General features: G+C 28.8%; 1 protein-coding gene across 1 annotated transcript; it reads right to left on the reverse strand.

The window, feature by feature from the left end:
- Positions 1-119,409: 119,409 nt before the first annotated feature.
- LOC123292722 (cholecystokinin receptor-like) lies at positions 119,410-242,080 on the reverse strand. The gene is made up of 4 exons (XM_044873436.1): positions 241,690-242,080; positions 136,111-136,308; positions 133,677-133,899; positions 119,410-119,893 (listed from the first exon to the last, which is right to left on the reverse strand). Exons 1-4 carry the CDS (start codon positions 242,078-242,080, stop codon positions 119,410-119,412), a joined length of 1,296 nt encoding a protein of 431 aa, XP_044729371.1.
- Between the last annotated feature and the right edge of the window lie 30,918 nt (positions 242,081-272,998).

Below are 272,998 nucleotides of genomic sequence, written 5' to 3' on the forward strand. Positions count from 1 at the left end.
ATGTATTCTGTCATATTCGTAATATTAATATGCCTAGATGTAAATTGAACATTCTGTATAGTATGTTTTTCATAATTTGGCATACTTAGAAAAATTGGCAACCGATATATCCCTAAAAACTTTTTTATTTTAGATATTATAGTTATTTTTTATTTTAATATTCTACTTATTATTGTTATTATTATTATTGTGATTATTATTTTTATTATTGTTCATAATTAGACCTCTGGGTTATACTTTATTATATTGGTAAAAAAATTTTATAGAAAGAAATAAGAGAAGTGGACTTTGAGTGTAACTAAATGAAAAGCAACTGTAAAAAATATAGAAACTTTAACGTTCCTGATAGCGAATCTTAATAATGGAATCTTATAAATTGAATATACAAACACAATTCAATTAAAAATAAAAAATACTTTTTTAATTAAAAAAAAAGGTGAAAATAAATATTTGGCAGAATTAAGGTTGTACGAGCACCAAGTCAATTTTAGATTTAGGGGTGAAATTATTTGTACCTTATTTTCTGATGAATTTTATTATAACTTCAAGAATATAGACGAAAATAAGAATAAAATTTTCGTTATCTCCCTTGATTTTATAAATATCGAAAGCTAAATAATTGAAGATTTTCAATTTTCAATATTTTGAAAATGACTCCAGATATCGAAAAATTTTATTTTTACTATTTTTATTCGTCTTTTATTGCCTTAATTAGTCGGACACAACGGTTTTTTTAAATAATTTATTAAGGTTTTAGTATTAATTAAAAAATTTCACCAACTAGTTTTGGAGAAATCTATGAAAACATATCATCCATCTACCGTTTTTACATGTTAAATATGCCTACTTTTGAAGTCATTTATTTATTTAAATAATCGGAAAATCCCTCTAAAACTTTCAGAATGAATAGAACTTAGTCCAACTTCATATTTAAAAAAATTTTTAAATTAAAAATAGCCTTGGTGCTTATACATCCTTTAAGTACCTTGAATATAGATATTGTTTAATATCAGTGCTTGTATTTCTGATAAATTATGTATTTTTGATAAGTTTAAAAGAGAATCGCTATTAATAAGCTATTTCCAAAAATCTGATTTTTTTTGGAAGAAACGACAAAAATTTTATCCTGAAATAGGAGTTTGCTGGATATGAACTTAGAATCAATATTTAAAGATACCGAAAAATCTTCAACTCTCTTAATCCAATAGTTTAGAAGAAAGAAGATAAAACCTAAGTTTTGCTTTAATTTGCACTTTCACATATTTTTTTTTCAGAGGAAGAGTTATTGCATTTCAACTTTTGTACTATCCTTTACGAACTCACTTTTTACATCCTGAGCATGCTATAGGAATTTCAATTCGATATATCTTTTCGTTTTTAAGTTATCGTAATGATAGATAGACAAGAGACAAACAAACGGAAACGAACTGATTAGGTGATAATAAAAACATCTAAATTTTATTTGTAACGTGAATATTTCTAAGCGTTACAAATTTGGGACAAAACTTACTATAGTGGTGGTATACTTTATATACATAGGGTATACAGATATTAATTAAACAAACAGATAATAAGGAAATGTTTTTTTATTAATTAACAAATGGATACATATTTATACGAAAAAAAACAACAAAGTTTTATTTTGGGCCCTCGTTTTTTATAAAAGAACTTTGTACCTTTTGCTTTTATTTAAAAAATGAATACTGATTATTATTTTTTTTATTATCTGTTTATTAGATTAAAAAATCCATTAATAATAAAATTGTTAATTTGTAATATTCTAATGTAAATTATAGATGTAGCTCAGACGCCACCACCCCATTTAAAATTGAAATAACTTTCTTCAGTTAATGAATTTTAGTATTACTTTGCCGTAAATTATTAGATAAAATAAAATTCTTAGAAGATAATAATTTAATATCAATATTTGTTTATATCTGCTTTTATTTTTAGCACAGTTAAAGATGTTACAAATAAAGGAAAATGAAACAAACAGATCGCATTATGTCCAATTCTCATGGAATGTGTTTCTTATGTGTCAAATATCATTAGTACGGCATGAGTTAGTGGCGTAAATTTTTCTATTTGTTAATGAACAATTAATTGTTAATTAATGAAATCCGTATTTGAAGTTACATTAAACAATTTAATAAATAAGCAACTTGTATTACTTATCTATGGATATACACAGCTCATATACATGTTAAAAACTAAGAATATGAAAAATTTAATATCTTAGCCGTTATTCAACCAAATATTACAAAATTTGGTATCCATAGTCTTTTTGGGTCGCTGAATATGATCCCGATCCAGAAAATGAAAAAATTACAAACTGGTGGCCGGAAAATGAGGATTTTCTGACATGACTTTGTCGGCTGTTACTCAATGAATATTCATTAAAATTTACCTTAGTGACGACCTTCTTAAGGGGAAAAATTAAGTAAAAAAAATACTTTGGAGAAACAATGCATTTTTTAGCTTATGTATAGAAAAAAAAAGTATTTTTAAAACATTTGTTTTGTTTTTTTTTCTTTTTATAAATAATTTATTAAATTAAAATATTTACAAAATTAATATAGGAAATTGGGGAAAAATTCAAAATTATGCTCGATTTTCCCTTAAGTTCTCATTCATTATCTTTGATAAAACTTTAAGTAGAAACTGACTTTTACTTAATTAGTATGTAAGGAATATGAAAACCTAAACTAAAAACTTTAACCTCCGAATTGGCAAAAAAGGGGTGTTATAAGTTGGACCGCTATGTGTGTGTGTCTGTCTGTCTGTCTGTCTATGGCATCGTAGCGCCTATACGAATGGACCGATTTTGATTTTTCTGGTATCGTTTGAAAGATATAGCTACGTTTCAAGTGACAGTTTAGGGTTCCGTACCCGAAAAAACTAAAAATTGGCGATGATCTTCAAAATCGACTCAATTTGGAAAAAGCCTTAAGGAAAAGGTAATTTAATAGAGAGTGTTCTTAAAAGTGTTTCAAGGTGAGTTTAATGTTGTTGCAATTTTGGGTTGTTGCAATTTTGTACAACATCTTTTACTATTCGGTTATTATTCTACATATTTGGTTATTCTATTAATTTGTTTTAGTGAGTCGTAATATTCTACAAATATAGACCAAGGCGAGAGAGAGAAAGAGTGTGTAGATTTGTGTGCTTATATGTACACATACAATATATGTGTACATATGTATAATTATGTATAATATATATGTATCTTAACTCTGTATTATTTGCCATTTCGTTTTGAACGGCCGATGTCAGCAAGACGTTCAACTTTCACAGGCATTTTTCAGAAAGACTGTTTTATTAGTTAAGGAGCTAACTGAAATGTTTTTTCTAAAAATATTAACCTAACGCTAATTATTAACTTGGAAGTTAATGACAAGACTAGATATTTATATTCACTACACTTGGTCATACTGAGCCGTTTTCGAGATATTCACAGGTCTAAAAAGGAGGCGTAGATAAATCCTTACCTCTTGAGGGAAACGGTAAGTTGTCATGGAATCCAGGGTAACATGTCATCTTCGGCATATAGTCGATATGTAGAAAGAAACTTTGTTCGTATAAAACAGGACATCTTATGCATTGAACTTTAACCATCAAGGTCAGTTTAAGGTCAAGCCGTTTTCGTTACTGAGAGTAAGGTAAATCAGAAAATTTTTCTTATTAAAATTATTTGGAATATGAAAATGTTTTTGAAATATTAAAGATAGATATCAGAAATTATGTAAAATGTGTCTAAACAAACAATTTAAAAGAAATATATAAAATAAAAAAAAAACTTCTATCCGGATTACAGTTATGGAACTCTGGAAGGATTGAAAACATCCGATTGGTTCTTTTACGAAAAATTTACATCTACTTTTCACTACGCTAATTGTAAAATATAATTCATATTTATTTCCAGGTGTCAGTGGTACATTATGTTATTAGATTTAAGTCTGTAGCTTTACGACTTTGCTTTTTTTCAAACTTTACTTTCTCAACATTTAACTTTATAGTTTAACTCGAAATATGGTACAACAAGTTATTCACCAATAAACAATAATGGACGTTGTATGCATTATAAAACAATAAGCAATGTCAGCTTGTACATATATTAAATTTTTTCCTATACTATATTGACAAATAGTTGCCAGCTTACCGATAAAATTCTTTTATTTCAATACCAATGGTGTCTGTTAAATAGAAATATCTACCGAGAAACTACAGAATGATTCACATTTGTCGTATTCTTTTTCCACGGTGTATAATAATAAATAGCCTCTTGTTGTACTACAATTTTGTAGACTTATAGCATCAACGACGTGCCCCTACGAATTTTTATGTTACCATTGTGTATGACATCTCATAAAATTATAACATTCTGACCTGAAATATTTAATGCTTATAATACAAAAACATGCAAATATTTTAAGCCTATGAAAGCATAAAAAATTTGCCAAAATAAATTGGAAATAAGGATTCTTGACCTATTAGTAATAACTAATATGCAACCGGGAGTTGCAATCATTTTCCAGTAGAAAAACAAAAAGAGGTGTCGTGGGATACTCGGTAGAAACTATGTTCTTTTCGTACCTTCGTACGTTATTAATGTAGTGCTAAATTTTTTATTTACAAGATATTTTCTGAAAATCTAAGGTATTCTAATTTTAAAAGTCAAAACTTGTTTTATTCGTTAAAGAATTTAATTTTATAGTTAGGTACTTTAACTTTTTACTTTATGAATTAATTGTAATATTGGTTTAAAAAATAAAATTAAAAAATACATTCTTCTGATTTAGTAGTCAGCTGAATATGTGCGTACGTTACCTAGATTTGGTTTGATCTGGATATTTAGTATAACATAACAAAAAATTCTCTTTTATTTTTTCAAATGAAAAACATAAAATTTTGACAAAAAAATACAAATGACAAACAGTCAGAATATTTTGCGTGTCCTCAAAATGGCTAGCTGAATCGATTGAAAAAGTATTAGTTTCCTAAGCGACCTTGGTCGATGGTCGATTTTTAGTGTTGTTTTTTATGTTACACTTTTCTAGGTTTTACCTCTCAATTCACAAACAAATTAGAACGTGCGATAAGGAACATTCCAAAAGGATATTAATGCGCGATATTACTAATGCGAGAAATACAATTATTTTAAGTATAACTTTTACAAAGTTCATAATTATAAATTGGAATGGAGGAATAGAAAAACACAGAGTGGAATTTTTTAGTCCTAAATGTAAATCTAAAACATTTTAAAATCTTGTTTTCGTTCTAGTAAATATATTCGTATTGATTGATAAACAGTTTTTTTGTGAATTATATAATCAATCATTGAATTTCTAATTGAATATTTTTTACCATCTGACAATTACGTATTCCAATAAAAGTCAAAATTTATTTTTATCTTATTTTTTGATTTATTTCTAGAAATAATTGCTATAAAGACTAAATGGATCCCGAAAGCCACTGAATTGTAGGTACACTGATGTTGATATTTAAATTTTGTAAACTGAATTATGCCAGTCATATTATAATAATCTACGTTTTTCATTATGTAGCAAAGGTGTATTTATTTGTCTGACAACTTTGTGTCTGCTGTTATATTTTGGATATAATACTTACATATAATAGGTATGTAAGTATTGTATAAATTAAATGTATATAATGACTGGCTAAAAAGTTTTCGTTTTTTTGGTAAAATCTATAACTGTTTTCAATATAATTGCAGTTCAATCGTTAGTTTTTTTTCTTCTTCTGGGGCCAAAATAATTAGTTTCACTCTAGCTTAAGGTGTTTGTAGTAAAGTTTCTATGCATGGTTTTTGAATGGAGAACAGCCAATGTAAAGAATCCAAGGCAACCATCTTTCATTACGGTTCAGCTAATAGCAGACGGTTCAGCTGAAACTCTTGGACTGTGCTTGTTCTTCCTTGAATTCAAGAATTGTAACGTTTTTTTTCTGCAAGAGATTATCAATTTCTTTGTTTATGTAAGTATCGGTGTAATTGCTCATACATAACTTTTTATACTGTGCTACTCTTCATGAGAAGTATCTTCGATATGTTTGTACACTATAGACATGAGGGAGGTTAGACATTTTATATACAGCTATTAAAAGTATCCATTTACTAAAACTGAACACAGCATGTCTATTTACTACATATACTGAGTGTAAAAACTTTTCTGGTATTCCAAATTACATAAAAAATATTGGTCTAAGAAAAAAAAATTAAACTGGAAAGTTGAAGAATTCAAATAGCCAAAACATGTGCCCATATGTCTCAAGTTAACATTGATTCTAAAGATCTTGAAAGTCTACTTAAAGGGACTTAAAACCGACAAACATATTCTTCAACGTAGGTATATTTCAAAATCATCTCGTGTTATAATTCTTTCAAAAATAAAAATTATCTAAAAATAAAATAATTCTACTGATGGCTTTGAAATATACTGTAAATTTGAAATAGATTTTCACTACCTTTAGACTGACTTCTATTTTAAAACTTGTATACATCGACAGCAAATGTTGTTCCAGCTTCATTTCTGATGTCATAAATAAATGTTTCTATTTGAAACTCTCGAGTAAGGCACTAAATAACCTTGGAAGTCGACTTTAGAGACAAGTTCAATGTCTGCATCTATAGTATAAATGTTTGAAAAGCAACTTTTGTATTTAACTTTTTTGTGTAAAACCATTCCTTGTCGAATAATTTTGGGGTACCGATATTTTTTTACAACCAGTACAAATATATAATTAAATTTCTATATAAATGAAAAATCAATGTCCAATTGTTTTAATTTATACTTTATTTTTTAATAGCTACCGAAGCAAAGTCATATATACAATAATCTAATTCTACGTGCTAACACGTAAATTATTGAAAACAATTCCTTTTATTATTACTTAATTACTCGAGCCTATTTAATAGTAACGATAATTATAATAATAATTTTGTTCAGAAAACAAGAGAGTATAGTGCCAGGGATCAGAATTATGTGCTTTTTATTTGAAGTTTTTTTAAATATAATGTTTTTTCTCAACACTGTGTACCCTTTTTTTTATAATTTATATATTAAACAATTATCGATGAAACTTATGATCCATGGTACAATATCATAATTCCAAATGTACCACACTATCATTTACCAAAAATCACCTTTACCGACTTAACATGTGCTTTATTCAACATATAATCTGCACAGTTCCCCCGAGAGACCCCATAATGTCTCTGTCTGATATGTTCATCTGTAGGTACTGTTCTAACAAATGAACGGTAACATATAACAATGAAGGCATTAATATATATACACGGTACGCTTCCTGACCCGAGGTGCATGACGATACATCTTTTCAAACTTTACCTTCTTAAATTTTTTCCTAGTGCTTATAACTGACATAAATAATACGAACCAATAAGTAAGTGGTCATTTAGATGGAATTTGATTTAGTCCAAACAATTTGTAAATAAATGACTAGTAAATGCCAAATTTTGCACTGTGAAATACTCAAAAGGTTATTTCTTCTTTACTTTAAAAAACATGCTCATGGACAATCATTATTTACTTTACATGCCTACTAATAACTAGAAATTATTGTCATTTATTTGCCTTATCGTGAATAGATGCGTATGGAAAAACTAAAATTAAGCAACTTTCTTTTTTTCTTTGGTACTACATCTTACCCTAATATAAAACTGTAAAGTGAGCTTTAAAGATATTGAAGCACGTACTATTTTTGATCGTACTATCGCAATTTTAAAGTCACTAAAAATGATTGGCACTGAGAATCTTTTAAATTAATACAGACTTGTTATAATTTACTCTGTTCTGAATGTACGAGACTATGGCCTTACGAGGCCATAGTAGGTCCAAAAATGGAAATGTTTGTTTGTAGAGTGAATCACAAAAAGTAAGAACACAAATCAATAATTGTTTTTGTTGAACCGGTTTTCATTTAGTTTGCTAAATATTTTGTACATATTTTGTTTATTTTATTTTGAACCTAGAATGATCGGTACAAAAGGAGGCTGGAAAATTGTTTAAATTTGAAAATGTACCAAAAGAAAATTTCAATGTATTTAGAACACTTTATACGTTAAACTAGATGTTAAAATTTATTGAAATGGGTTAAATAAATTTTCGTAAATTTTTTTGGAACATTAAAATAACAGTAATTACATTTTAATTAATATTTGTATGTCTAACTTTAACACATCAATTATTTAATGATCGTTTATGACCTTAATAAAATAATGTGTTTATTTACTAAAACTTTTCCAGAATGATTATAATAATTGTTTTTAATTATAAATAATAAAAAAATAAACTTTTGTGGTAATATATATGTTACTTTTTTTGAACATTTATATTGGTGAATAAATTTTAGAAATCATAATTTCTTGTGGAATAAAAAACCCTAAAACCAACACACTCCAATTCAAAATTACTAAGTATACTACAATTTTTTCATCGACAAGACTATTTTTTTCGACTCGAAATACTTTTTGTTATGAATTCAAACTATTAAGTTTTTGCTTTTAAAATAGAAAGGCGATACGGTGATAGCTTTAGAAAAAGTAAAGCAAAAAATAATTTTAAAAGTCATCTTATTGGCTATATCGGAAAGACAATATACATGGTTTGAGTATAAATATGATTTTGGTCGTGTGGACATCGCGGCTGATTGGAATAGAGCATTTTCTGGCAGGCTGTGTGCAAGTCACCCAGCAATAGGGTGACTTGAACACATCCCATAAAAAAAGGCGTGTAAGGTATGAGAAGTATGATGTGTGAATTTTTCACAATTTTCAATTTCAATAAGGTACTTAGGCATACGTTATATCTAATCTACCAATTTCATTTTTGACAATGTTATATTCTTTGCGCATTTGCGGGAAAGGTTTACAAGGACTGGTACTTGAAAATATTGATAACATTGTTGACACAGAGGGTGCCTATACTATATGCAAGGCTGGATTAATGAATGGGTCCGGGCCCAGGTACTCCGATTGTTCTGGGGGCTCCTAACAATAAAATGAAAAAATGTGGAAAAATCAATAAGCAAATGGCTTATGGAATAAGCAAGCATGCGATCATAAATCGTAGATCTCCAAAAGTACATAGCTCAGGGTGCTTATAATAAATACAAAGTAAAATTTACTGTAAAAATCAGATAGTAAAAATAATTAAAGATATTTTAACATACAATGAAACTTACGTCTGCCCTTACATGGGGCCCTAAAGTAGAAAATTTTCATCGTTTACTACTTACCTGCATACCTTGCTTATTCATATTCAAAAAAATGCATCTTCTAAAGGTTGAAACGATACTTTTTATACAAAATTTCATTTCATTTAAAATTTTCCAAAAAATATACTGCGCATTCAAGAGCATTCATTCTTTATAAGTGCTACCATTTTATCAGAGCTTTTTGCTCTTTCTTAAATTGTTTATTTTACAAACTCTTTAATATTATAATCATAGCTTTTTTGCTTCGTTCACTCACGAAAGAATTTTTACTACTTTTGTAAAATCATTTCTTAAAAATTTTTTTTTAGAATTAAAAAAATGCTATGCAATGAAATAATTGTATTTTCATTATACAAAGAAATACAAGTTGACCCTTTGCACAAGATATTGTAGTAAAACAAATAAATTAAATAAAAAAGTTTTTTGCTCACTTTAATTAAATAAACATTTTATAAACGAGTATTGTGTTGCAGAAAAATTATTTTATGTTTTTGTTTAACAAATACCATAAAGTTTTTAATATTTACAAAAATCCGGTTACACAGGATGCTGCGTCAAATGCGCGAATTTTCTCTAAAGAAATCGAAGGGAAAATTACAAAGGCTTCGGAGGAAGAATTACAAACGAACTTTTCTATTTAAAGTTAGGCCATGAATATAAAAAATATATTAGAATAGATTAAATTTTACGTTTCGAACATGTCCCCGTCCCTTGTTTATAAACCGAAAACAAACTATGTACACATATACATCAGTTAGGATCTATGGACATATGAAATAAATTTTAACAAAATTCCATTATCGGTACAAAAACAATAGCTTTATTTACTTAAGAAGAAATTCGCCTAAAAATGATAGGTAGTAGTTAAAACTTAGTATGAGCTTTTAAATTGCATCGAAACATTACCATTCCAAACGTTTATATATTTTTTAAACATATGCATTTTTAACATTTATGTACTTTTTAAGAGCAAAAAATAAATTTGTATACGATATGAATTTTTCGTACGAATAGTTAACAAAACATATTTTTATTATTCTAAGATTATTCGAATTAGGATCGACCTTCACCCATCTGTTTACCTAATGAAAGTTATTTTTTATGAAATACAAAATGTTAACAAATATCCCTGCAATAGGTTGCCTAAAATAATGTGGTCAAGACTACTTTTAGTGAAAATATCAAGAGTAAAATTTTTTGAAATTTTTCACTTTCAAATCTAACGAATTTTGATCTACTCGAAAGTAAAAGCCATAAAGAATATGTAGCAGCTGTGTTGTCTGCCTCTTTTCGTTCACTATTATCGCATTTATACAGGTTGTGAATAGTAATTACGTTCATCTGTTAATTCATTGACTCGCTTACAACCTTAAGTTTACAACCTTTCCAAGTTTTGATATTTTTTTTAAAGTTGTCTTGACCATATTTTTTAGGCAACCCACTACAGGGATATTTGTAAATATTTTACATTTCATAAAAAATAACTTTCATTCGGTAAACAGATGGAAGAAGGTCGACCTTAATTCGGATCTTGTGCTGTATATGAAACAAAAACTTGGGTATTAATTAAAAATACACTTAAAAACAGAACCTGTTATGAGGATAGTTATGTTATTTAGTGTTATTTAATTCATAATTACTCTCTTAACCCAATTTTTTGTTTTATAAAATAATGTCTTTCGTTGCCTATAACATACTAAAAATTCGGATCATTACTTCCAAAGTTACTTACAACAACGTCGTCTGCATTTATTAAACCTATTATTAAGATTAATTAATCGTTATTAATTATTATCACTAAAATTATTAGACAATTAAATATTATGTCACTGCAATATTTTTGACAAATGATTTCCAACGATTTATACTGTACTGAATCGAATATTCGTAAACTTACGAAAGTACACGAACAAGTTCGATAATTTCCGAAGGTAATATTTTTGACTTACTTGTTCAATCTCGGGATGAGAAAAATTCCCACAATTTTAAATGGGCTTGAAAAAATTAAGAAGTTTTTAAAAACAGTGTCTAAAAAATCTAAAAAATTCATTATAGAAAATAGACAAATTCACTTTTATCAAGTACATGATTTGAAAAGTTTTTGAATGTTTTAAATCGAACGTTACCAAAATGTACATAACGGGAGTGCTGGCGGCATATTTAACATGGTTATGATCAAGGCTTTCTCAGTTCATAGAATAGGAAGTGTAGAAATTATGCTATACTATCAGGTACTTAATCAGACCATCTATAGACCATGTGGTTATTATAGCAGGTATAGACCATGTGGTTACAATATCTGTAAGCATGCCCTTCACTCCTTAATTTTAGTAAGCAGCTTTTCTGACTCTTAATTACAACATTGAATTTTGAATAAAGCAATAAATTAACCCTCTTTTCAATTCTCAACTTCAGGAAACCAATAATTTGTATAGAAGTTCGATTTCTAATCAGTGTGTAAAGGTTGTGTGAGATAAAATTATTCTCTAATGTATCGCCTTTCAATATTAAAGTCCAGGAAACAAATAATTTGTACAGGAGTTGAAGGAAAACTTGCTACAGGTTGGTTGCAAAATTATCTTTTTCGCATGTGGTAGGTATTGTAAATATCATATATTAAAATATATGATATTTAAAGCCATTTGCCTGGAAATATTTGTAACCGTACAAAAATATTAACATTATTGTCTTATTTTGATATACATATAAACTCTGATACTGAGAAGTCACATCAAAATTCGTTCAGTAATTTCTGCGTGAAAACGAAACGAACATCCATACCTCCAGTCATTCATACCTCCTCACAGACTTTCGCGTTTGTAGAAGTAGTAGGATATTATATATTTTGTTATATAAATTAAAATTTATGCTTATGGAAGTTAGGAAATGTATTGCTACGATTAAAATGCAAATGAAATTACAACATCATCGTTAGTAATGGTATAGAAAAAATTTAATATTTTAATAAAAATGTTTACAAGCTGTTATTTTAACTATTGGGGATAGCCTTACATAAAATGAAAACTTTTTGCATAAATCAAAAATTTTCGACTCTAAATTCTTTCTAAAAATAAGTTTACTTTAGCCTTCAGGATCTTTGTAATTTGTAGTAATTTAACTTTGTTTTTCATTTCAATATTTACGTTAAAAATAATAAAAATTCAAAGTTTACGATACAAACATTTCGATTAAATGATTAAATTTTGTATTTTTAGAGAATTGTAATAAGATGATTGTTATAAGTGAAAATATTCATTTTCTGCAAGAAATTTTCCTAATATTAATTGAGATTAAATATTATAATTTACAAGAATTTGCCTTTTTAGTGGGTCAGTAACACTAGTAACTATGCTAAGAACTTTTGGACAACTATTTTAACTACACGATTTTATTCTGTATACAGAGATTAAGGTTGACTTTAATCATAGTAAAGTCCCCATAAGAATATGATGTCATTATTAAATACATCTATTTGACAATCCAGCTACTAAAATGGCTACTCTAACTACCGATTTAAATTGGAACACTTTTACAGTTTGCTTTAAAGGTATAAAATATTTTTTGGTTAGTTACATGTGAAAATAATGACAAAACTTTTTTAGTCAAAAGTACTAAATATTTTTAATTATTTGCATATTATATCATCATATTTAACTAAGCTCTATCAATGAATGTACTTGACGTGATAATTTAAGATAAGATACTATTTACTTTTGAAGCTGTATGAAATATATAAGAGCAATTAATTTTTTTATGATTCAAACAAAACCATTTAAAGTAGTTAATAAAATCGATCCAAATAATTTTGAAAAGAAATAAGGCTATGCGAAAAAGTCTTTATTGAATTGGACCTTTGCTTGGATTGGAAAATGCTTAATATAATTTAACAATTTTTTTTTTTAATTATTCAAATTGATAATGTAATTAAAAAATCATTTTGCCGTAAAATCGACAAAACATTCAATGAAACATACCCGTCAATCGACACACTAAAATTTGAGAAAAAAATTTGCTAATTTTCCCCCCGTGATGGAAATTTCCAAAATATTTCTGAGCTAAGCGCAATTTTCAGAGGCCAACTAATAGTTTTCATTATGTACTGTCAATGACTTTTGTTGAATCTAGTCGAAGTGAGTGTTCGCTTTGCTTAGGTAGTATCCGATAGTCTTCCTTTTGTTAGATGATTGAATTCAACAATCGTTGAGTTCAACTAAACGCAACCATTCTATGATGACGATTACGCAGATTTTAAGACACAACTTGTATTTATAAAAATAGATGCACGGTAAGTTTCAAACTTAATTACCTAAGAAAGCAATTTTTATAAATTTATTATCTTTTTCCTACGCTTCTATTTAAATAAATAAATATGCGCTCCCCCGTAACAGGATAGGATAACATAAAATGTTTCGAAACTACAAGTAAATATATGAAAGAAACCTTTCTGCTTCCAAGTAGTCTATTTTATTATTTATGTGTTGAATAAAGTAATAGTTCAACTAAACTATTAGTATCGTAAAATACTTGTGATACTAAACATAAACAAAATCATATTATTGAAAATTAAATACATGGGCATCATTTTAATTAGTTTAAAGAAGGGAATTAACCTTAAATCGATTTAAAAATATAAAAAAAAAAGGAATTTGTTTCAACCGTCCCAATAAGAGGGTCGGTTGAAGCAGTGCCTGGGGTCAATTGAAACACATGCAAATAATACAAAATATAGTAAATGAACATGTTTTATTCTCAAAATTTCACAACATTAATTATAAATTACATTTTAAACATTTGGAACCATTCTCCGTGTGCTATTTCGTTGAAATCCCATGTCTAAGGTCGTTATTAGTCGTTCTAAACGGTTAGTTCGTTTGCCAATTACATAACATCCTATTCAAAATCACAGCGCACGAAGAGTGACGCAACAAAAAAAAAGTCGTGTTTCAATTTATCGCCTAACCAGACTACATTAGCTAATTCATGTAAATGATGACTACATGGTAGTCGAAAAATGTATTTTTATACCATGCATACATGTAATATGCAAGGTATACTAAGTTAGTTCCAAGTTTGTAACGCTTAAAAATATTGATGCTACGCACAAAATTTTGTTATAGGTGTTCACAAAATCACCTAATTATTCCATTTCTGGTTGTCCGTCCGTCCGTCTATGGACACGATAACTCAAAAACGAAAAAAGATATGAAACTGAAATTATTGCAGCGTAGTCAGGACGTAAAAAGTCAATTGGGTCTTCATCAAAGAGATACTCTGGCGTTTTTAATAAATACCCAGCATTTATACTAACTTTCTTGAATTGTACAGCTTTCTTGGAACAAACGGAATGTATTCAATGACTGATGATGTAACTAGTTCCTGAAAAATGTTATTTGAAAATGTCGCATTAAGGCTTTGTTGTATATGACATTTTAAAATTACGATGCTTATGACATCACAAGCAAGAAATAAGACAAGTACATTCATACTTCACATACCAAAGTATGTACATATCTCATATCACAAGCACTGTTTTGGTAGCTTATTTAAACCGAATACTTTAATTTGTTATTTTTCGTAGAAATGTATAAATATATTTTTATTATCTACATTGATTCGAATTGGGGATAGTTCCACACAAAGTCAGGAACTTCTAGGAAACTATGAAAGAAAGAAGGGTGCTATCTGGAATGTTTGTCAAATCCATCGGGTAATATTCGAAGTGTAAAAGAAAAACTCAAAAACTGGCGCCGCTTTTAAAATTATCAAATTGGGTTGATATTAATTAAATTAGGCACAATAAACCAATAATTTGAGGCTACCCATAGTAAATTACTTCGAGATGTTGTTATGCCCGTAGTGCGTACTTTTTAACTCCTACTGATTGTATTCGGACTGATTGCATTTACGGATTGAAAAAGTTAAAATTCAATTTGCCTCTCTTTTCACACTCTCAATATTATTAGATATGGAGCAATAAATCATTAACTTGAAGGTACGTACCAACTGAGAACCGTTTATATCGTCTTGTTTTGGATATAAGGAAACCTCATTGAACATAATTTCGGTATTTAATTCCCAAAGGTTTTTCGGAAACTATGAAACACAGAATGTAACTAATTGCTAAATGACTTGTTGATGTTGATCTGGTAAAAACCCGATCTGGTAAAATAATAGGGGTGAAAACTATAAATTATTTAAAAAAAAAATTAAAAAACAACCTTTTGTAACTAGCTGAACTAAAAGGTAGAAAATACTTTCTTTAAATTCAAAGAAATTATTTTATCGTAAGAAAACAGGAGGTGCTATAAATATTTTATAGACGGATAGTGGACAAAGTAATGTTAGTACAAAGGTACCCCACTATTTTTTACGATAAAATGATTTTTTAGAATTTAAAGAAATTATTTTCTTCCTTTTAGTTCAATTAGTTACAAAAGCTTGTTTTTTAGTTTTTTAACTATTATTTATTTTGTGTTATTTAGTTTTTTAGACAATTATTCAATATTAATTGAATATAAATATGGTGGAAGCGCAAGTGAGTGTATCTTTTTCAGATATAGAAATCGTTATTGCTGATCAGAATAATCAAATATACTTATTATATTATTGTATTGTCATCGGTCCTTGATAAGTATGCCAAATTTCGAGTTAATTTCAAAGTCAAAATAATTGTCAATGTTTTCGCTACATATTAACTTACTCATATACTAACATACCAACATACTTACATACGTAGTAAGCTAATAAAATCGTGTTAATAAGAGTATATGTATGACTTAGCTCCAGTACGAAGGCCGAATACTTTCTTCAAGGTCAGATACTCTGACGTTTTTATTCATGTTTGTAATAATAATTTGTACAAAATCCCTGTACAAAATATTCAATTGAATATTCATTCATGTTGAAAAGTATTTCTAAAACCTTTATTATTTCAAACATAGATTATAATTTTTGATCTCTTTGTTCTAACAAGTTGATTAGAGATACAACAAAAAATTATTCTCGTTTCTGATATAGCACCCCTCACTCAGGATTTTCTGATAATATCTAACTCAATTGTGTGTTTTTTTTTTATGTTGAGTATACGTTATTTGTTTACATCAAACAAAAATGTAAATGAGTAAACAAAATTATGATGAAAAAAAAACACACATTATCTTAAAACAATGGAAATAATTATATTCACAAAAGAAGTGAGAATGATAAAATGTCCTTTTTTTGATGACATTGTGGAGTTATCGGTGACAATGAGCCAACATTATGATTAGTAAAATTTTACATACAGGACTGTGTATACAGGTTACTCTTTTTACTTGATATTTTTAAAAATTGTTTAAAAGAATTTAAAAAAAATTTTCCATAATTTCGTGTTTTAATAAAAATCACTTCTTCAAATTCTACCAATTTTCTTAAAAAACAACAGTTCCCGCATAAGAAATCAATGAAAATAGATATACATTATTTTATGCTCAGCCACCATTAAACCTAAAACCTATGGACCTTAAAATAAACGTGAATTGGGAATTGATCGAGGCTATTAAATGGCCAAACTTTTGTTTTTTAAATAATTCTTTGTATCTGATCTTATTTTTTACTTTCTTTTTTTGTTGCAAATATCAGGTTTTAAAAGCACCCTGTATACTTCAAAAATTCTTCATTACGCCCTAAGGAAACAAAGTAAATTTTTTTTTCGTCGTTCAAAGTCTAATTGGACGAACGATGGTTTTAATATACAAGTGTTTGTGGTTTTTAAAATTCAATCTGATCTGAATTTTTCCTTTTGTAAAATATACGATTAAAGAGTCGAGTTCGCAGAATACACTCTGCCTGCTATTTTTAGAGACTTACCGTCGAAAACTAGATCCTTTAATCACACGAGTCCTGAATACGAGTTTTAATACATTGTTTTTATGAATGAATCATAAAATTATTTTAAATAGCAACTAACTTTTTGGGTCCCTCCATATTTAGGGCTAATATTTGGTGAAGATAATAAGGAAGATTCAAGGAACCACTCTTATGTTAATCTGACGCGCTCGAGTTACACCACAAATTCCCTCTTGAGCTCCCCTATATTAACATGTAATAAAAATTTCAATACCCGTTAGATATATTGCATTTTATCTTATCTCTCTTACAAAATTTTGCTCTTAAAAGTAAGAAAATAAGAAAATATTTTCATCTGAGATTATTGTTATTATCAATAAAATCTTTATTACAGTCCGGGGACCTCTTGACCGTCCTGTGGAGAACTGTTTAATCTTCGAGGTCCCCCGACTATAATGACGATTTTACTGACCATAAAAATAATTTCAGATGAAAATATTTTCTTGTTTTCATACTTTTAAGAGCAAGATTTTGTAAGAGAATCGGGATTTTAGTTTTTGAACTTTATTTTATTGAGACTATTTTGCGGTTTAAATTTCGTGATTAATTATAACAATGTATATATTTTTGAGAAGTCCTAAATTGTCCCTTTCATTTGATACCAAACGCGCTATCATTAAATCGAAATTTGTTTTTCGATCATCACTTTATGTCTTCTAGAGAGTGTCATATTCAATGTGACGCCACATAGCCTATAACCAGCGGGCGGTCAAGACGCTTCTATCGATACCTCATTTGTCAAATTATAAAAGGTAGTTTAGAAGCTAGGCCCGAACAGGTGAACATACATACATATGGCTCAAACAAATAATCCTCGCCATTGTATAGTCGGGTTAAAAAATGTTATTGTTTTCCAGTTACCCTGCTTCAAAGTTTTTAAACTTATCGTTTAAAGTAACCCTGTATGTGTATTAATTATAATTATTTTAGACAATGTTCAATTAAGTTTTCACAACAAGTATGTGCAAATAATGAGTGTATGTTTTCTATTGGATGAAAATTGAAGCAAATAGTAATTTATGTTAAATTATACACAACATCAAGCCACTATGTTTGAATTTTAAAGGACTAGAAAATATCCATTTACATATAAAGTCCTCAACGAATGTTGTCTAGGCATATTTAACATTCTAATGGAGATTTCACATTGCATACCGTACCGTATATTATATATAACTACAGTCAAACCTGAGTAAATGAGAACTGGATAAGTGAGAAAACTCTATAAGTGAGAGTAAAAGCCAGGACCCGTCATTTTCAGCGTCATATTAGCGAGAAACAGAAACCTCTGTAAGAGAGAGTCGTTTTTCCCTCATGGACCTCCGTAAGTGAGACTGCTACATATCTATACCTCTATAAGCGACAGTCGAGCTTTATTTATTTATATTATTTAGAAGGAACTATAGCTACAATTTACTACATTCGTACTAGCTGTGACTTGTTATTCCTGCGCACCTTTATTAGAGAGAAACGCTACCCATGTACCTGCATTAGAGAGAAACTCGGGTTAATGAGAAACCTCTATAAGCGAGAATGAGATTGTGTTCCCTTGAACTCCCGCTTATCCAGGTTTGAGTGTAGTTGTAGCGAAGTAAATGAATAGTGTAGACAATGAAAGAGTAAAATCACTGAAATTCAGAAATTGATTCGATACAAATATTTTTTCAACTTTCAAAAATATAATAGAAATTTTTATTTCCAACCGCTGGATCCTGGATTTCATAGGGTATTGTTGGAAAAATCTGTAAAAATATATTAATGATCCTCCAGAGAATTTTTTTTCTTAGATACCTAAATATTTTGCTAGATATAAGCTGCCGAAGACGTAAATCCGGTAAAATTAGTTGTTTTACTAAAGTTAGTTTTTACTAAAGTTATTTTCAAGTTAATGAGAAAAACCTGATGAAATATATGAATAAAGTAATTAATTTTAAAGTTTTTTAAAAATTAAATTAATTTTAAAGTTTTTTGTAAAATTAATATATCTTTATAAATTATATCGCATGAGTTATTCTGAAGTATGAGCTTTATTGCTGTACATTTCATTAAAAACCATTCGCTAGTTTTAGGGTGAAAGCGTAACAAACAAACATGCTTACTTTCTCATTTATAATATATAGGTAGATAGATATTAGCGTAAATAAATCTGACTTGAACTCTTGATTAAAAGTGGCCAAAACTACTTTTAACTATATCAAAATTGATTTTCACAAAAGCGCGTAATCAAAGTTGATTCAAGCTTTTACATTCAGAATCAATTCTGACTGTTTATGGGTTTAGACTTTAACACATATATTTATTGGTATATCATTATCTACTTGGTTATAATCAAGAAAGAGATACACGAATAAAATTTTTTCAATATTAAAGATGTATGAGCGTTTATGATCAAATAATATCAGGTTAACAAAAAAAAAAATAAAAATATTTATAGATATATATTTTCTAAAAATTGTATTCTTATTTTTCGTCTACGTTCATGAAGTTATTGTAAAATTCATCATCAAAGTTGAAAATAAGATAAATAATTTCATTCCTAAATCTAGTCTGATCGTGCATCGCTTATATGTATGTAGACACTTAGTTTTCATACCATGTATATATGAAATATACATAGTATATTAAGTTTAGTTAGAAGTTTGTAACGCTTAAAAATATTGATGCTTCGAAAAAAATTTTGACATCGGTGTTCATAGAATCTCCAGTCCATTTTCGGTTCGGCTTAGAACGTAAAAAGTGAGGTCGAGTTCGTAAATGAGCAACATAGGTCAATGGGGTCTTGGATCCATAGGGCCCATCTTGTAAACCGTTTGAGATAGAAAAACAGTTTAAATGTAAAAAATGTTCCTTATCAAACAATAAACAACTTTTGTTTGAAACATTTTTTTGTAAACATCACTGTTTGCTCACGAGAGCACACATTAGATGCAAATTTTATAGTATGTTTTAATATGATTATCAGTTATATGTGCGACATGTAAAAGTATATGTGTAATGTGATAGAATAATCAACACTGTCTATACACAGTATTTCAACAATTAACTCTCTATCTCTACCAAAAGCTTACTCTCTATCAAAAAGTTTCTTTTCTATTGGGTTTCATTCGTTCAGAGTGAAAATTATCAAAAACTTAAACTCAAAATATGTTGTTTTTTTGTATCTCTATAACAGCAATGTATTTTATATCGATTTTAAATTATTTTTTTCTAAAAAATTAGCATTGATACCAAAGTTAAAAATTTGTATCACACATTTTTTGAGTAAATAAAATTGTTGTCATGCTCACATATACTTAAATTCATATTTACCTCTATTTTTATTTTACAAGTAAAAATTACATTTCAATTCAATTATTTTATGGTAATTTTTTTCGACCCCATTTTCATCCAAGAAAATTTGTATTACGTATAGCAAAGGTATGAAAATATATCAAGGCGTATAAAGGTCTTCTTAAAAGTCACTCAAGGTTTCAGTAAATGTACGTTTTAAGTTTATCAAATTTCTCATCTAAGTTAAAGAAAAGTAAAAATTATGGTAAGTTTTGAAATAATATATGAGTGATCAACTATGTAAGATAAGTAAGTACTAGGTATAAAACCTAGGAAAGGCGTTAATTTCTGTTCTTCATTATAAAAAATTCTATATAAAAAAGTTTCTTACGAAAATTTTCTTTTCCCAATAATCGAGTATATAAGTTAATTAAAGACTTAAACTAATTTTTGTAGGTTTATTGTCTAAAAATTTTCAAAAATTGGGCGAGCATCATAATATCTTGAAAATCGTAAAGTAGTAGAATATAAACCGATAATCAAGGTTTTTTGATAAATATAATTTAGCTCAAATTTTTTGGTTTATTGCAACAGAAGAATTTATTTTTAATATCACCGAATAGGATTTGACATATCATCACGTACAAATATTTAATAATTACCTAAAAATAGTTTTTCTCGATAAAAGAAAGACTGATTACGAATACAATAAACGTAGCTTTTTCTTGTAAACTGTTTTTGAAGCTGAAGACAATATAATATAATTTCATTTTTAATAATTTTGTATTATTATTGATAAAAAATTACGACAAATGAAATTTATAAAAAACATTAGACAAATTTTTCGTATACCCATCAAACGAAACAAAAAAATCAAAATTGATTCTCTGTTTAGGTACTACGATGCCGCAGATAGACAGACACACAAAGCGGAGGGTCAAACTTATAACCCTCTTTTTTGGTTCGGTGGTTAAAAATTACAACGCAATTGCTTTTTGTCTTCAGCTTCAAAACATTTTTCTTTGTGACAAGATAAAAATAAAAGTTTATTGTTTCTGTTTCTTCAACAAAAGTGGAACAGCTATCTATATTGAATTTGTTGTGTGACTTTTAGATCATTTGTTTATTTTTTTATCGAACCTACTATGACAAAAATAAGAACGATATAATAAGCTTATAATTCAAAAAAATTATTGAATTTGGCGGCGACATAAATGATTTCTTTTGACAGGAAAAATTTTGTTTACAGCCGTGATAAGATTTCTACGAAACCTGTGTATAAGATTATGCGTGTTACATTTGTTGCTCATAAATGAAGAAATGATATTTTACAGTTCATTCATAACCATCAAGTCACTTCACACCTGAACTGAAGAAACACGCAACAAAATTCGCTGAAACTCAAATTTGGTTACAAAGATGCTTCACCTGTAATTAGATTTTCAGTTAAATTCAAATTTCTACTTCATATGAATACTATTTGCCCAATTTAACCTTCTAAGAACCTTTCGTACATTGCCACTTGTCAAAGCATACTGAAAAATGTAATTTTGGAATCTACATGCTTAAAAACTAACTTAAGATACACAAATTTAATATTCGAATTTCGACCAATATGAAAATTGATGTTTTCTTTTTAACCGACTTGAAACAAAAAAGGAGGAGGTTATCAATTCGACAATTCGACTGTATTTTTGTTTTATGTGTGTTGCCTCAGAACTTTCGACTGGGTGAACCGATTTTGATGATTCTTTATCTATTTGAAAGCTGGTGCTTCCCATGTGGTCCCATTTCCTTCTCGTGTGATGTGGTCGCGTTGGTACAGTTCTGACAACGGCATCTATGAGAAAACCATAACAGTCTTAAATTTCAATTTAGTATGCACGACAAGAGGACGAATAATTCGATTTCGATGATTCTTTTTTTAGTGACAAATTAGTTAGTCTACTTCAGATTCACTAAAAAATCACAAAAAAAAACTTTTAACTTGTTTTATGTGTGTTACCTCAGAACTTTCGACTGGGTGAACCGATTTTGATGATTCTTTATCTATTTGAAAGCTGGTGCTTCCCGTGTGGTCCCATTTCCTTCCCGTGTGATGTGGTCGCGTTGGTACAGTTCTGACAACGGCATATATGAGAAAACCATAACAGTCTTAAATTTCAATTTAGTATGCACGACAAGAGGACGGATAATTCGATTTCGATGATTCTTTTTTTAGTGACAAATTAGTTAGTCTACTTCAGATTCACTAAAAAATCACAAAAAAAAACTTGTAACTAAAAGAAAGCCGACTTCAAAAGAAAAACTTTTCCAAAACAAATTAAAATGCACTAAAAAGTAAAAAATAACAATAATATATTGTAGTTAAAATTTTTGATCCCCGAAAAAAAAGAGGGGTGTTATAAGTCTGACCGCTATACGTGTCTGTCTGTGGCATCGTAGCTCCTAAACGGAAAGACTGATTTTGTTTTTTTTTGTTAATGTTTTGTTTGAAACGTAATTTAACGGAGAGCGTTCTTATTTATGTTTCAAGCGGGAGATTCAGATTCCGTATCCGAAACAACTAAAAAAGAGACGATGGAAATTTCATGAGAAGTATTCTCAGATATGTTTCAAGTGCGAGTTCGTAACAAATGTCCGTACCCGAAACATTTGTCGGGGGTGTTTTAAAATTTTGTAAATTTCACTTATCACAATAATTTATGACAAGTTTTAAATTATAATTATCGTTTAATTACATTAATAATGCCCTCATCCCCCTTGTATCGTAAATAATTATTATATCATTAAAACAGTGATCATTCATATGATACAAATTTTCAAATATAATGTAAAATATCATATATAATCAAATAATACAAAATATTTTACCAATGTCCAATTTTACCTTTGGAACAATATCCAATGTCCAATTTTACTTTTAGCAACAATAGAATGAAATATTGATTGAATCCATAAAACGATTCTCTCAGTTTTTTTCGCATAAACATAGTGAGTATAGGGTTTTTTTTTTTTAATTTTACCTTTTTCCCTGAAATTGTCCAAGAGAATCCTTCGTTTACAAAACTACTGTTGAAGTTTTTGTAAAAAATTTGAAACTTGCCTATAACTTTTATTAAGCGATGGTATTAGAATTAAGGAACATCTACAAACAAATTTATATGAAATTGCCAAAAATTGGCAATATATTGTCTTTTCTTTTTATACCATGTATATGAAATATATCAAAGTATAGGAAGTTTAGTCCCAAGTTTGAAACGCTTAAAAATATTGATGCTACGAACAAAATTTTCGTATAGGTGTTCATAAAATCACCTAATTAGTCCATTTCCGGTTGTCTGTCTGTCGTCTGCCTGTCTGTCCATCTGTCAGTCCATCTGTCATAGCTCAAAAACGAAAAAAGGTATCAAGTTGAAATTTTTGCAGTGTGTTCAGGACGTAAAAAGTTAGGTCGAGTTCGTAAATAAGCAACATTGATCAATTGGGTTTTGGGTCCGTAGAACACATCTTGTAAACCATTAGAGATAGAAAAAAAGTCTAAATGTGTTTGATATATTTTTTTGATAACATCACTGTTTACTCGCGAGGCTGCAAATTAGATTATATGGGTATATCAGTTATGAATATGTGGCTATCTAAAAGTGGATATCTTTCTTTACTTACGTGTCGTCAAAAAACAAACGATAGCGTCATCAACACTGTCTATACATGGTATTTCAATAATTTACTCAGTCAATTGTTTGTTTTCACTTGTTTACATTGCTCTAGATTTGAAATCACTGTTTGTAAAGATACCTACTCCATTATAGCTGAAACAGGAAAAGTGATATCGAGTTGAAATTTTTAAAAGCGTGGACAAAAAAGTGAGTTTTAGTTCGTATATATAGCACAGGACTGCTGGTTCATTACCGTAGACGCAAAACGACGTAAACTATAAAAATTAGTAGCTTTCCAATTAGGAGGTAGGTCAGAATAGTAAATCTGTTTACTCTAATAACATATCAAGCCTATTGAAAAATTTTGAAAAAATTTGTTGGTATGTAGATCGAAAAATTTCCAAGGTTTTCAGAGAACAAAAAAGTGCAAAAGCATATGTAAGGTTTTAATGAACTCAGTTGTTATCTTCCTTATTGTTATTTATTATTTTTCATGAAACTATGGAGAGCATCGTAATAATGATATGATAACAAAGGTAACACATGTTCGCCATATTATTTTACATAGAAAGTTTCCAACTATAAATTAATATTGAATTTAATTATAAGTGGAAATTCTCATTGTTTTGAAAATCGGATTATGTTTGACAATAACAATAGAGATGCAAAGATAGAAAGGCCAAAAGTGGGTATTACCTTCAAATAAGATTTTTAAGATTGTAACGAACATAGTAATAAGTTTCCTATGAATTATTTGAGTTTATGGTCGACCGAATCCAACATTGCTTTTCTATTATATTTTCATGATTCTTTATGTTACTAAAATCGTCAGTCGGTAATAAACTCTTAGAACTTTCTTAGAACTAAAAAGCTACCTAATAATAAGTAGTATCTAATGAGAAGAGAAATATGTCCGTGGTGTAGAGCTCTGCAGCTTACGAATTTTTTCTATTTCCAGCCAAAGTATTGTAAACCAATGCATATATATAGATCCATTTCCTAATAAATTACATAGCCTTCAATTTTGAGTGAAAGTCGTTGGGTAAACCTCTGTTATATTTATAAATTTTTACAAAAGAACTTAGAAAATAAATGTACTAATTAGCTGGACCGGTTTTGATTCTCTACTATTAAACACATTAACTTTAATGTTAATACAAGTGAAAACAAACAATTGACTGAGTTAATTGTTGAAATACCATGTATAGGCAGTGTTGATAACTCTGTCACATTTCACATACATACATATCTGACATATTTATCTGATATTCTCATATAATGCGCAAATGTTGATGCAATCGTTTGTTTTTTTTTGACGTCATGTAAATAACAAAAGATATTCACTTTGATATTCCTATATTAATACATACTATAAAATTTGTACCTAATTAACGCCCTCGTGGGTAAACAGTGATGTTTACAAAAAAATGTTTCAAACAAAAGTTGTTTATTTTTTTGTAAGGAACATTTTTTACATTTAAACTTTTATTCTATCTCTAACGGTTTACAAGATGGGTACTACGGACCCATGACCTAATTGACCCATGTTGCTCATTTACGAACTTGACCTCACTTTTTACGTCCTAAGCACGCTGTAAAAATTTCAGCTTGATATCTCTTTTCGTTTTTGAGTAATCGTGACCACAGACGGACGGCCGGACGGCCGGACGGACGGACGGACGGACAACCGGAAATGGATTAATTAGGTGATTTTATGAACACCTATACCAATTTTTTTTTGTAGCATCAATATTTTTAGGCGTTACAAACTTGGGACTAAACTTATAATACTATGTATATTTCATATATACATGGTATAATAATAAAAATTATATTTTTCATATTTGATTCTTTTTTTTTTTTAAATATTGCTTACTTTCATTTCATATAATTTACTTTTCCTATTATTTTTGGATTATTAATTCTTGTTTAATTTAATTTATCATTTATTATATTTCAGGTAGGTATATTTATTAGCCTTTTACATTTCTTTTGTTGCATGGTATACATTTAATGTTTAATTACGATAAATAATATATATGAATTTAAATATAAATTCTATTTACATTATTGTATGAAACAAATATTGTTTACAAATATTGTATGAAAATTATATAGGGAGTTCTATAATTAACTGCAGACCTTTATACTTTCTGAATAAGCTGAAAAAAAACTGTTGTGAAAAAAAGAAAAGCTGTTGACCAAATTGGGTATCAAGCGTAATTTGAGAGATATAAGTATGGAAAATATTTAAAAATTTGTTCATTCACTCACCAGTAATATTGAACGCCGTAAGAGTTATAATATGGAACTATGTAAGGGACAAAAAGGATAAAATGATAATAATTGGTTTAATTTGTTAACTTTTCACTGGAAAGTTATTGAAATGGGTCCCATTTTGCAAATTGAAAAATTTGACATATCTCCACGTTTCAAGGCCTTTAGAGTCGAATTATGTGTGCACATGTATGTATGTTATACTTGAAAAAGTTGGATAATTTGATAATTTAATAAAGAAAACAAATTAAAATTTATTGCCATATCCATATCTCTCAAATTAGGACTCAAATTTGGTCAAGAGCTTTTTATTTCTTTTTTTCCTTATTCTGAAATTGAAGATGTGTGTAGTCAATTATAGAAAACCCTGTATAATACATATACAATATTTAATAATTAAAACTAAGTATATATAACTAAAATTCTAGGATTTAAATTTAATATTTAATTTTCTGTTCTAGATAAAATAATTATCAATTATTTTTGTTTCAGGTCTAGCTAATGAATTTCTTTTTAAATTTAGCGAAATATTTTTATAGACTGGGTACTGAAGGGCATACATTTTCATCTTCACTTGAAAAACAAAGTTCTAATCGATAAATCTTAAAGAAAAGAAAATTTGAGTTTAAAGAAGTATCGTTTAAAGAATATAGACACACATAGAATAAATACTTTTCTACTGTAGTCCCAAAACTGTATCTATCCCTCACCATTATGCTATTAATTTTTTTATAGTTTATAAATTTATTATACAGGCGAATTTTTCGAGGTCTTAAATTGTCACATTTGTAACCGAAAATCATAACAGTGAAATTCCAATATTACCCTATCTTTGAATATGTTTTGGCGTCGGTAATTTTTTTTTTGACCAAATACTAAATAGAAATATTTTTTGCTGTAGTCATTAAAAAAGTAAAATAAGGAGCTGTTGATGTAAAAAATAAATATTTGAAGTGACGAACAGATACTTGTGTATACCTTGTGTAATAAAGTGAAATTTTTTTACATATTACAAAGATTTCTGGTTTAAGATGCTTGGACTTAAGTTGATACGTTTGATCTTCTAGGGAGAAGGTGTAAGAGCACACTTCCTTTACCGTTTCATCCGGTCTCATTAAAACTCTGACGTGCTTAAGAAAACCTTGAGGTTTCTACTTGGCTTGTTTGGCTATGTTGACAACACATGTCAACATTATGCTAAAAAAAGAAACCGAATAAGAAGATTACCTTTCATGTCATTTAAAAAAATAGAAAGTAGTAACGAGAAGGTAAGAAATATTTAAATTTCTAGACATTTATATTAATAAAAATTGTTCTGGCGGAAAAAGTAGCGCATTAAATGTAAAATTTGATTGACATTACTAGTCTTAAGGGGAAAGTGTAGTACCTAGAATCAAAACTTTCAATTATGTGTGTCTAAAATAACAATGACCCCTCAGGGTAAAATGATACCTCGTTGTTTTAAGTAAATATTATTGTAGACTGGGTACTGAAGGGTATATATTTTGACAAAATGCATAACACATCCCATAGAAAAGTAGTATTAAAGCCTTGCTTCTGTTTGGCGAATCTACCAAACTTCTCTTTACGTCATATTTAAACTATTGATTTAAAAAAACGCAGCAAGGAATTTGTCGGACATCATGACCACTTGATAACTTTAATAAACTATTAAGCAATAAAATATTGTGTTCGACAAAAATAATGCAATTCTGAACTTGCGTACGATCTCGAACATTCCATAATTAAGTATTTTTGCATTTCATAGTTCGTACGTAGTTCATTTTTACTAAATTGTTATATAATTATGAATGTTATCGATTGATCATAGTGTCCGACAAATTCCCTTGTGCGTTTTTTCAGATCGATAGTTTAAATATGACTTCATCGTGTTCATTTGAGAACGCAATGCTTTCGAAAAAGAGGGTAAAGAGAAGTTTGATAGAATCACCAAAAGGAAGCAACTCGGAAAAATTTCTAGTATGTATGTATCATTTTAAAAAGCACATTTACTGTCGCACGGACCCTGTTCTTTATTAAAAGTTCATTATTGACAAACATCATTGTAGATAGAATGTTAGAGATTTCTATGAGTAAGCATGAGTTAGTATGTAGGAAACATAGATTGCTTCTTTTGAATTTAGCACAACCAACACGAGTCTTTCGTTGTTTATTAAAATCTTCTAAACAAGAAGACACTATCTATAGTTGACGTTTTAATTTAAGTTTCTTACAACAATTTCAAGAATTTTAGTCGAAAATGTGCAACTATTACGCCTCAACGTGTAACGTGCAGATATTTAGAAACGTGACAATCATATTATTTTTCTTGTAAAACATCTTTCCATTTCCTATAAAATAAAATGTATTTTCTCTTGTAAGAAATAAGGTATTTAAACATTATATAAAGCATATCCATATTAATATAAAGAAATTGCAGTTCGGTAAACTACAACGCATTGGAAGGAGTATAACACTGGCCTTAAAATTTACGTATGATTTGATAATATTTTTTGCACTATCGGAATTTTTTATTTTGTTTTTTTTATTCACATATTTAAGGAGATGAGCAAGGATTGAATAAAACTAAGGATTTCCATAAAACTTTGTAAATACATTTTATGATTAACAGAGTTTCTAAAAATCACAAAAAATTCCTAGGTCATCGGGTTTTTTATTATTATTTCTATATCAAAACATCTAGAGAGTAAATATTGTAGTTTAAAATAATACCATAAAAATATAAGGTTGTCGATGATATAAAAGCAAAATTTTAATTTTATTATGAGTTCATCGAAGATTCATCCTTTAATGAACAGAGACGATTATAGTTACAGTATGGATGATTGAAAAGAGATATCTATATTATCAAATTTATGAGCAGCACTTGCACCCATTATATATTTTTGTAGTTGCGTGGTATTGTAAAGCTAAAAATAACATATTATTTGACTACAAAGGATGTATTTGGTTTATATGTATGTACCATGTATGGAAACAAATATAAACATATAAAATTCTTTTTTTTGTTTGAGTGTAAATGTTTATCAAAGTCGGAGATCAAGATTTCTCCGAAACGGCTCTACCGATCGGTTTCGAATTTTTACATAAAACTCATAAAAGCGTGTTTTTTTTGCGTTCGCAACTGGATATAGAGTTTTTTTTCTTCTTGATCGTCTAGCCGTAGACGTAACTATTTTTGACTAGCTATAGACGTAACTATTTCGTAGTTGTTATGCGTTCGAAAAGCTTTCGAAAATATCCCGTTTGAGGAAAATCTTAAAAGTATATTGATAAATTTTGAGATTGAGACTGTTGGGAAGTAGTTAAATGATTAACTGCGTACGTAACAGCTTGATTTGATAGATAATAATTTTCTGCTGATTGAAAAAAAACTGTGACCTCCAAATGGTCTGAGAGGCATAAGGCCGATCTTCACCAATTTGATATATAAACACGCCTATCACAGTTTTTTCAATTCAAAAGTGTTCATGGTTATTTTTAATTATATTGATTTTTCTCAATTTTTTAATTAAATTATCTTACTTCCGATAGCAATTTCGATCGGTTAACAGATCGGTGTAGTTACCTATTTTTACTTCCAGCTGTTCTTCAGCTTTTGACTGACAGCTGTTCATATGGTATGAGCAGATCAACACCAATCTGTTAATCAATCGAAATTGGTGTCAGAAGAAAGATAATTTTATTACAAAAATAATGTTATAGGCCTTCCTGCAAAAAACCGTAGGTTAAAATTGATTAAAATTGATTTAATTAAGAATAGTCATGAACCCTTTTGGATGGAAAAACTATGTACTTAAAATTTATTATACGCCTATCAAGAGTAAAGCAAGCAGCCAGACAACCAACTTTTCTTATCACAGATTAAAAGCAGTAAAATTAATAGTTTTGCAACGAAACACCAAATGGCTTATACATCGCCCCAAATATACATTTGTTAAAAGATTTATATTATCACGTGGAAGCGATCTATCGATAAATAAAGTAGGTGGCCTTATTGATTCACTTAAGACAAGGGCGGGTCGTTTTACCCTGAGGGATCATTATGTAGCACTTTCCCCCATTTTACGTGAAGATGAGTGAAATATTATGTAATATTGTGAAATCTCGTCTAATTTTATCGCCGAGTGTATTTGCTTTTATAAAAATTGATATACAGTTGTAATAAATTTTATCTATATTACTTCTGTATATGTTTGTTACATGACAAGCTGTCACTTGGAGACATTAATATAAAATTCTAAATCATTAGTTTCAGAAAATAACAATACTGATAGTTTTAACACAAATGATAATCACTTAATGTGATGACGGTTTATTGATTTGTTGGATAAATTTTAACACAAGTGAAATATATTTTCACAAAAATGTACATACAAGACTCTCTTAAACAGCTGGGTGGTTTAACATAAAAAAATACGACTTCCTGTTAAAACGATATATCAAGAAAATATTGTAACCACACAAAAATTCGGTGTGAAAATTTCAACGGATATATCCTTATCTTAAGAAGGTTTCCGTAGTAGATGAACGTGCGGAAGATCCTTAAAGATTCATATGAAGTATTTTTTTAAAATTATGTTAATAAAAAGTTCATGAGAGTTTAATATAAAATAGTAATTATAAAAATTGATATATTTATTTATTTTTTTATGCTCATGTGTTTTTTTATGTTTCTTTATTGTCTAGATAAAATAAAATAATGATATACATATACATATCGTATAGAGGAAGGTATATTACCTAGAATAAAAAATTTCTCACCAATAACCGCCGATCTATGTTAAATATAATTTCTAAATCAATCAGTCATATGCAGAAAAAACCAAATTTTTTACTTTCTTCGTATAAATATTTATTTGTGATTTATTAAAAAAAAAAACAACTTCAATAAGCAGTCCTCAGTCTACCAACATTTGCATTTCAATACAAATACTGTCTAGTAAATCGCAATATCTTCCGAAGAATGTCCCAGAAAATATTCAAGGTACATTTGTATCTAGGTACAGCATCTTACCGTATCATCTGCTAGGCAGTGTAATCTGCAATACTCTTTATATAAAGTGTTTGTTTTCGAAGAATGGCTTAGAACGATCCTTTTTATGATACGTATGCGGAAAGTTTTATGATGCTTAAGATACTCTAGCAGCACCACTTCCCAATTTATACAACATAGGATGGTCGAAGAAGTGAGACGATTAGGCAGACCTCGCTTTAAACAATCGACCAAAAATATCCAGTTTATTGTTGAAAATGTTGCAGATAATACTGACTGGGTAATTTTCGAGAATATTTTTAAATGTTTACTTTTCGATACTGGAAAATAATTTCCCCAGTTTCCCCGGTTTGAAATAAAATAAAATATACACAAAAATATTCATAAATAAAAAAGGTATTAAATCGAGAAAGAATTATTGGTCAACCTTATGTTTGAATGTAGCACAATGGTCTTAAAACGATCTCACTTCTTAAAAGTAAGTTTAATCCAACATTTTGTAGTTCTCAAGGCTAACCTTTCCGACTTGTGATTTCGTCTGACATAAGAAATTGTAAAATCTATTTTTAATCGTAAAAGATTCTTCGTAGTGGTGTTAAGAATTCAATCGAATTATTGTATCTTTTGAAAACACTCTGTATTTTAGTCTTATCATCTAGGTTAACAAATCTTCACCTAAAAGTAAATAAAAATAACATTGAACTACTTTAATGGATTTTCGCAGTTTTTTTCAGGATTTTATAGAGAATGTATGAATAATATATATGAAAATGAATACGATAACAGCGGGAGAGAGTGATCAATTTTTATTTCGTAGAATTGTTATTAGTTAAAGAAAACTTTTTTTAGCATCTGTTGCAAACTTTAATATTGAATGCGTATTGTTTTTAAATTCGTGATAAAAGGTGGTTGTTTTCTATCAAAACATCTAAACCATAAATTTTATGAGACCTTTTAAATTATTTATGATATTTATATCTACATATGTTTTATCTATAATATCGCTAAAATTTTAAATTTTCTTTAAAATTTCTTGATAGTTGGTTGGTTTCTTTAATTTTTTCCCCGAAAAGTTTTCTTTGGTTTTTATTTTTGTTTTTTTTTTTGTTATTTATTTATTTATTTTTTGTATTCAATGTAACTACTTTTGAATGAATTTTAAAGAAACAAATTTTGCGTCGAAAATGGTCGCTTTAATATCAGATGGATTTGTTATGAAATTAAAATCAATAGACATACCATTTGAAGATAGATACCAACGTTCAACTGCCTATCTTTTATAATTTTGAAGGAAATGGAAATTAAAATTTCGCTCTAATTTGGTTTCTCACGGAAAAACAAAGGTATTTACGTATTGTTTCAATCATAGTAAGTAAAGTAGTGGAAAACAATTTTATCATAATATATCAACAATTTCAATAAATTAAGAAATATCTCTGACCAAGAGGTCATACGCACCACTTGTTTGTTGATTAAATTTTTCTTTCGTTTTTTGTCAAAGCATTCTTATTTCTTATGTTACACACATCTTTGTAAGAAAAATGATAAAAATATGCAAATTTTCGACATTAATTTGTTTTTTTCTTGGAAAGAGCACAGTTTTATATGTTTTGTAAATTTCGAATTTAGTAAGAAGTGCGTAATAAATTCGAGTAATATTCTGTGCGATAAAATTGATGTAAAACTAAAAATGGTAAAATTTTTGTTTTATCGTGAAATTTTTGACCCACTTGTTTTTTCAATTTTTTCTTCAATTTGTCAAAAGACCCTCACAAATATTATGAGGTCTACGATTCGAATAAAACACTCAAAGATAACCTGGCTATCTAAATACATGCGTTTTCGAGTTACGGGCGCTCAAAGCCCACTCTCGAGCACAAAAATTTTGTCTGTAAATGAATATACCTTTACATAACAATTATGTTCTTTTAACGCACATAATTCAGAAACGTTTGCATTTATCAAATATTCTTGAATTAAAAAAAAAAAATTGAGATTTTAGAATTGAAACTACCCGTTGCGATTGGAGCATGGGATATTCATATGAGTTTGGAGCATGGGATATTCATATGAGTTTCCGAATCTTAAAAGCGAAAAACGGGTCTAAAAATTATGAAACGAATCGTTTTAAAGAAAAACTTTTTATAACTGTTTTTACAATCTTATTTTTCATGTATTTAATATATTTATTAAGGAAATGTTTTGTTCTTTAGTTAAATGATTCTTAGTAATTATTTTTGTTTTTTATATATAATTTCGAAGTTAAATGTAGATTTTTTTCCAGGCAGAAACGGTAAGGCTCAAAAATTTTACGTCTCTCAACTGAGATGTTTCTAATTTTAAATAATACTAAAAACCAATTATTTTAAAAACAATTAATCTATATTGGTGCTATGATTGAGGATTCTCCGGAAAAGACCGTTGTTAGTGTTTATTGATTATATTATTTACAGTCATTTGAACCTTAACTTATTTATGTATTTTCATAGGAAATAGCTCCATTTATTTCTATTAATGTTAATGTTTGTAAAAATAGAGCCGTTTCTTATGAAATAAAATATTTTACAAATCCTACCTTGAGCGCCGGATGTGAATTGTATATTATTGTTAAAGTAAACAACAAATGTATAAATTGTAAAATATTCCAGCCATGATCCCATATTGAAGCGAAATTTATATGATTATTTTTGTTTGCCATTTAAAAGAGGGTTAAGGTAAGTTAGTATTTTGATTTTCGAATTTTGAGATTGTTTTTTGCGTGCTGTTTATGTTAAAGACGTTCCTTAAATAGGATTATTCGTATTCGTTGTATGCGTAGTCATGGTAGGGACAATAAAATCGATGCCAGCGTTTCCAGTGCGTCCATTTTGGCGTTAAAGGAGGCTGTAAGGACTAATTTTCAATTCTTTACGTGTAAATGTTATAATGAATGTCAAATTAAAATTATTGAAAAACATTAATTAATTAAACTTAATGCATTAAAACTTGTGCAAATAAGAAATCAAATTGCACAAATATTATTTTTAAAATGTAAATTATCATAATTATTTTTTAAATTTGTGAGACAATAATATTAAATTCTCAATGTAAGTAATAAATGCAATTATACAATTATATATGCATCCATGCAATTCTATAATTAAAGTAGTGTATCGATACCATGGAAACGTCTCCAATTAAACTCACACACGGTGCGAATACAATTTTTCTAAAGTACTAGACAGTTGATCTCATTCAAATTTGTAGAATTTTTTCAGTAGATAAGCGTTTTGAAACTACAAGACTTTGAAAAAATTGAATTTAACATTAAGCCTTATGCCAGAGACACAAATCGTGCATTTAAAGAAAAGTACAAATAAGTTTATTTTATGTTTTTAACATTTTATCTAATAAACAATAAACTAAAAAATTATTTTTCAGAAGAAAAAAAATTGTATATAATACAGTCAAACCTGGGTAAATGAGAACTGGATAAGTGAGAAAACTCTATAAGTCAGAGTAATAGCCACGACCCGTCATATTCAACGTCATATTAGGGAGAAACAGAAACCTCTGTAAGAGAGAGTCGTTTTCCCCTCATGGACCTCCGTAAGTGAGACTGCTACTTATCTATACCTCTATAAGCGACACTCGAGTTTTATTTATTTATATTATTTAGGAGGAATATTTACTACATTCGTACTTGCTGTAACTTTTTATTGCTGCGTACCTCTATAAGAGAGAAACGCTACTCATGTACCTGCATTAGCGAGAAACTCGAGCTAGTGAGAAACCTCTATAAGCGAGAATGAGATTGTGCTCCCTTAAACTCTCGCATATCCAGGTTTGACTGTAATAGATTGGAGTTTGTGTGTTTTATATACACATCGAATTATCACACATATTAGCGTTCAGGACCATCTTCGAAACGTAAAAAACGTATTTCATAGCATCGATGCGTATATTTGAAGCGTCCTTAAAAGCCATTAATAACACAACACATACAAAAATGACAGTTTGAGATTACCGAAAATATATAATTTTTTTAAACCTTTTAACACTGGCAAAATTTCTTGCTTTGTTTGTTGGAATTAGGTTATTAAAAGCTTCTTTTAACATCAAAGATAGGTTAATTATGATCCTAGAAGAAACGAAAATTGAAACACAAAAGTCTCAAATATCAGCTTTTATAAATTCGACACTATAAATAGCCACGATGAAGCCTTATTTTTCTTACTTATTGAAATGCTTACTTTCAAATCCTAACTATCTTCCAAATAGTAGATGAAAATAATCATAGAAATTTCGCATCATAATGGGCTCACGATCTAATAATTCGTATTTGTTTTTTTAAAATTTAACATTTTGAATAAAACATATACCTACGATCAAACAAGTTATAGCGCACATTACTTTATAGGTCAGGCTAATATTTTTTTTACTTAATTTATTCAATTAATTTGTTTGAAAAACTGTTCCCAACAAAAGTTGTTGGTAATTAAATAGGAAAAACTTTGTAATTTATAGCTTTGCTCTAGCTAATTCTTCGTATAAGATAAAGCATTTTTGTTCTAAATTTAACATTTTTTGTTACATATAGAGAAAACTTTGGAGTGGAACAATTTCCTAACGAATTGGACACAAACAAAATACGGAGTAAAGTAATTCATTTTTGTACCCTCGGATAGAGATGTTTCTAAATACTATTTTTTTGAAACCTCATTATACCACGAACCACTATGAACCTCTATAAACCTTCCTCTTTGAGTGCAGAAAAACTGAAACGGCTCCTAAGATTTTCATGATAGTTAGTATGCATGGTTTTCTTTTTTGAATGACAAATTTATCTGGCCTGGTTTTATTTTTAGAAAACGTCGTTTTATCTCGGAAAAGCCTCCAATTAACGGTCTTCCAGATATAATACATTAAAATATAGAGGCAATAATTTTTATAACGATTTATTATCCGATTTTAGGAATTAACATTTTAACTTTCTCTCAGAATTTAAACTAAACGAATATGTAACTGTTTATTTTTCATTAATAGTTAATTAAAATACATGGCTTATTTCATTGCGATTTGTAGAATTTTACGTTAAAATTGTCTTTCTCTTTACATATAGTTAATAAAATTACTGCATACAATTTAGCACTAAATAAATTTTTAATGTATTGACAATAATTATAAGAGGAAATCTCTTTTTATTTGAGAAAAAAATTGTAAGGAAAACGTTACTAAAAATTTACATTATTTGCTGACTTTAGATAAAATGCAATGAAAAACTCGTTGTAACATTAAATGAATACAATTTTGATTTAAAAATTGTCCTATGATGATGTATAAGTATCTTAGTTATTTTAACGTTTTTATTTCCGACATATTTTTAAATTGCAATTAATAAATATACACTATTTGTACTATTTATAAATGAAATATATGAAATACCTATGAAATATACATAGTATATTAAGTTTAGTCCCAAGTTTGTAATGCTTGAAAACATTGATGCTATGAACAAAATTTTGGTATAGGTGTCCATAGAATCATTTAATAAGACTTTTGGTTGTCATTTTTGGTTGTCCGCCCGTCTGTCAACACGATAACTGAAAAACGAAAAAAGATATCAAGCTGAAATTTTTGCAACGCACTCAGGATGTAAAAAGTGTGGTAGAGTTCGTAAATGAGAAATATAGATCAATTGGGTCTTGTGTCCGTAGGACCCATCTTGTAAACCGTTAGAGACAGAACAAAAGTTTAAATGAAACAAATGTTCCTTATAAACAACTTTTGTTTGAAACATTTTTTTGATAACATCACTGTTTACCCACGAGGGCGCAAATTAGATTCATATTTTATAGAATGTATTATATGGGAATATCAGTTATGAATATGTGGCTATCTAAAAGTTTGTATCTTTCTTTACTTACATGACGACTCAGTCAATTGTTTGTTTTCACTTGTTTACATCGTTCTCAAAGGTGTATATTTTTTTTTTTTAATTTTAAAAATATAATATTGAAATTGTATAAACAATGTTTATTTTTTACTATTTGTTAATAAGTCGTTCAGATGCAATAAAAAATTTGATAAATGTTGTAATTAAACACCCCACATAAGGTAACACGAACACCAGATGACATTGAATTTGAAAAAATAGATATTTTACAAGAATATAAGATTAATATATTTTATATTTTTTACAGTATTTGACAGTATAAAAGCTCGTTAAAGAAAGAAATTTTCATGCCTTAAAAAAATTTTTGTCTATGTATTATTCCTTGTTAACCGACTTTTGAAACCTTAGCTACAAAATGTTCTCAATTAAGTCGGTTCGACCGTTTAGGGCCTACGATGTCACTGAGAAACACACAGACGAACAGTTAAACACTTGAAACTTATAACCACTCTTTCTTAAATCAATATCAAAGTGATGGTCAAGGACATTAGATGAGATGAAAGGGATACTTAGAGAACTATCATTTGTTGGGACCAATTTTTCGAAATATTTGAATTGAAATTGAAATATTTGATTTATTCTTTTGAACTATTGTTTTAAATTACCTAATCATTTTACCATTTCACTTTTCGAAATGAATTGAGCCAGATTTATTTGAACAATCATTTCTATACTAATTATTTATATGTTAAAATTATATGCCATGCCTTTTCCAAACTGAATCGATTTTGAATATCATCACCAATTTTCTCGTTTTTTCGGGTACGGAATCTTATAGCTAAGAACACTCTTCGTTAAATTACCTTCCAAATGAAAATAAAAAAATTAAAATCGGTTCATCCGTCTAAGCACTACGATGCCACAGACAGACACACACACACACAGCAGTCAAACATAACACCCCCTTTTTTTAGTTCGAGGGTTAAAAATATTTTTAGTTGTTAATACACACGGATGTCGTACGAGTATTTCACACTTGACTTTCAAATTATACCAAAAGACCTTTTTTAAATTTATTTCTTCAAATTTATTAAGTTTTTTTAACAAGTTAAACGAATTTAAGTGCGCCACTCATGTAGCAGTAAAGTAACAGAGTAAAAAAAATTTTATGATCAAAAACAAACCGTTTCCGTTTTGTAATAAATTTTACTATATTAAAAAAATTACTTCTACTTAAATAATAAATTACTCATGATACTAAAAATAATAATATGTAGTTTGTGAATAGCAAAAAGGTATTCTAGTTCCTTTCTTGAATTGTAATGAGCATACAGAAATGTCTACAATTTCTTCGAATCTGTCTACAAGTTAGAATAATGTTTATTTAATAGTAATGGTATTGTACTCAGCTAACTGATTTGTCATTTTTTATAAAGTTAGCTGTATTGCTGTTTTGTGTACGCAAGCAGAATTTATCTAAAAGGTCTTTATATGACTGAAGACAAGGAGGGTTTCGGTATTCAACACTTCCTTTCCTTTAACTTATTGTGTTTGTAGAAAAACAGAAAAAGAAGGTTATTGGAGATAAAAGATTTGGAACCCTCCCATTCCAAAAGATGAATTGATTGTCTTAAAATGTCAAAAATGCTAAAACTGCTTGTGATTTATATCCAAATCTAATTTGGAAAGTATTGTCCAAGAAAGATACTTTAGTTTTAATATTATAAAAGACGTGTACGCCTAAAACAATCATAAAAAAGCTTTTTCTATAATAAATGTCGAATTTGGTGATTGGCGAATGTCGAATTTTATAGTAAATGTTGAAATTTGGGATGAAATTATTGTTGTGATCAGTAGAACCGTCATTACAGTCGGGGGACCTCTAAGAGAACAGGCCGAAAAAGAAATCCTCCGACTGTAATGACGGTTTTACTGATCATAACAATAATTTCAGATGAAAATATTTTCGAACTTTATTTTATATCCTTTTGTAACGATATACAAAATCTCAATATGTATAACTTTTTCTCGTCATTTTATAACTCCTAATTCTCACAGTGGAATACAAATAAGATCTTTTATTACTCTAGATCCAGGTCTAGATCATAAAAAAACAGAAAGACTAATATATATAGGTGCAAAGAAAATTTAAATAGGAAGATTTTCATGCATATATACTAAAGCCTAAAACAACACCATACTCTAAGCTAAGCATGTTTTGCCGATAGATATAAAGGCCTGTATAGATCCATCGTTACCATCTCGTACATATTACTTTGGTTACACAAACAACCAATAACCCTCAGAAAGTGGATTTAAAGACGTCAAATGGTTGTTCATATTTCTTTTCCACATTTCAGCTTAATATGTAAGAAAAAGCTATTACATAATGGTTCCGATACCGGGAATCGAACCCGAGCCTCCTGGGTCAAAGCCAGGTATTGGTTTTCAAAATTTTTGATATTTTGAATACCACCATATTTTTAATAATCCAATTTCTAACATTTTCTATTGTCGGGACATGCACTTCACCGCAAGAGCATCTTTTTTTGTGTGGTTTTTCCCTAGCTACGAATAATCACACAAATTAAAATTAAATTATCTTTTTGAATTTCTTCTTTTCATATAGAGTTTTCATATCTGGAAATCAAAATTCATATTATTCATAGTTAGCTTCCACACACTTTTTTTTTCTGGCCCGGGGAGGTAATGTAACGACATTGTAATTGCGTTTCTATCGAATGTATACTCACTGTCAGAAAAAATGCCACAGTTAAAACATTCTAAGCGTACTCATCATATGTTATGTTATAATAGTAACACTTAGAATGTTTTAAAACGAGCATTTTTTCTGACATTGAGTCTATGTACATTCGATATATACGACTTTGCTTTGTAGACAAACATTACCTTAGCAACGCCTGTTGTTTGTTCTCCAGACAATTGCGGAATAAATTCTCAAACATATTTTTTGTGGTTTTATTTCGTATTTTATATTTCAGCATTTTCAGATGTAAAAGCAAACTCTTACAACCTATATAGGATTTGGACTTAATTCTGATTCGAAATTTAATAGCGTCCATATTGTTTCGCATGGGACTAAACAATACTTAACACAGGAAATAAAAAATCACTTATAATTATTAACGATAGTACCTACTCTGAATAAGAATTGGCTTCAAAGCCGTGAGAAACATTATTATAAACATACTTGCAGGAATTTCTGAACACATTTTATTGAAATATTATTCTTGTGCATGGATATTTATTTTACAATTTACATAGTTTAAGGAAGTGACATACGAGATTATAAAGATATTATTGTTGTTATCCTTTATTACATCACTTCACTTAAAATTTTCTATACCAGAGGGAGAAATGATATTTACATAGTCAGTGTTTGGTATCACATCCACTAACAACGGTTTGTAAAATATCGTATTTAACTTAATAAACTAACACCAAACACAATTAAATAATCTAGTCATAGTGTAATAAAACAAGTGAAAATAAACAGTTGACTGAGTTAATTGTTGAAGTTAGATAAGTTTAAAATATAAAACGATGGGTGTAGGATAAAATGGCCGCCATTTTTCCGCTAAAATTCCGAAACTTATTTTAGAAACTTATTCTTAAACAAATAACGTATCCTATAAAATTATCATTCTCGATCCACTTAATATTAACGGATGGATTTAGTTTGAAGCCATAGCCAAAAGACTCACTATTAGAGGCAAATTCAAAGAACAAATACTTACAAATATTCAACTCTTTATCATATCCAGTTTTTAAAAAAAAGGGCCTACATGGGAAAACGTAAAATATGCGCCCACGCGGGAAATATTTACGAAAAATATATACAAAAAACATAATCTTTACATATAAAATGCTTTGTCCTGAATGACTGACGGATCATTGCACAGAATGTCTGAAACTTTATTTTATCGTTGTACGAAATATTTGAAACAATGATTATACAGTTGTGTATTTAAGGTTTTACCCGGTAGAAAAAGTCGGTAAGTAAAAGAGTTTTTTACTTACCTACATAACGTAAAAAAATAAACAATATCATCATCAACACTCTCTAAACATGGTATTTCAACAGTTAACTCAATCCATTGTTTGTTTTCACTTGTTATATATATATATATTTATATATATTATACATTTTATCATCAAAGCAAAATCTTTAATATTAGAAAATTGTTCTATCCATTAAATTAACAAAATTGATTCTTATCATAACATTTATGAAGCTTTGGCACAATTTACCATTACATTAAAATCATAAATTGAGAAAAGAGGTAATTTTTTCCTTAAAACTTTCATAGATTTTTTCCTCAGATATATTGTCAATGAGACTTTTATGCGAGATTTCAGTATTTTCTTCTTGCGTTATTAACTGCAATATAAGAGATACCTTGAAAAACGATCTCCAAAACGTTTTCCATACAGTTTTATGTATATTGAAACGTTTTCTCGATATATCAAGGAAAAAATGAATTCTATACAAATTTTTTCTTTTAAGAAAAATTTGATATAAGATTGTACGGTAAAATTTGTTTTTCTGAAATTAATTGATAAATTCTCAAAATTCAATATAATAATTATAAAGAACGATCAAAAATAGAAAAGCCGCTGGTAAGTTATTCAATATGAATGACTAATAATAATGAACGTCTATACCAAAATTTTGTTCTTAGCATCAATATTTTTAAGCGTTGCAAACTTGGGACTAAAATTAGTATACCCCTATATATATTTATATAAACAGGGTAACAGATCAGAATAGTTTCGTTATCCGATTGTCTTTTGTTAGTTTTGTTACAGTAATCTTTATTTTTAACCACTCGTAAAAAATTCAACGATATGTCAAAAACGAACAGTTGAAAGTTGTAGTAAATTTTATTATTGACATCTTTGTTTGTTATAAAAATTTTAGTTTTCCTAATATTAGTCGAGAAATTCTCAAAGTATAATATTATAACTATGACATTAACATGACATTATAACGATACGATACATTATGATCTTTATATCCTGCGTATTTGAAATTTATATCAACGTATACCAACTTTATTCCCAAGAGTGTGTAACGCTTAAAAATGTGGAGGCTATGAACAAAATTTTGGTAGAGATTTCATCAAATAATAAATCTCACCCGTGAAAACGATAACTAAAAACTTAAAGGGGATATCATGTCGAAATTTACAGCGTGCTCAGGACGTAAAAAGTAAGTGTGAGTTCGTGAATGAGCAGCATAGGTTAAATGAGTTCCGTTCCATTGAATTCCGTAGAGCTCATCTTCTTAATCGTATCTGTTATAAAAAATGAACAACATTTTTTCACATCACTGTTTATCCGTGAACAGTAGTTGAAGAATACCTACACTAACATTACTAATAGTGTTATACGAAAGTGATTCGCTTATGCTATATTATTTTATGCAGAGGGAGTCACGTTAAAATTTCGAAATTTTTGAAAATATAAATCAATAAATTATTATTTTTTGATCTGACCTCTTTGTTCAAAGCTAGGCTCAAGAAAACCGAAATTTCTTTGTTTAATACAAATTTAGCGCTTAAAAATGGCCGTATATTTTTTCCTCACCTCGCGGAGCCAAATGTCGCGAAAATTCTTGATGCGCACAAAATTATCCTTTAGAAAATCACTTTCATCCATACGAAAGTATTTTTTTGAAACTCGATTCGATTTTGACTACCAGAAGGCTGGCCTGGCCTATGAGCTTGTATATTTACTTTTAAAGTATGCAATTTATTTGTATATTTTTTTAAATTTATTTTTATTAACTAATAATCTGCCGAGATTCAGTAAACTTTAACTTATTATAAAAAAGCATTGTTTCATTAGGACAGGTGTGTTTCGATTTTAAAATTATATTATTATTTGTGCACCTATTTAAATTCCAGACAAGTGGATTGGGACATGAAGTAGGTATTAAATTTAAGGGTTTTGTTAAAAACAAACTATTTTTTCAATATATACAATTTTAGGCAGACTCACCATTAGAATTTGTATAGCAAAATATTCAACAGCAAACTTCAGTACTGATCATTAAATTCTTTTTTGTGAAAGCACTTTTTACAAAGTAAATTTCTTTGATTTTTGCAAATAAAAACAATCACAATGGTATTAGTGGACTGTAAATCTAATATACAGCATATATACATATATTTTTATATATTTATATTTGAACAATAAGTACTACACCAGTCAAATTTTACATTAAAATCGCAATATGCGATGTAAAGCTGCTTTTTTGGTATGCTATTTGGACCCCGTACGGAGGAGTCTGAAACTACGTTTTCAAGTAAAAAAAAAATTGTTCTACTTGCGTAATCCGTGAAAATCTGCAAAATTTTCGGTCTTTTTTCACTGTTTGCAGTTTAATTCAAAAACTATGAGCTTTTGACATTTTTTATCAATTTGAAATTAAATCAAATTTGAAAAAATTAAATTTAATCCCCAGCTGCGTATGTCTAATAGTTTTTGAGAAATGTTCAATTCTGAGTTTTGTTTATGTTAAACCGATAGGGGTACAAAAGTTAAAATGTAAAAAATCTTCCTTATAAAAAAATCTTAATTTTTGTTTGAAACAAGTTTTCATAAGCATTTCTCGTGAAGACGCAAATTAGGACACGTTAGTGTCCATTTTCTCCAAAAATATAAAAGATAGAGAGATGAAAATTTGTAAGTAGTGAGCAAAACGTTTTTAACGTTATGTTAACTCTTTACGTGAGTTTACGTGAAAATTGTTTTGCCAGCAAAACAAGTTATGCTACTTGCGTAATAGTTAAAAACTTTCCCCTTATTCGAGGACGAATCCAACAAATCAGAAATTATTAAAATTGGTCTAGCTGTCCTTCAGTTATAAATGATGTAACTAACCGGCTTTATTTTACATATTTATACAAATAATTTTTTTCTAGTAACAGAATAATTGTATTTTATTTGTGTAGAATGAATAAGAGATTTTATATGATATCGTATTCCTTTGTGAAAAAGTGTTTAATATGTATATGCCTTTGTCAAATCGAATAAAAAAATAGTTCAGAACAAAACAAAAAAATATCTATTATTAGTTTTCCGATAGATAGTTCTTGTTTACACCATGAAATTTGAAATCAAAAATATTATTAAATTTAACGTTTTTGTTTCCATCATGTGCGTGTCGCCCAAGTTTTGTAGCGACGTACCTTCTGTACAAGCTATATGGTCAATTTTCACCGATGGTGAAGTTCTATAAGTAATTAATAAAATTAGATTGTCATTCAAATTTGGGTGTGGCATAAGTTTATAAGGAAAAAACTCTTAATTTGGAAATTCTTGTTTAATATAATAAGAACATTAAAACACAATATAAAAAGATAAAGTTTCTAATAAGTAAGGATGTAGAAAATCTATTATTCATTAGTATAATTACTACACTTGAACTTCACTGAAGTGATTATAAATTCCTTGAAATTTTCTACTAATAATTAAGTCGAAATATTCTTCATAAAATGTAAAAAATATATTTTGCTACAACTTGTTGGATATTTAACATTCAATTAGAAATTCTATATAATAAAATTTGGAATATAACGGTTAATATAAGTAAAATGGAACCACTAATAATAAGTGAAGTTCTAGAAAAAAAATATTTCTAATCGCACCGTATTTTTTGGAGGCGTTTGCATTGTAACGATACACTACTTTAATTATAGAATTGTATGGATGCATATATAACTGGATGGATTACATTTATGACTTACATTGAAAATTTAATATCATTGTTTTACAAAATTAAATAAATAATTATGATAATTTAAATTTTAAACATAATATTTATGCAATTTGATTTCTGATTTTCACAATTTTTAATGCATTAAGTTTATTAAATTAGTGTTTTTCAATAATTTTAATTTAAAATTCACTATATCATTTATTGTCCCTACCATGACTACGCACACAACGAATAGTTGAACTCTTGATTAAATAGTTTACTCAATCAGAAAGCTAGTGATCTGGACAAACATCAAATCCATTTCGGCTTAGAAATATGTCCTTTAAATAACTTTTTGATATCAAAATTTAGGGTATTTTATCATTTTAATATCATTTTAGTGTGTATTACTAGAAAAGACACACTGAGATTTTTGTTATATATGCAATAAAAAATATGATGCTTTACAATGATCAGCAGGAGGCCATTTTCCATAAATACTTATAAAAGATACATTAAATAAATTTATTATGAATAATTTTCTTTTTATATTGGTTAAGTAAGTTCTCTTCAATACGTTAAAACGAGATCATTTTTTGCATGGTTATGTTATTGAAAGCTAGCCAGAGTTTTCAATTGTAATTTTTTTTTAACAGGGGTTATAAATCATATTACGATTACTTGGGATTTGCGAAACGGTAAGAAATCAAGCTAAATCTATAAACCGGTAAGCTATCAATAAACCACCAAATGGGAAATTTTCAAATTCGGATGTGCTATAGGGGGAGCCGTTCAAAAAATACTAGAAAGATATTGTCCGACATAACTACGTAAATATATATTGCCAGGTATCATTTAGTAAAAAATTTGACCAAACGGTTCACAATTTATCTGTAGCTCCTTGAAAATAATATTTATGTAAATAATACTATTGCTTTGTCATAAAATGAAAGATCAAATTATGTAACATTTTCGGAATATGTGACAGAATCCGTTAATCTGACATCATATTCGAGATAACAGTTTGGTGGATAAGACTAAGTTTTCCGTTTTTGTACTAAAAAGTGGAATTTCGGGTCAAAAAAGTCACGAATTTTGAAGCTGATTTCGGATTCGTACTGAGCGACCAAAAATATCTCCTACTAGATGACAATTTTAAGCAAAAATAAGAATTTCAAAAAATTTTGACTACATATGCCCCCCGCTGGGACCCTATGTCCTTTCTAATTAGGTAAAGCGCCTTTTTGACTAGGTTACCCGGCTTATTAGTTGTACTAGCTTATATATTATGCATATAAGACAAAATGCATTACTTTTGCATATAAATTCAGCAAAAAAAATTTTAAAAAATCGTTATTCTATTCATAAATTACTAACTTGATTAGAATAAAATACACGTATCGCCTCAGCGTCAACCTTTGCCAATTAACGTGTAAAAAATTTACATACAATAATTAGTCAAAAACTTTTTAAAAAGATTATATATTCACATATTGGGGAAGATGTGGTACCTAGAGTCAAATGTAACTTGAATCCGTCTGTGCTTCTTGAACAATTTTGATATTCATTGTTTGATTGAGACGATATGGCCAGCCCGCTAAAAACAAATTTACTACGAGCTCTTGGGCAAACCTTCGGCTAGGTGGTTTGGCAAAGTACAAAATTTCGATTACTTTTTAAATAAAACTATTTTTGTTTGTTTTTTTTTTTTTTTTTATCTGGTTTAAGGATGTACGAGCTCCAGGGCAACGTTGGATAAAAGGCTTGATTTTTTTTATATGTAGATGGACTAAATCTTAATCAATCCTGAAAATTTTAGGGAGAATTTCCGATTATTTAAATGAATAAATTACTTCAAAAGTAGGCATATTTAACGTTGGAGAAAACGGTTGATGGATGATATGTTTTCATAGATTTCTCTAAAACTAGTCCGTAGAAATTTTAAAAAAACTATTCAAAGTAAAGTTTAACCTTGATAATATGAGCACGGTAGTGGGAACACAAATTAAAAAAAATATATTTTTTCAATTTTGATGGTGAATTATGTTATAACTAGACAATATTAGACGAAAAGTAAGAATAAAGTTTTTCGATATCTGGAGTAATATCGAAATTTACAATTTTGTTTAAATATTAAGCTTTGGATATTTTGAAATCTAACGCAGATATCGAAAAATTTTCGTCTTATTTTTGATCTTCATTTATGAAATTATAACAAAATTCATCACCAAAGTTGAAAATAAGGAACAAATAATTGCAACCACAAGGCTAAACTTGTCCTGGCGCTCGTACTACCTTAGACAATTTACTAATATTGCAATGTTCGGTTTTAAGAAAAATTTGTATTTTTTCAATCTCTGAGGGAATTTGCTAAATACCGAAAGTACCTTATTCTAAAAAAAAATATGGTGGGAGTCCAAATAAATACATAGTATATAGGAAGGTATAATGCTATTCATTATTTATATGCGTTTCCACCATATATACATATATGTAAAATACATCAAGGTATACTAAGGTTATTTTTGATGCTTTTTTAAGTTAATTAAATATTGATGCTACAAACAAAATTTTGATATGTGAAGAAGAACGAACAAAGTGTTAATAAAATCACCTAATCAGTCCATTCCCGGTTGTCTGTCTGCGTACAAGATAACTCAAAAACGCAAAAAGGTATCAAGCTGAAATTTTTATAGCGTGCTCAGGCCGTAAAAAGTGAGGTCGAGTTCGTAAATGAGTAACATAGGTCAATTGGATCTTAGGTCCGTAGGATCCATCTTGTAAGCCGTTTGAGATAGAACAAAAGTTTAAATGTAAAAAATATTCCTTATTAAAAAATAAACAACTTTTGATTGAAACATTTTTTGTAAACATCCACTATTCACCCGCGAGGGTGAAAATTGTATAGTATGCATTATTTGGGCATATCAGTTTTGTCTGTGCGGCATGCATGTATATGTAACGTGATAGTGTAATCAACACTATCTCTACATGGTATTTCATGATTAACTCAGTCAATTGTTTGTTTGCACTTACTTTTATTAAATTGTTTAATGTTCCGCTCAATTTTCTTAATATTTTCTTTCATACAAACCCCTGACAATAATTGACACAATTATATTCACAAAAGTTGAACGCAATGAGTGCATTGGTGACCAAACTCTCATTCTCAAGATGGAAAAATGTCTTTGGAATGTGGTTTTGCATTCAGTGACAGCTACTTACACACACTGATGGACATATACAGTTGAAGCTATTTTTGGACGCCGAAAATACTGAATGCTCATATAAGAAACATCCTAATTAAAATTTCGTAAATTATGTTAATAATAAAAAAGTAGAAACTTGTGTATATATAAATTCTAAAGTTCTATACATACATCCTTATCCAGCGTATACCTATATATAATAAAGGTGAAAGTGGGGTTGTTTAGTTGTTTGTTTGTTACGCTTTCATGCAAAAACTACTGAATGGATTTGAATGAAACAATGCAATATTATAAGACTAACACATGTGCTATAATTTTTAAGGTAATTTTAGTCTGTGGCATTTAGCTATGACATCTACGAGCACCATTTTGAACCATTTATTAAAGATTTCTGTAAAAATGGGGAACGAAATACAATTCTTATCCACCTGTTCGGATATACTCAATGAATTAAGGATATATAATATTTAAACTAAATAGAAACCTGTGCATATACTTTACTGTGTAAAACAATCTCTATCTCTATCTTAGTAGAACAGCTAATAGTTTGGAATAGGCATAAGTGAGAATAAAAGTGGTGGAGACTATCACGAGTGCTCCTTACTTCTAAACCAAGTGAAGCAGTTGGCTGCGCAGCCGTACTGTTTGATTGTAAATTTTATGATACTAATGTCTATAGTATACTGTAACGATTACATTTTGAATATTTTGATTCATGATACATAATGATACTCTACCATGGCACCCTTCATGTTCACAGGGTTTTATTGATAGCTGTTTAATAATGAAAATCCCAAAACAGTATATAATGTTGAGAACAACAGTACTATAAACCAGAGATAATTTCAAAAGTGATATTTTAATGCCTTGATTAAAATTTCTGATTCTAGGTTCTACAATTTTTTCTCTCTATGCTTTATTAAAAAATTTTTTTTTTTTTTTTTAAATAAATAAATAAATAAATAAATATATATATATATATATATATATATATATATATATATATATATATATATATATATATATATATATATATATATATATATATATATATAAAAAAAAAACAAATATATTTAAAAAAAAACGTGTGCGCAAAAAATAAATATGTAAATATATATTTTCTATAATTACTATTTTTTTAATATCATTGTTTTTTACTATTATGATTATTATTATTGTTTTAAATTATTCCTACAATAACAATACCAAAACAAACATAAAAATTCATAAATATAGTTAATTATCCTTACGCTCATTTTCCTACTACGGAAACCTTGTTTAGACTTTAACTTCTGTTGCAAAACCTATCGATATAATAAGTTCGATCAGTTTCCGAGTTAAAATTAATAATATCAGATTTATCATATACTATTCCAAAGACCTTACTAAAAATTATTCAGTAGACTGGGAATTCAATTCCCAATATGAACTCATATAATTTGCTGTGTAGATAAAGCTCTGTAGGCCTTGATTTCTCGTGTTGAATTAAATTAAACTAAAATAATACATTTTAGAGTTATAATAATATTTGTTTTAATTCAAATTTCTACACCATATCACAACACAAATAGAATAGTGCATAAATTATTCATTCCTACTACATACACACCCACACATACCCAACTACTAACAAGCAAATTGACAAGTGAAAACAAACAATTGACTGAGTTAATTGTTGAAATGTTGATTACTCTATCACATTACACATACATGTCACACATGCATAGCTGATATTCCCATGCGCCTTATTTTGCGCCCTCGCGGGTAACCATTGATGTTTACGAAAAAATGTTTAATACAAAAGTTGTTATTTTTTTAAAATAACTTTTTTTACATTTAAACTTATGTTCTCTCTCTAGCGGTTTACAAGATAGGTCCTTCTGACCTATGATCCAATTGCCCTATATTGCTCATTTACGAACTTGACTTCACTTTTTACGCCCTAAGCACGGTATAAAATTTTAACGTGATACGTCTTTTCCTTTTTGAGTTATCGTGATGAAGATGGACAGGCAGACGCCAGACAGAGCGGAAATGGACTAAATATTTGATTTTATGAACACCTGTTAAAAAATTTTGTTGGTAGCATCAATAGTTTTAAGCGTTACAAACTTGGGACTAAACTAAGTATAGCTTTATAGATATTACATATATACTATGTTTGCTCTCTACCTACAAAAAGTAGGATAACTATTTAATGTCGAGTCTCATTATAACTATGTTACGACTAGAAAGTCGTTTAAATAAAACAGAATCATTGCTACTTTTATTCGAATCTTTTATCAGCTAAGGCACAATTTTTCAAATTTTCAGTGAAAAACTGAATTATTTGATAGAAAGTTGACTCCATTCTGTATAACACTCTTTATGGACTGACTGGTAGGCATTACCTCCTAAATTTTACTTCGGAGTCTATGAACAAAAATACAAAATGTTACAACTTAATCAGAAACTGAAAGATCATAGTCATTAACCTATCCCCTATAAAATCTAATATTTAACTATCATTCAATAATGAAAAGTAACAGCTGTTTAGCAACAAAGTACTTACTCATAAAAGTACAAAAATTTATTGAAAAAAGTTATAAAACACATTTTATTGAAACCTAAAACAGGAACTACAAATAAAAACAATTTGTTTTTCTGATGTAGAATAACCAAAAATAACTAGAATATGTTCATTCATTTTATTTATTTGACATAGCACCTAATCAATTAGTTTTCATATTACAATTACAAAAAAAGAAGGGAAAACAAACAATTGACTGAGTTAATTCTTGAAATTCTATACATAGATAGTGTTGATTACTCTATCACATTATACATACATACATGTCACACTAATATAACTCATATCCCCATATAATACATACTATACAATTTACGCCTAATTTGCGCCCTCACGGGTAAACAGTGATGTCTACGAAAAAACTTTCAATTAGAAAGTTATAATATAAAACGGAATAATAATATATTTATTATTAGAGAAGAGATAGAGATAACAAAATTGAAAATAAGGTACAACTAATTTCAAATACAAATCTAAACTTGCCCTGGCGCTCGTACTACCTTAATCCATAAACAAATTCTGAAATTATTCAACTATTACTTTTACACGTCTCAGTATACAAGCTCTTAATTAAAACAGTTTGAACAAATATACTGTACAACAATATTCATTCATTCTAATGTTATAAATTGTCAGGTGTCTCTGCATATTACTTTTACATCTGTTTTTAATTCACTTTTACATTTGTAATTTCCTTTTATTCGTCTTCACTTATTTACATATTATTCGTAATTGAGATGAGTAGCATCCAGTTCAGATACTTCATCGATAATATTAATAATATATTCATCACTAAATATTCCATCAATTATTCATTAATATGTCACCAAAAATGCAAACACTTTGATAGCATATACTATGTATTAAATATTAATCTGTTCGTAAAGTTTCTATTTAATTATTGAAATAGTAGACATTTATACTCAGCTGTTAAATAAATGATTTCTAGAGTATTTAATGTGATCTCTATTCAATTTCAACTACGGAAGTATAATACTTTTATTTTTAAAGGGCTACATTAAAAGTCTAAAAGATAAATTTTTCTGCAATAATTGACTTAATTTTAATCATGTAAATTTGTAGGTAATTTTACAATGTAAAGATTACAATGTGGGCACACATTATAGTGGATATTCAAGTGCAAAAAGTACTTAACAAGAATTTGTTTTGCTTTATAAAAATTTTCGGCATGTAATTAACTTAAGAAGAAATAACAAAGATTCTCTTCAAAGGTGAAGATTCTCGTTGTCTTACATCCCAACCTTCAGAGCTAGGATGACTTGAGCTCAGATTTATAAACTGTCGGAGGAAATTAATTGCGGTTTTTGAAATCTATTAGTGAGATTTAGTTAATTTTTGTAAAAATGTACCATACCAAGAGCTGTATTTTGTTTCGAAAAATTTAACTCGTATAATTAATAATATGACACGCACTTAGGAAATACGAGCGCAAGGGTAATTTTGGATAAAAGGCTTGATTTTGTTTTAGATATAAAGTTGGACTAAGCCTTAATCAATTCTGAAAATTTAAGGAGGGTTTTCTCGATTATTTAAATTCGAAAGTAGGCATATTTCAGATTGATCTTATAGGAAAACGGTAGATGGATGATATGTTTTCATATATTTTTGCAAAACTAATCGGTGGAGATTAAAAAAAAAAACAAACTATATTTAAATGATAGTTAAAACGTTAATAAATTATTGAAACAAAAGAGTCCAAAAGTCCGTTGTGCCCGACTAATTAAGAATGTATGAGCACAGCAGGGGGAACAAAAACTTTAAAAAATATATATTTTCAATTTTGATTGTGAATTATGTTATAACTAAACAATTTTAGACGAAAAGTAAGGATAAAATTTTTCGGGATCTGAAATAATTTTCAAAATATCGAAAATTATGTTTATTTATTTAGCTTTCGATATTTCGAAAACCAATGCTGATATCGAAAAATTGTATTCTTATTTTTCGTCTATATTCATAAAAGTTGATAATAAGATACCTAAAAATAATTTCAACCACTAGTCTAAGCTTGCCTTGATGCTTGTACTACCTTCAAATTAATTTCAAATAAATATTTAATCAACGTTGACGACCGCAATAACCAACATTTATATTAGATATATTAATTCTAAATAGTAGATTACTAGGTAGAATAATTCAGTACGATAATAATAATTCGGTAATTCAATAGATTACCCAGGTTATTATACCATGTTTATAGGAAATATATCATAGTATATTGAGTTTAGTCCCAAGTTTGTAATGCTTAAAAATATTGATTCTACCAAAAAAATTTTGGTATAGGTGTTTATAATTAGTCGATTGCCGGTTGTCCGTCCGTCTGTCCGTCTGTTTATGGACACGATAACTCAAAAACGAAAAGAAATATCAAGCTTAAATTTTTACACCATGTCGTAAATGAGCAACATAGGTCGATTGGGTTTTGGGTCCGTAGGACCCATCTTGTAAACCATTAGAGATAGAACAAAAGTTAATAAAAAAAATGTTTCTTATAAAAAAGTAAACGACTTTTGTTTGAAATTTTTTTCTTGTAAACATCACTGGTTACCCACGAGGGCGCAAATAAGGTGCGAATTTTATAATATATATTATATGGGAATATCAATTATGAATGTATGGCTATCTAAGAGTGGATATCTTTCTTTACTTACATGACGGCAAAAAACAAACGATTACGTCATCAACACTGTCTCTATGTTAAAAAATTAACTCAGTCAATTGTTTGTTTTCACTTGTTTTTTGAATGAAATAAATACTAGCATATTAAATACATTTTTATTGAAATTGATATGACTAACAAGTGAAAAGAAACAATTGACTGAGTTAATTGTTGAAATACCATGCATAGTCAGTGTTGATTTCTTTATCACATAACACATACAAAAATGTATAGACAGTGTTGATGCGCAATCGTTTGTTTTTATGACGTCACGTAAATAACAAAAGATATATACCTATATTAAATACATACTATAAAATTTGCACCTAATTAACGCCCTCGTGAGTAAACAGTGATGTTTACAAAAAAATGTTTCAAACAAAAGTTTTTTATTTTTTTATAAGGAACATTTTTTACTTACATTTAAACTTTTGTTCTATCTCTAACGGTTTACAAGATGGGTCCTACGGACCCAAGACCCAATTGACCTATGATGCTCATTTACGAACTTGACCTCACTTTTTACGTCCTGAGTACGCTGTAAAAATTTCAGCTCGATATCTTTTTTCGTTTTTGAGTTATCGTGTCCACAGACGGACGGACGGACGGACGGACAGCCGGAAATGGACTAATTAGGTGATTTAATGAACAGCTATGACAAAATTTTTTTCCTAGCATCATTATTTTTAAGCGTTACAAACTTGGGACTAAACTTAATATACTATGTATATTTCATATATGCATGGTATAATAATCTACAGCTGTAAACAAAGAATTAAACAAAGAATTATAGTTTATTATTATCTAGAGATTAACTCTAAGAGATGGAATTATTTTGATACTATCCTAAGGGAATGAAATTCATTTAACGGAGTATATGTATTATTTTATGTGGGTACACTTTAGGCTAATAAAAACTTAACTAATATTTTCTAACACACAGGTAATGTTTGCTTAGGTCTTTTTGTCGTGAAAATTTATGTTGATTCACAAAAGTTTTTCTCATGACTCTTGCTACACTCTCGTGTTTTGCTACACTCAATCTTAATTTTTCTTTTTTCGCTATACTTAGTTTTAAATTTGTGTTACCTTTCTTTTCTTTGGCCGATCTTATTGCAATCCGTTATCTGCTTGATTGTCAACTACCATTTACTTTTCTTTAGTAACAAAGACTGTGATTTTGGCTGGCGCGAAAACTTGGTGCTTTGGAATCGTGATCGATAGATCTAAACTGAAATGGAAAATACCCTACAATTTTGTTTTCCATGCATGATATTTGGTTGGGAGCGTAGTTGGTGGGGGATACAATTGAGTCGATTGCAGCGCATTCAAAGGAAGGAAACTGGTGAATTCGATTTGAAAATGCTAAATTACTAAATTGTTTATAAGCACCAATATCAAAAAATGAAAAGAATGAGCCTTTGCCCTAGAGTGTTTTTATTATTTTAAAAGACGTTCGTTATCGGTATCTACGTGTGGCTATCTAAGAAAGGCTATCTTTCTTTACTTACATATGGTCTATACATGGTATTTCAACAGTAAACTCAGTCAATTGTTTATTTTAACTTGTTTCAATTAATAGATGATTTATTATCTTTAATGTCGAGAAAAGCTTATAAGTAATTTTATCATGGATGTTGTTCAGGAACTAGGAGTGGAATAAAAATTCTTACGTAATTGTTAGCGCTATTAAGATTTATAATTTTTTTTTAATGTCGCAACTCCCCGCATATAATCTAAATTACTTTGGCGTGCCCTGCATAAAGTTGCAGCCTTTTTATTAAAGTAATTGAATGATTTTTTCATTAAATTTTATTTGGATCATTCTTTTTGGTAAAGTGAGTACACCCTGTTTCTTTATCATGATAATTCTAACTCATCTATGATCCATGAATAGATGATGTAGGCACAATTTAAGAATACTGTCTATATTACCATTTTTGGGTTTTGAATGAATAATTATTAAAGTCATAATTCTAATTTATAAAGTACCTACGATAATAATTTTAGAAAATCTACATACCTATGTGTAAAAGATAAAATTTTCGTTATACGATATACGTACAAATATTTTCATTTTATAAAGAGAGAAATATGATTGTGCGATATATATGTTCGATCATTTTCATATTAAGAATACAGGGTGAACAGTTTTAACACTCCTTCCCTATTTTGACCAGGATACTTTTAAATGTCTATGTTTTGGATTCAAGGTGATTGTAAACATACAGTATTGAAAAAAAGGTTTGATTTATTGCACGATACATACATATAAACCGAATACATGCTTTGTAGTCAAGTAATGAGCTATTTTTGGCTTTACAATACTACACAACTACAAAAATATATAATATACTGTGTGCAAGTGATGCTTATAAGTTTGATAATATAGATATTTTTATGGTATTATTATAAACTTTTAAGATTGTATAAATATTTTTGATAGTTTTTTATCAAACTCTCTAGATTTTTTGATATAGATATCCAATTGTAAAGGATAACCTATATGATTCATCATTTTTTCAGCCAACTTTGAACGATAAAATAATAATAAAAAGTCTGATGACCTAGATACTTTTTGTGATTTTTGGAAACTTTGTTAATCATGCTAATTAATTTTAGTTTTTTCTATTATTTATTTTTATAACATATCTATTAAAACATATCTATTCAACTGAGAAAATATTTCCGTTTGACTTATGTAATTTACAATTTAATTTTTTTATGTACTTAATGTAAATAACACTTCTATTCCAAATCCTTAACCGAATCACACTATAAGTGATACTCGGGAGGCATTTGATCTTTTAGTATTAGATGCTGGCTATCGTACCTATGGTTTTCTATGGCTTTCCATTATATTTTCACGACAGAGTCAGCCAAAGCTGCATACCTTCCCCATCCTTTCTTTTTCCCTATCTCTTTTGTTTTTTCTCTATCTCTACATGTTCTGTACAATATTGTATTGTTTAAAAAAAGAATGAATAAATTGAATTGAATTGAATTGAATCAAAAAATGTATTCATAAAGTTTTATTGATAAAGTTTTATTGCATATCTCCTTAATAATTTATTTGTTTCGAAATCAGGTTCACATTCACAAACGCCTGTTGATGTATAAGTGACCCAAGTCGCCATATTCTGCCAATTTCCGCGAATATTTTCTTATACATAGATGAATCCTCGTAAAAATTTTAAAGGATGCAGCCAACAGGATATTTATTAAATAATTTTTATCATTTATTAAATTTACCATACATAAAGTATATAACTAAGTATATTAATTATGAAAAAAATTATCTCAGAATAAAACTTATTATTAGAATTAACATATCTTGTTTCTATCTTGATAAAATTTATCTGTTTTAGAGGTAAAAGAGAAGTTTAGAGGTTTAAATGTCCCGAAACAGATGTATTTGGACTTTTCAATTTCACATTTCTTTTTCTTCTTAAAATAAACTAAATTCCAAAGACTAAATACATATATATTTTATTTTTTCAAAACTTCCCACCCTAAAAAAAGTTAGTGGAGCATTGAAAACTGATCCCTCTGTATTAAGAAAATATGATTAATAATTGAAGTGTAGCAACATTATCGAAGAAGTTTTTCCTCAGTGTATTACATAGGGGAAAATTAATAAAACAAAAGAGTCCTTCCTCATATAAGCAAGGTAAAACTACGTCGATTTGTCCGTTGGGATTGTCAGCTTGAAAATAAGCGTATCCTCAGATTACCATAGTGTTATTTGTAGATTCATTAAAATGTCAAATGCATTGCGTCACGTTACATAAACTTTGTTCATAAATATTTATAAAAATAAATACAAAGAATACAAGATGTAGCAGAGATGCATCAAGAACGTTGGCACAAGAAGTTTGGGATTATACTCAAGAGCTTATCGAGTATGAATATATTTAAAAGTTATGAAAGAAAAAAAAATTATTCTTAAAAGTATGCCGAAAGAATACCCATAATACTTATTGAGCGAAGTATCGATGAGAACCACTTATATTTGTGATTCCTCGCTTTGCTAGTAAGTGGTTGGTAGTCTTGATCCTTACTTGAAATATGTATACTTGTACAACTGTCTATGAATTTGTCTCATTTCTTATTACGTATAAATAGCCACTTTTTTTTACTGTAATCTCATTTTTCTCTACTGCGTATGGATAGACTGAGAATGGAAAGATCTTATTTTCCATAATACGTTTATTTTGCACCTTTGTTGTGGAATAGATCTTATTTCTCTCTATACAGCACACGGATGGATATTAATTTTTATTACTGTACATATAAATGAAAGAGAAAAATTAAACTGTTTTGAATTAACCTCTAAATTGATATTAATCGTAAATCTTTCTAGACTATATAAAACGAAAATAGGTAGTTTTAAGTTTTCCCGTAAGTTTGATTGATTTAATTGATTCCCCATCGAAACCATAAATCCCTTGTAAGTAAATCGATTACGCAAAGTTGTTTATATAAATAGGTGATTATTTTGATTGTTGACTTTTATAAACTATTAGACAGTAGCCGCCCGCTTCGTTGGACAATTTCTTCTTCACTAACAAGCGTCGTCACACATTAATACCCTATGCCTTTCTTTTTTCCATAAAATTATCTTCAAGCTGGCTTTTTGTCACGTCTTTGGTCTTCGGAGATTGTTTCACTTAAAATAGGATCTAGAATCCATGTTTTTATCCTTAAAAATGGATCAAACAGAATGAGTGAAACTTCCCATAAAGTATTGTTTATGAAGAATGTTTACAACACAACGATAAAAAAGAATCGGTCAGCAGACTATGTAATTTAGCATACACAATTATTTAAAATGCACTTATTTACACTTATTTAAAATGTTTTCAAACTAAAACAAAGACAATTATTTTTTTCTTTTTGGATCCAAACTTGATGATTTTACCTTATATGATAGGTATAATTAGTTTTATGACTTATAAGTTTGTAATTGTATCTACTATATGATAGGTAGTTAATTCTGAGGTATAATAAGATTTTATTATGTCTTTAAATTAATTGCGAAAATCAAAACCTTAATTGGTAACTGGTCAACTTCTCTCAGGAAAATGATCCGTTAAGTATCCAAGCATTTTATAATCGCTTTTTGAAGAATCAAGAATTATTTGAAATATAAATTTGCTTTACTTCTGAAGTAACCAAAATCATCTCCATATATATACTCACTAATAGTTTGGTATCATGTAAGATAGAAACAATGAAAGAAAAACAGGTTGGCGCATTAATCAGGTGGAAATTTAAACTGTTTATTACTTTCTACAGTTTTACTTCAGAAAGTGTAAGTTAAGGACATTTGTTTTCATGCTCAATTAATTAATTTATGTTTTTATCGAAAAGCAAAGAAAATTATTTCATTATTACTTTGAACCATACAAAGGCAAAATTGAATGAATTTGATAGTTATCGCTAGGTTTTTATAGATAAGTGAAGTGTTCATGAATGACAAAAACAAATAAACGTGACGGCAGTAAGATTCTATTTTTAAATTTATTTATTTTAAAAGTCGAATCTTACTTCTGTCATGCTTTTTTAAAAATCTTAGAGCAGTCACATTGTTTTTGTTGTCACAATTCTTAGATACTCCATAAGTGAAATCCATCCAGTCGTTTGGACACCCGATAACTTTTTCTTTGTTAAAAAAACTCTTCTTTAGCAGTCTGATAGAGACAGAAATGAACTATTTCAGCATGTAAACAGATACGCTAGACTTAGACTTAAATAATGTGAAGACAAAATATAAAAATTAAGTAATATTAGAAAATTATTCTAATTTTAACCTGTTGCAAAATATAAACGTCATTCTGTTTGCTTACAATGAATATTTATTTACTAGCTTGATACCCGACCGCTTCGCTTGGAGTTAAAGTAAAGATCACCGCCATAGAGCCTCTTCCTCTCTGGCCCTCGCTTCTCCTCCTTCCATAACACTCGAAATAGGGGTAGTTATTCTTTACACAGGTATGTACCTAATTCAATTTTTACCTGACTGAGCAACGCAAAGGAGTGAGTTTTTTATATGCTATATAGTCTTGATTCATTGAGTGTATCAGAACAGGTGGCCATGAATTATATTTCGTACACAATTTTACAGAAAAAGTTAATTTATGATTCAAAATGATAATCATAGATGGTGTGAGAGTGCAACTCTTATGGTCCACACATTCAACCTCCAGGTGAAAAGAGTCAACTTCTGCCGGCTGTGCTGAAGAGAAGATGCCACTGTCTTTCCGCCACTGTCGAGTAGTATAGTATATATAGAGTAAAATAGTATACACACTACGGGAGCAAGCTAAGAATATCTCAGATCTCATGTTTGTCAACATCGAATTTCCCTCGTGCAAAAATTAACTGAGACACTTTTTACTTTAGCTCTCTAGTTGTGTAATATACTATTCCCTAACTACCTAAATCACTGCAATATTAATTATAACATTAGAAAACAATATGTTAGGAGCTTAGAGGATAAATACATGCGTTTTCTATACAAGAAGTACTGTGATCAATACCCGGTACTACGACAAAAAAATTGTGTTAAAATATAAATTTATAAAAATCAATTATTGTCGTAAATATTTCGGTAAATACTTTTTTATAGAATAAATTATCAGTGGATAAATAATTGTTTAAATAAATAATTAAAATAATAATAATAATATATATATATATATATATATATATATATATATATATATATATATATATATTTTATTATTATTATTTTAATTATTTATTTAAACAATTATTTAAATAAATAAATAAATATTATATATATATATATATATATATATATATATATATATATATATATATATATATATATATATATATATATATACATATATATATATATATATATTTGGCTATATTTATTATAAACAAATTTTGTGTAAATTATATTGAATCTCTAGAGAATGAACGCAAGTTCGAAAAATTTTGAGATCAAATAAAAAAACTTGTACCCATACACTAATCATAAAATTATTATTTTTTATTTTAATTATTAATTATAATTAGTATGTACTACCAAAAACCTGGTAGAAAAAATTAAAATTACTTAAAATTTACGTGCGATTCGTACGATTTCCTTATATGAGCGCACATAACAAAACAGGGTGGCAAAAATAACGTCCTTAATATTTCTGTAAATATTAAGTAAGAAAATAAAGTTTAGGGGAAAAAGTGTAGTAAACTATATCTTAAACAACAAAATTTCAAATAAATTCGTTTATTGGGTAAAAATTATTCGCGAAATTTTAAAATTTCAATTAAAGATGGGGAATTAGCAGAGCTGTATTTGATGAAAATTCGATACAGAATTCCTCTTCTTTATCAGTTTATAATTATCTGAACCACCTTGTTAAAGAACCATACCCAAATCTAGAAATTAATTAATTTATGAGTGTGCTAAAGGTTTATATTCAAATCATTTACCGTTACACTTGAAAGTAGAACATTTGCATTAATATTGATTGAACGTTTAGAAGCTACATAAACCTTCTATTAACTCAAAACATCCCACAAGTACTTAAATAATTTTATATGATATAGTTTTTGTTCTCTTATACAATTAACGTTAAGACATGTTATCCTTTTAACCGACTTCAAATACAATGAAGAATCTGTTTTTATTCCACGCGTATGTATTTATGTTTGTTTGAACCATTTCACTTAAATAATCTACTTTTCTAAATTCAAATTAAGATGAGCATTCCTGTGGGTTGTAATATGCATTTTGTTAAAATATATCCCCTTCAGGGCCCACAATTAAAATATTTAGCTAGATTATAAAATTATTATTAATTAACTAGACCGGTTTCGATTGCTTTGCCAATCCTCGATTGCCGGAGGAGGATTAGTTCTCCTTCTCTTTTTATTTTAATTATTACTCAGTTTATATAATAACACAATACTAGCCTTCAATATTTTATTAAACCGTAATTCGATAAAGTTATTTACTTTTTATTGATATTATATTAATTTATTTTGTTAATTATCTCGCAAAATAGCCCTCATATTCAAAATTGGCAAATAACTTTTTTCATCGTCTTTATGAGCTCGTAGGCTCACGTTCTGTAGTCAATAATAGAACACCCTGTATAGCTATTAGTAAGTTCTAACATTTCTATAGTTTTTGTATATAACATTTTTCGATATTAACGTAGAAATAAAGCTTTTAACAAACATCCAATTATATAGGTGAAATGTATATTATTGGATACAGAAAAAATGTAATTAAAAGAAGTGAAAACAAACACTTGATTGAGTTATTTGTTGAAATACAATGTATAGACAGTCGCATTACACATACATACATGTCACACATACATAACTGATATTCCCATACAATACATACTATATAATTTGCGCCTAATTTGCTCCCTCACATGTAAACAGTGATGTTTACGAAAAAATGATTCAAACAGTCGTTTATTTTTTAATAAGGAATCTTTTTTACAGTTAAACTTTTGTTCTATGTCTAACGGTTTGCAAGATGGGTCCTACGGACCCAAGACCCAATTTACCTTTGTTGCTGATTTACGAACTTGACCTGGCTTTTTATGCCCTGAGCAGGGTATACAAATTTCAGCTTAATATCTGTTTTCGTTTTTGAGCTATCGTGTTCACAGACGGACGAACGTATGGACGGAAAACCAGAAATGGACTAATTAGGTAATTTTATGAACACCTTTACCAAAATTTTGTTCGTAGCATCAATATTTTTAAGCGTTAAAAACTTGGGACTAAACTTAGTATACCTTGATGTATATTAAATATACATTGTATAAAAACACCAGGGAACAGCAGAGCTTCGTCACTAAAGTTATATTTTCTCGTCGTATTTAATATAGTTCTCTCAATACCACAAGTGTCATGTGTGCTAGAGTATGTTTACAGAAACTCTGTTTCACTTAAAAATATATATTATATTATTTTTATTATTATAAACAAGGAGGTTAGAGATTTACTTTTCTAAAGATCTTGAATATAATCATTATATAATCTGATAAAAAATGTGCGTTTTTCATGAAAACGTACACAGTTAGCTATAAGAAAGTTGATGTTATTTGATAGTTAATAGTTACAATTAACATTTGCAGTTGACATAAACCATGTGTTCTATTAAACAAGTTATTATCGTTTAAACTTTGTAATTAATTAATTGCGACAAGAAATTCAATTGATTAGTAGACTCAAAGTTAAATTTGGGTTGAAAATCTGATAGAAGCTTTGAGATATTACACATTATAATTGATACTATTATTTCAGAAAATACAGAATATTTCGAAAACCGTGAAGTTAAAGTGAGGTATACCATAATGAAAAACACCTTTATTTTGATCCTAGAACCTGAAAATGAAATAAAAAACAGGATGTTCCATTTAAAAAAAAAAAAACTTTGATTACATTTCGCGTTTCACTGCTGACTGTTTCATACAACTAAAGGACTGCTACTTTAACTCATATTGAATATATTTTTGGGGTAAATGGAACTGAAAAGGTTTTTATTGTATTTACGAAGATGTGTTTGAAGTTTGTACGCGGAACTTTGTTTTTAATCTGAAATAAACAATTGTAAATGAGTCGAGGAAAAACATTTACATATAAAATTATGGGCTACTTTAAAAGTTTATAATGTTAATACATTGGATAAATAGTCGAATACGTAATCCGGGATGCATAGGAAAAGTGGGAATGTAGCATCGATTTAAATGAAATTTGTTGTAGACAGGTTTAAAGAGCCCCAAGGTAAATTCAGCATACTTAACCTACACAGAAAAGGGCGTAGTAGGCCAGTGGGGGGAAAAAGTAAAAAATAACGAAAACATAATGTAGTTAAAATTATTGTTATTTTTGGAGTCAGTGTCAGCCAAGTTAATATACAAAAATAACAATAATTGTAACTACGTAATATTTTCGTTATTTTTTACTTTTTAGTGCATATTAATTTGTTTTTGAATTTTTTTTTTTTTTTGAAGTCGGTTTTTTGTTTGTAAAAAGTTTTTTTTATATTCTTCCAATTAAATACGAAATATGTTGACAATGGAATGACATTTTACGATGATTGATTATAGCATTATTAAACCACAAGTACATGTGTACAGATTGAATAGGTACATATTCCATCCATTCATTATTTGTTTTCAATTATATTTGTTTTGTTGTTTTTTTTTTGAAAGCTTTGGGATCAAATTCAATTATAGTTGTTTTTTAAAAGATTATAAGGAATTATTTTGTATAAAACATAAAACAAAGAACATGACATGCTTCCGGTTAAGCATGTAGTTATGAGCTTAATTTAATTTGGTGTTTAATGTAATTTTCATTTTGTTTCATAAAAGTTTTTTCATACTTTGAAATTTTTATATCTTTACGAGAAGTTTGTTGACCATCGTATTTATTTTTTTTAAATACATGGGCGCCGGGCAGGGTTCAAGATAGGGGGTGCACTAGCACCCTCTGCCTGAAGGAAAGTACATAGAAAAAGTTTAAAAAATTACTGTCGTCCTCTACTATTTTCCAGCTCAGTCCCATATGAAAAATTTCACGTCTCACTATCAATTAAATGTACAGTAAATTCGCTTTACTTGTCAATGAAACAACATCTACACGGCATCCAGAGTTTTTCTGTTCTTTTTGTCACAGTTCATAATTCACTTGCATACAATATAACTACACATAAGACTTTAAGTCTTTGTTCGTTTAGAAATGTTTACATATATATCGTATATTCAACTAAAAGATCTCCAAGGTATACATATTGGTTCACTTGTTCCCGCATTGTGATATGAATTCTTGATTCGCATTACGTTTTTGTTTGCTTATCACCATGCACTTTGTCTAGAAATAGTTTGAAAACCTTTCGAAAACTCGAATTTTTTAGAAATATTTTCCAAAATAAATGATTTAAAATCGTATTTTCAAGGTAATTATTAAAAATTTTATCGATATGTTTTAGTAGTAAAAGATCTTATAGTAGAAGAAAATAGTCGATTGTATTGACCCAAGTGTAGATGCAGATGCACCTTCTCGAAATAAACCCTGGCGGCGCCCATGTTTAAGTATCTAAAAGAATTTTGTAGAGCTTATTCAACATAGATTTACTTACTGGCTGGAAATTCAAGAATGGTAGTCCAGATCCTATAAGCATAGGTTGCATTGAATAATATACCTTTGGACTCTTCTCTCTCACTCAGCCTGGAAAGTTTTCAATCGTCTCCACAGACTTCAATTTGATGCATAGCCGTTTTTTATTATTATTTGATTTTTACATTTGCTACTGAAATTATCTTCGAAAAAAAGAATCTGAGTACAAATTAAAGCCTCCTCTTTCTAAGTCGTGTGAAAGAAAATGTCCCACTTACAATATTTTTCATGGATAAGAAAAAGTTGTAAGTCTAAGCTATATTAAGCTACACGCCAACTTCAATGGGCACCCAGCCAATTATCTTACATTTCTATACCCAACTAAATGATGTTTTATGTATTTCGTAATTTTGTAGCAGATTTTAGATACCATCTTCTTTTACAAAATGTCGGCCAGATGAAAAAACATCTAATTAATAACAAAAACAACATGTTTTAATAGATTATAATTAATCGTTATTCTTGATATAAAAGTTCCAAGTACATAGAACACGCCACTAATCTAATTATTATCTTTAATAATCTACTATTCAACGAATTCTCTTAAAAATTGTTCTGTTATAAACGAAAAGTGGCAAAGAGATGCATTTTTTCTATAAAACAATATGTAAGGCTTCAAAAAAAGGTAGTTTTAGTTTTCCAATAAAATTTGACAAATTCTAGAGCATGGATTCTATGAGAAGATATGTCAATATTATGCTTGGCAAGCGAATGTCTTGGTGCAACAACTTCTTTGGGAACTTTTAATAACCATCATTTTCAAGAACAAGTAACATTTACAAAAAATAAAAAAACTACCGACAATTTTTTCGGGTACCTGACCCTAAAGTCGCTCTTGAAACATATCTATGTTTCAAGTGCGAGTTTAGGGTTCCATATTCGAAAAAAACAAAAAATTGGCGATGATCTTCAAGATCGACTCAGTTTGGAAAAAATATTAAGGAAAAAGTAAATTAATGGAGATTGTTCTTAGATATGTTTCAAGTGCGAGTTTTGGGTTATTTGTAAGGTCATTTTTTCAGGAATAAGATAAAGAAATTATTTTTCGAACCAATGTTTTAGACACAAATCTCTGGAACTTGATATGAAAATATAGGCGACATATTGAATGAAATTATATTCAACAAAAAATTCTAAAATTATACTTATATTCAAATTAGTATTATTTTCGTGGCTTTGTGCAAACAACATTAAAACTTATGCAAATTTTTAGCTAAAGCATCCTATAATAATTAATTTGCCTTGAAGTGTGGAGTATTTTTTTAATATACAAACTTACAAAAGCCACCCTTCCAAAAACTTTCTTATTAAATTGAATTAAGGTTAAACAAAAAATAAACATACAACTTTATAATTTATTGTTATTTTAACTTTGCAATTGTTTTCTAGAAGAAACATTCTTTTTTTCTTGAAAATATATTTTGAAATACTCCAAACACATTCATATATCATATTCAGGCAATTTATAATTTTAATAATATTTCTCTGCATTTTTTTTTTTTTTTTGGACTTTGTTTTATCCATGGAAGTTTGTAAAGATATACCTTCGAAGTTACATCAATGATATAACATATACGGAGGCTTTAATATAATATTGACCTTCAATACGTCACGATTCACCATATGTTGTTAAAAAATAGAGAGAACAGCATGGTGATCATTCAACTTTTTTTCTCCAAACTTATGCAATGTATTAAACTGGAGGGATAGGAGTGTGCTATAAATCCGTTCCATTTGGTTTTTAAGGCGTAAAGCGACTGATATCTAAATCCAAAACCACATAAATTGTGTTCTGGAAGTAATTTTTTTAAGTGTAAAAGCATAACATTATATACAAGGCCATTTTAATCTATCTTGTTTTGTAGTTAAGAAATAAAAAAAAAAACAAACAAAAATGACAACAATAGTTGCAGAGTTTGATGACGACCATCATGTTCTGATATCAGATTGGATTTAGTTTTTCGGGTTTCTTCAATAGTCAGTTTAGAACCTAAACGGTAAGAAATAGAATAACACTTTAGATTAGATTATGCGACTTGATCCTTATAAAAAACTAATAATTTTTGCTTAGCACATTTTTTTCGAAAAACGATAGCTTTCGGAGGAAATTCATCTTAAAAATATGTCATTATATCATATAATTGAAAGAAAACATCCTTACTACGGAAAAATACTTTAGCCAAAAGTTGCCAAAGGCCATAGAAGACATTCGCCTGTATCTATGACTTTAACCTTCAATTATCAATAAAATTTAAGCGTATTTCCTTTCGATTAAATGCAATAATCGCATATTTTTAAATCGTATTTTCTCCGCAAACTAACTTTTTTCGAAAAAATGTTAGTTTTATATTAGAATCAACATTCTAACGTAAGATATTATTCTATTAAAGAAATTGCCTATTAAAGAAACCCGAAGGACTCGGTCGAATCTGATATCAGAACATGTTGCATCACATTAATTCTGCAAATTTTTTTAAAGGTATTTTTTTAATTGGTTAACTACAAAACGAGATATTTTGGTGTATAGATTATAATGGTAAAGCCTGTATATAGTGTACATTCATTCAAAGAAATAACATTTAGCAAGTATCAAAAAGAATATTCATTTAATGAATATGTGACCATAATATTGACTCATTGAATTTGAGACAAATTTTGCTTTTGTGACCACAAATTCACTATAAAAGGAGATATTTTGACATGGCAACGGATGTGCCCGTTCCTATTCAGAGATATTAACAATGTTAATGTTCTCCAAGACATTAACTCTTGCATCTAAAGGTCATATCCACAACTGGTTTTTATATAATTCACTACAACTCTATGTGTCTATACGTCGCCGAGAAATTTCACGACATTATATGACAGTATATAAAACAAACGCGTTAAGTAGACCGTTTCAAGATAGATATAATTTAAAATAATAAATTAAAGTAGTAGTTACATAGAAAGACTTTCCCTCTTTCCCAAATACATACCCGAAAACATTCGCATAAAAAAGTGTATTAAGTAATATTTTATTTGATTTTTTCTTTATTTAATAATTAAAGTTTTATTTTTGAAGATTATTTATAATAAAATAATTTACTAGCTTCTTTGGTTAAATAATGTATTTTAGGTGTTTGCACGTATATTTGATACTCTGTATATATGTAATATATATCAAGGTATACTAAGTTTAGTCCCAAGTTTTTATACCCGGTATATATGCAATATATATCGAGGTATACTAAGTTTAGTCACAAGTTTTTAGCGGGTAAAATTTTGATGCTACGTGCATAATTTTGTTATTAGCGTTTATATAAACACATTAAAAACACATAGTCCATTTTCGGTTGTCCGTCTGTCTACCCGTTTGTACGTGTGTCGACATGATAACTGAAAAACGAAAAGATCAGGCTGAAATTTTTATAGCTTGCTGAGGACAAAAAAAGCATAGGTTAACAAAAAACGTTCCTTATAAAAAAATAAAGAACTTTTGTTTCAAACATTTTTTCGTAAACTTCACGGTTTATCCGTGAGGACGCAAATCAGGACAAAACTTTGGTGTCCCTTTTCGCCAAAACTATAAAAGATACAGAGTGGAAAATATGCAACTAGCTTCAACTAAGTCTTGTGAAACAATCTCGAAAAACGAAAAAAATTTCTAGTTTTTCATTCTCATAATGATACATACATTCGATGTTTCCCTACATTGACAGTAAATGCTCAGTTTTCCACTTAAAAAAATCTACAAAATTTTCATTTTTACAATGAAATAATGATTAACTATGAGTTTTATTTTTTAATTACTTGCTACACTAACTTGATCGTCAATTTAAATTGTGTGAAGTTGACTTTCAACGTACCGAACAACGATTATTTTCTTATGGTATCGAAAAATTGAATACTGTTTTCTTCCGCTATTAATTTATGTTTAAACAGTGGCTATTATTTATGAGCCTCTTTAGAAAATTATTAGTAAAATATATTTCGCTGAGTTGGCGTATATAAATTATTGTGCTTCGTGTTAGAAAATTCGGAAATTATAAATTTCCTTTCTGCTTACCCTATGGAAGTCTAAACACATTTTTGTGATCACTTGTATGATAGAGAAGATTTTAATTTCAGAAACATAAACAGCCATTACATTTATTATCCTTTTCTTTCATTGTTTTATTATATATATTTGCTTTAAGATAAAATAAACAGTACCTTTTGTCGTTCTGTTAATTAGCTTGTTAATCATATGTAGATAGAACTTTTAAAACTACTTTGAAGTCATAGAAACTTAGGAAAACAATATTTTTCTAAAAATAGCCAAATGTTAAACATATTTACAAAATCAGCGTTGGCATTTTCTTTAATAGTACAAAATCTGATCGTAAAAAACCGTACCTAGTAAAACTGGTTCAATTTTTATTTCATTATACATGCATTAGGTCTTATATTTATTTATTGTCTATGATAAGGTCTATCATGAAGCATAGTTCTAGCGAGTCTCGGAGTCATTTCAAAAAGGCTGAAAACTTGACAGTTGTTGACCAGAATCGCGTTCTCAATCGGAAGCCTATTCTACGTTCTCAAAGAGGAGGACTTTGGCTCCAATAATGTCCCTGCCCTGTCTGAAGTTTGAACTGATTCCAGAAAGAGTATAACCGATTTGACTGGACAGATTAGGGGAGTGCCATCGAATCAAGGCCTTTGAAAAAGCAGATATGATTTTTAGAACATTCGCACCATGCAACATCCTTAAATGCTGGCCGATGACGATTATCATACAGATTATGATGTCTACCGCACAATATTTGAAAGTATAAGAAATTTCTATCCTTATATATATATATTGAAAATGTGAAAGTAATGTTGTTTGTTTGTATGTTTGTTTGTTACGCTTTCACGCAAAATCTATTGAATGGATTTTAATGAAACTATACAATAATATAGCTCATACATCAAACTAACACGAGCTATTAGTAAATTAGTTAATAATATATCATTACAATTTGTAATGGTATATTATTTAAAAAAAATTATATTTAGCCTGACACTTGACCATCTATGAGCATCATTTTGCACCATAAATTAAAGTTTTTTGTAAAGTTATAAGCCAGATAAAATTCAAGGCAACTTTCTCTGAAATAGTCAATGAATCAGGACTATATGTATAACCTTAAAAATCTGTACATACATTTTGCGTGTGTAAATCCCAACCCCTATTTCGAGTCCTAGTCTTTACTTTAAAGTCCGGTGAAGCGAGCGAGTATGAAGCTAGTTCTTGTAATAAAGTCATACTTCAGACGTTACGATATCTAAACTTAACGATATCTACCAAACTTTGCGAGATTTTCATTGTAAGAAAACTGATAACTACAATGATAAATAGAAATATCTATACTGAATTTCAATTGATAATTTATAGAAGGTGTCAAATATGGGAACGTAGTGAAAAGTTTAATCTTCACTCCCAGTACCGGGACATTCCTTCATCCGTGAGTTTTCTAATTAACTATAGGTACTATATTTATATACTTATATATATAGGTATATAAATATATAAACTTTAAAGTTCAGCATATTCTCACAGGCCTATACAAATTATGTATTCTATAGGCATATATTAACTATAGAACTTTGTTTTGTTACGCTATAATGTTAAATATACAAAATGTCATCAAATACTTTTTTTGAGTAAACTTAAGTTTTTATAATTAATAATTTATTAATTACTTCATTTTTAAGAGAGAGTTAGCGCAGTTGTCTGGTTTACAATTTACATTTTTAGGTTCCTAAATGACAATTATTTTGATTATTGATAATATTACTAATCAATTGTTAATCAAAATGCTAATAATAATAAAAAATAAAAAGCTTAAGTAAGTACCACTTTTACTCAATTAATTTTGAGAACATTTTATCTGTTTGAAATTAGCATCAGAATGACGAAACGATCTTGCTCACATAAATGTATAGAGCATTTGTTGTAAAAAGCCAAAAAAGTGATGTCTAAAACGGAAATAAGTTTCCATGATTTGTAAGAATAGGATCTTTTCAACATGAGGGCCAATTTAAATTAAATTCTGCATCATTGTAAACTATTGTAGCCGGGTTTTTTTTTAGTAAAAGCGTATGAAAAAATTCAAGCACAAATGGAGTGTAAGGCAAAATATTATTTCACAGAATACTATTTAACAAAATAGTATTTCACATAATTTATAAAATATTCAATGATTCAAGTTTTAGGCTATTGATTTGTTCAGATTGTGCTGTGCCAAATTATGCCTCCCAGCCTCATTATGACCTAGAGACATGTTGATGCATAATATTATTGGTTTAAATTAAAACTACCTAAATGAAATATCTAACATTGTAGATGGATGATTACAAATAAGTACAGTAAATATGCAACTTAAGTCTTCTAGAGCATTCCATACACTATGAAATTACACAAAGTGAGTCATTGCAATAGATACGTTCAAAAATATACTATAATAACACCGGCTAAAATTGAGCCAAAAACTATTGAGTTTCAAGGAAGCATCTAACTATGACCTTAAATTAGACCAATGTCTACAGGGCTATTTAGTAATAACTGAGGTTCATAGCCGATTAGAGAGAAACGAAAATTTTAAATAAGAAAGAAATTTTTCATAAAATAATTAACATTTTTTACGGCTAAAAGAAATGAAGAATGATTTATGCAAGAGTTTTAAAGAAGAATAAAGGTTATTGTCTTAAGGAGATATGCAAGGATTGAATATTACGAGAGATTGCAATAAAACTTTATAAATTCATTTTGTTTGATGCACAAAGTTTCCAAAAATCACAAAAAATTCCTAGGTAATAGGGCTTTTTTTATTATTTTATCGTTCAAAGTTGGCTGAAAAAATGATAAATCATATTGGTTATCCTTTACAATTAGATATTTCTATTTAAAAAAATCTAGAAACTGTGATAAAAAACTATCTAAAATACTTATTTAGATCTTGTAGTTTATAATAATACCAGAAATATATATATATATCAAACTTATATATATACATAAGTTTGCCGATGACGATTCATCATTTGATGATCAGATAATTTAAGAGCGATATCTTTATTATCAAATTTATAAACCTAACTTGCACTCAATATATTATATATTTTTGTAGTTGCGTGGTATTGTAAAGCTATTAAATGGTTCTGAAAACCAAAGTAAAATATCAAGTCAGAATATGATCTTGCAAAAACAGTTTTTGTCTAATCCAGTTTTTTGTAAATTTACAACTGTACCGATAAAAGTGACTGACATCGTGTATGAAATAAAAGCGACTCATCGTGTATGAACAATTATAGGTACGCAATATGATGCACTTGACGCAGATAGTAAGTATATTTGGTTCAATAATTAAACAAACACAATAGTTCCTTACAACAATAACTTTAACAATTACATTAACATTACGTAAACAATAATAATAAATTGTAAAATAACAACGAATTTCATAAAGGTTAATAATGCTAATTGTTATATTCGATAATTTAAAACGTTTGATTCATAGTAATCGTATCAAACTAGGATTTTTGTAACAAGTGTTGGAAGTTGACGGCTCAACTAGATTTTTATCTTAAACTACTCGTGAATAACTCCAGGTTATCATTCGATAACCAGTAGCCAATGATATTCAGTAGACTAAAGTAAATTTCACTTTTAGAAAAAGTATAAAATTATTTAATTGGATTTTCTACAATAATATAATAACAATATAAAAAGTGGTATAATTTGACCAAATCCAATTAAATACTTTTATAATTTTTTTAAAAGTGAAATGTACAAAGGTCTACTAGTTATCATTGGTTACTGGTTATCGATTGATAGTGAATGAACAAATTTATCAATTTTTTTCAAACCCGTATCTCCCAAATTAGGCCTCAGACCCAAATTTGGAAAATGGTTTTTTTATTAATGAGTTTATTTTGGTAAGCTCGATTTCTGTAGTCAATAACAAAATACGGTATATATTCTTAAAAGTATGCAAAATTCAAAATTGTGGATACAGTATGGACGATTGCTAACGGATAATTGTTATTTTTAGAAGAAGAAAACAACTACAAGAATATAACCGGGCTTAATAGACAGCAGTTCCAAAAAAATATAGTCGATGGAATATCGTCCGCAATGATAGTGTGGATTTTCAATAGACCAGCACATTATTTTGTTAAATGGTATTTATTATTTATAAGTATTTATATAATTACCAACTTACTAAAACCGAAAACGTTTTTACCACATAACGTATGTGATTTATCCAACATTAGTTAATCGATTAGTGTGATAAGCTTGGTTGGGGTCATTTTCACCTAGGGAAAAATTAGTCCCTTAGGTAGTCCTTTAGATATATTTAACTGTTTTTTCTCGCAATGAAAATGATAAAACTGTCTCTAATATTCACTTCTTTCGGTAATTATTTCTACGTATCTTTCGGTAATTATTTCGTTGTTAATAAATATTAATTAAATTATTTATTTATTTATTCAATTCTAATTTACATAATAGTAATGAACTATTTAGTTTACATAGTAGTAATGAAAGATATCGAAGTGATGCATTATAAACTTGTTTCTCATTCATCAAGAAGTTTTAATTGTTTTAATTCCTTAAAAATATGCACTCTGTAACAAAGATAACGTCGTACTTGTGGGTTCCCCTGTGGGATATATAACCAAATATATCTAGGTCGTCAATTATAATTAATGACAACAACTTTGTTGACTTAATTAATACATTTAATCGTCCTATTAATATAGATTTAAATACAAACCATTGAATATATTTTGTTATATCAATGTTCTATTAATAATTATGTTATTTAAAAGTTAATTTATTATAATAATTCATAAATATTCATTAAAGAGTATGCAAATGTAGAAGTTTGTATTGATTTCATAATATTAATTAATTGTTGATTTATGATTGACAATATGCAAGCACATGTTTTACAGAGATTTTGTAAAATATTGAAGACAATATTAAAAACTGCTCAGAATATTGAATTTACTGAAATGGTTTCCACAAAGTGAAATATTCAACACGTCTTAAGGCTTTTTAGAAATAAGTGAATCAGGCTCTACAGTTAGGGTAGACTCCATCAGTCGAAACCTTTTATATATGAAACCTTTTTAGAGGTCATAAAATGTTAATGTTCTTGTGTCGCAGCACCTTTAATTGTCCTGAAGTCTTAGTACCACATTTATCGAAAAGATGGAATGCTTATGAATATCTACTTAATTACAAAATTAAGCACAAATTTATGTTTGTATACGTTGAAGTTTGATGATTGCTTCTTTTAAACTATCAAACCTCCCTGTAGAAATAAAATCAATTGCTCAATGGGATTTAATCTTTCGAGCTTGACAATCAACGGAAGATGTGACGTAAGCTATTTCATTATTATACAAAAACGACAGGGTGTTTAAAAGGTATGCACAACGTTTTACCGGATATATTAAAATTTCAAACTATGTCAATTTAGCTTAATTTGCCTTAGAACTAATTTGCAACGTTCGGTAGTTAAGCTGTCTTTAATACATAATATTTTGTTAAAATTGGGTAAGTTGGCATTGTTACATTAAAATCTCACATTAATATTAAGTTTACCATCAGTCCGCCATTGGCGTAGATCGTTTAATTTTTAGATTTGAAACTCTCCGGATTTCTACGCCCATGGATATGGAATTTGGCTTCAATAAATTGTGTACTTCCACAAGTGTACCCTTGATAAGGAACGTTTATCCTATTGCCTTACTCGAAATCAGCCTATTGCCTTACTCAAAATTACATTCAATCGTTCCAGTTGTTTAGGCATCCGGAAAAATGTATTTACATATGCCATACCATGCACTTTCATCAAATACAGGGTGCTTTATTATTGGCTGCAGAATTTCCGCTTCTCGATAAAGCTGAAAAAATAGAAGAAAATTTTCTCTACCAAATTTGGATTTCAGGCCTAATTTACGAGATAATTAATATATACTCTTACTTTAATCAAGTAATAAAAAATACATTCATCAGAATCAAATTCATCCAATAAAACATTACTTAAACAGAGAATGTGGTTTATCAAAGTAGAAGGAGTCTCCAAATGCAAAATAACCACAAAAAAACATCGTATCAATTTACAACTTCAACACAATAAACATAATGTGGTTCGTCTGCGAGTATGTATATCTTAACATCAATTTGAAAAAACGGACTATGGTCCGTTTTGATCAAATAGATGCTTAAGGTATGTGATATTCGGTTGCGTACAAAACTTAATTTACAAAGAAAGGAAATGTATTAATACTTTTTTTTTATGCGTTAGTTTTTATAATAATATAAGTAGTCAAATATAATTTTTTCTTTTGGTAGTAGTTTTGCATTTAGAGACTCCTTCCACTATAATAAAACACATTCTCTGTTTAAGTAGCGTTTTATTGGATGAATTTGATTTTGGTGAATGTATTTTTTATTGATTATAATAAGAGTAAGATAATTATCTTGTAAATTAGGCCTCAGATCCAAATTTGATAAAGAACATTTTCTTCTTTTTTTTCTCATTTTATTCAAGAAGGAAAAACTCTGCAGTCAACTGTATTAGTAAATATTAACATTCATACTATATTTCAAGAATTGTTTATCTGTACAATGCAAATATATAAAAGACAATAATATACAAGGTCTTTCAGCATAGCAACTCATCAAAGCGATTTTTAAAGTAGGATTCACTCCAGCAAAATGTTCAGAAATCTTCAAAAGTATTAATATAACTAATTAAAAACAAAATCTTCAAAAGTTTTAACACAAGTTATACACACGCTGTTAAAATTTAAAGTCAATTTACCGCGAATAACATGAAATAATTTCAATTAAAACACACGTAGCATAGGAGAAGCGTGTGAAAATGACAATCTTTTTAATTTTTTCCAGTGAAGGAGTTAGTTGTAAAATATTGATTTAAATATTACATGAAGAGTATCATTTTTTTAGAAAAAGGTGTATTATTTATACAATTGTATTGTATTTGATTTTAGTAGTATACGCTACAATAAAGAGAAAAAAACTTAGTTGTATGCAGTGTAGTTAAATAACTATGTATAGAATGGAGACCTAACTTAAAGTAAATTATGAGAATCAGTCCTGCAGCCATGGTTTATTAATAATCGGAATTACTTTAGGCCTGCATTTATGTGACAGAGATATATAAATAACAATCTTCTACCATATAAAAAGGCTATTTAAACGGATCCAATAAAAACATTGTTTCATTTCCTTTAAAATTGTATAAATATATTTAGCTACTAGTTCAAAAAATGACCGGACGTTGTATCCTGATTGATCCTGTGTACATTGTATGATAACACAAAAATGCTTTTTATCGACATTCTAAACTCTGTATTTGTCATATGATAGCACATGCAGTCAGTTGCCTAATCTCAACTTTTAGTATTTTCAAAAGCGTGTACATCATTTTCCGATGAATTGTCTGAATTGAATGAGTAAAACTTAGTTACCTGCAAGGATAATAAATACCTACACGAGACTTGATTCAATGAATTAAAACAATATAGTCATCGAGTGATTAAAAGAAATAGATTTTTTTTTTAAGTTTTTAGTATATAAAAAATAGAAACAACTAAATAATGCAGATACCTACATACGTCTCTTTGTGCGCACAGATACTCGTACAAATCTTGGCAGGATAAATGCCAAAACATTCAAAAACAATTTGTTTTTCATACATTTATTTTAGGTATCAATGTACCCTTCAAACAGCTACTCCATATCGCGCTCGTCAAACTTTTTACTTTTTCCACACTGTAGGTTTCATGTTAAACAAATTTTTCAAACGTCTTGAATTACTTTTCTTCAAATAGCATCTTTAATAGTTATTTGACTGTCAGACTGATTTGTTAAAAAAAAATTTTGCTAAACAACAGAATTCCATTCCAATTTTACTTACAAAATCATTTGTTAAGGAATTAAGCCACGCCTTAAAAGCAAGTATACCTCAGTGTCTACCAAACAAAGACCCTAGATAATTTTTTTTCATTTGCCGGTATCGAGAAACCACATGTTATAAAAGAACAACCGGTGGTGTGAATCTGCCAATCACACCACCAGCCAATTTCATGTAAAGGATTTTTTTAACATTGACAGGCTTACAACCACAAAAATAGTATGTATATAACACATCTAGGGAGCAAAAGGAAAAAATGTCTCATATCTCATGTTCATTGTTGTCTGAGGTAAAGCCGAGGATGACAAACATGAGATCTGAGACATACTTGCTCCCATGGTCTGTATACTTTTTTTCTGCTTGACTGAGGCGGAAGGCGATAACATCCTTTAGAACAGCAAGATGAAAGTTGACTCTTTCCGCTCGGAGGAGAGAAAATACTTATTTTTTAAATGCTAGTCTCATTATATACAATCTGTGAGATAGAGATATTAAACAAATCTTTCAGAAATTTTCCAACAAAAAAAATTTCTTTGCTGTTCTAAAATATCGGTAACGGCGTATACTCACTATCGTTTAATATTTTATGAAATCCTGTATGACTAAGAAGTGGTAATACTTGGAAAGTTTCTGATCTAGTATATGAAATGTGTATATGCTTACAGAAGATAACGATTATATAGTATAACACCTAACCGATATTACGTATTAAATATTAATAAATTATATTTTGATGGTATAATCTATATTCTCGTCGTTCTAAAACTTTAATAAGCATAGTTTTCTATAGAATAGAAGTGTGTAAACTATACTATTATCATACTTTGAAACGAATATTACTGTTTTTTCGGCAAGAAACATAATATTGTTTGAAAATTTATTTATCAAATACCTAATAGTTAATTTGAAATATAAAATTAATTTATTAGTCCATTAATTTATGGGATAAAACTATTTGAATTAAAACTAATCTGTATAATAGAGGATTACACGGTTTTGTTCTTGGAAATGCAGTCATCTAAGACGTCAAAACTACAGAACTTCTTTACCGGGACTAAATTACACGTTTTTTATTAAGTTATGTTATATTCGAGGTAGTGCGAAGTAAACACAGGTAATATTAATTACATGTATTTTTTATTTGAAAAACAAATGCTGATTTAAATTTGGCACATTTGGATTAACGGGTAGCCGCAGACCCACAAAGGCAAAATTTATGTCGTTTTATTTTGTTCGGCATTTGGAGGATTGATAAATGTAATTTTGATAATAAAGAAGAGTTTTTAATCAAGCTGAGTGTCAAATTAATGAAAACTTTTTTTTTAAATTTTTATATCTGGACAAATTTATTGACCACATATGCAGAAACAAAGAGGAGCTTCAAAAAATTCTTCAAATGAAATTTGGCTTTATTGTGTACTCACGGTTGAATACCTCATTTTGTGACTGCTTCGGAATATTTTGTTAAATAATTTAGCTAGATTCATAGACTCTGTTTGAAATCTGTGTGTATATTATACTTTCGACTAGATTTTCTCTGGAGTAGACAGATCTACTACGAGCGTAGATTACGCTTGAAATAAAAATGTTTTAACTAACTTTTATCTTGATTTTTTATGCTTAAATACTTACCTCTTTTAAGAAGTCGGGTTTTAGTTGTGCTTTTTTTTTTATACTCTTCTTTAGTTTTTATTTTTTTATTTTGTGTTTGTTCATTTGTTTTTTGTAGTTGGGTATTATGTTATTTAACTTCAATTTTTGAAATTTTTGTCTTATATTAATATTGTTTAACCATTGTGCAGAATCGTTAATAAATCCATTAATTTGGAAGTAGATAGAAGTTTTCAGTTTCTTATGGTAGGTAATTCACCCTATATTTTTTTAATTAATATATATGTAAATTTGTTTTTATGAACTATTATGTACTTTTCGATTTCCTTTTAATTGAATAGAATTGAATAAATATAAGATCAATACGTTTTTTCTTTGCACTTAAGAACAACACAAACAAAATCATTATAAACTAATTTTTTTAAACGCTTATTTTTACAATTCACTTTCAAATCGTTTGGAAATGTTTACTTAAAGAAATCAATAGAAGAAAATCATTCAATACAAATACGTTACTATTGTTCTTTAATCAATTTGTTTTGTATTATTTTTTCGCTAAATCAGCGACAATTTTCGTTACATGTGTTGTTTTTTTTGTGTATTCAATTAATTTAACGGTCTGGTTAGTTTTGACGCATTCACTAAATTTGGTGAAAACAATAGAACTTCCGTTACTAGAAATAAAATAACCAAAAACTTCGTCCTTCGTATTTTTTTTAAATTTTTCACAAAAGATTTTGTATATCTTGTCTAGCATGCTCTTGCATTATTTCAGTTAGTTTTATTCAAATGACATTATACTTTTAAATATTTCTATTTTTAAAGGTTTATTATATATTCAAAAAAATTTTTATTTCGAAAAACACTCGTTTCCCCTTTCAAATTGATTTTTGAAATATGTATTGAGCAAGAAAAAGTATTAATTTTTCTTTATAATTCTCCCCTTAGTCTCTCGGTCAAGCATGACCCCAAAGATTATAGTATAGTCATAATAGTCATAATAGTCATAAGACATATTTTTTAAATCATAGAATTTAATTTTCCTTTTTTCCGTTTAGTATTTCTAATTTTTTTTTTAGACACCCTTTAGTACCTTATATTCATAAACTAGAACCATTTGAAGCCGAAAGTGCTTAATGTACCAACCCGTTAAACATAGAATGGCCGAAGTCACAGGGTTAACGACAAGCTTTAAAAATTAAAATAGTTGGCAATTTTTGAACTTAATTTAAAAAAATGTGAAATATAAAAAAAAAAAAATTAACTTGTTTGAATTAAATAATAGAGCAGCAACATTCAATTAAAAAAAAAAAAAAAAAAAATTGAAAAGCATCTTTTACTATTAAACAATTATCTTTTTTTATAAAATACTACCTACCAGAATGTGTTAATTATAAATACAAACTTATCAAGAAGTGTAGAAGTGTAGGCGCCGCGTTGTATAGGTTTCGTATACTTTTACAGGTCCTATCAAAAAAGGAGTGTATTTTGACGTATTTCACTCGCTAAATTCGAATTTTCAATGAAACGAAATGAATAAATGGCACCTGAATTCTTTCCAATTTCGGACCCTTGACATAATCTTATTTATGTAGGTAAATGTAAATCAAATATGAAATTGAAAAAAATTATATTTCCAAGTAAAGTGTGAATAGAAATTATCGCTTAAAAAGTGTTTTTGGAAGTAATTCCAACAATTTATGTTAGTTTATATATAATAATGAATTAATGGATAGTTTATTGGACAATCAATTGAGCTAGGAAACCATTTCTCACAAAATTATTAGAAACTTAACTATACTACACTGTAAAAATAAGTACCAATAAGAAATATACCCAAGAAAATATTGAACATGCGGTAGCAAGTAATGTTTTTGTTTTCAAATAATTTCAATAAATTTTTTATAGAAATCGGTAAATTCTAGTCTCAAGAATTTTTTACGTTTGTTGCTATAAATTTTTTTATTATTTTTTCTATAATGAAGAATATAAATAGGTACTAAATCCATGTATGACATAGCTCTTCCTACATATTTTATAATCATACATTTCCTTACTAATCCTAAGTTTTCAAAAATGTATTAATTAATAACCATTTGTTTCAAAGCCAAAGGAAGTTATTTGTATGATCATTGCAGCTTTAATTAATTATTCTGCATAAAATTTAAAATACGGCGGCGGCGTGTTTTGTTATTGATTGCAGAAACTCAGCTTACCAAAATAAGCTCATCAAGAGCAATAAAAAAACTCTTTTCCAAATTTGGATCTAAGGCATAATTTGGGGGATACAGGTATGACAAAAATTGATAAATTTGTTCATCCACTGACTATCATTCGATAACCAGTAGCCAATGATAATCAGTAGACTTGAGGAGGTTTTATTTAATAATATTCAACTATGGAAGGGATTTTTTTAAAAGCATAAAATGATTTAATTGGATTTAGTCAAATTATCCCACTTTTTATATTTTTATTACAGTACTAGCTTATGTCCACGGCTTCGCTCGTGATAATGATCCATTTCAATGTATTTCATTAACGATTCATTTAATGAATCCTTGATTCGTTTAGAGAACCAATTTTAAAGGCGGAGAATCATTGATTCATTTTTTACCTCACTTATCCCCTCTATATCCTATGCACAATGTCAACTCTGAAGATCCAAATGCTACAAATGCTATACTTAAGCAGTCAATAACAGAACATCTTCTATATCTTAAATATATACAAGTGTATATCTTAAAAATAATGTCACTATTTTATGGATAGCTGTAAAAATTTCTAATATAATAAGGAAATAAAATATTGGTTTCATGGCAATGAAATTTGAAAAAAACTTTTAAGAAATCAAATTTATTTATTTATTTATTTTTTTTTTTAAATTAAAGTATTGAGTTCGAAAGCCCGGTGAACGTGTTTTCTTCAATCAAGAAACATTTTTTTACAGTGTACAAAGTCAATTTTAATTAGGATTATTTAGTGAATGTCACATTTCTGATAAATAACTACTATTAAATTACTGTTACTAGCAAATAACAGTAGAAGATATAAACCAATTTATAAGTTTTGTATTCATTTTAATACAGACATTTTAAATAGTTTATTTCACAAACCTCTAAAAAATGCAAACAAGCCAAACTTTTTTGTAAAGATATACTATTGGATGAGTATAATGAAACAAAACAATTTTTTTTTCTGTCCAGGTAAATTTGTATAATCTCTATAAAAAAGTTTCCAATCCAAACTTTCATGCTGACACAAAAACCAAGGAAACGCGTAAAAAGCTATGATATGTAGCTTCTTATAGGGTCTTATAGGGTATTTTTGCTATCAATTACAGTCTATCTAACTATTTTTTATATAAACTAATAAATTTTTTTATTAGTATATGTAAAAAAAGCTTCAAACAAGAAATATTTGCGCTTTTATAAAGAACAACTTTCTAAATTAAAGTGTTCGTCAAATGTTTGCAAGTTATGAATTAGAGATAGGTTTTAATTGAATCAAAAAAACTTAGATTGAATTTAATACCCGTATAAGCGCTTTCGAAGTTAATTAAACTTATTTCTTGAGTTTTACGCGCATATGTCAACTTAAAATAGACACTCTGTATATTATTTCCATACATATTTTCGTTCTTAAGATATGAACGTTTTTGTAAACAAACTGCATAATTCTTTTAAAACCTATTAGATCAAACTTAACTTTGTTTGCGTTTTTTAGTGGTGAAACACAAACATGATTGTACTATCTATATAGATATCTTGACACCCGAACCTACCGTTTGCTTGCATTACATTATTCGATGTTATTTTGTCAATTTAGTTTTAAATGTCAATTTAGTTTCAAATACAATTTACTAAGTATAAACTCCATAAAGTGAATTCGAATAGATATATATTTTTTATTGACAACAATAAAACTTAATTTATAATGACACCTCAGGAAAAAATGTAAAAAAATACTATCAAAGTGATTAAAAATGAAGTATGGTGCACTTTATGCCTTTCTGAGCGGTGTCTCAGGCACAATAAAATCGAATAACACGTTTATAAGTTACAACTTGAATCTGAAAATAGTCAAAAAATTATTATTTTGACAACGTATGTTAACTTCTAAGCGAAGCGCTCGGAAATTGTTTTTTGTATATTAAATTAATTTTCATTAGCCTTAAAGAGTCCGCCTAATAAATCCATTAAAAACAAATCATTAAGCGTCCCTTAAATGTCACATCTCTAGGACCCACATTTATTCCATGATGAACAAAATGCGTTAACTCACACTTGAAACACATCTTAAAACACTCACCATTAAATTACCTTTTTCCTTAAAGGCTTTTCGGAACCCTAAACATAGCTAAGAACACTCTCCAATAAATTACCTTTCAAACAAAACCAAAAAAATATTTATTTTTATGTGTACTTTATTTTTATGTATAAGAGGCATTCTCGGCTTTATCAAGGAGTGAGTAACTTTAATGCATTCACCCTTAAATCTTGACCGTTTGTTTATTTCCGGTGTATCCTACTTATTTTATCTTCTTTAACTTCAAGTATAATTTCTTCGTACACATCAATACTTATGTAAATTTTATTTTATGAGAGAGTAATATTATTTTAAAAAGAAGTTTAACTATTGGAAAAAGTGAAACCATAATAAATCAAATAAAAATTGTACCACCCCTTATGAAATGGAAAAGCATTTCCTACAAATAAGAGTAATAAATATAATGTACATTTGTAAATTTTTATTTAGGTAATAATATAGAATGAAACAGTTTTATTTTGTTCGTGTTTTCATTTTATATCATTTGACCTTTCCAGCTATAAAAAAAATTGAAAATTGACCAATTCGTAACTATACATAATCATAAATAAATATAAACAATACAAAACACATGATTAATGATTTTTAGTAATTTAAAAGAATTTCTTTAAACAGGATAGAAAAGGTTGAATATGCATAAGTCTTCTGTTTATATGAAACCTAGTGTTTAATTAAATGTTATGATTCACAAACGGAATTGGATTGTAAGATACTACATTCTTTAGAATACAGAACCTTAAATTAAATAGGGTACTTTCACTAGTGAAAAATAAAGTATGCAATTTGAAAAAAGTTAAAATATATTTAAATATTTTGATTTCTTGTCATAAAAGCACATTTTTCTTTTATAATATTAAAATTAAAAATCGTAATTTTTAAACTGTATATCACGTGGCCTAAAACGCGGGCAAGCCCTGATGTGATATCATATCAGGATGAACCATAGACCATCAATTAGTTCAGTGTAGACAGCTGGGTATAATATATCCATCGGTAATAAGTATTTAAATTTATTATAATCAGGTGCCTATGAATATATCTGTCAAACTTGTCTGTGTTATTTCGTATAATGATATCGATATTACGTCACCAAAAAATTCAGCTTGATATCTTTTTTTGTTTTTGATCTATTGTGTTCACAGATGGACGGACGGACAAACGAAAATGGACTAATTCGATTGTTCCATGAACACCAATACCAAAATTGTTTTTCTTGCATTAATATTTTTAAGCGTTACAAACTTGGGACTTAACTTAATATACTATGTATATATATTTAATATATACATGGTATAAAATATGTAAATTTACGCACAAATGTTGCCACAATCATAATAATCATTATTATTATGATTGTGTTATTTATCACCTTTTATCTTTTTAATAATATTAATTTGATGACATCTGTACACACTCCTTTAGACTTTGATGATATCCTATTCATTATAATTAAATTTTATAAATATAGGTCACCATTGTTATTCTTGTGCATCTTATTGAACTTGCACGCGCTATGTATGTATGTCAAATTATAATTATTTATATAATGCTTTGACTGCAATTTATTTAATATATATTATTGACAATAAAATACTTCTAAATAATTAACTACAAGGGTTTTATTTCGGTTTCCTCAACTCACTTTCCATTATACGAGAAACTGCTGAAGACGAGGGCATTTCATTCAACTAGATTTTTCATCAGTAACTTGATGATTAAATTGTAAGAATAAACTTGGTAGAATTAGACTAGTTCTACCAAGAGAATAAACATAGTAACGGGAAAACATAATGTTGCGGGAATGAATGTTTTGGTGAGGTAATTAGGAAAAAAAAAGAAGCGTATTTTTTTTCTTACCTAAATTTAAATACTTAATTGTTTCTCGACTTGCGTCGAGAACAAGAAGTAAGCCTCAGCCAAAATTCCTCGCAACCCCCAGAACACTCGGATTAATATTTACGATATCCAAAAAAAGAAAAGAAATATTAAACAGTGTCACTAAAGGGAAACATCCCGGTCTGAAAATAAAACCGAAACAGATCAAACTGCGTGCTAGGCCCAAAGATAACGCCGAAGGCGATTACCCCCCAGAAAGTATTAACAATACAAATAAAAAAGTCTACGTTTAAAATAAAAAAAATATAAAGTTTGTTTATTTCATTAATTCAAAAAATATAAAATGTTTTACATAACGTAATTGAACTTGAAACTTACATGAAATTTCACATGTTGAATTTAAAGCCAAAATACAAAGTTTTTGAAAAACATCTTTCGATATAAATTTAGAAAAAAATTAACATATCTAAATATATAATAAAATGTTACCTGTATGTAGTTTGTGATCACAGTGAATACAATTCCATAAAATTACATTTTATAAGGAATTGTGCTCACAAACAAAATTCTAAACGCCACAAAAAACATACAAAGGAAAATAATATAAAGTTACACAATTTTTAAATTATTACAGAATGTCCCTTTTACACTCTGTATAATTGTGTGTTTTCAATAAACGACATTTAACAAAAATATATGTTTAAACTGTCGTATTCAAAAATATAAATTCTTGATAAGAATTAATTAAATAAATTATAAAAATTAAATAATTTAATTATTGCCACACACTAAAGGTGTGTTAAAAAAATGAGTATCCATCTTGGAATAAATAATTTAAATTAATTATTCCAAGATGTTTTCCTGATGACGCTTAAAATTTAAAGAGGTTTACTTTAACTCAAATTGCACTGAGCTCTGTTCGGGTGACTGGTGACAATTTTTAGAACTAACAGTTGCAGAAAAATAAATAACAAAGTTGAAAAAAATAACGTACAGTCACCGACAGAGTAAACTTTTTAATACAATATGTACCGTCACAGACAGATTTAAAGTTTGATATTTTACATTATGGTTGCATACTTTATTACTAATTAATTAATTATAATTAGTTTGCCAACAATTTGTAACACTCCCCCGCCCTAAAAAAATTCGAAGAATAAAGAAAAAGAGAATAAAGCGGAGAGAGAAAAAAAAATTAATTTTGCACTATTTGTGGTTGATAGGGCTTCAGATGACTAACATGCACACGAGATAAAGTATTATCATTCTCGTCAAAAAGCTCGACCGACACTGGTCCAGTAAAACGTAAAATTCTTTTTGGACCTGAATATCTAGGTTGAAATTTACTGTCAGTATCAAAGGTCGCACGATACTTAGGAAGCTTCACACAGACTATCTGATCCACCCTGTATTTAACATCTACCGTATTACCTTTACGTTTATTTATAATTTGATTCATTTTAACTAATGCTTGTTTAACCTCTTCATGTGTTGGTGGTTTATCTGCCGTAAAATAATTATATGTTTCTAGCCCTAAATCCAAGGTGTTATTTAAACGTCGTTTAAAAAAAATTTCGACTGGAGAAGTTCCAATAGAAGTATGGTAACTATTGTTATATTGAAAAGTAAAATATGGTAAAACTTTAGTCCAAGCTTTATGCTCCAAGGCATATTGCTTTATAATACATGCCATATTAATTTTTAAATTTCTATTTAATCTCTCTGACATATTAGCACATGCGTGATAGCTTGAAATATAAGCTGCTCTAACACCATGATTGAATAAAAAATTTTTGTATTTTTGAGCCACAAAACATTTGGCATTATCACTAACAACACATGCAGGGTAACCAAATTGCATAAAGGTTTTATGAAGAAATTTAATAACCACTTCCGCCGTTGCCCTACGTGTAGAGTATGTAACAGCAAATTTACTAAATGAATCAAGAATAACTAAAATATATTTCATTCCACCATCCAAAGATGGAATTAAAGGACCGATAAAGTCTATGTAAAGTTTATCCCAAATACCAGTGGGAACCGTTGACTTTGTGTGCACATTGGTATTTTTATTATAAGGTTTAAATTGTTGACAAACTGTACAATTTTTAATAAATTCTACAACTTTTTTATATAATAAATTATGATAAAATCTTTTGGCAATTTCTCTATAAGTTTTAGTTACAGCACCATGCTGACCATATAAAGAATTATGATAATATTTAATGACATATTCAAGCATTGAATCTGGTAGAACTATTCGTTTCAATTTATTTCGTCCAACTTCGCGCAGCAAAAGACCGTCTTTAAGTGAAAAGTTATTAACATTATGGCCATTTTTTAATTGATCCATTATGAATTTACACTGATTACAATTCTCTTGTGCAAGCTTAATTGAAAGAAAACCCTGAGGTTCAGTAACTAAAGTATTTAATAGAAAAACCGGGTCGTTTTGTAAAGATTCATCCTTGACCAAATTATTATTGTCAACTAAAGATGGATCTTCACCCGAACAATTACTACCATTATCATTTTTTAATAAAAAATTATTTGTAGAGAAATTACCATTCGAAAACAATCTAGATAAACAATCTGCTGCAGTATTATCTATGCCCTTAATATGTTTCGGTGTAAAATTGAATTTTGACAGTGTCAAAATCCATCTCGAAAGTTTGTTAAATTTTTGTGGTGAATTAAAAAGATACACCAAAGCATTGTTATCGGTTTCTAAGAAAAAATGTCTATCGACAAGGTAGTCACTAAAAGTATTTAATGAAAAAATTACAGCTAAAAGCTCTAACTCATAAGCGGAATATCTCATTTCAGCGGGATTTAATTTTCTAGAACAATATTCAATTGGGTGTAAATTCCCATTAATATTTTGCAATAAAACGGCTCCTAGGCCAACAGATGACGCATCCGTTCTCACAACAAAGGGATATTTATCGTCAAAAATAGGAAATTTCAAAATTGGTGCAGACGTTAAAGCTTTTTTTAATTTTGAAATAGCCTCGACATGTACATCAGTTATTTTAAATTGAACATTTTTCTTTTTTAATTCATTCAACGGTGCAACAATAGAACTAAAATGCTCAATATAGCGAGCAAAAAACGCTGCCATTCCGATAAATTTTTGCAATTCCTTTATATTTTTTGGAATTGGCATGTCACAAATAGCACTAATTTTGTCAGGATTAGGACGTCTACCTTCTGATGATATAATATGGCCAAGAATTTTTAGACGTGCCATAAAAAATTTATTTTTATTTGGATTTAAAGTTAAATTAAGTTTTTTAAATCTACTTAATACCTGGTTTAAATGAATTTTATGATCATCAATCGAGCTTGAAAAAACTATAATATCATCGTAATAAATTAAGATACACACATTCAACAAATCGTTAAATTCTTTAATTAGAAAACGATATAAGCATTGGGAACTAATATTAAGTCCAAACGGACAACAAACAAAAGAAAATTGTCCCCATTGCGTATTAATAGCAGTAATATCTCTGCTCTCTTTACTCAAGCTACACTGGTAGTAGCTCTTTGACATATCCAAGGTAGAAAACACTTTTGCGCCTCCTAGACTAGAAAATACGTGATTGATCGATACATTTGAAATCGGATCAAACACAATTTTTTTATTAACGAACCTATAGTCAGCTACCATGCGAAAACCATCCTGTTTTTTAACAAAAAACACAGGAGATGCATAACTAGACTGGCTAGGAACTATAATATTTAATTTCAAAAGCTCATCCAAATGTTGCTTTAAGAGTAAAGATTTATCTTTTGGTAAAAAATATGCAGTTTTATAAACTGGTGTATCATCTTTAAGTTTAATATGATATTCATAATTTTTTGCTCTCCCAGGAATTTCAGAAAATACTGACTTATACTTTTTATATAATGAATCCATAAATTCTTTATCCTTTTCTGACAAATTTAGTGGTAATTCACAAATAATATTAACGAAAAATTGTGTGCAATTTTTTTCAAAAGGAATTTCAATATTTCTAAATGAATTAAAAAATACTTTGTTATTACTAATATCTAAAATCATACCACATTTGTTGAGAGACGGTGCTCCAATAATCATATCAAAAATGGATTTTTCCATTAAGTAAAATTCTAAATTCCAGCTGAAATTACTAATCTTGACATGTAACGTAACCTTCTTCTTCATAGCTACATAATTTGATCCCGGTAATGTAACAGTAATTTTTTCATCTTCATAAATAACTTTCTTAATTTTTAATTTACTAAACATTTTTCTAGAAATCACATTTATAGTTGATCCCGAATCTAAAAGAGATAATATTTTAATATTGTTCACAGAAACATAAATTAAGGGCATCGAAGATGCATTTTTTGAAGAACCTAGTGTGTGGCATGGTTCAAGTTTTTTGAACTTGATGTGTCTCTATTGGCTAATTTTATACATTGTTGGATTTTGTGTCCTGATCGTTTACAATAAACACAAAATATAGATTTACTTTTATTTAAATTTGATTTTGCTATCTGAACAGAAGCTTTTTTATCATTTTGCCCTGTAGTTTCAGGCTTAAGATCCTTAACATTTTGAACATTTTGAACATTTTGAACATTTTGTTCAATATTAACTAAACTAGAATTTTGATCATTAACACTATTTTGTCTTCTATTTTGATACAAGTTAAATTTATTAAATGCATTTTCTCTTGTTATTATTTCTTGTAAATTTCTTACAAAAGAATTTAAGGAAACTAAAGTTTCAGGAATTGGAAGCAATTTAATCAAATTAAAGGTTTTCTGATTAACATGGGCAAATATAATTTGTATAACTATTTTAATGTCCTCTTTAGGCATTAGTATTTGCGAGTATTTCAAAATATCAGTTACAAAATCAGAAAACTTTTCATTTGGAAGTTGTCTTCTTCTAATGTATCTATCAATTGCAATTTGCAATTGTGCAGGAGATATATACTCAGATAATAAAATATTTGAAATATAAGTCCAAGTTTTATTATTTGAAATTTGCTTTGACCAAAAGTGTTTTGTATTTGAATTACATTTTGTAATTAAAAATTTAATAAGAGAATTTTCATCAACTAAACTTAATGAAACAACACTATTGGTTTCAATAATAAAATTAATAATTGAACTTGTATCAAATAAATCTAAAATTTTAATGTTATTTGTAAGAGATTCAAATCTAAATTTAAAATCTTGAGATTTCTCTTTACTTATCTTGGTATTTAGTGATGAAATAATGTGTGTTAAATGATCCACATGAATATATTTTGTTGCTTGAATAGTTTCACACGACGTTGACGGTACAGGATCAATCAAACATTGTATTGTCTTATCCTTTTGTTGAACTGATACTTGAACATCTTTGTCCACTAAACTAAATTCCGTTTGCACTCTTTTATTGTTGTATTTTTCGTCTTTAACAGGTTTTGGAAAACCACGAAAATCTTCGTCGTCAGACGACATTTTTTTTTTTTTTTTATACGATTTCCTCAAAAAAAAATTAACGAAACGAAACAAAAAAAGAAATTAGTAAAGTTCAACAAAGTAAAAATTACAAACGTTTGAATTAATTTTGATGAAATATGAACTTGTTTCAAAATAAATATCCATGTAAATAAAAAAAAAGTTTTTCTTTTTTAATTTAAAAAATAGCCAATAAAGAAACATACAAAAAAAAACTATGAAATAAAATTTGGATTTACAACGTAAACACGTTACCAATAAAAGTAATCAAAATAGAAATATATTTTAAGATTACATAAAATGTGTAAAAAGACAAAAACAAAATCTAATTAATTCAAACTAGTCAATGTTATATAATTGGATTTATAATGTCAATTCCTTGAACAAATACCAAAAAAAAATATTAGATATTATTTTAATTAATATCCAATATTACGTAAAAATTTTTTAATTTTTCAAAATTTCAAATTTATATACGAAAATATTCAACTTACGTGATGCCACAAACTACATACAAGAAAACTTTACTAATCAAAAAAAAAAAATTTAGAGAAAATTAAACGTAGATTTCTTTTTTTAAAGTAATGTAACCAGATATAACGCAAAAAAAACTAAAAAAGCGTTACGATCACTACCAAATGTACAAAAATCGTAGATCGCGGAGCTCTGCTAACAAGTGTTGCGTAAACGTAGATCTCGAAGTTACCATTTAACGCTCTACTACCAAGTGTTCGTAAAACGTAGATCTCGAAGCTCTGCTAACAAGGTGATACGCTCGCTACCAAGTGTTAACGAAATTGGTAGTTAACGCTCTCGCTACCAAGTGTTGCGGGAATGAATGTTTTGGTGAGGTAATTAGGAAAAAAAAAGAAGCGTATTTTTTTTCTTACCTAAATTTAAATACTTAATTGTTTCTCGACTTGCGTCGAGAACAAGAAGTAAGCCTCAGCCAAAATTCCTCGCAACCCCCAGAACACTCGGATTAATATTTACGATATCCAAAAAAAGAAAAGAAATATTAAACAGTGTCACTAAAGGGAAACATCCCGGTCTGAAAATAAAACCGAAACAGATCAAACTGCGTGCTAGGCCCAAAGATAACGCCGAAGGCGATTACCCCCCAGAAAGTATTAACAATACAAATAAAAAAGTCTACGTTTAAAATAAAAAAAATATAAAGTTTGTTTATTTCATTAATTCAAAAAATATAAAATGTTTTACATAACGTAATTGAACTTGAAACTTACATGAAATTTCACATGTTGAATTTAAAGCCAAAATACAAAGTTTTTGAAAAACATCTTTCGATATAAATTTAGAAAAAAATTAACATATCTAAATATATAATAAAATGTTACCTGTATGTAGTTTGTGATCACAGTGAATACAATTCCATAAAATTACATTTTATAAGGAATTGTGCTCACAAACAAAATTCTAAACGCCACAAAAAACATACAAAGGAAAATAATATAAAGTTACACAATTTTTAAATTATTACAGAATGTCCCTTTTACACTCTGTATAATTGTGTGTTTTCAATAAACGACATTTAACAAAAATATATGTTTAAACTGTCGTATTCAAAAATATAAATTCTTGATAAGAATTAATTAAATAAATTATAAAAATTAAATAATTTAATTATTGCCACACACTAAAGGTGTGTTAAAAAAATGAGTATCCATCTTGGAATAAATAATTTAAATTAATTATTCCAAGATGTTTTCCTGATGACGCTTAAAATTTAAAGAGGTTTACTTTAACTCAAATTGCACTGAGCTCTGTTCGGGTGACTGGTGACAATTTTTAGAACTAACAGTTGCAGAAAAATAAATAACAAAGTTGAAAAAAATAACGTACAGTCACCGACAGAGTAAACTTTTTAATACAATATGTACCGTCACAGACAGATTTAAAGTTTGATATTTTACATTATGGTTGCATACTTTATTACTAATTAATTAATTATAATTAGTTTGCCAACAATTTGTAACAATAAAAAATGAAGTACGTTAACATTCTAACATCACATTGGTGTCAAATTCACTTTAGACACCAGAAACTTAATTATACTGCAAAGAAAAATAAGTCCGTCATCAAATAAATAAGAGTGTATATTTATGAAATTCTAACTTATAATGAAATTCGGAGAAAATAGGATGTGAAAGACACAAGGGCAATACTATAAACGTTCCAGTTTTATATTTAAACCTAACAAATGAAAAAAAAAAACAATTGACTGAGTTAATTGTTGAAATACCATGCATAGACACACATACATTACTAATATTCCCATAATTACATACAAATTACGCCTAATTTGCGCCCTCATGGGTAAACAGTGATATTTACGAAAAAATTTTCCAAACAAAAGTTAGTAATTTTTTACTAGGAATGTTTTTTACATGTAAACTTTTGTTCTATCTCTAACGGTTTACAAGATGGGTCCTACGGACCCAAGAGGCCTATATTGCTCATTTACGAACTCGACCTGACTTTTTACATCCTGAGTACGCTGTAAAATTTTCAGCTTGATATATCTTTTCGTTTTTGAGTTATCGTGATGACAGACGGACAGGCGGACAGACGGACAGACGACAGACGACAGACGACAGACGACAGACGACAGACAGACAGACAAATACACGGAAATGGACTAATGAAGTGATTTTATGAACACCTACATAAAAATTTTTTATGTATCATCAATATTTTAAAGCGTTACAAACTTGGGACTAAACTTAATATACCTTGCATATTACATATATACATGGTATAAAAATGGACTTTTTTCTTTTGCTTTACTGTTGTCTCTGATATTTTAAAACATAATTTTTTGAAATAATAGCTTTTGAAATAATAATTTTTAGAATAATTTTGCCCATTCACGAACTAGAGTTTAGTTTTTGTCTTCAGAAATCTTTTACTGTACAGAAAACAAAAATGAACATTTTTATTGAATGAATTGAAGAACCAAAGAAATGAATCTTTTTTATAAACTGAATTAATTAGTGAATCAGACTGGCTTCTCCAACACTAGAATAAATTATTATTTTTTGAATGAGAACCCGTAAACATTTACAAAAGGATATTTTGTTCAATTTAATTGTAATATTTATTATTTTATTAGCAAAAAACATGTTTTATTGTTTATTATATTCTACTAAACCTTTGTTATCGAATCAGAAAAAAAATTAGAGTGGCGTTCGCATTTCACAAAAAGTAAAAAAAGTTGTTCTCTACAAGTAAAAAGAAACTTCAAAGCACTGGGCGGCAGGCTTTTTCAAACACTAAAATTCAGATTGTTGTTTGTTTTCAAGGCTAGCAGACGCATTATTTTGTATTTTAAAACTATCTAACTTAACTTTTTCCATATTCCAAAGAAATCGAAACTAGGTTAACAAATAGCCCTTTTGGCACTTTTAATGCCTGACAAATTAGTTATAAACAAATATGTATTAAGTATAAACGACTGCCTAGCTTCAACGATTTTTAATTTTCCTTTGCTTGAAATTTATGATAGGGTAACTTGATAAATACTTTAAATAAGACGTATACAGATGCGCCTGTTTGATGCATAATTTTTTTATTTAAAATTTTCTAATTTAAACTTTAGTTTAAAATTTTTAAGTAATGCTTACCAAAATTGACGAGTCGAGCTAGTTATAAATATTACGTATATATGTAAACGTATTATATTTCGTAATGTGATTGGAAATATTTCGTTAAAAATTATAATCAAAATAAATAAATATAAAGTCAAATATTACTTGCATATATGAATTTTTTATTTAATTTTTAAAGTAAAAGGAGCTTCTGTACAAACTTTTATTCCATATTACGCCAATGTTATGTAGCTTCCGCAATATTATACAACAATTTTAAATTATTGAGTTACTCCTTTTTTTAAATATTCACTATGCCTACGTATATTTCTAATAGAATTTTTTATTTAATAGAAATAAAATTCAGAATTGAACATGTGGATGAACATGTTAAGTGACATTTTGAGGAAATCGAGATTTTCATGGGGATGAACATATTATGCTCTCCTTTAAACATAGCATGTTTCCCCTTTTCGCTAACCTTTCAAATAAAGCTATTTTCAGTGGATGAAGTTGTTATGTCTTGCATAACTTGTTATGCAAGTTAAAAACTTTACAGCTGATTATCTCGATTCCACTTAATTGTCTCGTAACATCTTCATCCACTAAGCTCTTCAATTCACAAACTCTGTAGCTTCAAAATGGTTAAGTTTGATTTTAATTTTGGATTCGATTGCTTATAAATAAATTTTAAACTTCAAATTTTTAAATTTTTATTATGAAACTAAATTTAAGCATTTATTCCAAACTAATGTGTAACTTACATAAATCCTCCTCATACATGATCCTTTTGATATCTCAACACATTTTACCACTTAATATATGAGGAAACGACTGTAAAACTTCAATGGAAAACTCACACTACGTATTTTCATTTGAACAAACAGTAAGAAACAAAAAAATTGCTTGTTTTATTATAAGACAATGTTTTATAATAGATCAATATTTTCGCTAAAAACAAAATCGTGAAAAGTATTGTAGGTCAATACAATTATCGAAACTTTAAGCGTATTTTCGATTAATTGCAATAATATCATATTTTTAAGTCCTTCCTCCGAAAAGTAACGTTTTTCGAAAAAATATTTTAAGCAAAAATTGTTAAATTTTTATGAGTACCAACTTTCTAATTTAAAGGGCTATTCTATTTCGGACAGTTTATAAAATCTAAATTGGCTATTAAAGAAACGCGCAAAATTAGGTCCAATCTGATGCCAGATTATGATGTCCCTATTAAACTGGATTTTGATTGGTTAACTACAGAAAGAGCTGTTAGCATTTATGGATTAAAATGATCCACCTTGTATACATGGTATAATGGTATTTACAAATTAAAGACATGATACGTTCTTAATTTATTACATAATATAGTCGATAATACCACTTTATAAATTAAAATGGTTATATACAACCACTTTATGAATTAAAGTGGTAACTGAAATTGAACATTTTGTAAATAATTCCGTGGATTTGGAAATATTTAAATAATACTCATATACGGGTATCGATTTTACTATGTAAATATTAGAAATATTATGATTCAAATATTTTATTATATCTTTGGAAAGTTATAATGAAATGTGTAATGAGGCAAGTTTTCTAGATTTAAGTTTTAGATTTATGTAAATAGTTTTAATTATAGTTTACATACTATAAACTCGATTAGGTGACTATCAATGGGAAGTTACCGTTCATGATATCTATTCATCAGGCCTATTTAAAGTTCCTTTAGGAACGGATAATAGAATATGAGGCAAGTGTTCTAGATTTAAGATTTAGATTTTCGTAAATAATTTTTATTATAGTTTACATACTATAAACTCTATCAGGTGACTATCAGTGGGTAGTTACCGTTCATGATATCTTTAATTCATCAGACCTATTTATAGTTCCTTTAAGAACGGATAATAGAATATTAAAATACCCACAAAAAAAATGCAGATATTTATAATTTTAATAATGTATTACAATTAATTTTTGATATCAGTTAATGTGAACAATGATGGGTTGGTTCCTATGATAGGCTATATTGAAAAAATTAGTATTCAATTACTAATTTATTTCAAATTTCATGGACATGCGTAAAAACTAGTGTTTCGCGAGTTACGAAGTTATTATCACCTCGCCACACCTCGCTTTTTATAAATAACTCCAACCTCGTTTGGACTTTGGCCGAGGTAGAATGTTCACTACCTTCGCCTCGCAATGAACTCGCCCGTGGTAGAATATTGACCAGCCTCACCTCAGCAGAGGTAAAATTTTTATCATCTTTGACTTAATTTTCATGAATGTACATAATAACTTGTTAGAATACAAATATCTTTAAACCACAGAATGTAAATTACTTATTCTATAAATTTTTATGACTACTGGAATAAAAATAGTAAGTTTCCAAAAAAATTTGACCTAATTAAATAAAAGTATCAGGCACAGTTATATTATATTATGATATAATATTATTGTTATGATTCAATTATATTATATTTTATAAAATATTTTTAAAAATTAAAAAACAAAAAATTATTAAAAAATTTAATGGAATATTTATTAATTTGTATATCAATTTCTATTATCAAAATTTATTTAGTATTTTCTATATAATTTTTAATTATTAAATATTTTTCCTAAAATAGAAAATAAAATTTAAGGAGTGGGGGGTTGCCTCGACCGAGACTAGGTTTTTTAGACAATTTGCTTTGCCTCGCTTCGATTTTTGGAACAATATACCTCGCCTCGCAAAACATTCGGTGGAAATTATCGCAGGCAAAAAGAAAACCCCCAACTAAACAAAATACACAGATATTTTAACGTTGGGTTCTAATTTTCAGTGGAAGTGAGTGCATATTTTATAATTTGTGAATGTGAAGTAATAAAAGCAAAATAGGTAAAATTGTTAAACTTTTTTATTATTAGCACTGCATTTTCATATCAAGTTTCGACATTGAATGAAAGAAAAGTTTCTGTTTTTATTTCATAACCTTTTTATTCGATACGAGCTTAAAACGTAAAAATAATAGTTTTCGAGAATTAACTCGTTTTTACAACTTTAGGGGGAGTAAGCGACGCGTTTTTTTAATGTGATTTAAATAGACAGTTTACGTATCGTACCTATCTTGGGCCAAAGAATGAACCTTCCAAATGATAATAGTCAGGTAATTAATCGATAATTTTTGTGTGTAGCAGATTAGAAGTTATTTTGCAATTTTAGGGCGGAAGCAGTGATCCACCACTGATGAATGGCTTTAAAAAATAATAACTTTTACTTACTATTTTCGTCAGTACTGTTTGTGTGTTTATTTAATGGAATACTGAAATAGGGATATTTGTCATATCTAAGCAAAAATTATCTTTCATTACTCAGAAGAAGAAAACGTGAACGATCTCTTTGTAAAATTAGCCATATTGTGTAGTTTTTCTGTGAGCAAAAAATAGATTATCAATGTATGACAGTGCTTAATTAACAAAAAGAAGAACTTCAGGATGAAAAAGAACGGATTATCATCTGACAACGAGCACAATAACTCCATTGAAATTTTTATAACTAGCGTGCTTTGAAAAAAAAGTTTGCTATACTCTTATATCGTCTTCGGAAATATTGTAAATTTGATATTTCAGATCATGTATACTTCATGCCCACAAACGAAATAAACCCCACTATAAAAAAAATAATTTTTAAACAAAATGTTCCCGTTGTGTCCTAATATAGATAGTATTTTTACAACTAGTTGTATTGTAACAAAAAATATAAAATAAACTTTTTTTATTGCTACATCAATCAAATAGAAAGTTCATAATGAATATATACAGTGTTTATTGTGTGTTTAAACTTCTAAATTTTTCGCTATACTATATTCTAGTAGGGAGCAAAAAAAGGTTCCCAAAAGTAAGGAACGGTAACAAAAGGAATTATGAAGGATGGAATTCTAAAAAAAATAGTCCTTTTATGTATTACGATCTGGTGATATTTCGTGACATTAAATTGGTCGAAAAATACCGATATTAAAATGTAGTCAGTAGCCAAACGAGTAAAGTCGATTGCGTTTTAACTCGTACAGCCACTGAGCCTGTCTTTTTTTTATAGTATACTGAATCAAAATTCAATAAGTTTTAGTTTAAGATAAGTGTAATTTTCATTTAAGCGTTTTGGCCCATCAAATATGTAAACATACCCAATTTCAGCAAAAAAGGATTACGCATTTGGAATATTATCCAATAAAATCGTGAAAATTTATCATTGGTTGAAAATATTTTAAAGTAACATCATACGCTAAGAATATTTCAAAAGATTACCTTACGGTTATAAAATAGTATATTTGGATCAATTTTATATATTTCAACAAACAATAATTCGTTAATTTACATTCACGAAAGGGACCTTCTTCTAGGGTCTTTGCAGAACATTTTGGACGAAAGAAGAAAGTGTGATCAATGACCACCCCGCGAAAAAAAATTGCTCCTTTATAATTATTTTATTACTAGAGTGATACCCACCCGCTTCGCTAGGTTAAAATGTAAAGATTGATAAAGATTGCTCTCACTTATCCCCTTTCTATAAAACTCGAAGTAATGGTAAGGGCTGTTTTACACAGGTAAAATATATGTATGGTTGTCTATTTTTTTAAATGTATAAAAGTCGTAATTATGCATTGAGTATATCAGAAAAGATGGGAGTGAAATATTTTATATTGACTATTTTTACACAAAACTATAATTTATGGTAATGTCAAATTAAGTTAATTTTTATTTTTTTTTATTTTTTAATTAATATATCTTTATAAATTATATCTCATGTGTTATTCTGAAGTATGAGCTATAATGCTGTACAGTTTCATTAAAAACCATTCGCTAGTTCTAGTGTGGAAGCTTAACAAACAAACAAACATGCTTACTTTTACATTTATAATACATAGAGAAGAGACATAGAGATATTCACAAAGCGTGATTTTATTGTAAACATTCTATATAGTGAAAAAATCTGGATACATAAATCGGGTATCGTGGTCATATGTGAATAGTTATAGAACCTTTTCAATGTTTCAAGTTCACTGCACTTTATCATAAAACTATAGAACTTCCTTCTAAACACTTTCAAGTATTATAATAAAATATTTTTAATTAAATTTTAGAGATTTATATTTAATATTTGAGAGTATTTTCTATTTAAATGAGTAGCAGCGCAAACTACAAACAACACTAGAAAATTTAAAAATAAATCATAACTAATTTTCTCTCTCAATTATATTCCAAACAATATGTTTGTTGGAAAAGTTTTTGTGGGTATGTTTCACCCCACTCCCATTGATTCAATCATAAGGTGACTTCCTTTATTCCTTTTTAAAGCGGAACTATTCATTTTGACACCATGAAATATTTTCAAAGAATTATATTATAAATGTTCTTATCTTACTCCATGTTGTACACTTTTACGATGAGTGTATACGGTGTAAAAAATACACACTCTTTTAGCAATGTACTATCTAAGATGGATATAAGAACATGCTCTATGGCGTTAGTGTATACTGTATAGGATTAAATCGGTCCACTACAAAATGTTTTTGAGGGTACCGTACCAAAAAATTAAAACCCTTGATATAAATTGCGGAAACGCATATAAACAATTTTATAAGAGTAAATAAAATAAAACAACACACAATGAAAAAATTATAATAGATTGATTTTATGTCAAATTTATCCTATCATATTTATCTAGAACTTTGTACAGCTATTTGAATAGCATTCAGGTATTATTTATTATTATATAGGTATTGTCAATAGGTATTTATTAGAGCTATATGTGAGAAGCGAGAAGTTTTCCACAGTGGAGCAGCGAGCTCCACTGCCGAGGCCTCCAGTCATTCAGCCATTCTAAAGACCGAAGGCCAGACCAAATACCAGTTGTTCCAAAATTTTAAGTTTTCACTTCCGTCGAAACTTCCCATGACTGACTACCTTTTTTCCTGTTTACCCGTTTCTATTGTTTACCAATGAGGGCGTAGATTAGGACAATGAGAGCGTAAATTACTACAAAACTTTAGCGTCCATTTCCTATCAAATTATAAGAGATAGGGAGAAAATTTTCACGAAGTTTCAACTAGTGGACTTGTGGAGATTTCTGGAAAAACGAAAAAAAATTATAATACTTTCGAATATTTCGAAAACCAAAACAAAAGGCGGTCAACACTTTCTATACAGGGTATTTCAACAGATTACTGGGATTTTATTATTTGTTGTTATAGCGGTATTAGTAATACACACTCAACTGTTTTATGATTGCAGTTTATGAGATACAACCTGCTGCAATCCAGATAGACGGACCTCCCGGTATTATTAATAAGATCTCGTTAGTTATCTCTCGGATGTGTATATTTTTTGTACCATACCCAAAAACGAAAAGAGATACCGACCTGAAATTTTCACAGCGTGCTAAGGACGTAAAATGTGAGGTCGAGTTCGTAAATGAGCAACATAGGTCAAGTTCTTGTGTATGAACCATCTTGCAAGCCGTTAGAGATAGAACAATTGTATAATATGGATTGTATGGAAATATCAGTAATATATATATATATATATATATGGCATGTATGTATGTGTAATATGACAGTATAATCAACATTCTGTTGATTATCGTTGCTGAGACTATTACGAGTTTTATAACACATATTACTTTTATATCAGGATGTCTGGATCTCTGGTCTGGTCTTAATATCTAGACTAGCTATCCAAGCTTATTTATCGTTTCCCAAACGAAAAAAAAAAAAAAAATATTTTTAATATTACTTTTTTATGAAAAAATAAAGAAACGCTTTTGTTTATCATGTGTGTTGAACAGTCCTAAAGTTATCAGCCAAATATGATTAGGTGTAGAGTAATAATTTAATTCAAATACGATATCGTTATGCTTCCGTAGTCAAACAATACAAACGCAGTAGGATAGAACATTAAAATTATTATTATTATCATTATTCATTGTTGCATTTCAATGGTAAAGTCAGGTATACCAGACACTAAATTATTATTTAAAATAAAAATTCATTTTGGGTACTTAAGGTAGTACGAGCGCTAAGGCAATTTTAGATTTAGGGTAGAAATAATTTGTACTTTATTTTCAACAATTTTGATATAACTTGAATGAATCTAGACGAAAAATAAGAATACAATTATTCTATATCTGACTTGATTTTCGAAATATCGAAAGCTATATAATTAAACAAAATTTTCAATTTTCGATATAATGAAAATGACTCTAGATATCAAAAATTTTATTCTTACTTTTCGTCTTATATTGTCAAGTTATAAGATAATTCAGCATCTTAAGTCTAAGTCTAACTTTATTATTTTTTTTTTAAATCAAGCTTTTTATCCAAAATTGCCCTGGTGCTAGTACATCCTTGTTGAGATAATGATTTAAAGGGCCACATTAAGGGGTTATATCCATTAGAATTTTCAAAGAATCGATTTTAGTATTTCCGGAATGCCCATATATTTAAATATATTCTCTGAAAATTTCAAGTTGGTCCGATAAATATTCACGAAGATAAATGCACCAAAACATAATAGTAATAATAATAAATTAACTGAGTATAAACGTGTGTTGAGCAAGATTTCTCCGAAATTGCTCGACCGAATTAAACTTATCTTTAACCACCCTAAACGTAACTATATAAAAATCGGACTTCCCCGCAAAATCGCGATTTAAAAACCTAGAATTTCTGTACTATATCAGCAAGTTAATAACAGTAAGTGCTTGTTCAATATGTTATTAGATGTTTTATTTATAAAAAGGAAAAAGAGCTATTTTCAAGAAGAGTGATTTAATATGTAAAGACAAGAAGCTGCGGTCATTGCTGTTATTTATTTCTTTCTAATAATGTGTGAGTATATTTAACAAGTTACAAAACTTGTAATACGCCTTGGATAAAATATTGTAACTTACGGATATAATATTATAAATTTAAAAGTAGTTACTTACATTACTTAGCTTGCACTAATAACCAGATCTGAAAAATTTGGGATTGCAGGGTGATTCACTTTAATCGAAACAGGTATCTTTCTTGTAAGGAATTTAAAATGCGTAAATTATTCTCAATATCAAAATTTTTATAAGTGGGCGGTTTAATGGACAGTTAAATAGACTCATATTTTGTGGCAGATACGTTTTCCATGGTTAAAAATATGAATCTTTTCCTGAATCACGCCGTTTCTTCACAATTTCGAAAACTTTTAATCTTTGTGATTTTTGTAAAAATACAACACATTTTTTGTAAAATGGGAAAAACATTTACGAAACAGTTTGTACTCTAATTATAGCATTTTTGCAATTCGTTGTGTGCGTAGTCATGGTATCGACAATAAAATCGATGCCAGCGCTTCCAATGAAAAATTTTGGCGTTAAAGGAAGCTGTTATGACTAATTTTCAATTCTTTACATGTAAATGTTATAATGAATGCCAAATTAAAATTATTGAAAAACATTAATTAATTAAACTTAATGCATTAAAACTTGTGCAAATAAGAAATCAAATTGCACAAATATTATTTTTCAAATGTAAATTATCATAATTATTTATTTAAATTTGAGAGACAATAATATTAAATTTCCAATGTAAGTCATAACTGCAATTCATACAATAATATATGCATCCATACAATTCTATAATTAAGAAACGAAACTCGCGCACGATGCGAATACTTCGTATATCTTCAAATATCTTCGTATATCTTCGCGGCCGAATACTTCGCCGACTTCACTGCTCTTAAAAGTAAAAACGATCGTTTTATAGCCTCCACCTCTCTTGATCTCACTTATTCTCTTTCCATGACACTCGAAAAAATTGCTTTACACAGTTAAAATATTTGCACAATTTTCAATTTTTTTAAGTGTAAAATGGTCATAATTCATTGAGTATATCAGAAAAGAAGGCCATGATAATCATAGATGGATCAGTAAAATGTTAAAATAAATTTATTTTAAATTTTTTGTTAAATATTTATATATATATATATATATATATATATATATATATATATATATATATATATATATATATATATATATTTATAAATTAAAAACAAACAATCAATCATACTTACTTTCACATTTAAAATATGTAGGAATAATATGTATTGCATAACATTTAAAAAACCTCAAAACCTACATAAAAAAAAAATCAATTAACCAATCTCAAAATATAAATGTCAATATTTATATCAACATCAAAAGTGGTAAAATAAATCAATACACCAATATATCTATTCATGTTTAATTTTAATAATTAGTTGAAACTACAATGTATGTAAAATTCGTTTAGAATTATATACATTTCAAAACGCATTAACGCAATAAAATTATGGTTTGTTAAAAATTTGTGCATGAGTTTTCTGTTTAATATTTTTAATGTTATTGGATAACCTTAGTATGAAGGAAATTTGATAGGATTGCAAAAAATTGAAGCAACTTCAGATAAACCACTGCTTTAGTTTCGGAAAGTAAAAGTCCATTTTTACATTTTTGAAATCTATACGCGGTTTGAAACGCAAAACGCCAATTTTTGTTCAGAGTAAAAAATGTTTCTTTTACTTACAATTTAAGCATAACTGGCAAAAAATCTTACCAATTGAAATTTTATTAAATAATATGTATCAAAAGTAATGAGTAACGTAAAGATACATATAAGTACTCAATTTCTCGTTGCTTTTACAGCACTAGTTTTGTGTAATCTAAGATTACTTGTGAAATCTGCATCACAAGCTTGACAAATTTGTAAAACTATAACTAGTCAGTCAAATTGGATACATTCTCCATTTCAGATAACTCCAAAATTCCATTAAATATTAGCAAACTTTCAACTTATTTTAAATATATTTCATATAATATTTGAACCAGGGCATCATTAACCGTTTCAAGTTCATGCTGTTCTTAGTCACCGAATCGTCACCTCCAACAAAACAATAATTCGCAAATTAGTGTTATTCTAGGGTCTGCGATGGTGGTTATTACGACTGCGTTAATTATTTGAAAAGAATCCAGTAGTTTACGTAGCGACTTTATCAGCCAGAGCATAGTATTGGTAAGATTTGAGCCGGTCTAGATTTTGATGGCCCCCACTGTTCAGTCCCTACGTAAATTACCGGACTAATTTCTTTCTTTTCAGATTTTATTTAACACAGTCGGGTTTTTGATTTCTTTAATAATTTATTTTATATAAAACTTTTTAGTGTCCCGCCGCTAAAAAACAATTTAGCAATAAAAACCACTATTATTTTTTTTAAATTATCCAATAAAACCACTAATTAGCAATAAAAGCCACTAATATGATGACCCAATCGTTTTTTTTTTACGTCATGCAAATAAAAAAACATAACCACTCTTAGATAGCCACACACATATAGTTGATACTCCCATATATTACTTACTAAAAAATTTACACTTAATTTGCGCCCTCGCGAGTAAACGAGTCATGTTTACGAAAAAATGTTTCAAACAAAAGTTGTTTATTGTTTTATAAGAAACATTTAATCTTTTGTTCTATCTCTAACGGTTAAGCAAGACCCACTATATGTGACCTATGTTGCTCATTTACAAACTCTACCTGACTTTTTACGTCCTAAGCACGCTATAAATATTTTTAAGCGTTACAAACTTGGGACTAATCTTAATATACCTTGTAATTATTTCATATACATGGTATAAAAAGTACAATGGACTTCTACAATATAACGTAACATCTTATTATCTTTATTAAAATTTTTAAACCAATTTAATATTCCTAATTTCATGAAATTTAAAAATACAATTTATTTATTTTTTAATCTTCATTTAATTTCTTTATTTTGATACCTAACTTGATAGGTTTGGTTAATTTTTTATTATTAACATATTACTATTTTGCTCCATAAATCTTTTTTTTCTAACACCTACTCAGGGACACTTGGGTTTTTAAAACGAGCACAACGATACCTTACATACATACATATATACATACATACACGCATGTTAAAGTACAAAAAACAAGTGAAAACAAACATTTGAATGTATTAGTTGTTGAAATACCATGTATAGATAGGGTTGATTACTCTGTCACATTACACATACTTATATGTTACACACATGTAGCTAATATACCCATATAATACTACAATTGCGCATAATATGCGCTCTCACGGGTAAACAGTGATGTTTACGAAAAAATGTTGCAAAAAAAAGTTGTTTATTTGTTTATAAGGAACATTTTTTACACTTAAATTTTTGTTCTATCTCTAACGGTTTACACGACCCAATTCACTTATGTTGCTCATTTACGAACTCGACCTCATTTTTTACGTGCTCAGAACGCTATACAAATTTCAACTTGATATCTCTTTTCGCTTTTGAGTAATCGTGATGACAGACGGACAGACGACAGACGACAGACTGACAAAAGGAAATGGACTAATAAGATGATTTTATTAACACCTATACCAAAATTTTATTCATAGCATCAATAATTTTAAGTGTATCAAACTTGGGACTAAACTAAGTATACCTTGGTATTTTTCATATACATGGTATAAAAATTTACGCTCTCAGAAATGTATCAAAAACACTTGACAATTATGTCCCATAACGGGTAAACAAACATTTTTTTACATATAAATGTTTATGAATATGTAGCCATATTAAAATGATGATATGAAAATTCTATTAAAATTCGTTTTTATGACATTTTTTAATTATGTAATCATAAAAAATCGTATACAATATATTAAGAAATATGTTTTTATTATTTAAAGAGCTATTTATTTAAATTATTTTTTTATTAGGTATGTTTTATTTTATTGTAATTTTTTTTTTTTTTTTGTTATTTCTACCTATCATAAAGTTTTTGGGATATTGAAATATATACTGAACGATAAGTTTAGTTTAATAACAAAAATTTTATGGTAGATCATGTCAAGAAAAGTGAAATTTGTTTTTAAAATCTTTACAAATACAGAAAAAGTGTTGAGCTCGCAGTTAGATATAGTGGGAGATTCAATAGAAGTAAAAAGTTTATGAAAATTAGGTTCTCGGATGTTTTCTAAAATCGTTAACTTTCGGAGAAAATGCGACTTTAAAATATGCCATTGTTGCATTTGGGCGAAAAAAATACGCTAGGTTTAAAAAAAGCCTTAAAGATAGATTGGCATTTTCTCCAAAACTATACAAAGTAAAAGATTTTGTAGAAAGTTTGTAGAAAGCTTCAAATATTACTCTGTTGATTATAATTTCATACGTGTTGGATAATACAAGGGAGTTCAAACAGAAATTTTTTCGATTTTCGAAAAGCGTCCAGGATGTTACCCTAAGAAAGTAATTTGCAAATTACTCGAATATCTACCCCATTGTTGTGTTAAGATTATCTTATTCATTGTTGCGTTTAAGAAAGAAAGAATAATACAGTAAAAATTTTTCTTTTTCTTAGCAAAAAAAAAAAAAAAAAAAAATTAATAATAATTGTTTTTAAATAACATCGTTTTGTAAACGCTTTACCAATAATATATAAACTTAAATCAAATTATTCTTACTAATAATTAAAAAAATTCAACAATTAAGGTAGTACAAGCACCAAGGCAAATTTAAACTTGTCGTTGAAAGTATTTGTACCATATTTTCAACTTTGATGATAAATTTTGTTATAACTTCATGAATGTAGACGACAAATAATAAAAAAATTTTTCGACATCTGTTTTGCTTTTCAAAATATCGAAAGCTAAATAATATACCGAAAAAAATTTTTTCTTACTTTTTGTCTTATATTGTCAAGTTATAAGATAATTCACCATCAAAATGGAAAATATATATTTTTTTAGATTTGTGGCCCCACTACCGTGCTCATATATCCTTAATTATTCGGACACAACGGTTTTTTTTTTTTTTTTTTCAAAAATTTATTAATGTTAATATTTAAATCATTTCTTTTTTGAATTTCTATCCATCTTCCGTTGAAGCATAAGACCAATGTTGAATATGTCTACTTTTGAAGTTATTTATTTTTATTAATAATCGGGCAGTCCTCTCCCCCCCCCCCTTAAATTTTCAGAATTGATTTAGACACAGCCCAACTGCATATAAAAAAACCAAGCCTTTTATCCAAAATTGCTTTGGCGCTCGTACATCCTTAAGAGAAAGATAATAATATTATAGTACATATATAGTGGCTTTTGTATGTCGTTCGTATCGGAGCATAGTTCCTGTCAGGTGACAAACATCACCACTCGTTTTAATTTTAAGATGGACGTTTCGTGTTCAGGATTAGAAAACTAATTGAGTTATTCCTTAAATCGTCTGAACTTTGAAAGAGTATACTGGGCACAAAATATCATTTTATTTGTCCATCCAGAAAGTCCTTAATAGTTAGTTAGTAATTTACGTACCCTAATATATAAAACTACAAACTATTATTAGGCTATTTAAAACTGGATACTAAAATGCATTTGCAAGGAATCTAAATTACGTACAATTAGTATCATTTCTATAAGAAAGCCTAGTTTAACCGTTCAATTTGGTATACATTATACCGAAACGATTCTTGATACAAGTGCTTTTTAACCGACTTCAACCAAAAAAGGAGAAGGTTATCAATTCGACTGTAATTTTTTTTGTAATGTTTGTTACCTCAGAACTTTCGACTGGGTGAACCGATTTTGATGATTCTTTATCTATTTGAGAGGTGGTGTTTCCCGTGGGGTTTAACTTCATTTTTGCCCATTTCTGACAACGGCATAAATAAGAAAACCGTAAAAGTCTTAAATTTGCATTAAGTATGCACGACAAGAGGACGAATAACTCAATAACACGCCAACCGATTTCAATGATTCTTTTTTTAGTGAAAAATTAGTTAATGTACTTTAGATTCACTAAAAATCACAAAAAAAAAAACTTTTAACAAAAAGAAAACCGACTTCAAAAAAAAAACTTTTCTAAAACAAATTAATATGCACTAAAAAGTAAAGAAATAACGAAAATATAATGTATTTAAAATTATTGGTATTTTGGGAGTCGGGGTCAGCCAAGGAAGCAACTCGGATAGAATAGTTTGCTACATTAGCTTGGCTGACACCGACGCCAAAAATAACGATAATTTTAACTACATTATATTTTCGTTATTTTTTTACTTTTTAGTGCATATTTATTTTTTTTGGAAAAGTTTATTTTGGAGTCGGTTTTCTTTTTGTTAAAAGTTTTTTTTGTTGTAATTTTTAGTGAATTTTTCGGGACAATTAAGTCCGAAAACCTCCCATAATGTTTCTGAATAACAAAAAGCACAAATTTATGTAAATCGAAACTTTTTTTTCCAGGATTAAGAGATGAAAACCTTTTGTAATTAGACTCATTTCAGTTTTGATAAACTGAGTTCAGTGATTTATTTTTAAAAAATAGTAAAATTTTATTGAAATCAAACTGTTATTATAAAAAATACAATCTTTAAGTTTACTTTGAAACATATACGCACATAAATTTTTTAATGTAAATTAATTAAAAAAGTTTTTGTTTTTGTAGAAATTATATAATTAACACACATATATAATTAACCAACATTTAAAATATGAAAACTTTTTTGAATTTTCCTTAGAAATATTAATTTAAAATAATTTAATTATAAAACTTACATTTTATACGAAGAAAAATTTCTAAACGAAAAGTTCATAATACAGCAAGCACAGTTTTATAGCACAACAAACTTCACATTAACAAAATTATCTTCAACTTTGTATACAAACTATTACTTTTGGAAAAACTATATAGACTTACAAATTTAAAACTGTACATACATCGAATAAAAATATATAAATATCGTGCGCATTAGTGTTATACATTTTGTACATCCAAATGTTCTGTTCCTATCACATTCAAACACGAATTCACTCTTCGAATATTCTGTTTGATGTTATACGAAGCAAGTAACGCGTTACATAGGAATGATATTCTAACGCATTTTAGTTTAGAGTTTTCGTGAAAATTATTTCATACCGTGTTTTTTACACATGCGTCAAATAATATTTCATTTTTCATTAATAAGAAATTTGTAACCAACTAACTTTATTATAAATGGATTTTAGACTTTAGATAAAATTATTTTACAATGATTTTAGTTTATAATTACACTTTTTATATAATACAAAAATATAATAAATAAACTATTGTAATCTACTTATATAAAACAACAAATAAATTAATTAATTTAAACTAGTCAAAATATTTTGACTAGTCCAGCGTACATCACAGCACGGAGTAGAGCACCTTTTTGGTAATATAATGTCGTAACACCAAGAATCGGAAACAACTCAGTAAATATATATATTTATAAGATTTTTTTAACGAGTTCTTAAGCAGACCTTATAGTGGTGCGTTGGAATTCTTAAGACAAAATAAAGAAGTCCGAAACCTTAATAAGAGATTTAAGAATTTACATGTATTCTTTTGATAATAACTTAAGTAAAATAAAATGATCGTCAACTTATTAAATAGCTATTAACGATATTAGTGAGATAACAGCATTATTAACGTACGCTTGCGAAGTTTGCACAACGAGTGTGTAGCGCGAGTGGGACAATCGCAGAAGTACGTTAATTCGTTATAACACGTATTTAGTACAAAACTTTGTCTACGCCTCTAAAATGTGAAATAAACTATAATTTTTATTTAAAATTTGTAATGGCTTATTGAGAAAAATATGGAAAATTAAAAAAGTTACTATAGTAATTGAATTCATTACCGCCCCAGGTTAGGTTAGAGTGGCTGTCCTGGGGTGGGACACACTTAGAACGGACCACAGGGTCCGTTGTGATATCAAAAAAGAGTTGGCCCGACCCTGGCAACTACTCCATGAACCATTTGGAGCTGTTTAAGAACAGCAGGAGAGGCTGGCTCAAAGACTCAAAGAATCCAGGTCGAAGAGGCCGCCAAAGAGAGGCTGGCTCAAGTAAGTTCATCTGTCCATGACAAGAGCTGGGCAGTGACAGAGAAGATGATACATTGTGTCCTCCTCCTCACCACTGTGATAGCTCCTGCAGTAGTCGTGATACACTGTCAGACACCAGCGTTCAGCATGTCTGCTGCCCAGCTAGTCATTACCGCCCTAGTGCCGGAATAAATTCATTACCACACTAGAGCGGTAATGAACTATTTTTTCAAGGCATACTGAGCGAGCAAAGTCCATTTTTGGACTTAACCCGTCTTAAAGTGGACTTAACCCGTCAGTACTCGTATTTTGAGCATTTCTTGAACCTTTTTCTTTTTGATATAATTTTGTCTATTTTTGAATTATGATTTTTCAATATTTTTTCAATTTATCTACAGTTTCTCTCATCGCGGGAATAAAAATAATCGGAACTTCGAAAATTTCCGGGCCTGTTCGCTCACTTTCATTAATTTATAATATAAGTCATACTCAGTAAATTAAAAAATTTGCGATTCTGTACTCAGTAAACTAGAAAAACATGCGAAGAAGCCATTTATGATTGACTTTTCCGATTATTAAAATAAACTTTAGTGGAATAATTTGTAGTACTTATTTTCATATATGAGGTGGAGAAGAACAGGATAAATTATCATGAATGAAAAATACGATATCATTTATTTAAGAGTATTTTTGATATATTTAAATTAAGAAAGATTAATATAAACTTCTTTTAATACAGTGTTCTCTTAAAAAAAATCAGTGATTACATTTATTTTTAACAATATCTTCATACGACCTGCATATGCCTGGTGTATTAGACTGAATGATTTTGACAAAAGTAATGGAATGGCAGAATACTGTCTTCGCTTATTGAATACTAAAAATATAAATATTTTTAAAAATTCTTCATTAAAAACAAATAGCTGTTCCATTCAACAAGATTTATGTATTCAATTTTCGCCGAATTTATTAAAAATAATTCAAATATTTGTGGTTACTTTATAATATTAAAAACTATCGTATTATAGCCTTCTCTTCCGTTACTCTCACTTAGTTCTCTTTTTGTTCGCCATTTAATGGGTTTGAATTTTTGGAGCGGAACCCTTTTTTGAATAAAATACAACCCGCGTTACTTGCGGACATCGAGCATTTTATTGGTGAAAGAATTTTTAAAATCAGTTTTGTAATGTACTCAAAAATGACGGATTTTCATACTATCATCGGATTCCTGCTCAAAGTTTCAAGTCTCTACGATCAGCGGCTTAGACAATGCGTTGATCCGTCAGTCGGTCAATCAATCAGTCATTCAGGACAAAGGATTTTTTGTATGTTTTAAGGTTCTATAATAACTAAGATACAAAAGAGTCGCCCTATTAGCACAGTTGATTAAGGCGTAACCAACTCCGTCCGCGGTATGAATAGGGTAGCCGGCTCGATTCCCGTTGTCGCAACAAAATTAATTTAATTAGTAGTTGTGACGGGCTGTTGTAGTGCGTGGTATATGCTTGAATGAGGTGCACTCAGCCTCTAAACTTGAGCTGATCAATGAAATTACCAGTGGAAAGGTGGTATCACAATGGGCTCTATAGCCTAAGTGTGCCCTTTGTGGACAGCAAATATAACTTAACCTAACCTAAGATATAAATGTGGAATAAAGCATAAAGTACATTGTATATGCAAGTTAAACACATTATAAGGAATAAGAAAAAAAATGGGAATATAAAAAATTTAAGGGACTCTTTTACAAATAACAAGACGGAAAAGGGCGAAAATTCTCTCGGTTCAAAGTTTGAAGTTTTTTACTTTCTTTGGTTATACTCGCTGTATCGTCATTATTATAAATATTTCCCAGTACTATTGTGTAAACTGGTTCTTAATTTGAAAAGTTATATTTCGTTAGTATTTGTCATATGTAAATGCATAAATGAGTTTTCAGATATATCAACAATAATTAACTTTATCAATGAAAGTTATAATTGTGTTTATCCAGTAATATGAAATTGACTGTTTTATGATGTTCTTACTTTCTTAAGTACCCGTAATAGAGAACTTGCATTTATATTTTCTACCACAAATTCATAAATAAATGAAAGAATAATTCATTTAATGTATATTTAAGTAATTTTCTTTTTTAAATTCCTAATTCCATTTTTTTAAATTTATTATTAATTATTAATAATAACTAATAGTTTAAAAAAAAAACTTAAAAACACGCTTTTGTAACTAGCTGAACTAAAAAGGTAGAAAATAATTCATTTAAATTCAAAAAAATCATTTTATCCTAAAAAAGCGTAGATAAAAATGAATAAAATTATAAAAATTTCTAAGATCTGAAATTAATTCTAATTAGTGAAATCAAAGAAGTGCAGTGACTGAATTTATTGATGAAATACCATGTAAAGACTGTATTGATTACACTGTCACATTACACATACTAACATGTCACACATACATAACTCATATTCCCATATAATACATACTTTATAATTTGCGCTCTCACGGGTAAACACTGATGTATACGAAAAAATGTTTCAAACTAAAGTTGTTTATTTTTTATAAGGAACATTTTTTATATTTAAACTTTTTTATAAATCTCCATCTATAACGGCTTGCAAAGGCAAGACCAAATTGACCTGTGTTGCCCATTTACGAATTCGGCCTGGCCTCACTTTTTATGTCCTGAGTACGCCGTAAATTCGTACGAGTAATTTCAGCTTGATATCATTTTTCATTTTTGAGTTATCGTGTTGACAGACAGATGGTCAGACAACCGAAAATGGACTCATTAGGTGATTTTATGTAGACCTATACCAAAATTTTGGCCGTAGCATCAATATTTTCAAGCGCTATAAACTTGGGACTAAACTTAACATACTATGATATATTTCATATATGTATACATGGTATAAAAATTTCTAAAAGTTATTATATTCATATATCAACCTTTAAGCACTTTATAAATACAAGTTTCTAAATGGAAAATGCATTGTTCTAAATGGACCAAATGCGTGTCGTACACGAATAAGACGCTTTCTTCAAGGGCTATTCAATCTTTACTTTTTATAAAGATCTCAGTACTTTTAAAAATATAAACGGGAGTGTTGAAACTAAGCCACTTATCCCAATTCAATTTTAATATGAAATTCAATTGATTATGTGTTATCATTATCTGTTATTTTATTTTTCAAAGTATAGCAGTACAATAGAAATCGAGATAACCTTTTCATTTTTGAATTAAGAATTAACTATTTCAAAGTAGATCTGGTTCTCTAAGAACGTACCACCTGTAAGTATTACTGTTTGCTATATCAAATACATAATACCTTCATAATCCGTAATTGATAATATTTGGAATAATTTAAATTTAACTTCACGAATTAATATTTAAGTCATAAATAAGCTTTGTATTATATATCACTAAATAGGTCCTTAAAAATGAAATAAAAATTTTAATCCACTTTTCTCCCATTTCTAAATTCCATAGCTCCGAGGGGAGGGGGTAGAGTTTTTCATAAATATGCATAAACTAGAACCTTTATTGTAGATTTAAAAATATTATGTTAGATAAAAATGTATACAGTTTTATTGAATTAAAGGCGGTCAATGAGAATGCCGAAAAGAATTGTTTGTAAGGGTGGGGGAGCAGTGTATATCCGATATCTTAGACTATATTTTCGGGTAATTAATCAAGTTCGAATTCTACTCGCATATGTATTTTAAAAGCATAGCGTTAGCTTTTATAAATCTGAACCAATTATAGTTATGTTAGTAAAAACAAAATTTGTATCAGAAATTTTATTCGCTAATACGACTGCTTTTTTTTACAACTACAATAAACTATTTACAAATACATAAACTATAAAAAAAGGTTCAATTATTTTGTATAATAAAATAACGTTTGAATTTCTATTAGTATCGTTTTATTGTCAATCCTGCCCATGGCATATCAAAGGTTTTATTTTTAGTATCCGTGTAACTAAACTTACTCTATACTAGTGATGGAACGAAAGTTGACTTTTGAGAATTCGCGAAGGCGAATGCGAATGTTTATCTCCAATATTCGCGACAGCGAATACATCCTCATTTTCAATCTTATCATGTTGGCTTCTGACGAAAACTATACTCACAGGCAAAAATTTGTACCGCTTAGGAAAAAAACAGGCTAGATAAATAATAAATCATTTAAACAGTTAAATAATGTCAGACAAACATGATTCGAATGTAACATTTTTATAGATGTTTTCCTAATACTGAATCATTAAGAAGGGAATCAGTAACTGTAAAGATATTTCAAATGAAACTATTAAAAAGAACATCTCCTAATATTAATTAAATAATTTTTGATTTTTTCACTACTTATCTACGAATTTTGTTGTTGTTTTTTAGTCCATAAGTCCATTAAAAACAAGCCATATAAGGCCATGAAGGGCCAAATTCAGATTTTCTTTTTTATTTGAGGTTTGTTTATTATAATTGCATTTGTCCAACATTCAAATTGAACAGTGATTTTGGGATTATTTTTCAATTTATGATACAAAATGATGATGATTTTTTTGTCAAAAACATTCGCATCGTTTTTTGAGTATGTGAGTGCTAAAAATACGCGAATATTCGTACCATCACTAGTCTATACTATAGAGAGGTTTAATTTTAAAATAATCCCTCAGAGCCTTTGGAAAAATGTAAATTATAAATCCTATTTTTTTTATCGTCTTGTTTTATTAATTTTGTTATAATCTTCCATGATAGACCATTTTTAGAACATGATTATAAATATATTATTTCTCCATACGACTGGTCGAATAGATTTATGTAGTTCATATTTGTGATTCAATCTCAATGGAACTTCAGATTATTAATTATTCCTTCTGTTCATACTACACACAGAGAAAGTGGGACATTTATGAAATTTAAAAATACAAATTATATATTCTAAGAGCAAGTGAACCCATTCGAGAAATCCATTTGCCAAAAAGCTAGAAAATGGGTTGGCAATTTGTTCTTACACTTTAACATATGTAAATTAGAACATATTAAAAATGTAGCTTTGGGGGAGATGGTAAAAAATATTTTTTTTTGCATTTTCAAAAATTAAGGGATGGCACAACCGTATGATTCCTGACAAAACCATACTTCCTTAGTTTACCGATATTAAAACACCATTTAAAAATTTTCTATCTTTGTGACAAACGGGCTAGTCGGATGGTTCACTAGTTGATTCTCCTTAACTCTACTCGTTAATTAAGAGACATGCCCAACTTGTGGATCAGTGGAATGGCAGTGTTAACACAAGGGAAAAAAATTCCACAAGCCTGTGCTTACTCGATTCCATTAGAGACATTGCCAACCCGGAGATTGCCTATGTATATTAATGGCAAGGTAAACGAAAGGCCCAAAAACCCTGCAAACCTGTGCTAACTCGAGCCCATTTAAATCTCATGGGTACCTCCAAGATCATTTTAGCATTTCATTCATACAATTATCGTATGAATTTCCATAAACGAAATTAAAGTATATCAAATTTAGACAATAAATTGTCTTATCGTGCAGTCGCCAAGGACCTGGGTTGTCAGAGCGACTTTAAATAAACACAATAAAAAAAATTCTTATATTTTAAAATCTTTTCGGCAAAAATATTTGAATAAATATACGTTGTGTTTGATACCACAGCCACAGCTCGATTGAAAGCAAAAAATTTTTAAACTTCCTGTTATCTAAAACTCTGAGAATGGTGAGATAATTCGATTAGAATATTAGCTAATGTATGAAATGGATTACCGCCACGTTAGGTAGGTATACCATACAAATAACTGAGAATTTTTGAAAATATGCAAGGGTGAAATGAAGTTTATTTTGTCCAATTACGAAGGTGACACCAAGATTTAAGTAAAAATTTATGGCGAACATTCACAAACTGAAAAGTACTTAATAGTTGAATAACATATGAACTAAAGTTCTCTTTATCAAATGTTTCCTTTAAAAATCAGTATCTCATGTTTTCCAATTATACTTTTGAGAAAAAGCAATGGAACTTAAAAGCGACTGAACTCTTGAAACTGAAATCTTAATAATCCGAGTTTATATAGATAAAACAAAATAATTTTTCTATTGTATAACTCTTAGTGTGACATGTATACATGAATTAAGTTTGTACTAGCTACACACTGTGATTCCACGCACATATTTTACTTTTACTACAATTAAAAAAAAAAAATAAATTCAGAATAATTCTGATCTGCATGCGCCCTAGTTGGTGTCATTGGAACTATGATGAAAAGCGTGCATAAACGTAAATATTTTACAGAGTGTGGAAAGTTCATCATTTCACTAAGAGATGAGCTTTCATGTATATAAATAAACTAGGAAATTGTAGTATATCGTATATTTTCCATAGAACGTGCATCCATCTGTATTAATATTAAAAATGCGAAACGTGATGTTATAGTTCTGAGATAGTTATTTTGGCGATGAACGAACAAGTTTGTTTCATAGCTTTTTGTTTGCATTGGAAGATGAAGAAAGGATACTTACCACCTTTATTATCTCATTGTTTTGGGGACACATTAGTTATAAGTACTTATATTAAAACTAAAACGTGTGTTTTAAAAATTTATACAAGAGAATATGATAAACGATGTCCCACTATTATTTAGAGGTTTTCAAAAAGAAATATTCACAAATATAGTTAAACAAGCTGTATGATAGTATTTATTTTTAGGAATAACTATCATTCGGAATAAAACCTTTTTACTTACCAAAAAATAATCATAGAGTGAGTTACCTCGACAGATATGATTTCGATAATAGCTTGAGTTGTTGATGCTCTTTTGGCTACGGAATCGACAAGTGAACAAATATAATTTAATTGTTATGTTTATTAGAATGAAAACAAATCTTCCCTCGATAGAATCTTTCGATTCTCTGTATTTATGTTCTTTTTAGATTATTGTATATACTTTTTTTTTAGATCATTTTCATTGCCATCGTATCAAAAATCATATAACTATCAGATTCAAATTCAGTGCTAATTTTTACTTTACCTTTTCGCTTCTTTTCTAGGACCCGCTGGTTTAGTGTGCTCTTCTTCGATCAGATACAGTTTTGAACAAAAGGACATAATCACTTGATGAATAAAAATCAATTCTCTTTACTATTTTAATTGGGTATGTTGCGACCTGGCGATTCTTTTTTCTCATTGATCTCGTCCCTGAGATTTGACTTGTTGTGGTAAAAAGATGCAATCTAGTGGTTTATCAAATTTACAGAAATTGAACATGACTAAATTACTTAGTAAAGCTTTGACCAACCTTCGAAACGCCCTTATATTTGGATCAAAAGTTTTAAAGTTTTTGTTTCGTATAAATAATTGAAAAAATGTAAACTTTTTAATTACCCTAAGCCTGTTAAAAAAGTATTCACAGGAAAAGAATAAAAATTCATTTTGACGAAAATGCACAAGCTTTTAATTCTTTCATTGTGTATCATGCCAACAATTTTAGGCTACCACTTGTGTATGCTTTGAAAGTTTATACAGATTCATACACTAATTTTCTTTACACTTTCAACACTCATGGCGGAGAAGTTTGAATTGATAAATCCGATCATTTTTTAAATTAGACCAGTATACTTCAAAATGATTTTATTTGCTTCCATGCCAATTGAATGGCATCATGCACAAATTCCCAATATCAGTGACGTTTTGAACAAGGAAACTAAACATCAAAATGTGATTAGATATGGAACTTTTCTTAAAGGAAATAGTTTTTATAGTAGATTTATTCTGCTGAAAACAATGTTACTGGGTTTTTTTAATTTTGTTTAATAAAATAAATACAATATTTCATATTAATCACAATTTTTATACACTTTTTTTAAATTTACAAATATGATACAAATAACTAGGAATGTTTTTATATTCTCTCAAGAACGTATGTAACCAAGAAGAAAAACTCCAGTAGAGCTGGAAAAAAAGGCTCCTTTGGGCGAGGTCTAGTTCTCTCGGTAATTTTTTATCTTTTTAAATTAACTGAAAGTGATTGAAAACATGTTTTCAACCACTTAGACACTTAGACAGCCTGATGCGCAATACAAAGTACGCAACGACCGATGACTAGACTCTGCACCGATAGGCGCTTTAAATTCACCAATGGGTTCTTATAGCTCGGCATAGGAAGTATTCTGTACTTATTACATACGTTCTTGTATTCACTATTATAATATAGGTGCTACGTCATTGTGACGCAATTGCAAACTTTTCGGAATTAATTAAAAAGATATCACAAATGTAAGATATTTACTAAAATATGTGTAAGCGAAATATTGTAATTTACGCCAGATTGTAAACTGGTTACAAAAAACAACTCCAACTAGCGCTAACTAATCTGGGCGAGTTTGCACTTTTTTTGGAGATCAAATTTACAATTTTACTAGTCAGTTTACAATCTGACGGAAATTACGTTACGATAGCATATACAGTGTGTCACATTTAAGATGAAGACACCCTCATATTTTCGTTGTTTATGAGTATATCGATTTAAAATTTTGCACAGTCAGTGTGATAGGTCACATTTTTTAAAATACTTAACCGAAATCTGAACTTTAAACTCAACCTACTACAAATTGACAAATAGGGCAAATTATTTGGTTTTTTACCCTCGGCCAAGCCTCGGGTGACGATAAACATGAGATATGAGACATTGTATACTAACTCCCGTGGTGTGTATTCTTTTCTCCCCGACAGAAGCGGAAAGCGGCAATTTCGTTTGGACAGTGGGCAGAAAGTTGACACTTTCTGCACAGGGGTGCAGAAAATAATTTATAAATAATTCAGTTCGCGTTAATTATATTACAGTGACGGTACAGTGACTGTTTCACATATTACAGTGACAGAACATTGTTCTGTTAATTTAATTTTCGATTTTTTTTAATTGATGAATTTATGACGATTAAAGTTATATTGGTATACATAAAGTACTTCATTAAAAAGTCGCTATTTATGACATGCATGAACTGGATTAAATACTTTTTTTTTTTTTATTATACCGGGTGTGTCAGATGTATTCAAATATTTTAGTTTGTTATACCAGATGCATCAGAATAAATAGTCAGTATTCAAAGGGTTAATAGGGTATGCCCAAGCAAAACATGTGTTCTGAGTTCTCAAGAACACATGTTTTCTTTATTTCTTACTGTTTGTTAAAGATTTATTTTTGCGCTTAAGAGAGAGATGGTAAATTATTCGAACGTCGTTAAAGAATTATCGAAAAATTTATGGCCGAGAGTTGGTAAACTATCGAAAAATTTATAGTCGTTATAGATTTATCGGATTAGACTCAAATACGAAACGATGTGATGTACATATTTTTTTTAAAATTACGTTTTTTCGTCACTAAATTTACATTTTCATTTAATTTTTAGAAATTTTCTCAAATCGTTTATATAGAGTATCCAATAGTAAATAAAATAAAGGTAAATATCGTTTTTCGAATTTTTCGGAAAATTTTATGGCCAATACACATTTAAATGGGCGTCCACCGTAGAAATTAAAAACAACCGATGTTCGTGTACATTTTTTTTTTATTTAAGACCATATTCGGTAAAAATTTAAACAAATTGACATAAATTAAGCAAAGTTCCTGGTTCGAGGCCTGCAAATCCGAAGGGGACCGATACCTGTTAGGCCCTTGCATAATAACCATTTTTCTAATATACTCGGTATGTCCCAGTCGTACTTAAACAGCTTCCCAAAAGCGTTCTTTTCAACAACACTCGAAGGCATTACGAATTTACGAAAAAAAAAACAGATTTAGTCATTTGTAGCAGATGTCTCAGTGATATATCAGGTAACTCTTTGACCTTGATGAAACAACAATTGGATATTCATTTGATTTATTCTTTTCGAATAATCTTATATTGTTCGGAAAAAAAAGTAATACATTAACATGATATGACACATGGAGAACGGAAAATGTTTGGTTTCTCCGTTTCTCATTAGATTTCCTTATTTTCCTTAATTGTAAGTGTGTCCGTATACAAAACATTAATTTCTTGAATCAGTATAAATTTTTATCGATTCGATGTATTATGCGATGAAGTTTGGCCTACAATTAAATTTGACTGATTTTGAGTATGATGTGTCCACTTGACCACAGCCGTTGAATCAATTTCACTAGTTATACCAGCTCCAACACCCATTGTAGTATTAACAAAACGGTCTCGATCTGGTGTTGTGACCATCTGATTTTGTCGACGTTTTTTCACTTTTTTCATACAACCAAATAAATTTAAAAAACTTTTTCGAAAACCACAATTCATAAAACAGTATGTGATTGGATTACAGCAACTCGATGAATATGCTAATAATTGGAAGAAACTAATTGCCGTATAACCTAAACCAATATATATTGCTCTTGGATTGAATAACGCAATGGTATTGATAACATACAATGGTGTCCAACATATAAAAAATTCTAAAATTACAACAAATAACATTTGTATAATACGTTTTTTATTATGTAAATTTTTTTCAACATTAGAACGACGTAGACCACTGCAACCAGTTCCACTTCCGGTTACACCACAAGAATGTGATTTATTTCGTTTTTTTGATGAGTGATGATGATGGCTTTTATTACTAAATGATGAACTTTTTGTTGTAAATGATGAACTACAGCCAGAACTACTAGTGGCACTCTCTTGTGACCAATTTTGCCGTAACTGATTTAAACGCACATTACGACTTGTTGCAAAACGATCACGAATGTTTGATAGATATATAATATTATCGTCGAAACTGCTTGCTTTGTTTGTATCAAGTTTTGTTTCGGCTAATGGTGTTGGTTGATGTGACGATGGTCTAAGTGGTAATGAATGACGGGATATTGATGAACGAGTACTACCACGAGAGTTTAGAAATACTTCGACGTAGCCATTATCTGAAACATATTAAAGGAAACATGTTACCATTTGATGTTCACTAAAATTTTAAAAAACTTCTTAATTTCTGTCGACATGATAAAATATTGAAAAGGGGGCAACTAAAGCACGTATGACAATCCAATTTTATATAAGTTGCGAAATCTGATCTTCTACGAGTGAAATACGTTATGGCAAAATAGTCAAGACTTGAAGTTGATCAAAATGAGGGTTTCCGTTGAAATTCCGACATCGAATTTTCTCGCGATACTATACTTTAGTTATTTCGTAAGTAGAAGGCAGTAGACGAAGGAAGTTCTTTTGCATTTATATTTTTGCGAGCAACCATCTTGTAAAAACAACAGACTGTTGTCAAAAACTAGTAAAAATTCTTCATAACTTGCTTATAGAAAATGGTAGGACTTTTATTTACTTTATACAGAACAAATAATTATCCATTAGCATTTTCCCACCTGTTTGTACCAATAACCAATCACTAGAGCGTAATTTTAATTGTTTCATTACAGTGCTCTTTCGGATTCACCGAGTAGTAATCTGTGAAACGAATGGAAAATGGTGAATAATGAACAAAAAAAGCTCATTGTATTGCAGTATGAGAATATTGATAATTTCAACTATTTGTTCGCATGGAGCTTTCTCTAATCGCACCTGTAACTTGATTTCGGTGACTTGTTTGGCGACAATTTTTTTAAACTGAAACACACAGAACTATTTCTATTTATTAATAGCCATTTTTACAATTAAGACATCTTTCCATGGCAATAACAGAACTGTTAAATAATTTCTTTCGATTGGTTTTAATTCTTATAGTAACCTTTACAGTTTGGAAACTATAAAGCTTCAAAATAAGGCCAATAATTTGAAGTGAACATATATATGAATCATGGTAGTAGATTATGACTAACTAAAACCTATGACGTAAGTTCGAAACAAAATTAATTTATTCTGTTTAGGTATGCGAGAATCGTACATTTTTTAATTTATATATGTTTACTAGATTTGTGTTATAGGCTGGATAACAATTCATGCTGATTTAAAAAAATATTTAATTTATTCATTGAATCATTGCAATATCTAGAAATAGAATATATAAGTATCAATGTCCTCAGCACGGCTAAAGTGCCTACTATGTAGAATCAAGTACGAAGTGAGTGCTCTGTACTCACTGATGGCCTAACCTTGATTATATATCTCAATATTGGCATCAAATATACATGCTATCAAAATAAAAAAGCCTCTTTTAAAGCAGAATATTTTTGAAATTTCCAACAGGTGGATCTCCAGGTAAAATCAAAATCTACAACTCATTTGAAAGCCTACAGTTTTTGAATTCGTAGCCAAAAATGTTCATTACTCTCCAAAGTTTTGTTTCAGGGGTCGGAATATTGCGAAAATCTTTATTATAAGTTTTTAAGAATTTAAGAAACGTACCTACACGGGGTGCAAAAATTATTTTGCACGAAATTCTATATTTGCATTCGAAAGCTTCTTCATTTAACTACTGTACTTCGAATTCAAAATGATACAACGTATACAAAAACTTCAATTATTTGTACATATAACCAGCCTAATAAATATTGATCAGAAAATGAATTTTTTCAAAATTTTTGATATTTTTACGTTTTATGACTATAACAATAACCGAGGCCACACACATCATTATTTCCATGACTATTACAAGCTTTTTATAAAATAAAATTTTTTGAATTTGTTTGAAGTTTCGCGTTTAAATTCAGAATGTCCAGGCTTCCAGGTACTCCGAGAAATGTTTTTAACATCGAATTCGTGTTCAACAACCCCAAAAACTCCTGAGTTACCATTTTAGGTCCATTTGGTACTTTTGACGGGATAATAATTTTCAATTGCCTAACATAATACATCACAAAAAGTGAATTTTTTAATGCACAAACGACGAAAGTTATCTTCCCATAATTTGCAAAAATTTTTACAGAAATCTTTAATTTACTTATAATTTATAGATTGCTTCATCTATAATCATAATTTTGAACCATAAATTTAAGAATTCTGTAAAAATTTAAAATAGTAATTGCCAAACAAATCATGGCCAACTATTCTGATTTGATCAATGAATTATGACTATTTTACATATAAGAAAATTGAAAACTGTGTATATCAAGAGAGGGTAGAGGCTATAAAACGGTGGTTTGGTATCAATCTAGTGTACACATGTTTTTTAGTTTTGAATTAAAAATTTAAATAAAAAATACTTTTTAAGGAACAAGCTTTTACTGTTCTAAACAGCAGAAAATAATTCAATCATACACAACTATGTGTAAAAACTTGGGGCGCTCAAAACCATCGTAGATATTTTAAATTGAGGACATACACCTTTTATCAATAGCCCTATGGGAGTGATTCAGTGGGAAAAATTATTTTCACTCTTCAGTACAGTAAAAGCTTGTATGCCCAATATACTCTTGATTTTAAAACCAGAGGATAACAGACCTATAAATTACAACCAGAAATTTTCCTGATTTATTTTAAATAATATCTTATTTTTTCGGCAAAAATTCTGCATGTAACTATGGTATTTCTTCCTTCATTCTCATTGTAAATCCATTTAAGAAGACAAAAAAAGTAATATTCAATTACCACTTGAATATAAATTCATGGTTTATACCCTCATGTCTAAAGATAATCTGGTTTTAAATTGTTTCAATAAATTTTTCATTTCAACAAAAAAAAATTTTTTTTTTAGATTAACGACCCCTTTGTACCAGAAGTTCCAGTTTATTTATACAAAAATACATACAGATCATTTACATGTATACTATGTGCACACAATACAGAAGTACCTAAATATAACATCTATAAAAATTTGACTCGCTTCACAGAAACAGAAGATAAAGAATGTTTTACCAAAATTTATACAATATTTTAATTTTATGCCATGTGTGTAGTAAAGTATTGATAATGAAAAACAGAAATAGCGTGAAATCTTGTGACAGAGAGTATTTATAAATTAGAAGAATATACGAAAAGAACATCGAGTTTTCATTATTATTTTTATAATTTTCATTAACAAAATATGGTCGAAATTGTGATTAAACCGGATCAAATGTGAAAAAATACAAAATTTAGACCAGACCATAATGGATGATACCAGTAAATGCACGTTCTGAGGGAAAAAGTTGAAAGCTGTAACAAATATAATTATTCACATTTATATAAAGTGTCTAAGAAAATGTGCCAGCAAAGCCTTGCAACTTACTCAATATGACATAAATTTAACCCTATATGCTATTCCGTACAAAACCCTTTACTATAACCTTTATGAATAAAAAATTTAGAGGAAATGAACAACAAAGTTTGTACATAATTTCCGCCCTCACATACAAACAATGTATTATTTGAAAAAATGTTTATTTTACTTATGTTTTATTTGTAATGGCTTACAACAGGGGTTCTACAGACCCAAAATCCAATTGACCTATTTTTCTCATTGCTCAAACTCACTTTTTACGTCTTGAGCACGTTATTGTAACATGATGTCTTTTCGCGCGTGACGCACAAACGGAAATGAACTAGTTAGGAGATTTTATGAACTCATATACCAAAACTTTGTTAAAAGCATTTTAAACTTTGAATTAAAATTAGTATGACTTAAAATCACCTTATTAGTCCATTTCCTGTTGTCTGTCTGTCTGTCTGTCTGTCTGTCTGTCGTCTGTCGTCTGTCGTCTGTCGTCTGTCGTCTGTCGTCTGTCCGTCTGTCATCACGATTACTCAAACACGAAAAGGGATATCAAGCTGAAATTTTTATGGCGTGCTTAGGACGTAAAAAGTGAGGTCAAGTTCGTAAATGAGCAACATAGGTCAATTAGGTCTTGGGTCCGTAGGGCCCATCTTGTAAACCGTTAGCGATAGAACAAAAGTTTAAATATAAAAAATATTCCTTATAAAAAAATTATCAACTTTTGTCAACAAACATTTTTTCGTAAATATCACTGTTTACCTGTGAGGGCGCAAATTAGGCGTAAATTGCATAGTATGTAATTATGGGAATATCAGTACTTATGTGTGACATCAATGTATGTGTAATGTGATGGAGTCATCAACACTGTCTATGCATGGTATTTCAACAATTAACTCAGTCAATTGTTTGTTTTCACTTGTTTTATTATAATATTTACGAAAAAAAAGTTATTCTTGATAAAAATCTCTGCTTTCGCAAATATGAACATTCAGCTATTCACTCTTAACATCGAATGTACAGGGTAGGCACAAATAGTAAAGGTTTCGACAGGAATGTTAATGGTCGTTTAGAAATGTAGACAATTTAGACCACATGATAAGACAAACGGTTCAAGAAATCACTTTCGAGATATATAAGAGTGTATTTAAAGAATTTTGTAAAAGAACAATTACCAACATGTATGGAACACGAAGGTGAATACGTTGAGGAAAATTCGAACTAAGATAACAGTTTTTACTTACGTCAACAATAAAAATTGTAACGTAATAAAAAATAACAAATGTTCTGTATTAATTATTTTGTTATATAAATGTTTCCAATTAGCAAATAAACATTTTAATTACGATGACTGGTGAATTTTGGCAACATGTTTTATAAGTTAGATTTTCATAATTTAATTTAAAATTGAAGTGGTCAAAACATACCCAGTGTTAACAATTCATTAATAAAAAGTTATTTCAGTTCATTTTTGCCTCAACATATTCACCTTTGTATTCCATACATGTAATTGTTATTTTACAAAATTTTTTAAATACACTCCTACATATCTCGGGAGTGATTTCTTGAACGCTTTCCCTTATTATCAGTTCAAAATGGTCTACATTTCAAAACGTCCATTAACATCGAAATCTTGTGGTCACCCTGTACATTCGATGACAAAAGTGAATAGCTGAATGTTAATATTTTCGAAGGAGAAATTTTTACAAAGAATACCGTTTTTTCGTCAACCATATTATAAAAAAGTTTTCCATATGTAGTTAACTTAAGTAAACATCCTGTATATGACAGGGTTTAATAAATCAATTACTTGACTATGTAAAAATAATTGAAATTATTTTGTTTTCAAGCGAAAAATGTTATCAATTATAAAAATACACATAATAAATTAAAATTCTTAATATTTATAAATAAGGTAAAATTTTTAATGTCACCTGGGTATTACAGCGTAGGTACTACTAAAACGAAATGTACGTAATTTGGTCACGTTCATCTAATCGCCTGTCTCTTATTATTCTACCATCTTTAAGTTACTCAAGAAGACTAATTACAGTAACATTTGAATGAATGGAAAATAAAGGTAGCATTTGTTTATATAACTGATGGTGATAAATTTATTTTTTTGTGTTCCTTGTGTGGCATATCGTTGAAAAAATAGATCAGAAGTATAAAGAACTTTAAAAAAAATTTCAAAAGCTAAGTTTAAAATACCGCGTGGAATATTTTCAATAAAATAGTTCAGTAAATAGCCAGAAAAGTTATTTTCGTTTTACTTTTTTTTAAATTATACAATATACTTATCACAATGGTCGTGGAAATATAAATCTTTATTCCTTTCGATTTGAAAGATATCACTTTGATCCGTTACATGTCTTATACTCGTCAGTTTCCGTTACATAGTCTTTTAATACACTTCAATGGCAGATAATTCGAGACGATATTTAATTTTTTTACATTTTACCAATATTAATACAGAGTCTTTCAAAAAAATTATATTTGATTGGCTCATTGCGCAACATATCTGAGAGATACATGCCTGGAATCTATCGATAGCGTAACTTTTATAATTTCAATCGAATGTGTACAAGTTTTACAAAGGTAATGTTTTCACTACAAAAATAAGATTTTCTGGATTTAATTTGAATTTAGTTTAAATATCTTACATCCGAATATTAGTTTATGTTTAAATATCTTAGATCGAATTTTCAATTGTGTTTAAACTAATTTGAACCTTAATTGACCATCAAGTTTTAAATTTTTTAGTGAAAATATTTTTTTTTTGTATTGATTTTCTGTTTCAAAGTAGAAGTTCCGTTTCAAAACTTCCAGTTGCACGTAGAATTCGATAATTAAAAACGAGAATTAGAACGTGAAAAGGGAAAAGAAGTACACTATGCAAAACGTGTTCAGACATTCCTGAATTGAGTCTAATAGGAGGAAAATGCATTCAGAATTTGCCATAAAAAAATCTGAAGACTGTCAATGTGGTTTTGTTTCGGATGATCTAAAAATAAAATTTTCTATCGAATACGTACAAAATTTTGATTCACATGATTCTCTATTGACAAGATGATAATTGACATGTGATGTACCTTGATACATTGGATTGACACATAATTGTGATATGTATGCTCTTAATTTTACAATTATATTATTCTGTTTTATTGGTTAAAAAGTATAGGAAAACGAAATATAAGTGGAAAAACAAGTTTCATTAATCCACATACAGCAGCAGCATGCAGGTGTTGCTGCAGTGTCAAAGTAGCGTCGCTGTTCCCTAAAGTGAACTTTAACAATTACATTTTGAGGAGAAAGTATCCATGTACAATGGGTGGAAAAGAGTCCACTACATTATGGGTGAACCATGGTACATTGTGCTATCGTACCATGGTTCAGACGTTTATATAGATAATTAATATTTAAATGATCTAAAAATACATAATTTTGTGGCATAACAGTGCTATAAATAGAAACAATTTCCATTTTAATGCATTGCTTTAATAACACACAAATGTAAATTTTGGGTCTAGATATCACGCCTTCCCCTACTATATGTTTTTTTTTTCAATCTACATTTTCAAAGCAATAATTTTCCATAAATAACAATAAATACATATTAGGTAAATGACTATTTAATTAGTTAAATCAACCTTGGAGCGACAAAATTTTATCATTTTGATGTGAATTTTCGAATATAAATCTCTACATGCAGTGTATTCATTTCAAAATATTCGACCTTAATAACTCTTGACCTAATGTGATTATTCTTTTGAGGTATCGTACGTCGATTTAAATATTGAGGCCACTCTCACTTTTAAATTTCAAATGTCATCCTCCAGTCCTATAGTCCGTAATATTGGTGTGGGAGCCGTTATTTTTAATAAGAAAAAATTTTTTTTTATTAATTTGATTTATGTAAGCACGAAATTTCTTTACAAAATAGATACTTAAAAAAATGGAATTAATTTCCTGTAATTAAAACAAGCAATTAGTTTTTTTATCTTTTTGGCTCGGTGTAGTACCTTGAATGTATATACTAGGGCACAAAAGGAACAATTATCGTAATAAACATTCACAAAATTACAAATTATTTTACATTATTATTTCAGATTTATTATTTTATTACTAGGTTTAGTGCCTGGGATCAAATAATAATAATTATTATAATTTATAGTGTCATTAAGAATAATTTATTCCTATTCAATCATGTAGTATTAATTAAAACAGTAATTAAATCAACAGAACACCCGTTCCATAGTTGTAAATAAAATACAATATGTTCTAGATAACTGCACACAAATTAACATAGCATACCGAAAAATAATGTTTTGAGTGGAATTACTTGAACTCGTGCATAATTTCATGTTTATGTAGGACCATCAGAGGTATTTACATTCTATTAAAATGAAATTTAATATAACATCACAGATCCAAAAAAAATTGTTTCGCAGATTTTTTCCTTAAAACTTTACCTAAATCAAAAACGTTGTAGTAGTAGGGGAGCACAAGAGGGGATTTTGGTAGTAACTCGAGCGCGTCAGATTAAGATATGGAGGGTTCTTTGGACCTTCGTTAGTACCTCCATCAAATATCAGCCCTAAATAAGGGGGGAATAAAGCAGACGATCAGATTTGAATTAACTCGAGCGCGTCAGATTAAGATATGGTGGGTTAGTTACATGCTACAAAATGTACATTCCAATAATCTGACGATTTAAGCGAGACGCAAAGAAAAGGGAAGCTTGCAAAGTTTGTTACCCGTAGTAACTCGAGCGTGATCAAAATTTGTTCATATTATTGAAATTTACATTGTTGAGCATGTAATTAACCCGCTTTATATTAATCTGACGCTCTCGAGTTAATTCACCTATCGCAATTTTGTTTTTACTAATCTGACCGTCTACCCTTCGCGGATCCTTCCATATTTAGGGATAATACTAGGTGGAGGTACTAAGGAAGGTAAAAAGAACAATCCCATATCTTAATATGACACTCGAGTTACTATACAAATCCCGTCTTGGGCTTCCTTACTATGAAAAATTTCTACCAATAACGTATATCTAATTTTTAGACAAATTTGATAAAAAAATATTACTGGCAGAATTTTCTGACAAAAAAAAAAAAAACTACTCGCTACATGTGTAAAATTTTTTTTATAAATTTACAAGAAAGTTCCGACGAAACGTACTTTATATGAGGAATAAACAACACATTTTTTGAAGCCATGTGTCGGCCTATAAGTTTTTATAAGTCGACCTATGACTTTTTTCGAACATACCACATTTTCAAATGAGCATGAGAACGTCATATTTAAGTTACTGGTCAAAAAAAATACAACGAGGAACATAGCGAGACGCTATAGCTACTTGCCCGACAAAAATACTTAACCGATGAGCTTGCCTACCATCTAGAACATGCCATACTTAAGTATTTTTGTTTTTCAATACATTCATAGTTCACTTATGCTGAATGGTTAAATAATTATTAATGTTATCAAGTTATCATTGAGTTCGACAAATTTTCTGCTACGTTTTTGCAGACCGATAGCAAAGGTATGACCCTATCTATCATGCTCATTTGAAAAAGCAACACTGAGTAAAAGAAATTGCAATTATTTTTCAAGATTGTTTTAAGGGATGATAAAAAATTATTTAGAATTTTAGTTTCAAAATTTTTTTTCATTATTTTCAGCATCGAAAAAGGCCTTTTCAACTTTTTTTTTTTAATTGAACTGCAAATTTTTGGAAGAAAGTTCTTATTCTTTGCACAAAAAGAAGTGTTTTCGAAAAAAAATTCTAATCAATCTAATAAAAGTGCTTTGTTTTTCTATAAAGATCATTTTGTTCAAATTGAATGAACAAATGCACAAAAAGCTAGATTTCTCTATCAATTATTGTCTAAACTATAAATTGGTTTAAGAAAAAAACCAAATCGTTCATCTAATGTTTGTGAATCAGAGTGAGATATTCATTGAACCTGAAAACTTAGATACAATTCAATGCCAGTATAAGATGTGTACCTTTGAAACTCACATTTTTTGTTAGATGCATTTTCCTCGATTGAATTTATTTACCGTGTTTCAAGCATATGTCAACTTAAAAACGACACCCTGTATAGACTATTTAATTAATTTAATCAACCTTGGAGCGACAAAATTTTATCATTTTGATATACCATACATATATTTATTGTTTTTATTATTTGATTATGTTTTTATAAATATATTACAAAATTTTGTAGTATAAATTACAGGTCGGTTTGAAATATTGAATCAAGGCCTAGGTTCATTTACCTTAAAAGAAAAATTCCATTGCGCTGTGGACAATGACATCTGGAATGTACCGTATAAAAACCTAAGGTCAGAAAAGTTACACCAGTAGTCTACGCGTTTAAAGAGGGACATTACATAAAAAATGTTAAATGTAATGTCCCTGTTATCATACAAACTTTTTGACTATATATTACCTGCTGACACTGCGTATATGACCATAGCAGTGAAACACGCAGTATAATATTTAAAAAAAAAAAATCTCCGATATGTTTTTCATAGGTTTATTGGATGCCCACAAAGAAAAAATATAAAAGTGAGAAAAGATCCCACAATATTAGATAGTAAAATGGCTTTCTGTGAAACTGTTTCTAATCCACCCAAAAATTTTTTAGGATCATTCTGATCAAAAGCTTTCACGGCCACAAAAATTTTTAACGAGTAGTTTTCGAGCTACCGGCGATCAAAGCTACGGATATATTATATTTTAGTATATAGCAAGCTTAACGGGCTTATAATCGAATCTGGAAGTGATCAAAAAGCAGAATTGACACTTTTAACCAATCAGAAACATTCTTATAGTATCTATGACCTGCAGTATTCTTGGTAAACAAAACTTTACTTCATTTATCGAAAATATCTTTGAAACCTTGATTTTATTCGATAATACCCACCTATAGCAAACCCAAGCAAGGAGTGTGCCATGTTCGTGAATATAACATCATACAAATCAAAATAGGAATAAAATTTTATGCTTAATTAATTTTCTTTTATTAATTTTCAGAATTATTTATTAAAATAAATAGCATGACCACAAGCAGAGCAGACACAAAAATATGTGACGTCATTATGAATTGTCATAATTTTTTATGTTTATAAGGATTTATTAATATATTTTTAGAGAAATGTGAAAAAATTTTTTTATTGTTATTTGTAAAACTACTTTAAAAAATAAAGTTTTTTTTTTTGGGAAAATGTTTTTAAGTATGGGAGAGGTGGGCAAATAGTCACGATTTAAAATAAGTTTGATAGAACCTGCTCACCTGTGTATTATTTTCCAAACTAATCCTAATAATCCTAAAAATAGTTTTCACTTAATGTCTATTTTATATAAGTAATTAAATTAATCAACTCAATAATTGCAATTGATATACGAGAGAAATTAGACCTCCTTTCAAAATTTAGGATATTGTGTTTCAAAGGGCACTGAAGTATAACTTCTTTCAAACGTCGGAAGATATTGATCGTACAAGAGAACCAGAAAATTTTTCCGGCAGTAGATGTAGTCATGTACTAACGAGATCGAGAACATATTTAACTAGCTCAGTAAAGACAACAAAGCAAATTCATGGAATTTTACTTATCTTAAAAATTAATTTATTACGATTTCGATTCTATTAATAAAAAAAAAAACAATAAATTAAGTTATGTAAAATAAAAATGGTTCCAAGAGCGTTATAACGGCTAATGTAATCGCTAGAGTACTAAAAACTCTAAATAATAAAATCGATTTCGAACTATCAAATATTATTGTCTTAGGTTTCCAATATTTTCAGAAGATTTCATCAGCCGTTATATTTGGTTCTGATGCTAAAGATATTTTTTTATTTATTTAACACTACATTTCTGCCTCAATACTTTTGAGAAAGATGTAGAAATAATAATAACGTCATTATAATTGTGATTTTCACAATTACCAGAATTTTATACAAAATATATGGAATTATGGTTAATTCTAGTCATTCGTATTTTCGCGGTTCAAAATATCATCAATGATAATGCCTAATTAACTATAATGAGCATGAGTATTCCTCAAGAATGGACCTCTAAGTGATCTAAATTTCTTCGTGAAATTTTCAGCAACAAACTTTACATATATGTACAATTATAATCAGTGGCGGATTTACCAGCAGGCTGAGTAGGCTGGAGCCTAGGGCGGCAAATTTAGTTCATAAATTTTTTATTTCGATTGACAAAATTTAGAAAAAATTATAATACACACACAAAATACGAATTTCAAAAATTATAGAGGAATTAAAATATTCAACAAAAACCGAAATATAGTCCTATATACAGTGCTAAATAATAAATATCTCAAAATCTCTGCATAAACAATTGCTAAACGCTTTTGATTATAATGTAATGATCATGAATTTTTAGAATATCGCAATAGCGATTCCATATTATAGTCGAAATTTAGTTATTTTTACATATTTTCTTCACTGATAATTACTATAATTTTTTCTCCGTGTACCTAATAATTATGAGATCTCCTTACACAATTCAATCTTGATACAATATCGATGGTCTAATCATGATTGCTGCAGCAAGTTTGCAAATTGTCAAATTCTATTCCAGAAAGTTATTTCTTTATGCGTAAAAAATACTGACTAATTTTTATTAAATAAAAAACTAGTTCGATATCTTATAGAGATTCAGAATAAGTATAGTCTTTTTGTTTAAATCAATCGAATAACTGATATTTGAACGATTGCAACATGACAATAAAAAAATTCCCTCTACTAAATATGAAGTTAGACAATTTGCGGATTAGAAAATGGATACATTTTATCAGTTAATTATTTTATTTGTAGTAAGAAAAAGTTTGGAAAATCCAAATGATCATGCCTTAAGCGCTTATGTCGTACACGAATTATTTAAATTGAATGTTTACATTTGTTAACTTTTTCACAAAGCCAACTTTTTTAGAAAATACAAATAATTTTTATGAGCTCAGCGATTATTTTTCTTTTTGATAAGTTGCTTTTTAAATAATATACATGTACATCGTATTTGTTAGACACGGTTTAATGTGAGAAAACATCGGATTTAGATTTTTAGGCAAGAGTCGAGCATACCTACGCGCTTCGCGCCTAAGGCATGCAATTGCGTAGTCGTATTTGTGTTGTAACGCCAAAACAAACGACATGACCACTCAGCAAGAGTGTCTGGCTGAATGATATTGATAGATAATTGATATGATTGTGAACTAAGATATCAAAATTTAGAGGCGGCAAAAATTGAATAGCCTACGGGCGGCAAATCTCTAAATCCGCCACTGATTATAATTCGGGTCGCTTGATGACAATATTGAGTGGAAAGTTAGCCACGAGGATTCACACATTAACAACTCCTAAATCTACTATTGCATTCATTCTCCGTCACACACAAAAAACCTATAAGTAGATGAAATACGATCGCTCAAAACAAAAATTGATATTTTATAATCTAAAATCTCTGCGCATCCCGCAAAAAAATTAAACGAAAAATGTACCAATTAGATGGCATATCCATAAAATATAATGGCTCTTGATTTTGTTGATACCACCAGCGTATCGGATTAAGAACACGTAAGTGTCGGCCACCTTGTACTTGTAAACATTCGAAACGAAATTATTCTGCTCTAAAAAAATAAATTTTGAACCATTTAATGAATTGGTAAATGGTTTCAATGTTTGTGTTTCATTTATACCCCAACCTGTGATTCCAGTGAAATACTTGAAATCATTTTAGGGATCTAAATTCTCCTTAAATATCGTTGAAGCTAACAATACTAAAATTGATACTCTTGGTGCTTCCAAAATTTCCGTTAATTATTGATTCCGCTAGGTATAGATTTCGTAACAAAATTCAATTTAACTATATCGACTTAATCGAAAATTATTAAAGCCAATTAATTCATCAGCCGTTATAATTTCTATGATTGCAAATTGATTATTTTGGACCTCGATAGCTTGATTTTATATTTTTCCTGGTAAAATTCGAGTTTTCGAGAATTGACTGAATTTATAAATTTCCCAAGCATCCCTTATATTTGAAAGCATATTTTTCAGAGAAGGAAATTTCTAAAAGTTTTTTTAATATATATTATTTTATTTCATACAAAGCATATAATTTTTTATTATATCTTTCTTACTTACTTTGTTGTTCACTGTTTGTTGAAGTATTCTTGTTTGTTTGTTGTTTTGAGTTAATTTGTGGTTGTTCATTTTGAAAGCCTTTCCATAATGTGATTACAATCAATGAATATGTGACTGATAAAAACAATAAAGGTAATATTAATAAAATTATATCCAAAAATAATGTGAAAGCTCGTTCATAATCAATTGATGGCCAGTCTTCTCGACATTTATGGTGACCTAGAAAGAAAAACGAAACGTGAGAAGTTTGTATATTTTGAATCATCCAACAATCAGAATCCAGAATGGGTCGCTGTATATTGAGTATAAGCCCTATCACCTTCCCTATTTATATTATAAATGTGAAAGTAAGGATGTTTATTTGTTTGTTTGTTACGCTTTCACGCAAAAACTAATGAGTCGATTTGAATGAAACTTAACAGTAATATAGCTCCAAAAAGTTGTTCCAAACGGAGACATTCAATACCATGTATTAGACACAAACTCAATTTAAATGAGAAAAATGTTTGTTACAAAAACATACAAATTTTTGTTACAATCGTTTTTCATAAGTGTAATAGATTCGACAGAAATTGATTATTAATTAAAAAAACTTTGGATTCAAATTATCCCAAATCTATTCATGCTTTGAAAAAGATGTTTGAAACAAAAAATATTAGTTATTAGGTACAACTTAAAATGTCTGTTTACCTCTTATCAGCTACAGCAAAGATCAAAAAAAAATTCATGCAATATTTGAGATCCCTCTTTAGGCCCAACAAATTTTGGTTTAAAAAAATGTTTCATTAGTCTCACTATTCATATTTTTTATTAAACGGTGGTTATGGATATAAACAAACAAGATATGATATAACATTAACAGACTTCTGAAAAGTACTGTGTATATGCAAAAAGCATTCTAGCTGGTTAATAATTCAAAGTGTAGCTCTGTTGTTTTACACACGATTTAAAATCAAAACTAAAAGAACCAGAAAAAAAACAGTCTCTCGTAGAAGTACTTTTTATTATAACTGACTGGTCGAAAAAAAGGAGTGCAGACGTTTTCAGGGTTGATGTATGTTACTGTCTTTATCTAGCATATTTTCCACTGATTTAATTTTTGACAGAAATAAAATTGCCATTGCAATCGGAGGATCTTTTTTATTAAAAAGTGTTGACAATTAGTAATTCTTCAGTTTAGCCAGCGAGTAAATCAGTGACCTTTTACTTCGCATACAGATTGTAAGCTATCTCGTTATCCACATAAAAAAAAGTTTTTATGAACGTTCTTATGTATAAAACGAAGAAGGAATGTATACTGTGCATTTAATGTGTTACTGTGTGTGATTGGTATTGTATGTGTGAAATTTCAAGCGATGCGTCTGTCCAACTTTGTTCATGTATACACATATACAATCCCTCCTTCTTTTATTGATAAGAATGTCTATAAGAACTCTTCTTACTTCATATTAAAAAAAAAAGGCTAACAATATGGTTTTTCAAACAGTATACGGAGTAACGAATAAAACTAGTTTTTTACTTTTAAGTTCATTTTGTGACAAGGCAATTGTGTTTTTAAAACATATATTTTCATTTAAATTTTCAAATGGTTTAGTCTGTGCACAAGAAGATTAGTTACTTAGTTCCTATTGGTTCATTAGTTTCTATTGCTGGGAATTGAAAAATAATTTTTCCATATATTAGCCATATTAGCCTTTACTTTTGAAAAAATATTTTCTCATTCTATTCCGAGGCAGAAAAATTTAAATGAGGCATCTTGTCCTTGGCCTAAGAGATAGAGACGTGTTCTGCTCGTGATCTGTAGTCATTTCAATGTTGTTGTCATTTTGTAAAGGGGGTGTGGGGGAACCTTTTTCGGTAAAGGTGAAAGTGAAAATCTGCTCGTTATATGTAATATGTCTGCCCTTTTTCCACTATAATTTACGTCACCTAAGAAGTGAAAATTGAAGTGGGCGGATGACTAGGTCTTGCCTAAGGAATTAATTATTATTTTATAAAAACTCCAAGCTTAACATTACTTATATTATTATTAACAGATGTCCATAAATTGTATCTCCCTCACTCTAATTTTGGAAAATATGATTTTTTTAATTTCTTTTTTTTTTCACTCCTTAGGCAAGACCTAGTCATCCACCCACTTCAATTTTCACTTCTTAGGTGGCGTAAATTATAGTGGAAAAAGGGCGGATATATTAAGTCTCATTAGGAGATTTTCACTTTTACCCTCGCATACTCCACCCCCGCATCAGTGACTTTATCTGCCATTACCGAAAAAGGTTCCCCCAACACCCCCATAATGACAACAGCATTGGAATGACTACAGATCACGAGCAGAACACGTCTCTATCTCTTAGTCCACTGTAATCATCTCAAAGTCTAATATACAAGCATAAAAAATGCATAATATGAAATTATAAATGTGTTACAAACCTTTATTTGTCGGTTTCAATTGTGATAATGCTGCAATTGGTATCATGCATATTAATGAGGAAATCCATATCACAAAAATTAATTTATATGAATGATTTAATGTCTGCCAACGCCGTGATCGTAAGGGATGACATATTGCATAATATCGTTCTACACTTATTGCTACTAATGTCCATGAGCTGACGGATACTGATGAAGCTAAAAATAATAAAGAAACAATAATTAGTTTTATGAAAATTATTTTTTGCTGATAGGACAGAGTGTTGTGCGTGAGAGTATAATCCATCAGTTTATTGAAAGATATTACTGTCTTTTAGCAACTACCTATAGGATAACAATTATACTTGACAGTAGGCAAGTGACGAAGATAAAAATTGTCCATTATCTTTATTTCTAAATAAAGTAGAAAAAAATGCAATGCCAAAAGCAGAAAGCCATTTCTCCGAGATTACAATAACATGATTCATGGCTCACTATAGTATTGTACCATGGACCACGTATTTATAAAATATAGATACATTTTATAAATATTTATGAAGTATGCAAGTTCTCAAAACCATTCTGTGTAAGAATAACGGTGCTACTAAAATTACTTTTTCCTTTGTTATACATAAACAACAGATTTGAAAAATATTCAAATGTATATTGTGATCCAAGGTACAACCGTCTCCCATACATAGAGTGGTTACAAACCAGGCATTTTGTTCAAAATTTTCTATATTCTCACTGTGCTCATAACAGGCCTGCGCCCCCTTGACATTCAAATTTATGTCTCATTCATTAATTAATTAGTCGCACAACAAAATTATACTAATTTGGTGGAAATTGAACTCTAAAAGAAAGTTTCTATAATTTTCTCGTAAATCTCACTATTTAAAGAATATTGAAGATGGGATACTAATTGTAATGAGAATGAATGAGTAGAATGCACCCAAATATTTAAATGTCATTCATTGAATAAGTGTGAATGTAAACTAATTTTTATTGTATTACCATAAAATGAGTTAGATGGAATATAATGAAATAAATAAAAAGTTAATAAAATAAAATCCTGTTTTATTTAAACAATCTTATTACACTAAGTGCAACATTAGAAGTTTGATTAAATTAAGATTCGTCAACAAATAAGGATTATGAAATATGTAAGACCAAAACCGAGCCTACAAGACCGATACGTATTTAAAGCATCACAAACAAACAAATTTTACATTATATTATATTCATTTCTGTTTAAGTTATAACCAATTGAAATCCATTATTATCCTCCGGGTGGTATTATCATTTCACCAAATTTTCAAACATACAAGTGAAAACAAACAATTGACTATGTTAATTGTTGAATACCATGCATAGAAAGTGTTGATTATCACAATACAAATGCATACGTACTGGACAATTGGCACCTAATTTGCGTCCTCACGGGTAAACAATGAAGTTTACGAAAAAATGTTTCAAACAAAAGTTGTTTATTTTTGTATAAGGAACACTTTTTACGTTCTGAGTACGCTATGAAAATTTCAGCTTGATATCTCTTTCCGTTTCACACAGACAGATAGACAACCGGAAATGGACTAATTAGGTGATTCTATAAACACCTATACCAAAATTTTTTGCTTGGCATCAATATTTTTAAGCGTTAAAAACTTGGGACTAAATTTAGTATACCTTGCATATTACATATATGCATGGTATAAAAACTAAATTGTATTTCTAACCCCCTACTCTTTCATCTACGTGTGTGTCATAAAAATAAAATAGCAATTGTCTAAATTTTTTTGTTACTCAAATATTTATAGGTAGATTGTTAAGAACAGAAAAAAACAATTTTATTACTTTAACGGGAAGACACAAACAAAAGTACTTTTCATTGTGCGAATTAAAGCGAATTTTTTTTCGATGTTGTTGCAAATAAATAATAAAAAAAAAAAATTTCATCCCTACAACCCTATTGTTATATAGTAGTAATATTTACTATAACTCATAAAAGTTTCACATCATAAATTTTTCTTGTTTTAATATTCCTTAAAATTTGATATATTAGTTTATTTTATATCGTTTTCATTTCATGTAAAGACAGGGTGCTCCAATAATTGTAGCTTCCGAAACTACTTAGAACTGCAGCATTCATTAAAAGAACTCGTGGATAGCAGACCTCCATCACTAAGGCCACATTAACTCCTACTAAATTGCTTCTTGTTCTTAGAAGCATTTTATTGAAATGGGACTTTTGTCTGTGCATGTTTGGTGTTGAAAGGGGCTGTTTGGTGTTGTTTACTGCTGCAAATAAACCCGACTTTCACAACATCGATTCGCCCTATTATAAATCCCTACATACCGAATTAATCCCATTTGAATGAAAGGCGATTGCTGGCCGTGTCTAAAAAAAAGTGAAAAACAAGAAATTATATATGTGGATGTCTGATTAAAGTCATTCTTTTAAAAATCCCAATGTCGGCAGTCACTTGTTTACAACACTGTTATTACGCAACACAATATATATTTTTCCAGAATTTAAATATTACATGAGGTGTATAAATAGGTTCAAATAATAACAATAAATTTTTTGATACAACACATATTTCGCGATGTTGCAATCATTTTTTCTTACCTCAGACCTTGAAGTCTAGTGTCGAGAACAAGACCTAGACTGATTTTGCCATTAAAACTTCCGATTCGTTTTCGTCTTCTGTAATTTCTGTATTTCTGTAATTTTTTTTACACCTTGGAAAACTGAAGTTTTGACTGTTCGGGTCATAGTCACGAGTGTGGTTAGAGCAACTGAAAGGCGGAACATAATTCTTTTACCTTGTGTGCGAATCTGTGTAGATTCTGTTGTGTAGATTTTCATTATTGCTAGAAATTCTTTATTGGTAGTTGGTCATCAGGCGGTGTTCTCAACTTTTTCTATCTATTAATTGTTTCGATTCTTAATTAGTGAAAATCCATTTTTATGTTCAAATATTTTTCGGATAAACTCGCACTTGAAACATATCTAAGAAAACTCTGCATTAAATGGCTTTTTTAATTAAAGCCTTTTCCAAACTGACCCGATTTTGAAGATCATCGCCAATTTATTTGTTTTTTCGGGTATGGAACCCTAAACTCTGAAAATATGGAACCCTAAGACATGAAAATCGACTCATCTGCTTAGGCGCTACGATGCCACAGACAGGCAGACACACACAAAGCGGTCAAACGTATAAAACATTCTCAATAAAATATCAAAAGGCATACGTTGAGAATCATTTATTTTCATTCAATACTACTTCCATGGTTACAACAAAATATCATTGAGAGAAAATGCTCAATAATTAATACCCAACCTACATATTATTTATCTTTGTCTCTATTGAGTTATTTATTCAGAATGGTTAGATCAACAAAATATCAAAACGACAGGGAATTTTGCTGGGAGTCAATTCCCATAAATTTTGAACTATTTTATAGTTCAATAGAAATTTTATGCAAATAGCAATGAATAATATATTGTTGTACGAATATTTTTAAACGTGCTGTAACCATACGAGTTTATAATAAGAAATATTAAATTGCGTCACAATTTTTAATGGCATATTATTATCCTCATATCCCTGTATAGAGCATAATAGAAATTTTTCACTCCTCTTTTATGTTTATTACAACGATGACACTCACCACCTTTCCATTGCACATTTAACCGATTATAATGCTTGTTTATTTATAACTACAACACCTTGTTAATGTATAAATAATATTGTGAAGGTAAATATAAACGTTTAAATAAATTAATTTCACCCCTTGTGTAAACTTTTTGAAATAAAGTGGTTGTTTTCATTCCGAAAATTGAAACATAAATCTTATATCTGATACTTATATGCTTTGAAAACTCTACAATGTTTTCGTCAAATTGCCACAAGAAATTTAGACAGTGATTACGTTATACAGGATCATTTTTTAAAAATTGTTTAGCTAGTTTAAAAAAAAAAAAAAAAAAAAAAAAAAAAAACGATGCATTCTAGGTCTTTTTATTTACGAGCGGAAACGATATGGAACTTCCTATTTTTCAATCAGATTCTCATTTATTTTCGCATTAAGAAATTTAACCTGAATTTTGTTTCCTAGACCTTAATTTTCGATGCCTGATTCTACGGTTTTACAAAGTAAAAAACTGTAGCAAAAGTATAGGAAAATACTTTTAGAGGCAAAAGCTACTTGGTTTTCAATAAAAAATAAAAATCTATACAAAATATGTATTATTATTTTGAGTTTTGATTTATTTGAAGTGTATAATAATTGTTTTAACATGGTTCTATTTCCAATTACCTGTATACTTTGCCTTGTGATTCGGTTAGTCCGTGGAACAGTAAGGGCTGTTTTTTAAAATAATACAAACATACTTCAATTTTGTGAGTTGCTTCCTTTTGGCGATTATATCAAACTTCTCTTTACGGCTTTTTTCGAAAGCGCTGCCTTCTCAAATGTGCACGAGGACGTCATATTTAAGCTATCGAAAATAAATAACGCACCAGGGAATTTTTAATAATTATTTAACAATTCAGCAAAATGATCTACGTATGTTAGAAAGGCAAAAATACTTAATTACGGAATGATCGAGGTCGTGCGCAAGGTCAGCTGTGCAGTATTTTATTCGAACAAAATATCTTATTGCTTAGTAGTTATTTAAGTTATCAAGTGGTCATGATGTCCGACAAATTCCTTGCTGCGTTTTGTCAGATCGATAGTTTAAATATGACGTCATCGTGCTCGTTTGAGAACGCAGCGCTTTCGACAAAAGTCGTAAAGAAAAGTTTGGTAGATTCACCAAAAGGAAGCAACTCACGAAATTTCAAGTATGTATGTATCATTTTAAAAAGCACCCTTACTGTCCCAAGGGCTAGGTCACTGTTGATGAAATTTTAATGTATAACAATAGGCTAGTTGTTGGTAAGATTTAATTTGCTTCAGCAATCAATTTGAAAAAAAAGAAAAGGTCTAGGCATGTTCGTTCTACTATTCTACGAAGGCTCAGTAAAGTCCTGAATAATGCTAAAGATGTATCCTCACGCCGAGGATAGATTGATAGATTGCAAATAACTGCAAATGGGTATTAATGTGTAATTTGATTTATACTTTATTATATTTGATTATAAAATTTATAATTTTTCGTTAATAAAAGGGTGGGGCACAATAACTAAATTTTTGTATCAAGTTGTACTCGACCATTTAAAAAAGAAGAGTTTATTTGCAAGACATTCTTTAATTAACTGGAAAAATGTCATGTAGTAAACTTAAAGCATAAATTACTGCATGCGTAGCATTGCTAACGATTAGACTAGAAGTAATTATTCCTTAGACATCAACGTTGGTAAGAGTTTATTGTTATAGGTACAGTAAATAGTTTCTTGTATATAGATTTTCAATAAATCAAGGGTTTCGTAAACAAATGACCGCTGGGCACAATTTTGTAGTGATTTATAGTGTTTCATAATAGTGATGGAAATGATTTCAGCATAATATCAAAAGCATATCACATGATTGCATTTAAAAATATAGAAGTATTATTATTGCAAACACTTCAGTAGTAATACCGTAATTTATTAAATTAAAAAGTTTTTGGCCTGGCCTGTAGAAGTCCTACCAACCATGCCTTGCTTTTTTCGATAAAAATATCTTTTATGGTACTTACTTTTATCTTAATGAGTTTTTGATTCATGAGAATGGACGTTTAATAAAAAGGTTGTGATAATCTTTCAAGTTTTCATTTTGAATGGCTTTTCGTTATAAAATACCATTAACAAACTTTGAAATCCGATTTAATATATTTAGTACTTAAAAATACTTTTAATTATTAAAAAAATTAAAGATTGGGTGTCAATCGTTTGTAACTTCCGTAAAAACTTCAGCATCTGACGCACTGCGTTATACCCTCGATTAATGTTTCCTATAGAGCGTTATTTCGTGACAAACTTGTTTTTACTTTCGGTTTTCACCAAATTTATTTTATTTGTATTTATTTAGTTTGTCACCTTATAAGGGACAATATTGCAAAACTAAGTATTGACTTTTAAAAATATGTTTCAATGATACTTTTCGCTTAGAATTCATTCCTATATCGATTCCCGTTATAATTTTCAGCACAAATTTTTCCACTCCCACTCTGTGGGCAAGAACGCAAAAATTTTTGTTTTTAACTTCTTTAAGTAAGCTTTAAATAATGCAGTCAAATGGAAATCAGAACACATTTATCTAATTTGTTGGTGGTCATTGTGATAACGGACGAAGCTATTCATAATTGTGATTTCTAGAGTTTTCTTGGTGATATTTAATTTAAAAAAAAGTTATTTCATATCGTATTAATTAATTAAAAAACTTAACCTTTCCATTGCAAGAATTTAAATCAAATTTTAACCAAAGAAAAAAAATTCATAAATCTAAATTAAAAAGGGTCACATTTAAATGTGTTTGCATAAATTTTAATATTTTCACTGCGGTTTTGCTCGTAAAAATCATTATAATAAATTGCATTGTATAAACATGTTACACTTTTGTAGAAGGGATTTTTTTTTTTGTAAAATAATATATGTATGTGTTAGATAATGTTTTAACATTCGAAGTGAAATATTTATGGGCTACGAAATGAATGTGATTAAATGAAATATTATATATTTTATTTTTATATATGGTATTTACATAAACATTGGGTGAACCAAAAAGAAACGTTGTTTTTTATATTGAAATATTTCATAAATATCATTTCATAATAGGTACTCTAATTTATAATAATTATATGCAAATGAAATTAAATGAAAACAATTTTATAACCATAAAAAAATGAATCCCATAAACAATAAGATAGGCAATCTGAGGCCTTTAGATCTGCAAAGTAGTACGCGGAGAGAGACTCCGCCCCGTGTTATTGTTTGCCGGAGTCAGGTTTTTTTATTAGGAAATTCAATTTTTTTTCATTCCTACATACCTACAAGTTTTTATTCTTAAATGTTTATTCCTAGCGGTCGCTATTCTGTATATTTACATTCAATATTCAAATTACTACCCGAACTTTTTTATAATGGCCGCCATCAAATTTTCACACAGCATACCTGGGTATAATGCTAAGGTAAACAGGGAGTTTGTACAACACACTACCAGATAGAACGCAGATCAAAATAAACCGATTTACCAAATTTGTGTTTGTACCACATAGCTTCGTTTGAGAGCTAGGCGATCTTAAACAGACGAAATTATGATATCGTATTTTGTGATTTAAATTCAATCGTGAAATAATTGTTTTAAATTGGTTATGTTGTCATTTTAGCACCTCCCACCCGACCCGTTTTTCTACGGTTATGGGAGTTAAAGGTTATTCGTCGAATAAATCGTCGAAGAAAGATGCACAAGCCAGGATTTATACCGATAAACCTGTACATGCCCATACATCCAATAGTGAGCCAAGGTTTATACATATATGTGTATACATATCCTTTTACTTTGAACAACTATGTAGAATTATCGAATATTATTTTGAGGTTTAACTTAAAACAAATATATATCACTTTATAAAATACATTTTCTAGCATGATTAATAATAACCAAAAATTAATCCTTAAAGTTTGTAAAACTAAATGGGTACAACTTGAAAGAGGCATTAATATGTGTTGATACGCACGAACGAAACTGTTAACTGAACAATAGAAAAGAACCACAAAGCGTTATAAACAAGGTACTCTAGGTTTATAGTAGGTACTGTTGGCAATAGACCTACACTTCCCAATGGCTGATTAAATTATTATAAAAAAAAATTCCGCACTTGATGTGTTACCACGGTGGAAACACTTTCGAAGAACGCGGGAGTGCGTTTTTCTACCTATCAAATTACTTTATGGCAAATACCTGGAAAAGATACAAATAATGTCTTTACCCAAACTTTTGTATCCTTAACAGAAATCTTGTAAAATGCGTTTGCGAAGCAGTATAATTTGTGAAATATTTAAGAGTCCGATTTGAAATTTTTTTTTATGATTCTGCTCTCACCGTTTACAAAACAACTGATATCTCACGACACGGCCTATTATTTGCCGAGTCGACAGCTTATTGGATTTAAATTATATATCTAACTCAATATACCTTTAAAATGAGTGTAGTTTTTTTTTTGTCTTTTGATTTTTCAGTAATTGTTTATTTGTATATACTGAGTTAGAGTTTCCATACCTGATCGAGTTCTTTAACCTTACCAAACGCAGTAGAAAGTGTTATCTTGAAACGTTAGATTTGTGAGTGAAAAAGTGCTATTAAACTCAAAAAAATGGAGGAACATTTAAACATTGCGGATTTAAATTATATACCCCACCCAAGAGTGGAAATAATATACCTTTCAAATGAGTCTAAGTTTTTTTGTCTTTTGCTTTTTCAGTAATTGTTTATTTTCATAAAAGTCGATATTACAATCGTGTGGCCTCTGAGTCAATGTTACCATAGCTTATCGAGCCCTTCAACCTTACCTAACGCATTAGAGAGTGTCCTCTTAAAAAGTTAGATTTGTTAGTGAAAAGCGCTCCATTAAACTCCAAAAATGGGGAAATATTTTATTGTAAATGCTCCGTAAGACTTAGTAAGCCAATGCTGGCTCAACCTTAATTCCATCGCTTGGCTCGGGCTTTTCTATTTTTGACAACATGGTTGATTTTTCTCTAACTTGGATTTTTCGGTATCAGTTTACAACTTATCCATATAAACCATTTATTTGCGAATATAAACCACACGTGTAGATATGTGTATATATACACTATAAATAAAGGCATTCCTTTATATTTAGATAAATATATACCTTTTCTTCTGTTACATTTGTATAGAACATGAGTGTAGACCAAACCCACCTTATATTTATGTGAATTAAAATACTTTTGTGGTTTGATTTAAATGTTTCTGTGGTTTAACACTTCATTTTACTAAAATTTATTTATGTTTCTTCTTCCATTCTAGACAGGTACTTAAAATGTAAATGTTTTGTGAGTATCCAATTACAAAAATTTCCACTGGTTTTATTAGGTAATATAAGTTTCTTTGATTCAGTAGAATTTTGTTATTGTACTCTGTGATAAAGTTGAAACGATGCACCATCCAACTTTCTCGTTAAAGTAATGCCACTTGTAATTTTCGTGATTCAATATACCACAAATTATAAAAGATAACTTTCATCACAATAAGAATAAAAAATTATACAAGGTAAGGTTTTTATGCAAAGCTTTTCAAAAATTATTAAAATATGCAGTGCAATACCGAATTTTGATTTAGATTTTAATAAAAGAAAACCGTATACCGAATTCATTCATTTCATTTATTTGACAGAGTAATCAATTAGCTTACATTTTACAATTACAAAAAAAAAATGATTATAATTATTATACCATGTATATATGAAGTATACATAGTATATTAAGTTTAGTCCCAAGTTTGTAACGCTTAAAAATATTGATGCTACGAAAAATTTTGGTGTAGGGTTTCATAAAATCATCTAATTAGTCCATTTCCGGTTGTCTGTCCGTCTGTCCATCTGTCTGTCAACACGATAATTCAAAAACGAAAAGAGATATCAAGATGAAATTTTTATAGCGTACTCAGGACATAAAAAGTGAGGTCGAGTTCGTAAATGAGCAATATTGGTCAACTGGTTTTTGGGTCCGTAGGATCTATCTTGTAAACCGTTAGAGATAGAACAAAAGTTTAAATGTAAAAAATGTTCCTTATAATAATTTATGTAAAAAATAAACAACTTTTGTTTGAAACATTTTTTTGTAAACATCACTGTCTACCCACGAGGGCGCTAATTAAGTGCAAATTTTATAGTATTATGTATTTATGTAGTAATATGGGAATATAAGTTACTATTTAAAAGTGGATATCTTTTTTATCTACTTGACGTCAAAAAACAAACAAATGCGTCATCAACACTGTCTGTACATGGTATTTCAATAATTAACTCTGTCAATTGTTTGTTTTCACTTGTCACTTGTTTTAAAATTCTACATTGTGTCTACATAAACAAGTAACATTGATAAATTCTAATAATAGGATTGTCGTCGATGTAAGATGTATTTCAAATATTCAGTTACGTGGTTTAGAGTTATTCAGTAATGTATATTTAATCTGATAACAGATGAAAACAGATTACATTTGTTAAGCAGTATCCCAACACAATCCTGAATCGAATGTCCCACACCTTCGACACCTACACACAAAACACATTTTCGTCATCGTTCGCTCTTCTTGCATTCCATTTAAAACCATTCACACGAAAATTGGTGATTATATATCTAACATCTCTGTGAGCCAATTTACTATATAGTCTGAGACTACTCTTTGCATTTATATCTTTAAGAAATTCTGAATAGAATAGATTTCTCAAGTATCGTTTTTTAAAATTAAATTCTTATTTACGTTTTCACAAGGTTCGATAAATAATTCTTGCATTTCAGTAATAAATTGCAAATTGTCTTTTAGACACAGTTTTATGCTAGTACAGGGCCTGTTGGATTCACTTATCCTTAATCGATGTAACGCTTAACTCAATATTCCCGACAAATTTTTTGAGTGCGAAAACTGAAACTCACACTTGAAACACATCCTACAACATTCTCTATTAAATTTCCTCTTTCCGAAAAGCCTTTTCCAAACTGAACCGATTTTGAAGATCATCGCCAAATTTTTTAGTTTTTTCGGATACAGAACCCTAAATTCGCACTTGAAAAGTAGCTAAGAACACTGACTGGTAAATTACCTTTCAAACGAAACAAAAAATATCAAAATTGGTCCATTCGCTTAGGTGCTACGATGCCACAGACAGACACACACATAACGGTCAAACTTAAAACTACTTTTTTTTTAATTAAAGAGATATAGTATGCATGACTAAAGATAAACAATAACAAGTGAAAACAAACAATTGACTGAGTTAATTGTTGAAATACCATGTATAGACAATTTTAAATAGACACACACACAACTGATATATTCCTATATTAATACATACTATAAAATTTGCACCTAATTAACGCCCTCGTGGGTAAACAGTGATGTTTACAAAAAAATGTTTCAATCAAAAGTTTTTTATTTTTTTATAAGGAACATTTTTTGCATTTAAATTTTTGTTCTATCTCTAACGGTTTACAAGATGGGTCCTACGGACCCAAGACCCAATTGACCTATGATGCTCATTTACGAACTTGACCTCATTTTTTACGTCCTGAGTACGCTGTAAAAATTTCAGCTCGATATCTTTTTTCGTTTTTGAGTTATCGTGTCCACAGACGGACGGACGGACAGCCGGAAATGGATTAATTAGGTGATTTTATGAACACCTATAACAAAATTTTTTTTCTTAGCATCATTATTTTTAAGCGTTACAAACTTTGGACCAAACTTAATATACTATGTATATTTCATATATACATGGTATAACAGTAAGTAATAACTTTTTTTAGTTTGAGAATTAACAGTCATCTTGAATCGTGAACTCCATATAAATATGAAGGATGCTTGTCTTAAAATACGTAGAGGTTATTTTCCTTAAATTTTTGCCCTAATCTCTTCTTCTTTGCTGTGTGTTTGTTCACAAAGGTAAATCATAATTTTTTTTGTCTTAAATAAAATAGTTCAATAGAACTGACGATAGAGTCTTCAAAACGGCAAAAGACATTTATTTCGAAAAAATTCAAAATAATGTTTTTCTACGTTACGTTTTCTAGTTAAAATATGTAATATCTAAATTTATAGTTCCCAAAGACTTAGTCTATCAAGGGATCGTCTACACAGCTCGTAGACATCCGCATTAAAAAAATCGATTTTTTGAAAGTGTAAAGCACTACAGCCACCAAAATAGATGTTTTGCATAAATTTATTTAAATAATAAAATTAAAATTCAAAATCTGTAGAAAGATTTGGGTTAAAAATAAATGTGCATTATTTATTTTTGATACGGAATCTTAAAATAATCCTATGGCATCTATAGTTTCCATTATTTATATTGTACAACACATTAAAATCATAATATTTTGATGTTATATCCTATCTGAACCTATCACAAGATAGACATTACAGACGAAAGTAAATATAATTAGCTAACTATATACTTTTGAAATTTCAGGAGAATCACTCTCACGACCTCTATATACATCCATCAATAAAGGGCTTTGATAAAATGATATTACCAAAACTTTTTTTGTTTTGCAATTATTATTTGTATTATTTGTAAGCGATATGCCTAAGGTATCGAGTTTGCTTCTTGTTGTAACAATAAAAAGTAAATTTAATTAATAGTTGTGCTGGATGGTATATGCATGAAGAAGGAGTAATCAGCCTCTTAAAGTAATTGAGCAGCTGAAATGGTCAGTGGAAAGGTGGTAAACAAAAATATGGCATCACAATGGGCCATATAGGCTAATAGGCTAAATGTTTCCGTCGAGGTCAGCCAATATAACCTTAAATAATCTAACCTAATTGTAAAAAGGACTTGGTACTTTAATTAAAGCTAGAGCCAGCCTGATTAGCTAAATTTGTATTGTTCGATGAAATTCTTTAATTGAATTAAGTACCCAGGCAATAAACGCTTAATATATACGAGACGTGGCAAATATTGCCCGATTACCGCATATTTCGTCTTAAATCAAATTAGTATCATACATCGTGACCAAAAGATACACATTATACCTGTATGGAGGAGAAAAGGTATACACATTATTATGAGTATACATTCTAGTAGAGATATCCTTTGTATATCATATAAAATTTAATGTCGGATTAATGCTTTGTTTTAATTAAACCGAAATATCATTTTATTATATTGATATGTACGTTACTTAGTTAGTCTGACAAGGTGTAATAATAATATTTCCTTTTAGTAAAATCAATAAACACTGAAAGTAAGTTTTACCTCGGAATCCACAAGAACAGTTTCGATTTTAATGAACTTTGTTTAAAATGTTTGTCTTTCTATATTAAATAAAATCAGAAACATTTGAATTAGGTGACGAAAGGCTTTGGATCTTTCCGACCCATGAAAAAAATGATTGTAAATAACAATATAAAAAATACGTAAAAAAGGTGAAAATAAACAAATGACAAATGGATTACTTGTTGAAATACCTTATAGCCTATACTGTCAAATATTAATGAATCGAAATCGAAATAATAAAATCGAATCATCGAATGGAAAGTTCGAAATACTCGAACCAATAAACTAACTATTGGACTAACAAATTTTCAAGTCCCGATCTTTGATAGTTTGAGAGAAACTATAAATACTACAGAGTAATGAAAGACGAAAATTTCTTTTACAGAAATAATATCATGCATTGAAGTTAAGACAATCTGTGCATTTTGTGATATCTGGGATGGATGTGAACTTTAATGTCAACTTTTAATGCGGGAACTTTTATTGCACATCTGTTTTTATATATAATAATAAGTTTTATTTTAACTGTTTCCATTTGCATTAAGCCATGCTCTAGTCACAACAATTTATTTTCGTGGTACTGAAAAAATTATACTGTAATAGAAAAGCCAATTTCCCAATTGAGATTTTCAAGTTCAGATCCACTAAAGGTCTCTCGTTGAGGAAAATTTGTAAAAACTTAGTTTAGAGAATCAAAATCGGTAAGAAAATTTTATTTAAGATTTTATGGGGGTTTTTATTTAAGATTTAAAAGTTGATCTCTTCCTGACTCCGGGATGTGTAGGTGGTAATTCCAATTTTCGTAAATTTCGTTTTTCGAAATAAAATGTATTTACCGAGTTCTTCGACCGTTGTCATTCTTTATAGAAACACTGTTTATTTAAAAGTTAAGGTCGGGCAAAAACACATTGAGTTGAGTGCCTATCAAAATAGATGCGTTGGTTTTAAGTTAAATAGAAAAATTAATTACCAGTAGATAATATACATATTCTGATTGTAAATAAAAATTTAAAGCATTTATGCTGATTTTCACACAAATATATTATATTTCTGACGCAACTTTTTTAAATTTTTTATTTATTTTTAAAATTTTGTGATTTTTTTACTTAAGCACCATCTCTTCAATTATCTGTAGTTCGAAGTGGAAGCATTTGGGAAGGTATGTGAAGATGTTATAAATTATTTGAATCAATTTTATAAAAACACCCAAATTATTTTTAAAAACAAATTCGAATTGATTTTTTTAGAAATTTTATTTTTTATTTCTTAATATATTCTACTACAGATGCAAATTTACAATAAATATTAAAAATATAGATCATTAAAAAAATCGGTCAAGAACACGTTATACGTGCACAATCGGTATTCCGTACTAATATGATGCTTTAATACAAAAAGTTTTTCAACGCTCTTGCAACGTTAGGACGTTAAAAGTGTAAGATATCTCAAAAATGGCTAAGCTATTGCCTAACTTAACTAAAATTAATCGTGCAAATTGTCAAGTTAATCGTACGAATGTTGAAATATGCAGAAACCATGATCATGTGGACAAAAATGTAGAAAATTATCCCTTTACCAGCGCCTGTTTAATGCTTCTATTTATACCTCTAATGAAACTAATTTCAAATTATAATAGCTATGATATTTTGTACCTCAGTGTGTATACACTTTAACACTGGGTGTACGATATAAGAGAATTCGTTCCTTTTACAAGGTGTACTTCGTTGTGTGGATATAAGAACATTCTCTATGGTATACTAATTTGCTAATATGGTATACTATGCTTAATGGTAATTTTAGTGTAATATAAGGTCCACCTAATTTCAAAACGCCATATAAATTCTATAAATTAGTTTTTTTTTTTCAAAAAATTGTCATGGGTAAAACAATTACTTATTCACTGGAAATAGAAATTTTATGAACTTTTCATATTAAAGTAGTTCTAAATCTGAACAAAAAACATAAGTAATTGGTTATTTTAGGAATTTAGCTGCCCAAGAAGGTCCGACACATATAAAAAAAAACAATGTTAAATAATTATTTGATTGTGTTTATTTTAATTAATACACATGACTATTTATTTACCAGATTTGTTAAGAATTTAATCATAGAAAATAAAAAAATTATGCCAAAAGAGTGACTGTTGGCCGGGTTAAATTTATCAAAACTAAAAATTGCTAAAAAAACAAAAAAACATACATAATTTCCTTAAATAAAAATTATCACACATGATAAGATCTTTTATATTCATTTATAAAAAATTATTAGGAAAAAGTATTCAAATCAGTCATTTATTTTCAGTTACAACATTTTGTGGGCCTATTTGATTGCTTGGAGGGCTCCCTTAAGTCGACGTTCTAACCACTTAACTCGACGTTTTTTCTTCCATTCCTCATTTCTAAAAATTTGTAAAAAATACTAAAACTTTGAGCTGATTCTAGATATAATAAATATTTTTTGAGTACGTATTCCTAAACTAGATTATGTAAATTGTAAACCATCTATCGCTTGAAGAATGTCTTTCAAAATTACCTTATTTGTGTAAATATTATTTTAAGAGATTTAATATAAATAAGTACATTGCATACTACTTTTTTATTACAAATTTTTATTGTAACGTTTAGTAGTACTAATAACAATTTATAAAGGAAAACATAATACAAAAAAGAAAGAAGAAAGAATTTTTATAGTAAATTTTTAACATACTTAGTTATCTCATAGGATAATGATAGGGTTGAGGGGCCGTAATTGCAATGAAAATGATTGTCTTACACGCATAAATTAAGAATTTCGTTGTCTACAATAACTGTAAGTAGTGAAGTACTTTTCTTCGCTAAAATTGAAAAATATTGTATTGTTTAAAAATTAAGTGAAAAGTTTCAAATAAGTCCTATTTAGATGAAAATATTCAAGAGAGGTGCTCTCAAAATATTTGACTAAGCTTCCGTGACCTGCTGAAAATAAATTTGGCTAATGTCTTGATTGTGTACTTCTATCGAAATATTATCAAGATTTCTAAAATATAATATGGTTTCAAAGTTAACGAGGGAAATGCGTCATACAGTTTTTACAACTTTGAAAGATTAGTATCTTAGGGCATTATATTCATCTGAACATAAAAGTAATTTTTTTATTCTTACCTTACAAAATGGCAAATTTAAAAAATTTTTAAAATTATGAAACAAGGACGGATATTACGAGGATATTAGGGTTCCATTTTGGCCATTTAGGAACGGAAAACTGAAAAGAGAGAAGAAGGTGATAGATTAGCAAATTTTTTTGAACACAAAGTTTTATCATTATAGTGTCACTTAACATTGCCAGCTACATTTCAGCATTGTTTCTACACATACGGATGGTCAATAGGCCGATAAAAAATTTGATTTATCCAATTCAAAACAAGTTTAAAAAATAATTAAATGTTTTTATTTTTATAAGGAATATTTTTTACACTTAAACTTTTGTTCTATCTCTAAAGGCTTACAAGATGTCCAATTGACCTATGTTGCTCATTTACGAACTCGACATTACTTTTCCCGTCCTGAGTACGCTGTTTCAGCTTGATATCTTTTTTCGTTTTTGAGTTATCGTGTTGACAGACGGACAGACGTACGGACGGACAACCGTAAATGGACTAATTAGGTGATTTTATGAAGACCAATACCAAAATTTTGTGCGTAGCATCAATATTTTTAAGCGTTACAAACTTGTTACTAAACTTAGTATACCTTGCATATTACATATATGCATGGTATAATAAAAGTAACCTAAGTTCTGCAATCTTGAATGTGAACTATGCAGTCATCAGGACTATGCAGACCACGACATACCAGTGACCACAGTCCATATAAGAAATAGCAACCACGAAAATTTTAGTTCCAGGCTGGGAATTATTATAAAAGAAAATGTAAAATCAATGTAAAGAACAAAAAATTAATACAAAAATTTTGTGACAATCCAAGAACTTTTTAGTTATACTTTTTTTGAAAAATGTTTGAATAAAAGTTTCAATGATTAAAAAACATATTAAGTAAGCATATTAGTGTCATCTTGAAATATCCATGGAAGGCTATTAGTCTACCGTTCTACTTAATAGTCTCTTCTTTAGACTATAATTTTGTAGGCGTAAACGAATATACTTCGTAATATACAAAATTCGTACAGTATTTATTTTATAATTTTTTATTACATTATTTTAACCACAAATGGGATTAATATTAAGTTAGGGAGCCGCAGGAAATTTCACAAAGACATTTTAAATATTTGTTTTAGGTATATTTTAATAAGTTAAAAGCATTTTAATAAATAATAAAATATTATTTTAATAAGAATTAATTGAAATGAAAAAGTTATTTTTGTGAATGAGGAGAAGAAATTTGAAACAAAATTAAATGAAAAGAAACCTTACTTACTCATAATATTATGGTATTTTTAGTGAATACAAGAAATACGAACAAAATTTATAAAATAGAATTTTAAACTTTAATATTAAAATAATTTTCTAACTTCGAATTCTATATACCTTGACTTTATCCATCATCTGTTTTTTAATGTCCTTATGAAGGATATAACCAACTATAGCATTTAATACTGTTTAAACATAGTTTTTTTTCATAGCTTAGAAGAGTTTTTTCTGCAAATTTAAGCAAATTGGTTTATCCTTGTTGGCTTTTCATCTTGAAAAAATAAACTAAAGAATAAACGTGGAATTATACTTAGTACCAGTGAGTAAAGATAATTAATTTCTCAGTTAATGATTCTCTGAATTAAATAGGGTTACAGTATAGATTCTTCTTAACTATCTAATTTTTTTATGCTTATTAAATTATCCATTTCAATCTTTCAATTCTTAATAGCACAAAACCTGCCATCACATGAAGAAACCATTTTTTCCCTTCGAATTACGATGAAGTTATTAAAATAAATGCCATCAATATTTTTAATAAAATTATCTATTAAGAAATTTTACTTAAAATTATTATTAGGGGATCATGGGGTAATGAGAGCCTGCGGGTAATGGGAGCGAGTCCAAAATGGACCTCTCTGATGCCCGTATTTATGTAAATGAAATTCGAGTATCTTTGTTTATGTTTGATAGAGCTAGCCTAAAGCGCACAATGACTTAGTTGCACTCATTCAGTTGTACGAGACGATTGTTTGTTTTTTACTGCACTGTTATACAAAATACAAAAGAATAACGTTCCAGGTCAGCATTAAAATAAATACGTTTGGTATTGTATTTACGTTAATTATATCTCTAAATCTATCTAATTTAAGGTATGAAGGTTAAGCGTTCGATTGAAGGTTAAGCGGGTAATGAGAGCTGTATGGTTCTCATTACCCCATCGCAGGATTTTTATTCTTCGTACCTATAATAATTTGAAGTTTTGTAGGAAATAGGAAATAATATGAAAGTAATATGTGCCAGGAGTGCTAAAAGAATGCTCATCCCACTTTTTATTTTCCCACGCCAACACCACTCGCCTCTGCTTGTAAAAGATGGACCACCGGGTGCTATCTTCACCTGCTCCCATTATGGTTGGAAAAATAAGATTAGATTTATTTGAGACTGACTGAAATCAAAGATGAAACTACTCTAGACAGATTAAAATTTTAATAGCTCCCATTCGACTAATGGGACATTTATTGGCTCCTATTTCCCGAACGTTCAGGTAATTGGAGCGAATATTTTGGTCCAAAAAGCTCGCACGGAAATTTTCTTTACCTCATTTTCAATAAACAAGCTTTCGAGTGAACTGTTGTAAAATAATTATTAAAATTTTGGTACGTTTCTGAACTTTATATAAATTTAGGGATAACATTACTCACTATTTCAACCCTCTGTGCAGAGCAGAAAAGTTTGATAAAAATTTTGAGCAATAGATTCTAAAACAAGAAAGCTCAAGTTTTCAAACGAGCTATTGCGATACGAAATTCGATGATTTTTTGCAGATATACAGCTGTTTGAAATTACAGAAAAATTTGGTGTTAAACAAATTTTCCTTTAATAGTTTGGTTCGGTATATTTAAAAATTATTGATGCATTCATCCATCATATTATTTAATCTGAATCTAAACGCTTTTAACAAAAAATTCCAAATTCCCACTCCATACGATTTCTCTATTTGTCGCAAGTATTTTTCTAAAATATATCTAAATTTTATGAATGGAAGATTTTTATATAAATGTCTTTCAATAAAACTTGAATACCGAGAAAAAAGAATACTCGAGGCGGTATTAACGACATAACCAATGTAAAATATTCATATAGAATTAACTGGCTAATTTAATTACACCGCATACTTTTATTATACATTTAAAAAAGTTATTTCTCTGTTTGCTGGTATTCCAGCGTTCTTTCGAATAGAGAAATAATATAAATTTACTAACCATGAAATATTTACACAAATAGTTTTGTGACCAGGCATATGAAAGAACAAATGGAAACAAACAGTTGACTGAGTTAGTTGTTAAAATACTATGTATAAACAGTGTTGATAACTCTGTCACATTACAAAAACATACATGTCACACGTACATAACTGATATTCCCATATAATACATACTATAAAATTTGCGCTTCACGGGTAAACAGTGATGTTAACGATAAAAAGTTTCAAACAAAAGTTGTTTATTTTTTTATAAGGAATATTTTTTACATTTAAACTTTTGTTCTATCACTAACGGTTTACAAAACACAATTGACCCATGTTGCTCATTTACGAACTGGACCTCAATTTTTACGTCTGAGATCGCTATAAAAATTTCAGCTTGATATCTGTTTTCGTTTTTGAGTTATCGTGTTGACAGACCAACAGACGGGCAGATAATCGTAAATGGACTAATTAGGTGATTTTAGGAACATCTATACCGAAATTTTTTTGGTAGCATCAATATTTTTAAGCGTTACAAACTTGGGACTAAGCTTAGTATACCTTGATATATATTACATATATATATGGTATAAAAAAATATAGAAAAAATATAGTTAGTCATGGGGGCTGTCGGCGGAAGAGAAAACTTAAAACTGTGTTTTGTTATAACTGTGGTTTTTTTAAAAATTTTTAATTAATTTTAGCATAAATAATTAAAATCTCGTAATGGGTAAACTGTAATTATTAACTTGTGTATAAAAAACCATTATAAATATTAAAAATAAATAAAGGAACAACACACAGCGTTTTCAAGCGGTGAAAACAAGAAAATATTTTCATCTGAAATTGTTATGATAAGTAAAATCGTTATTACATCTCCTTTCGGTCCCGTTGAAAACTGTTTAATCTTTGAGGTCCCCCGACTGTAATGACGATTTTACTTACCGCAACAATTTCAGATGAAAATATTTTCTTGATTTCATACTTTTAAGAGTACGATGCTGTAACTGTCGGGGTTTGAGTTTTCGAACTTTTTTTTATTTAAACCATTTTGGGGTTATTATTTCGTGAGAAAGTATAACAACATATAAATTTTTGAAAAGTGCTACCATAGTGTCGCCACATTGCCTATATCTAGCGGGCAATCAAGACGCTTCTAACGATACCTCATTTGTCAAATTATGATAAGTAGTTTGGAAGTTAGGTCCAAACAGATGAATATACATACATAATGGCCAAACAATCGTCGGGGTTAATAATTTTAAATTCCGGTACTTTCTTCTTTAAATGCACTCGATATGATATCGATTCTAAAATCGTAGTTTTTTAGTCAGGTTATGGTTTTTCCTACGTCCATTTATGCCAACCCCCATTATTAGGAGAGAGTGTCGTACCGCACACAAAATTTATATGTATATTTATATTTTTATTTTTATTTTTGAACACCGTATCTTTTCTTTTGATAGTTTAAGCTTGTTCCATGGATCACACCCTTTTATACCTAAAACCATTCCCGCCGATTGTATCTTAAGGGGCTTTATTCTAACCTCTACAGTTAAACAGAGTTTAAATAGAAGGTATCATCATTGAAGGTATGTGATTAAAAAAATCCTACTCAGAAACGAAAAACTAAAAAAGGTCAAGGTTCGAAAAATTTTAACAGTAAGGATTTGAATTTAAATTGATTTATAAGAAACTAAAAACACGAAATTGGCATAAATAATATGCATTTTAAATTAATCGTAACAATTCGGTTAATCGTAACAATTGAGGTGAAAATGATTCCAATTTTGCTACTCGGGGATTTTTGGATCGCTGAAAACGAATATCGCATCAGAAGTAAACGATATCCTCGTCGTCTCCTGAAGTTTTCGCTTATTCGTGTTCAGCGACCCCAAAATCCCCCGAGTAATGAATTTGAACCGATTAAAACGAATTTTGAGAAAACTCCAGGAGACGGTGGGGATATAGTTAACCCTGGGGATCAGCTACCTGGCATCCCTTTTTTAAGATATTCGTGTTCAACTCCAAAAACTCCCGAGTAACAAGTTTGGAATCATTTTCATCACTATTAACCGAATTGTGAATTTAGTATATTTACGCTTTATCTAAAATGCATATTATTTATGCAAATTGAATATTTTTAATAACTTATAAATCAATTTAGTTCACAAATTTTCCTCACGATCTAATGAATCGAATGTCGAAGACCGTATTCACATCCGACATACCGTTCAAATTTTTCGAACTTCAGTGCTTTGTTTCTGCGTATAATAACCATATTCTCGATTGCTGATTTTTCGTTATGTAAACTTTAGCGTCATATGCATGCACTTCATTAGCTATATGTTTGGAGAAGCAGAAAAGTAATCCAACTTAAAGTGCCCTTAAGGCACGACACATTACCCTTCCAATATTCTGTAGAATTCTTTTACACTGTAATTTGAAAAGGTAATTGGTAATATATATCATGTAAAATTACTTTAAAACAACACGAGTATTCAATTGCTATGTAGAACTGCACACAATTATTTGTAATTAATTGTCTAGGTGGTACATTATGTTTCATAAATTATTATACGGTTTATCCTTCTATTATAATTGAAAATGTGTAGCACGGAGCGGTGCGCAATAGAGTATGTATACGAATTTTTAGTCATATTCGTCTTCAAACCCAATTGTTTCATTTTCTTCAAGTTTTTTAATTCTTTTTTTGATTCCGAGCCACTTTTTTTCTTATCTTTTCTTGCTTTTGTTCTTAATTTTAAAAGAATTTAGAGTGTTTTTCATTTATAAACTTAGTGTATTTCTCATTCATAAACTTGTGCGCTGTAAAAATTTCAGCTTGATATCTTTTTTCGTTTTTGAGTTATCGTGTTGACAGACGGACAGGCGGACAACCGAAAATGGACTAATTACATGATTCTATGAACACCTATACCAAAATTTTGTTCGTAGCATCAATGGTTTTAAGCGTTACAAACTTGGGACTAAATGGTGTTCGTTGTGTGCGGTAGGGACAATAAAATCGATGCCAGCGCTTCCAGTGAAAAATTTTGGCCATAAAGGACGATGTTAGGACTAATTTGCAATTCTTTACATGTTAATGTTATAGAAAATATCAAATTAAAATTAAATACTAATTAATTAAATTTAATACATTAAAATTGTGAAAATAAGAAGTCAAATTGCACAAATATTATTTTTCAAATATAAATTATCATAATTATTTATTTCAATTTGTGGGACAATAATATTAAATTTTCAATTTTAGTCATAAATGCAATCCATACAATTATATATGCATCCATTCAATTCTATAATTAAAGTAGTGTATCGTTGTCATGGAAACGAAATTCGTGCACGGTGCGAATAATTACCAATAAATGAAATAATTTGTTCAATATACACAAATACTCTGCAATATATGTAAGCGTTGACAACACTTGATAAATATGTATAAGTTTATCGTTAAATTTATATTTAAGGATGTATGAGCATGACAACAATGTTTGATTTAAGGGCTCAACATTTTTTATAGGCATACTTTTAGTCATAGAATATGTGATTAAAATTTTAGCATAGGTATATATTGTAAATTATTTAGAAAGAAGTCATTGAAAATCGATATAAAATACATTGACTTATGACACGCCGTTTTACTTTTTAAAACCTCAAGTATTTTTTTTTTCAAATTTAAATTACGATTTACGGAATTAAAATGATCAATATTGATAATTTTAATTCCGTAAATCCTAATTAAAATTTGAAAAAGAGGTTTTGAAAAGTAAAACGTCGTGCCATATTTGCTCTAATGGAGGAATCTCAAAAAACGACATCTTTTGAAAGTTTTTGATAATTTTGAATTCGAATGAATGAAAAGAAATTTAAAAAAAAAAAAAACTTTTTAATAGAAAGTAAACATATAGGCAATGGCATAACAAGAAAAATACCAAGTGTTTCCGTCCATATAAGGGATGTAAGAGCAGGGTAGATTTAGGGTTGTAAATTATTTTTATCATATTTTCAACTTTGATGATGAGTTTTGTTATAACTTCGTGAATATAGACGAAATCAAGAATAAAATTGTTCGATATGTGCCTTGGTTTTCGAAATATCGAAAGCTGAATAATAAAACAAAATTTTCAATTTTCGATATTTGGAAAATTACGCCAAATATCGAAAAAATTTATTCTTACTTTTCGCTTTATATCGTCAATATAGTAAGTTATAATATAATTGATCATCAAAATTGAAAAAATATATTTTTTAAATTTGTGCCGCCACTACCATGCTCATACATCCTTAAAGTGGGAAAATAGCAATCTATACAAATTATCAACAATATAAACCTCAATAAAATTTATTAATATTAAAATAGGTACTTAGTTTAGTGTAACTTTACAAAAATGTATCATTATTGAATTTCTGGAATACCTTAAGGCTACAAAAGTTATTTTATTGTAATAGTTAGAACAATAGTTGATTGTATTACTGAATGTTTGAAAGGGTTGTTTGTTATTTGTAACCTTAATACAAATTTTTTGATTTTAAAGTTAATTCTTCATTTTGTTCAAATCCAACGTAAACGTCAGCATTATTAAGTTGAATATGAAAAAGACCCCGAACGACTATTAATAATAATAAGGACTCCTAATAATAATAAGGAAGATTTCTAAAATTTCAGATTTGTTGAGATATTAGTGTATATGGTATGATACCCACACTTTATACATTTCTTTGATAGCATCAACTTTAGAAACATTGATCTAATAATCTAACAAATTTTCAGTTAATTGTAGGTTGTTATTATTTCAGACTACAGAGAATTTTTTTCTACATACAAAAAAATTATTTTTCAAAAAAGGTAGGTAATTACATCAATAAAGGATATTACCAATTTGCTGTAATATGCACGGTTATGGAGATATAGGCTAAAACGGTTTTCCTTAAAATGGAAGAACTTCCCCTACTTATTTGTGTAAGGATTTTGTGCATTTACATTCGGTACGTGATACTGAACCTATTTAAATAAAAAAATAACTCCTGTAATTTAGTGTATTATGGACAAGTGTAACTAACCTGTATTACATGTAGAAGGATGTAAATGAAAATAACACTTTATTAAAGTGTTTATAAAATTGACTCGGATCTTTGTAAACATACATTTTCATAAAATAAAATAGATAATTATAATTCAAGTAAAGAAATCAATAAACTAATTGGGTACACTTAATTTTATTAGTATGGCTATGGGTGTTTGTCGTCGAACAACCTTATTAGTGTATATCTTTCAATTACAGAGAATTTATGAAATACTGAAACTCAAATTGCTAAAATTACTAAAAAGGATATAATTTTTTCGCTTTTATTATGCATGTGCCTTCATTTAACAGATTCAGAGATTGCTTAATTGATTATTGATGTTTCTTTGGAATATCGATAAAGCAACAGCAATATTTTTTTGAGAAAGATTACATTTATTTACAATTATTTCTTCATTATCTTATTCAAAACGACTCTCAATAGCCGCGTATTCCGATTACAGTGACGGGCGAACCGACTGTTTTTATATTATAAAACTTCAATTATATCATTAAATTCATTTCTATTAATAATAGTTTCACACTAGCTTTAAGATCGCCAACATATTTTTAACCCCCAAACCAAAAAATGAGGTGTTATATGTTTGACCGCTATGTGTGTGTGTCTATCTGTTTGTCTGCCTGTCTGTGGCATCCTAGCGCCTAAACGGATGAACCGATTTAATTTTTTTTGTTTTGTTTGAAAGGTAATTTAATGGAGAGAGTGCTTAGATAAATTCAAATGAAACTTTAAGGTTCCGTAGCTGAAAAATTTGTCGGGATTTTTTTAAATTTTGTAAATTTCACTTGTTATAGTACAGTAGCATTTAGGTGTATATGAAGACTGAAGCGTTTTCTTTCATATAATGAGTCAATAAAAATGGCTGGGCAACGTTTAACAAACAGATTAGCACATCAGTAATTAATATTTTGACAAGTTATTCCAGTCAAAATGTAGTAGAGAAAAAACCTGTTTTATCATTAATTGACCAGAAATGCGATTTTATCAATAAAAATGAAAATTTTAATTTAGTAGAATATTCATTGTTAAATGAAATAAGTAGACTGAATCATTTTTGGAAATTTCTAGTTGGGGAAGCTGCGCCTACCTCAGACAGAGTCTGTATTTAAAAATGTGTGTATAATCTATTTTGATTTTAAGAAATAAATAATTATTATTGTTCTCCAAATAGCAGACAATTTCTCTTTCATATTTGTACAAACTTGTGTGTAGAAAATGTCTACAATATTAGATAATGTTCATTGTTTAGTAACATGATACAAATACAAAAAATAAAAATACTCTTGTAATAATGAACGTTATAGCTTCCAGCATAACTTTAATTATATAGTACAGTTAAAGATGTTACAAATAAAAGAAAATAAAAGAAACCGCTCGCATTTTACTAAAACCTCATGGAATGTGTTTCTTAGGTTTCAAATATCATTTGTAAGGCATGAGTTAGTGGCACATATGTTTCTATTTGTTAATAAACAATAAATTGTTATTTTGCTGGAACGGTTAATGATAGAGTTGACTTACAAAGTAAATAAATAGGCAACTTGAATTATGTATACTTTATACATGTATAATAAATTTCGAATATTTGAAAAACACTTAACATTTACTTCATACAAGTTGCCTAATTACAAATTTTGTAAGTGAACTTTAACATTAATCGTTTCATTGAATTAAAAATTTATAGTTTATTACAAATAGAAACTTTTGTGTCACTAACTCATGAGTTAATAATGATAATTTACACTTAAGAAACACATTCCATGAGGTTGAAGCAAATTGCGAGCGTTTTCTTTCATTTTCCTTTATTGGCCGGTTTTTGTAACATCTTTTACTCTACTAATAGTGGAGGGTAACAATAACAATTGTTTTCAGCTGTATCATTGGTATACTGAATTGAGTATCAGAGTAGGTATATTTATATATATCATAATGAAACCGATTAATATTCAGGTCTTGATTCAAAATAAACATATAATTTTATATGAAAAATGTAAATATTGAAATTAAACTCTAAATTAAATAAATGTATATTATAAGATAAATCCACAATAGGGAAGTGTGTTGTATCTTGAAAACAGTATGGTAATGACTTTTCAGTTTCTTAAATTTCTTCAGTTTTTAGAAGTAGACAAGGACCATTGGACCTAAAATACTTTGATTTTCAAGTAAATTATGACTATTTTGACTCAAATGACTTTCAACGGTGAAGCTCGTAGTTGGCAGATCAATATTGCCAATTCTTCCTTTAACTTCAATTACCTCGCGCAGTTGGTTTAAAAGAAGCTACATAATTTTTTTGATTCCGATAGACTTGTGTGAATCATAATTCTATTGACATTGTTGTCACGATTTCATAAATTTTTCTCATTCTAAAATGTAAAACAGAAGTTTTACATCAAAAATGGTTTCTGGTTACAATCACCAACTTTGGACACTTTCAACCTCGAAGGTAGTCGAGTTTGCCATTGTCAATGTCACCTTGATCTGTAGTAATGATGACGCTAACGAGGTCGCTGCTCTTGTTTATAGCGTTGTTGAAGATGGACGCCTGCGTCCTCATATGCCTGCTTCACTAGCATCGGCCATTTGTGTCATCAACATTCAAATAAATGCGCTCTTATTGTGATTGATTTCTAAGAACAGATCATGGTAGATGAGAATAACACGACTTTGGTTGCTGATTTTAATGCAGAACAGCAAGCTTGTTCTGGAGCACAGCGTCTCGAATGTGGTTGTGGGAGTTTTGTTCCACACCACTTTGGAAGGCAAAGGTTGAATTTGTCTACGGGTGAAGAGGGAATACATTGCAGACTTTGTTCGTTTGAACATTCCTTCCTCAATAATGAGTGACATAGGAATGAATAATAGTTCCTTGAAGAGTTCTTTCAGATCTTTTTCAAATTTTTTGGTATGCAGACACACTGTAGGAGGGTGAGAGAATCGGCAATGAATTTTCCAACGACCAGGAAATGGAGGCAAGAGTCACGAATGTATTTTTCTTTTTCAATTTAAATTCTGAAAATACGACACTCCGCCATGTTTCATTTGGAAAATTCATAAAATTACAACATAAATTTCATACCTATCAGAGTTTCAAAATATGCATCTTTTATGGTCCTTGGACCCTGGCTTGGACCTATAATTCAACATCTGACTATACCCTCGTTTATGACGAATAGATTATAAACGAAGAAATTTTAAAACTATAAATCTAGGCAGTAAAAATTTTATGTTCGATTTTTGTTATTCTAATCAGAAAGTAATAAAAATAAATGAACATAATTTTTTACACAAAAATACGTGTACAGGGGACATTTTCCTTTAAATATGATTTGAAATTAAATAATATATAAATCCGACCTAAAAAATGTACAAACAAGTTATATATAATTTTAAAATAAATAATTCTATCAATAATTTTCTTGTCGAAAAGTACATTTTGAACTCACCGCCAAATCTGAAAAACGTTTCATTTTCATCGATTTCAAGATTTTCCCCTTATAAAGAAAATTATTATTACAAATATTTATTTTAAAATTATTTTTGAGTTTCTTTCCATATTCGTAGTAAATTTTTTGCTAAAAAAAGTTTTTATTTACATTGAAATTTATATTATTACTAGAATGATACCCACCCGCTTCGCTGGGTTTAAAAGTAAAGATTGATAAAGATTGCTCTCGCTTATCCCTTCTATAACACTCGAAATAATGGTAAGGGTTGTTTTACACAGGTAAAATATATGTATGGTTTTCTATTTTTTAAACGTATTATAGTCGTAATTATTCATTGAGTATGTCAGAAAAGAAGACCGTGAAATATTTTATATTGACTATTTTTACAGAAATCTGTAATTTATGGTAATGTCAAATGACTACTTTTACAGAAATCTGTAATTTATGGTAGATCAATTAAATTGATTTTTAATTTTTTTTTTTTAAATTAATATATCTTTATAAATTTTATCTCATGTGTTATTTTGTAGTATGAGCTATATTGCTGCACAGTTTCATTAAAAACCATTCGCTAGTTTTTGCGTGAAAGCGTAACAAACAAACGAACATGCTTACTTTCTCATTTATACTCTATATATAGAGATTATAAAAATTTTCTTATATTTTCTAGCGTGTAGTATGGAGTTTTTTAAACTATATTTTATTCAGTTTTTTAAGGACATTTACATGATAAGAAAGCAAATTTGTAGAAAATAAAATAGGTTCATTTTATTTTATCCTCTTAACATTGTTTTAACATTAATACCAACGTCTGAAATTTGGAAAAAATTGCTAAGAGGATAAAATTTAGAAGTATTCAGAAGATAAAATGTAGTAGTTTGGTATATTGAATTACAACAATAGAGTACTCTATACTATGTTTGAACAAGTACTTGAAAAGTTGATGTTCTGATAAAATGTCACAAAGATTAAATTCTGGCAAAATAAATACGCTTTCTTGCCATAAAATTAAATTTCGACTTTTTTTTTTCTCGCAAAAACGCTGTCTCCCATTTTGATGGCGTAATATTAGTAAAAACAACAGTCGTGTATGTAATTATTATATGTATAAATAAAGTTGATCGTAACATAACCTATATTTAATATGAAAACCATCAACAAATTAGTAATTAATGGATATAATTTTTTCTATATAATGTCACATCATGGTGGCTCGTGTTTTAGGTCACGTGATATATAGAATTTTAAATTACGACTTTTAATTTTAATATCTTTATCAAATTGCATATTAATTTTTCACTACCGAAAGTACCCTATTAATACGTTTGTCAATGGCACACGAGACCGGATTTAACACTTGAAACTAACAGTGTTGAAATTTTATTTTGTTCATAGCTGTACTTTAAGATGTGTGGTATAAGTAAGTTGATCAATTTTAATCAACCGGAAAGTTTTTCTAAAAGATAAAATAAATAAACAAAATTTTTCTACTACATTTCTACTTAGAAATTTAATGTCTGTACAGACAAAATAATATTACCTTCATATCAACACAAATGACATTTCAAAAAGTTTTACAAATGACAGTTTTGTATGTCTTTTTGATATTGTTAAGAAACCTTCTTTGAGTTTTGAAATGTAAAGAATTAGTTTCTATTTGATCAGTCGTTAGATGGTTTTCAGTTTACTATGTATTTTTTATTTTGTACTACAACTATAAGTACCTATTTGCTTAAACGAGAATGATGGATCACCTGAAGGAGATAAAAGAAATTCATAATAACTTAAAACCTGTAATTTTGAAAATTTTTGGTATTAGCCAAATTAAAATTTTTAATCAAACCATTTGCGTGCGGCAATTAAATTGGTTGCACAACTTATTCACTTGTTGGACAACGGACACTTATTCACTTGTTGCACAATTTATTCACTTGTTGAACAATGGATAACTTTTCATTTGTTGCACAATATACTATAACTATTATTAGTTAACTTTGTCTCCTTATGTTAATATTATATAGACATTTATCAAGTTCGCCTCTGAGAGTACTTAACCTTTGGTGGGAACAATCGAATCAATATTTGGAAAAAAATACTTTTACAAATCAAAAGAAAAGATCCTATCCAAATTTGTAGAATTCTATAGATATAACCAAAACCGAAGGAAATCTAAAACAGGAAATATAATCCAGGAAGGCTTTGAAGATTGGTAAAAACCTCCTCTTGCATTCTAGTCAAATTCCAACACGTTTTGCGAATAAATTTTAATTTTTGAGATTTTTCTTGTAGTTTTAAAGTAAAAATCTAATTTAAAACTTAAAAAAGCAGTACTACCCAAACTTATCCAATTACATGCTTATAAAAGTCCTTAGATAAAAAAAAACTGGTTAATTTAACAATGATCTATGATAAAGTACCTAAACGTTCCAAATAAGGAACTTATTCCAAGTTCGAATTTAATAAACATTTTGAAGTTAAAGTTGAATTTTAAAAAATAATAGCAGATTTTGTAATTGAAAAATTATTTACTTTACTAATTCATTTTTAGTTTGCCATTTAATTTTTATTTTAAGTGCCAATAAAATTGGCTAAACACTTAACACGCCTGATCGAAGCTGATTAACCGACGTAGAAGATGAATTCATGATAAAACCACCGAATTCATGATAAAACACAATTAAATATTTCGAATCATTGGAAAATATAAGATGTGAGTGGTGTAAAGAAAACATGATCAGAAGTTAAATTTGTAAATTTTATTGCTTCATCTTATGTTAAATATTTCGATTTTATTTCTAGCTATCAACCAAAATATTCTTGTGAGAGCATTCAAGTATATGTTTTATACATATAGTATACAAATATCTGTATATAATACAGTATGTTGAAGTCCTCAGTCATCCTTTACTAATGTCTTTCTCCTAAAAAAAGTCAGATGCAGAAAATGTTTTAAGCAAAAGTAGTTCGTATCAAAGCTTATCTATAGGCACTTTTTTTGAAGAATTTAGTTTATAGTTTCAATATTAGATAAATTCCTTCTCATGATTTATATTTTTAAATTAGATGACCCGGTAAACTTCCTCTCACCTGCAATTTATTTAATAGTAATTATTAATGTTAATTAACCTGCTGCTCCAGTTCAATAATAGTTATACTATGTTTAGCCCGTCCGATAAGTCCGTTAAGAACGCCTGCTACGCACAAAATTTACTACTATCTCTTGGACAGGCCTTCAGTCTTCGACCTGACTGAGGCCTTTGGCAGTAGAGCTCGCTCCGCTCGCATATAAAATAATATATACTTATTCACAATACTTGAATAATAATAATAATAATAACCTGTTCAAAATTCTAGATAAATGTGGTGGAAGCGCAAATAAATACATATTGTATTTAATATTTTTCCTAAAATTTTCTGAATTTTCTTCCTCAACTTTTTCCTCATTCACCATAAGAAATAGGGGCTCATTTCTATATGTATGGATAAAATTATATAAAATATTGAGTTTAAAGAAAATAGTTTTAAATAATAAATAAGTTATCTTTTAAACTATTTAGCTCTTCTTTAAACTACATTAGACAATTTACATTTTTTACTCATATTGTGTATATTGGAATATAAACTTTCAATCATTATTTAAACGTTTGTTAGACCGTATTTTCGGCTAGAATTTTGGATGTATTGGCGAATGTTCGCCTCGGCCACTTTATCATACGCGCCAGGAAATTAAACTTTCTGGTCAAGAATCGTAATATTATACTATTTCAATGGTGCTTCGAGATTTTTGATCAAGTATATACATATTAACTCAAGAATACATAATAAATAATAATATTTCGAGTTATATAATCTGAAGGAAGATAGAAGTTTATCATTATTTCTGAAAATTTTCTTTTGTTCAAAATTTTCTTGACAATAATAGATTACGTAATAATATAATTTAATTGACTAATATTTGAAATAAACAACACAGATGAAAGTTATGAACAAAATTGATAATTTATTTCAAAACAAGAGAAAATTTTTCCTTCTCACTTATACACTTTTTATCATTCAATTGAAATCATTCTGTAAGAAGTAACACAAAGATTGTTAAAAAACTTGAAAACAAACATAAAATATTTGAAATTGAATTTTTGTTTGACGATGAAAAACAGTTACACAAAGTTTAGTTTTTCACATATATACGATAAAGGTAATCTTATGTGACGAAACATTCTTTGTTTTAAACTTTGTTTTTCATTGTGGTACTGTGTTGTATATAGTTTCTAAATGTAGTTTGTTTAATTTTTATTTGTTTTATGTTTAGTATGCTCCGTTTAGAAAGTTTTTCTTACATGTTTGTCATGTACAAGACTGCGGTTATCTCAAAAATCTTGGAATCGTAATTTTTTTGAATATACTATAACATGGATTTAACATTTCGTTGGTAATGTGAATGATAAATAAATACTTTTGTTAATTTGTTTGTGAATATAAATATATATACCTGCACTTAATAAAACAATAGTTTAACAATTTTTTGAAAACTTATCCACACTGTTTTATGAAAATTTTACACCCATTCACAGTCAATCACAAGTGAAATTTACAAAATTTACCGATAAATGCGACTTATTCCTTGTAAAGAGATTTTTGGAAACTTAGCTATAAAATGTTTGTCAATCAAGTCGGTTCGACCGTTTAGGGCCTACGATGCTAGTGAGAACACACGGATGCACAGATAAAAACTTTAAATCAATGACACTCCTTCTTAAATCACTTTCAAAGGGATGGTCAAGGACATCAGATGAGACGAAAAGGAAACTTAGAGAGCTATCATTTTTACGGAACTCTAACTATCACTTGAAACATAGCTAAGAACTCTTCGTTAAATTACCTTTCCAATGGAACCAAAAAAACTAAAATCGGTTCATCCGTTTAGACGCTACGATGCCACAAACAGACACACGCACAGAAATACACACAGAGATCAAACTTATAACACCCCTTTTTTTAGTCCTGTGGTTAAAAAAATCAATTGTCCCTAAATTTTATATAAGTTTATAAGCTTACCAAAACTTAAAAAAATTATTTTGCATGCAACAAGTCTTGCATTAATTTTTTGAAAATAAGATATAAAAAATTTCCTTACGATCTTTTTGAACCAAGATATTCAATTTCCAAACAAAATTGACAATACTGTATCTAAAATTTTATATATTCTTAAGTAATCATCGCACTGATATTTGCCTGGTAGCATTTGAAAACTGATATTGCCTTCTTTCAGGCTCTTTTACAGGTGCTTATTTTTATCGAAGACCAGGCGATTTTGTCTACAAAAATTTGTTTCTAAACTATAATTCAGTTATTAACCTTAAAACTCCTTCAATTAGGTACCGAAAATCGAGGCCTAGCTCCTAGGAAAAAAGTAGTAGTACGTAGTTTTATTTGAATAAAAAAGTTTACCCCTATTTGACCATTAAGACTTCTTCGTATAGCAAAACTACATGCAGTATTTCCAATCCCCACTTTAAAATAAGTCGACACGAGTTTTCACAAACATCTCTAAAACCACCTAAATGTATATACTTTTGGGGAAAATATGACTAAAAATGCTTTTAAAAAGCGCATAAACGTAAATTGTAATTCATGGAACAACACTCTTCCATACTTATTGTATATTATAATAATTTTATGTTATATAAATTTTCCAACTGTCCAAAAAGATAATAATACAATTTTTCAGGGGAGTACGTTTTTTTTTTTTTACGTATACAAAAGTATAGACGGTAGGTAGGTATATAAAAATAATGGACTATTTGTAATAATAATGTCGTTTGCTCTTGAAAAAATGTATAAATATTTTAATATATAATACAATTTTAAAAAATACAACATTTTTATGCTTAAATAAGTTTTTTCTGTTAAATAAAATTATTTATTACTTTTTATAATGTTCTATATAATTTCATACAAAAATGATACACTGAGAACTATAAAAATTAAGACAAAAAAAATGTTTAAGAAACAAGCGTTTATTGTACTTAAAAGTAGCAAATAATTGTATCTATGAGTCCCTCATATCCGACTATTTGTTAAAGCTTGAGGCGCTCGATTTCAAATATCAAAAATGAATCAGAACGCCTCATCTATCTCTCGCTCAATCGGAAACCGTGAAGTGGATTAAATTGACTTTGGATTCAAATTGCAAGATTTGAATACAGACAGACAACGGGACAGGTGAAGCTAAATAAATGCTTGTAATAAATATATATTATTAGATATTGCCCAAACCGAGAAACGAAAACTTTTGGATTTGTTGTAAATTTATGACGATAATAGAATAAAATTATTTTGTAGTCTTATATGTTTAATTGCTGTTGATATCATAAGCTTTAATTATATCGTTCATGAAAGAAGGTAGTTTATAAACTACCTTGGTCAATGAAAACGCTTGTGAGTACTTGCTCTTAAGGTGTCTCGTTCAATAGCGTTTTACTCTATGATAGCAATTATTATTATATGCTGAGAGGTCAAGTAATAAAATTGAAAAAATTTAATAATCATTTGCAATATGAGAAATTGGTTTAACCTTAAAAATACCTGAAGGGTCATTTTATATAACTTTTTTTTTTAAATGCGATCAATTTAACACCGAAAGCTGATTTTTCAAATAATTTGTGAATAAAATAAAGTTCAGAAATTAAAACCCCGAGGACTACAAAATCACGCTATTAAAGTATGAAAAAAAGATTATATTTTTATCTGGAATTGTTAAGATAAGTAAAATCGTCATTACAATCGGGGGGGGCCCCTAAGATTAAAAAGTTTTCTAAAGGACGGAAAAAAAGGTGCCCCGACTGTAATGACGATTTTACTTATAGTAAGGATTTCAGATGAAAATATTCTCTTGTTTTCATACTTTTTAATGCGTGATTTTGTAGTCGATGAGGTTTTAGCTGTTGAACTTTTTTTTATTTAAACTATTTCGGGACTAAGTAATTTTGTGATCAAATACAACAATGTATACATATAAATAAAAAGGGCTAAATACGCACTTTCATTTTATAGCACGGTATCATTAAACTAAAATTAGTTTTTAGTTCACGACTTTTGTCGCTTCTTCTAAGACGGTTTGCATTGAAGCAAACCAAAAAGCTTATTTAATGAGCTACTCAGAATTGACTTTTCTTTGACAGATTGCTTTGAAAGAGTGATTAATGTTAATTGAAATTTATGACTCTCATTATCGCTGAGTTTTTACTATCTCTATACCAGTTAGTGTATTTATTTTTAAACAAAATTTTTGAAATAATATTATTATCAACGTAAAACAGTCATTTTTATAGAGAGATTTTTCTATTTGTGTGACCCCTATGTCATGAATTATTTTTAAATAAGGGTAAATTTTTATTTGCTTTACATAATAATTTTCAATAAATTAAAAAACCACTGTAATTATCAAATGTTGTTTTAAAATGTTTTTGAAAATACTTTAATTTAACATCCATTAGGATGAATCATAAACTGGAATTGTTTTTTGCTAATTAGATACGTTCACTCTTTTCCCTTTCCATGAAAAATTTGTTTATGCTACAAGCGATATTGCACCGTTGAAAATACAGCTAAAAAGTGTTTTTGCTCCTATTTTTTGGCTTATAACAGTTTCTTATCTTTTCATCTGGTATCTTTTCTTTTCTACATATGCAATTTTTTAAATCTCACACCATGTTTCTGGAAATGAATACTGTATTTGTTTTCTATGTGAACCACGAAAATTCGAAAATCTTAGATCCGAAATGAGGATTATTATATATAGCGCAAGTGAGCGCGTACTATGAACGTCTTTGCATAGAATACTATTATTGAAAAAATAAGCACGACACGCTTTTTCAGTCATACGACACGTATGGTTAGGGAACGGTTAATATAACTTGAACATTATTCAATGGGATTTCATGGGAATTATTTAAAAGCCTTCTTGAAGCACTATTGCAGATGTAGGACATATACGAGTAGTGAGCGGATTGCTATTATAATATAATGCAAATATATTTAAAATAACTAGAAGTACGTTGGAGTTTACCCATTAGGATCAGCTGTCGTGTTATAAATGAACATCGTCTTTTCTTTATTAGACTCATTAATTTCCGTTTTTCATTCAGTATTCTCAGCACCTTAGTGTTGGTCACATAATCCGTCCATTTTATATTAATAGTGGAGTGCCTGGGAGATCTCGGATTTCTGTAATAGTGAATGAATTTGTGTGGTCGAAGAGGAATTGAGTTTTTTATAACATTAATTGGAAAGTTTTCCCCTTTTTTATGCATCATCGGAAAAATTAATTGTCTTTAAAAAAAAATTAAAATTAATATTTGAGCACGTAATTCTATTTTTAACCCCCGAACTAAAAAAAGGGGTGTTATAAGTTTGACCGCTTTGTGTGTGTGTCTGTCTGTGGTATCGTAGCGCCTAAACGGATAAACCGATTTTTATTTTTTGTTTTCGTTTAAAAATTAATTCAACGGAGAGTGTTCTTAGCTATGTGCTTTCAAGTGAGAGTTTAGGGTTCTGTTCCCTAAAAATTTGTTGGGGATTTTTAAAATGTAAATTTCACTTGTAAATAATATTTATACCCTATGAGATAGAACAAAAGTTTAAATGTAAAAAATATTTCTTTAAAGAAAACAAACAACTATTGTTTGAAACCTTTTTTCGTAAACACCACTGTTTACCCCGTGAAGGCGCAAATAATGATAAAACTTTGTTGTTCAACGTATTTTATTTGGAAGCAATGGATACAACTTTTGGAACGTTAATATTATGTTTAGATACACGTCAAAGGGATCTAAAAACTTAAAATCAAACCTTTATACATATTTAAAGAGTTAAAAATCAATAAAACTGTTTATGTTTAACATAACTAAATAACATTTTTAAATTGAATAAATAAATTATATTTTTTATTTAATATTAGTAAATTTCATTTCAACACAGGCAATATAATAAATTATTTAAAATTGAATGTGTAAAAATAATAAAATATATATAAAATCCACTTTTATATTTAGGTAAGTATTATTTAGAAGTGGAAAGGAAAATTGAAAATTGTAACGCTTCCTCTCATATTATTCCCTTGAGATGCGAAACAAATTATTAACATTTATGTAAAAGATAAAATATAAACAAAGAATCAGAGATGGAATGAAGCGATTAGGCGTATTTTGTAAATGTTTTCTTTATTTACATCCATGAATAAAAGCTCTGTGTGTTTACAACTTTAAAAGGTGTTTGATCGTCAATTAATTTTTTATCAATTTAATTTAGAATTTTAATTATATAATAGAGAAATTATAGAAAATCCCAAAGGGCATGTTTTGTTTATAGAAATATTTATAATGCTTGTTATACTTTAAAAAATTCCTTGCCAGATATATAGATGAACTAGAGCCTAGCTTAGCTTATTCGTATCTGGTAAGTGCAAACTTTTGAACGACACATGTTGAGATTGATGATACATATTTTACTTGATATTTCATTGATTATACCAGAGAATTTCGCTTCCACTAAGATAAGAGACGGTTCTTTCATCGCTAAATTTGACGAAAACGATGTATATAGAAGAAATGTCGTGCTTTATGTGGAAATAGTGTATGTGGGGCAATTTGAACCACTAAAACTTCAATGTAACATAAAATATTTGTCGAAATGTCTTCAAATTTTGGTTACATAACGTTTGAAGGTATCTTTGAAGATAAAATCGTAAGGACATGATATATTGTCTAATTATATAAAGAATACTCTTCTCAATAATATGTATCTTTACGTGTAAAATCTAACAATTTTAATATTTTTATGGTTTAGTATTTGGAACTAATTTTATGGTTTAATATTTGAATAAATGAAGTTAAGGTGCTGTAAATGATTATGGTTATAAATTTTGAGTAAATTTTGTAACTCACCTAATTTTGCCAAGCAATCTAAATTTAATATTTATAATCCTTTGCTCCTGTTTACTTAGAAATTTTGTGCATTTAATATCTATAAACTCGTCTTTCCTACACATAAAATTCCAACGAATTTTATTTTATTTTCCATACCAAGAATTTTATTACATTTGTATTTGGTTTAATATTTGAATGAATGAAATTCAGCTGCTGTTAAGGTTTATGGTTATAAATTTTGAGTAATTTTGTTACCTACCCAATTTTGCCAAGCAATCTAAATTTAATATTTATAATCCTTTGCTCTTGTTTACTTAGAAATTTTGTGGATTTAATATCTATAAACGCGTCTCTCCTACACATTAAATTCCAATGAATGTTATTATATTTTCCATTCCAAGAATTTTATTATATTTGTATTATTAATCGACTTCAAAATCAAAAAAGGAGGAGGTTCTCAATTCGACTGTATTTTTTTTCTGCTTGTTACCTCAGAACTTTGGACTGGGTCGACCGATTTTGATGAATATTTTTAATTGAAAGCTGGAGCTTTCGGCGTGGTCCCATTTTAATTTGGCCCAGTTCTAACAATGGCATGCATGAGAAAACCTTATAAGTCTTAAATTTACATTAAGTATGTGCGCGACAAATGGACGAATATCACGACAACCGATTTCGTTGATTCTTTTTTAGTAACAAATTAGTGTACTCCCGATTCACTAAAAATAATAAAATAAAACTCTTTTCACAAAAAAAAAAACCGCCTTCAAAAAGTAAGAAAATAAAAATGCTCTAAAATGTAAAAAAAAAAACGATAATATAATGTAGTTCTAGTAGTAATATTATTGTTATTTTTGAAGTCGGTGCCAGCCAGCCAAGGAAACAACTGTGTTAGAACAGTTTGCTTCATTAACTTGGCTGACACCGACTAAAGAAATAACCATAATTATAACTACATAATATTATCGTTATTTTTATACTTTTTAGAGCATCTTTATTTTTTTTGCATTTTGAAGTCGATTTTGTATTCAATTCCATGAATCTGAAGCGTTTTTAAAAAATTTTTAAAAAGAAAATGTATGAAAAGCAATAGGTGATATTTATAGTAAATCGGGGGCTTGATTTAATGAAATTATCTACAATTCAATAATTTTGTAATTACATTCAAGTATCCTGACCAGTATTACTAGGAACAATATTATATTTATTACTAAAATAATATTATGTTGACATATAAATATTGTTTACGAAGGACATGGTCTTGTGGCTACGGTACACCATTCTCATGCGGTACGTTAGCCGGTTAATCCTTTGTTGCCAATAGAACTAAATAGTGATTGTAAAAAGATAAAAAGACTAAATAACAGGCTTTATTGAACTGAAAAGTAGATAATAATCTAAAGTTTGTGTGACTCCCATTAAATAGTAATTATCCACTATATATTATATATGATAATTTATTATACAAATATTTGAATGAAATAACATATTTGCATCTTCGTTTAATGTAATGTTGCACTCAAAAATAGGTTGCTACTGTTGCTACATGTGTATGTTCACAGGAAATTCAAAGCACAGGTGCTGTGTTAGCTAAGCGAATTCCCGCGGACGCCAGAAATGCTACAGACACATAAACTATAATATATATGCATACATATATGAAAAAATTAAGGAATTTTTTGTTCCGAAACCAAGCGTCAAGAGAAAAAATCACAAGGGTTTTATGCTTAAGCCAAACAAAAAATACAAAAAAATTTTGTATTTTTCAAAATTTTGTACTGTGCTTAAACCAACCCCTCGCCCTTTGTAAAAAAAAACCCTTATTGATAACAAATTTTATTCGAAATCGAATGCGAATTTGACCATGAAAATTTTATTCAAAGCTGACTTATAAACTTTGGTATCAAGAAGGGTTTTGGTATTTGAAAGGTCAAGTTCGGTAATGAAAAAAATCGACAGATAAACAAGGGGTACGTTGGGTTGGTTTGAGCACAGTACAAAGTTTTGAATTTTTTCAAAATACAAAATATTTTTGTATTTTTTGATTAGTTTTAAGCAAAAAAGTACCCTTGTGATTTTTTTTCTAGACACTTGGTTTTCGAAATAAGTTTAATCGTTCAAATTGTGCAATATACATTTAAACGATGGTCATTTTTTGACATCTATTAGATAGGATAGATGAACATTTGACAATTTTTTTCAAAATCCCATCATTAGTACAAAAGCAATGGCTCCATTTTCTTCGGAAATTCGCTAATAGTTGGATTTACTACTGTTGCATGCGAGTTCAATATCGTGCGGTTGCACTAGTCTTGGATTGAGTGATCATGGGTAGTCTTAATTGTAATGGAAAATTCAAAGCGTGGATGGATTGATATTTATCGAATCAGCTAATTTAAAGAATGCTTGTAGAGTGTATCCCATGTTATGAATTTTGCTTTACAATTAAAATTATTATCTACTCATTAGTGCAATAAAGCGTGATTGCTAGTTTTTACAACTAGGTATAATAATTTATTTGATTTGCGTTTCATAGAATAATTTTTTAATTGTATATCGAAGAGAATATACTAAAAAAACTTTTGTCAGAAGGATGTTTTTCTTATACAGCGTGTCGCAGTTAAGATGAAGACACCCTCATATTTTAATTTTTTATAAGAATAATGATTTGAATTTTTTTCGCAGTCATACAGGGTGAAGGGTCACATTTCTTAATATACTAAACCAAAATCAGAATTTTAAACTCAGCCTAATACCGATTTTCATGAGAAAATTGTTTTTTGTTTTTCTTGAAAACTGGACAAATTGATAATTTAATGGTGTTATATTGTATTCAAATATTTCGATAAACTTCTAACAATTTTAAGTGTAGACCAAAATAATAAAAAAATTAAAAATGCGAATTTTGCCATGAAAATCAGTATATGGGCATACAAAATAGTTCAAGCAACTTTTTCCTGTAGTTTTTTTCGATACTTGTAACCATCTCTGACTCTAGACAAAATATTAAGAACTGGCTCTATTTGTCAGTTTGAAGTATACTGAGTCTTTGGAGTTCAGAATCGCTGACCCATTGATATATGATAACATTGCCCCTATATTCACAGTTCTACGACCAGCTAATGGATGGAAATGTAGTCGAGCCAGATTGCCCATTCATTCGTGGCCAAAAGTGACAGGTTTAGGGGCATTTGACTATAAAAGATTAGTGATCTTTAAAAAAATGAAAAAAAATGAATCAAATTAGTTATTTTTATTGTATTATTTATGATATAATTAATTGTTACATTATAACTATTTCGGATAAAATGGACCACTTGTCGAACAAATTCCTGTAGTTCGTCAATAATTGATACAAAATACTTACAACTATTATAACTGAAGTGGCCTTTTGATCTGGTAAAAGAAAATATTGAAAAGTGTATGAAATATGTGGGAAGTCTTTTAACAAATGAACTTAGTCAAGTATAAAATACTTTTTTATTATTTATGAACATAATAGTTTATTGTCCGGTCTATACATTTACTATTTTCTGTGAATTTCCTCTATGTTCACGATACCTATGTCGTCTTTGCGATGTTTATTTGCTATTTTTATGTAACATTTAAAATTCTAAGAATTTTTTTTCCATTTCAAACAAGTTTATTCCTGTATCACCTTGATGCCTGGCGGCATACCTAAAATACTTAGAACGGAAACAAATAAGTATAACATTTCTATCTAGGATTGGCTGGTAAAATGACAATTATAATAGAATCTCAATGAATCGAACGTCAAGGGAAATGAAAATTTTCGAGAGAAAGAGTTTTCGACTTAATAAGTAGTTAGAAAGTTGCGATTACATTTTCCTCACTACGACTCCATTATATTTTCCTAACTACGACTTATGAAGTCTGATTTTTCAAATTATTGAGGATTTTGTACTATCAATACCTTTCAGGAAAATAACATTTTATTCGAGTAACAAAGTCTAAATAATTCGAAATACCGTGTATTTAGGGGTTCAGCAGAAGAGAACAGCAGTTTTTCTCGACCACTTGAGGATAACGACTGTACGAGGTTCGAGGTAAAGAGTTCCCACTGTATAATATTGTTTTTTTTATTGAAGTGAATAATGACTGAGAAGGTCGTGGTCAATAATTTTGAGTTTCAAGGCATTTTTTACAAAATATATATATACTAGTTGGCATTTACATGCAAGATATGAAGTTTTTAATAAAATCTAAATGTCATACAATACTCCAATCATCTTAGGGTTTCAATTCGGAATCTAACGGAATAAGCTGAATTTTTGTACAAACCTTTGTTTTGATAGTACAAATACTGTCTCAAAAGTCACATATGGTCACGCGTGCGCGTCGTTAGATATTCAAGGTCAAAGGTATCAAAAATCAGTTTTTTGTGAATATTTCGTTTCTTCTGCCTTTAATCGTATTAACATTTATTATAAAAGTTGTAGAAGTTAAAATTTTCCACCAATTTTTACTATCAAAATAAAGGTTTGTATAAAAATTCAGCTTATTCCGTTTAATTCCGAGGTTGATACATATTTTGACTAAGATGATCGAGTTACAAGTATAAAACATCTCTGCATTAACGTAGACAATGTTGATCCGTTTCTCAATATTATAATATTTATTAACAGGATATTTACTTAATTTATTTAAACATTCTATGTTAAATAAAAAACAATTTGTGTATGTTTATCTAGGTTATATTTATATCAAGGAAAAGTGAGTGGAGCATTAAAAAAGTGCATGTTCATACAGTATATGAGAGAAAATCTACATTTTCCAAATCAGAATTCTTAGTCTATTTTCTTCGTTTATCTGATTGCCTATTTAAATAAATTTAATTAGGCCACTTTTAAATTATTACATAATAAGTTTATTTTACAGTAAACACAATCTACTACTTTTTATATGTGAGCTAGAAAAGAAAATTAAGGAACGTTTTTTTATAAAATAATTATTTGAAGCAAGTATGTTTTATGTTTATAAGAAAACAAAAATTAATTTTGCATCATTATACACATTATTTTAAATGCGACATAATCACTTTTCATATTCGACGATCAATATATTTATATAATTGGATATAACAGTGTATCCAATTAAATTATTTTCGGAAATATTCACTTCGTGAATGAAAATAACGATTATAAATGAAGCTTAATAGCGAATTGCCGAAGGAAACGGAGCTATTGCCCAAAACCTCTATTAGCGAGAAACAGAAACCTCTCTAAGAGAGAGTCGTTTTTGCCTCAGGTTTGACTTTATATATATATCTTAATATATATATTTCTTGTGTGCGTGTGTATGTAATTGAACTCCTCCTAGACGGCTGGACCGATTTTGATGAAATTTTTTGTGTGAGTTCAAGGGGATTCGAGAATGGTTTAGATTCACAATTTGGTCCAGTACAACTGTTTTTGAGGGCTCCGTACCAAAAAAATGAAATTTCATTAAATGGTGGGAGCGCATATAAATCATATCACATTATTTTACAACTTACTATGTGTACTATGTATTTTTAATAGTATTCAGGTATTGTCAATAGGCATTTATTAGAACCATATGCGAGCGCAGCGAGCTCTACTATCAAAGACCAGGCCAAAGGTCGAAGGTCAGGCCACTCCAATAAATAGGAGTTAAATTGGGGTTTAGCGGGATGGGTTTAGCGGACAGGCGAAACGTAGTATAGGTATTAATGAATTATAGTTACGTTTTTACGGGACAGGACAACGTCTGTCGGGACCGCTAGTATATATATAAATATATACATTTGTGTCTGTAAACTCTCTAGCGATCGCAATTAAAGTTCGTTTTGAATAAAATTTGCTATCCAGAAGGGTTTTGGTATTTGAAAGGTAAAGTTCGTTAATGAGATTAACGCAGCTCCTGCACATAGAATTTTTTATTTTTAAAACATACCAATTACCATACAAGAACGTTTAGGAAGCTAATATATTTTTTCGTGCACGGCAAAACAACAGCGATGCAATCGACTAAAAGATAAGCAAACTTGTTTATTTATATATGTATCTTCAGCATTTATATCTATACTCATATATGTATAGTTTTTATCAGCATTTCCACCAATTATTATTAAACAGTAAAATACGGAGAGAGAAGAAAACGTGTCTATAAAGTCATGAAAGGAATTTGTTAAAAGCTCTTTGGTTCAAAATAGAAAACATTAAGTGTCGAATACTCTTAGAAAAGCTACCAAAAGGAATAAAAGTCGAGAGTCCACCAACACACTCTGATGAGTTTTTACATGAAAATTAAAACTTTTATTACAGTTACAGGTTCTATCTACAAACTTGAAAAATTTATTTCGATTTTCGTTAGCTAATGTTTCATAGAAAATCGAAAAACATTCTACAAAGTAATTAAAAATAATAATTTATTTAAATTGGTTACTTCAAATATCCATATAAGTTTCTAAATTAATGACAACTTCACCTTTACGCAGGACCCCGGATCTGAAGGATACATTAAAATATTATCTGAGAACCCCGATTTTGAAATATAGAATAATTTTTTTTCCCATATATTCCCTGAAAATATGGATTCACGTAATGTATTGAAAATCTAGTTAAAAATTTATGAGTGTGGTATAAATCGGTTTAATGCTTAAATATTAAATAAAATATTTACAAAATACTTAAAAACAGGTTTCCGCGTAACTATGTCGAATAGTCTACTAATGAAATAGATTAAAACTATCCAATTAAGTAGATTAAAATCATTTTATTAGAAACTTGTTTCAAATGAAGTATAAACAGAATATTTTATAATATGAACAAGCAGTGTATGTTTCTCAGAGTCTCGTTATATGTTATATGAATACTACAAACATCAACTCTTGTTATTCTTTTAAAACGTCTCGATACCAAGACGATAGTGTCACCAAAAATCTGAAATTTTGTTTGTCAATTAATGAGTATATAATAAGTCTTCTGTATAAAATTCAAGTCGATTATCTTTACAATTTACGAGAAATTAATAATTAAAAATAGGTCTTTTAACTTGGGGGTATATTGAGAAGTCGTTATAAACTTTTGTGGTAAGCCTTGATGGTGTTAGTCACACCTTCATGGTGTTACTCGCACACTTGAAGGGGCGAAAATTTGGCGCGGTAAGTTCGCTAGTTATTTAGTTCGCGGCCCTGGTCGCTAGTTATTTATAATTGAAACAGTCGCATTGGCTTTTTTATCCACTTCTGGAAATTGACAACGTTATGTATTTAGGCAAACACGAGGAAAATTGCATTATTATACATGATATTAAAACTATCATTGTAAATGTCCAAAATAACACAGAGAAATAAGACAAGAAAACAGCGGATATGCTTAAAAAATCCGCGATTTTTTCACCGGGATTATCTTTACTTTCATGCAAGACTATATCTTTATTGAAACGTTTAGAAATATTGTAGAGACTACCAAAATTTTAGTACAGGTGTACATAAGATCATCTTATTGACCTATGAATCTTATTACAAATTTAAATATTTTATCTCTCTGCCAATTTTTATTCTAGAACCCCATTTTTTGCCAACTAAACATGCATGATTAAACAAACTATCTACTTTTTGCATGCAATAAGAAACATCGATTTTTTTACATGAACACGAATCGAAACATAACACCATCTAATACATGAAAAGCATTTTCAAATATTATATTATTTCTATATTCGGTAAAATTTCTATAAAAGCATTTTCTTATTATTATTAGTAAATTTTCTAGATTTTTCAATAGAATTTCACTTCATATAGTTGTTTAAAAATTCAATCACGTACTCTTATTCAATGTATATTTTATTAAGTGTTATTAGCGAATTTCCGAAGGAAATGGAGCTATTGGTTTTGTAGGTATCTACTGATGATGGAATTTCGAAAAAATTTCTTCTAATATTTATCAACCTTACCTAATAGATGTCAAAAATGACCATCGTGAAAATTTATATATATGTATATATGTATGCATATATTTGCACAGAACAAATTTAAAAAAGGTGCCATACTTTTTTCCCTAAAATATATTTTGTGATATACATGTGATATATATCCAAGTCAAAACTAATTTGAACAAATCTTAGAAATTTTAAACCTTAGAAACCCTAGAATTTTTACTGAATTAATAAAATTAGATAATCGACTTGTGCAAATTTTGTTACGCAGAGTGTATGTATAAATAAGTATGTATTTACATATGTATCTATACGTTTGTGTTCCTGTAAACTCTCTAGCGGTCGTAATTTAAGTCCAATTTGAATAAAATTTGGTAACTAGGATTTTGGTATTTTACACGTCACGTTCGTTAATGAGAAGAATCAACACATAAACAATGGGTGGCAGAAAGTGCACAAAGTACAAAATTTTGAATTTTTGTAAAATAAAAAATATTTTAAGTTTTAAGCAAAAAAGTACTCTTGTGATTTCTTATTTATATGCTTAGTTTTTGAAATTTTTCAAAAATTAAAAATGCCAATGCCAAAAATGTGTTATTTGTTCAATCTTTGAGGGAATTCGCTTAGGTAATGCAGCTCCTGCAATACGAATTTTTTTCGTGTAAGCAAAGCAAGAGAAAAACGAGCGAAGTTTTCTTTTATTTTTTTTAAAGTAATGGATACATTTTTGATAGCAAACATGTAATTTTTTTAACATTAAAATTTTATGGATTATTTTTACTTCCGTGTATTTCCCGGTAGATCGGAACAAATAAAAATTAAATTGAAAATTGAATAAATGAAAATTGTATGTAAATGGGAAATTAATTATGTTACTCAAGTTTCTGTAAGCAATTGCAGAAATACCGTTCAATATAAAAATAAAATTCTCCAAATTAACTTTAACTATGAATGTGTATATATGTATACATTTTTAAAACTGTAACTTACGGTTTAAGTGTACAAAAACAATCGTGTTTATGTGTGACACCCTGTTTGTTTTTGATTTTTTGGCCCTGAGTTTCTTACCGCAGGTACGAATAGACGACCCAGGCCTTTCAAAGTTTTGATTACTACTTGCGCTAGACTATCACACTTTAACTCTTTTTGTTCTAGTTTATTTTTTTTGTTCGATAATTAATTCGCAATTATTGGGTAGAGTGTTGTATCAAGAATCAAAATTTACATTATTTTAAATACATTTTTTTAAATATAAAATGGAAGTAATGTTTATAGTATTGTTATTCCTGAACATTTTATTTTAGAATTTAAATATTAAACAACTATCGATAAAAACGTGTGATCCATGGTACAAGATCAACTGCAACGATTTTACTTGAAGATGCTCACACTTAAACATGTAAACTTTACAGTTCATGTATGAGAATAACATGTTTATGTGATCGAAACATTCAATTTTATAATTTTCTCTTGCAGACATTATCTTCGTTGAACTCCTAGTAGTCTTTCACTAGCACTTTTGTTACCTGGGGGTGAATAATAGATATTTTTTCAGGATTTTATTGAACATTAGCAACACAAATCAATTAAACGAAAATTTCTATTTCTTGATCAATGCATTACAATTGCGTTCATTCATATAAAGGTACCAAAAAAAAAAAAAAAACAACAAAAAAAACAAAAGTGAAAACAAACAATTGACTGAGTTAATTGTTGAAATACCATGCAAAGTCAGTGTTGATTTCTTTATCACATAACACATAACACATACATACATGTGACACATACATAACTGATATTCAAGTATAGTACAAATTATAAAATTTCCGCCTAATTAGCGCCCTCGCGAATAAACAGTGATGTTTACGAAAAAATGTTTCAAACAAAAGTTGTTTATTTTTTGATAAGGAACATTTTTTACATTTAAACTTTTGTTCTATGTTCTAAGTAACATAGGTCAATTGGCTCTTGGTTCGTCAGATCCATTGGGCGTAGAACCAATCTTGTAAGCTGTTAGAAATATAACAAAAGTTTAAATGTAAAAAATGCTGCATATAAAAATAAACAACTTTTGTATGAAACATTATTTTGTAAATGTCACTTTTTACCCGGGAGGGCGCAAATTAGGACAAAACTGTGGTGTCCATTCCACAATGTTTATAAACTTTAATACGTTAATTTTCTTGTTCCAGAAATTATTATCTGTTTGATTTTTGATAAACCACTCTATACAATTGATTTATCAAAATATGATGGATAATCAAATTATAAATTGCGTAAAACTTCGAACATATCGAAAGTATTTCGTAAAGTTATACAGACATGTTTTTACAAAAGAATTTGAGATATCGAATAAGTAATAAATTTAACTTTTTTATAAAAAAAAAGTATGATTTTTCTATTTGAAAAGTTTTTTATGATTAATGGAATGATTTAACCCATATGACACTTGTGGTCTGGATATAATTTCGAAAAATAATTTACTCTCTATCGAAATGTATATGTATTTTTACAGTATATAGTTTGCCCCAAAATTACCACATTTATATAGATAATAAAATTCAAATCAGAACGATATGCCCAATTGAAATTTATTGGCAGCAAAGTAGTAGAAATTAAATTTACTGTAAGTAATATGTTTATCTTTTAAGAATTTTTTCTACCAAATTTCATATTTACGAAGTTATTAGTGGTCAATTAAAAATTTTTGAGAAAAACGAACATTTGTTTTATTTGAACTTTGCTTCTACCTAAAACGGTTTAATTATTGGAGCTGATCGAATAGTGCACTAGAACCTTTTTTCAATGTTATTTTTGCGTAGTGCTTTTGAATTATAATAATTTAAATATCCGTAAGGATTGCACTTAGAGAAAAATATATTGAGTAGATAGTAAGTTCTTCTATTAAGCCCTATCTCATTAATAATAACTGCTCTGGATCCAAAAATTACAGATGAACCTTCTGCTTACAATAGAGTACTTTTGGTAGTGAAAAATATATTATGAAATTTGAAAAAAGTTAAATTTTATGTAAAAATATACTTAAATATTCTGATTTCGAGTCATAAAAGCACATTTTTCTGTATATCACGTGACCTAAGAGAAAACGTGTGTATTTTTCCAAAATAAATTTTTGGTGGCTTTTTATTTTGAAGTACTTTTTCAAATATAGTAAAATACCCTATTGTATTTTCTATATCACTTGGCACTTCTAATGCGATAGATTTGGCACACACATTGGCATGTATAAAGTTTAATAATTCATTATAAATATTTAACTCAATACAGCCCTGTATGGTGTGAAACAACTAAAATATTTGTTTGAAGTGATAAATTTAATTGCTGTTATATGCTTTTGACATATTTTTTGTTTGTACTTGGTATTGAATAGACAGACAGTAAAATCAGACGTGAGTTGTTATTATGAAAATGATGTTTTTATCTTCGTCTATTGTCTTTCATGTGGGTATTTTGTATAGAGTATCTACATAGCATTCCTACATTGGTCATATTATTTCAGACTCAGTTCTTTATAACCGATTAGTTGGAATATGATTGTATGAAGCTAGAAATAAATATTGATTGAGAAATCAAAAGTTTTAACCTTATACAGAATGTTCGATTTACATCTAGGCATATAAACATCACGAGTATGACAGAATACATGCGTTTAGCAATGCATCTAAGTGACAGGTATTATATACATGTGTTGTGAGATAGTTATAAGGCGCTTGGAGAGAGGGAGTTAAATAGATGAACTACAACAGATGAGCCACGATACAAGTCAATTTGCAATTTCGTATAACACCTATAATAATACCTCTTACTTAGATGCATTGCTTAACACATATTTACTCTGTCTTACTCGTGATATTTTTAGGCCTAGATGTAAATCAAACATTCTGTATATCAATACGGTAACATAGAAAATTGTAGTAATTTCTGTGTCGTAACTTCTTAATCAAATCTTCAAATTCTTATCATCTTCTCTTAATGAAAGAAAGGATATCTAAGATCACAATCCATTAAATTGCCTTTCAAATAAAAGCAAAAAAATCAAAATCGTTTCATCCGTTTAGGTGCAACGATGACACAGACAGATACACAGACAGACACATACACACTGCGGTCAAACTTATAACACCCTTATTGTTTAGTTCGGGGGTTAAAAACAGGCTTGTTCAAAATGTATTGAGCCATTAATGTCCACAAAATAAAAACACTGTGTGTGTACGTTTAAATCAAAAAAAGAAGAGCCTATGATATACATAAGATCCTACTTTACCCACCAGACTCCCATCGAACTAAGCTGCACTGAAGAGCTGAATGCATTAGTTTGAGTTTTTGCAATCTGATCTAACGTTCCCGCTAACTTTTCTAACTAATCTTTTTTTTTCAATACTACCTCTTTTAAATGACATATATACCTTTTATCAAATTGATTATTTTAATACATGCTTTTTGTTTAATATTTTTGATTATGTAATGAGATTTAAGTATTAATTTACCGCTTAAAATTATTATATACTTTCGCTGAATCTATTCTGTTTCTTAGGCAATAAAAATACCATCACATACTAAAATTATAATTTAGTGCAAAGTTTTGTTTTGCAAGCAAACGTTGTATTTAACCAGTGCTTAGTTCCTGTTAAACGCATATAAAAAACAGATTTTAACAACCGCAAACTAAAATTTTTGTCTAACAACTTTTGCTGCATCCGGTTTGAGTCAAATATTCTGAGATAATTTAATTTAAAATCATAAGAACTTTTTTAATTTTATACAAACATAAATGCACCGAGGACCTCATGTCAGAATGGCGAAACCCCGTATTTCCCGATTTTGAGTTATTTTACTGGTGTATGGGTGAAGTTAAATATTTACTGACATATGTTATGATTATCTTGGGGTGCAGCTATGACTTTTTTTGAATAATTCTTTCTAACGACTGGTTGTACAGACGTTTTTATTACACTCTTTGTAATTTTTGTTCTTGTATACTTCGTATGCACAGTGTAGATTATAGTCAAATTGTATAAATTGCAAAGCTTTTTTTTTTTTTAGATTGATAAAAATTTTACCTTCGACAATTTCAAAACTAATTATATTATTTGATACTCATTATATGATAATACAAAGCTTATGAAATACAAAGCTTGAGCGTTGTACACTTATGTGTACAACGCTCCCTATATTTACCAATCATAATAATACTTAAACAACAATAGTATTATCAGTCAACCGTACATCCTTTTTACAGATAACGTTGAATCTACAAATAATACCAGCTAAAATCTAAGTGCATGGGAGTGCGTACAATATGTTCCGACACAATTTTCTTTTGTAAGCCTCAATCGTTGTTGATGCAATAAAACCACCTTGTAAGAAAATTTTAAAATAGAGAAAGTTATTAACGCGGAATACACAATTTTATGAGGTCGTAGGTGTCATACAGCGCTGGAGACCAAAAATCAGGGTAGAAAAAAATCTTTTACAACGTTATTATTTGGTAACAAATAACTTTTGCTCGAAACCTTGTTGCTTCTACTTAATAAATATAAATGAATCCACAATATTAGATAGGAAAATGGCTTCGCGTCGTTCAAATAAAATAGCCCGTAGCACGAAAATTATCCAAAGTCATTTTCCTAGTCATATAGTAAAACTGTAATATATTCGTAACTGTGGTCGCCCGTAGCTCGAAATCTACTCGTTTAAAGTTTTTGTGTGAGCTTTTCATCAGAATCATACAAAGAACATTTTATGGTGGATTAGAAAAAGTTATACAGATAGCCATTTCCCTTTAAACAGTTTACAGCACAAGAGTTTCATATTTATATAATTATAACTGGGTCTCTTTTCACATTTTTAATAGAATCTACTTCTCTCCACACTTTCCAGTCTCATAATAACATACATTCACTCGATGTTTCAATTTTAATCTCCATTATTTTGTTTCTCTCAATTACTTCAGACAACAGAAAATTTTTTTTCTGCACTAAATTACAGGAGTTATTTTTTTATTTAAATAGGTTCAGTATCAATCCTTACAAATATAGAGGTGGGAGTGCCGCATATTAACATTTTTCATATATTTTTTGAATTTTTATCATTACGCTCGCGCTGTGTATACTTCTTTTTTATTAATCTTGCAACCGGTGGTTGCAACATTAAACGCGTTATAACTTCATAAATATTAATTTTAGAAAAAAATGTTTAGAGTAAAAGTTTGAGGAAATTTGTAGATTTAAAAGTTAAGTTATTATCATTTTCATGTTTAAACATATATTAGAAGATATATCGGTCAAATAGTCAATAAGTAAATAGTCATTGTCGAATAAGTCATAAACGGTTAGTGATACAAAAAAAAAATTAGTTTACAAAAAAGGTAGGTAATTTAATTATCTACAATAAAAATTATTACCATTTTTGGTCTAAAGTACACGGCTATGGAAATATAGCCTAAAACGATTTTCCTTAAAATGGAGACACTTGCCCTTCCTATTTTCCCCGCCTATTGGTTTCCCATAAATGCTAGGGTGAATACCAAGATAGATAGACAGACATACAAATTACAAATTAAAGACGGCCATAACCGTACTTTAGAAATAAGAGAAAAAAATAGTAAAAACATTAAGATTGAGTACAATATATGTATTGTGGAAAAAGAATGAAAAATTTATTTATTTATTTATTTTTGTTAGGATTTGGTGCATTTACATTCAGTACGAGATAGTGAACCTATTTAAATAATAAAATAAATAAAATAACTCCTGTAATTTAGTGCATTATGGACAAGAGTATCTAGATTCTATATAGCCTGTAGTAAATGTATTTTGTCCATTCCACTCTCTCATATCAGATATACTTAAATTAACAACATAAACTTTTCAACAACAAATATCTTCTGTCGACATATAAACCTCGCTCTTTTTGAGATGAAAAATGATGTATATGATGCTTTAATTTTGAAGAGTAACGTAGTTAGCCCTTGGTATTACTCCCTTAACAAAATTTCTTGCAGACCAGTTATGAATATTAACTAACACAAAATATTGTTAATATTAATCAAGGTGGAGGCACAAATGAAGACGAGGAAACTAAAATAGCTTTTCCCAGGAGTATAGAATGTTGTCAAACATCTGGAGATCAAAAAACTATTCCGGTACCACAAAATAGGGCTATTTTCACACCATCGTCAAATCTTTTCACCTATAAAGTTCAGAAATATGGAAGACAAGTTCGCAGCATATAGCATCAGTTAAAAACATATACAACTCATGTTTAGAATGAGTAGGTAGTATTTTATTAATAATCTGAGTTTAATGTAATTATTTGCAATTTTTGGCAAACTTTTATTAAATAAGATTTGTTTATAAGCCGTTTATTTTCTGTGCGATGAGAGGAAGTGAAAAATAAAAATTTTTAGGAAATCCTTATGCAGTTATCAGTTCTTATTAATATTCTTGCTCATTCGGAGTGAGAAGAAATATCGCAGAAAGTCGTAAATATAAACAAATTGGTTCGATGGCTTCCATTAGTTAAACAAATTGGTTGAGCCTGTTTTTTTGTTTATAAAAATTGAATGATTAAAGACAAAAGTTTCTAAAACTAAACTAATCTTAAACGACGTATTTTGCTAAGATCTAAATTTTTTTCCCGGCGCACCGTTTACCTTGAAAAGTCGAAAAACCTCAAAACAATGAAAATTGTCCGACAAAACCTGACACAAAAAGCCTTGAGTATGATAGATTTAATAAAAACAAGTGAAAACTTTTGTCCTGTCTCTAACGGTTTACAAGAACCCATGCACCTATGTTGCTCATTTACTATCTCTTTTCGTTTTTGAGTTACCGTGTTGATAGACAGAATAATTAAGTGATTATATGGACACTTATACCAAAAATTTTTTTGTAGCATCAATATTTTTTGGCGTTACATACTTGGGTCTAAACTTAGCATACCTTTTTTTAAAATTTTATATATATATAAAATAATAATATATAATAAGGGTGTAAAATTTTCTTTTTTTAACAGCAAATATGAATCATAAATATTTAATTATATTAATAGAAACATTAAAATTAGGTACTGGTTAATTAAACAAAAACCTTCGTCTTTAATATTCAATATAAATATTTACTTAATTACACTAACAAACAATGTAAACAAAAATTTAATAACATGGTAAATCGAGAGCGGCAACAATAATTACATGCATCCGTAAGAGCAGCTAGATTGCGGATTACAAAACAGGCGGAGGGGGTCGAAGTTGAGATAACTCAAGTGGCAGGTTTGTGATGGAGTGGTTATCGAGCTACAATAATAAACAATTTTTAATGCAAAACAAAAGAGTTGAGCTTTCTGACCTTTCACCAGAAATTTGATGGAAAAACTACACTGTGCGTGGTGTTTCTAAGCAACTAAGGTGTGTTAATATGTACTTAGGTCTAATCTTTATGCAGTAACCATTGTAAACAAGCAAATACACATCAAAAACAGAATTATAAGCTTTACCAATAGAAAAGACTAGTCATAATCCGCCCACTTAGCTCGAATTTTCCAATTTTAAAAACTAATATTCTTGAATTTAATCTCTTGAGAATGAACGCAAATTTTGAGATAAAATAAAAAAACTTGTAGTCATACACCAATAACAAAACTATTTTTTATTATTTTAACTATTTATTGTAATATAGTATGTACTACTAAAAACCTTCTATAAATTCAATTAGTATATTATATGGGAATATCAGTTATGAATGTGTGGCTATATAAAAGTGGATATCTTTGTTTACTTACGTGACGGCAAAAGACAAATGATTGCGTAAGCAACACTGTCTATACATGGTATTTCAACAATTAACCCAATCAATTGTTTGTTTTCACTTATTACTAATGCTATTACTTACCCATTTTGGTTATTATAGCCGTAACAGGAAATACAAATAAAAGCGCGCCCATGTATAATTTGTGACCCATGCATCATTCATACAACATTCAAGTATGGATGTTGCAACGTCTCTGATCAGCAATTGAGATGCAGAAGTTGAGAATATGTTGGTATATCATAACCTCTTTGAGATATATTTACTTTTGTAAAATAACATTCAAGTGAATTTAATATTATTATGTTATTACTGTACAGTGTACATACTATTTTATTCCGTTTGCTTCTGTGTAGTACACTAAGTGTACATAGAAGAACGTAGTGATATTACAGTGTTAATAATCCTATCCTTTTCTAACGATATCTATTGTAAATAGTGTATGCATTATACAAAAAGAACTTATTTTATATGTTTGGGGTATGTTTACATAGAATTTATATGGGATTATTTTACCCTTATTAAGTGATTTCTCTTATCAAAGAAAATGAGCTACTAGTTTTGTTGCGATATTGGAATTATATACATTAGACGAAGAACTGAATTTTTTGACCTAGTCTGATTTATAAAAAATTAACTAGCATAATAAATGTGCATTTACCGTTAATATTATATTCACAATTCGGTTAATAATAGTGAAGAAAATGATTTTAAACTTGTATACGCGGGTTTTTGGGGTCGTTCAACACGAATACCGTGACAGAAATGGCATCAGAGGTACCTGATACCATATCTTTATATCTTTATTCAAATAATTGCATTTTGAGAGTGACATCCTAAATACACTTTTGATTTGAACAGATTACCGACACGAGTAAATGAATGGCTAACTGATTCTAGAATGTATTTATCTGCTATTTGAAAAATAGTTTATTTATCTGCTCTGACAATCAAACGTGGGCTCCTCTATAGTGACAGTTCAATACAAACAAATTAATTATTGTGTGAGTAATGAGAAATCAAAAAAAAAATTATTTTTATGATTTATTATCTGTTTTTAGTGAAAATTAATGAAAAGAGTTTAATTAAAAGTGAATTAATTTCGACCCAACGAATTGGGTCAAATGAACTCAGTGGTTAATTAATAATTATTATACAAACATAGCTACAATTTTTATGATTAACAAAATATCATTCATTGGAAATTTAAATTTAAGCAAATTCATAACCTACAATGACGATATTTAAGGTTTGAAATTTTACAACTTTTGTACGATTCAGTATCTGAATTGATTTCTTTCTGTGTTTAAGTAGAAGTTTAATCAATTTTAACAGACATCTTAGGTATCATCTTACTATCTAGATTTAAAAAATGAAGTAAGAATGTTTACTTACTTTATGTTAAGTGATTTTTACACTTTTTTTTTAGCCATTCCTCATTGATTTGATGTAATTTGGGAATAAGAATATTGTCATTCTAGGACGTATGGAAGATCTAATAGCTTAATAAGCTGTATAAAAATTAATTGTAGGTACTATTATTCAATTGCAAAGTCATTTAAATATCAAAAACAAATAACAAGATAGATTCAAAAAAGCAAAAAAACTACAAAACTCGAAGTTAATTATTTAAGATAACTCTTACCTCGATTAAAAGAAATGAAAAAGTCGATTACTCGAACTGTTGTTTTAGAGCGTTAAATTTAAGTTGCCAGGCTTTGACTGTACATTCTAAGAATATTAAATGTATACATTCTAAGAAAATTAACAGCACTTTTATAAGTCAAAGTCATTCTTTAAGTTTTAATTACTACTTCATTTTTTCATCAAGATATCATTAAAAATCTCATAAAATATTATATATATATATTATGAGTGTAGGATATGGAATTATTCCTTAAAAAATTTTTCTTAAAAACGATTTATTCCCTTAAGTATTCGTTATGTGCAGAACCAAATACTTCCCTATCATAAAATACTTTCGGAATGAACAGTCAGTATTTTTTTAAGTTTTAATTAGTAAACGACTCGAATTTTTTTTATCAAGGTATCATTAAAAAGTTCATAAAATAATATATACATGGTTATATACAGGATGTCCTAGCTAAGTTGGCAACATATGGAAAACTTTTTAATTATAAGGTTTACAGAATGTGTAGGGTGTCTAAAAATTAAGAAAGTAAGATAGAAATGTTAATGGTCGTTTTGAAATGTAGACTATTTTGAAGTGATAATAAAGGAAACGGTTCGAGAAATCACTCCCGAGATATGTAGGATTGTATTTAAACAATTTTGTAACAGTACAATTACATGTATGTAACGCAAAGGTGGATACGTTGAGGAAAAAACGAACTGAAAATGCTTAGGAATTAATTGTTAACGAAGGAAATATTTTGACCACTTCAATTTTTCAATTAAATTTTGCAAACCTATTTATTAAACACATTATATGTTATCCAAATTAATCAGTCATCTTAATTAAAATGTTTATTTGTGAATTTGAAAAATTTATAACAAAATAATTAATTCAGAAATTTTATTTTTCATTCATTACGATAAAATTTATATTGTTGACGAAAAACAGTTATCTTCGGTTTGTTTTTGCCTTAACGTATCCAACTTCGCGTTCCATACATGTAATTGTTCTTTTATAAAATTGTTTAAATACACTCCTACATATCTCGAGAGTGATTTCTTGAACCATTTCCCTCATTATCTGTTCAAAAATGGTCTACATTTCTTAACGACCATTAACATTCCAATCGAACTTTTTGTGAACACTCTGTATATTCGATGTCAAAAGTGAATATCTGGAGGTTAATATTTTCGAAAACAGAGCTTTTTATAAAAAATAAATATTTTTTCGTAAACCTTATAATAAAAAAGTTTAACATATATTGCCAACTTAGCTAGACATCCTGATTTACTGCCTAATGTATTCGTTAAGTGTTGAACCGAATTAAGTATTGAATTAAGTATCTAGTTTTTTTTTTTCTGTTTTTTATCAGTATCTAGTTTTCTGTTATTAATCGTGTTACTTTAGAAAAACCTGAGCGTGAAACCTCAAAAATAAAGTGATTGCTCCAATAAATTAGTTAGCAGATAATGTGAGGGTGTGAAAAAACCAAATGGGTTTGTGATTTTAAAAATTGTAATTTGTATCTCCGAATCGATCTTTATATATATGAGGATAAAACCGACTTCAATTGCAATATGTTAACATCACAATCTTATTTAAACTTTATAAAAATATTTTTCATTTTCTTAATAAAATGAGAATGACACTTTCAAAAACATGATTTATTACATAAGTATTTGGCTTTTCAATATTTTGATTAATTGTAAGTTAAAAATCACTTTGATAAATCTGTCTTTATAAAGTTGTCTTTCATTACAGAAATAAATAGTAAAAAACAAGTTTCAATTTTAATTAAAATAATTTGTTTGTTGAATCATCAATAATACTGACAATAGTGTCAAATATTCACCTCCGGTTCAAAAATTTCGTGAAGAAGATAAAAATTTGGTTATAAAATGTATTTAACGAGTATTTTTACGATCATATATTTTTTTATATTTTTAATTCATTGCTTACACCGTTATAACATAGTAAAAAATATGAATTTTGTTTTATATGTGACGTATTAACATGTGAGCTGTCATTTGGTGACAGCTCAATGTACTGTTTACTACAGCTGTAATATCCACCCACGTATGTAGTAATTATAGTATATATCCATGCAAATACCATACAAAATATAAGTAATTAATACAGTATGTTAACAAGTCTGACAAGCCACATACTTTGACGTCACGTCTCTTTTAAAATATGAATTTCCGTTTTAAAATTTGAATTTTCGTGTAAGAAATTTCAATTTCTCTCACTGAATTTGTACTTTAAATAATTAATTTTAAGTAATTAAAAAGATTGATTACTAAAATAATGGTTTAGTTCAAATGTCCAACCAATAAAGTATTTAAACCAAAAATATTTGAACCAAATTTAAATTTCATATTTCAATCACTGTGTACCATATGAAGCTTATTGTGAATCTGTTTCCAATTTTATTGGAGATATTCTTTTGCCAACTTGACAGTTATGAAAAGAACGGCAAACTTATTTTCGGTTTATTTAAGGTGAAATACTATTGGTTAACTAAGAGCCTTGTTTTGACTGTCTTTTTTTTTAGAAAGGGCTAATGGGTATGGAAAGCTATAATTTATTCAAATAAGACTACATTTTTTCAAATGAGACAGGTTGCAGCGAAATATTTAATAATATTTTCAAAAAGGTTTAGAAATAGTGAAATAGTTTAGTTATAAGTAATAGTTAAAGAAGAAATATACATTCCAACAAATATATTTTCTTAACCTTAGTATAATATAATTTAGTAACGGTGCCAAGCATCATAGATATTGAAATAAAAATTTTAATAAAAAATACTTATAAGGGACAAGCTTTTATTGTACTAATAAGTAAAAAATAATTTTCTTTATGAGTCACTCATCCCCGACTATTTGTAAAAGCTTCAGGTGCCCAATTTAAAATATCAAAAATTAATTGGAACGCCTCATCTACTACACATGCATAATTATTTTTCAATTCATCCTTGTTATTAAGCGCCTTAAGCTTTTACGAATACTCGGGTATGAGTAGCTCATAGATGAGTATGACCCTTAAAAAGTATGGTGGAAACGATGAGAAAATCAGGAAGCCAGCACCTTACCATGCATTTTCACACAAACTAAATGTGCATGCAAAATTTCAGCTCAATCGGAAACCGACAAGTTTAGAATACAGGCAGACAACTGGCCAGGTAAAACTAAATAAATGCTTGTAAAATGTGAAACAACCGCTTTGAAATTCGTGTGTGCCTTAATTATCCTAAGCATTACAATTTTTTACCAAAAATACTTTTTACTTGTAAGTGGAACATTCCTTTGACGTATCTCAAAAAGCATTTCATCGTCACCACAGGTTTCAATTTGATGGTTATCTGTTTTTTTCTTTATTTTATTAGGCAGTTTATATTTTATCTACATCCCTTTAAAAAATATTATTCCACCAAACTCTCACTTTTTGTAAACTTTTAGTTATATTAAGAGCTTGATAGTATCTAGTAAAAAAAGCTTAGTAGAATCTAGTAAAAAATATACATCTGTGAGCCAAAACTTTCATTGCGAATATCACCGAAACTATTTGAAATAAGAAAACAGTTGTGTTACCGTTTACAAAAATGTAAAAAAGTTCTATATAAAATTTTCTGTATTTTCCACAGTCTTCGAGGCAAATACTATCCTACTAACGCAGTTAACTTTCAATTTTTCAAAATATTGTGCGATTATTTACTCTCATGGTCATAAAAAATTAACTTTCGTGAAAATCGTAAGTATATAATTACTTTTTTCCAGTAAAGCTTTACAAACTTGGGCAAGGTCCAGCGAAGCTAGCAATTAACAGCTAGTATTCATATTTATTTGCTTTTGTGAACAGGCAAATCCAAAACTGGGCTCTACTAACCAAAGGATAATACCCATTCAGATATCAAATGAATAAATTACTCTGCATAGATAGGTACGTAATATATACAGTGTGTGCCAAAATTTCGTAATATCTTGTTAAGGAGCTAAGTATACAAAAAAAAATGTTTTAAATAAAAACTGTTGAACTTAAAGGAGGGTATCTAAATAATATTAAATTTGATTTTGAAAACCATACCCGTCACAGTTATTTCGTCGTCAAAACCTTTTTTATATAGCAAATATAGATTCAGCAGAAATATACTATTTATCGCCGGTCAAAATAAAATTAAAATGAATGAAGGTACAAAAATTCGCACCCGGCTGAAATTTGATACCATTGTTCAAAACACTACCATGAGAATCAAATGAAATCTAAAAAGTCTTCATCGATCCGAAACGTGGAAAAAAAATTTACGAGGGGTTACACAAAAACGGATTTTTCGTGATTTTCAGCAAAACGATAAGTTTTATCCTGAAATTAGCTTAGGCGAAAATTGTAGATCAGATATAAAAAAAATGTCTCAATTCCTTTTTTCCTACGAGCCACTTTTTCTGATATATCGATTCAAAAAGTTGGAACAGTTGTAATCGTCATAATATGTATAAGTAGGCCAAGTCAAGTTTTGTTAAATATATTCCTATTTCGAAAAAAAAAGTTACTTTAGGAGTTTTAAGTTACTTTTCGAGTTGACTTTTAGATGATCTTGAAGGTAAAAATCAAATCAATTTATTTTTGAGCTCTCCTACTTTAACCTATTAGCTTAGTCACCATATTAGCTCAGTTGGTTAAGGCGTAACCAAGTCCGTACGCGGTATGCTTAGGGTAGCATAATTAATAGTTGTGATGGGCTGGTGTAGTGCATGGTATATGCATGAAGGAGATGCACTCAGCCTATGAAATTGATGAGCTGATAAATGAAATTATCAGCGGAGAGATAGAAAACACATATATGGTATCACAATGGGCTCTATATAACCTAACCTAACCTACTTTAGCCTCTACTACTTATACGTATTAACTGTATCTCGGTTACTCTTTATAAAGAGTGGCTAAAGACTTCTGGAACATGCTGTGTTTATTAGGTTTATATACCTATTCAAAGAAAGGAATATAAATATCTACTATCTACTACTTATATACTTAATATAAAATAGAAACATCGTAACCATATTCATTTCATTTCTAAAAACGTAAAGTATCTCACTAAACGTAAAAAGTTTATTGAGCGGCAAAATTTATATATTACCACGACATAACTATATACATGTACATACAGCTTGTTATAGTCTAAGAGCTGAGTGGCTTTTTTGAGTATATATTTGAGGCACATTAAAAATATTAAAGTTGATAACTTGCGACTGTGTGGATAGTGAAATCGACAACCTGGCGGGGAGGTTGGTGGGCGTTTGTGACCTATGAAATTTTTAATTTGCAATTTTTCCTTTGCAAAAAATGTTCTTGAGGCACTTTGAAACCTACACCATCGTCTGGCATGATTTGTTGGGGGCTAAAATAGCCTGGAAGATGTAGTGCAGATGATTTAAATAGTGCATTTAAACAATCTACCAGGCTATTTGAACCCCCACCAAAACATGGCGATGATATTTCGTATGATTGAATATTAGTGTTTAAAATGTTGTAGGTTTCAAAGTGCCTCAAAAACATTTTTTGCATAGGAAAAATTGCAAATAGGAAATTTCATAGGTCACTAACGTCCCCCAACCTCCCAGCCAGTTTTTCGATTTCACCATACGCACATTCGCAAGTTATCAACTTTAATATTTTCAATGTTCCTTAAATATGTATTCAACAAAGCCAGTCAGCTCTCCAGCTATTATAAAAAATTTAACACAGAAAACATTTTTTACAAAAATAACATTCAAGCTAGATCTAAACCAGACATGGGCGAGTTATTTTAAGTCGAAGTCACCATTGTTATAACTTTATTGGGGGCCATAAACTTTATTCTGTGCCTCTTTATCCAAGTCCGCATTGCTCATAGAGGAGGAAGCGAGACTGGTACACGACTATTTCAGTTTCTCTTATAGTAATGAGATAGGTAGAAAAAAAATGTTGTCTCCCTATCTTACTCGTATTTTAGATACAGAAGTATGAGTGCCCATGCCTGATCTAATCTATGATCGAGCGGATCTCGATCTGACATTTGTCTGTGGCGGATCTATATTACGTTATGTTTCAATTATAAGATGCACAATTGACAAATGAAATCGTTTATATGTTGTTATAACTCTAAACGATTAACTGTGTACCAATTCGAATGCCTGGACGACGACGAAGAATTCTGAAAGATAAAAAAAGGTCTTTCCTATCGTAGTCTCAGCCATGAATACGACATTAAAACGCTCATTTTATCTCATTTGTATCTCATTGTTAATAAATATTTATTCTACGGTCATTCTGGGTAACATTGGAACGCATTGAACAAATTATTTTAATTTTTCTAACTTGCTGTTCATCAAAAATATAATAAACTAGCTGGGAACTACCCGCTTTGCTGGGCAACATCCTCACTTGCACCCCTCCCTCCACATTTCCTTGCGTTGGATAACAGTTTTGTAATGTACACGTCATGCTCTTTTATTTGATACCCCACTTAGGTATATTTGTAAATATTCGATATTTCCTTCCCACTTTCTCGCTACACCTTTCTACCCTCCGAAGGTTAAAAAAATTTTAAAATGTAATTTAAAACATTCTGACCAAGTTTTGAACTATTAAAAGCCATAATTGAAAAATATGAATTTTTTATTCATGAACACCCCCGCAACCCCCCTTGCGGGTGGAATTTCTTAAAATCCGTTCATAGCTGACCTCTACTTGGCAAAAGGAATATTCCTGCCAAATTTCAAGTCTCTAGGTCTTATAGTTCCAGAGATATCGTGATGAGTGACTATCTATATCTATAGAAAGTCTCCTATATATTATTTATATAGATGTATGAATGGTATCATAAAATAAATAATTAACAGATAAAAGTAAAGTATTTTATAGGCAAAAAATGTTATGAGATATCGAGTTAGCCATTGAATACGGGAGACCGAAGTGGCCATTGATCCATTTTTGCCTAAAAACCTTGTTTGAAAATTTCTTATCTATACCACGAAACAAGCTGCTACAAAGCGGGAGTCCAGATCTTAGGCTTGTCTAACTAACGAACTATTCGCCATTAGGTATAGATTAAAATGACCCACCCTGCATAAACGCTTTTTACTAGAATTAAAAAAAAAACCTCTCCTATGTAGGTATGTGTGTAAAACGTGTATGTTTCATATGATATAAGGGTTGATAGACGCGTCGCGACGCTCCACTTTCGCCCAAAGAGAGCTATGTGTGCTTGTGAGTTTGCGTGTATGTATGCGTGTTTGTACGTATGATATTAACTTCAACAGTTTCACATTATTCTAATAATCTTTTTCGTCCTGTTTTCCTTCTTTTATTTTGTCTTTCATAACAACCACTGCTGTTAATAATTCTAAATACTCTTATGAACTTTTATGAACAAATAAAAATTTGACCTCCCAATCAAGTAATTATCCTTTGCCTTCTTTGTTGCAGCCCTTAAATAGTATAAAAGTATCTGCACTCGATCTCCGAAAACACTTATCGTATTTACTAGGCCTGTATGGCGGAACATCTAGGACAGCCGTGACGCGTAAAGACTTGATTTTAACTTTTTTTCCTTTAGTTTGAAAGGTACTAGTATTCTTAGCTACGTTTCAAGAGCGAGTTTAGCGTTCCGTACCCGAAAAACTAAAAAATTGATGCTGATCTGCAAAATCGAATCAGTTTCGAAAAGGTTTAAAAGAAAAAGGTACTTTAATGGAAAGTGTGATAAGATATGTACCTATCAAGTGCGACGTTAGGTTTTCGTAGCCGAAATAATTGTCGGAGGTTTTTTAAATATTGTAAATTTCACAATTGTTTTAACTATTACTTTTTTGGTGTAAATCAGATACTAATGTAACGTATAAACCAATTTTTTAAATTTAGGACAGCCTATTGCCTACCTTTATTTTTTTTAATTTACATTTTTAAAGAACAAATCTCTAATAAAAACACGCAAAAAGCAAAAACAAAAACAAAGTAGCAATGTATGTCAGTTGCTCAATGCTCATCGCCCGGCTTAGTAAAATGTACAATTAAGATAATATTTAATTTATGACACTGTGATGATTAAACCATTATTTATTCACATAAGGCGGGAATGAAAATAAATTTAATATGCGTTGCTTGTCAGTAGAACCATTTTTAACAACATAACGAAAAAACACACGTTGAATCATTTTAAGAGATAATATTTTAATTTAATTTATGGTTTGTCATGATTTAATGTCATTTAAGATAATTAATAATGAAATTAAATACTAATAATAATTAAATCAAATTGGTATAATTCAGTCAATGAACCATTTAAGTATGGATAAATATAGACGTAGCTAGAACTGAAAAAAATTAAGTACTCTGTATATGTGTAGCTTGGAGAAATAAAATCACGTGAATTTAAATTCATAAATAAAGGGATTGGCATTCAACGGTGATCGATTTAAATATAACAACTTGTATATATTTGAATGATAAAATTGAAAAAAATATAACATTTTTCTTCAAATCGAATATCAAATTTTTAGTTTTTCAATAATTTATATTTGAAAAATTAAGCGTCAAGAGAAAAAAATCACAAGAGTATTTTTTTGATTAAAAAATACAAAAATATAATTATTTTGAAAAAATTCAAAATTTTGTACTTAGCGAAAATATAAAAGCTTCATATCATTCATGTCGCTTCGTATATTTAATCTGTTTTTTTACCAATTTTAGTCAATCGATTTATCTTACTCTTGAGAGGGTCACTAAAGATATGGAAGTAATGGAAATTCAATATGACAACCATCAGATGACTTATTGTGAAAAATAATATCAGCGAACTATGTTTAGTAGGGCAGCGTTGAATACTTTTGTCTTTTCAGTTTTTATTGATCGCAGTCAGGTTTTTTGATTTTTTAAATTTATTTTTTATGTTATACGATATGTGTATGTTTATGTATTTACAATGCTTAGTGCATATAAATTGGACCTCGGTAGACAAATCATGGTTGCGTACAGTCAGTTTACATTTCCGCATCAATAGCCTATTTAAATTATTATCCATTTACATTAAACGAAAATATTTGTGTTTTGAAATAAATATATATTAGAGTAGGGAATTGGAAATCCTTTTGTGATAGTATAACAATTGATAGATACTTGGATAGTATATACTATACATAAACTTGATTGCCAATTGAATTGGTTTGGAAATGTATACATTTGGAAAAATATGTTGTTGTTTCTATAATCCCGATTACACAAAGAAAAAGTTGACGTCACAGACTCGCTAATTTTGAAATCTCAAATCTCTCTCTTTAACAAGCCAGTGATTGATTAAAATACTTTAAATAGCCGCTTTAATGTATACTCATTTGGTAGAAATTAAGACTAAAATTTAAACATTATTTACCATGTAGTTTATATTTCGTTACTAAAAAATAATTAAATTGCTTGAACAATTAATAAGTACCTGGATGCCCGATCGGTATTTTTGTAGTTCAAAAGAAACAAATTTTGGATAGTAATTGGATAGTTAATTTCTTGAACATCGTTGGAGCCAATTCCGAGTTTTTTGATATATACAAGAATTGCTCGTTTAAATAAATAATATTGCAATAAAGCAAAAATTGATTTTTAATTGTATATGACATATAAAATCTTGAAACTTGATTTCGGAAGATTCAGATTTGTTTAGTCTCTTCAATTCTACAAATAAATATTTCTAAAAGTGTTTTGACGAAACCGATATTTAAAAAAAAAATAACTTAAATTTAATATATTGGTGTTTTGCAAATTTCAGTTTACTAATACTTTGACAGTTTGAAAAATAATAAATTGAAATGTTTCAAAAATTCAAATGAGAAAAATTTTATACAATAATAACATTTGCAATACTACATGACAGGTGTTGTACTTCCCGTTAAAGTGATGAAAATGTTTTATTCAAAACACAAATGTTGTTAGAAAATTTTTTAAAGAATGTCGTCAAGTCAGTGTATGGTGCTATATACATCTTTCTATATAGTATTCGTAAAATTATAGTGGTTTTTATCATATCAGCTATATATTGCGTGTCCCTTGATAACCACATTCGGTGATAAAGTGCATACAATTTCAGATGGACAAATCCGTAAAAGATTAAAGAGAGAAAGGAGACTTTGTTTGTTTAATTTTTATAAAAAGCAAATTTTATCCCCATTTTGCCACTTATTCTTCTTAGAAAATTTTGTTTATTGTCTTAGCTAAAAGGCTGTTAATCAAAAATGTAAAAGCTTATTTAAAACAAGGGAAGAAACGTTAGGTGGCCAATGGCGATTGAAGATGGCATACATGGTATAAACGCAAAAAAATATCATAGAACATATAATTTATTTTAAGTAAATTACAATTCCAGTTCGTAAGCCAATTAGTAGAAATTCCTTTTTTAAATCATTAAGTTGTATGTTCTAAGTTAGTGTTTGCCCCTTCCAATTTATGTTTAAATCAATAGAGGTCAGCTTAGTATTTTGTTATTGCAAATAATAGCTATGTATTTTTTTTACACGGATATTCTGGATTTATTCATTCTTATTTTAATAAATTAAATGCAATTTCGGTTTATATTATAGCAGAAGTAAAGTATTATTTAGAGCTTTTTTTGGAAAATTTCGGACACATTTTTGGTACATTTGGGTTTCCGAAAAATGAAAGTGAAAATTATAGTTGTTTCCTCCTTACTCTTGCCCAAATGTAATAATTTTGAACAGTCACAATTTTCATACATTATTGACCATAATTTCAGAAAACTTCATATAATTTACTCATAGATTTTGATACTGTTGTCCATAATTAATGAATATACCATAATAATAAAGGATTTAAATATTAAATTAAATATTTTTAATAAATTTAAATATTATACCTACCTTGAAATGTAGCCTCTGAAAATTAATAATTATTTCATAGTGCTACAGATGGAGTAGTTTAATAATGTATGTAAATTATATCGGTTAAGATTTAGTATATTTATTGTAAGAAATTTGCAGTTATAATTGATAATTTCTTGTAAAGGATAAGCAGAAGTATCTAGAAAATAATGTACCTTGAATCATTGCGCATTCCTTAAAATTTTGCTTTTTAGTGGCCAGTAATTTTTTTTATTTTGGATATTGTTATCGGAATACAGAGCTGAAGACTGGTTGTCAATGTGGTTCTGTTTTCTAATATACCATACTCCGTATATTCCAACTTTAAGCATAGCTTTATATTTTGATGGGGTGAAGTTTAAAATATGCAAAATTATGTACCTTTGATCTAACAATATAATGTATCATTGATATATTATCGCATGTAAGCACTAAGTTTTACTTACTAGTGTATTTTATTATGGCTTACCAAGTATAGGCAAGCAATGTATACGTGAAAAAAGAAGTGTCATTAGAGTTTTTAAAACTATCAGCTGTAACTGTTACTGTACACTCGGAGAAGTGAATGCTTATAAGAGAAACGTTAAGTTTTCTCAAAGTTTTTCCTGATGCTGATTCCAAAAGCTTACTGTATTGGTTCCATGTTTAATAGAGCACTTTCAAGAGGGTAATCATCATCAGTGAGGATGATCTCAGATGCATAAGATAATGTTTCAAGTTTCAATATCACATTGTAACATGGAATACACCTCATGTACCACAGATCACACGTTTTTAACGTTATCTGTTTAGTTTGTAAATTCTCAAAAAGTGCATACTATGTAGGTATAATAGATTAAAGGAAATAATATTTCTATAGTTTTAACAAATGACCTATTTTCTATGATTATTATTTTCTATAGTTTTAACAAAAACAGCAGTGTAAATTTTGATTCATTGTACTACACTCTCTAGTTCATTATTTTCTGGTGTACTGTTTAAAATCCCTTTTTTATTAATATGTATAATCCAAATATAATTAATTAAAATAATTCAATAAAATTATTAAATTAATTAATAGAAAATTCCCATTCCATGACTTTTCCAAAATATGACTATAATTATATAGTCATATTTTGTAAAAGTAGCTAATAGGCCATATCATCACTACATGGTATAAAACAAAGTCGCTTTCTCTGTCCCTATGTCCCTATGTCTCTTTGTATGCTTAAATCTTTGAAACTACGCAACGGATTTTGATGCGGTTTTTTTAATAGATAGAGTGATTCAAGAGAAAGGTTTATATGTATAATAACATCCATTAAATAGTGGAGAAGTACTGCAATTTTTGAGGTTAATATCAAAAAATGTAAAAAATATTTGGGGATTGTTTTACTCCAAATTTAACGCGTGCGGGCCACGGGCAGTAATGAATAAATCAAAACTACTGGATCGATTTTAATCACATAGGCTATATATTTTATACCCGTGCGAAGCCAGAGCGGGCCGCTATGTTTTTATATACAACGTTCACAGTTTTTCTGTAGTGTATTTAGTATCAGCATTGCACCCGTGCAAAGCCGGGGCGGATCGCTAGTAGTAAATAATTTGTATTAATACTTCACAAAATCAGTTTTTTTATTCGTTTTTCACGCCAAAACGGAACAACATAAGCAAATTTGGAACACGGAAACAGAACAACAGCACAAGAGAGGAATATCATATGCCACTTTTTATCCCGAAAAACTATATCATTTCTTCGGAAGAGATTTTTCAAGAATTGTAATACTACACAGATGGTGTAATACAACAAAGAATATAAAGGAGAGAGTATATTTATTATACACCTAGTGCGTTAAATAATCAATTGCACCACGGGAGTTGAGTTAAAAACACCAACGATACAAGTACTTTTACCACTGGAGTGTGTAGCTAACAGACAATTGCGATTTACGTCCGCATTATTTTTCGTAACAAATGCAGGAGTGTTGCTCTGTTCCGATGCAACGACAACAAAACAAATAAACAAATTAACATTGGGCAATATGTTAATATTTATAGATATGTCTTTATTAGCCATTCAATCAACAGGCTAAATGTTTTTCAGCCAATCAATCAAAAAATTAGGCGAATGAGATCGATAAAGTTTTCATGCTTGCCTAGAGTAGTTATTTAAATTTAGTTCCACTTTCTGCTAACTGACTCTGGAACCAACACTCTGTAAATATTACATCGACAAGCTACAATATTATTAGTGTTCCTCAGTTTTATTGAGCTTAGTTCATTAATGTTGTATTAGACGCTACAGATGGATATCATTCAAGCTGCTAGTGGGTGCCGTTTAGTAAAAATTCTGGGCTGTTAACTGAACTGCTTATTACGCTAGTTGACTGCAACAGATACATTATTAAATTAATCGTATCATATCGGGTCTATGTGCTTTTTTCAATGTACATAATTACAATTTTCAAAATGTAGTTATTGAAATGAGAACTACATATTAATTAATGAATTTAATTTCCCACGCTGTCAGAGTAAATAACCGTAGTAATTGTATGTTCACTGAGTTATGCGGCAATAGACACTTCCAGTAAATTTTTCGATGTACCAAAAATACGTCGAATCGATTGTAGTGATCAAAAAAATGATTTTTATATTAAATATTTACATTCAAAAGTGTTTTACAATAAATATGTACGCCATGAATCATGACGTCATCTGTTATGACAATTCATAGTATACCAAAGTTTTTACTACTAGAGAATGCCAGGGCCCAAAACTTGCGATATGATAATTAAGAAAGAAGACTGCCAGTGAGTTCCCCTGTGTACCTGTCTAATCTATATGTCATTGGCTACATTTTGTTTACATTATTGTTTTTAAGTAAATAGTTACAAACGATTTTGAAATATTATTTAATACATTGAAGAAGAAATGTCAAAATAAACTTCATTTGCATATCAAACACAATATAAGCAGATTAATTTTTAATAAAATTAACCAAAAGTTTTATTGAGTTTAATTATTATTCAAATTTAAGTGCACTTTTACCTTCCATTATTTTAATTACAATATTTCTGAAAAAAACAAATTGTGTACATAGCATAAACGGTGACCACATATTGGAGAATATGCAAATCTGCATATTAAACACTTTTTCATTTTTCAGAAAAAATAATACAAAACTGTATATAACCTCTTTGTATAAAACGAATATAATAGCAGAGTCTCAATAATCCTTGGCTGGTTCTTCAAATATAAAGAATTTGAATAATCCGCAGTTAAGCCGTTTATATTGTGTAATGATTAATCGCTGTCCAACCAAGTCAGTCCCATGTGCTGTCAGTGATTTAACTTAAACGGGATGGTGACTAGTTTCTGCTAATAATGTAGTTAGGAGTAGGTATTTCTTGGTAATGGGTGTAATATTTTAAAGAAATATCTTTGGACTGACTTAATTTCATTAAAATATCTCTTAACTAGTGCACAGAATAATAAAAAAAGTTGTGACGATAGTCTCAAAAAGCTGACATCTTTTTAGCCATGATACACAGTTTGTGAATGTTGACATTACTGCACCCGTTTCAATTCTAGACTTCCGAACGAAGTGAATGTTATAGCAATCCGGAATTCAAAGCTCGAAAATCAAGGTAGTTAAATTTGCTGACAACTATTATCAAGACTGAGACTTTTGACTTTATGTAAATAGTTAATGGTCAGTTTATTGATGCGCAAATAGTTATTCAAAACCTCAAGCTTTCTGTTTAAATCGCTACAGCTGTTGCCCAGAATTACCAAATCGATCGCATAAAGTAGTATTAATAAATTATTTGCCCTGCCTATTTTAATACCCTTACACTCCGTTATCAGTAGAAAGCTTCGATGTCATTTATAAGCATAGAGAACAACCATGGACTCCCTAGCTAACGTCTTAGTTAAAAAGCTTGTGCCACTGTAATTGGTAATTAACTGTATCGAGAGTGAGTTTAAAATTGATGCGTGTACTTTTATCTTTGTATATTATAAGCATAATTGGGTAACAGAGGAAAGAACAAAAACTTTGTCAATACACCCCCGACCTTTTCTAAAACGTGATTGATTTTCAATCAAAACGTCTCTCTCATCAGTTCAAATATTCGTAAAAAATTTTAGGGTAGTGTTGCAGGCTATATTTTTTTCCAAAATCCCAGAGTTACGCTCCCAAAATTTCTATAACTCTCTGTGTTTTTAAACCATAAATTTTGTCAGAGAATGTAATATATATAATATACGAATAATCTTCACCGTAAATTAAATTCTAACGGAATGCAATAAATATATAAAACTTGTAACATAAAGTTATATTGAAATAGTAAACATCCATCGATATTGCCTTTATCACATAAATGTTTTACATAATAGAATATATATTTTGACTTTTATACATAATATTCTGAGAGTGTAAGCTTTTTTACACATTGAATGCATAAATTATATAAAATGCATCGTTGTAAGTAGCACAAAAATGTATATATAACTTCTTTGTATAAAACAAATAATAGCCGACACAAAGTCTTTATGAACCATATGATTATGACATATGACTATGACTGGGCCACAGGGGAACTCACTGGCAGTCTTCTCTCTCATTCATCATTGCGCATCCACTTACAGGCTAGCGAATCCCTGCCTTTCTCTATGTATATTATCTCTTTGGATTCAAAACTATTCTTAAAAAATGTTTATATTACCTTGCAAAAATTTGAACTTTAACATTTCATTATTAATTAAATGAACGATTAAAAAACGGATTCGATAGCTTAGATGGAATGATTTGGACATTAACATGATATTCTAACAAACGTTGATCTATATTTGTCTATAAAATTATTTACATGTCTACGTAATTATTAACAAAATATCATCCTCGTTCTTTTATCGGAGGTTTCTCAAATTTATTGAAATTTTCTATATACAGTTCTATCAAACTAAAGTGGTACTGAGCAAGAGATATATATGAATGTGTACTCATTTCTACACTCTCTCTTGCTCAGTGCCACTTTGGTTTGATAGAACTATATACTTCTCATCTATTTCCATGCAACCATCATGTTCCACAGTGAGATATAGCTAGTTCGTAATAAATATCATCACTGGCACGAAAATCTTCTTTTTTAGAGATTTTGGTTTTTTAAATACAATTTAATTGCAGGATTATTGAACGTATCGTTCTAATAGAAGTACTTGTTAGCTAGACTATATTTGATACCATCATCGGGCTTAAGGGAAAACATGTTATAGATAGGTAATTAAATTATTATTCAAACAAATCATGCATTGATGTTATAATGTCAAAAAACTAAATTGTGCCTCGAAGGTTATAGAATAAAAATTTGGGGGCTTATTCAATATACATATAATATTGAAATAATATACTAAATGCACTTTCTAAAGCTATCTCAGACCACAGACAATTTTTTTCTGCAACAAATTACAGGAGTTATTTTTTTATTTAAATAGATTCAGTATCAGGTAGCGAATGTAAATGCACAAAATCCTAACAAAAATAGGCGGGGAAAGCGCCTACATTTTGAGGAAAACCGTTTTAGGCTATACCACCATAACCGTGCTCTTTAAGCCAAAAGTGGTAATAACCTTTTTTGCAGATGATTAAATTTCCTATCTTTTTAGTCTATGTTTTTTTTATCTTCAAAAAAATTTCAAGAGGTAGTCGCTGCTTTTGCAGGTAAGAAGGCACATTATTTATTGCTAATTATGCCACTAACGTTAACATTTTTCATATATTTATTGAGTTTTTATCATTACACTATGTATACTTCTCTTGTATTAATCTTGCACCATGTCCAATGATGGATTTTGGATGAACTCTGAACTGAAATTTGGTATTCTTACAAATTACAAGATTGTCTAAGTATTTTAGATAGTTTTTTAATACACTCTCTAGATTTGTTGATATAGAAATATCCAATTGAAAAGGATAACCTATATGATTCATCATTTTTTCAGCCCACTTTAAACAAAACGCCCGATAAACTTTATTTATCAAAAAATGTATTTAGAAAGTTTTCTTGAAATCCCTAGTATTATCCAATCCTTCATATCTCCTTAATACTTATTTCTAACAAATTTAGTACCTATATTTGTATTTAAAAATGATTATTTTCACAATTTCTGATGCAGCAAGTTTAATTAATTGATATTTTTCAAAAATTTTAATTACACGTTCATATGTAAACAATTGAAAATTAGTCATTTTTTAAATAAAACGCAAAACGCTGCGATCGATTATAATAGGGGGTCATTATTCTAGGTATATTACTAAAATTACAATGAAAAACAGTCAGATGATACATACAGTCATTAAAATTTTAATTCAATCAAAAAATAATTAAATTAAAAAATAATAATATTTACTTTGCTGTAATATTTACATAGAGTATAAAATCAAATTCAAATTTTATCCATAAGTAAATCAAGTACATTTTAATTCATTTTATATTATATTTAAATCAAAGCCAATTACAAAGCTTCATTTGTACACCTGTGAACTTGCCACCCATGAAGTTCAAAAACTAAAACCCCGTAAACTACAGAATCACGCTCTTTAAAGTATGAAAACAAGAAAATATTCTCATATGAGATAGTTAGGATAAGTTAAATCGTCATTAGGTACAGTCAGGGGACCTCTAAGATTAAACAGTTTTCCATAAGACAGAATAGAGGTCCTCCCGACTGTAATGACGATCGTGTATATCATAACAATTTCAGATGAAAATATTTTCTTGCTTTCATACTTTTAAGAGCGTGATTCTGTAAACGTTGGGGTTTTAGTTTTAGAACTTTATTTTATTTAAACTATTTTGGTGTTATATTTCGTGAGAAAAGTACGTAGTAAATGTACACCGTTTGAAATTTTCGCGGGTTTTCTTGACTTTTAACAAAGTTGCGTTCGTCGCTCAAGGTCACAAATTTGGATTATTCATTATATTACAACATCAAAAACAAGTCTGCTAAAAATCATAACTACGGGATTTGACGTTAGCTCTGATGTATAACGTTACTTATAATTAGAGAATTATTATTGAATAGTTATGTACTTGAAAAGTAAGGCGTTGAAAAATAAAAACTTTTAAAACTTATATAAAGTATAAAAAAATTTAAATTATTTGACAGAGAACGTACCCAAATCAAATTTATATTCATGAATGTCAATAAAATTTTTCATAAAACATTCATATTTAGATAGATTATTATAAGAAAATGTCACATAAAAAGTTACAAATTTAATTCATTTAAATATTCCATGGTATCCATTTTCTCATATAAAATTTAAAAAATACAAAGTTGATCAGTTTCTATGTACACATGAATTTATATAAAAAAAAAAAACCTTTAACAAAACGAAAACCGACTTAAAAAGAAAAACTTTTCCAAAGCAAATAATATGCACTAAAAACTAAAAAGTAAAAAAATAACGATAATATCAAGTTTTTTTTATTTTGTGATTTTTAGTGAATCTGAAGAACACTTACTAATTTGTCACTTAAAAAAGAATCATCGGTTGGCGTGATATTGAGTTATTCGCCCTCTTGTCGTGCATACTTATTGCAAACTTAAGTCTTTTATGTTTTTCTCATGGATGCCGTTGTCATAACTGGACCAAAATAAATTGGGACCAAACGGGAAGCACCAGCTTTCAAAAAAATAAAGGATGATCAAAATCGGTTCAACCAGTCGAAAATTCTAAAGTAACAAACATAAAAAAAAATACAGTCGAATTGAGAACCTCTTTTTTTTGTTTGAAGTCGGTTAGTAAAATATTATACTGTTCCGGAGATAATGGACCGGGTACTAACAATACTTTCTACTAGTATTTATACATTTATAAGTGGATGTCTCTAATTGATAAACAATTAGATTTATTAAAAATCATGACCGGCTCTAATTTCCCATTTTTATGCATTGGTAATGTACCGCTATACAAAACGTGAACGAGCCAGAGGCATTTTTCAGTAAATAAACAAGTAAAAACAAACAATTGACTGAGTTAATTGTCGAAATACCATGTATAGACAGTGTTGATGACGCTACCTTTTGTTTTTTGACGACACGGAAACAAAGAAAGGTATGCACTCTTAATCCACTAATATTCCCATATTAATAAATACTATAAAATTTGCACCTAATTAGCGCCCTCGTGGATAAACAGTGATGTTTACAAAAAAATGTTTTCAACAAAAGTTGTTTATTTTTTTAAAAGGAACATTATTTACATTGAAATTTTTTATCTACCTCTAACGGTTTACAAAATGGGTTGTACGAACCTATTTGCTTAACATCTCTTTTCGTTTTTGAGTTGTCGTTCTTACGGACAGACAGACGGACAGACAACCGGAAATGGACTAATTAGGTGATTCTATAAACACCTACACCAAATTTATTTCGTAGCATCAATATTTTTAAGCGTAACAAACTTGGCACTAAACTTAATATACTATGTATATTTCATATATACCTGGAACAAAAATTGCAAAAGTTATAAACACTTGAAGATGAAGGTATTTCGTTTTTCGGCAATATTTCATAAAATATTAATATTAAAGAAACTTAAAAAAAAAAAAAAGATTCTTAAAGAGGAGGAAATTTCCGAAAAAAAAAACTCCAAAACTCCCTTAAGTCTATCCCCAATAACTGTAATTTAAATTTAACGCTGAAAATAGGGTCTTTTTTGCGTCATTTTTAGGTTGCGTCATTTTAATTGTTTATAACTTTTGCAATTTTTATATGCTGAAAAATATCTATGGCAAATTTTTTTAGATATTCTTCCGAATTTAACGAGCTATTACACGTCTTTTTACGGCCATTATTTCTAGGGTACAAAAATAACATATCTACAAGGCAAAAATACTTCAAGATAATAGTTATTTTACATATTTAATCATCCGGAAAAATTCATACGAGACTTTTTTCAATGGCGAATATTATTATTATCGGATAATATTATTATTTCAATACCTGAAAAAGATAATATAATGCTTGCGATCATTTTTTCAATATAAATGGAACTATATGTGGAACAACAAAATTCAATCTGAAAATCAATTTTCCAGGGACTTCATTCACATCTAACAAAAGAGAAATAAATGCCGATCAGAGTGGTCAGGTTGGTACTAGTGATGGGACGAATGTTGAATTTCGTATATTCGCGAATACGAATGCAATGTTAACTTTCAAATGAAGCGTTCCCTAAAATTCTAATGTGCATTAGAAAAATTATAATTAATTCTAATGTGAATGATTATTATCGAAATTAATCCTTACATATTATTTATTTCTCCAGTATGCTGCCCATACAACTTATTTATTCCTTTATCAATATTCACACCTCATTTTCAAGCTTATCATGTTTGCTTCTGACGAAAAATATACTCACGGACTAAAATTATACCGCTTAGAAAAAATAGGATAGCTAGTCTCAAATAATAAAAAATAATTTTAACGAAAAAAATCACTATTTTCAAGGAGTTAAATAATAAGTGGATCAGGCAATCATGATTTGAATGTTACAATTATTATAGATGTTTTCTTAATACTGAAGACATCATTAAAAAGTGAATCAGCAACATTAATTTAATAACTTTTGATTTTGTTTCCTTTCCTACGAAATTTGTTGTTCTTTCTTAGTTACAAGTACAGGGTAACCATGGGCTATGGTAGCCACGGGAGCGGAATTCATCATGGGTCGAGCTAGTACATATAATTTTGCTATAGCGTAAAAGAGTTCGTCGTATGCGCTATGTGCATGAAGCCAAGTGGCGTCAACTAGTGGAAAGTGTAGAACTATTCACCCGTCATGCGGCCACTGTTTTTCTTTGTATACATTGAACTGCATGTAAAAAGAGCAGAAAGTTTTTTGCAATACTTGTTATAATTATTATATACTATCGCCAAAAAAGGTATTGTAATTATTAAATAAACATTCGTTAGCTATTTCAACTCGTTCTCAATAAAAATGTGTATTAAATGTAGTAATATGTGTATTAAATGTAGAAAAATGAAATAGCATTATAGTATTTAGACATGTGTTAAAAAGAGTACACAATATTTTACAACCACCATGTGGAATTGGTATCATATTTAAACAGAAGTGTAACAAGGATACCAAATACACAAATATTAAACACTATATATTAAAGAGAGATAACAACTAAATAAAGATAACATTATACACAAAATGCACTAAAAATCTTTATTTTACACTTAAAGATTGAAGTCGATTGAATATTATAAAGTATAACGTTAATTATTAAACAAAGACACATATATTAACATCGTTATATTTTGTGTCCTTATTTTGATTATAAAAATTTATTGAGAAAATAACATTAATAATTTTAATATTTAAACTGAGATTAAATAGGTAGAATTCGAAATATTTACCAAAGTATAATACTAGTATAATATAAATAAACTATACAATATATACTACATTTTGTACTCTATATTAAAAGTAGTTGCCAATGTATTTTTAATGTACATTGTCGGCGTGTAAATAGTTCGGCATTTTTCCGTTGGCGCGCCACGTGTATTGCCAAACCTAAGACCCTCCCCCTTGCACATAGCGCATAAGTCCATTAAAAACAAATCATAACAGTCTATGAAAAGCAAAATTCATATTAGTTAGTTTACTATATTGCATTTGTCCAACATTCCAATTTAACATTGATTTGAAAGTGAAAAAATATGGGTAAAGAAGGTACATATTAGTGAAGTTTGGGGTTATTTTGCAATTTATGATTCAAAATGATTTTTTGTCAAAAACATTCGCAAAACATTCACATCGTTTTTTGCGAATGCGAATGTTAAAAAATACGCGAATATTCGTCTCATCACTATTCGTTACTAAGTATTAGTATTTTTTGATATCTAAAATTTTTCGTAACTCTTTATCTTTCAGCATTGTCGGAAATTTTTCTATAATATAAACTATGTTTCCATTTGACGATATGTCCATTGTTTTGGTATTCACACCGTGTGTGAGTTTTATTTGAGGCGTTTCTGTGGCAACGATACACTACTTTAATTATAGAATTGTATGGATGCATATATAATTGTATTGATTGTATTTATGACTTACATTGAAAATTTAATATTATTGTCTCACAAATTTAAATAAACAATTATGAAAATTTATATTTGAAAAATAACGTTTGTGCAATTTGATTTCTTTTCACAATTTTTTAGTGCATTAATTTTCATTAATTAATGTTTTTCAATAATTTTAATTTGACATTTTCTATAAGATTAACATGTAAAGAAATTCAAATTAGTCATAACAGCCTCCTTTATCGCTAAAATTTTTCACTGGAAGCGCTGGCATCGATATTATTGTACCATGACAACGCACACAACGAATAAGAATATACATTGCTAATAAAATTGTATACACCCTAAAAATATGTAAAATAAAGATTTTATACAATAATGAAATAATGCTGGTCATTCATAAGTGGTTTGATATGATAAATTCAACACATATGTTGTTTATATAAAATTTTTTGGCTATTCGTAACATATCGTTAAAATTCGATGTTAATATTATTCCTATGCTGTATAATACAGTCATTTAAAGCAATTTATTTCACAAATCTCTGAAAAATTGCAATCAAGTTTCCACCTGTAACGAGTACGGTACAAATTCTGGTGGCCATTTCTGCCCATATAAACATTGATTACAAATATGTTAATTTCCAAGTTAAAAAAAAATATTTTTAGCTTAAAGGGAGTAACATTTTCTATAAATAGATTTCTATGAAAACTTAAAAGTATTTTAAAAAGAAACCGAGCCAAACGTGATTAAGGATGTTCCAGCATGGTATTTGCAGTTTCTATGTTAAAGCAATGGTACAATTTTTTTTTCGACAGAATTTAACGAAAAATTAAATTTAAGAATTTAATAATGCTTACTATTAATTCCCAAAGTTTCAGAAATTTTGAAAGTTTAAAATGGGAAATAATTATGCCAACGTCCCAATTTCGGTCAATTTACGTCAAAATTAATATCTCGAAAGTGAAAATTAATTTCTAAATTTTTTTTTTTAGAATTGTATTGTATAAACATTTTTTTCTACTTTTTCTTCCATATATAATAATATCATAAAAAATAGGAGAGAGACCGGACATTTTACATGCTTTAAATGGGACATGACCCTCAAAATAGCGAACTTTGTCTTTAAATATCTCGCGATCTAAACGGTCAAAAATTATGAAATTTTAGGAATTCATAAATAAAGCTATTATAAACCCGAGAAAAAAAATTCGGCCAAATCTGTCGAAAAGTGATTTCATGCTGGTACTACCTTAATGAGTGTTTTTGAATGTTTAAGACTATCATCTTATATTTTTTTTTTGTCTTTTTTTCATTAATTGTGCCATTATAGTTTACACGCATGGTCCTATTTTGACAAAAATAATTGAATAAAAGGACAAAAATAAGGCATTCTTATGAATATAATTTAAAATAAATAATGTTAAAAAAACTAAAAACCACGTTTTTGTAGTAAGCTGAACTAAAAGGTAGAAAATAATTTTTTTAAATTGAAAGAAATCATTTTATCGTAAAAAAAGTGTGAGGTGCTAAATTTCAATTATTTATAGATATTTTATAGACAGATAGATGTTGGTAAATGTGAAATCATAAAATATCTTAAAAATCACCTCCCGCTTTTTTACGATAAAACGATTTTTTGAATTTAAAGAAATCATTTTCTACTTTTTAGTTTAACTAGCTACAAAAGTGTTTTTTAGTTTTTTTAAACTCTTATGTATTTTGTGTTTTCTAGATTTTTAGACTATTATTTTTGTATCAAAAATTCAGTATAAATATGGTGGGAGCGCAAATAAATGTATATATTTTCAGATATTCAAATCGTTATTCCTGAAAAATCTGATCAGGATAATCAAATAAACATATTAAATTATTGTATTGCCATCGATTCTTGATAAGTATGCCAAATTTCGAGTTAATCCTTTTTGAAGGGGGTCAAAATCATGTTCAAAGTTTTCGTTAAGTGTTAAAAAGTTCAAAGGACCATTAAATTTCATAATAAAGTCTTGTTTTCTATTATTTATTATATATTTTATTTGGTTTACAATCCATTGCCGTGCGTTGTTTTGTTCTCAAGATAGAAGCGTTTTTATATACAATGATGATATCACATTCTTTTTAACTATAAGTTGACAAATTAAGTTAACAGTCTTAATTTTTCAAAAACACATGTAGCTCTTGAATCGCGTTTTACTTGGTTTCTGTGCAAAGTACGATAGTTTTGATATACACCTTTTTTGTTGTGAATTTTACTCCTTAAGAAAGTAATATAACTTTTTATTTTACCTGAGCAGAAAGGTCCAAAATTTGTATGTTTCGCATCCGCTATAGGTGGAAATTTTTTTAAAATTTGATTCTTCTCATCTAAATGTATATGTTTCGACAAAGTTTGCTTGCTTGAATTTTTTTCAGAGATGAAACCCTAAGATAGTTGTACTAATTCTAGACACTATAGTCTTTAAGAGCAGTTTTTCTATTATGTTAAAAATCGATTCAATATATGTTAAATACATTTCTAGTCAGAGAGACGAACGGTTAGCCAACCATATCCCTTGATCCCTATCATATACGATATGTTAAATTTTAATTTGAAAAAATATATAAAAGGCTCGTTTACAAAACACATATTGTTATGATGATGTTATTTATACAGGGTCTTTAGAAAAGAATGGTATCAACCAAAAAAATTGAAAATGTTCTCGTTAATGCAAGTACAAAATTCATGTGGAATATATTCGTGAATGTTTAACCAGGAAGGAGATGAGTTAAACCAAGGTTTTAAATGTGATTGAAAACTTGATCCTTGAGGTTGCTGATATAAGTCTACACTATTCCTCTAATTTATAGAATCTTTCGAATATGTGATTCGCAAAGTGCCAAGCATCGAAAAATCAAGAAAATGTTGAAAGTTTGAGCTTGGTAATTTGAACATTGTAAAATTATAACTTCTAGCCTCACAGTTGTTAACCCTCACTTCTACTGATCTCCACGCATTGATTAGTAACAAAGGAAATTGCAAATTCGGTTTGATACTTTCTTCGAAACCACCTATTATACAACCCAATTTGACTACAAATTTACTTCAATCAAACTTTCTTTATACAAAAAATAAAAATAAAATAATAATAATATCATTTTAAAAAATAACTAAACCATAAAAAGATATGGTTTTCTAAAAACTTGCAACTTTTCTATTATCAACTAAAAACAAAAAACTTTACTTAATAATTACGAAATTACAATGAATTTTATTGAGTTTTTGTGAATACGGTGAAAATCAGTTTGTATTATTCGTAAATTAAAACTATTTGACTAAAAATAACCAAAGAATTGTCATACGAAGAAAACACATTTTATTTTTGGATTTAATTAATAGAAGTTTTGTTAAATGGAAAGAAAAATATAATATAATAAAAAAAAACAGTGCTGTAAAACCTACTGTTGGCTGTGTCAACGCTTGTATATTTGAAATTTAATGTCAACTATACTGGAAAGGACCAATCCTATGTCAACATAATTAAATCATTAAAATATAATTAGGATTTTTTTGTCCGCTTTTGTATGTAGAACGAAAATTTCATATTTTTCAATCTCTGTAAACAATTTACAAGAATCTTATTCGTGCGTTTTCTCGTAAAGTGTTTGTTTCAAAAATAAGCATGCTATATCCTTGTAGATCATACATGAGAATAATAAATGAGCAATAAATTATAAAGATATATTTTTTTTTTAAATTTATATTAATCTGATATTTACTATTTTAAATTTTTGCAGAAATCTTTAATTTATGGTTCAAAATGCTGAACCTTAAATTGAAGATTTTTGTAAATATTAAAAATACTAAAAGTCAAAGAATTCATGGCCACCTTTTCTGATATACTCAATTAATTATGACAACTTTACAATAAAAAAATTGAAAACTGTGCATATCTTTTAGCTGCGTAAAGCTATCCCTTCAAATGTTATCGAAGGGGGGTAAATGAGATCAAGAGAGGTAGAGGCTATGAAGCGGTGGTTTTTACTGTTAAGCCCAGTGAAGTGTCATTGTCATTTTCTTCAAGTTTTGCAAATAAACAACTTTACAGTAAATTCAAAAATTTTGCTCACAGTTTCAAGATAATGGTGACTATGCAACTATTTTGTTTTCTTCTAGAGAAATGAATAGCAAGAGAATATAATTAATAAAATATAAACCAATATATTTTTTGTTGTTACCAGAAAACTAATTTTTTAACATAGTTTTGTTATGAATTCTATTTTTCAAGATTTTTATACAAAAGAACCATTATTGGTACAGCATTTATTCATGTCTTTCCGATCCTTTTTTTGTATGTTTTTTAATGTTTTTATTTATAAATGTAACAAAGGTTAATGTTTCTTAATGTATTTTTACATCATTTAAAGGATTTTGCACTCAAATTGTTTTTTTATTTTGAGTTATTTTTAAATTTAACTCTGGGCTACGATAAAACACATTTGGTTAAAGTACTGCAAAAGGTTTCGGTTTTATCATTAAATGTACCCTTAGTTTGTGAGTATTATAAAACTATGTTTTCTTTATGTATGTTTATTTCTTTGGTTGATCCTTTTGAGTTTAAATTCAATAGAACGATGTAATGTTCAACGCAGAGATAATTGGAAGTCTGAAAAGTATCCAAGGCTTTCATACCGGATGGAACGTTAGAAACTGGTCTAACCTTCAACCTCCCTTGTTCTTAGAGTGCTAAATTTTGAAAAAATTAAAATTATGAGATAAAGCATCTGATTAAAACCAAAATTTTAACAGATATTGTATTCTCTAACATGATGGAACAAAAAAAATTTTTTTTTCGTTTTAAATAAAACTAGATTAAATACCTATTTATTTTTTCAGAATTTCACACTCTAAAAAAAGGGTGCAGTGTTCGAAACTGATCACCCGGTATTAAAGCCTTGAATAATTTTCTCTGTGCTTAAAATCACTGTCTTAATATAGTAATAGCTATCAAGCAAAGTGCGCCATCCAATCAGCTTCCTTCAGATGACTAGTGCTTGGCCAATGCGCATGATCCTTATGCGCATCGAGTATTTTTGACGTTTAAAATTACAAAATCAAACTTAAATTAAAAATTATAAATAAATCATAAAAGTAAACAATCCTTTATTTTCACAATCCATTACCAATTCTAAAAATTCAACCATGATTTTGCAATTTTAATGAAATCCGAATTTGGAATAGGTTCCCTTTTCCAAGTTTGTTTGATTACCCAGTTTTTGAATGTAGATGCTTTCATAATGTAGATGCGTCAAATTCGCTAGGATTGGGTACTGATTTTAGAAGTTTTAAGTTCGATTTGTCAATTTTATGATCATTTTCGATAACGTGAGCGGCTACATATGATTTTTCTATTCTTCCATATTTTTGATGTCCCATGTCCCATGTTCATAGTTGAATTGGTACAAAATGTTATTACTATTATTATTAATTACATTGATTCCCAAAAATACCTCCTCTCTCAAAAATTACCGAGAATAAAATTCAAATTTGCTTAAAATTTGACATTACATTATTGACGTAACTATATAAGGTGCGTTTATAGGTACATTTATTTATATGATACCTCCACAAACAATCTTATAAAAAGAATGTTCAATTTACTTAATGGAAAGAAAACAAGTAAATTAGTTAAATTTAAAAAAAAAAAAAATTGATACGATTAATGGAAGTATGTATATATTTCCAGTTAATATCATATAATGAAAGATTAAAATAACGATCAAAGCTAATTCTATTAAAAAGGAATTTATAAAACTTTATAATTTTCATATAAATGTTAAAACTTTGAATAATTCAAAGGCATTTAAAAACAATCATTAGAAAAAGTTTTTTTAAAGAAAAATATTTATTTATTTAATAATGTCTCTGGTATAAATGACAAAAAATTTTACTTAATGAAACACTGTTTAACTTATAATTTTTACAATATAGGTTTTTTTGTTTCTATTCATGATCCTATACTGTAGCTTTTCTATACAGGTAAGTTGGTAAGAAAGAATCTAATCGGATCAGATTAATGGAAACCGAGCTTTTCGTCAAGTCTATTTCTTAAAAGACAGTTTATAGTCTCAAAATGATAAAAATTGCAATGACAAAACCATTTTCAACGCTTTAAGCATTTCGTTGTTGTCAATGGCCTTCTTTTAACGTATGTAATTTGCAAAGAAAAAAAAAAAAAACAAACAAACAAATCGGTGAAAAAAAAATTTAATTCTCAAAAGTAGATTTTTATAAATGCAACACTCGTTCCATGCCAATCTCAATTACTTAAAACCAAACGTAAAATCAAACAAAAAGAATCATAGGCATATTATTTTGTCGGTTTTGAACTACATATGACTATTATGATGAACCTCGAAATGAATGGCCAACTAACTCGTTATACTTATACTACTCCTATTTAGCAATTATATTTCGAGCAGAAAGCTAAAGATACCGAAAACTCGGACTCGAATCGAAAACACAAATCAGCACAAGCAGAAATGATGGTCAATGCAGGCACTGTGAGTGGTTTACTTTTGGCAAGTCTAACAATTTTTTTTCTACAACTTCTTTTCAAAGTGCTGCGCTTTCAAATGAGCATGATAACTATCGGTCTGAAAAAACACAGTAAGAAATTTGCCGGCCACTATGACCGCTTGATAACATTAATAATTATTTTACAATTCAGCAAAAATGAATGTATTGAAAAACGAAATTCGGCATGTTCGAGGTGTTACACAATCTCGTCGGTGTTATTCGTCGGTGTATTTTATCCGGACAAAATGTTTTAATTTTGTAATAACTATTAATGTTATAAAGTGGTTGCAGTGTCCGACAAATTTCCTGCTGCGATTTTTCAGACAATAGCATAAATATGACTATGCTTGACTATGATATATACTATGCTCGTTGGAAAACGCAGTACTTTCGAAAAAAAAAAAGAGAAAATATGGTCGGCTCTCCAAAAGGAAGTCACTCACGAAGTTTCAGTATGTATTAATTATATTTAACAAAAAGGGTGCGGACTACCCGGATCTATTACATAAATAATTTTTTACCGACATGATAACTGTAATTGAAAAGTTATTATAAAACTGTTTTTCATGTAAATTTTTCCGTATAATGATATTCTGAAATCAAACTTTGAAAACATTAAATATTTGTCTTTCAAAATAGAATAACCTTATGCTCGAAATTTTTCCTTTCAGCGAGTATTTTACCATATCTAAACTAAAAGCTAAGGTTTTCAACCAACTTAAGAGTCCCCAAAAAACATAAGCAAAATCTGAAGTTATTACGCTCATGTGGAACTATACAGTCAGTAACTACCGGAATAATGTAGTTTTTCTGTAATAATAAAATTAAAATGAAATGGAAACTCTATTCATAGCTCCGTTCAATTCAAATCAAGTCAGTCAAATATAGTTGAACACAATTCATTCGCCATTCTCTCTATATTTAAAATTTATCGTCTACAAACTTTCTCAATGCTTTAATTATTTCATAACAATTACAAAAGTTTACTTGAAAATCCTTTAACTGTGCTTTTAAAAGTAATTACTTAGAGAGTAAAACCATTACTTTCAGAAGTATATAGTGATGTGAAGAATAAACATATTTTTCAATTTTCTAATATAATATTTTTGTTTGAATAAATTAAAGTTTTTGAATATAATGGCAGATTAAAAAAATTAATTATTTTAATGTGCCAAATTTAATACTAGTTTTGACCGGATTATATTAGTTTAAGTCCAGAGCTTAGTACCATTCAAAAGTAAGAGAAAACGATCCAAGTCAAAAGCCAAGATACTTTTACAACCTAAAAAGAAATAAAGTCAAAACTGGGTAAGTGAGAACTGGATAAGTGAAAAAACTCTATAAGTGAGATTAATAGCCAGGACCCGTCATTTTAAACTCCCAAAACCTCTATTAGCGAGAAATAGAAACCTCTGTAATAGAGAATCGTTCTTCCCTCATGGATCTCCGTAAGTGAGACTGTTACTTATCTATTCTTCTATAAACGATGGTCGAGCTTTATTTATTTATATTATTTAGGAAGAACTATAGCTACAATAAAAATATGTACATTCATACATAAAATACATACATTCGTACTTGCTGTGACTTGTTATTGCTGCGTACTTCTATAAGAGAGAAACGCTACACACGTACCTGCATTAGCGACAAACTCGGGTTAGTGAGAAACCTCTATAAGCCAGAATGAGATTGAACTCCTTGAACTCTCGCTTATCCAGGTTTGACTGTATTTCAATTAATTATTTACTTTACATAATGACTATCAGTTTGTTCACACAGTTTGTCTCATTTAATATGAAGAAATGTTTTCGTTATTTATAGAAATATCGACTAGAAAAGGATGCATATTTCTGGATATAAATGTCTTGAGTATATTTTAGTTTCCTACTGTCAAACTTCCAATTTTTCAAATATGCGCTTTGTTTTTTATATAAATATATAAAGTAAAGTTTTATTTTCCAATAAAGTGGTTATTTTTCTTTTAAAATTTCAACACAAATAAATTAATAATATATTTCACTGTTAATAATAATATTTCCGACAATGGAAGCTGACATGAATACAGAATAGCCATTTGAACAAAATCAATATTTAATTTAAAATGTTTCTCAAGAATGAATGGGTACTTATCGTACATTTTTACATACATGTTAAATTTTAAAAAACAATCTTACTATAAAATATTTATTTATTTGTATACATTAGAAATCCTTTTGCATAATATATCTTATATTTTACGAGGTTGAAATAAATGAGTTTATGAATAGAATCTAATACATTGTGTTATAAATCTTTAAGTAGCAATCTGGTCTATTCTGAACAATATATTACAGTGGAGACTCGATAACTCAAACCTCGATTTCTTAAATACGCAGTATCTCAAATTATGTAAACTTTGTTACTCGAACAAAATGTTATTCCCTACGAGGTGTTGACAGCATATATTTAAACGCTGTAATTCGAATTTCAAAGAGTAGACTCTCCTGGGCGTAAAGAGTATAACGTCGTAGTTTTTAAAATGTAATCGCGACTTTCTAAGTCGAAATTTTAGCAATTAAATAAGCTGTATCTCGAACTACTTGTTAAGTCTAAAACTCATTTACTCGAAAGTTTTTTCATTTCCCTTGAGGTTCGAGCTATCGAGGTTCCACTCTCTTGGGTTTTCTAACTAAAAATCTCTATTTTTACTTTAACCCACTGAAATTGGATAACATATTCAAAAAAAACTTATATCACGTCAGATTTTCTTGCAAAATCGATAATTCGTAGAATTGAGCGGAATAATAAGGAGCATTGTGACTCAAGAAGAGACTTTGCTGTTTTGTAAATTTACAGTTGATCTACCAATTAATGCTAACTAATTAGTTTGTAATTACGCATGCCGGAAAGAGAGGATAAAAAGCGGTAGCATGCGCGGTGGAGCATCCAGAAGGAGGGGAAAATGTTTCAAATTCGTCGACGATTTTTCATAGCGGAAAGTAAACAATGCATATAACAAGTGAAATTTAAAAAATTTTAAAAAGACCCCACTAATTTTCGGGTGCGGAGTCCTAAACTTTCACTTGAAATATAGCTAAGAACACACTCCGCTAAATTACCTTTCAAATGAAACCAACAAATTAAAATCGGTTCATCTGTTTAGGCGCTACGATGCCACAGACAGAGAGACAGATAGACATACACACATAGCGGTCAAACTTATAGCACCCGTTTTTTTTTAGTTTAGGAGTTAAAAAATGTTTATGTTAACATGTAGATACCTATACATAAAAAGTATATTAACTACGCCGTCAATTTTTGAAATTTCGTACATAATCACCAACAGCACGTGAATTATGATTACATGAAAGAGACACTATAAAATAATCGACCTTGATTCCAACAATGTGATCCAAACTTAGGATCGAATTAGGATCGGCCCTTCTGTTTACCGAATGAAAATTGCACGCAGAACCCAATAAGTGTTTAAGAACAATAGTGTTTGCTTTTAAATTTCTACAAAAACTTTTTTGTGAATATAGTCAAGTTTTAGAAAATATATAGTATAATAATTCCATGCTCAAAAATTTTCTTAATCTTTTTAATAACAATTATGACAGGAAAATTTCATTTATACTTATGTATGTTTAAGCTTGTTTTATCAAATCGTAGCACGTAGGTATACAATCATTTGCATTGTGTACACTGTTGAACACATAAAATGAAACTATAATAATTATATTTTAATTTTATATTAATTTGTAAATTTTGGATCAATATAAAAGTTTCTTTCAAAAGAAATAATATAGCAGCTATAAAAGCAAATTTGCACTTAGTACAAAGCAAAATTTAAAATTTAAAGCTTATTAAGAAAATCACAATCAGTTAGAGCTTGTGCAAAGGTTTTTATATGTTATTCTTCTCAGTTCAAGAGGACTATAAGAAGCAGTAGGTAAAAGGGGCGAAGTGGTTGTCAAACCAAAAGGGGCTTAAATGGGGGAATGGTGTGTCAAATTTAAATACTGTGTCATCGTTTATGTTTTGTTTCAACAGTTTAAAGAGGGAAGAGTTAAAGAACAAAACGTAATATTTTGTGGTGATATTTTATCGAGTTGGAATAGTCCAGCGATGCGGCCGGATAACGTCTTATTATTAATAAATTATTTTCGGTTTATCTATTTCTACAATTATTATATTCACACTTCTAAATATATTTTTCGATTGGTTAAATTTACTTTTTTTACTACATATTATTTGTAAAAAGCTTTTGTCCATTAAGAATAACTCGGTTGGATAAAAGTTTCTAATGATTAATCATGATATGTACATATAGCAAAACACAAATTGTTTTATAAAGAATAAGGATTATTATTATTTATAAAAAATAATTTAAAAAAATTATGCTTCTGGTCACGTGACAGCAAACACCAATCAGATGTAATATGAAAGTATTACGTCACGCCATTTGAAACACAAAAATGATTGTATGCAAGGCGTGATGTTATTCAAGACTCTACGACACTCTCTGTTTTCGAAGTAAATTTGAATTCTTTTTTGAAAATGCAAAATACATAATGTAAATAATGTATTTCTTTTTAAGTAATACTTTTTTGGTGTAAATCAGATACTAATGTAACCAATTTTTCAAATTTAAGATAAAAGAATATTCCAACTTTTGTTGCGGTAGGTGTAACTACACAAACAAAAGAATAATTTGTTATATTTTTTTGACTGATTCTATTGATAAAGTATTTTCTTTAAATTACCACGTCGCGTCGAAGTAAACACAAATATTTGTATAAAAACAGTAAATACAAATTTGTTTTAAGAAGTATCGAAAAACAAAAAACTTTTTTTTAAAACCCTTATCATAAATGACTTTTCGGAGAATATATAAATTGGTTGTAATTAACTTTTGTTATATCGATTAAATAAATATAGAAAGGATAGGGATCAAATAAACTAACCTTAAAATAAACTTTTCTTGTGAAGAATAGACGTCTCTTAAAGATGATTATCCCTATTAGTTAATAACCACCCCAAAATTTATCCAAAAACAAATGAATTATTAATTATTCTAATTTATCTTTTGATTTGTTTGATCAAGTGTCATTTACTAGTCTAGTTCACATGTGCCTTTTTTAAGAATTCCAGTTTGCATTCTCAGTAAATCTTGACCAAGGTGTCGTTCGATGCGTAACTGCATCTAGAACGGCTTTAAAAAACCCCATAAAAAAATACGAAAGTTAGAATCAATTTGTTTATCTCATAAACTATATTACAGGTATCGGAAATCGAAGAAACATTCTTAAAAAGCAGGAAATTTCAAAAAGAGCTTCTCAGACCTCTACCAGAAATATATATAATTTTAATTTTTAGATTGAAACTTGATGTGAATATTAAAAACAATAAAATTCAGGAAATCCCTGATGATTTGCAAGCCAATTCTTTGAAATTATTTGTACTTTTTGGATCTATTTTTAGAAACCTTCAAAAAAGATTTCCGTTGAAAAACCATGGAGTTATTTATAATTCTTGATATAAATCATGATTTTAAGAAAAATTTTACTATTATTTGCAAAATTGAAAAAAAAAAATTGGCAAAAAAGATGACAGACTATGTATTTTTAAGCAATTACAAATATTTCAATTAATTTATATAATTTATATAATATTATATAATAAAACTAGTTAAAGAGATTTGAAAAAATACACTCGCGCTAGGACTCCAGTTCGGCTATACGAATATCTTGAGAAATACTGAATCTATGGATATTTTGTACGGATCTGTTTTATTATACAATAAAACTCACAAATAAAGATTATAAACGCTAAAACCGCCGTTAGGACTCATTAGGGCTTGTTAGATCAATATTATTAATATCTATGGGTTCACTTTTAATTTCTGTGTAAGTATGATTCACTAGGTTTTCTCCAAAATTTTCTGTCAGATGATCGAAGTTTTCAGCAAGTTCATTGGTTTTTCATTATCAGTAAAGACTGGCCCGTTTGGTGCCTTATGTCACGATGTCCATCTTATATCATGATGTCCATTTTTTTAGTTAATGATTTATCTTTTTTCCAAATCGAGTTATCTTGATAAAATATAGTTTTAGATTTTCGATTAATAAAAATCATTCTTTGCATACTGCTTATGAGAATAATAATTACCATTTTCTATTGCAAATATTATAATACCACATGAAGTTTAAAAATTTTAATAATATTGACATTTGATCGAATGTTGATATGTATTTGTCTATAAAATTATTTACATGGGGTTTTCATTTACAAACTATTATCCCCTTTTTCACTCCCTTAAGAGTAAAATTTCCAAAAATCCATTTTAACGGAGCGTTTATATTGCTAGTGAGTAACTATGCTAAATTTAAAGTCAATTAGGTGTATAGTTTCAGAGATCTCGTGATGAATCAGTCAATCAGTGGTATTTCGCTTAAGACTATACATAATAACTAATTAATTAATATTAAGACAAAGTATCATTACAAAATGCCACTACATCTTACCACATACCATATGAATATTCTATGCCCTAAGGTATCTGTGTCAAAACATAAGGATCAAGCAATATTGAAAATATATACATATAGAATGTTCTGAGCATAGCCGGATTTAATATAATTAAGTCCTAATCGTAACATACATCTCTAATCTTTCATTTGTCTCTTCGTCTTTATAACATCACTTCGTAGAAAGGCGAGGGCATTATTTAAAGCATCACAATAAATCGAAACTAGTTGTGCATTCTTGCAAGACTTCAATGAATAATAAATAATCTCACATTTGTCACATATCACACATCATAGGTCAATTGGGTCTTGGGTCCGTAGGACCCATCTTGTAAACCGTTAGAGATAGAACAAAAGTTTAAATGTAAAAAATGTTGCTTATAAAAAAATAAAAAACTTTTGTTTGAAACATTTTTTTGTAAACATCACTGTTTACCCACGACGGCGTTAATTAGGTGCAAATTTTATAGTATGTATTAATATAGGAATATCAAAGTGAATATCTTTTGTTATTTACGTGACGTCAAAAAAACAAACGATTGCGCATCAACACTTGCGCATTATATGAGAATATCAGTTAAATATGTCAGATATGTATGTATGTGAAATGTGACAGAGTTATCAACACTGCCTATACATGGTATTTCAACAATTAACTCAGTCAATTGTTTGTTTTCACTTGTTTTTTATTTATTTTTGTATATTCACTTCCTTTTTCAATGGGGTTCATCCTATACTATAATTCTGTTTGGTTTCAAAAATTATCGACTCTGGTCTATAATTATCATTTTAAATTCAACTATCACTTCACTAAAAATTATAATTATTTGTTGTGCGCATATCCTGTCCGTATTTGCAATCAACATCACAGTAAGCAAATATTTTTTTAAATAATATAAGGATTATACTCTGTATATATGTAATATATATCAAGGTATACTAAATTTTGTCACAAGTTTGTAACACCTAAAAATATTGATGCTATTAACAAAATTTTGGTATTGGTGTTCATAAAATCATTTAATTAGGCTATTTCCGGTTGTCCGTCTGCCTGTCTGTCTCTTTGCCCGTCTTTCAATACGATAACTCAAAAACAAAAAGAGATATCATGTTGAAATTTGAAACATTAAAAGTTCGTAAATGAGCAACATATGTCAATTGGGTCTTGGGTCCTACGGAGCCAAAAAAATAACTTTAGCTAGAAAACGTTAAAAAAATTAACAACTTTTGTTCGAAACATATTTTCGTAAACGTTACTGTTATCGTGAGGGCGCAAATTGGAACAAAATTTTCTCCAAAACTATGAAAGATAGAGAGTTGAAAACGGTAGCTAAACCGGTTCAGTGGCCGAGCTCGCTAAGGCGTCTTAGCTTGCTATGATCACTGGCTGGGAGGTTGCGGGTTCGAACCTAGGCAGCGGCAGTGTGAACAAATAGTTAATGGGGTGGTAAATTGATCACACTGTCGTCGCTTGGGTGAGAACGAAGTAACCGACTCCATCCACATCATAAAAATGTAATTCTGTATATCCGAATGTATTTGAAATAAATAAAGATCAAAAGATAATGATGTGGGTGACCTCTGTTAGAGACTTAAATGTCTGATGAACGGAGGTAAAACCCCATTATAAAAAAAAAATGGTAGCTACAACTACTGGTCTTGTGAGACATTCTTGAAAAACGAAAAAAAATAGAATATACTAATGAAAATTTTCGAAATTTTCGCAAACAAAATAAATTTTCGGCCGCCATAATTGTGTTTTTTTTAAACTCTTCTAATTTATGCAAAAAAATAATGAGAACTCTGGTATTCAACACTTTCTATACAGTATACTCAGTCAATTGTTTGTTTTCACTTGTTTTTTAATAATTTTATTTTCAGTCAAATATAAATTACATATAATTCAGCCTTCAGGCCACTTTGAAATGAAATGTAAAACAAATGAAAATAAACCATCGTTTTATTTGTTATAATACCTTGTGTAGACAAATTATAATTATAGTACTTGTATTATTTGCCCTAATTTGGATCCTCACGGGAAAACAAAGGTATTTACGAAGAAATGATTAATAAGGAACATTTTTTCTTTAACGTTTTGTTCTATTTGTTACAGTTTAAGCTAGTCAACCTTAGTAGCTCAGTTGGTTAAGGCGTAACCAATTCCGATTCCCGCGTGTTTGATTCCCGCGTCACAACAAAAATTAATTTAATGAATAGCTGTGATGGGCTAGTTTAGTGCATGATATATGCATTAAGTAGACGCAGTCAGCCTTTGAAAATAATTGAGGAGTTGATAAATGCAATTATCAGCGGAAAAGGTGGTAAAACGCATATATGCTATCACAATTGGCTCTATAGTCTAAGTGTATCCTTCGTGGACAGCCAATATAACCTAGCCTAAAATACGGTTTAAAACTTAAGTCTTCATGACTCACAATTACTTTTTATATTCTGAGCACGCTTTAAAAATTTCAGCACAATAACTCTTTTTATTTTTTATTTATCTTGATGACAGACGAAGGAACAAACGAAAATAGGTCATAATGTGATTTTATGATACCAAAATTTTGATTGTAGCAAGGCTATTTCTAATCGTCACAAACTTGGGATTAAATGTATTCTCATATATTTCATAAATAGGTTATACACATTTTTTTGGCAAGGAGCGAAATTTTTCACAAACTATATCCAATGTGCGTTGTGTTCTATGCAACGAATTGTATGTTGAATGAAAATTTTCAATATAGATAAATTGTACATTCTTTGTAGAGCCTCAGGATATTACAGGATAGATAAATTTTACGCTCTCTATTCAATATTAGAGCTGATTTCTCTCCCGCAATTATTTCATTGTATGTTCTCAGTCCACTGTCTATATCTTCGAGAGAAATAACTAAAAATAGATTTAATTTGAAATAAACTATAGAGATTGATTTAAGATAGCCGACATTGAAACACTATTAAAATGTTCGAAACAAAATTTGTATGGTTTAAATGGGTATTTCTACTCTAACATTTGGAAAGACGATATTATTTAATATTTGTTGAGCATCGATTTAAAAACGAGGTATCAATTTCATTATAACTAGGATCTTGTCCATTAAATGATTCAAAAGTGAAATCAAATTTATATTCGATATATTTGTTTACGGGAGGTATATTAAATTTTGAACATATTTATGCTTCAAAATGGCCTGTTTTTAATACTTAAGTTTTTCGACAATTTTTGAACAGTCATGTGGATACAGTCCACAGTACGCCCAATAAACTTTCAGATTATTTGTCCGTATGGTCTACATCGATTGGGTCAGTAGTCGAAATTGGTAGCTGAACAAAATTTTATCCGAATAAAATCGTTGGTGGAAAAAATTGATAAAAATTAATTCAATTAAAAATAGCGATTTAATCAAACGGTACCCTTAATTTCTGAACAAATAGCGATTTTACATCTAAAACAAATTCGTACCACAAAGCTATTTTAGACACATGAAAGTAAATGTTGAGAATAAAAGTATGTTTAAAATAGAACGGCTATCTATAACTTTTACCGTTATAGATAACCGTTCTATTTTAAACAAACTTTTACGCTCACTTTAAACGAATTGATAATAATATTTTCTAACAAATAGATGTTTGCTTGTTCTTGGTGCACAATTTTCTATGCAAAACAAAAGCAACTATTCAAAGGAAAGTTGCTGTTTTGTTCAAATCTGTTCCAATTTTACGCACACGCAATGTGTAATTAGCTATTTATTGTAGGGAAATAATAAGGAGAAAGAATACCGTTCTGCGTAGTTTTTGTAATTTCAGTTTGCATTGGTCATATAATTATTATGTTTTAAGATGAAATTATTATCACTACTGTACTTATGTTGACACAGTGATAAGATCCTGGAGAGTGATTGATTATCATTAGGCATTATCAAATATGTTATGTACAAGTAGAAGGCGTATTAAAACATTTTACACACTTCATTAAATGATAAAATCTTAACGCGTTTTACAATTATGTTTATTTATCCATTCATATCGCAAAAGCCTTAAAATAAGATGCTGAACCTCTTTTTTAAAAGCTTTTTTACTCGCCAACATTTTTTTAAATGATGTCAACTACAGTGTGAGACAATTATAGTCATTCTACCTGATTTTTTTAATTATTAATTATTAAAGAATTTTATATTATTTTATTTAAGTTTTCTTTTCAATTTTTACGTTATTTTATTCTATATAATTTTGTACTATTTTGTAATAACACAAACTGTAATTTTGTAATGATTGATTTATTATATTTATTGATGATATATATGTTAGCATGATGCTCTACTATTTGTTATTCTGGAAAGTCAGTTTATTCGAATGGTAGTAGCTCGTTTCCAAGCTGTAATTTTCTGATTTTCATTCAACACCTCCTCTTTAGTATAGCCTAGAGAATCGAGTTTTAGAGTGATTATTATCAGTTTTATTGTATATGTGTAGGTAGAAGTGTAGCTAATTTAAATGATGAAATTAATACCAAATTATTCAGATGAAATGATAAATACTATTAAATTTAAATCTACAATTATCTTTCATATGTTTGTTCCCCATATGAATAAAAAAAATTTTATAATCTGCTTATTTCAATAAATGTTTATTATTTAAACTTCTATTATGTATGTATGAAATCAATCCAATACAAATATGAAAATAGGCTACCGAAAACATGGCGACTAAGATTTATAATAAAAACTACTGTGCTTTCAATGCGAATATAGTGTTCTTTTTATGGATGGGATTATAAATTGGGAGAAATTGTTTCAAAATCACATCGTTTGTTACAAGTGCAGCGGAGTTAACGTAATCAAATTTGTGTAATCAAAAATTGAACTGTCTATACTAATTATACGAATTTTTATTGTTAAGATTTTTTACCACATACAAATATAATATATAATTCACAATAATTTAATTTTAATGTTACTTTGATAGACGATATAACTCGTATTGAAATCTGTCCGATTGTTATCTAACTCGTATTATAATCTGACGTATCGCACGCTGTGCTCCTTTTATATAATAACAATCAACAGTCTAGCAAATGCTAGAACTGTCGCGTATGTTATATTGCCTATTATATTACATATATATTACTTGCATAAGGTTTCTATCTTTGTATACGTAATATAAAACGATATTGTTTATTTCTTTTTAGAATTGTCCAGATTACATTTGTTTTTAATATAGTATGTGTGTGAACGGATTGTTAACCCCATATACAAGGCTGGCGACCATAAATAAGTTGAATAATTACGAATATAATGCGTCGTGGAGTAAATTTGCAAGTTGCAGGCTAAATTTTAATTGATATAGAATAATTTTTGTTTCGTCTTATAATTTTGTATCGTCTCTCGACGTCTAGTCGCCATACCCACCATCGCAATGCGAGCATCAAATTTTGTTGGGCTTTGCGTCAATATTATTTAGTAACATAACAATATGCTCCATATCGTTTATTTTAAATGTTTAGAGATGACAGGACAAGTATATACTTATAGAGACTTATGGAAGTCACTTTATGAATTTATTATTCAATGTTGATATTTTAATTAACATAAGATGATTGTTATTACATATCATACACATCAAGCCTTTAGCCTACAATAAGGATTGTAAAGTAAATTAAACTTTATATTATTATACTTAAAATTATGCTAGGAAAATAAAGTTTATGCTAACGACACATCTTACAAAAATATAAATGTACCATTTTGATTTTACATACCTTTACATTTTGCACATTAATTAAGTTCTCATAACAGATTGAGAAACAGCTTTGCTACATTACAAAAAAAAAAACAACAAGTGAAAACAAACAATTGCCTTAGTTAATATTTGAAACACCATGTATAGACAGTGTTGATTACTCTATCACATTACACATACATACGTGTCACATACATATAACTGATATAGCTATATAATACATACCATACAATTTGCGCATAATTTCCGCTCTCACGGGTAAACAGTAGTTTACGAAATGTTTCAAACAATAGTTGTTTAATTTTTTATAAGGAACATTTTTTATATTTAAACTTTTGTTCTACCTCTAACGGTTAACAAGATGGGTCCTACGGACCAAAGACCCAATTGACCTATGTTGCTCATTCACGAACTTGACCTTACTATTACGTCCTAAGCACGCTATAAAAATTTCAGCTTGATATCTTTTTTCGTTCTGAGTAATCGTGATGATAGAAGGACAGACAGACGACAGACAGACAGACAACCGAAAATGAACTAATTAGGTGATTTTATGAACACCTATACCAAAATTTTGCTCATAGTATCAATATTTTTAAGCGTTACAAACTTGGGACCAAACTGTGTATACCTTAGTTTATTTCATATACATGGTATAAACAGGAATTCTAAATAACCAAGTCGTGCGCATATAGCCTTGAATCACAAGACCAATAAATTTCTGATAAATCCATAACATGTTGTTGCAAGCCTAGGATCGAACTGGAAACATTCCTAAAAACACTTTCATTTAAATAACCTTTATAAAAAAAAGAAAATCAAAATCGGTTCATTTGTTTATTGGAGCTACAAAATTATTTTTTTACAGGATGACACAATATCTGGTTTGATCAACTCGTTTGTAACATCGCAGCTTGAAACGGAGAGTATTTTTACCTATGTTTTAAGAAAATCTGCTCAGCAGTATTAAAATCAATTTGATTTTTCGGAGTCAAATAAATTATACAGTTACTTATAAAGATTTTTGAAGAAGGCTAATTATCGAAGTGGAATCGGTTGATAAATATATTGATTTATGGATAAATTATTATCGATAAAAATATTGATTGAGAGCTAATTGAATATTGAGAAAAAATAAATCGTTATTAATGATAGAAATTGAAAACCAGTTAAAGCAAAAAAAAAGAAGTAAACGCGAGTATAGTAACTTCTTCTACGGCTTGCTCCGAATAAATGGGTATTTAATAGAAAAGGTTGCTACTACGCGTAGACTATAAAGGTCGTAGGCTCAGCAATTACCTGAGCATTCAAAACTACGAAGGATGACTACTTTCCATTTTGCGTTCTCATTTGATTCCTCAATTTTGCTCCGATTAGCAATTAACGAACTGCTCGCTATATAGGTTTCATTTTTAAAAAACGTCGTTTTATCCATCTTTTCATGAAAAACTGAAATATACACTGCCAAATTTGATTCTCCCCGACATCTATTGGTGTATATTATAGTTAACGAAATATAGTATATTACCGGGACATTTAAATTGGTATTTGAGTGGAGACATTTTAAACGATCTTTTATTAGTGATAAAATTTTTGTCTTTTTAACTCAAAAAATACCGAGGTAAAGCTCGGTCATGCAGATACTATACAATTAAAAAATGTCTCAACATTCATTTTATTCGACTAACATAATACAAACTAGTTTTTATTTTATTTAGATCGATATTCTACAATGATGATTACTCTCTCAGCAAGTAACAACCAACAACCTATAACTTTCATTTTTATTCATTGTACGAATCTCACATGTAAGCTGTCGGCAAGCAGCTTTTCTATTTAACTATGAGAGTATTATTATTATTATTAAAGCCAATAGACATGGACTATACATATAGACATGTTGCAACAACTTATATGTGGTTATATCAATCTTCCATTTCATTTTCAAACTAAGCAAAAAAAAAAAAAAAAAAAAAAAAAACCAAGAGATTTTCTTATATAAATATGTACATATCTGTTTGAATGAAGCTTTAAAACTTTATATACTATATATTTTTTATGTATGTGGTTTTTGAAAACAGAAAGTAATTTTGATGTGTAACATATCAAAGTAATAATTTTCCTTTTAAGCACAATTTTTCGAAAAACCCTTCAAAGTTTATGAAGTATAAAAGAAACGTTATGTGTTTAGAAAGGATATAAGAACCACATGACCATGTATTCGTTGCGTCTCGAACAAAGCTAGCGACAGAGTTTGTAGATTTAAAGGCTCACACTATAATAATTTCCATTTATTGAAAAATATAATGAATTTTTGTTGACTTCGAGTTGAAACATAGTTATTAAAAGTACCACGATACTAGAAATAATAATTAAAAACATACAACAGCCTTACTTGTCGTTAAATATTGATATTTCGATTGTAACGCAATCATCGTCAGTAGCTAAATTTATTCATATAATACATTACAAACATTTTACACAAATTTTAAGAAAAAAAATTTCTTAAGACTAAGAATAATCAAAAAGAGAAGAGAAGGATTTATCAAAAAAAAAAACTCGTCCTTAAGATTATAATCGCCAAATTCCGAAATTCTCACGGAATTTTCGATTTTTGACAAGGTTGCGTTCGGCGCTCGAGGTCACAAGGATTATTCATTGGAATAAAATTATAAACAAGTCTGCAAAAATCAGAACTACCGGATTTGATGCATACTATAATAATATAAAGTCAAAAACACAAAACTTGTCTATTCGCCATGGGAACTGATTCTAGCGCTGTCCAGTGGTAGAAAATAGAAGCTGTCTATGAAGAGTACAAACGTGTCAAAAGTTATTATTAATAACAGTTATTTTATTATTCATTATGAATAACTTTTGACACGTTCGTACTCTTATTTATATTGAAATTTGACTTGTCATAGACAGCTTCTATTTTCTACCACCAGACAGCGCTAGAATCAGTTCCCATGGCGAATACTTCTGGTGGAAATAACTATTGATTTACGTGTTTAGAGAGGATATAACATTTAAACTAGCCTCTGTTAGTTTCATATGGAAATGTAAATTTCATTTGAATTGATTGAATTTTAAATGAATAGATTGAATTTAAAATGAATAGATTTTCCTGAATATTTTTTATTTGCAATAATATCAAGGTATGTACCACCTACTCGAAAATATTCATTGAAATATTATGAATTAAAAACATATAAGCTATAACACAAAACATATAAAATATATGCGACAAAACCAAAGGAATAATGAAAGGGCTCTATCCTGCAATGTTCAATAAAAAGTCACTATTGTCAGAGAAAAATAAATTATTTTATATAAAAGCTATTCGACGCATGTTGATATATGCAATTCCAGTTTGGCGCTCTATTTATACAGCTAAATATAGAAAAAGATAAATAGGCGTTTAATTGATGAAAAACGTATAATAACAATTTAATGAAAGCTCCGACATATAATCAGATCTGATCGATTCTTTTGTAGTATCGTAGCTCCCAACAGGATGAACTGATCATGATTTTTCTTTCTTGGGTTGAAAAGTAATTTGATTGGGAGAGTTCTTGCCTATGTTTCAAGAAAATCTACTTAGCCCAATTCATCCTTTTAGTTGCTACAATGCCACAAAACCAGGTATGCTTGATTCTTTTGTGACATCGCGATGTCAAAAAAGGGCTACGATGCATCGTAGCTCTTAAAGGGATGGACAAATTTTTATTGTATATTTTTTGTAACGAAACTGGATCGAGAATGTGAGATAGCTATGTTTCAAAAAAATGTAATCTGATTTGGAACCGTAACGCACTTGAAAAGGCTCTCGATAACACTCATCTTTTAAGTCGGTGCGGTGGTTAAAAAACCAATGAGATTTGTTAGTACGGATATAATTTTAATCACATATATCTACTGAACTGTATTATTTAAAATCATGATTTTGCATTTCATTCAAAAAGCTATTTTACGTTTTAAATAAAAATTTTTTTCGTTAATTCTGTGTTTGCGTTTATTTTTTGTATCGGCGAGTTGGCCATTTTTTTAATTTTTTTTTAATTTTTAATAAAAAAAATACTGAAATAAAAATATCGTAGTCAGTTCAAAAAAAAAATAGGTTTCGCTGAATGATATAAAGTCATTTTCTAAATGATAAAACGAAGACAAATTCTAAAAAGTACTTTCGAAAATTTTATTAAAAGTTGATTTTCAATGTACAAATTATTTATATAATTAAGTTATTTGAGAGATTGTAAACCGCAAGTTCGTTTTTATTACTATAAGTTGCCATTTCTCGCCTGTTGCTCAACGTCTCTTTGATTCTGCATTAGTTAGCGAGCGATATGACAAGCGGCAACATGACTAGTCGTGGAAAACAAGCTCAATATTTATCACTCCTACAAATTAAGTTTATAATCATACTCACACCAACGACATAAGTTCACAGATATATCCCATCAAAACGGTTATGATTACCGTGGTATTAAATAACAGTTACGACAGTCATTTAAATGCTAGAACAGAGCTGGTCAGTCAGCCTTAATGTATGTACAAAAATAAATAAGATTTAGCTATGATTGCCGTGGTATCTAAACAAATTTATTAAAACTGAAAATGTTTATAAATGTTGTTTATTTTATATAAATAACAGTTATGTCAGCCAGCCTGTTAAATGTGAGAATAGAGCTGGTCGGTAAGAACAGGGGTCAGATAAATGCTATCAAAACGGTTGTGATTGCTGTGGTATTTAAATGAATTTAATAAAGCTGGAAACTGTTATACAGGTTGTATATTGCATATAAAAACAGTTATGACAGTCAGTTAAATGCTAGAAATTGTCTATACATTAGGGCTGACTGACCAGCTCTGTTCTCGCATTTAACTGACTGACTGACATAACTGTTATTTATATACAACCTGAATAACAATTTTCTACTTTAGTATATTTATTTAAATATATATATCTGACCCATTTTCTATTGGTCGCGTGACTGACCGCAGTATGTGTGTGTTCTATACAACTACTATAACAATCAATTCTAAAATGATCAGCTTTAGTGAATTCAAAGAATTTCTTTGGCCTGGCTCCTCCATCATTCCCGATAGAAGGTATAATTTATTTTTTTAAATCTTTACTATTTTTAACATTTTTTCCGTAATTTAATTTTCACAGGCAAATTTTATGATTAAAAAAAAAAATTAAGAATGGAGGCTAAAATAACTCTTTTACCATACAAAAAGTAGTATTTATAAAAACGACATTAATATGTTTGGTCCCTGGCTTCGTTTTGACTGGATCAATTGTTATCTTCAATTTGATTTTACGATTAAAATCCATAAAAAATTACAAAGCATACAACACAAAAAAAGAAAACTTTCTGTATACAATAACTTTACTCACAGGCAAAAAAATTAAATCACATTTATCTGAATGTTGCGTGCCTACTTTTTTATTTCGTAAAACCCATAAAATTGGAAAGTTTGTTTCTGTAATCGAATCATTTTTTATTTGATTTACATGAACTGAAATGTCTTTTTTGTGTTCTAAAACCAAATTGCCCGCCTACTAATAGAATTTTTTTTAAATATTTTAAATCACTAGCGTATAACTTGAAAACAAGAAAAGCTTGTATAAAGTTAAAATAAATCGATTTTTAAACATAACATTTTTAATCACAAAATCATTTTTCAATTACCAAAATAAATAGGTACATCCCACGCAAAGTACGCTGTCATCATAAAGTTTGGTAACAACTTTCAAGATGGTATTTTATTATCTTGTTGAGAGTTGTATGATTCCAAAAATAACTGTTCCGCTATTATCTACGGTATATGTTGTTTGTGTATGACCAAATTAATCTTAAAATCATTCAAATTGTTAGACACTAGCTAATATTTTTGCATGTTTATTTACAATGCACCCTTTTAATAATTGACTTCTGAAAATCCTTCTAAATGACTTCGTGATACCGAGGCTAGAAACATTTTTCATTCTGGAAAATTGGATTTTTTTTCATGATTTAGTTCGTTTTCTTGATATTCCTATAAAAAGAAATTTAAATAGCAAAAAAAAAAAATAATTCAATACGATATTTTATAAAATTGTAAGTTCACCTTCCGATAAATCAAAATTTGTACTTTTCAAGCGTAGGAAGAGGGGCAACAGTTTTATAAAATATCGGTCCAAACAAAATTCTGACCTGTCTATATTTAGTTGTCTTGTTTGACACAATTAGAAATTTCTTTTGTTTGACAGAATTACAAATTTTCAAGTTATCTCGAAAGAATTTTCCAACTTAAAAAAGGGTTTTAGAGTCAAACTAAGTAGTCATGGAAAACGCTGTTGTGATGTGGCCAAGGCAACCGTATAGTTGAAAGTGATTGTGTAAAATTTTCTCGAAAACGCCTTGTCAATTTAATTTTTATTTTTCTAAAGAATTTTCTATTTTAAACGAAGATAGATACTTTCCCATAATGTTTAAAATTAAAGCAGATAAAGGCTTGAGGTGATCACGACCAATGGGTCGTGATTGCATTATATTGAATAAAGAAAATGACGATTAAAATTTCTTCAACGTTTACAATTACACCTAATAATACAATCATTTTTTTCGTTGCTTGCAAAACCAATTTTAGCGCCGCTAGTAGAAATACGTTAACTTGTAGATCGTTCATCATTTTATTAACTTGAGTCAACATCCAATGATTTTATTATCTTTACTAGATTGATACCCGCCCGCTTCAATGGGCTTAAAAGTAAAAACCACCGCTTAATAGCCTCCACCCTCTTTTGATATACACTGTTTTCAAATTTGTTAAATGTAAAATAGCCATAATAGTCATTGAGTATATCAGAATAGTTGGCCATAATTTGTTTGGCATTAACTAATTTAAATTTTGATAGAATTTTTTAATTTATGGTTCAAAATGATGATCATAGATTATTAGACTGAACCATAAATTAAAGATTTCTGTAAAAATTTAAAAAATGGTAAATAGCAAACAAAATTTAATTTTTTTAGTTTTTTATTTTTTTAAATATATTTTCTGATATATCAACTGTATTGCTGTACAGTTTCTGTAAAAGCCATTCGCTAGATTTAACGTGAAAGCGTAACAAACAAACAAACAAACAAACAAACATGCTCACTTTCACATTTATAATATACAGGGTTTTTGCATACATATATACATCAGTTTTGATTCTTTGAAAGAAATCAGTGCAATTGTTATATTAAGCTTAGTCCCAAGTTTTTTACTCAGGAAATACTCTGTATATAAAGTTTATAACAACCAGATAAATTTATATAATTGAGGAAAACTTGGATACTATTTATTCAGGCTTAAATCGTGATTACTATGATAATTTTCCGATTTATATTACCTATTTGCAAGCAAGCCAAAAATAAATAAAAGTTATTGTACCTCTTCCAAAACTGCAATATAAGAGAATGTTTCATTTTAACCAACACTATTATGACAATCATTACAATTTTAAACCATATATCGTAAAATACCATAATTATTACATAAATTAACTTTGCGTGTAAATTAAAATATTCACGGTTATTGTCCGAGTTGTTTGTTTATCAGTATGGTGCCAAGTTAAAGCAATTAACTTTCCTTTTTATATTAATATTTTCATCATATTACTTTTTAACAAGAGCTCAGTCGAATTTGTTTCAATTCTATTTAATAGCTTTTAAAATACCAAAACCCTTCAGTACTTTTAGGTACATTAGATTTTAACAGTTGAAACTGATAAGACTATTTATATTTTTATGAGTTTAAAATAAAATTAAATATCCTGAAAATTGATTTGAACAAAATAAATTTAATAATAAATAAATTTAATGCTAAATGAAAATCGATAGAACTATTTTGTTGAATAATTTTTTTTAAATTTTGTTAATATTTTCATTTTATATCAAATTTATTTTTTTATCATTATTTTCATTCAAAGGCGTTGCCAGATAGTGAGCCAAGGGGAGGAAGATGGTGTAAGAGGTAAAATTTATAGATGTAAATTGTAGAATATAAAGATTTTTAAAATAAATATCAATTTATCAAATTAAAGGATTCGCGAAGGTGACAATTAATGTAGAAATTCGTCGCATTTTTGATCTTTCAGTCGATAATCATAAATCAGACAGCTAACTAGTCTTTTATTAAATTTAAAAAAATTTAATAAGGTGGGGATCTTTTCTTCCCAAATTGGCAACGTCCTCTTCTTGAATCAAGACATTAAGGAGGTGTTATGAAGTACATTTTCGTAAAAAAAAAAATTTATAACAAAAGGCCTATCAAGTTAATTAACAATAATTGTTAGTTTCAAAAATGGTTCGTTTGTAACTACAAATTTTGTAGATTTCAATGTCTTGAAAGAAAAAATAATTTTTTTAGCTTAATTCAAAAATTAAGAAAGGATAACAAATTTGAATTCGTCTGGTGGACGTAATATGTTTTTTACATGTTTTTCAGTCATTTTTACTTTATAATTTTGAGGTGTTAAGATGGGGCCTTTTTCTGTTATGAGCTCTTATACCATTGCAATCCCCAGTTCGAACAATCATATTCAATGTCCAAATAGTTAACTATAATAAAATAACGCTTACCTTGTAAATATGGTAACAATTTACACATCACTTCACCAAAAATAAAATTTCTCAATAGTGTTCCAACCAGTGTGAATGGCATACATAACACCCCCAATAATAAATCCGAAATAGCTAAATTCAGCAGAAACACATTTGTAATTGTTCGCATACGTTTATTTTGAACCAATGTTAATATTACCAATGAATTACCAATTACCGCTAGTAGAAATATTATTGAATATAAAGGTATTTGTACACGACCACTCTCATACCATTTTGGAACTGGGACTTGCGTTGGAGATTGTGACGAGGGTGGAAGTTGTGTTGTGAACGAAGTAAATATCGTCGTTAAATTTGTATTAAAAAGAACGCTATTTTCACTCAAATTTAGATAAATTGAATTGTTCATTTTATTTTTTATTATTTCAGTTGCGTTGTTCCGTTTTTTCTTCGAAAAAATAAAAATAAAAATATTATGCTATCGGCTATGTCTCGTCGTGCCTTAAAACAAAGATTTATTTTTCAATTTTGTTATCCATTTTTTCATTTTATTTTTGAATGTTAAATCATATTTGTTATTCCACCATATTGATCGGATATTTTCTTCTAGGAGTTTTATGTAAAATTTTCGAAACATTTTCAATTCAATGTTGACAATGGTCTGTAACAGAAAAAATAACATTATTTACATTTGAATAATTTATTTTAAGTATTGACATTTCTGTAGCGAAAAAATTTATTCCGACAAAGCTTTTAAAAATTTTGGTAATTGTATGTATTTTTAAAGTTAGAAATAGATGATAGTAGTTATTTTTATTTTTTTTTTTTGCATTTTTTTGGATAATGAAGCGTTTTTCTGGATCTGGGCAATTTTTTAAATGTGTTACAAACTTAAAGCTTATTTAATATATATTAAAATTTATTATTAGGTTTAAAAAAAGGTTTTACCAACATTTTTAACTTAGTTGTCACTAACGCGTACTTGAACAACTATTGTTTAGGGACCATTCGTTAATTGCATAATTTCGACGATTTTAGACCACCCCCTCCACCCACGTATGTTGTTAGAAAAGCTAAGTTACACTTAAACTCACAGTTTGACGTAAATAAAAGATTTTTATTCTTTAGCACAGAGTTCGCGATGTTTCTCTGTGTAGCAAAAAAACGCATGATTTACGTATAATGTATATATAAATCATGCATTTTTGTGACACAGAGTGTACATACTGATTTAATGTCTGCAACTGGTTGTATGAAAAAGAGGAAAAGGTAAGTTCGTAGACCTAGCCGTTCCAAAATTTTGATAATAAAGTTTAATTTTTACATAGAAAGGAAAAGTTTTGTCTTGTTCCTAACTATCACTTAACCAAACTTCATAGGGTAAAAGTTTTTCAATTAATACGCTTGTCGTCTAATAATAATTATTGGTCTAAATTGTCCCAAATAAAAACATTTATTGGACAATTTTTTATTTTATGCTTTTAAGAGGAAAAATTTTAGTTAATAAAAAAAAAAAAAAAAAAAAAACAATTATAAAATTTGATAACAGTAAATGTAAATCATTAAATATTTTATGGTATTTAAAGTAAGTAATAATAAAATTATTATTCACATTCATTCGCACAAAACGATGATAGAGGAAGAAACCACGATTTTTTTTATCCAGACTATACAATGGCGAGGGTTATGTGTTGGAGCCATATGTATGTATGTTCATCTGTTCGAACTTAGCTTCTAAACTACTAATCAAAATTTGACAAATGAGGTATCCTTAGAAGCGCACACTGCTGTTTATATAGTTACAATTCATTGTTATCGTATCCTCTAGCAAATTCTAGTACTATCACGTATGTTCTATTGCATATATCTTACTTGTAATATTTATCATACAGTCTAGTAAATTCTAGAACTGCCACGTATGTTCTATTGCATATATTTTACTATCAAACGATATTTTAGAATTGTCTAGATAGACATTTGTTTTTAATATACTGCTGTATCTGTGTGAACACCACACTACAATACACTCATTTTGTTGACAAAGAATCAATAATAATGAAATTATCAAAAAGTAACTAATATTAACAAGAGATTACAGTATAGTGGTTAGCAGATTAGAATCGTATCACTACGCCATTACAACTTTCAATAGTAAAACGTTTCTTTCTGAAAACAAAAAATTTGGAAAACAGGTCTCAGTGCCGCCTCAATCGTTTCTTTATACAGGCATTTATTGTTTTGAAGACGAAATCAATAACTGTCTCGCTTAAAACGTGTTTAAGAAAGTCCAGTACTCACGTCGAACTATTAGGTCCGAGGAGAAAAATATCAAAGATCTGAGTTTGGATTAATTGGTTTCTGGACTACTTTATGGACCACATTACTAAATTTATTCAGACTACAATCCAATTTAACCAGTGTATACTAGAAGGTATGTTTACTAAGGTAACGTGAGTATTTGAAATCATCATAGTTTTTTTTGTTATATCAATAGCAAGCTTCAAGAAAGCAGCCAACAACACTCAATGGTTTTTATTACATTTTTACAACATTAAATATTTTCATGTTTAAATGAAAAGTGTAAAATGTTTACTAATGCAATTAAAAACACTTTTCATATTTATTAAAATGAAACAATCAAATTTGTGTTTTACATTTTATATATATTTATGTTTTAACTTTCTCTCTCTTTTATTTAATATATTTATATGATTTTTGTTTTCATTTTTTATTTTGTTATTGTACGATTCTTTACGAAACTTAAAAGTGTTATTTGAGAAATAGAATAATATTATTTTATTTAATTACAGAAAACAATTGTAATTTGAATACATATTTGCTCTAATATTAAATTATAATTTGTATAGAATATTCTTTAATAAATAATTTTCTTATTAAATTTTAGTGAAATAATCGAAATTCAATATAGATTCATAGATAATTTTTATTTAAATTGGGGCATTAATTTATTCCGCAAGTTTTTGCCATAGAAGTAATAACATAGAATCGTAATGTGCCCATCCAAACAATTAATCGTTATAGAGAGAGACCTTAAAAAATCAAATGTCCCACAATTCATGGCCATCTTTCCTGATATACTCAATGAATTACGACTATTTGACACTTAAAAAATTGAAAACTGTGCATATATTTTAGCTGTGTAAAACAATCCCAGAGAGTGATATGGAAGACGAATAAGTGAGATCAAGGGAGGTTGATGCTATAAATCGGCGATTTTTAGCTCAGTGATATACTAGCAAGCTAGTATATCATAATTGTGAAACATTGTGAGGATCGATGGATGGGTGGATGTTTGTTACTCTTTCACGCAAAAACTACTAAACGGATTTGGATGAAATTTGGAACACAGATAGTTTAAAACCTGTATTAATACACATAGCATACTTTTAACTCCGATATGTTTCTGTGTATTTAATCCCGACTACTTAACAGCTACTTGCAATAATTCCACGGCATCTTAAAATCGCAAAACAAAAAGGAGGATTAGTGAGGTCAAGGAAAGTGAGGATTATAATTCGGTAGATATAGTGACAAATTCTCAAAATATACTTCAAATAAATTATTGTTTCATTTTTATATGAAATTATAGTTAAAAAAAATAAACTCTATTGTTTTCGAAATAAAATACATTTTCAAAGAAATGTTAATTTGTATTTTGTCCATATCCAATGTTTAATAAATTTTATAAATTACTTCAATAAAATATAATTTTATACTAGTTTTTAACAGAATATTGATAAATATTTCAAATTATTTAAATGCTTTCTGTTTAAATAGAATGAACATGATTACATTTTTTGAAACTGATATATTACTGTCATTTATAGATTGTTTTGCATCATTATATCATATCAGTAGAAAAAGCTATAGGATATGTAAAATAAACATTGAATATGAATTGAATAAATACGTCAAAACCCATATGATTTAGGAACCAAATTTATTTACTCCAGATTTTTTTTATTTCGGCTTTTCTAGACCTATAAAAGTTGTATTGAATAATTAGGATTAAAAGTGAATAAATAATTTTTATACCATATATATAGGAAATATACATAGTATTTTAAGTTTAGTCCTAAGTTGGTAACGCTTAAAAATATTAATGCTACGCAAAAATTTTTGTTATAGGTGTTCATAGAATCACCTAATTCGTACATTACTGGTTGTCTGTTCGTCTGTCTGTCAACACGATAACTCAAAAACGAAAAGAGATATCAAGCTGAAATTTATAGCGTACTCACGATGTAAAATGTGAGGTCGAGTTCGTAAATGAACAATATAGGTCAATTGAGTCTTGGGTCCATAAGACCCATCTTGTAAACCGTTAGAGATAAAACAAAAGTTTAAATGTTAAAAATTTTTCCCAGAAAAAAATAAACAACATTTGCGTGAAACATTTTTTTGTAAACATCTCTGTTTACCCACGAGAGCGCTAATTAAGTGCAAATTTTATAATATGTATTAATATTTGAATATCAGTTATGTGTGTGTGGCTATTTAAAAGTGGATCTTTTTTTATTTACGTGACGTCAAAAAACAAACGATTTGGTCATCAACAATGTCTGTACATGGTATTTCAACAATTAACTCAGTCAATTGTTTGTTTTCACTTGTTTAATGGTCATTTTTGCAGTAAAAGCAAGCAATATTGATTCGTATCATACTTATATACTATTTTTATGCCATGTATATATGTAATATATATCAAGGTATACTAAGTTTATTCCCGAGTTTGTAACGCTTAAAAATATTGATGCTACGAACAAAATTTTGGTTTAGATGTTCATAAAATCAACTAATTAGTCCATTTTCGGTTGTTTGTCCGTCCGTCTGTCCGTCTGTGATCACGATAACTTAAAAATGAAAAAAGATATCAAGATGAAATTTTTACAGGGTACTCAGGACGTTAAAAGTGAGGTCGAGTTCGTAAATGAGCAACATAGTTCAATTGGGTGTTGGGTCCATAAGACCCATCCTATAAACTGTTAGAGATATAACAAAAAAAAAGCGTCAATGTTTTGTGACGGTTGGAGAAGAAACCTTTTTTTTTCACCTATTACCTACTTAAATGTACATAAATGATTAAAACCAACAGAAGAGTTAAGAAAATAGGTAAAACGATAATTAAACCGGTAACGTAAAATGTAATAGTTATGTCGGCTACTAGTGGATAAAAGCACTATTAACGTACGTCTGCAAAATTTGCACAACGAGTGCGTAGCAAGAGTTGGACAATCGAAAAAGTATGTTGATAATGCGTCATCACACGTTTATCGTACAAAACTTTATCTACACCCTACACCTCTAAAAACTGTGAAAGAAAACGATAATTATTATTTAAAATTTGTCATGGCTTATTGAGAAAATTAGAAAATTAAAAATTTATTATAGTTAGGTTTTCCAATAACTAACTCAGTTAATTGTTTGTTTCACTTGTATTGAATCTATTTTATTAAAAAATCAAGAAATTGCTTTTATTTAAATAGCTACTGGTAGTCGTTGAACGTCGAATTAAGTAACAGTGGGAAAAAACACGAACGTTTTTTTGTCGTCGTCGCAGTAACGTTGTGAATAGTTTTAAATATGCAATAATTGTTATCTTTGAACATTAACAGGAAGTTAACCTAAATCCAGTTTTGATAAATGAATGCGCTTTTTTAATGCCAGAACATTTTCTTTTAATTTACATCGTTATGTTTATTCTACAATAAACATCGTTATTATTTATTCTACAATATGTTTAGTACCTTGTATTTAATATTTTGTTATATTATTTACCAGCAACCCCATATACATTGTTATAGTCAAGTATAACCATAGATAACGTAATATTATTATTAATAATTCATTTTATTCTAGAGATTTTAATGAGAGTAAAAAAACCTATTATAAATTTTCAACATTTGTCATACATAAAAGATTCTCCATGTACTCTGTGTGTCACATAAAATGCACGTATTCTAAAAGATATAGCTGTAACATTATATGTGAATTACATGTACATACTGTTATAGAAAATTATACTAGTTGACCCGGCAAACGTTGTTTTGCCATGTATATTATTTATTGGAAACATTTTTTTAGTTCAATAAAAATAACTATCTACTATAAGTGTTCGGGGATGTACTTATAATCGAAAGCGTTATAAACAATAAAAGTATGCTTTATTTAGAGTAACAAATTAATGTTTATTAAAGTTACGAATATATTTTAAATTACAATTCTTGATAGCTATCTAAACATTAAAAATAATGTTTCAAATTTTTACTATCAATTATGTGAGTAAGATAGGAGATCGGCTTCGTTCTCATCCCTACTCTTTGATGTTTGCTGGATGAGAGGTGACAACGGTAGACATCTAGCGGGGATAACTGATCGATTGATAACTGATCGGTAAACGACCGGCGAAGGCGGCAGATCAAGTTGAATTGAGATCAGATCAAGTTGAATTGCGAAAAAAATCATAATTGAAGAAAATTATTAAGAATAAAAATCGCGATGGAAAAATAGGGGTTGATCGTAGAAGGTTGAAAATCCAGGGTTGTATGTATTTTCTAATGCTGTACCCTTAACATTTAGGAGGATGAAAAATAGATGTTGTTCGATTCTCAGATCTAGCCAATACGCAAACAAAATTTCAGAAACAATATCTAGCCAATGACATAAAGATTAGACAAGGACACATAAGAATTAACTAACAATCTTCTCTCTCATTCATCATATCGCAAATTTTGGGCCATGGCGTTCTCTATGTTTAATATTCTATGATAATATCACTAAGAATGGTTCAACTTTTGCGTTTGTTTTGGCTTGACTGAGTGTACATACATAGTCGATTATTCATAAAGTATAATAAGCAAATTTCCTTTAAGAAAACTTTTCATATTAAAAAAAAGTATATTCAATTGGTGGACATATTTTTTATATTTAAGGAAAATGGAGATATTAATTATTCAAATCAATAAAAATACAAACCTGAGAAAAATTTTCGATATAAAATCTTGAAAATGATAAAAATCTACGAAGAATGTAGATACATACACGTACGGAGAACGTGCACTCATACGAAGCAAATACATTTTATGTTTGTGTGATTTTTTAGCGGATGAAAATATTTTGAGAATAATCGACTTTGATGCACATGTAGTCGATTTTATATATACAGGATGTGTACGTTCTGCAGTCAATAACAGACCACCCTGTATAACAAATATTAATATTTTGAAATAGTTTTGGGTATACTTATTTCAGTTTGAAACGCTTACTGATGAAAGAAACAGAGAAATACTGATGATACGAACAAAATTTTGGTACTGGTGTTCATAAAATCACCAAATTATTCCATTTCCAGAATTTATAACATACATGTAAGAAATTTCTCTGTTATCGGTAAAAATAGCAATAGCTCCATTTCATTTGGAGGAAGTTCCATAGTATGATAAGTTATAATTTATATGACTATTAGAGGCCAGACCAATAATTCTATTTATCTATTCTTCATCTATTTATATGCAACCTATTATAATTTGATAGCAACACTAATGAACTCAATGCCACAAAATTTGGATATTGTCATTTGTTAGCCATAAACTAGCTTAATCTTCGTGTGGTTGGATAAATCACATATGGACTAGAAATGATAGATATGTTTTCTAACTAGCCTTATTCTATATTTAAAGCAAACGTAAAGATATGTTTTTTAATTTGTCTATTCGCTTTATTGACACGATTATATATTCCAACTAAGGACAATTTTTTTTCCATCAATAAAATGCATGACTTTAAACTAAAATCAATCTCTTTCATAGAAGTAATTTTGTTTATTTAACTTCAGTAGTTTTGTATCAATCAATTCATATTTTAAATTCAATTCCATTCTATTGTGTAGAAATATTTAGCTGCACTTGTTCCAATCATTAGAAAATTGTTTGAAAGTATTTTTAGTTTATTTCAATATGAAACGGCCAACTTTGGGATAAGGTTGTAATTATTTTAATTTTTTTTTCAGAGATATTATAAAATTTTTGATTTTCGAGGTGAAAAAAATTCCATGCTATCTATCGACCAAAAAGTAAAAAAGAAAATTTCTCGAGGAAGAATACTGTTACATGCTCTTCATAGAAAAAGATTTATTAGAGTTCTAGCATTAATCCTATTATATTGTACGATACTCACAAGCTCAGCACACTTTAAGTTTATACATTTTCCCATGTGTAATAAGATATAGTGATCGTAACATTTATGGTGTTGTGGCAGGAAAAAGATGAGATGAGACATTTTATATTCTCCTTTTGTTGTATGCTAAGAAAGAATTTTCTATTCTTTGCATCATAAAGATATAAGAAAATGATTATGGACTGACAATGTTTGAAGAAGAACCATTAACACAATATCGTTCACTTCATAATGGACTAGAGAAAAAACCCGGCAAATGATTTCACAAGAGCATCGTGCTTTTGTTTTTTTATGAAAGAAAAAATTTTAACCACTAGAAAAATTTTGAATAATGATATACAAATTTTTCTGAGCTGCTTGTTTAACTTCTTTTATATTATTCAATGTATTTGTATGAGATTCCATGAAATGAGCCAACAATTGAAATTAAGACTCAAGCCATCACCAACATTTTAAATACATCTTATAATTTCGAAAAAACTAAAGGGGAATGTAATTAAAAATTGTATTTAAAATTCTTGAAAAATGACGCACTTATCGATTTTCTCGAAGCTATAGGCCTAAAGAAATGAATGCTTTTATCACCCGAATATAAGTTTCGTTTTACTCTCTTGATATTGATATATCGTGAGGAGGATAATCTGAAAATATACACCTTCAAATTTTCAATCCTCTATTATTTTAAATTTTTGTAAGAATCGAAGAAATATATTATTTTCCAACAATTTTCTCAGAAACCTACGATCACGTAAATTTGTACTTCGGAAATGATACCGATCATGGTTATATGTTTTCCGTTACGTTATTATTTATCATTTTTGATAAATAATTAGTAGTTCTTTAACTTTCCGATTCCATACTTTTAATATCGAGTGGAGTTTGAAAAAATGCACTCGAAAAAATGCATAATAAATAAAAAGTTCCGTAATTGCAACCTTCTGTTATAGTTGCGTAGAAAGTCGAGGAAATATAAATAGCCTACGGCAGTTTACGTTGCACGAATATATTATTCCTTCAGCTTTGAATTCTTAGTTTTTTTGTAACGGAGATCCTAAATATGGATGGGAGGTATACAAAACTTCTATTTAAACTCGATTACAACAGCTTTTATTTATTTATTTTTTGCCATTGAGAATAAAAGCTATAAACGAGAAAAACTTATGACAATTTGGTTGGTTATTACTTCTATATTTTCGGAAAAAATGCTTTTGATAACGAAAATTTCGATAAAATGTTTCACCTTCAAAAAATTTTATTGAATTTAAAAAATATCTACATATTGATTATTTTAACTTGAAGCTTTTAAACCCTTTATGCCCTTGGTAAACTTATTATTATTATATCATCTTTCATTCGCTAAATTTTATACAAAGAAAAGTGAAACCAATTTACAAGCTGATGACAGCGTCTTCGATCGAAAATTCCTGGTCTTTAGGTGGTATAAGGTTTTTATACATCCATTAAATTAACATCTGATCATGTACATTTTGATTAAATTTAAATGCGTCCCGAGCACCTAAATCGACGGTTCCTCTGTGGCCTCGAACTTTAACTGATTTTACCCATACTAGAAATTTTACACTCTCTTCAGTCTATTCCTCATCTAGCAAATGTATAACGTGCGGTACGAAACTTCGATGCAAAACCTACCTTGAATTCAACTGGGCACCCAAGAAATTTCGATTCGTTTGTACAAGAAATTAAAAATATTCACATTTGTCCATTCAGCCATTAGCCACTTTTCACTCAATTGTCATTAATTCGCGGAGTGGATCTCTTTTTAACTTCCCAGTATAGGAACTGTTTCTGTAATGGGTACGATTTTTGAAATCGAAATTTACAACATGTCTTTACGTTTCATGATCAGATTTGGAGAAGCATGTTTGTGTGTGTGTGTACGTATGTAGTCAGTTTTTTATCGCGCGAACTAAAAATGATATCGACCTAGTTGAGGAGTCTATCTGAAAAGAATTTCAGAACACTCAGTCGAGTCGTTTCGTGTCGGGCGAGCTTTTTTGAGAAATTTTCGTGTTTGATATCGCGCGAAAAAATGATGTCGATTTCGTTAAGGTGTCGATCGAAGCGTATTAACGGTAAAATGATTTCAAAAGAGTTTCATAACAATTTGTCAAGTTGTTTCGAGTCGGGTGACTTTTTTTTAATGTGTTCGAAATCGAGCAAAAAAAAAAAAACTGATATCGAATTCGTTGGGGTGTCGACCGAAGCGTAGTAACGGCAATATAATTAGGAAAGAGTTTCAATATTCGGTCGAGTTGTTTCGAGTCGGTTGTATTTTAATTTATTTTTATTGTTTTTTTTTTTTCTATTTATTGTGCTGGGAAGTTATTCATGCAGATCTCAAAAATTGCACCAGACCCTATCTACGGCTTGTTATCAATGTCTTCGTCAACTAATCAAAATCTAAAAAACCTTAGTTGGTTGCGTGCTGTATAATTGAATTTTGTTTTCTTTGAAAAATAAAAAATTATTAATTTATTATTTCTAAAAATAAACGATTTTTCTTTGTACGCTGTAAAAATATTATAAGTAATCTATCTTATTTATTTATTTATTTATTATTATAAACTGTATCCTATAAATTTATTGGTCTGTTATTTGTTATAAAATAAACATAAAAATTTCTCCAAAAAATATAAAAAAAGATCATATTAACTCAAATCAATTTTTGTAATGAAAACCATGTGAAAATGTTTCCATCTAGAAAAATGTTATTTACTGTGATGGCTAGATATATAACATAACACTGGTTGATGAATTTTTGTATGATTTGGGAGGATTTATTTTTATACAAAGTGTATCAGTCTTTTAGTTAAATTTCCTTTCAAACGAGTGAAAACAAACAACTGACTGAGTAAAGTGTGGTATAGACAGTTTTGATGACGCATTCATTCATTTTTTGACGTTACGAAAGAAAAGAAAAATATTCACTCTCAGATAGCCACACTTTCATAACTACATTCCCATATAATACATACTATAAAATTTGCACCTAATTTGCGTTCTCGTGGGTAAACAGCTATGTTTACAAGAAAATGTTTCAAAGAAAAGTTATTTATTTTTTCTGTAAGGTACGTTTTTTACATTTCAAGTTTTCTTTTATCTCTTATCTCTTTAACGATTTACAAGATGGGTCCTACGAACCCAAGACCCAATTGACCGATGTTGTCCATTTACGAACTCGACCCCTCTTTTTACGTCCTAAGAACGCTATAAAAATTAGCTTAATATCTCTTTTCGGTTTTGTATTATCGTGCTTACGGTCAGACAACCGGAAATGGAATAATTAGGTGATTTTATTAACACTTATACCAAAATCTTTGGTATAAGCACGTAAAAATGAATGTAACTTACTTCACTATACATCTCAAAGCACTCTGCCAATTTGCTCCTCGAGTCTTTAAAAATTGCGATAGTTTTCTTAGTTTTTTATAGTAGGGCCTTAAATTTTATAATTTTTTGTTTTTGGATTACATTTTGAACTTTTATTTTTTAGGTAAAATGCTTTCGTATACATGGTTACTTTTAATTTTATAGTTATGTGTCAAATAATTATTTCCTGACTATAATTTGGACCCTTATGAAAAACGAATTCGCGTTTTACTTTATTTAACGACATAATGAATCGAATTAAAATTAAAATAATTATTTAAATGTTTTATATAATACTTTAACAAAATTTGTTTTGTAAAAATTGTCACGTTAACCTCTTTTACATTTTTTGTAAATATTATGTATCTATGGGCGTTTAAAACTAAAGTTTTTTTTTTATTATCGCTAGACAGAGTCTTTCTTAGTATTAAAATCCAATACTCTTTCTTTCAAATTAAAAAACTGTTTTTTGATAAACAGCATAAAATATATTATCTTTGAAAATGTACCCTTTAAATAATATCAATTACAAATTAAGATTAAAGAACAATACCAAGTAATGCTAGACAGAAGCAATTAATTACAAAAGGAGTAAGACTACTGCATAAGACACACAGCAAACATCAAACCCAAGTGTGTAATATAAAGACAGTCAAATTATGCTTGTTTTGGTCTTGGTGCTCATCAACTAATTGGGTCAGAGAGTGGGCGGAAACACATGTGTATCGCAAGAAGCATAAAAGCTTTATCCTCGTGCAAACTTGACCCCATTAACAACATGACCAGTCCAGACAAAACCTGAGTATTACAGTCACAGAATTAATGCAATAAAAAAAAATCTGCCCCTTGCTAATTCAACCCTGTTAAAAGCATGCCCAATCCGTGCATCAGAGAGTGAACGAAATTTCTGGGTTAATGCAAAGCCAAAAATCCTACAGACTAGTTCTAGATTGACCCCATTAAAATCAAAGCTAGCTAAAAACAAGTGAAAACAAACAATTGACTGAGTTAAATGTTGTGTTAAATACATACATGTCACACATACATAACTGATATTCCCATATAATACATACTATACAATTTACGCCTACTTTGCGCCCTCACGGGTAAACAGTTATGATTACGAAAAAATGTTTCAAACAAAAGTTGGTTATTTTTTTATAAGAAATATTTTTTACATTTAAATTTTTGTTCTATCTCTAACGGTTTACAAGGTGTGTCCTACGGATCCAAGACCCAATTGACCTATGTTGCTCATTTACGAACTCGACCTCACTTTTTACGTCCAGAGTACTAAGTTATGGCGTTGGCAGACAGACGGATAGACAACCGAAAATGGACTAATTAGGTGATTTTATAAACACCTATACCAAAATTTTGTGCATAGCACCAATATTTTAAAGCGTTACAAACTTGGGACTAATTTGCCTGATAATAGATTGAAATTGAAATAAGTTTGCCTGATGAGACATCAGTTTTTAATTCTGAATTCCAAATACTTAATTATTTCGGATGTTTAGTGATACGATTATTTCAGTGAACAATTATTACAAATTTCAGGAAATGTTTTTTCATTTGCCGTCCTGGAACACTTTGTGTGTCAATTTTTTACTACTATAAATTGAAATATATAGATGAAACTAAAGACACAAAAATATTATGATGATTCGTGTAAATCATTCGAATGGTTTTTTTCGCGTTTTTTTTCTTGCTTCATGCCAGATGTCATAACGGATTTTGTTTTCACATGAATAAACTTTAATATTTTTTTTACTTGTCAATTTTTTATTAGAACAAATAGAAAAAAAAATTGACAAGAATTAGTTACAATTGTAACATGAAGCACAATAATATTGAAGAAAAAAGGCCGATGACGTAGAAATTCACGTCGTATTGAATGGCACAATTTTTTTGTTACAGCCAACAAAGGGCGATTTCTATATTGTTTAGTCGTTTTAAACCCCAGTTGATTCACGGTATTTCAAAATTTGGTGAATTTTTGCCATCTTGATCGAAAAAAAAAACAATACATAAGAAAATCACGTTTTCTTCCGAACTCAAAAAAAACCAATTTTAAGTTACCATTTTCCTCAGTTTTGAATCATTATTAAAAAATGTAGAAGTTATTTTAGTTAAAAAATTATTTTCTTTATTGTGGGACGATCATTTAAATCGAGGCGCATTTTTTGCAAATTTTCTGAAAGATAAAAGATAAAAGGTAATAATTATTGACAATGAATAATGGATACCTACGTAAATAACAGTAAATGTCGAACATTAGTTCGTAAAATGCCAAAAATCAAAATTGAAAAAATCGCATATGTACAAGGATCAGAAAATATTTACTAAAAAAAAAACGCAAAAACCCTATGGAAATCTTATTGCGCAAAAATTACTTCTTTCAATTCTCTGTTGCAAAGTACTCTTTCCATTATACTAGTTGTTTTATCTTACTCCGCAAACAAATCAAAACAAGAAAACGAATTTTCTTATCTGTTCCCACAGCAGTCAGCAAACAATTTGCACTTTTTTGTATGTTCGAAAAATGTAGTTTTAAAACTTGAGCTTTTTCAATCCAACAAAAACCCAAAAATTAAATACAATTGCAATGAGCATTACTCTTATCTTAATCCAATACAAAAGCAAAAATTCTTCGTTCCAACACTTTTTCTGAAACCAACTGCTGGACTGATACGCTTTCTTTTATTCCATCCCAAGATAATGCTGCTTCGTATTTTTCATAGAGATATTGTTGAGTCTTATGATTTTCACATTCCATAGCATTTGGTGTTCTTGGTATTACAAATAAATTCGACCTTAGAAATTCTACCAGGTCTCTATCATATGATTTTGGAATTTTAAATATTTCAGAAGTAATTTTATCTGCTCCCGCTCTTGTTGATTTCTGGTTTTGTTTCATTTTTTTTGTTTCTAAATAACTATTTCTATCGTCTTCTTGGTATAATTTTCAATACATCGTTTCCATGTTTCCGCGATTTTCCGCGTTTCCACGATTTCAGTTTTCCATTATATTCCTTTATATATTTCGCAGAATGTATTTTTACAACAAAAAAAAAAGAAGCTTAATGGAACAACGCAGAATGTTTAAAGGTTCTGATTCTGAAAAATATGTCATACAACCCCAGGCATAGAGTAGGTTGAAGTATTCATGCTCTACATAAATAAGCTTGTACACCATACGAAAATCATTTGCCACATGTTTTATAATTTCTTTGATAGTTTTTAGAAGCCACGAGAGTTTTTCTATCAGATTTTTTTCTTTTTGTGTATTTGTATGTTTGTCTTCTAGCCGTCTCTAAACCACGAGCAGATTGCGCTGAAACTTTGGTGAGGTGTTCTGAGGATGCCCACCGAAGTGAGTGACAAAATTCAATGTACATTTAAATATTTGGTATAAATTTTAAAAAAAATTCTAGCTTGTGTACTTGCCATTCGTATTTAATCCCCTGCAGTTTCCGGTGCGACTTGAATTTGCAATAATCGGCAACCGAGAAAAAGGAAAATCAATACAAGTGTGAATTAAGTTTAAAAAATCCATGCTTCTCACATGGACAACAGTATATAACAGAACTCCCGCGCCAGGAAATCGTTTGACTGACGCGACGCACCAGATGGAAAAATAAAAAATTTTGTGTATCAAAGAGTACTTCAATAAACAGCATCTAATCAAACACTAATTTATTTTATGTGGTATAGGAACACTTGTCGAGTTCAGCTATTATATTCAAAAGCCATAAAATTATAGCTATCAAAGCTGAAATTCAACAAGTTCTTAGTAGCTAGAACCTTTAGTACTTTTTCATTTCAAGTCAGTATACATCGTTTTTAACACGCTTAAACCCAACCGACAAGGAGTAACGGGATGTTAATGTGAAATATCATTAAGACAAAAGTAAACAGTATTTTGCAATGATGCAATAACGAAGTCATTCCACTAACGTAGAAATTATTTAAAAATTATTCTGATGAATCTTATTAATTAATAATAATTTCGAAGTTTTAGTATCACAAATTTTATTAAATTTATTTTTTTTTTAACATATTCATATTGCCTTCCAGTTCGTACTTTTCGAACTATCAATAATTCAAAGCTTATTTCCCTTAAGAGTTTCAGCGACGTATTTGTATCCTACCCTACTTCATATTTTTAACACACTTTTATTAGCTTGGCATGTGCGTATTTATGTATCTATGTATCTGTGTATTTATATATCTCTGTAACGCAATTTTGGCACAAATATAAACGGCCAATGATAAAATAGGAGTTTATTTAACAAAAGTAAATCTTAAACAACTGTAGCAAGAAAATATTTATTACATTTTTGTCCAAAGCTCAATAGTAAGGTAACAGCGAGCAAAATTATAACTATAAGTAATGAATAATAATGTAAAAAATCTTAACTGATACGCTTTTATAACTAGAAAATAGTTTCTAAATGTACTAAAAAAAAAAAAAATTGAGTGGTTAAGAAAAAAAATTTCATCTTAAAAAATTTCTGAGTGGGGTGCTAGATTTCAATTATTTTATTGACAGATATTGGTAAAAGTAAAGTCATTATAAAATTTCTTAAAAAGCATCCCACGCTCTTAAAGTTTATTTATTTATTTTTGGGTATCCTGGATACAAATTCCGATACAGATAATTATATATGTAGTACTTTTGACTGTTATTTCAGCCAAAAGTCAAAATTTTATTGACTGATTTTGTCAGTTAAAAGTACTTTTGACCGGTTAAAAGTTTTAACTGTAACATATACAATGCACATTTTACACACGTGTACCTATTGACTCCCGTAATCGTTTCATTAGAAAAGCATAGTGATATAGAATGGTATATAATAAATTTTAAGAAGAAAATTCCTTTGCAATTATTGAATACAACAATCCATTACCGATCGAGGCAAGAGTTCAATTAAATAGAAGTTTTTTTAAATAGAGTTTATTTAAAAAAAAATGGGAACATAAATTCAAAATTTTGCAATTTTTCAATTATCTTTAATTAAGATTTACTGGACAAGTTATTTTTCTTCTTTATTTGTATATAAAATTTATTTTTAAACAAAAATAATAGATTATTTATATTGAATTATTTTCAATCCTTCTAAGCCTTCTATAAAGACTTTTTAAAAGTACCCTGTAAAATAGATATTCGTTGACATTTTTTAATTATGAATATGATAATAAAGTTTCACATTAACACGGCGTATTATTCATTCACAATGTGATCCCTGCTAACAATAAAGTAATCAGGCCAAGAACAAAGTGTTCCTTGATCGAAAAAAGTTGGCAACCAATGATGCAGAATAATAATTTCTTTGGCAATCAGAAAATAATTTTCTGTTTAATAATTGACTGTTAATTGTTTATTAATGTGTACATTGATTAATAAAACAAAGACATATTTTAAATTTGAACTTTGTATGTCAATAAAAAATTTTCATTTACTGTAGGTATCTAAATACAAGAATCGATTGGTACCAGATATATTAAATATATAAAATTAGAACAATATATTTTATACATGTACCTAATAAAAGTCATTTGCAGCTGACTTCAATAGCAAACAACATAGTAAATTATTGAAATAGTTTTCGTCGTGTTTAGTACCTACCTACAGCTACATAACGAACCTTTGTTGAAGAGGTTATATAAATTATCAGTATTAAGTACTTATAGTTCAAAACTATTATTATATGAATCAACACCAAATAAACATGCATTCTGCAATATGAATTATAAGATATAACAATCCAATTGAAGATAACTATTAAATTAATTGTTTAAATACGCCCTGCATACCTATGCTTCGGCACTCGTAGTTGAATTACTTATATTCTACCTTCTCATATGTATACATGGTAGAGTCCCACTACCTTCCATTAATGATTTACGATATAATTTCTATGCTGCGGTAAACGTAAGCGTCTGGCGCAATATACTACTACTACTAAATCTAATTAAAGCGTTGCCTTAGACGCGCCACGAAGTGTGCTGCGACTGCAGAAGGAAGCATTCGGTTATACCACTCTTTGAGCATTACTGACGCAGGCGCAACCACATAAAAACAACATGTATACAAAAATTTGTTTATACAAACACAATAACAATTAATTAATTAACTAACAAAAATGAGAAAATGACTTTTAAAGTAGTGGTTTCACGTGTTGATGACGAAAAACTTCTTCCAACGGTGCTAGGGTAGCTTGAAAAATTTCCGGAACTTTTTGTCATCCTGCGGTAAACGCTGATTGATAAGTTTTGCAAAGAAACATTCATCTTTCCATTTCCCTGTTTTATATAAGTATGGATTTCAGCGTTATCCTCAAGCATCATTTCATCGAACCGCACACAGCTAACGTTTCAGAAGAAACAGTTAAGTATGCGTCAGCATCGTATAATTTTCTTATTCTACTTTCTTTGAATTTATAAATATTTCTGCGAATTGGTGCTCGCTGTGCTTCTATACTAAGTGAATAGGTAAAAATAAGCTGTATCATTCCACCGAAAGTTGTGTCAAGAAATCATTAGATTCATATTTTTACGACCTGCATTGTGGCATTTATCGACACTAAATAAAACGATTTTTAAAGCTTTCGGTCGGGGATGAAGATGGGGAAAATCATACTCCTGGGCTTTTTGATGTATTTTAGGAAATAAAACTTTCTTTTTGTTTGAAGTTCATAAAATTAATTTAAAAAAAAAACTGTTTTAAAAAACTAAAACCAACATTTTTTTTAATATCATTATTATTATTGAATTAAGCATGGAAAATATCAAATGGAAAAATCGAAAAATGGTAAGAAGTGAGTCAAATATACTTCAAACTATAGAAAAGATAAAACGAAACATGAAATCATGGCGAAACTTGAGTAGTTTACTATTTTTATCGTTTTTTGCGTGACACTATCTACAGGGAAGTATTTTCGTATAAAAACTTGAATAATTTAATTTACTCCTTATTTTTATATAAAAATTCTTAAATTTCTGTTTCTATAATAAGGATTTACCCGCATAAATAAACAATTTTGTAAACTAGAAAAAACTTTTTTATATAAGCACACTGTATTTGAACGATAAGAATATTTGCTTAGGTTAAACCTCAAATAAGTAACAAGGCATATGAGTAATACAAGGATTAAGGACTTTATTTATTTTTTCTACTTTCTATTATTCGAATTATTTGTTAGCATTGGTGAACCGAAAAAAAGCCGTTCATTCACATTAGCATTCAAGTATAATAATCAGACTATAATTCAAATTAAATTAACTGGGATTATCTCATTCTATCAATTAAAAGAAAACCTATTGAAATGGCAAGTTAATAATTAATTTTTGATTGCTGTTATGTCTAGTTTTTTTCTATAGAATTATTCTTTCGAAGATATGATCACGTTTTCGTGTTTTTTAAGATATTTTGAAATAATACAATGGAACATTTATAGCGAATGGAATCCTGGTGGAATAGTGGAAAAACTTACTTTATTTAAGATAATTTTAAACCTACAGTATTGTAAAAAGTTTTGGTTTATTGCACGGTACATACATATAAACCAAATACATACGCTTTGTAGTCAAGTAATGAGTTATTTTTGGCTTTAAAATACCAGGCAGCAACAAAAATATATAATATATTATGTACAAGTGATGCTTATAAATTTAATAATATAGATATTGCACTGCAATCATTAATACTCTAACTATAGTCGTCTCTGTTCATCAAATGATGGATCTTCGATGAACTCATAATAAAATTACAATTTTGTAACTAGTATTTAATTAAATGCAAAATTTAGCCTCTCAAAAACAAACGATTGTTTTTTTTTAATTTTTTCGGGTATAGTATGAAACCAGAATACATTCATTAAAATTATATACAATGGTTTCTTGGTCATGAATAATTAATTAAAAATTGACACATCTGCTATAATTATTTTGCATTCATTTGCATGTAATTTAGAATAATAATAATAATAATAGAATTTAACCTTCGTTCCTAAGATAAATACATCTATAACAGAGGCCACCCACATCATTATTTTTATCTTTATTTATTTAAATTACATCCAATGACAATTAAATTTTTATCATGTGGGTGCGTATCATGTGTTCGTACTTATCCAAGCGATGACCTTTTGATTCATGTATCCACCTTCTCTATTATTTATAATTGATCCGACTGTCACTGCCTGGATTCTAGCCCGCAACCTAAGTCTAATTACTCAAAGGATAAAAGTTAATTGCACTTTCACTCTTACTTTGTTTTATGCAGTTGCAGTTTTCGGAACTTTTTTCACGCATGATTTCAAATAACCGTCATACTGCCATTCTGCGATGTCTGCTACTATTTTTTAAAAAAAGTTCATATTGAAACAATAAAATCGCACTTGAGTTTATGCGGCAAGGCTCCATTTTTTTCCGGTAGACTTCAATCCTACCTCGCTTCGAAACAGCCAAAAGTTTTGTTTGTTACTATTTTTCCCGGTTTTAAAAAAGGCAGTTGGGATCCAATTCCCCCCCCCCAGATTTTGACACCCTCCCTCTCCAAAAATTGGCCTTTCTGCCATATATATGTCCTTTGAGAGAAAATTTATTTACGCGGCAGGAATTTAGAGTTGATAGATTTTTTGACGTGTCATTTCGTAGAATATATAGTTGTCTAATAATATTATAGATTATACTTATGAATTTATAAATAAAATGCATGTTGAAAAAAACTTCTGAGCCACAGTGCTCCGTTGTTTATGTTATATTTTCCCTTCATCATATTTTTATTGTTTAAAGGTGCTGTTTATTGAAATGGAATTTTCCTTTTCTTTTCCAGTTATTAAAAACATGCAATATGTACATAAAGTAGCGGCAAAAGAGGTGGGAAAGTAGCCGCCTCTAAAAGCCATATCCTTAATAATAACTTAACCTACATACCGAGTGTTTTGTGTTTAAATCAAATTAGCGAGGCTGTACTGAAATTTTAAGCACAAAAAAAATAAAATAAAATAAAACATACTTCTTCTATATAAAAAGAGGGAAAGGTTGAGGAAATGAAACCAGACACATTCTTGAAATGAGCCCTCTAGCTCAATTCGGGGAAGCTGTACTGAAGTTTGAAGCTTCAAAAACGTCAAAAAGATAATTTTTGTTTTAAATCAGCCCATACCACTCTTTAATCCAATCTATTTAGTAAACATACCAATATGCCAAATTTGAGTCCATTTGTACAGTGAAAAAATATTCCGGGAGTCATGATTATGTTATGGCTTTCAATTATATTCTGAGAATCATGAAACGGATTTATAACACACCCGTGTCCGTTGATGTTCAATGCATAATTCTATATTTACGGGGAAATTATGACTATAATCATGTAACAGATTATGCAAATTTTATAATATTAAAATTATGTGAATAATTTCTCCCACTCATACATGCTAAATGAGCCTAGACTAACAACATTTTGGTAAATTTTTTTTCGAAATTCATTAATTTAATATTATGAAATCATTTTTGTTTCGACAAATTAGGATGATTTACATTGATAAAATCTACAGATATGTCTAGACAATACTTAAATATATTTTACGGCTTACAGGTCATAAAACAAAATTTTTTTTAAAAATTGCTAAGAGACAGTGACGGACAGATACAAAACTTTTGAAAATTGAGTAGATAATACAAGTTAATCGATACACTGTTTAATCGATTTACCAAAAGGAAATTCTTAAACGTTAAAACTTTCTGGTTCCGTTTAGGCGCATAGTATTTTAAGTTTAGTCCTAAGTTGGTATCGCTTAAAACTATTAATGCTACGAAAAAAATTTTGTTATAGGTGTTCATAGAATCACCTAATTCGTACATTGCCAGTTGTTTGTTCGTCTGTGTGTCAACACGATAACTCAAAAACGAAAAGAGATATCAAGCTGAAATTTATAGCTTACACACGATGTAAAAAGTGAGGTCGAGTTCGTAAATGAGCAATATAGTTGAATTGGCTCTTGGGCCCGTAGGACCCATCTTGTAAACCGTTAGAGATAGAACAAAACTTTAAATGTAAGAAATGTTCCTTATAAAAAAATAAACAACTTTTGTTTCAAACATTTTTTCGAATCACTGTTTACCCACGAGGGTGCTAATTAGGTGCAAATTTTATATAGTGTGTGTTAATATGGAAATAGTGTGTTATGTATGTGTGGCTATTTAAAAGTGGATACCTTTTTATATTTACGTGACGTCAAAAAACAAACGTTAGCGTCATCAACACCGTCTATACATGGCATTTCAACCATTAACTCCGTCAATTGTTTGTTTTCAATTTTAAATATGTTGCTAACTATTACAAAATTATATTAAATCATTCAGACAAATGAATAAACATCCCGTAAACACAAACAATATTCAACTATGAGTATAAGCGCGAGAACAGCGCAAGTTACATCAAGTCAATGCAATAATTCTGCCAAACTTTTACACAAAGATAATCCCAAATGCTGGTAAATTTTTGTTAAATTAATGCATCGTTGGTGCCTGCGTATAACATTCGAATCGTTGCTTTTCAAATTATGCATATACTGCCAACAATTTCCAACAATTACTGCCAACATTTCAATATCAGTATTACTACATATTATAACAGACTTTGCAATTTTAATGTCTACTTGTTCATGCTCTAGGCATGATAAAATGTCATCTACACTTGACACAACTTTGTCCATGCCAACGATGTAAGAATGACATTGTTGGATGGTTGAATAATTGTCGTGTTTAGGGGATGTTAAATCATTACAATTTGTCGGACCAATAAAATATAATTTTGTAATATAATCCAGGAAATAAAAACCGAACTTCGAGATAATTCCGGGAAAGCAGAATTTAAGCATGAACCTTCTATTTATGGTTCTAAATAAAATCTAAAAAGACCCGTTCGATCCGAATGTTGTCACAAAAGTTATCCGGGGTGATAGTTCAGAAAATACGATTTTTTGTGGATATTTCGTTAACGGACGCTGTTATCGAAAAAATAGTCGTTATCAAATTTGTAGAAAAAAACTCAAAAAGTTGCAACGTTGTATCGTTCAGGAGTTCACTCAGTGACGCATGCAATCCTTAACTCGAAATTTTTCACTCGCGCGGCTCGACATTGGGCTCTGCACGCAACAAATATAAACATATTTAAAACTAACACCTACACGTGTCCATTGCACAAGAAAATAATATTAAAAGAATAATTAATTTAATCTTAATTTTGTTCAACAGATTTTAATTGATTTGAATAAATTTAATCTTTTTTTTCGAATTTTCTAAAAGAAATAATTAGAAATAAAATTTCTTTTGTTTTATTACTGTTACGTTGTTTTTCATATTAAACGTTTTCATTTTGTTCAAATTATTTTCTTGTTCGAAAAGGTTTCAAATTTTTATTTATTCTTTAATGGAATCAAACTTATTGTTACTGCCTTTTTATCCGACTAAGATATAAATTGTTTAATGCTTTTTTTTTTTGTGTGTACAAAAGCATTTGAATTCACTAAACAAAAATAATAAAAATAATTCAATTAATAAATAAAACAGTATTTTTTTTAAATCGTTAACAATTTTTTTTGACATAAATGACTCACTATTTAGCAAATTTCTTTTCAAAGTATGTAGAGAGATAGCTATTGCTTTTATACCAAGAGCATTTTTAAATATTCTTTCAAATATTCGAAAAAATAAAGAGAGTAGGAGAAACACACTTTTGGAATTCGTGATTAATACTTCTCAGCACGCTATAAAAAGTTCAGCTAGATATCTCTTTTCGTTTCGAGTAATCGTGATTACAGACGGACAGACAGACGACAGACGACAGACAAATAGACAACCGGAAATGGATTAATTAGGTGATTTTATGAACACCTATACCAAAATTTTGTTCATAGCTTCAGTATTTTTAAGCGTTACAAACTTGGGACTAAACTTAGTATACTTTTGTATATTTACTATACATGGTACCTATGCAAATTTTTCGATTAACACTGTGAAAATTAATTGGAAATATTTACCGCAACAGAACTATGATAAACTTAATTTACTATAATTTATCGTTTGATAGTATTTCTATAAGTTTACATATATTATATTTATAATTTTAGAGGCCTGTTTTTATATCCACAACACCTATAGGTGTTGTTTATTTTGCTAAATTACATTTGCAAAGCATACGTAGGTTCTGCGTTACGATTTTTCTATCATATAACTTCCATTATATCTGTCCATTATATAAATAAACCTATCCATCAAAATTCTTTTATTACTACATTTGGTTGATACTTAGAAACGCTGATTCCACCAATTTGTGCAGTTTTTTTTATATAATGGTTTCGCTTCTATAACAGTACCTACTCGTAATTAAACAACGAACAGTAAGTAACTCGATAAAAATGAAAATATTTTACGGTATTTATGGTGACAAATTTGTACCATTAATGGTGATTAATGTATAGTGTATGAAAAATTGTCATTTACTAAGAGACATTGTTTTTTCAAAACTAACGTTTTGAAGGAAAATATACGTCAAAACATTCTGCTTTGTTATTAGTTATTACTCAAAACAAAATTGCATTGTTTTATTAATCATATTTTTAACAGTTTATTCCCTGAAAACACTAACGCTATCGAATTTAATAATTCAGACATGCTGAAGCACTGGAATGAATTTAAACTAAATCAAATTTTAGAATATTTTGAATGGTTTTATTACAATAATTTATTAATACAAAATAAAATATATTTTTGTATTTCTTTGATCAGTCTTAGGCAAAAAAGTACTTTTGAAATAAAAATATTTGAAAATTAAAAATGCAATATTCGATTTTTGGAAAAAAAATTTTAAATCCCTGAGGGAGTTCACTTAGCTAACGCAGCTCCTGCGCTTCGATTTTTTTAATAGCATCAGCAAAATTTCCATTTTCCCAAGGTGTTCGTCATTCCCTCACTGTCTTCTATCAGTAGTTGAAAGACTAGAGAAATCGATGTTAAATACAAATATATATTGACGAGTTTATATGCAAGAAAGTTGTGTTGAAAACAAAAATATGCAGAATTATATCAGCTACAATAAGGTATTTTACTATATTTAAAAAGTATTTCAAAATGTTGATTTTGTTAATAAAAAGCCACCAAAAATTTATTTCGGAAAAATACACACACTTTCTTGTCAAAAACTTAAATTAAATTTTAAACTTTATTTTAAAAAAAACTTTTATAATACGATGTATATATGAAATATATCAAGGTATACTACGTTTGGTCCCAAGTTTGTAACGCTTAAAAATATTAATGCTACGGACAAAATTTTGGTATAGATGTTCATAAAATCACCTAACTCTACCATTTGCGGTTGTCTGTCTGTTTATCCGTCTGTCTGGAAGAACGATAACTCAAAAACTGAAAGAGATCAAGCTGAAACTTTTATAGCGTGCTTAGAACGTAAAAAGTGAATATTGAGTCCGAAGGACCTATCTTGTATATCGTTAGAGATAGAACAAAAGTTTAAATGTAAAAAATGTGCCTTATAAATCTTTTTTGGGGAAAAACAATTTTTTTGGAACATTTTTTCGGAAACATCACTGTCTACCCGTGAGGGCAAAAATCAAATATGTTAAATTTATATGTCACATATATTATGTATGTGTTTGATTGATTATATTCTTTATCCAGTGAGGAAGTTGGAAGAAAGATACTCTAATTACTTTGCGTGTAAGAGTGTCTATCTTTCCTTATTTACATGACGTAAAAAAGATACCGATAGAATTGTCAGCATTGTCTATACATGGTATTTCAACAATTAATTCAGTCAATTTTTTGTTTTCACTTGTTTTTTTACAAAAATCTTTATTTTTTGTGATTACGTTATTTTCGATTAAACTTTTTCAATAAAAATTATTTTTCATAAAATTCATGACTTAAAAGTCGCATACCTTGATCACCTTTTATACTGAGCACAATTATATCGGTTAGCCAAAAAACCAATGGTCAACCTCTTGTACGGTCTGGCCAATACCAAAATTTGACTTTACCACCACCTCCAAAATTTGACTTTAGAGTTTGATCAACATATATGTACCATAAATATGAACTTATAAATGATATTATAAAAATTTATTATTAAATAACAAAACAAATTTTATAATTTAATAATTTTATCATAAATGAATAAATTTGTTATAAAAAATAGTCAAGTACTTTTCTTAAAAGATTACTTTTTGTGTTAAACTAAAAAATATTCCTGTGTTTGTACAAAAAAAGCAAAAGTAGGCCAAATATTACTTGGAGGAGAAACAAATACAGACTATTTTATTTTATATTCAGAGTGTCGCATCTAAGATGAAGACACCCCCCCAAATTTCCGTTATGCAGAAGAATTTGAATTTTTTAAAATATCCTTCACGACCGTTTCTTATAGTTTTTTTTTCAATATCTCTAACCTCAAACAAAATATTAGGAATCGGCCCTATTTGCCAGTTTATAGTAGGGTGAGTTTTAAATTCCGGTTAAGTACGTGAAAACTGTGACCCATCAACTTGTAATGACTGTGCAATAATTCAAATCGATACTTCTCTAAATAAAAAAATATGGGAGTGTCTTCATCTTTAATGTGTCCACTCACTGAACCACGAGTTGACCATTCCTTTAATTGTAACGACCATTCCTTGCGTTAACCCTGTGATTGCGTTCACTCACTGATCAACGGGAAGGCCTTGCCTTTAAGAGGTTCAAGTTAGCATGGCTATTGCTGTTAATAAAATTATTATTATTATTAATATGTTAATTATTCCAAATATAATTTCAAATTTTGTTTTACCAACCCAGGAGAGAGCTTTTGAACTTTTAAAGTGTCAGAATTAAATGATTGAAACTGTTTAAATATTAACGAAATTTCATGATAAGTAGGATAAATAATACTTGTTGAAATCCATAAATTTATATTTATTTACCTTTCTGAGAATTGTATATTCATTTATTGATTTGTATTTTCGTAAACCAAACAAACTATTCAACAAGCAGTAATTTTCGTTGCAATTATCATTTGCACAAGTCTGAACTACGTAAAAGAGCAATTAGTTTCATGTTCAATATCAATCTTCGCCAAATTTACCTTACATTTAAATTTACAGTGAGTAACGGGCAGTAGGCAATCAAAATTATCCAAATAAACAAAACAAAAACAAAAATCAGCAAGAAACTTTTGTAAACAAGACTTAACAAACTCTTGGAAGAAGGACCAGAATAAAACTCCGCGTAACGTTTATTGATAATAAAATTCAAGATACCTATAACAATTTATTTAAAAAATTTCCATAGCCAAAAGCCAAACAAGATAGTACGCTAGTCAAATTCTACATAAAAAAACCCAAAACGTGATGTAAAGTTGCTATTTTGGTAGGTTATTTGGAGCCCCAAGAGATTGGTACTTTCAAAATGATAGTACCAACTAATGTCAAAAGCTCATAGTTTTTGAATTGAACTGCAAAAACTGAAAAAAGTTTGGAAATTTTGCAATTTTAAGGGATTCAAATAACATACCAAAATAGGCAGCTCTAAAAAAATTTTTCTAGAGGTATGTATGCAATAAACGTTCTTGGCACATGCAATAACATTCTTAAGACTTAGATGCCTCAGACGTACAACATTTGCACAGTGAAGTATTTGTATCAAATTTCTGGATAAAATATAAGGAAGGGATTTTTATGCTCTAAATTGATTCAAAAGTCTATTTAAATGCAAAAGTACCTTTTATTTGGCAATAACAAAAAAAAATTTTTTTAGTCATATTCGTCTTCAAACCCAATTTTTTCTGTTTCTGAGCCACTATTTGGAATTATCAGTTACAAAGTTTCCCTGGAAAACTATTTGCTTCTTTTTTTGACTTTTACTTTAAGTTATCTTAATCTCCATCCTTATCAGTGTATTAAAAGAAAGGGCACAAGTTCACGCAATATTTTTTTTTTCATAAACACAATAAAGAATACGTAAGCTTTGCCTGGTTAGAAAAAATTTTGCCCGACAAACTCAGACATATAAACAAAAAGCTATGAGTAAGATAAATTTAATGAAAAAAATTACCTGTTTTAACAGCAAATATGAACTACAAATACTTAATAAAATTAACAGAAACTAATAAATAAAGCACAAAACTTCAGCTTCAATATAAAAACAAATCCTTACTTACTAACAAATACAGTAAACTTAAATTGAATGACACGGTAATTCGAGAGCGACAAAAATAATAACATGCATCTGTTAGAGCAGGTAGTTGAGGTAATTCTGAACCTGTTCAGATGGAGTGGTTTTTTATCTACACCAACAAACAACTTTCAATGCAAAACAAAAGAGTTGAGAGTCCAGAAATTTAATATAAATACTTCACTGTGATGTGAAAGCTTGACTAATTAAAAGAAAAAATTATCAACCTAGCCTCACGAGCCATTGCACAATTTTTATTTAATATTTTTAAATAAAAGTGCATTTAATTATACTGATGTAAGTAAATTAACACTGACTACCCAGATTAATAAGGACATTCGGGTTACCACGTAAATGTTAAATACATTCAGCGCTTTATTCTTTGAAAACACACCAAGTAATATCTGATGCTTTTTATCGGTATCTTCATTACAAACATTAATCTGGAAAAATTCTATATATCCTCATTAAAAATTAATTGCCTGCTAGTCGTCGTATTTAACAAAGCAAATGTTTCAACACAATGTTAAAAGAAATCATGTCATTGCGAATAAAATACTATTTTCTATATATCCTCACGCGGTTGTAGTAAATATGTATGAGATATCACTTCACTTCAATAACTTCTGGGAATGACATATAGCTCATATCTCAAAAACTATGATTTTTACTATGATTTTAAACGCCAATCTTCAAATCTCTCAATGGAACATCAACACTTTGTGAATATTTTTGATTATATATTATGTTTGTTTCTTAATAATAGACTGGTTTATTTGGAATCAGTCAGAACTTTTGTAACGCAATAGAATAACACATAAAAAAGCTCACATGTGTATAAGAAAAATTTTAAGTACTCCTTAGGGCTCTGTCATACGAATGTGATATGAACAAACATACAAAAGTTCAAGTATAAAAATTGCTTAAAAGTTAACAAAAAGTTTTTTAAGTAGCTTTTATTTTCAGATTTTACTGCGTTTTAAATTATTATGTGTTTTTATTATAGACTTCATGCTTTTGTTATTAAAACCTTTTTTTTATATGTTTATCCAAAAAATAAAGACAAGTTCTCATTTGTAAAATGTTTTATTTAATTTAATATAATCCTGATATCGAATTGGCCATATTATTATCCATAAAAATGAGAAACTAGACTTGATACCATAACAAAGTTTGAAAGCGAAATTAAAATTGAATAAAAACCGACGAAATTATGAGTAATCAAAGAATAAAAGGTTATCCATCTCCTTTTAGCAAAACATAGTTTGATATGATGTAATCTCTATTGCGATACCCACGTATGACGTCGCTAGTGGGTATATTCCCCTTTTTGTTTAATTGGGAATTTTAACGTTCATATCTAGAAAGATTTCTAAAAACCAACTTCAGTTAACTATTCGTAAAAAGAGGATTCTTCATCTGGAGTGATAAAAAAAAAATTAAGTCCGATCCCCTAATTCACAATTGTAGTAACGGCATGTTTAGATCAAAAGAATATTTGGAACAATCAAACATTAGTTTCTTAGTTCAAAGTTTGTGTCGAGGCCGCTTCTAATGCTTATAAAATAATGTTTAAAAACGCGTTGATATTTACGTGGTAGAGTTTTGTAACCTACCAGATGCATCTGTACCTAAATCTAGAACAACTTTGGAAATAGTATCGTCGTATAATTTTTTAAATAGTTTGATAGGAGCAATTTTGAACAAAATAAAAAATTATCTTTCGAACAAAAATTGAAGGATTTATCATGAAGAAAAACTTAACAATTTAAAGTATTCTATTTTTTGTTGTAAAAAAAACTCTTGGTCAACCTCATAGTCCTAACTCTAAGGAAATTTTTGAGCTATACAATTTTTGATCCAAACTTTTTTTTTAAATTTCTTTTTCCCAAGTTACAGCTCGGTCTCAAGTGTAACACAAGTGTAATATAATCGTCTGTAAATATTCAATGTAATAAAATAATTTTTTTTTTTAATTATTCAATAAAAGTCATAGACAACTAATTATAATATAATTATTTCTAAGTATAATATAAATATTTTTCTATAGTAAAAGTACTCTTTTTCCTCGCTGTTCTACGCGAGAAACAGCTAATTTCACGGAAAATCATTTCAACTTCCGCATTTGTAATAAGCTAGTGTATACGGATTGTATACTATACACTCAAGTCGTAATAACTCGCATTTCATTGGTATTAGAACATTGGTATTCGCGTTTACTACAATGCTGGTATGGTATAGAGACATATACTATAGTATCTACACAGTATTGAATAGGGCTATCCGCCAGAAGCCATACTGCATTGACTCGTCCACCATAACTAGATACTGACATACTGATATCTACAAAAAATTTCAACTTTCTGTCTTGGGAATATCGCGTAGGGAATCGGCTATACGGTAAGAAATTTAGTGCTGACATCCCTATGTCAGTATCGTTGTGAATGCCATACTGAAATAATGATATCCACACAAAATTTCTAATCTTGTTGCCGATTCCCTGCGCGGTATATCCAAGACGGCAGGTTAGATTCCCGCGGCACAAACTAAAAAAAAATTAATACTTGTGATGGGTCCCTATGTATACTTAGATCTTTAAACTTACTCAACGGATGTTGATGCGGTTTTTTGGGACGGGTCGTGTGAAAATTATCAAAATATGTCGTTTTTTGAGATTTCTCCATAAAAGCAATGTATTTTATATCGATTTTCAATGATATTTTTCTTAAAAATTTGCATAGATACTAAGTTGAAATTTTAACCAGATATTCTTTGAGTAAAAGTCTACCTATAAAAAAACTTTGAGCCTTTAAATCAATTATTGTTGCCACGTTCATGTTCATTCTTAAGCCAACAAAAAGGTTTAACTATTTAACGATTTAAAAAAGTCATAATAAAGGAGCATGAAATTCCAATAATATACGAGTAAAATATAAAAATTTAATAATATAAATAAGTTATTAAACAAAATATGCAAATCAACGTATTTTCAACTATTTATGATCGAATAACAAATTAACAAAACTGTAACTTTAAAATTCTAATTTAAAGAATTTTTTCTGTTACAGAAATTTTGTTGCATAAATACAAAGAGGTAGGCAATTTGAAATAGTCCTAGAAAGTCAATAGAACGTTTCTTGCTCCTAGTATCTGTATGAAATTTGTATTTAACAAGTGAAAACAAACAATTGACTGAGTTAATTGTTGAAATACCATGCATAGTTAGTGTTGATTTCTTTATCACATAACACATACAAACATGTGACACATACATAACTGATAATCAAGTATAGTACATATTATAAAATTTCCGCCTAATTGGCGCCCTCACGGGTAAACAGTGATGTTTACGAAAAAATGTTTCAAACAAAAGTTGTTTAATTTTTGATAAGGAACATTTTTTGCATTTAAACTTTTGTTCTGTCTCTAACAGTTTACAAGATGGGTCCTACAGACCCAAGACCCAATTGGCCTATGATGCTCAGTTTTTACGTCATGAGTTCGC

This window comes from Chrysoperla carnea, chromosome 2 (genome assembly GCF_905475395.1).
Source record: "Chrysoperla carnea chromosome 2, inChrCarn1.1, whole genome shotgun sequence".
Classification (NCBI taxonomy): domain Eukaryota; kingdom Metazoa; phylum Arthropoda; class Insecta; order Neuroptera; family Chrysopidae; genus Chrysoperla; species Chrysoperla carnea.

Coding starts and splice junctions, on each gene's coding strand:
- LOC123292722 (XM_044873436.1), bottom strand. CDS start 242,080: ATGAACAATTCAATTTATCTAAATTTGAGTGAAAATAGCGTTCTTTTT. Junction 136,309..241,689: donor ATTGTTACCATATTTACAAG/GTAAGCGTTATT, acceptor TATTATTTTTAG/CTTCATCAGTATCCGTCAGC. Junction 133,900..136,110: donor ATTGAAACCGACAAATAAAG/GTTTGTAACACA, acceptor TTTTCTTTCTAG/GTCACCATAAATGTCGAGAA.